Source organism: Durio zibethinus, chromosome 11 (genome assembly GCF_047325235.1).
Source record: "Durio zibethinus cultivar Kanyao isolate XHJ-2024 chromosome 11, ASM4732523v1, whole genome shotgun sequence".
Lineage (NCBI taxonomy): Eukaryota > Viridiplantae > Streptophyta > Magnoliopsida > Malvales > Malvaceae > Durio > Durio zibethinus.
The window spans coordinates 27527191-27815548 of record NC_143172.1 but is presented as its reverse complement, the minus strand read 5'-3'; the positions used below and the strand labels follow the sequence as shown (position 1 = coordinate 27815548).

At 32.6% G+C, this 288358-nt stretch overlaps 25 protein-coding genes, 1 long non-coding RNA gene and 8 pseudogenes across 47 annotated transcripts; 18 read left to right on the top strand and 16 right to left on the bottom strand.

Annotated features, from left to right (window-relative positions):
• Window positions 1–9898: 9898 nt before the first annotated feature.
• LOC111290531 (uncharacterized) lies at window positions 9899–11987 on the top strand. The gene is made up of 3 exons (XM_022881878.2): window positions 9899–10358; window positions 10477–10606; window positions 10739–11987. Exons 1-3 carry the CDS (start codon window positions 10226–10228, stop codon window positions 11583–11585), a joined length of 1110 nt encoding a protein of 369 aa, XP_022737613.1. The 5' UTR covers window positions 9899–10225; the 3' UTR covers window positions 11586–11987.
• A 5081-nt stretch (window positions 11988–17068) lies between these two features.
• Window positions 17069–19168, bottom strand: LOC111290357 (aminoaldehyde dehydrogenase 1, peroxisomal pseudogene; annotated as a pseudogene).
• A 58007-nt stretch (window positions 19169–77175) lies between these two features.
• On the bottom strand, window positions 77176–81290 carry LOC111291229 (uncharacterized). The gene is made up of 2 exons (XM_022882869.2): window positions 79157–81290; window positions 77176–77758 (listed from the first exon to the last, which is right to left on the bottom strand). Exon 1 carries the CDS (start codon window positions 81001–81003, stop codon window positions 79177–79179), a length of 1827 nt encoding a protein of 608 aa, XP_022738604.1. The 5' UTR covers window positions 81004–81290; the 3' UTR covers window positions 77176–77758; window positions 79157–79176.
• A 1061-nt stretch (window positions 81291–82351) lies between these two features.
• On the bottom strand, window positions 82352–84269 carry LOC111289834 (putative ribosome biogenesis protein RLP24). 3 transcript variants are annotated; one of them, XM_089768685.1, is made up of 6 exons: window positions 84120–84204; window positions 83859–83909; window positions 83627–83722; window positions 83048–83161; window positions 82809–82945; window positions 82352–82725 (listed from the first exon to the last, which is right to left on the bottom strand). In XM_089768685.1, exons 3-6 carry the CDS (start codon window positions 83705–83707, stop codon window positions 82551–82553), a joined length of 507 nt encoding a protein of 168 aa, XP_089624811.1. In that variant the 5' UTR covers window positions 83708–83722; window positions 83859–83909; window positions 84120–84204; the 3' UTR covers window positions 82352–82550. The 3 variants fall into 3 exon arrangements, with proteins under 3 accessions (XP_089624811.1, XP_022736913.1, XP_022736915.1); XM_022881178.2 differs by lacking the exon at window positions 83859–83909 and having other exon boundaries at window positions 84120–84269; XM_022881180.2 differs by lacking the exons at window positions 83627–83722; window positions 83859–83909; window positions 84120–84204 and adding an exon at window positions 83237–83296.
• A 522-nt stretch (window positions 84270–84791) lies between these two features.
• Window positions 84792–91270, bottom strand: LOC111291062 (spermidine copper dependent amine oxidase 2). Of its 3 annotated transcripts, none has more exons than XM_022882613.2 (12): window positions 90669–91270; window positions 89980–90089; window positions 89528–89833; window positions 89090–89202; window positions 88652–88982; window positions 88348–88563; window positions 88007–88243; window positions 87513–87698; window positions 87286–87426; window positions 86078–86346; window positions 85663–85744; window positions 84792–85144 (listed from the first exon to the last, which is right to left on the bottom strand). In XM_022882613.2, exons 1-12 carry the CDS (start codon window positions 90925–90927, stop codon window positions 85010–85012), a joined length of 2385 nt encoding a protein of 794 aa, XP_022738348.1. In that variant the 5' UTR covers window positions 90928–91270; the 3' UTR covers window positions 84792–85009. The 3 variants fall into 3 exon arrangements, with proteins under 3 accessions (XP_022738348.1, XP_089624810.1, XP_022738349.1); XM_089768684.1 differs by lacking the exon at window positions 90669–91270 and adding an exon at window positions 90633–90659; XM_022882614.2 differs by lacking the exon at window positions 90669–91270 and adding an exon at window positions 90188–90208.
• Window positions 91271–114469: 23199 nt separating this feature from the next.
• On the bottom strand, window positions 114470–115321 carry LOC111290486 (large ribosomal subunit protein uL15x pseudogene; annotated as a pseudogene). Its single transcript, XR_016346635.1, has one exon. The product of XR_016346635.1 is annotated as a large ribosomal subunit protein uL15x pseudogene (transcript).
• Window positions 115322–119095: 3774 nt separating this feature from the next.
• On the bottom strand, window positions 119096–120618 carry LOC111289968 (U-box domain-containing protein 36-like). Of its 2 annotated transcripts, none has more exons than XM_022881335.2 (4): window positions 120173–120618; window positions 119916–120034; window positions 119666–119784; window positions 119096–119511 (listed from the first exon to the last, which is right to left on the bottom strand). In XM_022881335.2, the coding sequence occupies exons 1-4, from the start codon at window positions 120429–120431 to the stop codon at window positions 119262–119264; spliced, it is 747 nt and encodes a 248-aa protein (XP_022737070.2). In that variant the 5' UTR covers window positions 120432–120618; the 3' UTR covers window positions 119096–119261. The 2 variants fall into 2 exon arrangements, with proteins under 2 accessions (XP_022737070.2, XP_022737071.2); XM_022881336.2 differs by having other exon boundaries at window positions 119096–119478; window positions 120173–120587.
• Window positions 120619–120784: 166 nt separating this feature from the next.
• LOC149516260 (uncharacterized) lies at window positions 120785–122190 on the top strand. The gene is made up of 2 exons (XR_016346634.1): window positions 120785–121719; window positions 121881–122190. It is a non-coding gene; the product is annotated as an uncharacterized LOC149516260 (long non-coding RNA).
• Window positions 122191–124846: 2656 nt separating this feature from the next.
• On the bottom strand, window positions 124847–127303 carry LOC111289838 (Concanavalin A-like lectin protein kinase family protein). The gene has a single exon (XM_022881183.2). The coding sequence runs from the start codon at window positions 126890–126892 to the stop codon at window positions 124892–124894; it is 2001 nt and encodes a 666-aa protein (XP_022736918.2). The 5' UTR covers window positions 126893–127303; the 3' UTR covers window positions 124847–124891.
• A 5177-nt stretch (window positions 127304–132480) lies between these two features.
• Window positions 132481–133661, top strand: LOC111289839 (Octicosapeptide/Phox/Bem1p family protein). 2 transcript variants are annotated; one of them, XM_022881186.2, is made up of 2 exons: window positions 132481–132807; window positions 132988–133661. In XM_022881186.2, the coding sequence occupies exons 1-2, from the start codon at window positions 132738–132740 to the stop codon at window positions 133407–133409; spliced, it is 492 nt and encodes a 163-aa protein (XP_022736921.1). In that variant the 5' UTR covers window positions 132481–132737; the 3' UTR covers window positions 133410–133661. The 2 variants fall into 2 exon arrangements, with proteins under 2 accessions (XP_022736921.1, XP_022736919.1); XM_022881184.2 differs by having other exon boundaries at window positions 132492–132900.
• Window positions 133662–136159: 2498 nt separating this feature from the next.
• Window positions 136160–137988, bottom strand: LOC111289328 (transcription termination factor). The gene is made up of 2 exons (XM_022880288.2): window positions 137741–137988; window positions 136160–136517 (listed from the first exon to the last, which is right to left on the bottom strand). The coding sequence occupies exons 1-2, from the start codon at window positions 137882–137884 to the stop codon at window positions 136362–136364; spliced, it is 300 nt and encodes a 99-aa protein (XP_022736023.1). The 5' UTR covers window positions 137885–137988; the 3' UTR covers window positions 136160–136361.
• Window positions 137989–138915: 927 nt separating this feature from the next.
• On the top strand, window positions 138916–149527 carry LOC111289329 (C2 and GRAM domain-containing protein At5g50170-like; annotated as a pseudogene).
• Window positions 149528–150520: 993 nt separating this feature from the next.
• LOC111289937 (protein mak16-like) lies at window positions 150521–152986 on the top strand (annotated as a pseudogene). Its single transcript, XR_016346711.1, has 5 exons — window positions 150521–150755; window positions 150846–150954; window positions 151342–151460; window positions 151580–151677; window positions 152406–152986. The product of XR_016346711.1 is annotated as a protein mak16-like (transcript).
• A 449-nt stretch (window positions 152987–153435) lies between these two features.
• On the top strand, window positions 153436–156332 carry LOC111289936 (plant intracellular Ras-group-related LRR protein 9-like). The gene is made up of 3 exons (XM_022881300.2): window positions 153436–154328; window positions 155235–155401; window positions 155481–156332. Exons 1-3 carry the CDS (start codon window positions 153564–153566, stop codon window positions 156127–156129), a joined length of 1581 nt encoding a protein of 526 aa, XP_022737035.2. The 5' UTR covers window positions 153436–153563; the 3' UTR covers window positions 156130–156332.
• A 1506-nt stretch (window positions 156333–157838) lies between these two features.
• Window positions 157839–161860, top strand: LOC149516259 (protein NBR1 homolog). Its single transcript, XM_089768682.1, has 7 exons — window positions 157839–158139; window positions 158713–159857; window positions 159957–160080; window positions 160153–160404; window positions 160525–160674; window positions 160773–161423; window positions 161512–161860. Exons 1-7 carry the CDS (start codon window positions 158116–158118, stop codon window positions 161608–161610), a joined length of 2445 nt encoding a protein of 814 aa, XP_089624808.1. The 5' UTR covers window positions 157839–158115; the 3' UTR covers window positions 161611–161860.
• Window positions 161861–162005: 145 nt separating this feature from the next.
• Window positions 162006–164122, top strand: LOC111290355 (uncharacterized; annotated as a pseudogene). The gene is made up of 4 exons (XR_016346633.1): window positions 162006–162684; window positions 163168–163292; window positions 163381–163539; window positions 163654–164122. The product of XR_016346633.1 is annotated as an uncharacterized LOC111290355 (transcript).
• A 10649-nt stretch (window positions 164123–174771) lies between these two features.
• LOC149516258 (uncharacterized) lies at window positions 174772–175441 on the top strand. Its single transcript, XM_089768681.1, has one exon. The coding sequence runs from the start codon at window positions 174819–174821 to the stop codon at window positions 175167–175169; it is 351 nt and encodes a 116-aa protein (XP_089624807.1). The 5' UTR covers window positions 174772–174818; the 3' UTR covers window positions 175170–175441.
• Window positions 175442–178565: 3124 nt separating this feature from the next.
• On the bottom strand, window positions 178566–179345 carry LOC111290354 (uncharacterized). Its single transcript, XM_022881636.2, is given in 2 exon segments — window positions 178566–178903; window positions 178905–179345. Coding segments are annotated over 2 exon segments (462 nt in total). The 5' UTR covers window positions 179210–179345; the 3' UTR covers window positions 178566–178746.
• A 713-nt stretch (window positions 179346–180058) lies between these two features.
• Window positions 180059–185055, top strand: LOC111290405 (pachytene checkpoint protein 2 homolog). Its single transcript, XM_022881695.2, is given in 14 exon segments — window positions 180059–180399; window positions 180505–180568; window positions 180742–180848; window positions 181083–181150; window positions 181420–181523; window positions 181600–181704; window positions 182400–182489; window positions 182603–182678; window positions 182770–182839; window positions 182923–182993; window positions 183106–183196; window positions 183498–183625; window positions 183704–183832; window positions 183937–185055. Coding segments are annotated over 14 exon segments (1362 nt in total). The 5' UTR covers window positions 180059–180281; the 3' UTR covers window positions 184078–185055.
• A 5981-nt stretch (window positions 185056–191036) lies between these two features.
• On the top strand, window positions 191037–194935 carry LOC111289930 (protein DEHYDRATION-INDUCED 19 homolog 6-like). 2 transcript variants are annotated; one of them, XM_089768679.1, is made up of 7 exons: window positions 191037–191398; window positions 192073–192340; window positions 192878–193014; window positions 193309–193386; window positions 193491–193723; window positions 194493–194596; window positions 194675–194935. In XM_089768679.1, exons 1-6 carry the CDS (start codon window positions 191378–191380, stop codon window positions 194593–194595), a joined length of 840 nt encoding a protein of 279 aa, XP_089624805.1. In that variant the 5' UTR covers window positions 191037–191377; the 3' UTR covers window position 194596; window positions 194675–194935. The 2 variants fall into 2 exon arrangements, with proteins under 2 accessions (XP_089624805.1, XP_089624804.1); XM_089768678.1 differs by having other exon boundaries at window positions 194493–194935.
• Window positions 194936–196562: 1627 nt separating this feature from the next.
• On the bottom strand, window positions 196563–198792 carry LOC111289929 (elongation factor Tu, chloroplastic-like). Its single transcript, XM_022881294.2, has one exon. It carries the CDS (start codon window positions 198415–198417, stop codon window positions 196963–196965), a length of 1455 nt encoding a protein of 484 aa, XP_022737029.1. The 5' UTR covers window positions 198418–198792; the 3' UTR covers window positions 196563–196962.
• A 1199-nt stretch (window positions 198793–199991) lies between these two features.
• On the top strand, window positions 199992–204373 carry LOC111290711 (uncharacterized; annotated as a pseudogene). Its single transcript, XR_016346632.1, has 7 exons — window positions 199992–200218; window positions 200337–200515; window positions 200605–200728; window positions 200829–201169; window positions 201481–202317; window positions 202460–202659; window positions 203066–204373. The product of XR_016346632.1 is annotated as an uncharacterized LOC111290711 (transcript).
• Window positions 204238–207133, top strand: LOC111290712 (Nucleic acid-binding, OB-fold-like protein). 3 transcript variants are annotated; one of them, XM_022882145.2, is made up of 5 exons: window positions 204238–204372; window positions 204504–204794; window positions 205068–205294; window positions 205886–205986; window positions 206814–207133. In XM_022882145.2, exons 2-5 carry the CDS (start codon window positions 204525–204527, stop codon window positions 206849–206851), a joined length of 636 nt encoding a protein of 211 aa, XP_022737880.2. In that variant the 5' UTR covers window positions 204238–204372; window positions 204504–204524; the 3' UTR covers window positions 206852–207133. The 3 variants fall into 3 exon arrangements, 2 of the variants coding, with proteins under 2 accessions (XP_022737880.2, XP_089624806.1); XM_089768680.1 differs by lacking the exon at window positions 204238–204372 and having other exon boundaries at window positions 204387–204794; XR_002690305.2 differs by lacking the exon at window positions 204238–204372 and having other exon boundaries at window positions 204393–204794; window positions 205905–205986.
• A 1764-nt stretch (window positions 207134–208897) lies between these two features.
• LOC111290689 (21 kDa protein) lies at window positions 208898–209812 on the top strand. The gene has a single exon (XM_022882108.2). The coding sequence runs from the start codon at window positions 209032–209034 to the stop codon at window positions 209620–209622; it is 591 nt and encodes a 196-aa protein (XP_022737843.1). The 5' UTR covers window positions 208898–209031; the 3' UTR covers window positions 209623–209812.
• Window positions 209813–212060: 2248 nt separating this feature from the next.
• LOC111290353 (pectinesterase inhibitor 4 pseudogene) lies at window positions 212061–212773 on the bottom strand (annotated as a pseudogene).
• A 1185-nt stretch (window positions 212774–213958) lies between these two features.
• LOC111290351 (21 kDa protein pseudogene) lies at window positions 213959–214948 on the bottom strand (annotated as a pseudogene).
• A 3017-nt stretch (window positions 214949–217965) lies between these two features.
• On the top strand, window positions 217966–219141 carry LOC111290822 (Plant invertase/pectin methylesterase inhibitor superfamily protein). Its single transcript, XM_022882308.2, has one exon. It carries the CDS (start codon window positions 218039–218041, stop codon window positions 218642–218644), a length of 606 nt encoding a protein of 201 aa, XP_022738043.2. The 5' UTR covers window positions 217966–218038; the 3' UTR covers window positions 218645–219141.
• Window positions 219142–221533: 2392 nt separating this feature from the next.
• LOC111290925 (putative pectinesterase/pectinesterase inhibitor 33) lies at window positions 221534–223616 on the top strand. The gene is made up of 2 exons (XM_022882448.2): window positions 221534–222666; window positions 222860–223616. The coding sequence occupies exons 1-2, from the start codon at window positions 221787–221789 to the stop codon at window positions 223552–223554; spliced, it is 1575 nt and encodes a 524-aa protein (XP_022738183.1). The 5' UTR covers window positions 221534–221786; the 3' UTR covers window positions 223555–223616.
• A 1886-nt stretch (window positions 223617–225502) lies between these two features.
• LOC111289589 (pectinesterase 2-like) lies at window positions 225503–232206 on the top strand. The gene is made up of 2 exons (XM_089768676.1): window positions 225503–226530; window positions 231477–232206. The coding sequence occupies exons 1-2, from the start codon at window positions 226119–226121 to the stop codon at window positions 232166–232168; spliced, it is 1104 nt and encodes a 367-aa protein (XP_089624802.1). The 5' UTR covers window positions 225503–226118; the 3' UTR covers window positions 232169–232206.
• A 131-nt stretch (window positions 232207–232337) lies between these two features.
• On the bottom strand, window positions 232338–237270 carry LOC111289587 (Tetratricopeptide repeat (TPR)-like superfamily protein). 4 transcript variants are annotated; one of them, XM_022880743.2, is made up of 5 exons: window positions 234023–237270; window positions 233836–233940; window positions 233390–233477; window positions 233155–233263; window positions 232338–233063 (listed from the first exon to the last, which is right to left on the bottom strand). In XM_022880743.2, exon 1 carries the CDS (start codon window positions 237045–237047, stop codon window positions 234078–234080), a length of 2970 nt encoding a protein of 989 aa, XP_022736478.2. In that variant the 5' UTR covers window positions 237048–237270; the 3' UTR covers window positions 232338–233063; window positions 233155–233263; window positions 233390–233477; window positions 233836–233940; window positions 234023–234077. The 4 variants fall into 4 exon arrangements, with proteins under 4 accessions (XP_022736478.2, XP_022736479.2, XP_089624799.1 ...); XM_022880744.2 differs by having other exon boundaries at window positions 233390–233471; XM_089768673.1 differs by having other exon boundaries at window positions 233836–233925.
• Window positions 237271–247383: 10113 nt separating this feature from the next.
• Window positions 247384–250044, top strand: LOC111290861 (NAC domain-containing protein 7-like). Its single transcript, XM_022882358.2, has 3 exons — window positions 247384–247558; window positions 247670–247941; window positions 248525–250044. Exons 1-3 carry the CDS (start codon window positions 247399–247401, stop codon window positions 249158–249160), a joined length of 1068 nt encoding a protein of 355 aa, XP_022738093.2. The 5' UTR covers window positions 247384–247398; the 3' UTR covers window positions 249161–250044.
• A 4270-nt stretch (window positions 250045–254314) lies between these two features.
• On the bottom strand, window positions 254315–258424 carry LOC111291313 (monocopper oxidase-like protein SKS1). Its single transcript, XM_022882978.2, has 9 exons — window positions 258133–258424; window positions 257226–257335; window positions 256861–257131; window positions 256624–256762; window positions 255902–256268; window positions 255306–255671; window positions 255146–255224; window positions 254784–254983; window positions 254315–254702 (listed from the first exon to the last, which is right to left on the bottom strand). The coding sequence occupies exons 1-9, from the start codon at window positions 258271–258273 to the stop codon at window positions 254600–254602; spliced, it is 1776 nt and encodes a 591-aa protein (XP_022738713.2). The 5' UTR covers window positions 258274–258424; the 3' UTR covers window positions 254315–254599.
• Window positions 258425–267366: 8942 nt separating this feature from the next.
• On the bottom strand, window positions 267367–272013 carry LOC111290775 (beta-fructofuranosidase, soluble isoenzyme I-like). Of its 3 annotated transcripts, XM_022882239.2 has the most exons (7): window positions 271202–272013; window positions 270914–270922; window positions 268886–269745; window positions 268251–268412; window positions 267927–268147; window positions 267746–267833; window positions 267367–267638 (listed from the first exon to the last, which is right to left on the bottom strand). In XM_022882239.2, the coding sequence occupies exons 1-7, from the start codon at window positions 271581–271583 to the stop codon at window positions 267435–267437; spliced, it is 1926 nt and encodes a 641-aa protein (XP_022737974.2). In that variant the 5' UTR covers window positions 271584–272013; the 3' UTR covers window positions 267367–267434. The 3 variants fall into 3 exon arrangements, with proteins under 3 accessions (XP_022737974.2, XP_089624798.1, XP_089624797.1); XM_089768672.1 differs by lacking the exon at window positions 270914–270922 and having other exon boundaries at window positions 271198–272013; XM_089768671.1 differs by lacking the exon at window positions 270914–270922.
• A 5050-nt stretch (window positions 272014–277063) lies between these two features.
• LOC111289615 (trehalose-phosphate phosphatase A-like) lies at window positions 277064–282837 on the bottom strand. 4 transcript variants are annotated; one of them, XM_022880805.2, is made up of 13 exons: window positions 282661–282835; window positions 280219–280270; window positions 279639–280131; window positions 279406–279546; window positions 279242–279313; window positions 278947–279069; window positions 278796–278852; window positions 278614–278715; window positions 278412–278489; window positions 278195–278264; window positions 278029–278099; window positions 277843–277935; window positions 277064–277573 (listed from the first exon to the last, which is right to left on the bottom strand). In XM_022880805.2, the coding sequence occupies exons 3-13, from the start codon at window positions 279921–279923 to the stop codon at window positions 277517–277519; spliced, it is 1149 nt and encodes a 382-aa protein (XP_022736540.2). In that variant the 5' UTR covers window positions 279924–280131; window positions 280219–280270; window positions 282661–282835; the 3' UTR covers window positions 277064–277516. The 4 variants fall into 4 exon arrangements, with proteins under 4 accessions (XP_022736540.2, XP_089624793.1, XP_089624794.1 ...); XM_089768667.1 differs by lacking the exon at window positions 282661–282835 and adding an exon at window positions 282317–282620; XM_089768668.1 differs by lacking the exon at window positions 279406–279546 and having other exon boundaries at window positions 282661–282837.
• Between the last annotated feature and the right edge of the window lie 5521 nt (window positions 282838–288358).

The following is a 288358-nucleotide window of genomic DNA, read 5'->3' as shown; positions in this document are numbered from 1 at the left end:
AGTACAACATGGATATATAGTTGACTAGTACTTTTAATTGAACACCCCTAAAGAGTCGGTAGGTAAAAGATTAATTGAAATAATAATTACCTCTTGTTAATTCATGAGTTAATTATTATTATTGAAAAAACGAGACAAACTTACTTTGGAAGCTGTTAGTCATCCTTATTTCCTTATATATAATAATTGATCTTATATAGGTTGGCAGAACCAAAGGTCGGCCGTTTTAGTCATTTCAAAGTCATTCCAACAGAAATTCAACCAAAACCATGGGTTTTCATCTCCTAGTCATCTTGTGGACGTGTCGGCCTGTATCCATATATAGTCGTCTAATTGTTACAACCAAAGGGTAATTAAATTGGATTCGAAAGTAGTAAGAACTAAGAACATGTGGACCAAACTCACATGTATATAGAGTAAAGATGTTAATTAGAGTTATATTGGTGTCAAATCATAAATTTGCTATCGATTGGGGACAGGAAACTTTAATCAGGGTTATCTCCTTAGCTTTATGATTAGACATGGATGGGCTTTTCTTCTCAAGACACTCTAATGGCAACTTTTGACCTGAAAAGCTAGTGGATTGGGTGCATGCATGGATGGACTCAAAAGGGACCATAGAACCTTGAAATTTCACACCTTAAGTTAATACAAGGGTTTGAAACAAGTTAATAACCTCAATTTTAAGCTAACCAAGGCAATTATGTGATAAGATACATCCCACTAGCAATGCCCAGGGAGGAAAAGAAGCTTATCATGACTTTATTGAAATTTGCATGCATTGTAATTTAAAAGCAATGGGAATGGCAAAATTTCCCATAAAATTTAAAACAAATTACACGTTTAATCATCTAATTTTAAGTCATCAAATTATGACAAGTTATAATTTGATCACTAACATTTTAAAAAATTATTTTTTTGGAAACATTAAAAATTATTTTTTTATTACCCAACTATTGATCTCTAATGGCATGTTAATTTAACAATACTATATCATTTGTCAGATGTCACATGAGATTATCACATCCTCTATTAATATACTATGCGTCATTATTGATATGATGTTATAAATTTTAAAAAATAAAATTTGAAAATTAAAAATGAAGATAAATTATATTTTTTATCACTTAACTTTTCAAGAATTTCTATTTTAATCATCAAATTTTAAAAATTTCACAATTTAATTACTAACGTTTATGAAATTATTAAGATTTTTGTGTAATCATCAATATAGCTTTATGAAAATTTAATTACTAGAAGTTCGCAAAATTAAATATAATAAATTATTTTATTATTTCTTTTATCTATATTTTTTAATATTTTATTCATGAAATTAAAATTATGAACTATCATTGTAATTAAAATCATAACATTATAAAATATAAAATATTTAATTGAAATTATTTGAATGAATTGAATAAAAAATACTTGAAGTAATACTATTTTAGTAATTTTGGTATTAGATACTATTCATCTATTTTTCAAATTTAAATAGTATAATTATAATAAAATAAAAATTCATAGTTTTAATTCCATGCAATAAAAATATCAAGTGCTTATTTCTATTTTTTAATAAAATTCAAGGACTTATTTTAATATTATCCCAATATATTTTCATAAATACTAAATTTATTATATTAAATTTCACAAACATTTTTAATGAAATTCTTATAAATCCACGTTGATAAGGAGCTATCGGCAATGGAGACCAAATATTAATCACAAAATTTAATAACCAAATTGTGATATTTTAAAATTGAGTGGTCATAATAAATTTTTTTTAAAAGTTAAGTGACCAAACATGTCTTTATTTTTGTTTCAAAATTTTATTTTTTTAATTCATAAATCCCACCACTAATATCATTTGACAAATTAAATTATATGATTATACTGCGTAATATTTGATAAATAACATGACATATATATAATTAGAGACTAACGAGTAGGTTACGAAAAAACAATGTCATAAATATTAATAAGCAAAACATAAGTGACCAAAATAAAAAAACCACTAAAAATTTCCTAAAAGTGTAATATACCTAAAAAGTTATATATGAATCCCAATTTTCTAAATGCTACTTGTGGTCATTTCGGAGACCAGTAGCACGAATTTCCATGCCCGACATGGTGAACTCAGAAGTTACGCTAGTAGCGCTAGCTAGGAGGACGGGCTGCGGACAAGAAATGTTGTTATCTTTTGTATGGAGACAAGAAAAAAATTGAGAATTTGGCAAAGGAGCTAATCATTTGAGCAAAGGATGAAGGAAGAAATGGGTTTCCAAAGCTTTACTTTCACTGTCATTTGGTGATCATGGTCTCTTGAAAAGGAAGCTTTATTGTTGTCTGATTGAGACAGTTTTGAAAAGGACCACGAAATATACCAGTTGTGATGCTTTGCCAATTTAACTATGAGGAAGAGTGGGCTTTGATGATGAATTTTCCAAATTTAAGTTCTTTTGGCAATTCTACTTTAATCACATTTAAATGGTGTTACTTATGCAGATTGAAATTAACAAAACTCCTACTTGAATGGTTTAAACTTCGAAGACAATGATGCATTGGAGTGGACTATCAATGGAGAGTGAGTATGATAGTTTTATATTTGTGAATTTCATCTTTTTCTTTTTTTGATAATTTATTCAACACTATATTCATTTGCTAATTTACTTTGATTTAATATATATAATCCATCAATTTCATGTGTGATAATAATTTTATGATTGCTTAGTTTAGATAATACACTATACTAGTAGTAATATGCATGATTATCATTGAATTATTTTCAATAGCACAAATATGCATTAGTATTCATCAAGCGATAATTTTATACGATTTTATCATAATTGATGAGGATCGCTGCGCATATATCAAAAATATTATAGACAAGTTTGTGATTTTATCAATTTATGTGGATGACATACTACTGGCTAAAAATGATAAGAAGTATTTCACTATAGTGAAAATTGGTTGTCTTCAAATTTGAAATGAAACATATGTGTAAAGTAGCTTACATACTTGGTTAAAGAATAAAAAAAGATCATTTCAAGAAATGATTTTCTTTCACAAAAGTAATATATTAAGAAAATTCTTAAATGATCCAATATGTAAAACTACAAGTCAATTGATACTTATATGATAAAAGGTGAAAGCTTGAGCCAAAGAATATGTCTTGAAACTCCACAAAAGAACAAACGATAAGAGTTCTTTACTCTAGTGCTATTGAAAGCTTTATATATGCTATAATGTGCATAAGATCGAATATCTACTATGCCGTAAGCATGGTAAGCAGATATCAATCCAATTCAGGTCAATATTATTTAAAAGCCATTAAAAGCATATTAAGGTATCATAAAGCAATGTGGATTATTAGTTCTGCTATTAAAAAATGGTTTGCATTTAATTAGCTATATAGATGCAAGTTAAAAAGGAGATTTAAATGAAAAAAAAAATCTACTTTTGGCTATGTTTTCTTATTGAATATTGGGCTATATAGACTTGAATAGCACTATTCACAATGAAAGCTGAATTAATAGCATTTTTAGTGATAGTATAATAGGTTGTTTAGTTTATGAGATTTTTCAATTATTTGAGAATTGAGAAAGATGAGTCTAACTCAACGAGAATGAATCATGATAATCAAGTTAATAAATTGCAATAATCAAGCAGTCATCGCATTCACAAACAAATCTCAAAGGCCAAACACAAACATACCAGTTAAAATTGTGAAAGACAAAGTTGCTAAAAAAAATCAACAAGTAGTACATTTTTACGCATGAGATAATTGCAAATCCATTAACTAAACTCATGTCTAAAGGTATGTTTTATAGCCACATGAAATCTCTAAGGTTGCATAAATAAGGATGTACTGATTAAGATGTTCCATATAAACAATTTATGATTTTTTTCATTTAAATTGACTTATATTAAATGCGATTAATATCATTAAAGTTTAGTACTTTGTTTTGTGAAGCATGCATACATGTATAAGTCTATGCACATATTCGTAAGGGTGAGTAAATGGTCGGTTCGATCGGTTCGGTTTGAAAAAATCAATAATCGACTTAACCGACTTTCATTTAATAAATAATTGAACCGACCAAATATTATTAAATAGCTAACCATAACCTAACTGATCAAAATCGGTTCAGTTCGGTTTGGTCGGTTCGGTTAAATAACTGATTTTTTTATCATTTTTCTTCCTATTATGAATAATTATTTAACTACAAATTCAATTCAATAAAATTCAAACTCTAGTATCATTCAAATTAAATTACTAAAGAATTTAATAATTCAACAATATTTTACAAAAAAAAATAAATAAAAATATTTATCTCAATTTTTTTATTTTTAATTATTAGAAAGTCGGTTAATTCGGTCAGTGCGGTTATCAATTTTAAAAATAAAAAATTGACCGAATTAATCAATTTAACCGATTTAAAAAATTGATTATAACTAAAACCAAATAAACCGAACTGATTCAATAGAATTCACTCGATTTCGATCGGTCTAGTCGGTTCAAACCGACTTTTGCTCACCCCTACATATTCGTTATGATTTGAAAGGTATGTCAAATAAATTATTAGCCTTCTCACACAAGTAATCATCTTAATAGTTTGGCATTATAGAGATAAGATTAGTTTTAAGCTATAGATCAAGAACCCAAACTTAAAACAAAATTGCCTCAATAAGGGATAAAAATAAGATCACTTGATATAAAGATTTGTGACTAAAAGAGAATAAACTAAAAGTTCACTTTATTTGTCTTAAATGCTAGGTGGGAGTCCTATTGATTATGATAAATCAAGTAGAGTTATGGATTCAAGTTAGATACTGAGATTATCAGAACTATCACCTATATGTATTAAATCCTAATGATAAAGACAAATGCTTTTTTGGAAAAGGAGAATAATACTATAGCAATTGTTTCATATCACATGTGTATAGTTCAACCAATAAGGGTAGTAGAATAATAAATTTTTACTTCTTGTTATATGGGATCCTTGAGATCAAAAGATCTCACATTTAGTATCTTTAAGAACTTTCAACTGTTTCTTAACGTTTCAGTTTAATATCAGTTATCTTGGAATGTTACCAATGGTTATGGTTAATTTAATCTAATAGGACATATTTGGATAGCAATTGGATTGAAATGAAGAGATTCTATAATAAGTGAAGATCATTTAGGTGTCACATTTAATTGTATTCATGAGTCGATCAGTTATGTTTGAGATGCCAAACATAATTATGAAGACACAAGTATATCACATAATATGACAAAAAAGAGATCGTGAGGAACTTAAAATGTGACTGAATAAATCTAAAGTATTACATACTTACTCTACTTGTATTTGAGATTTACTATACATACCTAATAGTTGTATAAGTAACTAAATATGTTTTTAAGCTGCTATATGCACCTAATTGTCATATACCAATTAAGCTCTCAAAATATATTGGTTGTACAACTTATTTCTTTATATGTACTAATTGCAAAAAGTTGAAAAATGTTATATTGATCATGAAAATTTGCCACCCATTTTGTGCAAGTGGGAGATGTTGGAATATGTCACCTAAAAATGAGTGGATAGGCTCTATACAACTAATAGCTACATATGGTAGTTATATTCTTGGTTTGAACCAAGAAAAGGAAACCACCATGGACAGTTAAAGAGTCCTGGTTTTTGAATTAAAACCATAAAAAAAAAATCGCTTGCCTCTTTTCTCCTTAATGTAAAAAGAATGGCATTTGTCTATAGAGAAAAGAGAAGAAAAATGGCATTTAGCAATTGAATGAAGAAGATGAAAAAAGTTTTAGATGTGGCATTCATCATGATGAGAAACAAAGAAGATGAATATGTTCATCCAAATAAAAAATGAGATAAGTCTCATTCATGTGAAACTATACGATAAGTCACATAAAGAATAAGAGAGGAAAACAAAAAGATTGGCATAAAAAAGAAAATTTTAGAGGAATCTCATAGTTTGACATTTTAGAACTTAACACTAACTAGTGGACAATTTTTAAACGCGTGATCTTATTCTCGACAAGTGAATCAAGTCAGCTTTGTTTCCACAACACTTTCGCAACAATGCTTTCACTGTGTTTCTGCAAATCAAATAAAATTTTCTCATTATTTATGATATATGATTTTATTCATATATTATTACATTATCTTTATATCAAAATTAAATCAATGGCTCATTTAAATTAAAATGATATTTTTAAATTTAATAATTTTGATCCAAAAATTCAAAAAAATATAAAAGTTACACTAATATAAATAAATCTTTAATTTATATATATATATATATATATATATATATATACACACACACACACATACACACGAGGCAATACGTTGCTCAATTCATATTTTACAGAATCTGTGTAAAATGTGACATGGAAGTAGGTTTATTAAGAATAAGATTGTGGATAGGCATAATATGACATATAGATTTCAACATTTAGTCTTACAAGTAGTAAACGTAAAATGCCTCATTTGGTTTCAAAATGAGGATTAAATGAACGCACTCATTTGGTTTAATGTATATACCGTTGCTTGCACGAAAAATTAGTTTGACTTAAATTTTATAATTTTCTTTTGATCGACGTGCATAAGTCTTTCACATTTCCCCCCTTCCTTCTAAAGGTCCGTTTGGATTTCATTGAATCCCCAGTGGGGTTTCGATTGTTACGGGAAATAGTCTCAAATGCAGCAGTAAGATCCAAATGAAATAGGATAATAGTGCGATTGATCACGGTGAGCCACTGATCATATTTACTCCAATTTCTTCATCGCACTGGAGTTTTTAACTTTCTTTTTTTTTTTTTTTTTTCTTTTTTAACCTTAAATTTTAATTATAAAGACAAAAATATCTTCAAAATTATAACATAATAAATAAATAAGTAAAATGTAGTCGTATATAATAAATAAATAAATTTTAATTATTTATTATCAAAACTATTATTTGATATAAAATAATTTAATAATTTTTAAATTATTTGTTAATTTTATAAATTTTAAATAATTTAAAATTTTTATTATATATACATTTTAATTTAATATCTTTAATTATAATTTCTTTTCTTATTTCAATTCATTTAACTGTCACCAATGCATTTGCATCCAAACACAAGTACTTATTATTAATTTTAATCTTATCACTATAATAACTAATTTTATTTTTACCGTTATTTTCAATCTTATCAGAATTAATCTTATCGTCTATCTAAATAAACCTTAAGTTAGATCCTTAATTTCTCATCAATTAAATGCAAATTGCCCGTAACTTATATATATATAAAATAAAAAAAGCTTGGTTGAGTTTTTCTTTTTTATTACTAATCTTTTTTTTTTATTTTATAAAAGGTCGTAGTTTTGAGAATAAAAAGAGTTTTGTAGATATTAAAATTTGAATTTTAAATATGTTAAATTTTATCCCTTAAAATTAATTGTATAAACCATCAATTAAACTTTGAATTATGCTATTAATCAACAATCATATTTACTACTATGTATATAACTTACTACATTCTCACCCGTGTGAAAGGCTTCCTTATCCTTATTGCTATATATATATATATATATATATATTACGAAAATTGAATAAAAGGCAAATTTTACTATACAATTTCATAATTTGAATTGATATATATATATATATATGTATATATATTCTTCTCTTCCCCATGCCCCATTTTCGTAATCACTATCGACTAGAGACAAATTATGAAATTATTCTATTCACAATCATATCAATTCAAATTGTATAGTAAAATTTGCCTTTTATTCAATTTTCATAATTATAGGTAATTAATTTCTTCCACAATCACATTACTTTCTAAATCAACATAATTAATTAGGTCAAAATGTATCATAAATTCTTGTATTTTTTTATTTTTATGAATTTTATTCCTCTAATATTATTTAAAGGAATTTAATCCTTGTAGTAATTTTTTTAAAGAATTTCAATTCAATCGTTAACAATGTATAGAAATTAAATTCTTTAAAAAATAATATTATAGGGTTTAAATTTTTTAAAAATAATATTATACGGATTATAATTATTTTATTTTATATCCAATAAACTTTACATATATTTTTATTTTTATTTTATTTATTAATTTATTTAATAATTTTTATAATTAAGTACCCTTATCTTATCTTGAGGGTATATATATATATATATATATATGAGGAGAAATCTAATTATATTAATGTAAATTATATAAATTTTTATTATTAAATTAAAATAATTAAAATTAAAATTAAAATTAAAATATTGGTTTGATCTAAATTAATTATAAATTTAATTTTGACGTAATAATAAAAAAATATAAAACTTGTAAGTAAATTTATTCTCTACTCTCTTTCTCTCTCTCTCTCTCTCTCTCTCTCTATATATATATATATATGCATGGACCCCCAGTGTTCTTCATGCATTGGTCTATGCTGTCGGCTGACTTTTTAAAATTTTTTTTCTTACAATATTTATTGAAAAATCTAGATAGAACAACATTTGACATTATTCCAGATGCATTGCACCGGGGCAGGGTACAGTAGCTGGCAAGCAAGGCAAACCAACACACTATTTTATATAAATTTTTTCAAGTGTTCTAGCGCAGACTTACTTGTATGATAGTGAAAATAATTAATAAATTGCTCTAACTAATTAAGTATGGGAGTGTTACATATTTTTCTTAAAAATACTTCTCAAAAATATTTCTTAAGGCTAAAGGATATTATTAAAATTTAAGAGTAGATGATAGTTAAAAAAACACTAAGTGTTTTTTGAAAATTGTTTTGAAGTAATGTATAAAACATTTCCCATTAAGTATTTATGATTTTTTTCCTTTTCAACGAAAATAAGTAATCTTTAGATCCGGCATTACCCAAAATTTTCTAGTTCTCCCCAACATTCTTCACTTGTCCAATTGTTATTGAGCAATTTTTGAATATTAAATGAACCTCCCAGGTTGTAATTTTAATGCCAATATTGCTTTTAGTTATAAATTAAGGCAATGTACTCCCTCCCACGTAATTAATACTACTATATATTTTTAATTAACTCTTTCGATTTATATATTTTGTGTTATCTAACTTCATCTGCAATGAATGTATTCATACGCATAGCAGTATAATTAACGTTTGGAAATATGATGCATAGCCTATTCAATGAAGTACTCAAAAGTTTAGGGTATATAAAATACAAGGTATAGGGTATGCATATCCAATTAACCCCATTTTTATAATTAAAATTTACGTTAATAATATATTAAATACTAATTTTATAAATAAATATAAGTATGAAGTAATACTATGACATCGTTAATTTCTAACCGATATATAGAATAAAGTTACATGCAATAAATATGACACTTAAATGCATTAATTGTATTTATTTATATGGTTGGTATATACAATATATTTCCTTAGGTTAATTAAATAGTAACAAATCAGTTTAGTTGCATGAATGTGTCACACACATGATTAAAAAAAGTTAAAAGAAAAAAACAAATAGGGTAGTCACATATTGTGATTTTAATTTGTTTTAGAACACATTAATTAACAATAGATGAATAATATATATATATATATATATAGCCTGATTTAATTAATTGGGTTAGTTTATTTAGACGTGAATTATAAATTGTTAAGGGTGAGAATGAGATTAATGTTGGTAAATAAATATATATGTGTGTGTATGAGTTTATTTGAAACATGTATAGTGAAAGCAAAGCATGCAATTATATTATATACTAATAATTCATTAATTATTAAGTTTGCGATACATATATAGTATTAATTAGTATTATACATGGAACATCAGGACATTTATCTATTACACGATTATAGAGTTATTATATTTAATTCACTTTTTATTTATAGATTTCTTAAAAACTAATCCAGTCCAAAGCAAAAGCAGCACCAGATTTGCGTAAAACCCACTTGAATGCTTCACCTTCCTCAAGCTCTCTTTCTTTCTTTCTTTCTTTCTTTCTCCATAACTTGAATTCTAAGCCTCATCCCTTTAATGATCACAATTTATTCTTCATTTTTTCCAATCATACGATTACTTGGGAAATTGAAGAAGAGAGACATATAAACCCACTCTCATCACCTTTCCATGTCCGAATCATTCAGCTGCTTACTATAACCTTTTTCCTGCGGGTTTGGTTAACGTTGTCCTACGTCCTCTCACTTCCACTGTTTCTTTGTCTGAAATGGGACGCCATTCCTGTTGTCTCAAGCAAAAGTTAAGGAAAGGTTTATGGTCTCCTGAAGAAGATGAGAAATTGTTTAATTACATAACAAGATTTGGGGTTGGTTGCTGGAGTTCAGTGCCTAAGCTCGCTGGTGCGTTTTTCTTCATTATCAAATGCACATTAATTTTACATCTCTAATTCACTTGTTTGTTTTTCATTCCTGGGAATTTGAAGAAAAAAAAATTCATAGGTTTTTGGTATATATACAGGTTTGCAGAGATGTGGAAAAAGTTGTCGATTGAGATGGATAAACTACTTGAGACCAGACCTTAAGAGAGGAATGTTTTCACAACAAGAGGAGGATCTCATAATTAGACTTCATGAATTTCTGGGCAACAGGTAACCACTACTAATGTTTTAGGAACAGATCAACAGAAGTTACATCTTTTTTATCTGATAAACAAATCAACAGGTGGAAATGGGGACTGATTGTTTTTTAGTTGAATGATTTTGTGTTTGCGCGGGTTGCAGGTGGGCTCAAATTGCAGCACAGTTACCAGGAAGAACAGATAATGAGATTAAGAACTTCTGGAACTCCTGTTTGAAGAAGAAACTAATGAAGCAAGGCATTGACCCTACCACCCACAAGCCGCTAAGCAAGGTTGAAGTGAAAGAAGAAAACAAGTGTACAGATAAGGTAGTGTTACAGACACCACAGTCTAAAGGGCTGTCTAGTACTGTATCATCCTTCGCAGCACATGGGCCAACATTTCTTGTCAGTGATTCTAGTAACTACTATGGCAGTGGATTGACAGAAGCTTCAAGAGAGCTGTTTATTAACAAGCAAGTCTATGATCCTTTGACTTACATTGATTTGCAGGCGGAGATTGATCATCCAAGTGAGTATAATTCCAATTTTGTACCACAATTTCACCCAAGTGTCAGGTCATTTGATCAGAACCGTTTTGAGATAAATTCCAGTTTCACCTTCACTTCAATGCCAAGTTTAACTAATTTTGATCAGGGAAACATGTCCAGAACAGACTTTTCTGATATTTCAGCTTCGAGAATAAGTACTTCTTTCCTCTTGAATGAGGCAAAGGAAAGTTCTAGCAACAGCTCAAATATCAGCAGTTACACAGAGTTCCAAATGAACAAAATGGTGGAAAATAGAGCTTTCTCGTGGGATACTGGGAGCACGTTGGACTCCATGTTTCAATTTCAGGTCAATGGGATCAAGCCTGAGGAATTGAAACCAAGTTCATGGCAAGAAGAGCAGCTTCACAACCACAATTCGGTAAATATCAGTAGCTATCCATTAACGTTGCTCTCAGAAGATCTAACACGAGCAAATTTTGATGTCTTCCAGCAGATATGAACAGAACTGTAAATTCATTTTTTTTTCACCTCTTTAAACCAGTTCACACATATGTTGATCGTAAAGGACGACTTCGACTGAAAACGTTTGGGATGAGTGCTTAGCCTTTTTTTATTTTTTAAATTTTCCTTTGGGTATTTTTTAATAACCAGATAAATGATTTGGCTGTTCTCTCTCCATCGGGAGAATTTTTAATCTGTATTCTTATTCTATTGTTCATGATTCTTTTGCCTTTTTCCTCCTGTATTTGATTTGAGAACAACAGTTGAAATAATGTTCTTACTTCTTACATTCACCAAAGAAGAGTGAAAACTAATTAATTTTAGCTTTGTGGTCCTAAGCGTTCCATGGTGTCTAAACTCTAACTAATTATCATTATTATTTGCAGTTATGGCGCTATTTTCATGCCTGTCTTTTTCTTGCTTAAGCTAAACCCTTTTTAAGAGCAGAAAAATTTAATCCGAACCCATACCGCAATCCATACCAAACACATCTAGTACTCTATTCTGATCTAAATTAACACCAGAACAATTTAGAGTTTTATTATCATTATTTTAAACATAGCATGAGGATATAGAATGTGTGTATAATTAGATAGGTGGGATATGTGATTTTTTGAAGCGCTGGCCGAAAATAATATGTATAACAAGATTATCTGGGCCTATACATTCATATATGAGATGCTGATTTCCTAGCTAGCATATATATGAATATGAATATGATCCAGCTGCTGCTGGCTCCCTAGAGGCCCCCATGCGCTGTGTCTGCGAGTCCCACCAAAGTGCAGAAATTGGCTCCTTGTCGATGGAATTTTACTGACGAAATTCTTCTATCGCTAATTATTGATGAAATTAAAAATAAAAAGATTTTCATTGACAAATTATCAATAAATTATTGTCACAACAATTTTTCATTTAGGTGGACTCGATCGCTAGATTTAATGAAAAATTGTAAAGTTGTCATCAATTTCTTTGTAGGATGTGATTGATAACCCAAAAATATCATCTTTTAATAAAAATATTTAAAATTATTTAAGATTTACTAAAATAAATTAAAGTCTACAAAATTAGGGTTGGATTCAGAAGTACGATTATAAGTGAAGAATGTATTAGCACCCTCACGTCACCTATTCGAAAAATGGTAACAATTAAATATGTGTAATCCTTTGATTTAGATGATATGATCTTCATTATATTTAAATTTAATTTCCTAAAATTTATTTATAAAAAAATGTTTCTTTGTTGTGAAATTAATATTATTATTATTTTCGTATTCTATAAATTCTCTAACACTTTGATAAAATTTATAAAAAATTTTTATTTAGAAAATATTTCAAAAAAATTAACCATTCACAAAATTCTCAAAATTTTGTCATAAAATAATTTATTTATTTATTAAATATATATTTTTTAAGATTATTTTGATTTTTCGAAAAATCTTAGAAATTTTAAACAAATTTTTAGAATCATCTCAACTTTTTGATGAGATCCTAAAACTTTTTTTTATTGATGATAATTAAGAAAATTAAGATTTTATCAATTTTCTTGAAATTCTTACCCAAGGGATTTAATTAAATAGTTGATAGATTTTTATTTATTATTTATTTATTAATTATTATTTTCATCATTTTTTATCATTTAAATAAATTTTTTTAATAAAAAATATTTTTTAAATTATCTCAACTCTTTGGTAAAATCTAAAAATATATTTTGGTAATAATTAAGAAATTAATTTAAAAACACTTTTATTTTTTTATTATTTATGGTTTTTATATTGTTTAAATAAATCTTTATTCTAATAAAAATAATTTTAAATTATCCCAACTCTATGGAAAAATCCAAAAATTTATTTTTACTTGCAATAATAAAATCAAACTTTTTAAATTTTCTTTAAAAAAAATTAAAATATTGACTTAAACAGTTCTTTAGTTTTTAGTTTTTATTTTATTATTTTTTAGAAAAAATTATTTTTTTTAAATTATCCCAACATTTTGGTGAAATTTAAATAATATTTTTTTGCAACAAAATTTTTATTTTCTTTAAATAGTTATTATTATTATTTTGTTTATCCTTTTATTTTTTAAATTAAAATCTTAGTATTTATTTTTTTATTGTTTATTATTAGTGATAATTATTTATTTTTAGTGTAAAAAATATGTAAATATTATAAATTATAAAAATCTTAAACAAATAACAAAAATAAAATCAAAAAATAAAAATAAAATGAAAAGAGAAACCCTTACAAATGGGTTAGATCGCTTGGTGGGTTCCATGCGGTCGGGCGTGGATCCAGACGGTTTAGATGTCCAAAACGATGTCATTTTGGAAGCATATAAATAGGCATTTTTTTGTTTTTTTAATTTTTCCTTTCTTCTCTATCTCGCTGTGCAAATCCAGAGCCTCTCTCTCTAAAAAGAAATCATCCCTTCGTTGGTCACCGTGGTACCCATATTCTGACTCGTCACTGCCATGCATCGGTGGTTGGAATCTTCAATAGCGTCAAAAAATTTAAAGTTTTTCATATTCTGGCGATGTGCCTAGATTCCAATCACCAGAAACTTCAAAGGTCATTGGAAAATTCAAAGTTTTCCAGAATCCAATGACGTAAAAAAATTTCCAAAAAATCCAAAAAAATAGCCAAAATTATCCTTATAAGCTTCTAAACACTTTCCTCATCCTAGATTTACCCAAAAAAAATCTTGAAATGCCTAAATCAAGATTTACAGTTTCAATTTTTTTTTTTGCTAGTTCTTATGTGAATAGGGGACTATGATCCTTTTTTTTTTACTTTATGCTTGTGTATGTTTGGCTATAACCTAGTAAAAAAAAATGCTCTCTATATTTTGTTTTTTGGCAATGATCTTTTTTTTTTTTTAAAAACAATGTTACTTCTAGCTCATTTGTGTGTTTTTTCTAGTAGTGTCCCCTTAGGTTTTTTTTTCTATGTTACCTGTTTGTAAAAACTTAGCTCTATTTATAGAGCCAATTAGGAAATCAAATCTCAGATCTTTGTAGACTTTTTGGGATTCTTTTGTGGAAAAATGCAAATTTGTTCGGTGACTTTTGGTCATCGAATTTCATGCTATCAAGTTAGGTAGTATCAAGAAAGAAAAAATAACACTATCTATAGCTGTCTCTTTTTGCACATTGCTAAGAATTAAAAATAGAAAAAAGATAAAAAAAATGACTATTATGTTCGAATGATGTTATAAATATGAACACTTCCTCTCTTTTTCGTTTTTTTTTTTTTAGTTTTTGAAAGAAAATTTGAAAGGTTCCTCTAAGAAAAGGCTTAACAACTTTTGAAAATTTAAAAGCTCCTTTGACTAGAGGCTATGAAACTTTAAATATGAAAAGGCTCCTCTGACGAGAGGCAATGAAACTTTAAAAGAAAAAGCTCCTCTGACCAAAAGCTATGAAACTTTAATTAAAAATCTAAGAGGACTTATAGATTATGCCATTTGATGCCTAATTTCTATCAAGTTCTCTGACCAAAGGCTCTTAAAATTAAAAAGCTTCTCTAACTAGAGGCTATGAAACTTTAAAGAAAGCTTCTGTGACCAGAGGCAACAAAATTTTAAATTTAAAAGTCTGTGAAGTAATGATATTTGAAAGATACTCTAAACAAATAGTTCATATCTTTTCTGCTTTTGACTTTTCCTTTTGTTAGTATTGGCTTGTCCTAGACCACTATATCTATTATGTCACATGCATGCATGAATGACATTTTCATGCTTTTGCAATGTCATGCAATGAATGATGATCATGATGCAAATTCACTTATGATGCAAATGAAGAGATCATCTTTTTTCTTTATTTTTTTCCTGTCATTTTCTTTTAATCCTCAAAATTTCTCAATGTTTGTTTCTTTTATTTTCTCTTGAATCCCATGCGTTCTAGCAATTGTTTAAGTTTAGATAAAAAGATTTCTCTCCACATTTCTCATATTCAATGTTTACCATTTTTATGACTTATAAGCCTATTTTCTCATCAACCTTTATTCCTTACTATTTTGCTTATCATATTAAATCTCTTTCAAAATAATATGTGTGTCTTTCATGGTCATTGTTGTTCATTCATCATTTTTTAAAATTTCACAATAATTATAACACATTGTACATTTCTCTTTTTAATGAAAGAGACAAAAGAAGGATAAATAAAGGTGTATTTTATTTCAGTAAAAGGGAGAAGTATTTCATGTATTATCCAAAAAGATATAACAAGGAAAATAAGTAATCATATAATGAATATTCAGATTATCATAAACTAATTTATCATGGGTTCTTTTTTGAAAACCCTTCATTGATGCCCCTTGACTTTTTAAAATCACAACTAACCAAGCTAGCCCAAAATCAATGGTATCTTTTGGCACACATTGAGAATTGCCCCATTCCATTCAATGCTTTTTTATATAAGTTGCCCTTTTAGGTTTTCAAATAAGATATATTTTTGGTTCACTTTGTTTTTTCACCTTTTTTATTTTTTTAAGCATAGTACTTCTTTACTGCATCAACATTGATTAGATTTGGTAAATCATCTCCATCCATCCTTGCCAAGATCAATACCTTACCAAAGAAGGCTTCTTCAACACATATAGGCATTCTTAATTAGGAGTCTATTTCTTCTGAAGATCTTATTGGTTAGGAAGAATCTTCTTCAATATTTTTCATATCGTCTAGATCCGGGGATCCATCGCTAGACATTGACTTAAGGAGTCGCCACCAATCTTTTTTATCTAGGTGTGATTGGCCACCTAAGAAATCTATCCTTTTAGGAAACACCTAAGTTTAAGGGTCTCTAAAAGAATAGGTTCAGGTCTACTAACCAGAACAATGTTTGAGAGTTTGGTTACGTGTGAGGAAGGTTATAGCACCCTCACAATGCCCATCAAAAGATGGTACCAGCTTAATTTTGTGTTATCCAATAAGCCTTAAAAAATTACCAAGTAATTAATTATTGAAAATTATTCTCAATTGACTTTAATACTTTTAGCAAAAATTTGAGAAAATCTCCTCACCTCAAGAGTATGCAAGAAAACTACTGTCTCACTTGCAGAGGCTCCATCGTCGGATTATTTAACATTAAAGAAAATTCAAGAAAATAAAAAGGAAAAAAATGATTGCTTTTGTGCAGGAAAAATTGATACTTTCAACTTTCTCTCAAAATATTTTTTAGAAACTTTAATTTCGAGAAAAATTGATACTTTCAACTTTTCCTCAAAAATTCATTTTTGAAAACTTATTTTTAAGGAAAATTAATACTTTCAACTTTTCCCCAAAAATATTTTTTTTTGAAAAACTTATTTCCAAGGAAAATTGATACTTTCAACTTTTCCTTAAAAATATTTTTTTTGAATTTTATTTTCAAGGAAAATTGATACTTTCAACTTTTCTTCAAAAATATTTTTTTTTTGAAAAACTTATTTTCAAGGAAAATTGATATTTTCAATTTCTTTTTCAAAATATATTTTTAAAAGTTTTACTTTAAAAAAAAATTGATACTTTCAACTTTCCTTCAAAAACATTTTTTTAAAAAAAATTTATTTTAAAAGAATCATTAAAAAAATTGAAGAATGCTTGCCTAAATAAATAAATAATTTCAATTTAATCAATAAATAAATAAGCAGAAAAAAATGACAAAAAAAAACCTTGACGCGACTGGGCTCAGCGGTTAAAATGGCTCGACTAGAAATTGGGCGCTGCTCAGAGGTGCCACTTGAGACAAAGATCGGTAAAAGTCACCAAAATCTCAAGGCGAACTCCACCACATAAAAAGGTAGCACCTTCGTTTGCAGCAATTGAGATAAATTTCAATACTTTCTCATATTGCCCTGCACTAACAACGGGGCCAAGCCTACAACCTTCTTCTACAGGATCTGAAATCTTGATGTTTTTAGTCCACTTCACAAACCTGTCCAAAAATTTTTTTGTAATGCTTTCATGTGCAATAAGATGAGATGTTGTACTATCGATCTGTCCATTTGTCCAAAAGCAACCAAATACAGTCCATTCAGCAGCCTTGTCAAGGTCAACATCCTCAAACAAAATGATTGGGTTTTTCCTGTCGAGTTTTAAAGATACAGGCTTGACCATTTAAGCTGCTGCTTCTATTATCATGCTCCCTGTTGCAGTGCTTCTAGTAAAGGCAATCTTGTCAACATTAGGATTAGATGCCAAAAGAATCATAACTTTCAGGCCCGATCTAGTCAGAATGTTCAAGACACTTGGAGGAAAACCAACCCTCCTACACACGTCTGCTAGCTTTAAACAGGTGATAGATGCCAACTCGAAAGGCTTCAGTATTGCAGCACAACCTGCAGCCAAAGCAAGAGCTACTTTCCATGCGGCCATCAATAGTGGATAATTTCATAAAGTAATCAATCCAACAACCCCAAGTGGTTCCTTAAGCATATAACTCTTAAATGTCTCAATAAGAAGAGAGATAGCAACCTTTTACTTCGCATCTAAACCTTCAGCAAGGTACGTATAGTACTCAAAACATCCAGCAACATCATTAATGTCCTAAGTTACTTCATCAAGTGGTTTCCCGCCATCAACTGCTTCAAGCTTTGCTAATTCAGATTTTCTCTCTGTTATCTTGGAAATGATGGCCCGTAAATACTTGGCACGAACAGTGCCAAAAACTGAAGCCTAATATTTTCCTTTATTTCTAGAAAGAGCTCTCTGAGCAGCAGCCACCGTAAGCTCCACATCTTCAACTGTAGCTATTGGAATATGATAAATGTTCTGTTCAATTGCAATATAGATAATTGAAATTCGCTTCTTGAGAACAGGCTCTCTCCACTCACTGTCGATGAGTAACATTCGACTCAAAATTTGGACCACCATATTAAATCAGTTTGCCCTTCTTATTTTTATTTCACTCTCACCCTCAAACCAGTGTCTAAGAAGCTTTTTCTTTTTCTTTTTTTATGATCTTTCCCTAATCTTTGTACTTTTGTTCCTCTATTGCTCTTACCGTCTTTCTTGCTATAAATTGCCATCATTTATAAGACAATGTGATTGAGTTTTAGTGCAATTCTGATTATCACCCAAAGCTAAAAATTAGCACTAATCCTAATCTCATTTTTTCAGCTTTTCTTTTTTTTTAAAAAAAAAATTAATCAGATAATGGAGAAAGAAAAAAAATTAAACAATAGATAGACCATAAAAAAATAAAAATGATAAATAAAAAAAATCTAAAATAAAAATGAATAAAAATCCCTACAATCGAGCTTAGATTAATCTCGATTGACAAAAAATCTCGGATAGAATAGGATGTCAACAACTGCCCCTCTTTGCACATTTTTTGTGAAACAGGAATTGTGCAAAGACGTAGACACCTATTTAAGACTCAACTTGACTTTTTTTTGCTTTTTTTCTTTTTTTTTTCGTTAAAATTTTGATCAAAGCTCCTCTAAGTAGAGACTCAACGACAGAGACTCAACAACTTTGGAAAAATAAACAAAAGCTCTTCTAAGCAGCGACTCAATGACTTTGAAAAAATAAATTGCTCTTCTAAACAAAGGCTCAACGACTTTGAAAAAATAAATTGCTTATCTAAATAGAGGCTCAACGACTTTGAAAAAATAAATAAAGGCTCCTCTAAGCAGATACTCAATGACTTTGGAAAAATAAATTGCTCCTCTAAACAAAGGCAACCGAACTTTTGAAAAATAAATGGCTCCTCTAAATAGAGGCAACAAAACTTTTGGAAAAATAAATGGCTTCTTGAAAATCATTTTTGAAGGAGTCATAAATCGTATCTGATGGAAACTCAAAGATTTATAATTTGAGTTTGTAAATCAAAGGTTCAAATTCGTAAGAACCTTTCAGCTTCACAGGAATTCACTGAAATTTGATTCTCAAAATTTCAGTTTCATAAGAATTCAAATTTGCAAGATCTTAAGATTCGCAGTCACAAATTATAAGACTCGCATCTACATACTTGCTCGTGGAAGTCAATTACTGATAACTCAATATGCCCCAGGACTTTGAAAAAATGATCAAGCCATAAATTGCCAAAGGTATTATTCTCGTACCTCGTTCATCCTCTAAGTGTTTAATGATATAATCACACAAGATTTCTCACGGGATACAATCACTTTTGCCTTTTTAGATATATGAGTTCACATTTTGAGTGGGGACCTCCATCATATAGGTAAGTTTTTTTTAAAATCCAAGTTTTTGACCTCGCCAATAAATTTTATCTGGATTGGACAGATGAAACCATAGCAATGTAGTATACTCTTCGATTATTGGAATGACATTTATCTCATTAAATATGAAATATCTATAAGCAGGGTCCCAAAACTAAACTATAGCTTAAAGAGTGAAACAATATTACCATATTTTTTTCTTAAAAGCCATCTTCCTTAGAGTTGTTACATGGTGCCAAATCTTGACTAACTCAAAGATGTCATTTTGTTGAAGTCCCAATTTGATTTTTTTCAGGTGAAATTTTCTATTAAGATTCTTTCAAATAGTTTCCCATTCTGCTTTGAGCTTTTAAAGATAAAGTTATCACCACATTAGCCTCTTCATACACATTGGGCTTCGTAGCTGAGAACATCATAGTGGTGTTTTTAAAGCAAGACTAAAAATCTTTTAACTAATATTGGCACATTGACAAGCACATCCTATATACAAATGTCTATGATAATGCATGATCATGAAACAAAAGAAAAGTAAAATATATTAGGGTTAGTAATCGTGTTAAAATAAATATTCCCTCATGTGTCCTAATTTAAGGTACAATATACAAAAATGGTATGGCTCTATCTAAGTTTGTCTTCTTAAGGTTCATTATATGTAGGGTTTGGTTAATAACATTAGCTAAAAAAGTTCCTAAATTGATCCTTATTATCATCCACTCTAGACTAGTAAGGGCCCCGATCCTCACCCATAACAGGCTGCCAACTAAAAGGGTTTAACTCCCTCCTAAAAAGGCATAGATTTGGGAGCTCGGGTATAGAGCTCATGTATGAATGTAAATGTGCACATGTGTAAGGGAATGTAGCAATTATTAATTGAAATAAAATTAACAATATAGTTAGCAACAATATAAGACAAATAAAATGACATAATAAAACTAAATGAATTCATCAAATTTTTACCTTTTTTTTTTCTTTATTTTTATTCTAAGATGAGATAAGAAATTAAAATTAAATATAAAAAAGACACCAAAGTTTGGATGACACATGTTTAATTTTTTGCTTGACATTCTAGCGTCCCTAGTGGATTCGCCCAGCTATCATGACAATTTTTCATCCGGGTGGACTCAATCACTAGACTTAGTGAAAATTTACGGAGTCGCATCCAATCCTTTTTGTGGAGTGTGATTGGCCACCAAAAAATATCATCTTTTAATAAAAATCTTTAAAATTAATTAAGATTTACTAAAAGAAGTATAGATCTGCGAAATCAAAATTAGGTTCAGAAGTACAATTATAAGTGAGGAAGGTATTAACACCCTTACATCACCCGTTCAAAGAATAGTACCAATTAAATATGTGTAATCCTTTGATTTTAATGATATGGTCTTCTTTATATTTAAATTTAATTTCCTAAAATTTATTTATAAAAAAAAAACATTTATTTATTGTGAAATCAATATTATTATTATTATTATTATTATTATTATTATTATTATTATTATTATTATTATTATTATTGTATTCTATAAATTCTCCAACGTTTTGGTAGAATTTATAAAAAATCTTTATTTAGAAAATATTTCAAGAAAATTGATCATTCACAAAATTCTTGAAATTTCATCATAAAATTTTTATTTATTTATTAAACAATTTTTTTTAGAATTATCCTTACTCTTCAGTGAAATCCTAGAAATTTTAAATAAATTTTTAGGATTGTATCAACTTTCTAATGAGATCCTAAAACTTATATTTTTTTTTATTAATGATAATTAAGAAAAATAAGATTTTCTCAATTTTCTTGAAATTCTTACTCGAGGGATTTAATTAAACAGTTAATTATTTTTTTATTTTTTATTTATTACTTATTATTTTCATCATTTTTTTATCATTTAAATAAATCTTTATTTAATAAAAATATTTTTTTGAATTATCCGAACTCTTTGGTAAAATCCAAAAATATTTTTTGGTAACAATTAAGAAATTAATTTAAAAAATTTTTATTTTTTATTTTTTATGGTTTTTATATTGTTTAAATAAATATTTATTCTAGTAAAAATAATTTTAGATTATCCCAACTCTATAGAGAAGTCTAAAATTTTATTTTTACTTACCATAAGAAAATCAAACTCTTTTTAATTTTCTTTTAAAAAATACATTTAAAAGATTGACTTAAACAATTCTTTAGTTTTTATTTTTATTATATTATTTTTTAGCAAAAATTATTTTTTAAAATTATCTCAACACTTTGGTGAAATTTAAATAATATTTTTTTGCAACAAAATTTTTATTTTTCTTAAATAATAATAATTATTACTATTTTTTTTATCCTTTTATATTTTAAATTAAAATCTTAGTATTTGTTTTTTTTATTATTTATTGTTACTAATATTTTTTTATTTTTAGTATAAAAATATTTATAAATAAATATTTAAAAATTGCAAATTATAAAAATCTTAAAGACATAATAAAAATAAAATCAAATTAAATCAAAATAAAATAAAAAATAAAAACAAAATGGATAAAGAAAAACTTACAAAAGAGTCGAGTTGCTTAGTGGGTCGCGCACGAATCTTATGCTGGTCGGGCGTGGATTTGGATGATTCAAACACCCATAATAGCATCATTTTGGAAGCCTATAAATAGGCTTTTTCTATATATTTTTTTATTTTTGCTTTCTTTCATCTTTCTTTACAAATCTAGAGCCTTTCTCTTTAAAAATATCTTCCCGCCTTACCGATCACCGTGGTACCTAGATTTCAGCTGGTCACTGCCATGCACCAATGGTTGGGATCTTCAATGGTGTCGAAAAATTTAAATTTTTTTGGATTCAACGATGTACCTAGATTTCGATCGCCGAAAACTTCAAAAGTTGTCAAAAAATTCAAAGTTTTCTAGAATCTGATGACTTAAAAAATTTTTGCAAAAAATTCAAAAAATAGCCAAAATGATCCCTATAAGCTCCTAAACACTTCCCTCATCCCAAATTTACCAAAAAAAAATCTTGAAATGCCCAAATCAAGATTTACAATTTCACCTTTTTTTTTTACTGATTCCTCTATGAATAGAATATCGTGATCCTTTTTTTTTTTTTTAGCTTTATGCTTATGAATGTTTGGCTATAACCAAGTAAAAAAAAAAACTACTATTTACATTTTTTTTACAGTGTTCTTTTTTTTTTTACAACGTTACCCCTAACTCCTTTGTGTGTTTTTCCTAACAGTGTCCTCTAAGATTTTTTTTCTTTGTGTTACCTATTTTGCAAAAACTTGCTCTATTTATAGAGCTAATTAGGAGATCAAATTCCAAGTCTCTGTAGACTGGGATTCTATGGAAAAATGCAAATTTGTCCAGTGACTTTTGATCACTAGATTTTATGCTACCAAGTTAGGCAGTGTCAATGGAGAAAAAACAACACTCTGATAACTTGATTTCAATTGTTATAGTTGAAACCAAAATTTATTATTATTATTATTATTTGTGTGGACAAAATATGTATCTACAATTACCAATGAATTTTACTGATGGAATAAAATTCATAGGTAATTTATCGCTAAAAGTCAGGTGTGAATTGCTACCAATTTTATCAATAGATTTACCGACAGAAAAATCCATCAGTAAAAAAATTAAAAAAAAATTTTTTTTGACATTATCGATGGAAAATTCATTGATAAGAGTATTAATTTTTTTTAATATTACCGATAGAATTTTCGTCGATAAACTATTGCTGATAGCCAAAAATTTCAAATCTTTCCCCAATCGAGTCACCTCATTTTTTTCCCCAAATTATTTCCTAATCCCTAATTCCCTTTCCCTCTCCCACTCCCCTTCTATCCCCCTCCCTCTTTCCTCTCTACCTTGTCATCCTTTACTGCCATCAGAGTGCCCCAACTAGCATTAGTGTGTCCTTTCCCTTCGATTAATTTTTTTAATTATTTTATTTTATGTTTTGTTTTATGTAGTATATTTGTTGAGTTTAGGGTTTAATTTTTTGTTATAAATTTGTTAAAATTTGTTTGGGTTTTGGTTACCCATTAGTTGAGTTTTTGTTGATATTATATTATTAAAATTTGTTTGGGTTTTGGTTATTTATTTATTGAAATTTGTTGGTTATATTTTTGTTGGATTTCTTATTGAGTATTAATGTTTAATACTGTTTTTTTTTTAATTTATTTTTAGTATTGTAGGGGAATTTTTTTATTTGTTGAGTTATTTATTTTTTATTTATGAAAGTTTTTGTTGAGATTTATTGGGATTTACTATAAATTTATTAACTTTTAAATGTAACTGGGATGTTTTATATTTAATATTTTCCAAATTTTAGTAAAATTATAGAAATTAAAATTATTTATGTTGATTTGAGCTTATAATTTATATATTACTAATAGTTATCTCATTTTGAAGTAATTTATATATTATTAAGATTTATATTTGTTTTGAAATAATTTATATATTATTAAGATTTATATATTTGATAGTTTAGTGAAATGTAATTCAAGGCTCTGACTTTTTATTGATATGTTGGTTGCACTTAATTATGGTTTGGAATCTTTTTACTTTATTTATTTGATTGGATGATTTTATATTGAGATGTTTGTGCTAACGCTATATTTGGATAGAATTTAATAAAGGAAAATAAAGGTTTTTTTTTTTTTTTTTTTTTAAGTAAAGGACACAAATACCTCTTGTTTAGATAGTTAAAATTAATAAAAGAAAAAAAAGGAAAGGGATCCTAACAACCATTGTTTGGATAAAAAGTGAAAAAGAAAAAGGAAAATCATTCATTATAATTTTTTTTCAACTATAACATTTTTTATAAAATAACATCTAATATAAAAATAAACCTTTTAACCTCTTTTGTTAAACTAATAATAATAAAGATTTAATTTTACTTTTTCAATTCCTAATATACTTTTAACCTCCAACCATTATCTAGTTAACCTATATTAAAAGAACGTTACGCGTATAAGTCCTCTCAAATTTGCAATATTCAAAAATCTGACCAACATGTATGTTATCTAAATTACTACTTAATTGGTAAGATTTAATTATACTTTAATTTGACTAAATTGCCACTCAAATATAAAAACTATAAACATTATATTCAATATTTTGTTAAGATTCCATTGTAGTAAAGTGTTACCTATGAAGGATAAACATACATTGCTAGACCAAAATATTAAGTAAATATAATACAGTTTGAAAATGAAAAGAAAAACCAAATATGAAATATTAATTTTGATTTGGCACATATTGGAAAAAACTTTTGACTTGACTATATAAAATTTGTTATAGTATATATGATATGTTAAAAAATTAAACAAAATTATAAAAGAGAAAATGAAATGTGAAAAAAAAAAAAAGAAAATTGATGTTAAAAAGAGATGCAATAAAGAAGTTTTTAAATATTGAAAGCACTTAAAAAGTGCTTAACTAGTTTCCATATTCTTTTGTATTTAATAAATTATATATGATGCTAATAAAGAATGTAGAGGGTTGTAAAAGGTTTAAAATAAAAGAGGTTGAATTAATGAATTAATGTAAATTAAATAACATGTAATTTAAGGTTGCATGGCCAGTGTCTAAAGTGTAGGAATCAATCATTCAAGATTTTCATATAATATCTTATTTTTATTCATAATCTTTAAAATGCAATAGTTTGATACATAAAATTTTAAACATATTTTAAGTTTATATACTTCGTCAAAACATAAATAATAATAATAATAATAATAATAATAATAATAATAATAATAATAATTGCCAAAGACTAAAAGGTTGATCCAGTTTTTTTGTCAGCCTAAACTGTCAGGAAAAAGAAAAATATTCGCAATCAGAAGATATTTTACTACTCGTGCTAACTCACTATACTGATTACTTAATTATCTTTAGACTCGGTGTACATGATCGTTATTGTGATGGCTTAGATTTTAATGTTAATAAAAATATATAATAGTCTTTTCGTAAATTTTTTTTTTAACTTTCATTTCCATAGCTTTTCCATTAAATCGAGATAGTAAAAATTTTGAGTTTACAAAGGAAACCAAATATTATTGAGTTTTTACTTTTTTTTTCTTTTCTTTAAATTGAAAGTTTATCCAAATAAAGGAATTTTTTTTCTTTACTTTCCTTTCCTTTCCATTTCTTCAATCCAAACATATTGTAAATGTATTTAATAATTCATTACAAAGAATTAATATTACTAACTTTCAATGTGTTCTAAACCTTACCTTGGTGGCCCTTCATCTTTTATTGTAATGTTGGTTTCTTTGTATAATTTGTGTTTATTGTTTAGGGAACTACAAGACCTATTCATTATCATGTTTTCTTATATGAGATTGGATGTTCAGTTGATGCACTACAGGAACTTATCCATTCTTTGTCATATGTATAAGTGTACAACCATGTATTGTAATTTCTTCTCAAATGTTTTGAGATTAACAAGTTTGCCTATGCCTAATCATGTGTTGTATAATCATATGTGTAAGTGTATAATCATGCGTTGTAATTTCTTCACAAATATTGTGCATAAAGAGATACTCCACATGGCTAGTCAATTAGGACATGATCCACCTACAATGACTCTTTTTGGTGGAGGTCTAACTGCAAAACTTGAACAGACACTACAGAACAGTAAGGCAAGAATTTTAGTTAAGTTATTATTCTAATTGTTCCAAGTGATCTTCATTGGAAGATTGTCTCTATTTATACTAATAGAATGAAACTAGGTACAACTCTTTTGTTTCACTGTCATGCTTCTAAATTTGATATATTTTAATGTAAGATCAAATTGCTTAATTATTGAAGAATCAATTGTGCTTTAGATATTGTTATGAGTATGAACCTGAGAGGGTAAAAAACCCTGAACAAAAGTTAAAAATCTAAAAAAGCCTGATAAAATAAATGAGCTTTTGCCACGTTATTTATAAAAAGTTTCATATTTATCAATTGCTACTTTCTTATATATAAGGAAGATTATTAGTTCCAACTCTTCCTTTAAGAATAAAAAGGGCATTCTACATGTCAAACGATTATACGAATTCACTACATGAGATAAATTATACATCTTTTGATTTGCGCTTGTTTGAATAGGTGGAATAAGAGACTATTTTTCATTAATGTCTGTCTCATATCTTTACTACTATTTTTCATATTTTTCTGTTGCATGGATTATAATATCTACTATTAATCATGTGAATTCTAATGCCTAAAACTTAGAATATAACTCTGTACAAACTATACTTGATCAGGTCTTTCCCACAACAAACCTAGTTGTTCTAGATCAGTTTTCAAATGTGGAATACATTGTTTATGCAATGAGTTCTCTCTTTACTACCCTTCCCTCTGCCTATCACTAGTAACATTCTTGATTATTTGTCATAATATGCTCTTCTATCCTTTAAAATGTAACAAAGACAAATGCAATTACATGCCTCTTTAATATGGATAACACTTTTATACATGCAAAAATAACATATCCACATGTAATTTACACACATGAATAGATAGACATAAGTTCTTGAATGTGCACACGTAGCCACGTAATGGTAGTGTAGTTGCTATTAAAGACAATGGACCTACCACCAAAGTATTTAGTTATTGTTTATATGTGCAATTTTCATGTTCTATCTTACTTTCCATCAAGCACTCAATTACTATATACATCTCATATTCTTTTCTTGTCTTCTTTGTTTAGGCATTTGCATGTTATCATTTATTATGGGTAGAGGTGATGTAGATGGAATCCATGTTTTTCATTAAATGAATAAGGTATATTAGCTTATGTCCCGATTGTATTTTATTTTTATTTCTTTTCATTATTTTGAACATTCAAAACAAAATTTCATTCCGCTTTCAACAATGTGGTGTGAATTGTAAATAAAATAGGAATTTTGTTCTTTATACTTTGTAATTAGAATTTATAAATAATTTTGTAAAATATTATTATATTTTTTTATAAATGAAATGGAATATTTTATTTATTTATTTCTTTTATTTATGTATATTTTAGTATTCATATAATTGCTTTAAAAATAAATTTGAAAATATAATAAAATGATGAAATAATTATAAAATAATAATTAAATATGATTTAAAAATATTATACCGACGGATTTACCAATGAAAAAAAACTCATTACTAACAAAAAATTTCATAACTAATTACCGAGAGAAAATTTCATAAAACAATCTATCGTTAAAATTCATCGATAATTACTGATGAATTTTTTATCAATAATTATCGACGGATTTAAAACATTATCAATAAAATAACATTACCGACATAATTAACAATGATGGAATTTTTTCATTAATAAAATTATCGCTAAAACTATTAGCGACGAATTATAAGTTTTTACGACGAAAAATTCCGCTAGTAAAACTTAATTTTCTGCCAGTGAAAAAGAATTAAGAGCCTCCACCCCTCCACCCCTGTGGTGGTGGAGGACAGTACCTTATGGAATATATAATATAAAAATAGATATTAATTATAGCATATATATATATATTAATAGAAATGGTAAAACTTAATATTCTGGTAGTGAAAGAGAATTAAGAGCCCCCGCCTGTGGTCGTGCAGGATAGTACCTTGTGGAATATATAATATGAAAATAGATATTAATTACAATATACATATATATACACACTAATAGAAATGGTCCAAAAAATTTCTATCATCTATGGTTCCAAAGCTTCTGGAATAATATTATTCGTTCATGCTTCCATACAAGGATTAAAGGTATATGAGAAGTGGCAACCTTGCAGTAAACTAAAGCTCTTCCTTCAACAATACAAATATGCTCGTCTGCCTGTCGACCTTCCTGGACGTGAAAACTAAAGAGGCTTTGAAGGGAAAAAAGAAACAGGAGTGTACTGCTTTTTTTTTCCCAAAATAACGGTTTTCTTCCTATACATCAAACTTTGTTTGTACCTAAGACATAACAACTAGTTGTCATTGTAAATCAAGGATCTGACTTGATTTGCACCTAAGATAGTGAAAATATACAGTCAGTCTATCCTTTCTTCCGCCAAGCTCGGAAATATAACTTGATCTGGGCCAACAATGTCACCATTAATCTAAATTTGAAAGCAGTCTTTCAATGAATGCAATCAGAAACAGGAAACTCTGTTTATGGTCCTAAAACCAAAAAAAAAAAAAACTGAATATTCTAAACCATGCCAAAATCATCATCAGTTGATCATTTCAAATGCTTTGTTGAATGACCTTATCTGTAGTATCTTTTACATTTTGTTCAGCTTCATCCGTTTACTTCATCAGAAGCTGCGTTGTTTGAGATGACCCACTAAAGAATCAACCAGAAAGTTTGTGCACCTCAAATTTGGATGTGAAAGATGATGATAACCTATATATAAAAGAGTCACAATCCAGGGGTGTACTCATGCATTTGCAACCATGATCTAAACTCTTGTTTGAACCCTTTAAGCCCTGTAGAATGATGTGTCAATAATATTACGATATCTATGATATCGGTCCAACATAATATATCATCAGTGATCAGTCTAATAAAATCTTTAGTGGAAACATGGGTCAACTGCACCGATCGAAGAGTTCTGGTCAAACTGATCATACATTGGATTAAAACATGAAAAGTATTCACCAAATCTAATTATAAAAGCCATTACAGAGAATCATTCCAAATATTGAAATGTTGTTTTGGTTGCTAGTCCATTCCCCCGCAATAATATGATTGTTAGAGTTAGCTAGGTAAAATAGAAGAAAATAATAAAAAAAAAGGTTTGTAACTAATGTATATTTATTTATTTATTTACAAATTGATGATCGCTAGAGAAAATGGATTTTTCTTTTTTTTTTTTGCAAATTATATAACTCAAAAAGATTTGGACCTCCACTCCTATGGCGTTGAAACGTGTCTTGCTGTTTACATTGAGACAGAAAAAAAGGCAAAGTGAAAAGAGAGGACATCGATCGATCCTTGTGGTAACCGGCAGCTTACTTTAATCTATAGTCCGATACTCCTATAAAATAAAATAAAATTAAAAAAGAAAGTGTAACTATAATATTAATGATATCATTTCTGGTGATCGCTCTAAGCGAAGCTATTTAGTTTAATTACTAATAAGAAAGAATAATTTATATTCCCTGTGAGAAGGGTCTGAAATCTTCACTTGTTTAATTGATTCAGAGTTAACCTTCTTGGGTTGGAAGGGATCAGACTTGATGTATTAGGCTTAAGGGCAGCACTTTTGGTTTTTCTGTTTTTTGATGGCTATGATGTGTTGCTACTCACCCACGTGGACTATACCCTATTTTTATAGGGGTTTGACTTTTGTAATGCCTGGATAATTGTTAATGATATTGGCTTAGAAAATAAAAAAGAAAATTTTGTTAAAATTTTTGGGTAATGAAGCTAATGTTAATAGGTGATTTAATTAGGTGATTTTAATATTTAATAAAATTTATTGAAAAATTTTGTCTTAACATGAGAGACAATCCAAATAATTTACAATAATAATTTTTGTATGAGCTTTGAAGTATAGCTTGACAATTTTATAGATTTTTTATTGGATAAATTTTTAATTGAGAGACTTTTAAGATTTTAACAAAACTTGGTTAAGATCTACATTTCATTTCTAAATAATAATATTTATCATTGAGAACCACCAATAAAAAAAATCTAATCCTATAAAAAAAACTAATGTTGCTTTCGCTTGTTATTTACAATTGCTTAAACAAATACACAAATTAATTGATATTTGTTCTAATATTTACATATAATTCTTGAGGTTTAAAGTTAATGCTTATATAATTAAATCAGCTTTAAGTTATTCCTGATGAGAAAATGAAATTTACTTAATTTCTTTCAGTGATAAAAGCAACTAGACACCACCTGACAGGCAGGGGATGAGTATAGAAGTGGCAGGGAAGACGAAAGAGTTGAAGAGCTCCAATGGGCCATTTGTCACTTGTCACTTGAAAGATAAATCCCTGATTTCCAACATTCTTAGACTTGCTTGGACAGCGTGTATTTATTTCATCCGGAAAGAAAGGATCCAATGAAAGTTCGGACGTCCTCACCGAGAGGCAGCTGCCATTTTTGGTTCCATCAAGGAGACAATTTAATTGAAAATTGGCAATTCACTTCCGACTCGTATTTCTTTTAAAGATCGGGATGAGTACAATTCTTGGGATTATGGAATCATTTAAATGTATTTGCAGTTAAGTATTTTTTTTTATTAAATTATTGTAATTTTTAAATTGGTTGATCTTGTTTTTTTAGGTAGTCTTGATCTATTTTTTTATGAATAAATTGATTCATTTAAAAAAAAAAAAACGTGGATGATCACCTGATGGCCTTTATTGCATATGCATGAGTAAAGTATAGCCATATTACATTTAAATATAAATATATATATGTATATTTATTTATATATAAAAGTGTAACCTTGAAAAATATTAAAAGTGTTTGGTCTTAGAGTATATGGAGTGCTTTGGAGTTACTTAGGATGGATACAAAATGAAGGGTGGGTAATGGTAAAAATATAAAGGAATGGCAAGACAAATGGCTGGAGGTCAATGGGAAAATTGATCCCCTTTATCCATGGTATGGCTTGGACACCAACATGAGGGTGAGGGAACTTATTGATGCAAACACGAAGGATTGGAGAAAGGAGTTTGTTTACAACACATTCTCGAACGAGAAAGCTAAGGCCATCTATGGAACCCCAATTGGTATTGCCAACCAGCAAGACGTTCTCATCTGGTATCTAAATAAAAATGGAGAGTACTCCGTGAGGAGTGGATACAGGCTCTTGAGGACTGATCACCTGCGTAATACAGTAGAGGAAAATGTTGTAAGTGGAGAAAGGTGGAAGGCAGAGCACTAGAAGAAGTTGTGGAGTGCATAGGTGCCAAACAAGGTCAAGGTGTTCGCATGGAGGGTGAAACAGAATATATAACCGGTGAGAACTGTTAATAGATTTAAGAAAAACAGAAATAGTAAGAAAGAAGAAAATATGGTTTTGAGGCGTGAATAACACTGTCTTAAAGGCAATTATGCCTATAGGATACAACAAAGCCTTAAAACTCTTTAAATCAGAAGTAGTAAAAATGGTTATACTTAAAGATTTATTTATAATGAATGAATAGATATAAACTTCTATTCAGATAGTTATAACCTTTTATATAATCATGACCTTTATGAATAACAATCTATTTATATTTAAATAGTTATGACCATTTATCATATAATAATTATTTCTGTTCAATTATAATTATTTAAAATATGAATAAAATTAATACAAAAATTAATTTATTCAACAATAATTAAATCTTTCTATCCAATGTGGGATGCACCACATTCTAAACTACCAACAATCCCTCACTAGTTTGGAATGTTGGTGCTTAGTCTTTAACCTTTCACACAAATAAATATTATGAATACAATAAGGTATATTTTGATTTAAACCTTCAATTAGCGTATATAACCTAGAATTCTACAAAGTTGATGGTGTCCGCAAATTAAACTCCAACTCCTAATGTTAAAATTGATGATATAACACACATAATATTTATTTAATATTCTGTCAGAGGTTTATAATCGTTTTAGCACTATTATGGCCATGTGCTTATCCTTATTCATAAACATTTACAAGAAAGCTTCCAATTTTCTTGTTGAAGCAGCAGCACTTCTATGTTTATATAGGTAGAGTTTCTTATTTATGTCTCCACTGCTATAGACATTTAATTATTAACTCCATTAAGAGTTCAATCTCATCCTCCATTTACGCAATGGCTTACACTAGTATTCCAAATATATAGAATGGGTTGACTAGTGTTTACAGATACATAATAATAATTTGTTATTACCTATTAAACTTTGCAATTTAGAGGTTACTAATTCAAAGTTAGGTTCCCATTATTAGTGTCTAAAAGGAATTTTAAACCCATTCCACTTGTGGTGCTTCTTACGAAATTTTTAGGTAGCACCTTGGTAAGAGGATCTACTAAGTTTTTAGCAGATTTAACATATATGATGGTAATTACCCCATTTTTTTTATCAATTCTCTGATATAATCATGTCTTAGACTAATATGTCTAGATTTTCCATTATAAATTTCACTATAAGCTCTAGACATATAGCTTCACTATCACAGTACAAGGAAATGGCTGTAATTGGTTGTGGCCACAACTCTATATCCATTAATAAATTTCTTAGTCATTCAGCTTCTTTGCCTGCTGCAACTAAAGCTATAAATTCAGATTCCATAGTTGAATGTGAAATACAAGTTTGTTTCTTGGATGCCCAACTAATTGCACCACTTCCAAGGGTAAACATCCATTAGAAAGTGGATTTATTGTCACTTATACTAATGATCCAACTTGCATATGAATATCTTTCCAAAACAACCGGATCTCTGAAATAAAATAAGCCAAAATCTTTAGTTCTTTTAAGATAACCTAGAACTTTTCCTATGGCTTTTCAATGACTTATACTAGGCTTACTTGTATATCTCGATAACTTGCAAATAGCAAAAGCTATATCTGGCCTAGTACAATGCATAGCATACATAATACTTCCAATAGCACTAGCATATTCAAGTTGTGCAATTACATTACCTTGATTTTCTGTTAATTTTATACTTGTATCATATGGAGTATTGGTTTCTTTTATATTGAGATACTTAAACTTATTAAGCAGTTTCTCAATATAATAACTTTGATTAAGAATGAAACCCGTGTTATATCTCTTAACTTTAATTCCCAAAATGGTATCAACTTCATTTAAATCTTTCATTTTGAAATTAAAAATCAGATACCTTTTGGTTTCATTCATGCCAATCATATTAGTACCAAAAATTAGCATATCATCCACATAGAGACATTTTATAACTCCATATTCTTTAGTAAATTTTGAGTAAATGTACTTATCTGTTTCATTATGTTTAAAACCATTGGCTACTATGATTGAATGAAACTTTTCATGCCATTGTTTAGGAGCTTGCTTTAGCCCATAAAGTGACTTAATTAATTTACAAACTTTATTCTCATTACTTGGAAGAATAAAACCTTCTGGTTGTTCCATGTATATTTCTTCTTTTAAGTCACAATTTAAAAAGGTTGTTTTAACATCCATTTGATGCACATGCAGTTTATGAATGGAAGCCAAAGCTATAAGTCTAATGGATGTTATTCTAGCTACTATAGCATATGTATCAAAATAATATATGCCTTCCTTTTGTTTAAAACCTTTTGCAACTAATCTTGCTTTAAAGGTTTGTATAGAACCATTTGTATTATATTTCTTTCTAAACACCCATTTACATCCTATAGGTTTAGAACCTAGAGGTAAATCTACCAAGACCCATGTATTATTGGACATGATTGAGTCTATTTCATCATTAATAGCTTCTTTCTGAAAATCAACATCTCTTAAAGTCATAGCTTCATTAAATATTTTAAGGTCTTCATCTACATTTAGTAGAATTGGTGGTTTTTTAAGCACTTTGGTTCTATTCCCTTCTACTATTTATACTATAGAATATGGAGAAACAAAATCAAAAAGTAAAAGATTATCTTTTCTAACTCTTTTGTTCCTTCTAATTTCAACATAATCATTACTTTCTTTTCTTTTATTTCCAATCGTAGGAATCATTTCAATTTGTTTCTCCATATCAATTTTGGTATCACATATAAACTTATTTTCAAAAAATTCTACATGAATAAATTCAACAAAAACATTAGTATTTAAATTAAGAAGTCTATATGCTTTTGAATTCTGTGCATAACCAACAAAAATACTTTTAATACATCTAGGTCCTAATTTTGATTTATGAGGATTAGATATTTTATAAAAGGCAATGCACCCCCACACTTTAAAATAATCCAAATTTGGTTTTCTACCATGATTCCAAAGTTCATATGGTGTCTTTAAGAATTTGTTTTTGAAAGAATTCTATTATATATGTGGCATGCTGTTAAAAATGCCTCTCCCCAAAGATTCAGAGGTAATTTAGCATTTAATAACATACTATTTACCATATCAACCAAGGTTCTATTTTTTCTTTCGGCTAAATCATTTCGTTGGGGTGCATAAGGGGCTGTCCTTTGATGAATAATTCCATTATCTTCACAAAAAAGAGAAAATGAATCTGGAAAATATTCGCCACCCCTATCTGTTCGAAGAATTTTGATTTTCTTCTCCTTTTGATTTTCAACAATTGATTTATATTCTTTGAATTTATCAAAGGCTTCATCTTTTGTTTTCATTAGATACACAAAAGTATAACGAGAACTATCATCTGTAAATGTTATAAAATACATTTTTCTTCCCCTTGTTAATAAACCATTTAGCTCACAAATATCAGAATGTATAAGTTTTAATAATTCTGTATTTCTTTCAACTTTAGGAAAAGGTTTCTTAGTCATTTTTGCTTTGACACAGATTTCACATTTAATGTCATGATTTTTCTAGTATGTTATATAACCATGCTTAGTCATATGATTCATATAATGATAATTTAAATATCCTAATCTAGCATGCCATAAAGAAGAATAATGCTAAAAAATATAAGCAGAAACATTATTTATTTCATCAATGCTTAGTTTAAACATACCATCATTGGAATATCCTTTTCCAATGAATACACCATTTTTGGAGACTATAACTTTATCAGACTCTAGTACAATCTTAAAGCCTATTTTTACATAATAGATTTGCAGATACAAGATTCTTTCTAATCTCAGGAACATGAAAAACATTAATTAGAGTTAGTTTCTACCCTGAGGTGAATTTCAATTCAACCGTTCCTTTTCCAATCACTTTGGCAGGAACATGATTTCCCATAAGGATGTTTTCTGGTTTCTTGCATTCTTTATAAGTTTTGAACTGCTTTTTGTTGTTACAAACATGAATTTTTGCACCAGAATCTAGCCACTAATCAGATGACTTATTTTTAGTAACCATATGAACTTCGATGATCATTCCAATTTGCATGTCAGTCACCATTGTAACAAGTTCATTAATTTTTTGCTCAACCAGATTTGCCTTGCTTTCATAACTAGAACCAATCTTAATTCCAGCATTTTTAAATCTGTAATCTTTAATCAAATTTCCTTTCTTTCCACAATGGAAACATATTTTGTTCTTATTAAATTTGGACTTCTTAAATCCATTCTTCTTAACTTTAAAATTGTTTTGAAATTTACCAAAAGACTTATGAGTTTTTCCAGAATTTTGTCCACTCACATAATTCACATTGGAACCTCCAAGGAAGAGTGCATCTCTTGCACGATTTTTTGCTTCAATCTGTATATGAGTTTGAAATTCTTCAATAGTGAAAGTGTCTGTTAAATGCAGAACTTTCTTTTTATATCCATTCTATGAAGGAGGAAGTTTTGACAAAATAGCTCCAACTTGAAGTGAATCAGGAACCTTAATTTCTAGCTCACTTAACTTAGAGACCAGAATTTGCAACTCGTGCACTTGGTCCATGATTAGTTTATCATCAGTTATTGAAAATTCAAAGTATTTCAAAGCCAAAAACTTATCCATACCTTTCTTTTCGTTCATGTATTTGTGCTCAAGAGCAGTCCATATCACTTTTGGTGTTTTCATATTTTTGTATAGGTCATATAAACGGTCAGATAATGAATTCATAATATAACATCGACAAACTAGTTCATCTTCTTCACGTTTGCTTCTTGTTGCCTTAATAGTATCAGAATCTTCAGGAGTTGGTTTTGGAATTGTTTCCAAATTTAAATCAAGTACATAAAACATCTTCAATGTTGTCAATAGAAAAACCACTTTGTCCTTCCACCTAGTGTAGTCTGATCCATTAAAACGATCAAGTCTGATTACATCTTGATTTTGAAAATGAACCTTCATACTTGATTTCAAATCCATAGCAGTAGTAGGGATAATAATAGATGTAGTATCCATAATTGCCTTTAAATTGTTAGTAGATTTAAGAAAAACAGAAATAATAAGAAAAAAAAAATATGGCTTTGAGGCATGAATAACACTGTCTTAAAGGCAATTATGCCTTTAGGATACAAAAAAGCCTTAAAACTCTCTAAATCAGAAGTAGTGAAAATAGTTATACTGAAAGATTTATTTATAATGAATGAACAGATATAAACTTCTATTCAGATAATTATGACCTTCTATATAATCATGACCTTTATGAATAACAATCTATTTATATTTAAATAGTTATGACCATTTGTCATATGATAATTATTTCTATTCAATCATAATTATTTAAAATATGAATAAAATTAATACAAAAATTAATTTTATTCATCAATAATTAAATCTTTCTATTCAATGTGAGATGCACCACATTTTAAACTACCAACAAGAACAAACCTAAAAAAGAGGAAAATCATTTCTGAGGGGGGATGCCCATGATGTGAAGAGGTGGACGAATTAGTGATACGTATTTTGAGGGATTGCCTAAAAGCAAAAGAAGTCTGGGAAAGGCTGGGATTCAGTTGGAACGTGGACATAAACCCTTCCAACGACGTAGCAGAATGGTTGGCAAAAATTGCAGATCAGGGAGAGAGCATTGTTTTCGAAACTTTTCTCATTACATCATGGGCAATTTGGAGGTGCAGAAATGAGAAACTACATAGGGAACAGAAAAGAGCCCTGAACAAAGAAAATGCTTTGTTGTGTCCTACCTAAATGATTTTAAAGTAGCACAGGAGAGACCGGTTCCAAAAGACAATACGGTACGGAAGGCCTCGAGAGCTCCACCAGAATGGGAAGTAAAGGTAAGTTTTGATGGTTCCAGAAACAAAAATTTTGGGTGCAAGGGAATTGGGGTAATAATAAAAAATCACTGAGGAGAAATCATGGGAGTTTTAGCAAGCCAGAAACAAGATATATCCGACTCGTGGACGATCGAGAGCTGGGCTGCCGTGAAAGTATTGAGTTTTGCCATTGAAATGAGGTTTAACTGTATCCAGTTAGAGGGCGACACTTTTGGAATTATCAAAAAACTGATAGCAGAACATACGATTTCTCCCAGCGTGGAATGATCTTAGATGAGGGCCGAAAGTTGAAAATGAGGATGGAAGGTCGTAATCTATTACAAACCAGAAGAGAAGGGAACTTGGCTGCACACCTCTCAGCTAAGTATGGCGGAAAACTGGAACAAGGGGATGATGTAATATGGGTGAAGGAGTGTCCAGACTTCCTTCAAGAAACCATTGCCAGAGATTGTACCATTTGACTCGATATTAATGGAAACGTTTATTTCAAAAAAAAAAAAATTGATTGATTAAAATATTTTAAAAATTTTTAAATTAACAAATCTACCTTCAAATATATAACTTTTATTAATTTATTTAAATTTAATTTAAATCAACTAAAAATCAAAGTATCTATGTGGAATTAAATTACTTAAAATTTAAAATTTTAATTCTAATAATGTTAAAAATGATTACTAAAATATTTTTAATAATTATTTTTATAAATTTTAATTTAAATAAATTTTTTATTATTATTAGACTCCTTTTTTTATAATTAGACTCAAAAGGAACTAAAAATGATTAATTAAAACATTCTTAATAAAATTTTAATTCCAAAAAGTTAAAGGTGATTAATTAAAATATCATTAGTAAATTTTTAAAAAATTTTAATTTAAATAAATTTTCTTTTTCATTATTAGACTTTTTATAATTAGATTCTTATTAAGACACAAAATATGATTTTTCACATCAAATAAATTACAAATAAAACAAGATCAAAACTTATTAGTACACGTAGGAATAAGACAATTATATATATATATATATATGGTGTTTGTTCCTTTAGTTATTGTAAAAAAAATTACATGTGTAGTTTACATTGATAAATAAATTTATTAAAACAATCATAATTAAGTCATTAAAACATTTTTTCTATTTTTTGCCTTTCAATTTTTTGTTTTAATTGATTTGTTAACTATTTATATACATTGACAATTTTTTTGTTTGTATGTTTTATGAGTTGATCATTTGATGATTGACAACATAATTAATTCCTTAGTCTTTTCAAATAATTTTTTAATATATATCATTTTTACAATTTAGTCTGACTTTAAAAAACCTAATATCAAATCAAATGTAAATCAATTTCACACCCTCCAACAACAATAAGTATTATATGATTCATTGAACCTTTGAATGCTTTAATTGGACTTCCCACGTATAAAATTAGATGATCCAATTGATGGTAGACCTATTAGTAGCTTAGGATTGGATCTGCCAAATTGATATAAGAATTATCCACGTTGACTAAATTAATAAGTGATTTAATTTTTTTCAACTTTTATCTTAATGTGCATATATATGATTAATTTCTATTTCAAGATGATTTAATCTTTCTCAATTGTATTAAATTACTCACTTTTTTTGTCATCTAGGTGGTTGAACATCCTAATGTGAATTATTCTAAATAAAGAATTATCAAGTAAAGTAAAATTAATTGTTTTTTATGAATTCTTTTAAGATGCGATAAAATTCATTAAAACCATCTTTTGGAAGTATTTAAGTCAAAATGACATTCATTCATAAAATTTTTTGTCGTTAATGCTGAAAATAAAATCATTATAAATTGTCTAGATGTTATATAAAAAGTTTGTTATTCTAAAAATTAGAATTTATTTAAGAAAAAACATGACAATTTCCAAGGTTAGGAATTTATTATTTTATTTATGTATAATAATTTTTTCAAATAAAAGAAAAATTAAGCTTTCAATTGGTATAACATGCAATTATATTAAACCGATGAAAGTACCAATGGGAAATTATCCTAAGCAAAAAAATTGATACGAAAGATTGATTGATTATGTATAGTTTTATCTTCTTTATATGACAAACAAAGTTAGTGTTATATGATGTTTCAATAAAGAATATACAAATTTATTGATTTCAATTTTTTTTAGAACTAGTACGACTCTTTTATTTAAAGAAATATTGTATACTCCATTTCTTCCATTATATCAATTGAAGAATGTTCACAGTTGTATCAAAATTTTTAAAGCTTTCATAGTAGGTAATATTTGTTCAAAAGCATTGAAGTTGTCGTAATTTTGAGTTGGATTTTAAACTTAGGATCAACAATCAATTAAGTTGAGTCAAGTTTTATCATTTACTTTTATTTATAATATATTCAATTATTCATTATATACCTGAAGAAATTTTACGCAAATAATTAGTAGATGTTTCTCTTTGTTCAAAAAATTGGATTCAAATCATCTTAAATCCAAGTAAAAAAGAAATATACATAATTACTTATAGCTACAATTTCACTTTAGAGATATTCTTAAAAGTTAATTAATTAATTCATCCACAAACATAATAAAAATAAGACATTGAAGATGAAGGAAAAAAAGTTTAAATAAGAAACTTTTAAATTGTTATGGGAGATGAATAAGAAATATTGGACTGAGTGAATTATTATCTCAATTCGAATTTTGGTTATATTCAATCATTTTGGGTTTTAAGTAAATATTAACTTGTTAACTTTTTAAAATCAATAGAAATCGGGTCAAGTTATTTCATTTTTATAATTATATGTATTTTATTATTTTGAATTAAATTAAATTTTAAAATGAGTAAAAAATTTACGTATACGCAATTTCAATTTGAATTGTTTCAAGTTTGAGTTGATTAATTCATCTTATTTTTAGCTATACTTTTATGACATTAGTAATAAATTTCAAAATAGAATAAAAACACAACACAATGAAAATTTAAGTGCAAAAGTTATGAAGATACTAATGATAATTATAAAAAAAAATATTTATGTCCAAGTATTGTAGAGATTAAAAGATCTATCTTCTTTTAAGAATTTTGAAATTCATATTACAAAAGTGTTAATTTATCAACAAGTTTATAATCATTTATTTACTAATCAAGTTGCTATTATTTGGGTTGAGGGAAACAACTCAAGCATTTTATTTTAAAGAAATAATGTAGTTTATAATCATTTAGGAAGACGATATAGAGTTAAATATTATTTGGGTTCTTATGACCTCTTACAATATTTTTTTTCTTTTCAAATCGAGAAATTGATTGGCATCAAAATATCAAAAAAAGTTATTTTGAATGATGGTAGTAAGAATGAAGTAACAATTGAAAATATACCATTTTTTCATTTATTAAAAGAAATTTTTAAAAGAGAATACGAATGTAATATTTTTAAAACTTTTATCTATTTATTTTTTTATAAATTTTATTTAATGAATTTTTTCTCATTACTTTTATCATATATAATAAAATTTTTCCAAAATTATATACTTAAATATAGAAACATAAAACAAAATTTATTACTTTCATTGTTGTTAGAACACTTAAAATTTTTAATCTTTTATATGTAATTGTATTTTGTTAACAGATAAGAAAATACATATATTAATCATTCAATTTAATCACTATAAAGGTTATCTTAATATATATTATTATATCATAAACTAAAAACTTTGAAGAATATATTAGAAATATTAATTTAATATATATTGTATATATTTATTTAATTTAGTTTTGATACTTGTATTAGTATAAAAAGTTATGATTTTAACATATTATTATATATGTTAAATTACGGATAGCAAATTAAAAGTATTCATTTATTGCTTTCCAAGTCATCTACACTTGAATGTTTTCTTTCTTTCTTTCTCTACCTTATAAATTATGTTAGCTTTTTAGGTGAGATGGTGATCCAAGAAGAGGGGTGAATTGAATTTTTTCAAATTCTTCCCAAACAATAATTTCAATATAGTTGAAATGAAAATTAAAATAATAAGCATTTTTTATGAAAATATAATGTAAACAATAACAATTAATGAACCTAAAATCAAATATAACAATAATAAATTGTAAGGGGATAGGGATAAAGGAATCAAACACAATGATTTATAAAGGTTCGATCCTTCTCCACAAGGCACCTATATTCTCTTTTTTTGGTTATCCACACCAAGGTGTCAATCCACTATTCTTGAATTGAAAATAAAACCTATCTTTTTTTTTCTAAGGCTTAAGATAGAAATCTCTACCCTTTGTAGTATTTTACCCAATTTTACTACAAAACTCTCAAGATGATACCTCACCTCTTGTTCTCTTCCACCTTTGTATATAAAAGGTAATTTTGCAAACAATAGAACAACCTCTCTAAGGCTAGTGTTTGCTAAGTTTAAGTACAAAAAAATGATGAATGAACAACAAATATAATTTGGATACAATAAATACAAAGATATAGATTTTGAAGCTCTAAAAACTCTTGATTATTTGAGAAAATGAAAATATGGTTTGTTGCCTCTTTCTTTCTTGATACATCAATCTTTTTGGTGTGTTGGAGTGTCCAATTTATAAAAAAATTGAAGGAGTAGCCGTTCGGGATGCTTGGGAGAAAAAAATAGCCATTGAAAGAATGAAAAAATAGTTGTTTGTGTGATTCTGCCCAAACCCAATCGATCTTTTTTTTTAGGGGATCGATTGTTTCAATTTTTATGCCACTTTATGCTTAAAAAACAAAACCCGATCAATCCCTTCCATGAAGGGATCGATCTTGTCAATGGCTGGGTGGTTGTCTTATATTTTGCACTCTATTCACTAATTTGATCATATCTTGAGTTATATAAATCCAAATCACAAACCGTTTAAATATTTAGAAACTAGACTTAAAGGGATTTCTATCATATAAAATTCATCACCTAATTCATTGAGTATAAATTATAGTGAATTTTTAAAGTTACCTCATGTGCAGTTTTTCTGACAATTGCAGAGTGTCTAGTAAAAATACAAAATCTTTTCTTAAAAAATTTGGATTTTGATTTTGTTTAATCCATTTAAAAGTAGACTCAAAGAGCTTTCCAACCATATAAAATTCAAATATTAAAAATTTGTGAATTAATACAAAAAAATAAAATAAATTCAATGTTAGAAAACTTTGTTCTTGTAAAATAGCTTTCTTAAGTTAATCTATTTCTCAAAACCAATATTGTCAAAATTGTATTAAGTCCAAAATGAATAAGTTCACTTAAAAAAAAAAACAATTGGACTTTCATTTAAGCTCAAATAAATAATCTTTAAAGGTAGATTTGGTTTGAGAAATATGAAAACAAAGAAAGGTTTGTTTAAGCTTTAAAAATCATATTATTTATTTAGTACCAAAATATAAAACTTAAGAACATGTACTAAATAAATCTTTTTCAAAATATTGATCAAGCTTATTTAGCTTAATATTTTGTCATTTCAAAATAAGGATCAATTCAAGGCTAATAAATTATATCATCTAGCATATATTATAATTAATTTCCTTTTGGATATATGCAAATTGATGATAACATACTAGTAAATAATTAATAACTTAATAATTAATCATTAAAAACTTAAAAGTATGAATATCAGTTAGTAGTAATCATCAATAACTTAATGGTAATCATGGGTAAGTTAATATTAAATTAGTGATAACTTAGTCGTAAATTAATAATAATATAATAGTAAATACATAATAACTTAATAGTAAATTAATTATAATATAATTATAAATGTATAATAATATAGTAGTAAATTAAAGACAAATTAAGAAAAAATAAGTGATAACTTGTTGAGTTTTATTTTATGTTTTATGTTTTTAAAAATTTTGTTTTGTTTTATTTTCAATTTATTGAATTTGAAAACATGTTTGTATAAAATATTTTTGTTTTAGAAATGTGAAAATAAAAACATGTAAGAGAAAGTGGTTAAAGCTTTTAGGCTTAATTTGTTGTTAATAATATAATAATATTTATTAATATAATCATAATAATATATTATATTAATAATATATTATTTATTAATATAATATTTTATTTATTAATAATATTATATATAATAAACATAATAATAAAATATTATTTTATTAATATAATAATTGTAACGTTACTGTAACAATTTAATGGTAATTTTTGTGAACGATACCCATGTGGTAACAGTACCAAATTATTTCTAAAAATCTGTAAACAACATTTTGTTATTTTCAACAATTTTCAAAACTTTATTTTTAGTTTTCAAAAGCAAAAAAGCAAAAATAACCTTCCAAACATATTTTTATTTTCAATTTAAAAAAATAAAAATGAAAACAAAAAATCAAAAATCAAAATGTTATCAAACATTCCCTTAGTAATAAATTAATGATAATTTAATAATAAATTAGTTTCAGTTTAATAGTAATTAATTGATAGTAGTTAATAGTAAATAATTTAGAGGTAAATCAATAATAGTTTAGTAGTTAATTATTGAAAACTTTAAAGTAAATCAGTATAACTTAGTAGTAAATCATCGATAATTTAATAATTAATTAATGATAACTTAATAGTAAATCATAAATAATTTAATATAAATAAGTAATAACTTGGTAGTAAATCATGGATAATTTAATGATAAATTGATAATAATTTTTAATAAATAATTGAAATTAAGTATTAAATTAATGATAACATATTAATAAATATATAATAGTATAATAATAAATTACTGATAATGTTGTAATAAATTATTGATAACTTAATACTAAATCACTAATAATGTATTAATAAATTATTAATAATTGATTTGCAAATCATTGATAATTTAATAGTAAATTAGTTAATCATTAATACTTTGTAGTAAATTATCGATAAATTAATAGTAAATTAATTATAATTTTATAATAAATATTTAATAACATAGTGATAAATTACCAACAATTTAACAGTAAATCATTCATAACTTAATTGTAAATCATTCATAATTTAATGGTAAATTATTAATAATTTAGTAGTAAATCAATGATAATTTAATTGTTAATCATTGATAACTTTTTTATACTTGAAGTTACTAGGAATGGAACCCTAGTTACAAGCAAAAATGAAGCTGAAAGTTTAATCTTAAAAGGTTAGGACGAACCTATCATAAACCTATTCAATAAAAAAAAAAAAAAAAAACTTAGTAAAAACATTTTAAATTTGAATGAAGTTATAATGCCATTATATAAAAAAATTATCTCACATATTGTTAATAAACTTTTCAAACTCTATATTTCATAGTTTTAAATGCAGAACAACATATTAGTAGATCAATGATATATCAATAAAAAATAAGTAATAACTTAGTAGTTAACTATTGATAATTTAGTAATAAATCAATAATAACTTAATAATAAATTAGTGATAATTTAATAGTAAACTAGTTTCAATTTAATAGTAATTAATTGTTATACCTAGTAGCAAATCACATATAATTTAGTAGAAAATTAATGATAATTTAGTAATTAATCACTTAATAGTAAACATAGACAACTTAATAGTTAATTAGTGGTAACTTAATTGTAAATCATGGATAATTCAATATAAATAAGTGATAAATTAGTAATGAATCTTGGATAATTTAGTAATAAATCTATAATAATTTTGTAGTAAGTAATCAAAAACTAAATAGTAAATTAATGAGAACATAGTAGCAAATGTATAATAATGTAATAATAAATCATTCATGATTAGTAGTAAATCACTAATAGCATAGTAATAAATCATTAATAATTTTATTATAAATCAATGATAACTTAATAGTAAATTAGTTAATCATTGATAACTTTGTAGTAAATCAATAATAACTTTATAATAAATCATCAGTAATTTTAGCTTTTTAGGTGAAAATGGTGATCCAAGAAAGGTAAATTAGATTTCTCAAAATTCTTCTCAAAAATATATTTCAATATAATTGAATGAGAAATTTTAAAAAAAAAGCACATTAATGAAAATATGATGCAAATAACAACAATTAATGAACCTTGATCAAATATAAACAACAATAAATGTAATAAATGTAGGGATAAAGAAATCAAACACAATGATTTATAGAGGTTCGATTTTTCTCCATAGGGCACATTCATCATATCTCTTGGTTATCTACACCAAAACTTCAATCCACTAATTAGAGAAAACCTCTTACACGGTATAATCCCCATCTTATATACAATCTCTATCTTATAAAGGTTAAGATAGCAACCTCTATCTTTTATAGTAATCTACCCAATCTCACTACAAAGCACTTAAGAAAATACCTTATCTTTTGTTCTCTTTTCCCTTTATATATCAAAAGAATTTTACAAACAATGAAACAACATCTCTAAGGCTAAGTTTTTGCCTAATTCAAACATGAAAAATGATGAATGAACAACAACAATAATTTGGATAAAACAAATAAAAAGATATAAACTTTAAAGCTCTAAAACTATTTATTTCTTGAGAAATATGAATGTATAACTTATTAGTGCTTACTATCCTTATTCATCAGCTTCTGGGTGTATTGGAATTCTTAATTTATAAAGAAATTGAGTTTGTAGCCTTTGAGGAAGGATTGGTTGAGAAAATAGCCTTTGGCTCTTTGATAAACTAGTCGTTAGAGACAAATTAAGGCAGAGGGGATCAATCGTATACGAAGAAGGGATTTATTGGTTCATGTTATAGAAAGCCCAAATTTAGCATGGAAAAACTCACATGATCAATCCTTTCATATAGGGAATCGATCTTGTTTAAGAAATGATCAATCCCCTAAGTAGAGTAATTAATCCTTTTTTACATTTTAAAAACCAATTTGTTTACTGACCAAAAAATCAATTGATCCCTTTATAAAAGGGATCAATCCTTTTACTTTGAAACCATAACCAATCGATCCTATACCATAGGAGATTGATTGGTTTTGCTAAAAATTCATCTTGAAAGTTTTTTGGGTGAAAATTATCAATCTTATACAAGAAATGATCGATTGGTTCCTTAAAGGAATCGGTCATGTCCCTTGGGGGATAGATCCCTTCTTTTCAAAATTGCATAAAACATTTTTGAAACAAGAAAAGAAGTTTGCATTCAAACTAAAAGCAAGTAAAAACATTTATCACTTGATCAATCATTTTCTTTTTTAGTTCAAAAACATACTTTCAAGTTTTAACAAATCAAATATCATTTTGTTAACAAATTTTGTATTTAGTACAAGAACAATAAAACCAAAAGTACAATGTTCTAAATTAATCTTTGGTAAAATCACAATCAAGCTTATTTAGCTTAATATATTGTCATTTCAAAATAAAGATCAATTCAAAGCTAACAATCTCCTTTTTTTTTTAACATAACAAAACTTGAAAATAAATTTACTTTATGAAAAACATTGAAAAACATTTTAGGGATTTGAAATCCATTTTCAAAAATCATTTTGCAAAACTCCCCCATAAACAATGCATAGCAAAACTCCCCCTTAGCAGATGTAACCTAATCCAACACAACTCAACAAACATATGTTAAAGCATATATATTAAACAAGCACAAACATATACATAAATATGTCAAAGCATACAATACAATCAAGCACACACAAGAACATATGTATAGCAAACACTAGCAAACTTTATTAATAATATTTCTCTCCTTTTTTGTCATACCAAAAACGCATGAGCAAATAAACCCAAAAAGGTATTAGCAAACATATTCATGAAAGCATTTCTTCCCCTTTCTATTAAGCTCTTTATACTAAATGTTAAAGTTCTTATACCAATTGCCATAAGTATACGAGTAGAAATATTTACAAACTCTCTCTCTTTTTGCCATTACAAAAGAAAGAAAGATCAATTGAAGGCATAGGACAAAATACATTATACCAATAACATCAAGAATATTTTGAATATATGTAATCAAGTGATGTTCACATTCAAGTTCAAATACATGTATTTGAACACAAGAGCATAAAAGTATTCTAATGTATCCAATTTTAGCAATTTGGCACAAAATTATTCATTCAAACTAACAACATGAAACATATAAGCAAAAGAATAGGAAATGATATGTATACGACTCATAAATCATGTTTTATAAAATGTGTTTAGAATTTTAAAAACATCAACATCATTTGAGCATATATTCAAGCACACATATTCAAGCATATACCAAATGTTAAGGATACTAGTTGTTAAAAATATATTATCAAGAAGCATACCAATTGCTATCACAAAACAACTCATTTTAATTCAAACAAAATTGTATTCTAAGATTTTCTTTCTTTTCAAAATAAGGAATAATCAATTTAAGGCACACATAATTTTGCATGAAAGGTATAAGCAATAAGTTAGGCATACTAAATAAACATCCATGAAAATTCAATAGTTCATTAGCAATATATCCAACAACTTTCAAAGATCACACAAATTTCAACCATATAAAAGATTCAATCAATAATTCTAAAGTAGTAAGCATATCTTTCATAAGTTATCCTATCCAATTAAATTCTTGATAAGAACCATAGCTCATACATGTTGATACATTTTGGTCATGGAAAATTTATATATGGGATAATTTTTTTAGGGTAATTGGTTGCCATTCTTTTTGGTGTTCTTGAAAATTTTCAAATATAAAGTATATATGAATTTTGATTGATGTGAGAAAAATGATTTTCAAATCAATATGACAAGAGTGACTTTTCTGGAGTAGTAAAAATGCTTTGTTTTATAATTGTTCTTGCACTATTTGGTAAATATACAAGTCCTTGTTGTGATAATTGCATCTGTAGAATTATTTTTATGCATTTGCAACATTTGGAGAATTTCTAAGTTGCATTGTTGATTGGACCATACTTTTGTATTATTTGGTGAATATTTAAACCATTATTTTGAACATTGCATTTATATCATTATTTGTTTGTACCATGCATCTTTGTTATTTGGTGAGTATCTAAATCATTGTTTGAACATTGCATTTGCATCATGGTTAAGGCATGCATCCGTATCATATAGTGAACATTTGAATCATAGTATGACATTTGTAATATTGTTTAAGACATGCATTTACATCATTTAGTGAGAATCTAGATTGTTGCATTTGCATCATTTAGAAGGCATCTGCATGACATTTTTTGCATACAAGAATTTGACTTTAATTGGAGAAAACATTAGACTTTTGAATCCTCGAATGAGAAAGCTATTTCATGATGAGATTTTATTTTGACAAGGAAAACTTTCCAAACTTTTAAAGTTATACTGCCTTTTGTTTAAAAAAGCTTTTCAAATGAGAATCTTTGAAATTTAGGATTCGAAACCCTAAAATTTTTTCCAATGAGAATCTTTGGAAGTGAAGCCATAAAATTTTGAAAAAGAACCTTCGAAACATTAAATATGAATCTCTAATTTTTCAAATGTGAACCTTTGAAACTTGGAATGTGAATCTTTAATTTTTCAAATGTGAGTTTTTGAAATTTTGGATGTGAATCTTTAAAAAATTTCAAAGGTTAATTTTTAAAATTTTAAATAGGAATTCTTAAAATTTTTTAAATGTGAATCTTTGAAATTTTGGATGTGAAACCCTAAAATTTTTTAGATAAGAATCTTTGAAATTTTAGTCATAAAATGTTAAAGTTTTTTAATGTGAATTTTTGAAATTATTGATGTAAATCACTAAGTTTTTAGAATAAAAATCTTTAACTTTTGAATGTGTATCTCTAAATTTTTTCAAATATAAATTTTAGATGTGAATCTTTAAATTTTTTAAATGAAAATATTTAACTTTTAAGTGTGAATCTCTAAAATTTTCCAATAAGAATCTTTGAATTCTAGAGGTAAGCCTTGAAATTTTTTTTGTGAATCCATGAATTTTTTTATATGAAATTTTAAATCTTTTGATAGTGAGTCTTTGAATATTGTCTATGAATTATAGTTTCTGAATCTTTACAATGATAAAAATTCTTGCAAAATAAAAACTCTTACGAACTTGAAGTTCTTGCAAATTCAAAGTTCTTGCAAACCTTAAATTCTTTCGAATTTGAAAATCTTGCAAATTTGAAACCCTTGTGAAATTGAAGTTCTTGCAAATTTAAAAATCTTGCAAATCTTCCATTCTTGCAAATTTGAAAATCTAGCAAATCTTTGAAGTTTTGTGACGAACCTTTGAATTTCTAAATTATGAATCTTTGAATTTCAAGTTAAAAGTTTTCAGTTTTTCTATACTCGAACAAAATGGACAAAGAAAATATTTTTTGAATTATAAAATTATGAAGGCCTCTATTTTAGAGGATCTTTTTTCCCCAAAATATTCAAAGATGATCTATAAGTCTTCCGGGCAAGATTCGTAAGTCTTTCGAATTGAATCTATTTTAAAGTAAAAAATTGTAAAACCTTTAGGCATAATCTCTAAGTCATTCGGGCAAGATTCATAAGTCTTTTGAGCTGAATCTATTTTAAAGTCGAGATTTACAAGACCTCTGAGCATAATCTCTAAATCCTTCAGGCAATATTTGTAAATTTTTTAAGCTGAATCTATTTTAAGATCGAGATTTGTAAGACCTCCTAGCATAATTTTTAAGTTCTTTGGATAAGATTCTTAAGTTTCTCGAGCTAAATCTATTTTAAGATTAAGATTTATAAGACCTCTGAGCATAATCTTTAAGTCCTTCAAGTAAGATTCATAAGTCTTCCGAACTGAATTAGTTTTAGAGTCGAGATTTGTAAGATTTTAGAGCATAATCTCTAAGACTTCTAGATATGATCTTTTAAAACTTTCAAATACCTTTTTTTTTTAAGTTGTGTAGCCTTTCTTTAAAGGAGCATTTTTCAATGAATGATTTGTAAGACCTCCAAGCTTAATTTTCAAGCTCTTTAGATGCGATATATAAGATCTCCATGCATGATTGTCAAAACCTATAGATGTTACCTTAATTTTTTAAAAATTTATGTGCCTTCATTTTTAAAAAGCCTTTTAAAAAAAAAGTTAAATAATTTAGGCCGAATGTAATGAGTATCTATATCTTTGCACAATTTCTATTTCATAGAAATTATACAAAGATGGATAGTTGTAGACACCCTATTTACTCAAGGACTCAAATTAATGGGGCCCAGATCCGATCCAAGACCAATTGTCCAATTTCCTACATGTCTTTTTTATATCTTGTTTGTCTTATTTATTTATCTATTTATCTTTTTTTTATGTTTTAGTCTTTTATCTATCTAGTTTTAAATTTTTATCATAAATCATGTTAATGAATGTAAAGTAATTGGAGCACTAATCAAGGATAATCTCTGTAATTAAGACTAAAACATGATTTATTCAAATATTAAAGAAAGGTTGAAAAGAAATCAAATTAAAAAATCAAAGGTAGATTTAATTTGGGAAATTTTGAAGGGTTTTAAAAATCGAGGAATATCGAGACAAATCCATAAATTAATTAAACAAATTTTTAAAAAATAAAAAAAAAATTAATTCAAAGCATAATCAGATCTGCAATCATTTCCATTCAATGCAAATCCCTAAAATTCCTAGCAAAATGCCCTATATAAACACCAATTAACCATACACAAAGAAAAAAGGAAAAAAAAAAGGAAACCCACAAGGAAATGGACGAGAGTGATCTATACTCAAAACTTTTTGGTTAGAATTGGTGGCAAAGCTCTTTGGTTGGGATTGGTAACTATCTGTCACTACATATTAAGATATACTTCCATCCAGGAATGTGTCCAACCACTAAGGTAATTTTAACATTTTGTTTATTTATATATTTATTCATTTATTTCACTTTTTTTATGTAAGTTTAAAATAAAATTTAAAGATAGTGAGTTTTAAATTATGAATTTTTATTTCATGGGTTTAGAAATTTTAAATTATGAATTTTACCAAACTATTGAAGAATTTCATAATATAATTTTTTTAATAATAAATTTTTAATCCTACCAAACTATTGGAAGATTTAAATCTTGAATTAAGTCTTATCAAACTATTAAAGGACTTAATAAATTTTTTTAAATAAAATAATACATTTTTAATTTTACCAAACTATTGGAAGATCAAAATCTTGAATTAAATCTTATCAACCTTTTGGAAGATTTAATGAATTTTCTTAAAAGTAAAATTTTATAAATGATTTTCAAATAAAATATTACCAAACTATTAGAAGATCTGCATCAACGTAAAATCTTACCAAACTATTGGAGAATTTTACTAATTATTTGCTAAATAAAATATATTAATAAATCCGATAACGGAGCCTTTTCAGATTGAGACATTAGTCTTTATAAATACTCTTAAAGTGAGAAAATTATCTTAAATTGCTGTCAAACTATTTAAGTAATATTATGATCAATTTATAATAATTAAATTGCTAGATCAAATTATAAAAATATTTCAAAGCTTGGATAATTTGAAATCAAACTGATATCATCCTTTGGATGAGTGCTATGAGAGTGGTATAACTTTTCTCACACATAATTGCATTCTCGAACCTAAAATCTGGTTTCATGGATTTTAGAATCTACTATTTAAATATACATAAATTTATCTCGGGACTTCTCTTTAAATAGAATAGATTAAGTTAGGTGGTCAATCGTACCTAAACAAAAAAGATTGGTGACGACTTCTAAAGCGATTGATCCATGGATCTATACATTATAACAATCTCTAGTTTTTTTTGGAACCCTTACTTGATTAATTTCAAATTGAACTTTTCTTCTTATAGCGCAAGTAAAAGTAGTTTGATCATGAAAATTATAAAAGTTACATTTAATCATTTTAATACTTGAATTATTAACACTCTTTTGTTTTTCATTCATCACAGCTTCAAACTTCATTTTCAAATCAAAATTTTCTTTTTCTAAAACGTCATTTCTTTTTTCAGAAGTATCGAAATTCATTTTCAATTTTTCATTTTCTTTTTCTAAATCATTCTTTGTCTTCATCAAAAATTCATTCCCAACATTCAATTTTGAAATCATTTTCTTATGTTTCAAATATATATTTTCAAACTCAATTACTATGTCATCATTACCATCTTATAACTCATCAAAAGTATAAGAGCTTGAATCATAAAAATTAGAGGTTATCTCAGGTTCTTCAAAAGCCATGATACATGATGCATTATGGTTAGATTGTTGTCTTTCATATATTTCATCCAACTTTCCCCATATCTCATTTGAGGTTGAGCAATTTGAGACCATGTTAAAGTTTTGAAAGTCAAAATCTCTATAAAGAATGCACTTGGCTTTGGCATTAAGTATTTGCATTATGTAGTTTACATCTTTTGAAGAAGTTCCAAGCCTTTTTTCTGACACATTCTATGCTCTAAAATCTTGAGCCATGATAAATAACTTCATCCTCATTTTCCATTCACGAACTCAAATTTTTTGAACATAAGAGCTTTGAGCACATTCTCACTATCTTGGAATTTATGTTGAGCCATAAGATCTTTTCTCAAGGTTGTTAGACCTACTAAAGATAACAAAACCTTAATACCAATTTTTAGCCTTTTAGGTGAAGATGGTGATCCAAGAAAAGATGAATTAGATCTCTCCAAATTTTTTTCAAAAATAAATTTCAATATAATTGAATAAGGAATTAAAACAATAAGCACTTAGTTGAAAATATAATGCAAACAACAACAAATAATGAACCTTGAATAAAATATAAACGACAATAAATGTAAAAAGTGTATGGATAGAAAAATCAAACACAATAATTTATCAATGTCATAACATATAGATCCGTAGACCTACTACTAGACTTGGAATGAAAAGGAGTCACCACCAATCTTTTTTTGTTAGGTGTGACTGGCCACCTGATTAAAGCTAGTCTGCAAAATATAGGTTAGATTTGAAAGTCGATTACCCCTGAAAAAGGTTGTAACACCCCCATAACGCGTATCCAAGGATGATACCAGTTTCGATTTCAAATTATCCAAGCCTTGTTCATTTTTATAATATACCAAATAGTAAATTTTATATTTTTCTTTTTTTTATTTATCTTTTTTTTTGTTTTTTTTATTTTTTATTTTTGTTAAGAAGTCTTTTTTTTCTTAAGAAATGACAAAATAATTTTTTTATTTTTTTCTATTGTTCTTTTTGTTTAAAAAAAAATAAAATATGGGTAAAAATAAAGAAATTAAAATAGAAATAAAAAAAAAGAAAATGAAAAAAAAAAAAACCTGTGGCCGAGTCAGGTCAAAACGTGAGTCAGGGCATAGATCTTGGCTTAGCAAAACGACATCATTCTGGAGCGATATAAAATGGCCCTTATAGTGTTTTTTCTCAGAAACCTTTGAACCTTTCTTTCTCTATCCTTTAAAATCCTCTGACCTCTATCTAAAAACCCACCGAAAAGTTTCATCAAAAATTGGAAATCCCACCGATTTCTGAAAACTTCATCAAAAAATTCAGTTGAAAACTGAGAACCCATTAGTTTCTAGAAAGCCTACCGAATTCTAAAAATCTCATCAGAATCTCACTTGAAAATTCAAACCCTACTGGAAAATTCAACTAAAAAATTCATCATTCATCGAAAAACTCATACTAAACCCAAAAAAACCCAGAAAAATTCCAAAAAAAATCTTGAAAAATTTAAAAAAATTTCTAGGTCATCCTAAACCTCTCCAAAACCTTTTACTACTTTAGAATCACTTCCAGAAACCCAAAATGCCTCTAGAACTCCAAATCAAAACCAAAGTCCCAATTTTTAAATCTCAAAAGCCTCTTCTACTAGAATTTCCCTAAAACTTCTCTAGTAATTTTCTCTCTGCTTTTTTTTCATTTCTGTGTGTTTCTCTATGTTAGAATTAGTCCAATTTATAGACAACCTAGGATCAAATTTAGGAAACGAACAGAATCAATCCCAGGCTTGATTTTTGGGATTGCATTCTGTTCAAACGAGATTTTAAGTCCAAAATTTCAATCGTATTAATTTGACTCTATGTTGACCCAAAAATATGGTGATTCTGATCCTCATTCACGTGCAAATTGAGCAGAAAAAGCAACAAAAAAATAAAAATAACAATAACAATAATAATAATAATAATAATAATAATAATAATAATAATAATGGTAATATAATCCAATTGGACCAAAATGGGCCTAATTGGGTTTGATCGAAATGGCCTAATTAGGTGAGAACCAAGATGGGCCCAATTAAACCTGGACTAGAACGGGTCCAACTGAGCTTGGATAAGAATGGGTCTGAATTGAAATAGGTGTCTACAGCTGCCCCTCTTTGTACATCTTTGCTAGACAAGGATGCTGCAAAGATCTAAACACCCCACTCTAGGCTTGATTTAAAAAAAAATGACCTGTACTGAACCAAGGTCAGAAGATCGAGATTAAACCATGAGTCAAATGAAGCAACCAAAATCAAGTCGAAGTCAAAAATGATGATTAGGACGAAACCACGAATCATGTGATCGAAAAAAATCACGAGTCAAAATAAAGCGATCAAGACTGAGTCGAGGTCAAAAATAAATGATCGGGATGAAACCATGAATCATGTGACCGGGATAAAATCATGAGTCAAAATAAAATGATCAAGATCGAGTCGAGATCAAAAATGAATGATAGGGATAAAATCACGAATCATGTGATCGGGATAAAATCACGAGTCAAAATAAAACGACCAAGATCGAGTCGAGATCAAAAATAAATGATCGAGATGAAACCATGAATCATGTGACTGAAACAAAACCACGAGTCAAAATAAAGTGATCAGGACTGAGTCGAGATCAAAAATGAATTATTGATATGAAACCACGAATCATGTGACCGAGACAAAATCATGAGTCAAAATAAAATCACCAAGATCGAGTCGAGGTCAAAAATAAATGATCAAAATGAAACCATGAATCATGTGACTGGGACAAAATCATGAGTCGAAATAAAGCAACAAAGATCGAGTCGAGGTCAAAAATAAATTAACTAGATGAAACCATGAATCATGTGACCGGGATGAAACCACATTTCGAAATAAAGTGACCAAGATTGAGTCGAGGTCAAAAATAAATGATCGAGATGAAACCATGAATCATGTGATCGAGACGAAACCACGTGTAGAAATAAAACGATCAAGATCGAGTCGATGTCTAAAATAAATGATCGAGATGAAACCATGAATCATGTGACCGTGACGAAATCACGAGTTAAAATAAAATGACCAGGATCGAGTCAAAGTTAAAAATGAATGATCGAGATGAAACCACGAATCATATGACCGAAATAAAATCACGAGTCGAAATAAAACGATCAAGATCGAGTTAAGGTCAAAAATAAATGATCAAGATAAAACCATGAATCATGTGACCAAAACGAAACCACGAGTCAAAATAGAATGACCAAGACTGAGTCGAGGTCAAAAATAAATAATCAGGATGAAACCACGAATCATAAAGAATGATATGGACTGAGCCAAGATCAAGTGAGTGAGATAATGCAAATGTATGCCTTATCTAGGATGTAGACGAATCATTAATCGTGGTACTAAGGTTATTGTATTCTTGTTTCTGTGCTCCTTTAATAGAGAAGCCATCGAACATCATCTTGCATGTTCACCTTCTGTGTGCACTCTGACAAAGAAATCTCTCTTCGCATTCGATAAAAAAGCTATTTTTCATCAACCTAGAAGTGCATTTTGGCAAAAAAACCATCTTTCATTAGCCTGAAATCATGTAGAGGAACCATCAACCTAGAGACATGTTCTCCATTAAAAGAGTCATTTTCACCTGTCTGTTGAAGAAAGCCGTGAAAGTCAAATTCTCTTTTCTTTTTTTTTTTAGGTCATCTTTTGCCTTTACCTCTTTCAATCATTCAAAATAACACACTTCTTATGATTTTGTTCAATTATTAATCATTATCCCAATTCCAAAGTATAATGATGCAAATTATGCATTTTCTCCATTCATGGTAAGGCATAAAGAAAAATAGCAATGTACAGGATTTAAAGAATGATAAGATGGCTTTCATTTATATGGGTAATCAATTACAAATGCCAATGTGAAGGAAGAAAAATGTACAGGAGCGGCTATTTAGGGGTAATAGTGCCCCTAAAATAAATTATTAGATAATCATGACAACAAATCTCTGATCTCTTTCAAAAACTCAATTAAAACTTAATGCCAAAACATTTCAAAGTTTTTCAAAATTTACTGCCTATGATATGCCTTCCCTAGTAGTGCCAAATGAAGCCACCTCTGAATCTTTTTCTTTGAGTCCAAACTGCTCTTTCGGGCTTTTAGTTTCATCTTTTTTCTTTTTTTTTATGGTTCAAACCACCCTTTCGAGTTTTTAATTTGACCTTTTTTTTTTTTATGGGTCAAACCGCCATTTCGGGTTTTCAATTTGACCCTTTTTTTTTAAAGAATCAAGCAAATACTTCTTTACTATGTCAGAGTTGACAGGACCAGGGAGTTCATCTCTATCCATCTCTGATAAAATCAAGGCTTCTTTGAAAAAAGCTTTTTTTACCACATAAGACCCCTCATAATTTGGAGTTTATTTTCCTTTATAGTCATGATGATTTGGAAGGATCTTTTTCAACATCAGTTCTCCCTCTCAAAACTATCGAGGTCTAACCTTTTTATCATGAGCTCTTATCATTTTTTTTGTACAATTGGTCATGGCATAAGGCCGTCAATCTCTTCTCCTCAATAAAGTTCAATTACTCATAGCGTTCCCAAATCCATTCAGCTTCTTCTAGTCCCACTTTCCTTAAGGCCCTCAGAGATGAGATTTTTACTTCTACTGATAAGACAATTTACATCCCATAAACTAAGGAAAAAAGAGTTACTCCTGTAAAAGTACGCACAGAAGTTCGATATGTATGTAAAGCAAAAGGTAACTTTTCATGCCAGTCCTTGTATGTTTCAATCATAATTTCCAGAATCCTCTTAATGTTTTTATTTGCTGCTTCCACTGCACCATTCATTTTCGGGCAATATGGGACATAATTATGATGTTTGATTAAGCACATACTTTCTGCATCATCTTGTTATTTAGATTCTTAGCATTATCTGATATAATTCTTTCTGAGAGCCCATATCTGTAAATTATTTCTCTTTTGATGAATTTACAGACCATCGATCTAGTCACTGTCGTGAAAGAGGTGACCTCGACCCATTTGGTGAAGTAGCCAATCATCACAAAAATGAACCTATTCATATTTGAAGCCTTTAGTGTGATAGGGCCAATGACATCCATCCCTCACATAAAAAATGGTCAAGGTGGTGCTACAACATACAAAGCATTGGACGGAGCAGGAATCTTATAAGCATAAATCTAGCATTTATGGCACTTTTGAGCATAATCGATGCAATATTTTTCCATTATCGACCAATAATATCTAGCTCGCATGACCTGTCTTACCATCATATGCGAATTTGCATATACCTCGCATATATCATTGTGCACTTCTTCAACAATTCTTTTGGCTTCAAAAATATTTACATAACGGAGTAACACTTGGTCTTTGCCTCTTTTGTACAAAGTTTCCCCAGCCAAAAAAAATCTCATGGCTAATCTTCGTAAGATTCTTTTAATATTTTTTATTGCTTAATTCGGTACTGCTGATTTTTTAAATACTGCATGATATCATGATATCAAGGACGACCATCCTCCTTTTCTTCCAAGTTGGCACAATGTACTGGCATATCTTTTATGTCCAATTTGATTGGTTGGATTTCAGCGGTATCACCAATTTTTATCATGGCAACCAAGGTAGCCAGGGCATCCACAATTTGATTTTTTTCTCTAGGTAAATGTTCAAATTGAATTATTTTAAACTGTTTACATAACTCTAAAATGTATTTATGATAAGGGATGAGCTTTAAATCCCTCGTCTCTCATTCACCTTTCAATTGATAAATGACTAGAGCTAAGTCTTCGAACACCTTTAATATTTTAATCTTCTTATCTAAAGTCGTATGTAACTCTATGACACAAGCTTCATATTCAATGACATTATTGGTGCAATTGAAATTTAATCTTGCTATGACAGGATAGTAATGCTTCGTTGGAGATATCAAAACTGTTTTGATTTCATATCCCATGGCATTAGCGACCCCATCAAAATACATCTGCTATGCTTTTTCTTCATCATCATCTTCTTTTGATTCTAAAATGACCATTAATTCCTCATTTGGGAAATCAAACTTCATGGGTTCATAATCTTCGGTAGCCCTATCTGCCAAAAATTCAGCAATGACACTTTCTTTAATTACTTTTTTACTTACATATGCTATGTCATATTTAGAAAGCAACACTTATCATCTTGCAATCCTTCCTGATAGTGAAGGCTTCTCGAAGATATATTTGATGGGATCTAATTTAGCTATGAGCAAAGTGATATGGTACAGCATGTATTGCTTGAACCTTTTAACCGTCAAAGTCAAAGCACAACATATTTTCTCTAGTGATGAATACTTGGACTCATATTCTGTGAATTTCTTGCTTAAATAATAAATAACTTTTTTTTCTTACTGGATTCATCTTATTGGCCCAGCACACATCCCATTGAGCCCTCATGTACCATTAAGTATAGAATTAGTGGTTTTTTTAAGATATGAGGTGTTAATATTGGACGGCTTGATAAGTACTGCTTGATCTTATCGAAAGCTTCTTGGCATTGTTCATTCCACTCCCTGGGATTATTCTTTTGAAAGAGTTTAAAAATAGGGTCACATTTGAGAGTGAGTTGAGAAATGAACCGGGAAATAGAATTCAATCTACCTAAAAACTCACGAACCTCCTTTTGTGTACTTGGTAGGGATAGATTTTGAATGACCCAGATTTTGTCTAAATCTACTTCTATCCCTCTTTCGCTCATTATAAATCCTAGCAACTTTCTTGATTTGGCTCTGAATGTACATTTAGCTGGATTTAGCTTGAGTTAAAACTTTTTTAATCTTTCAAATAACTTTTTGAGGTTGATTACATGATCATCTCTTTTTCGAGACTTGATAATCATGTCGTCCATATACACCTCAATCTTTTTATGCATCATATCATGAAAGAGTGTCACCATAGCCTTTTGATAAGTTACCCCAGAATTTTTTAGCCCGAAGGCATAACTTTGTAGCAAAAAGTTCCCCACATGGTTATAAAAGTAATCTTTTCCATGTTATTTAAAGCCATTTTTATTTGATTGTACCCAGAGAATCCATCCATGAAAAAGAATGCTGAATGTTGGGCCATATTATCCATCAAAGTATCGATGTGAGGTAAGGAAAAATTATACTTAGGGCTAGCCTTGTTCAAATCTCTATAATCTACACACACCCATACCTTACCATATTTTTTAAGAATAAGTATGATATTAGCTACCCATTCGAAATACCTAGCCACTTGCAAGAAGCTTGCATCAAATTACTTTCTAACTTCCTCTTTGATTTTCAACAACATTTTTTGTTTCATTCTTCTTAGCTTTTGTTGTATCGATTTGCATCCTGGCTTCAATGATAACTTATGTTCCACTATTTTAGTGTTGAGTCCAGGCATATCTTGGTAGGACCAAGCAAAGACATCTATAAATTCTCGAAGCAAATTCTCTAACTACTATCGGTCAACAACCGAAAGTGAAGTGCCAATCTTGACTTTTTTCTTATCTTTGAGATCACCCAAATTCGACCACTTCTTGATGAGGCTTAATGAATTTATCTTTCTATTCAATCATCCTTATTAAATCCAGGGACAAAGTATATTTTTCATAATCTTCTTCAATATCAAGGTCATCAATATTAATTGAATTCTCAAAGTTAAACCCCAAATTGTTGTCATGATTATCTTCACATTTATTTGGGGACCTGAAAGTTAATAGAATAAGAAATATTAGCAAAAGATCTCGATGGTGGAATGAATGGAATGGAAAAAATGAACAAAATGCATGCTCTTACTTCTATTGAAATAATGAAAAATAAAAGGCCCAAATATAAGATTTTATCCTAATGCTCTTGGGCATAAGCGACCAAAAGATATGATTACATTAAAGGAAAATCAAGGACAATAAGCATTTGGATGATCCTCCAATTTCATAATTCATATCCTAGTGGGCAAGGGTAAATCATGGCTTTCTTATATTGGCTTTCATCATCCACTATGTGAATAAATAGCTTGGCAAAAGCTTCATCCTACTCCGATTCTTTTTCTGTATCCTCTTCAGCTTTTGGAAACATGTATCCTTCAATAGTGAAAATCTCATTTAAGTAGGGAACAACCGTTGACTTATTTTTTACCCTTCTGTGAAGGTTGGTACTTTCTCTATCTCAAAACCTAATCCTGCTCTGTCACTATTATCCTCAAGCTTCAAAAATTCTCTCATCCCTTGGAGGTTCTTACCAAGACCAAACCCAATACTCTAACCCTTGTTAACTATTTGGTTAATCATGATTTAACTAAATTTAAGCCCTTCACCCATTACATTGACTAGTTCAAAAGATCTGTATGAGCACTCCAATGATTCTTTTGTCGTTTCTACATATAAGGCATTTATGGGTTGGGTTACTAGTAAATCTTTCTCTTTGGCCACAATCACTAATTGCCTTTCTATATTGAACTTGATTTTTTGGTATAATGAAAAAAGAACAGCGCCTGCCTTGTGGATCCATAATCTTCCTAATAAGCAGTTGTACGATGGAGATATATCCATAACTTAAAATTTTGTACTAAAAAAATATAAACCAATCTGTATGGGTAGCTCGACATCTCTCAATACTTTTCGCCTAGTCCTATTGAATGTTCAGACCATCATTTGATTATCCTGGATATAAGATATATCAAAGGGTAATTTTGCCAAAGTGGACATGGGTATAACATTAATAGCCGACCCATTATCAACAAGGACATTGGCTACTATATGGCCTTTGCATTTGACAGTGATATGCAATACCTTGATGTTGCTTCTACCTTCGGTGAGATTTCATCATCACTAAAGGAGATATGATGTGACACTACCAGATTGCCTGTCAAATGATCCACATACTCCACGGAGACATTATGGGCCACATAAACCTGATTCAATACCTTTAACAAGGCATTGTGATATAGTTCAAAGTTCAAAAGAAGTGATAACAGAGAAATTTTGGTTGGTATTTTATTCAATTGCTCTATCATAAAGTACTCACTATGTTTGACTAGCTTTAGGAACTCGTAAGCTTCTTTTTCAAGCACAAGTTTTTATGTATCTTTGTCTGGGATTTTAGTTCGATTTGCTTCTTTTTTTTTAATTTATTCAAAGTTTCTAGAGTATATCATCTCTCACTTTTGGTTATGTCTCCTACTCTTATGTTGTGAGCAGTTTCAGCTTTCAGCACATTCTTCGGCTACCCTTGAATTGTTACCCCATATTCATAATTCTAGGGTACTGCTTTATTGTCTTTATAAAGAAATGAGCGTGAAACTTTGAGGGTTACTGGTTTGGGAACAAACTTATTCCCAGTTGATTATGGTTTTTCCTTACAACGTATAATGACAGGTTTCGACACCCACCCATCTGTCATAGCCACCTTGATGTCCTTTAAAGCTTTCGACTCTTCATACAGTTCTATTTAGCGGGAGTCCATTAGTTTTTGAACTTCACCATGAAATTATTTACAGATGTCAATTGAATGACCTAATGCCCCACCATGATATTTACATATCTGAGCTAGGCTGGATTTTTCCACATAAGTGCATAAAGCCATTGGTTGTATCATTTCAGCTTTATGTAAGGCCTCATATAGCTAGTTGAATGGCATCTTAAGCTCCTCTACTCTCTTTTTCACATGTCTTTTATCTGTGTCCAAAGCATTAATCATATAACTGGGCAAAAGGTTCCCACTGACATTAGGTGTAAAACTTCCACTTGCATCAAAGCTTACCAACCCTTTCTTAATCAAATTTTGTACTTTATATTTAAAAGGGACACAGTTTTTAGTAAAATGCCCCGTCACTTCGAAATGATAGTTGCAATAGGCATTGAAGTCATACCACTTGAAGTAAGGAGGTTCAAGTTGTTTTACAAGGATATGAGCTATTAAATGGTTTTTGTAGAGCTTTTGATATAGCTCTGTATAGCTCATAGGTATGGGGTCAAAAGTTGGTCTTTTTCTAGTTTGTGGTTCTTTAGTATTGCTTGTGGTGCTAATTGGGTGAACCGAGGATCGAGTAGTTGATTGGCATGGAGATGCAAAAGTATGGCTTATTGTGTGATGGTATGTGGGGTAGGTAGGTCAAGAATAGCTTTTGAATTGCTACCCTTCAAGACTCACGGTTCGAGTCTCACTTTTTTTTCTTGGGTACTTTCTTAAAAGACTTACCCCCTTCAAGCTTGCCATTTTTTATAGTATTTTCAATGATCTCTCTCGAAATTACTATGTCTGTGAAATTCTTAGTTGCATTCCCGATCATCTTTTCTTAATAATGTGACTTTATAGTGCGTACAAATAGCACAATAGTTTTTTTCTATTAAAGGGGGTTGTACCTGGACAGCCACATCCCGTCACCTTTGAGCATATTGCTTAAAAGACTCAGATGTCTTTTTTTCCATTGCTTGTAGAGAGAAACGATCGAGAGCCATGTCAATGATGTGCTGGTACTGGTTAATAAAAGATCTAGTCAGATCCTTTCATGTCTTGATACGGGTCCCATTTAATTAAAAATACCATCTTATCGTAAATCCAGTTAGATTGTCTTGAAACATGTGCATGAGTAATTTTTCATTACTGGCATGTGCAACCATTTTATGATAGTACATAGTAATATATGTGATAGGACATTTGGTACCATCATACTTTTTAAACTTTGGTACTTTAAATTTTGGTGGCATAACTACATCTAGTACCAAACAAAGTCTCATTGCATCCAAGGATCCATAGAAGTCTATTCTCTCTACAGCTCTTAGTCTTTCTCCAAGTCTGTTTATAGCTTGATCAGTTTTAGAGTCTCTCAAGGGTATAACTGCCTATGGTATCTCCTTCTCATTTTCCTCATCAACAGCAGGGAGTTGAATGGGCTCAGCTACTTTTTCAACAAAGATAGGATTATCATAGCTTTGGACATTCTCGTGACCTGGTGCATAGGTCATTTTTGGGTAATTGTACTTTGAAGGAGCTGCTTATTGAGGCTGGAAGAATGGTGTGGTTTGATGTTGTGGTGAGCCGAAGCTTGGAAGGTATGCCAAATTAGTAGCTTCTTATGAAGTATCTTCTTCCACTAATTTTCCTTTATTTATCCTTTTCATGGCTTCTAAAATTTGGCTTAGCTTTCCTTCTAATGCTTCTTGGGCTTTTTCTATTTTTTCAAAGTGACTTATATTATCCTGTTTCATCTTTCTAGCTCAAGCTCGAATGTTGTATTGATGAGAAGTTATTCTTGCACTTTAGCACCATCATTAAAGATTCAATGATAATGCTATGATAATGAGTGCATAAATGAATGTAATGCAAATGAAAGAAGATAAAAAGCAAAAATATTTACCTTTTGAAAAAGATCCAACAAAAGAAATTTTTTATTTATTCCACAGAAGTTTGTTTTACATCAAACCTAATATTGTTCCTCTATAAAAGCATCTAACGTGCTCATACTAATCCTTAGCTTTTTCAATAAAGTTTAATAATTTATGCCCATGCTCCCCTGCTGGTGTGATCAATACCCTCAGAGTCTTAACCTTTTCTACCATTTTACCTGCTTATATTACAGTTTTACCTATCTGAGTAGTAAGATATTCTATGTACCTCTATCTTTTTTACTCTTCTCTTTTGCCACACCATACCTTATGGGATAATTCTCTGTGCTATTTCGTAAGGGTCCTGACATGATTTTTTTGTTCCTTCAATTTTAATGTTAGAGTCAAGATGTGATCTAAAAGCCATTGATTCTCTTGCTCAACGTCTATGAAAGTATTTTTTATGTGGTTGCACTCCCCCTTCAACTCTTCATTTTCACAAGCCAACTTAGAATTGTTTATTTCTTTGGCTTGTACCTGTATACGTAAACTCTTATTCTCCTATTGTAACTCTTTCAACTCTTTTAGGGCATCATCCTGCTCTTTAACAAATTTTTGGGCCTTGCTGTATTTTTTAAAAATTCTATAGGCATGAACTTCTAGTTTTTCTGTTTTGTTTCACTATTGGTCCTTTTCTTCCTACAACTTCAAAACCTCTTGTCTCAATTTCTCTTTCTTCATCTCATGCACTAATTTTAAAAGTTATTTATCAGGCTCTTTCGGTGAGTGATAATCTTAAAGCCCAGATGCAATCTCCTTACCTCTCTTACTCCTCCAAGCCAAATATCCTTGAGTAACTTGATTTGTGAATGATCATGGGCTTACTCTTTTGGGCTTCTTCCAGGCTTTGATTATGCTATCAATTTTTGGAAGGTTCTGGGCTTTCCATATGAGCAGTCAAACTGGTGGAACTTATAGGTCATAAGAATAAACTGCTCAACTCTGTGCTGCCTCCTTACCATTAATGGGGCATAACTTGTTAACCTTTATAAGCCTAGAAGTGGGACCCCTATCTCATCTCCATATTGGTAAAGCATAGGTTCTCTGCCTATCCATGGAGCTAACCATCTTACCTGGCTAGCAGTAAGTCCTTACAGCAGACATTTTCACTCTTTTTGAGTTTTTATCTCTGGTTAAGTGCTCTGACAGAATTCTCTAATCAAATTCTGAGTGTGGAGATAAAGTTTGGTGATGACACTTTTCTTGCATTCAAAATGGCTTTTCATCCACACATATAATAAGGGTATGTAACCCATGAAGCGTGCTTTGTCTATTTGCCTACAAAAACTCAGAGATTTGATAATTCTACCAAGATAACTGGTAAAGGGTTGCAACTGCATTCAATCTACTCAAATAGATCCACCACTTCTATCTCAATGTGCCTTAAAACCTTGGGGAAGATGACTAACCCATATATGGCTAAAGTAAATGCATTCATTCCCTGGTCATCATTCAGGTGCTTGGTAATGAAATCTCGGAGGACCCCCATGGAATACCTTTGTGATCACCTTTCTCTCGAATGTATAAATCTATAGTCTCTTTTCCTAACCCTAACATCTGACTTAGCTTCCTGTGACTCCTTGATTTGTATTTCTTCATTATGTTCTATCTAGATATAATAAATGTATACCCATCAGAGTCGAGTACTCTTCAATTATTGGTACCAGATCAACCTCATTAAAGATAAAACACCGGTAGAAGGGATCCCAAAACTGTATCACCGCCCTGATTAGTGAGTAGTCAACCTTCATTGACGAGATACGTTATATGTCCAAACTTCTCACAAAAGGCCTCCTGCCTTGAAGGGGTCATACCACTCCATATGTCTGAGAGACTTTTCAAGTTATTGTGCTTGAAGAATAAGTGGACTTCTCTTAATGTAGGGGTATGGCCAAGTGGCAAACAATCTTCTTCTTCTAACTGTCTCTTTTCTGATTCAATCTTTACCTTTATAGGAGAATCACATTTGAACAGCATAGATAAGGCATAAACCTGACGTTCTGTGGAATCCATAAGGACCTTTACCGAAATAGTTTTGGGGTAAAAATTTTATGGAATCTGTGAACATGTTCATGAATATGTGCAAAAAAAAAATGAAGACCAAGAAATTAGTCAGTCATTTCAAGAAAATATAGGGAAAATATAGCAGTTAAGATAATAGCACAACTTAAAATTTTGATTTTCTACAAAAGGTGAGAGAATAAGGCTCTATCTATGGTTGGACTTTCAAAGTCAACTATATGTGGTTTGGGCCATTTCTAAAAGGTTCTCAAATTATTCCCTACATCATGGTCCATTACAGACTAGTGAGGCACCCCAATCCTCACCCATTTTAGGCTTCAAACAAAAAATGTTCAATCTGGGTAGGAGTGTTTCGTAGACCTATACGGAGATATGAAATCTCACAAGGGCATAGGTACTTCACTCCCTCCTAAAGGTAAAGCCCGGATGGAGGGTTTATGTTGTACACATGCAAGTGAATAACAAATATAATAAGTATGTATTTAGGTAAATAAATACTAAATAATAAGACAGATAAATAAATAATAATAAAGTAAATATAAGCAATGAAAATGAGTAATTTCAAATTTGTTAGACAAAGCCTGGATAATAAGAAATCGTTTACTGGCTTAACTCTCATAAGATCCCCAGTGGAGTCACCAAGCTATCATAACGTATAGATCCGTGAACCTACCACTAGACTTGGAATAAAAAAGAGTCGCCACCAATCTTTTTTGGTTAGGTGTGACTGGTCAGCTGATTGAAGCTAGTCTGCAAAACAGATGTTAGATTCAGAAGTTGATTACACTTTGGAAAGGTTGTAGCACCCCCATAACGCCCATCCAAAGATGATACCAGTTTCGATTTTAAATTATCTAAGCATTGTTCATTTTTGTAATATACCAGATAGTAAATTTTACTTTTTTTTTTTATTTTTTTTTAAAAGAAGTTTCATTTTTCTTAAGAAATGACAAAATAATTTTTTTATTTTTTTCTATTCTTTTTTTTGTTTAAAAAATAAAATAAAATATGGGTAAAAATAAATTAATTAAAATCAAAATAAAAAAATAAAAAAGGAAAAACCTGTGGTCGGGTCGAGTCGGGACGCGGGTCAGCGCGCGAATCATCAAGTCGAAGAGCGAATCCTGGCTTAGCAAAACGGTGTCATTCTAGAGTGATATAAAAGGGCCCTTTCAATGTTTTTTCTCAAAAACCTCAGAACCTTTCTTTTTCTACCCTTCAAAATCCTCTTACCTCTCTTTAAAAATCCACCGAAAAGTTTCATCAAAACTGAAAATCCCACCGGTTTCTAAAAATTTCACTAAAAACTTTAGTCAAAAACTGGAGAACCCACCCGTTTTTGGAAAGCCTACCAAATTCTGGAAATCTCATTGGAATCTCGTCAAAAAATTCAAACCCTGTTAAAAAATTCATCTTTCGTCAAAAAATTCATCCTAAACCCAAAAAAATCTTTAAAAAAATCCCAAAAAATTCAAAAAAATTCTTAGGCCATCATAAACCTCTCCAGAACCTTTTACTATTTTAAAATCACTTCCAAAAACCCAAAATGCCTCCAAAACTTCAAATTAAAACCAAAGTCCCAATTTTTGAATCCCAGCAACCTCTTCTGCTAGAATTTTCTTAGAACTTCTCTAGTAATTTTCTCTCTGCTTTCTCTTTATTTCTGTGTGTTTCTCTGTGTCAGAATTAGTCCAATTTATAGGTAGCCTAGGATCAAATTTAGGAAACTAACAAAATCAATCCCAATATTGATTTTTGGGATTGCATTCTATCCATACTAGATTTTAGGTCTAAAATTTCAACTATATTAATTTCACTCTGTGTTGACCCAAAAATATAGTGATTCTAATCCTTATTCATGTGCAAATTATGTAGAAAAAGAAACAGAAAAATAATAATAAAAATAAAAATAATAATAAAAATAAAAATAATAATAATAACAATGATAATAATAATAATAATAATAATAATAATAATAATAATAATAATAATAATAATAATAATGGTAATAAAATCCAATTAGACCAAAATAGGCCTAATCGGGTTTGACCGAAATGGACCCAACTAGGCTCGGACCAAGATGGGCCCAATTAAGCCCAAACTAGAATGGGCCTAATTGGGTTTGGACCAGAATGGGTCTAATTGAGCTTGGACAAGAATAGGTCCAATTGGGCCCGGACTAAAATGAGTGTCTACAATAGAGGTTTGGTCTTTTTTTATAAAGCACCTATGTCTTCTCTCTTTGTTTTTCACACCAAAGCTTCAATCCACTAATTGAAAAAAACTTCTTACAAGATACAGTCCATATCTTATATACAATTCTTATCTTATCAAGGTCAAGATAACAACCTATACCATTTATAGTAATCTACCCAATCTAACTACAAAGAACTCAAAAGGATACCTCACCTCTTACTCTCATCATCCTTTGTATATCAAAAGAATTTTTTAAACAATAAAACAACCTCTATAAAGCTAAATGTTTGCCTAATTTAAGCACGAGGAATGATGAATGAACAACAACAATAATTTGGATATAACAAATACAAATATATAGATTTTAAAGCTTTAAAACTCTTAATTTCTTGAAAGATATAAATGTATAGCTTATTGGTACTTGCTCTCTTAATTTATCAGCTTTTTGGTGTGTTGGAATGTTCAATTTATAGAGAAATTAAGTTTGTAGCTATTAAGGAAGGATTGGTTGAGAAAATAGCCATTGGTTCTTTGATAAACTAGTTGTTAAAAACAAATTTGGGCAAAGGGGATTGATTCTATACCAAAAGAGGATTAATTAGTTCATGTTATGGAAACCCTAGATTTGGCATGAAAAAACTCATATGATCGATCTATTATGTAAGAGATCAATCTTGTCTAAGGGGTGATCTATCCCTTTTTGTATTTTGAAAACCAACTTGTTTACTGACCAAAAAATCAATCGATCTCTTTTCTTTGAAACACTAACCAATCAATCCTATACCATAGGAGATCGATTGGTTTTGCTAAAAATTCATCTTGGAAACCTTCTGGGTGAAAAATCAATCAATCTTATACAAGAAAGAATCGATTAGTTCCTTAAAATGATTGATCCTGTCCGTTAGAGAATTGATCATTTCCTTCCAAAATTGCATAAAACATTTTTGAAACAAAGAAAGAAGTTTGCATTCAAACAAAAAACATTTAAAAACATTTTTCACTTGAAAAATCATTTTCTTCTTGAGTTCAAAAACATACTTCCAAGTTTTAACAAATTAAACATCATTTTGTAAACAAATTTTGTATTTTTAAATTTTTGTCATTTCAAAATAAGAATCAATTTAAAACTAACAAGTAACTTAGTAGTAAGTCATCAATAACTTAATAATAAATCATTCATAAATCAATAGTAAATCAAAGCTAATTTAGTAGACGATCATTAATATCTTAGTAATAAATCACAAATAACATAGTAGTAAATTAAGTTTTTTATACTTAAAGCTGTCAAGGATTAAACCTTGGTTATTAGCAAAAATGAAATTAGAATTTTCATCTTGGGAAATTAGAATAAAACTACTATGAACCTATTTAATAAAAAAATTTAGTAAAAAAATTTTAAATTTAAATGAAACAATAATTTTATTATATAAAAAGAAAATTACCTTATACTAGAATGGAACACACATTTTAATATGAGGATCCATTGTCAAATATATGATATCAAAAATTTTATCATTAATTACCAAAAGTATATCATAAGGTATCAAAACTATATGAAAAGTTACCAAAATTACATTAAAAGATTACTAATAGTATCAATTATTACCAACATTATATCATAAGTTACTAAACTAATATCGAAGGTTACTAAATTTTTATCAAAAGGTTACCAAACTTCTAGGGGTGTAAACGAATAGAGTGTTCGATGAACTATTCATGAAAATATTCAATTTTTGTTCGTTTACATTCATTTATTAAGTTTAACAAACAATCTTGAACAATATTTTTATGTTCATTTATTAAACGAATCAAATATGAATAGAGATCTGTTCAGTTTGTTTATTTTCGTGAATAAGCTCGTTTAATGTCCGTAAACAAATTTGATTATAAACTATTTAAAATATTAAAAGTTAATTATTTTAAGATTTAATATCTTTTATCAATCTACAAATCATCATATAAATTTATATCATTAAAAATTATATATGGTATAAATCAAAATAACTTTTAACTTTTTAAAAATATTATTACTAAATAACTTTTTTTATATGCTTAAATATTGTATAATAATTTTGAATGAAGTTTGAAAGAATAGAAACCTATTTTTAGCAATCCCACATTGGCATAAGAACCAAAACAAGAGATGAGTAAAGTGTATAAATTCTCATCCTCTTCCTCTACTGTATATCAAGTAAATTCCACATCGCTTAAGAACCAAAATAAGGGATGGGTAAAGCCTATAAGTTCCTATCCTCTTCCTCTACCGTAGATCTGTGCATATACAAATAAATCTCACATCGCTTAAAAACTAAAACAAGCATATGTGCATGTACTAATGGTTCAAATATAAAAACCAGCAAGCCAATCCTTCAATTGGTTGAGGGTTATGATTTGGGCTAGAGTAAACATTAAGTCTATTTGTTGGGATTTAAAGTTAAAGCCCATTTGTGTTCGACAAAAACTCATTAAAAATAATCAAACTGAGTTCAAACATATGTTGTTTAATTCCTTAAGAGCTCGTTCATTTATAAACTCATTTATTATTTAATTGAACTGAGCTTGAACAAGGGAGAATTCAGCTCGGTTCGACTCATTTACGGCCCTACAAACTTTTAAAAAATGTTACTAAAACATGTCAAATGTTATCAAAATCAAAATTATATCAAACGTTATCAAATTTTACTTATATTACACTAAAATCAAAACTAAATTATTGATATTTATTATTATTATTATCATACTATAAAAAAATATTTATTAGATTAAATTTTTAAATATTAAAATTAGGCATATGTCTCGCACAAGTTAAAAATTATTTTATACATATATATATATATATGTGTGTGTGTGTGCGTGACTGCCTGCCTGACCAAACATTGGTAGAGCCCTTCGATCGTTTGGCCAATTTAATGAAGTTTATGTCTAGGCATCAGAGCTATGATTACGAAATTAATTAAGAAAAGAAACATTCATATCACAAATGCATTAATGGCATGTTTGGTTCACAGTATGGAATAAAAGGAAAATGAAATTGGTTTATGTGAAAATAGAAAATGGGAAGAATAGAACAAAATATGTATTATGAAATTTGGTTGGTTAGAATGGAATAGATGATGAATTAGTATTAATATGTTTGGTTAGTTTAAAGAATATAAATAGAATTAGTTTAATAAACTATTTTACCCTTGTAATTTAGTAACAAATTTATTAATTAATAAAATAAATAAAATATTAATAATTAATATTATTAAATTTTAATTTAATAAAATTAACTATTATTAGTAATTTTAAATATTATTGAACAATATTAAATATTAATTTATTCATATTAAGTATTCAATTTAATAATATTAAATAGTAATAAAATATATTTAATATTTTAATAATATTTTATTCTAAATATTAATTTAATAATAGTTGAATATTAAATATTTATATAAAATTTTAAATTTATTTTCATGTTAAATATTAAATTATTAATTCTTCAAATTTTAATTTCATCTGAATAATATTTTTATACTAAATATTAGTCGATATTAATTTATCATATTCAATATTAATTTAATAATATTAACTATTATTTAATAATATTAAATACTATTGATCATTATTAAATATTAATTTAATCATATTCAATATTAAATTTAATAATACTAAATATTAATTAAATAATATTAAATATTAATTAAAGAATATTAAATATTTGGTAATATTTTTAATAAATATTAATTTAATGATTTTTTAATATTAATATTATTTTTATAATATTTCAATTTTAAGATTTAAATATTAATTTAATGACCTTTTTATATTAAATATTAATTTAACAAAATTTAATTTTTAATGTTATTTTAATATTTAATTTTAATTTAATAATATTATAATATTCATTAATTAATTTTATAATAATTTATTGTTATTTTAATTTTTAAAATTTTAATATTATTTAAATAATAATTTAATCCTAAAAATTATTTTACTAATATTTTCATATTTAGTATTATTTTAAACATATTTTATACCAAATATTAATTTTGTAATATTTTAGTATTTAATATTATTTTAAAATTATTTTAATATTTAATTTATTTTAATAATTTTTTAATATTACATGTCATAACATATAGATCCATGGACCTATCGTTAGACAAGGATTAAAAGAGTCATCACCAATATTTTTTTATTTAGGTGTAATTGGCTACCTGATTAAATCTTATCCATGAAATCATATTTAGGTTCAAAAGTATGGTTACGTGTGATGAAAATTATAACACTCTCACAGTGCCCATCCAAAAGATGATACCAATTTCTAAATTATCCAAACCTAACAATATTTATGTTTTATCGAAATATTTAATATTAAAAATTAATCTTAAAATGACCCCAATAATTTGATAGCTATTTAAGATCATTCTCTCACCTCATAAATATTCATTGAGACTAATGTCTCACTTTGAAAAGGCTCTATCATCAGATTTATTAATGTATTTTATTCAAAAAAATTAATACGTCTCTCAATAGTTTGATAGGCTTTACCTTGAGGTAGACCTCCTAATAATTTTATGAGATTTTATTGTAAAAACATTTACAAAAATTTTAATTCTTTTTTTTTTAAAAGTTAATTAAATCTCCTAATACGTTGATAAGACTTAATTCAAAAAGCAAATCCTCCAATAGTTTGGAGGATAAATTTTTTTAAAAAAAAAATTATTTATGAAACTTCCCAATAATTTGGTGGATTCTATAAAATTTGAATCCATGCAAATTTTTTTATAGTTTAGTAAAATTCATGAATTTATTAGAAAAAAAAAATTTTTTTTATTTTTGATTATTCTTTTTATCAATTTTTTTAGAAAGGAAATCTTTTATTTTGTAAAATATTTAACAAATAATAAATTACTTAAGAAAAATAAATAAATGAGAAAACCATTAAAATAAGAAAAAAATTGGTAATAAAATAAAATTCAAAATATGAGAAAAATATAATGAAAAGAAATTGAAATTGAAAAATAAAATAAAAATAGAAAAGGGAAACCTGCAATTCGAATTGGGTCAGTGCGCGAGTCCGCACGTAGGTCAACGGGTCATGCGCGGATTCTGAGACCTTCAAAATAGTATCATATTAGAGCGGTATAAAATCCAATCTTTAGCATTTTTGCTTTAAAAGCCTTGGTCTTCTCTCTCTCTCTCTCTAGCGTGGAAAATCATCTGCTAGCCAAGAACACCACCGAAAATTAGGTTTGGTTGTCGGTTTTTGAAAATTTTATCGGAATTCTACCGGAAACTTCAACATTCATCAAAAAACTCATTGGAAAATTCAAATGTTCATCCTAAAAAACCCAAAATTTTCAAAAAAACCTAAAAATTTCTCAAATTTTCCGGATCGCTTTAGAAACTTAATCCTAACCCCAAGAATCGAAATCCAGAATCTTTAAATCACACCTAGAAATTCAAATCCAAAATTTCTGAAACCTAAATCCTAAAAATCCTAGTAAAAACTTAAAACCCCTAAATATTTTCGAAAAGTTTTTCTTCCTTCCAAATTAACCCCCTAAAATCAACTGTATTGTTCTGTGGTCTCTTGTCCAATTTATAGGCCACTTTAGTATAAATTTTAGGGATCAGACAAAATTCAATCTTATGATTTAAGCCTAGGTTGGTTCTGTCTGAGCATGATTCTTGGCTCTTGGCTAAATTTTTGCAGGTTTATTTGGGTGAAATCAAAAGCCTTTGGTTTAGGTACTAAATTAAGATCATTTGATTGAATGAATTGAATTCAATCCAAATTTCCATTCCCTCATTCAATGATAGTTAAAAAAAAAATAATAATAATAATAAAAAAATAATAAAAGTAATAATACTAATAACTATAATAATAATATAATAATAATAACATATAATACTATATTATAATAATAAACTATAATAATAATAATAATAATAATAATAATAATAATAATAAAAAATAGCATACTATACTACAGTAATAATAATAACAAATAATAATACTAATAATAATAAAAAATAATAGTAATAATAATGATGAAAATCAATCCCAAATGAGTGTCAACGTTACATATTATTTTAATGGTTTTTATTATTTAATATTAATTGAATAATATTTTCATATTATTTAACTAATGTTATATTCAATATTAAGTTAATAATTTGTTAAAATTTTATTATTAAGTTAATAATATTTTAATATTAAATATTATTTTAATAAATATTATAATATTTATTTCATAATATGGTAATATTATTTGAAAAACATTATATGTTAAATATTATTTTAATAATATTTGAGTATTATTCTATTAATTATTTCTTATAATTTTATTTAATTAAATTAATATTAGTTAAGTATATAATTAAATTTTATAAAAATATGTAAGGATAAAATTGTAATTAATTAAATATATTAGGACAAAATTATTAATAAAATTATTATTAATTTCTTATGGATAAGAAATTATAATTCCAAAGGAAAACAAAGAATTACTATTTTTTTATTTTAAAAAAATTGATGTCATGAAATAGCTATTGTTTGCTAAAAAAATAAATCAAATAATAATAAAAAATTTTGGAAAAATGGAATTACAATTCTCCTACCAAACATGACGTAAAACGGTGAAGTTGAAGCATTTCAATGACAGTAACATTCTTCAAACAGGTATCAGGGGTGATAATACTCGGAGCTTAGCCTACAATTACAAGGATCATAAGAAAAGCAATGACGTCAAATTTTGGAAAGAAAATTAATAACTAAAAGAAACATAAATACTGCATATAGTTAGCTAGCCAGCCAGATGCTTCATTTTTTTCCATCAACAGAAGCGAAAAAAAAAGACAAAAAGTCAAATAATAAATTTACTTTAAAAAAAGTCAAATATAATTTTCAATGGGACGAGATATTCTACCATAATAATTAAAATTTATTTGAGACTAAACTGAAATTGAAAGGTAAATAAGCTAGAAATTGTTAAGGTTAATGGAGAAATTATCACAATCTCGAAAAGGCATTTAAATCAGCTATTGACTTTCATCAGAGCATATTACAAATTAATATCCTTAAATCTGGAAGTGATTAAGAGCCAGCAAATTATAACGACTACAAGTATACTATAGCGAATAAGCTTCTTCATGGGATTAATTGCAGTGTTTGCTTTAACAGTAACGATTATCATAAACATAATATTAACATGAAAGGGGAAGGAAGGGGGGAGCCTTAAATTACATAATAAATGAACATTTAGGTGCTTAATTTCTTGGGGTTAAAGCTAATTTGTTGTAGCTCGCTTCTCATCAAAGATAAAGTTACCTAATTAATGACAAGCATGAAAAAGGTGCTTTCATTTCATGTCTCTATCAGCTGCCCCGTCGGTGATTTAAAACCAACAGACTTGTGAGAACATATTTCATGAATTGTCTGTTTAGCATTAAGATGAATAACGCATCGCTCTCCAACCCCGTTTGTTCAACAAAGTTTGGTTCAACTCAAATTTCCATATTATTTTATATAACAATCTTCTCATTCCCTTGCTTGTAACCGAAAACTAATTCCAAAATCAAATTTGTGTGTCTCTTCTGTGGGAATGGCAGGTGATAAATATAGCTATAAACAGAGAGTAGCTAGGCTAGCATAACTCTTGATGTAAAATTAACAAAGCAAGGCAGCCTCTCAAGTCTGAATTATAGAGTTTGAAACATACTCAAGCTGTATATAAACACAACTCAATATTAGCGATTGTGATTCTGAAATTAATCGTCTTTAGTAGTATAAAACTACATTCGGGCCCTCTTGCGTCTGCCCATAATGGATATATCTGCCAATTCACCACACCTTATTTATGTTTAACAAAAATAAATAAATAAAGTGTCCAGTTAGCTTTTACAGGGTAATTTTACGTCTTCCAAGTTCTTGCGTCTTTTCTCAAAGACTGAAACCAAGGATCTCTATTGTTTTGATGAGATAAATTCAAAGAACTGCTTGGCAACTTGGACCCAGTTAAAGCTGTTGGAGATAATTAATTACCACACTCATTGTTAAAATATAGAAAAGGAACTTCCTATGACCGTGGTCTGTTGTCAAGGAAGTTTGAAAGTAACACACCTCACAAATCGCAATCCTAGAATCGGTAAAGAAGACAAGCCGAAATCCAAATTCCACGAAACCCAAGGGTGCTATCAGGGGAAGTATCATTTCCTTTATGAGTGGACTGGGACTCGATTTCTTTGCATTTCGGCACAAATGAATCAAGACTTTCCACGAGACCACATCCAATAAATCATAAGGTAGCCCACTGAAACCACCATGGTTCGACTCAAAAACTTCAGCTTGTTGGGTTTATCACAATGGGACCACACCCTGCAGTGGACCTTTAATGGTCTGACTCTAAAGTCCGTGCGATCATCGCTGCCGCAGTGTTCTAGGTAAAAGTTGAATTTTGGGTGGTGGAAGGTCTAATTATGTTTAGGAGACTCGACCGCTTTGAGTAACTATTTGTATTTGGTAGCGCAACATTTTTAAGATGTTCTTTTTGTGGCTTTGCTAGTGATCAGAAGGACAAAATCAAAAGATGTAGTTTGTGGAGAAGACTCAAGTCAATAAACATGCATGTGGCGAGTGGAAGGGAAGGAAAGGTGAATAGAATCGGCCAATTTGGCATTATTCAATTCATTGCCCAGTGGCGAGTGCAAGGAAAGAACCAGGCATTAACATGGGCACCACCATGAGCATAAGTGGTTGTTATACATCTCATCCTAGCCCCTCAGACAAAGAAAAGCATATGCCACATTTTGTACTACTACAGCTTTTACATTGTTGGATTGGATGATCTGGAAAGCAACAAATGACTACAACTTGTATGACAGAATCTTCAGCTATCAACGTTTTCACAAAATAACTAAGAGACAGCTAGGTTGTATTCACGGTTTCACTTTCACACACAAACATTTCCTCAAAGCAAATATTATACTAAAACTTGTATGACAGAATCAGATACAGGCTTCCTTCAAGGACTGGGGGAAAAATCTTATTCTACTTTATGCATTTATTTAATAATAATAATAATAGTTGCAAATATGGAAAGTCCTCGGAACAACCCAATACATCTCTTTGTACTTTTACAAGCCACGGCAACCTAAGCAGCACAAGTCTTTCAGAATAAGCATTCAAAATGCTGGGAAAACTTTCAATAAATGATAAAAAAATACAATAAGAAAGTGTCATTGCAGCAAACACTACTATGCATTTGCTTTTGAATACTATAAGTGCAGTGAAGAAACATACCTGAACAGAATTCACCGTCATAGCTGTATTGCCTGCATGAATCGTAACACTCTGCCTTGAATGATAGCCAGCTATGAAGTGGCTTCAACAGCAATTCAAAAGGCATACTCGCCCTGATTAAGTTGTTCCTAGAAAAGCCAGATTGGGTAGATCAATTGTCTAAAAGCCTCCACCATTGCAAATTGCTCTATCTTCACGATACATGATGCCAAAAAGAATGGTTGAATTCCATCGCTTCTTACTTTGAAAATCAGGAGTGCTCCTTTTTAAATCTGACAAAGCTTCAACAGTGCTTTAGTTGATTTACTCCCCTATAATTTACAATTACTCTGAAAATTTAACAGGTTAGGCTCAAAAGAATTGATCATTTCATCCTCAAGCCACTGGGCAAAAAAAAAAAAAACCTCAGGCCATACTCCATAATTAATGGACTTCCAATGAACTTCTCCAATTCATTCATCTCTTGCTGAATGTCCTCTCCATCAATTTCCCCATCAAAGAAAGGAAACATTTTGAAAAGATCTATAAAGAATTTCAATGCAAGTTGCAACATCACTCACAACCTCTGTAGAGTCCATGAATGAACCAAAGACTGGATGAGTAAAAAGTCAACCAATTTTGATGCTTCGTGAGTGTTTCTGATTTTGAAGACCTCATTTGCACGGTGAAGAAAAATACAAAATGCTGAAGATCACACTTCAGTGTCATACAATTTCTACAGACGTTTCTGAAGAGGAGGTTAATTATGGCTCCCCAATGAATGAATGACTAAAGAAAATGAATATTGCTCATCTTTGAATATGTTTCAAATTGTGACGTTGTACATGCTGGAACTTTCTCTGATCTATAAGAGTATTATGATCTTATCTTATTCTCTTAACCTTCATTATCTCTTCTATGACATCTTTTCATGCAATCTCAAAATGAAGAATATTCTAAGACGGTTACCGAGAAAAAAGACTTAATCATGATAAACTAAGGTTCCTTTTTCCATAAGAAAGAGGGGAAAAGAAATGGATAAAGGTAAGCAAATAATGCAATAACTGCAGAAAGTCCACATACTGAAGAAAGAAAAGCAGGAAAAAAGAACTATGTCCTTAGGCACGACTACAATCAATGCAACCAAGAACCACACTAATTTATAACAGGAAAACCATGACAAAGAATAAAAAAACTTCATAACATTGTGATATGATCTCTTGCAAAAGAAAGCAGACAGTAAATTTGCCTCAAGGATGCAAACATTTATAGCCGGCTGACTGAATAGCATGATCAGATCAATGATTAAAGAACAGAAAATAGTTCGAAATTACTTACCATTGGCCCTTAAAAAGTTTGTAGATAACAGAGAACAATAGTCTAACTAAGATAGATCCTCTCTTATTAGTGGAAGACACATTTTTAAGAGAGTGCGCAAAAACATGTAACACTAGAGAAATAAACTTGTGACGTTAAATTGCTTTTGCTGAGAAAATTTTTTTAACTTTTGTGCAATTAATATAGATATGCTTTCCATACATACATTCATTTTTTTTTTGAGACATATCAACAATATCATTAAGATGATCAATCCATTTCGTGAATGACCCCTCATAAATCTTTTCTAATCCCCAACATCTCTCCCAAGTGTCAGTATGTTCATCTGTGCTATAATCAAAGAGAAGACGTACATTTGAATCATCAAAGCAGCTTACGGTGCAAAAGACTGCCTGTGGGGAAGGCCTCCAGCTTGGTAAAGGGTCAGATGATGTATAGCTTTAGCCAACAAATCTCTCAAATCGGTATACAGAACTACCACAGAACGAGCAGCCCCTTCAAGAGCATTCAATGCCCGTGCTTGTTCAAGGGCCTTGCTGTTGCCAGCATTCAATGCCAAATAACATAGCAAGACAAGTCCATCTACTTGAACTTGATCATTAATACGCAGCAATCTCATCAAAGGTGGGACCCCACCAAAGTCAATAATTGCCTTTGAATGCTCTGAACCATTGAAATTATCTGGAGAAGCAAACTTCCCCAGTGCATTAGCAGCTTCCATAGCTACTTCCACATTACTATTACTAAGCTTATTGACCAAAGGACCAATTATTCTTGTTTCTCTTGCAGGAAAAGTTCGAGCCAAACACCCAATTGACCTAATAGCCGGAATCTGCAGAGTTGGACTAGTTTCTTCCTGAATTACTCTCAAAAGCTGATCCAAAACTGCATTTGCAGCAGGTGAATTAGTCTTGAAAGCTGCACGCCTAAGATCAGCATTAGACTCCGCAACTGTTGTAATCTCCATAACTGTCATCAAACAATTAAATTGCAACTCCCCTTTCTCTTTCTCTATAATTTTTGCCAAACAAAGTAACCCTCTTGTCTCTGTAATTTTCCTACTGGTGGATAAACTCCCTTTGGACAACTTCCACAAAGCCTCTGCACAATTAACTTGCAACATAAGCTTCAGCTCAGGACTCTCCGCTTCCCTCTCTTTCCTACCTCTAGTACTCCCATCCAAAAACGAGGAGGTGTGGGCCGGGATCGACAACAATTTGGGATGCCTGGAGAACTTATCAGTCATCTCCTTATTCATTTGAACAATGGAATGAATACTAGCTTTCCCAGTTTGAGGCTTGACCACTTCCAAAGCTAAATCCATAGACAACAAAGAGACTAACTTTCTCGTAACATTTTCTCTTACAAACTCTTCCCTCGCAACCGAATCCATCTCCGCCATTCTCGCCACTAAATTCGCGACCACTATTTGAACTTTCATTTGAGCTTCTCCTAAAACCCCTACAATTATAGGGATTCCCATTACGTCCGTGATTAGTCTAACTCTTTCTTCATCAGTTGCGATATTGTAAAGCGCATTAGCCGCCGCGATTTGCGCTTCAGGGGAAGCTCCTTCTTTTAACAATTTGAGTAGCGGTAAAACCCCGCCTTCTTCAACGATCATTTTTTTGTTGCGGTCGTTATCTTTGGCTAGGGAAGCGAGTTCGTTAGCGGCATCGGCTCGATCTTTTAATGGGCCCATGTGGATTGTTGATATGTAAGACCAAACCCAAGCGAGAATGGGGTCGTTGCTGGCGATAGGAGGAAGGGAAAGATTGGTTCCGTCCGAGTCGAAAAGGGAAAGCAGCCAACGCGTGTCGCCGATGGAAGATTCGAGAAGATTCGAAACTTTGCGGAAATCCGTGGTGGTTGTTATGGAGAAGAGGTGGCGGAGGGGACCACTGTGACGGCACTTGCGAGTGAGGGAGAGGGCACGCTCAAGGGTTTTAGTGATGTCGGAGGCGATACGGCGGACGGGACGATCGTAGACTGTGGAGTTGGCGGTGGTGGAGAGACGGACGAAGGAGCGGAGCATCTGGGAGAGACGGTCGACTTGTTTGGCGAGCTCGGCGCATTCGAATCTGGAAGACTGGGCTTCTTGAGCGGATTTGATGAGTCGGTCGGCTAAGATGATTGGGAGGGAGAGTTGTTGTTGGAGGGTTTTTTCTTGTTGTGGAGCTGCAGTTGGCGTAGCAGCCATTTTATGATAAATTTTGTATTATTGTTATTAATAGTTGAAAAGATGAGTTAGGAAGAGGAATAAAGATCCACCAGTCTGCAACTACAACTGCTGTCTAGTGGAAACTTGAACTGAAACTCAAGTTTAGACAAGAATTTTGGTACGGGTCAGAGATTGAGGATGGAAGGTTCGGTTTGGGATTCTTTTTTCTTACCACTAATTGTGCTTGTTATTCAATAATTTTTAATGATATTCGCATGCGGCCGACTGGGGGAGGTTGGAAATAAAAACTCGATACTCAAGTGAAATGGAATGTTTTCATTTGGTGTCTGGGTTAGCTTATTATATTTATTTAATTAATTAATTGGGAAACAAAGCAATGAAAATCAAGTGCCAATTTTTTTTCAGAATTTTCTTTACTTTTGGCCCACATAAAGTAGAATTAGGGTGCTTGAAAAATATTTTTAAAAAATTTAAATTTAATTCATATAGTCAGTTAAAAGAATATATTTAATATTTAAATTTCAAACAACCTTTTCTTTATTTCAAGCTATTATCACCCTGGTAGAAGTACTAAAAAAGAGAAGCATAGCATAGCTTGCCGGGAGAACATGGGCCGTTCCAGACTTCCAGTCATCGGTTTTCAATTTCGCATTATTTATATAAATTTCTTATTATGATTAAATAATTACAAAATTATAATAAAAAATATGGTAGACATGCGGCCCTCTCAAGTCAAGTGTCAGCCCCTCAGTTTAACTCAAACTTCACTGACGAAAAAAGGAGAAGGCAATAACCGTTCAACCCTGAAATTTGGCATCTTACTAAAAATTTAGTAGGTATCAATTACACCGTTCCTCCATTTCACCACCTCTTTTTCCACCTCATTAATAATTCAAATTAAACCCCTCAAAGCATAGTACGAGTACATTCAACGCATGGCAAGGGTTAGGCTGCTAACAGCACATGCGTAGTCAATTGTCTATCCTTTCCTTTGGCTTCAATGGCCGCAACCTACTAATATTTGCCCCTACCAATCGAGTCAACGTCAAAACACTCACTCGCTTCCGGCCATTAACACCTGGCGAATGGTCAAAGACACAACATCTGCCAATAATAACACATGGTTCGTGACCCAAAAATCTATTGTTTCTACTTTCTAAGGCCACTACCAATGCAGGGGGGAAATAGGAGTGCAAAAATCAAAACCCCACCACACCCAACTCCAAAACCCACACTCCAGATAAACACTTGCATTGGAGAAAGACAGAAGTCCAGATATCCAAGTCATACATTCATACTACAAAGGTCAAATATTTAGTTGGAAGCATGTAACACCACATTTAAAAGGGTAAAACAAACATAACAATTTACTGTTAATGTGTTTCTATTATTAGAAACTGGACGAGAGAGAAAAAGAGAGAACAATAACATTTAAATATGCTATTCAAAATTCTGGAAAATGTTTGCTTCCACACAACAGAAAACTCTTTAATACTTATAGTGAGGAGTTGCAAGCACAACGTTCTGATGGACAAATAGCAAGCGGAGGAAGAACACAACCAAATTCACTCTTCCATGGGCTGATTCTCTTCCGTCCATGTTTGGGAGACATTGACTGTGATTTTTGGAAGGTGAAGAGATGAGTCTTGCGCAAGAGCAAGCGGAGCTTTGACCAAGTGGATGTCCTGCTCCAATTGTTTTCTTGCTTGTTTCTGCCTTTGGATTTTGCCTGTCTTAAGCCTGCCAAAGATACAAGTATGAGTAAGCCATGTACAAAGCAGCATCTCACAATAACTTTTAACCTGTAATGAAAGCAAACCAACCTGTTTTTGATGTGGTCGTATGCCCTGTCTGATCTGATTTTATCAATCTTTTTAATGGCCTTAAGAGTATTCTCTGCAATGTTTCTATCATATCTCTCTGGCCTATTACGCTTTCTCTCAAACTCAAATGTTGAATCCTGAGGAAAAAAAGAAAAGAAAAAATATCATACAGTTGTTCAGGTTTAAGCATTGTACTAACGCAACAAGAAGTACCATAATTGATGCCTTAGGCCTATTACCTGTGTCATGTCCTTTCCATGCAAACGCCTATAGGCCTTGGTCCATTTCACTTTACGGGGATTCCTCTTCATCTTGAAGTTCTTGTGGCATTTAGATCTACAGAATCGGAAAATCTGCAAATGGTAGGACCATCAGAAACTAGAAGCACTCCAAACAGCAAGAACAACACAGAGTAGGGAACACGGTACCATTAATGATTAATTGATGCCTTTAATCTGGCATGACGTTAACACTGCTAAATTTTGCTGAACACTGCATATATCTTGATAGTACCAAGCATACACATATATAGTAGCATATCAAAACTTAGGGTACAGACATATAGCACATGCAAAGAAGTGCAGCAACATTAGTAACTATAACTGGTGAGAAAAAGACAAGAAGGCAATTTGTCCCAGTCGACAAATCAATCAAAGGTTGACTCCATAGCAAAAAACTAAATGTGTAGCATTATAAAACAATACGGATAAGATCTTAAGAACTTAATAGCACAAAAAAAAATTTAAAGAGCATATAAAGCTATGTAAAATTTGAATAGAAAATAAATGGAATTGTAAAAGTCGGACAGAAACTCGTACCTTGGCATCATTGCGAACAAATTGAATACCATGGCCCGGATAAATGGTGGAGGAACAAAACCAGCACTTCTCTAATCTCATCTTATTCCCAAATTTCTGTACATAAAACAACAATGTCAACATTTGAAATCATGTCATAAAGAGCAATAGCTAAAACGTGTAGCAATCTAAAAAGTTAAAATTATTAAGTTGAAAATAGCATATAGAAGAGAATCAAGTATAACCCACACACCAGATCAAGATGACACTTTGGTTTATTCAATTCAAGTCTATTCCGTAGGGCCTATCATTGCGACAGAAATTTTCCAATCACGAAATTCAAGATATTTATATTATCCAAGTGAATCAAAATTATAATATGCAAAATGTAAATTATAACCTTCTTCAGTATGCAAACAAAACCCTAAAAGGAAAAGAGAGAAAGATAGGAGTTGAAAAAGAGGAATAGAACAAGAGAAAGAGAGAGAGAGAGAGAGAGAGAGGTAAGTCTGACCTTTGGCTATTGAAGTTTTGATCTGAGGCTGAAATCAGAGAAGAAGAGGAAGAGGAACAATGCGGGAAGTGTTGCGGAGGGGCGTTTTTCGGAGATGAGAATGTAGGCAGGAGCACACAAAATAAATAATAACATAATAATATTAGTTACAGTTTAGGGCAAAATATTTGGGCTGGGCCTAATAGATCTTTCAAGTTTCCATTTTTTTTATCATTATTATCTAAAGCCCAAATTTAAACGCTTTTTTTTTTGTTCAGTTGCAGTTTTTCACTACTCTGTCCTTTTGGCTTCCCGACACTTCCTACTTCACAGTATGCACGAACGTGCTAGCCTTCCAACTTTAGCAGTGCAAAAAGCCGAAAGGGATCCCAACAGCACGATGCCAGACACAAAATAATCAAAAAAGAAAATGAAAAGTGAGATGAATAAGATGAAGAAGACATCACATTCACATCCAACCTCTATAAAAACCCGAGAGCATTTTCTCACAAAGTGGTATTCACTACTTAGAATTTAAAACTTAGAAATAGATATATAATTCATTAATTCCTAAAGAACCTCCCAGCTTTCAAGGCCGGCCAGCCACAGTTGCATTTGGTTTCCAGTTTCTGCCATGCTCCTCTTTATTTAATGATCTGACGGATCTTAGTCTGACCATAAGACAACTGATGCTGATGTTACAATAAACAAATTTTATTTCCCAAATGATGGTATAATAACATAACAAAAGTAAGAACAACATTCTTCCAAGGGTTGAAACATTGTACAAACACTTAAAAACAAGACTTGTTTTTAGTATTCGACTTATATGAAATTCTACATCAGGGAAGGTAATTGGTAAAACTAGATGGAATGTCAGTACTGTTTGTATTGCATAACCAGAGATCTCATCATAGTTTTGCCAGCAGACCATTCTCATTAGACTTGGGCACCACATTTTCTTTGATATCATTGTCTTTACTATCCAATTCGCACGCATTAGGTGGGACATCTACAGCCGGTGAGCAGTTAAAGAATCCATGCGGCTGCAACCACACAACAAACAGTTAAGACCTGCTCAGCAATCTCACTCAAAAAATCCCAGTAACGAGTAACAACAAAACCAAGCTAAAATGATCACCAAAATTTCCGAGCAATTTTAGTTGATAAAAGTTAAAACAATAAAAGGGTAAATTTTGGTGTTGAAGTGGAAAATGATTTTAGTTCCAAAATACTAGTTTTACAAGGTGACAACATTATTCCCTAATTGCTAGGGGGAAGGAAGCCCTACCTAAAACCTTATAAACTAACACTGCCAGTTGTCATAAGCAAGAACAAAGCCATGAGATTTTTTTTTTTTTTAAACAAAGGAGGCCAAGGCCTAAGGGGAATCGGGGAAGAAAAATTTGCAAGTGTTGAGGATCAAACCCCGAAACTTTAATGGAATCTAACACCTAAAGCAGGTTGGTGAACCGTTTGATCAAAGCGCCTGGTTCACAAAGCAATGAGATTGCTAAAGCAATTCTAATACAGGACTGAAACCTCAAATCAACTAGATGGTTACCATCAGCTTGAAACCAATGCGCTCCACTGGCATAACAGGCCAGTCTTCCAATCGAGGGACATGGGTGATTCCAAAAACATACCTGCAGTATGTGTCAGAATGGTCAGTCCAAGTAAAACAGATCACAAAAAATATAGTGTAATATGCTGGAAAATTTTGAAAAGCATTCAAGACTACAACCATTCTCCAAGGACAAGACCAAAAGTATTCCCAGGCCGACCATAAAGAAGATTTTTAAGGAAAAGGACAATGGTTTGTTCTTCATCATCAACTTGAGAAGTACAATTATAAAAACATAAAGTTTGCTTGAGATAGCATCAGTGCTTTATTTGCAATCAACTGTGAAGCATAAAGTGTTTAAAAATTGATGCTTTAATAAAGTTATAAATGGAAAAGAAAGACCAATTCAACCAACCAGAGAACTATATCAGTTTCCTCTAGAACACGATCTTGCTTAACCCATGTAGCCAATCCTTCACCAACACGTGGATTTTGATTTGGAAACTCTCCTCCAGGAAACATCTCATTAGGAGCATATTGAGTAACCCAAAGGTTATGCTTCAAGAAAGCAGCTCTTCTTAAAAACTTGGCCTCAGAACCAGCTAGCGGTAGACAGTTCGAGCCAGGTACAAGCTTGTAGCCAGTCAACTGACCAGTCCTGTTTACTGTTCTCGTATTCCTCACCTGGAATATGTTATACAGCATATGCATTCACAATAAAAATTGAGCACATGAACATAAATTTTTAATTTATAAGATAAAAGGATAGGCATGATTAAGCTTCCGGCATTACAATACTAGGTATACCAACACATCTTACTTTTATCAAGATAATGAAACTCACAACTCACAAATGATTAACAATTAAAAATATTTTCTCTAAGAAGATCAATCAATGTGACAATGCATATCTCACTACTACTTTTTCTGGTAAAGGGGTCAAAACCCCCAATATAAGAAGATCTCATTTCTATGTTGAGATCATGCATTGTTTGCTTTGCCATCAGAATACTTTGTCCAACATTAAATATGTTCTAAGTACAATCAACACTAAAAACAACACGCAGGATGCACCTCAGCTGAAGCTATAAGCAGATGGTGGTGCCAATAAAATTAAATACATGTTAAAACTTAAAATGACAGAATTGACAGCTATAAGCTAGAATATAATCTTTGAAAATTGGCTGAGGACTAAAAAAAAATATACGGGATATTCTTTGAAACCAAAATTGCACTGGATTAAAAAATGACCAAAGAGTTAGAAAATCAGATGATAGAAGGGATATTCTACAATAATACTATTATAGGGAACCAACTCATGGAAACAGAATAAAAACACAGAGTGACAGGAGAGAGATCATGTTATTATCAGAAAGTAGTAGTAACAAAAGAAAACTAGACACTTTGTCAGAAAGGAGAAATAAAAGTCACTCGCTAAAATATTCTGGAGAACATAAAATATTACTATTTCTATGCAGTAAAAAAACCTATATAGAAAATCAAAGATGATTAGAAATTCATCACTGATAACAAGGAAATCCAAGGCATACTAGGAATAGAACAGCTAAGCCCAAACAAGCAACACATACAAGCAATTCAACACCAAAGATAAGTTGTCCTTACAATCCAATGGCGAGCTGTTAAGGGATTACAGTCACGCATAGCTTCCAGTTCAGTTTCAAGCAGGGTCTCTTCCGCATGGAATGCATTATTGTGAACATTATTTTCCCCAGGTTCCTCAACTTTAGCATTAACCTCAACAACCTAGGAATATAGTAGAAACTATGTTATAGAGTGTAGCGAAAAATTTTAGGAAGCAAATAATAACCTCAAAATTCAAAGCAACATACCTGATTGAAAGCTTCACCAGGTTTGCAATCAACAGCCATGTCCATACGAGCAACAAAGAAGTGTTGATGAACCGGTGCATATAAACCTGGGGCAATCATTGTACCATATTTTCGAGATTCTCCAGGCTGCAATGCTCCTAAGCTAAGAATTCCTGTAAGCTTAACTTCAGCTTCAATATTTCCATCCTGTAGTGACCAATAACAAAAATTCTAAGAAAATCTTTACGGAGCAAACAAAGTTCAACCAACATAAAAGTTCCCAAAAGAATATTGATTGCAGTTTTTTCACTAGGGTTGAAGAGGAAAGAGATGTGAACAACTCATTAAAGCAGAACACAGACAAGATTCATTATACAAATTCCTTAAATGCCCCTTAAGACTTCTATAAACCTTTCCAACAGAAACCCTTTATCATTCAGTTTTAAAATGATCTAGTAGACATTTGCATCTTTGGCAACACAATTTAGCATATGTGGAACTAGAATTAGACTTGCCTGATAAAAGTGCCAGTAAAATCCATACTCGTAGTTAGCAACAGTGCATATGAAAGACACTGTTAGCCGCCTAGACCTTCGAACTTCAGCCAAACCTGTTCTCCAATCTTGATGCTTCCATAAAATTCCGTGATCCTCTTCATGCAAACAGACACAATTTTCAATCGTTTCAACACCTCCAGTGAAATTTGTAAAGTGAGCATGGAAGTATTTGATATACCCCAAACAATCACATCCCTGTAACAGCAATTTCGTTTTGAACATTTTAACTTCATTAGGAAAAAGAGTACTGTATACTGCGAAAATTATAGTATAAAGAGTAGGCAGAATAATAATCAAACCTTCTTGAGAGAATGTGCATTTTTTCCAAGGCCATCTTCCCCAGCATCAAAAGCATTTTTTCGGTAATGTGGATCATTTGGATCCCCATATGGCACAACCATCTCCACAAAACTCAACCTATGAGCAACAGGCCTCCTACCTCGACTACCATCAACATATGCAACAGAGTATATAACCAAACCCTCCTTTGGGGTGAAACCGATACGGAAATTCCACTGTCAGCAATAGCCAAACAAGGAGAACATTCATATGAGTTTCTGAATTTAGCAAGAAATATAACCAATTGAACAACTGCACACCTACCTTCTGCCACTCTACAAAGCACCCATTAACACGAAAGCTTCGACCTTCAGGCTGAACAATCTGTAAGGGTTTCACATCACTTCGATCAACACCACCTCTTGTTTCTCCCGGAGTATAATTCCTCAAAGGATCAGCTGGAGGTAAGGGAACAAACTTACGGTCTTCAAACTCAATCACCTTCATCTTTTGCATATCAACAAGTACATAAATTCCCTCAACTGGGCGAGCATAGCCATTTTCCATGGGACAGTCACTCTCGGTTCTACAGAATATAAGTGGTTTTGCAAGTCTGCGGCTAGGAGAATCAGCATCACTATGATAACCAACACACCTGTTGAAAATGTAAGTAAACCCAAAAGTATTAAGTACAAGAGCAGGACACAAATTAAAAACTTAGGCAATCATTTTATACACTAATGAGATGCAGATTTAACCAACCAAGGATCAACCATCACAAGCTCCATGTCCTCAATACCCCTCTTCTTCATTGCCTCTCGGAATGGAGAAAAGCCTTTTACAGCAGCTTCACATTCAGCATATTCCATAGCATCCTGGAAGGAGTTCAAAAGTGAGTAATAAAATGTGAAATGGTAATGCTTTTGCTAAAAATATAATTCTCTCTCCAATAAGTTCCACTAAACCTATGTTAGTCGGACTGGGGGCTTAGGATTATGGATATGTATCCCACATGGGTACATTCAAGTTATGCTAAAGTTTTTCTATATATTTGGAGGGTTGGACCTCCATACACACGTAAATTGGGTACTTCATGGAATATAACGAGTCTAAGCAACATAGCACTTAAGTGGAATAAGTCTAAAATCTAACAATTGGAAAAACATAAAGCACAAATGTCATGCAAGGAGACAGATTTACCATAGGAGGCTGAACATCAGGAATAACTTGTGATGATATTACTTTTCCCCTGTGATGTCCTCCTCGAGTTACTGCATGTACTTCTGATAACTCGACAATCCATATACTTGTTTCATTGGATTTTTTGTTATAGACAACCAGTCTAGCTCGCCTCGGAGGGAGCTTGGTAGGGATCACTGGGCCACCTTTGGTCCTGGGAAGTAATGAGGGTTGGAAAGGTGGGAAGAAATACGCATCTGCCAAAGCAACAACATGCTTGTCTGGCTCCAAAAGAACCACTTCGACAAAGCGCATACTATCTCTTAGCTGAAAAGAAAATAAAAAAATATATATTACTTAGCTCAACATTTTAAACAACGTACAAACATTAAAAAAAAAAATCCTTAAACCCAATGATTTGAATACGATTTAATGGAGGACAACAAGAAAGGCATTATAAAGAAATTGGCAACCTCAGGAGTGGCTCCAGCAGCCCTGACCGTAGCAACTGCTACAGAGATCTCGGCAGCAGATAAAGGGTCCAAAGGATGGCTGGTTTGAGCCCTTGTCAAAATTTGGATCCCTGCACGATGAACGAAGCAACCTTATTGAATACAAAAAGGAAAAAAATCGATGTCCACATAAGCAATTGAAGAAATAAAGTGCAAAATACCCAAATACCTGCATAACTCTCAAACACGTCGTAGTAAACATAAAATTATTCAAGTTTTTCATTTTGATTTTTGATTTTCTTTTTTTTTTTATAAGAAAAACATAAGTTAAAAGAAATTAGTCAGCAAGAAGCAGAGTAAATAAAGATAAAAGGTCAAACTGGTCGCCCTCTCTCACAGAAATCTTAAACTCCCATATTCTTTCAGAATAACTATAAAATAAATAAATAATAGAAATACATATACATTTGATACAAACTAAAACCATAGTTAATTTTTTTTTTTAAATCGTTATCCAGACTTTAGTTCATGATATCCATGGATGATTAATCCACGGGAAACGAGATCATGCAGTAAATAAAAAATCCGAAAAAACATGAAATAATCGAAAAAGAAAATCTTAATAACATGTAAAACCGCCACGATCTAAAATGAAGATCATCCGAGAGACTAACACATTTCTCATATCCATAAAAGAAAGAGAGAGATGCCTTTGGTGGAGGCGGCTGTGGAAGTTTCAGGAAGAGAATCAACGGGGCGAATCAATGACGCCAAGGCAGCTTTGGTAGCCCGTTGATCGTTGCCGCGATCCGTAGAGGCAACGGACCACTCCTGCAGCACATTGGATGCGGAGGAGGAGGCGGAGGCAGAGGCAGGCGCGGCGGAAACAACCGAGTCGGGTTCGCAACATGAAGAAGGGGAAGAGGGGGAAGAAGAAAGAAGCGTCGCTTTTTTCTTAGCTGAGGCCATTGTAAAGGGTTCGCAAGCTCGCCAAATCCACCGTAGTAAGACTCAATACAATCTACTGACATACAGCAAAGCTTTCTCTACTGACATACAGCAAAGCTTTCTCGGTCTCTTTCTCTCTCCTCTCTACTTTCTCCCTTGAAATAAAGAACCTTCAAGAATCTTCAAGAACAACTAAACAGAAAAATGAAGCAGAAATAACAAACTTTCGATCACAGATTCGTTACGGTAGAATGTCAATAAACTGTAATTGTAATGACAAAGGTGTCTTTATTCATGGGAGGAAAAAATATGTGAGAGAGAAAGAAAACAAAAGAAAAAGACTGATGGTATAGTGTGAGAGAGATGGAGAAAGGGGAAGGGAGGGGCTTTATATATAAAATATAAAGGCTACTTGAAAGTACGGGCTACCACGTGCATCCATCTTACTCGATCAAGCTCCCTTTCTTTTTTTTTTCATTTTTTGTTTTTGGATAAAGTTAAAATTAAGAGAGAAAAGAAAAAAAAAAATGGATGATGGATATGGTTTGGAGGGGGTGATGGTTCTTTATTTTATTTTATTTTTTATTTTATGATTCGGGGGCTTATAATAAGATGGACCGATAATGTAGATAAGTGGGGGTGATACACTGATGAGGACCAAAAGTATTTTCTGATATTAGCCTGATAAGGCCATACAACTTTCCCATATTTCGTTATAAGGACTTTTAATTTCTCTCATATATCATTTACGGCCCATCTTCTTCCTTTTTTATGTCTGTAGTCTGATGATAATGAGAATCAAGAATATAATAAATTTTTTTGCGGAAAACTAATGAAACGATCAAGTTGACTAATTAATCGGAAATTAAACACAATATTGCAACTTTATGTTTTACGTTTTTTTTTTTTTCGAAAGGGAGTGAGAAATTTGGTTTGATTTCCTTGTTAAATAGCCAAATATTGACTTATAGAGTTATGCTATTTGTCCCTTTTTTTTCAACTATAGTTGTATTAATTATTGGTCTATTTATCTAATTTAGAAAATATTAAATTTTTAATTTTAATGGTAAGATTTCAATACTTGACAATTTTAAATAATAATTTGAATAATTATACTAATTCCTAACAAGTCAACCCATTTCTGAATGGGACACTATCACATTAAATATAATATAATAAAATTAAAATATAGATAAATATAATATTTCTTAAGTTGCGATGTACTTTTTATTAATTTTTCATGGTATGATATGAGTGTTATATTTTTTATTAATCATTTAATTAAATATATGATTTTTCAATTTATTGTACATTAGAATTTTTTGTAAAAATATTTAAAACAAAAGAAGAAAATAAAAAAGTAACTTTTTTTTTTGTTTTTATGTCTTTTATATTTATATGTATCATTATTATTATTATTTTATTTTTTTATATTTTATTTTATTATAGATAATAAATGATAAAAACATAAAACCCATAAAAACACATTATAAAACTACATGAAACAAATGCCCACATTTGTTTATCAAATTCAATTATATCCCAACTCACTGTGTCTCAATCCTGAACAAAATATGAAAGAAAAAGTTAGTAAAAAAGTTTTAAAGGAAAACTGAACTGAAATAAGTTTTAATTTTTTATAAGAATAAAATTATAAAAGTAACATATTTTTTTTCAAAAAAAAAGTTGTAAAATAAAAAAAATTAATGGTGTAACACTTATCATTTATTGATATATTGTATGATAATTAAGTGTGTAGATAATTTTTAAATTGATAAATATATTTTGAATTTAAAAAATATAATAAGGGATATTTACCTTTTTAAATTTTAAAATGTTTAAAATATAACTGAATATAAAAAAATTTATGAAGGTAAAAAATCTAATTTTAAGATTTAAAATAAAAAGAAAAAGATATATCTACATAGGTAATGAAACAATAAGAAATGAAACAATAACAAACTAAGCCTTAAGTCTTAAATCCTAAGCCCTAAACTAAATATCTAATGAAATATGAATTAAATAAGATTAAATTTTAATTTTTCAAATTTATATTATAATTTACTTTTTATTCTAAACAGATAATTTTATCAATTTAATTGTTTTAAATTTAAATTTACCGAAATAAATGTTGATAATGTGAAACTAGTACTTAAATTTTTAAATTAAGATTTTCCTATAAAAGATATAGCTAAAATTGGAATAACACTTATAGTGAAAAATAATAGGGAGTTCATTATAGCTAATATTATAAATTTTTATCATATATATGAATCTGTCTTCCATTTAAATTTTAAAAGTTTTGTATAACTAAATAATTTTTAATTTTTTTTATAAATAGTCTAAAATTGGAAAACATCTTATGTGTCATTATAAAGTGAAATTTTAGAAATTTTTTTACATGCCAAAAAAAAGCTATCCATACAAATATCCACATCAATAAATCTTATCTAGTAACTATGTATCATGTAATATAATATAATATATGATATGATTAATTGAACCTAAGACAATATTTCTATAATAATCAAAATATTTAACTATTTTTTTAACATATATCTAAAACAATAAAATATATAAAATAATTTGTGACAAACTAAAATCAAACAATTTATTTCATTATATAAACAATATGATTTTTTTTATATATAAGTATTATGTTCATTATCCAAGAAGCAATAAACTACTACAAAAAACATGTACAATTGTTCTAATATTTACTTTTTAAACATATCTCTACTTAACCCCCCACTCTCACTTAATTCCTGGTTTATATTATCAAAAGCAACACTTGTTAGGAAAGTGGAGTCCAATCCCATGTAATTGGTTTTGAACTAATCAAATGCCATAAGCTTTAGTCTTTCTTTTTACATAAAGTCTTAGCTACTTAATAAAAATAGATAGGGGTTGTTTTAAGGTGAAAAATAAGGTGGAGTCGCAAACCAAGAAAAGAAAAGGGGAAAAAGAAGTTAAAAAATAGAGAGAAAAGAAAGAAAAGAGAGTTGGTTAAACAAAAGTCGATTCATGGTCCAATTGAGCTAAAATTTTGTCAACAGGTTTATGATTCAAAGTTTTATATTTTGAACGGTGAAGATCGGGTTTGAAACTCTCTAGAAACAAATCTAATGTGTATTTGTTGAGTCACCTATTTGGTGAGATTTCTCTAATTATCTCTCTAGTTGTTGATTAACTCTAGTTTCAGTTAGAGAATAACATATATCCATTATTTGATAGTAGAGTTTTTTTTAGTAGTCCATGATTTTTTTTCATTTACACTAAAAGATTTTTTACGTAAATTTTAGTGTGCTTTATTTTTCTTGCGTTGTTGATTATTGATTGTTGTTTATTACTATGAGTTTATTGCGATATATTGCTTCTACATTGTTATGTTTATTACTTCAAGCCCAACAAGTGGTATCAGAGCAAGGGTTATTTTAAAACATTAATACAGAAGCAGCCCAAAACAGAAGTAAATTTTATTTGAGATCATAGAATGTGATACAAGTTTCATTATAAAATTGTTAGCATCAAATTATTCAATTTGAAAGCCTGTGATGAAAGATTATTTATACTATAAAGATTTGTATGAGTCAATATTGGATGATTAGACTAAACCAACAAATATAAAAGATGAAAGCTGAAAAAAGTTAAGTAAAAAAACATTGGCTACAATCAAAAAATAAGTTGATATCAACATATTCCATCATGTAGCATAGGAGATAGATACCCACACTGTTTGAAAAAAAATTGGCAACATTATATAAGAGAAAAACATGTTTGAATAAAGTTATGTTTGTTAAAAAGCTTACAACTTTACAGTACAGAGATAGACGATCGATTACAAAGCATTTTAGTAATTTTTAAAATATATTTAATCAGATTACTACTGTAGAGCTTAAAATAAATGATGAAGTGAAAGCATTATTTTTTTTTTGGTTCATTGCCAGATAGCTAGAATACTCTAGTTGTGACTGTTCTTAATTCAACTCCTGATTACAATGTGACATTGAATATGGTAAATGACATTATGCTTAATGAAGAAGCAAGAAAAAAAGATTTAGACCTTGAGAATCAAACTCTGATCATAAAAAATAAGGGTAAAAATATCAACAAAAGTTAAAACTCAAAAGATCATAATAAGTCTAAACATAAAGCTAAGTTAAAAAATAAGTGAAGTGTTTTCATTGTGATAAAACGGGTCATATAAAATGATATTGTAAAATCTTGAAGTAAGAGCGAAAAGATGAAAAAAGTAAAAGTTCAGATGATGACAATGTTACAATAATGAATTCAGATGGTGATTTAATTTTTTTTATTTGTACACATGATAATCGTAATCATATCAGTGATCCTGACATTGAGTGGATAGCTGACACAAGAGTGGCATATCATCATATTTTTAAGATAAAGTTGTTTATAACTTAAAAAGTAAAATACTATGGTTGTTCTAAAATGAAAAATAATACTATGTCACAGATTGTTGATATTGGTGATATTGTTGTATAAACTAGTACGGGTACGAGCTACATGTTAACTTTAAGGGATGTCAAACATATTTCAAATATGAGAATAAACATACTTGCTATTAATATCTTTGATAAAGAAGGATATGATAATTGATAAAAAAAAATAAGTAATGAAAGCTTCTTAAAGGATCTATGATAATTACAAGAGAAAAATTATGCTACATAATGTATAAGACATTGATACAATTGAATGGTAACCAGATAAATGTTGTTGAGGATGATGCTTCAGCAAACTTATAGCACAATAGGTTAGCACACATGAGTGAAAAGGGATTACAAGTTTTAGTAAGACAGTCTCTCATTCTCTTGACCAAAGGTATGTCTTTTAATTCGTGTGATCATAGTTCGTTTGACAAGTATCATAAAGTTTCTTTTCTTAAGAGTTTTTAGAGAAAAGAAAACAGATTGGAATTGATTTATTTTGACGTATGTGATCCTATTGAGGTTAAGTCATTAGTTGTTAACAGGTATTTTATTACTTTTATTGATAATATTTCACATAAGATTTAGGTGTATATATTGAAAAACAAAAGTCAGGTATTATAATACTTTCAAAAATTTTATGTCATGATGGAAAGGATGATAGAGCTACCCTTAAAGTGTATTCAGACTGATAATGGTGAGGAATACGCATTCAAAGACTTTGAAGAGTATTGTTCTAAGCATGGGATCAAACATGAGATAATAGAATCTGAAACACTACGACATAATGGTGTAGCTGAAAGGATGAATTGCACCAATGTAAAAAAAGTCAAATGCATATTGAGGATGGCAAAATTATCAAAGTCGTTCTAAAGTGAAGCAATCAACATAATTTGTTAATTGCTTAACAAATCACCATCAATTCTTTTGGGCTTTGACATTCTAAAAAGAGTGTAGATAGAAAAAGATACTTCATACTTTCACTTAAAAATTTTTGAGTATAAAGCATTCATATATGTGCCTAAATATCAGAGGTCAAAGCTTAATAGTAAAGTCAAATAGTGTGTGTTTGTAAAATATGGTAATGAAAAATTTAGCTACACAGTACGGGATCCAATAAAGAGAAAGATAGTAAAAAACAGAGATATAATCTTTCATAAAAAAAATTATAGTAGATCTTGAGAAAAATGAGAAGACTACACAGGTTACTGTTGAATGTGATGTTTCAACATCGATAAAAGTTTCATAAGAAAGAGTCACAAATGGTGAAAATGAGCAAAAAATAGAACTTGTGTCACGGGTCGAGACTTAAGCTCCGAACCCGCGCGGCTCCGAGACCCGGGCATTCACCCTTCCGGTGTTTCAGATTAGTCTTCTTGCCACGGTTCACACCCTTGTGAGGTATTGTCCGCTCTGGCCTCTCATGACCTCACGGTTTTGTCCTACAAAAGGTGCCTCACAAGACGAAGATTGTGTAAACCCTTTTATATCTCAGTGACCTTTCTATTATGTTCGATGTGAGATTCAGGACTCTTTCTTAGATTCGTGACATTCTTCGGCACCCAACCTCGTGACGTCCTCGTCACGGAGGCTGGCCACCCTGCCTACCTACCTCGATGTGCTCGGTGTGGATCGAACGGTATAGGACTGGCTCTAATACCACTTGTCACGGGTCGAGACTTAAGCTCCGAACCTGCACGGCTCCGAGACTCGGGCATTCACCCTTTCGATATCTTGAATCAGCCTGACCGCCACGGTTCACACCCTTGTGAGGTATTATCCGCTCTGGCCCCTCTGGCCTCACGGTTTTATCCTACAAAAGGTGCCTCATAAGGCGAAGATGGTGTGAACCTTTTTATACCCCAGTGACCTTCCTATTATGTTCGATGTGGGATTCAGGACTCTCCCTTAGGTCCGTGATATTCTCTTGCATCCAACCTCGTGACGCCCTCGTCACGGAGGCCGGCCACCCTGCCTATCTCTCTCGAGATGCTTGGCGTGGATCGAACGGTTTAGGGCTGGCTCTGATACCACTTGTCACAGGTCGAGACTTAAGCTCCGAACCCACGCGGCTCTGAGACCAGGGCATTCACCCTTTCGGCGTTCCAAATCAGCCACGGTTCACACCCTTGTGAGGTATTTTCCGTTTTGGCCCCTCTGGCCTCACAATTTTGTCCTACAAAAGACTCCTCATAAGGCGGAGATGGTGTGAACCCTTTTATATCCCAGTGACCTTCCTATTATGTTCGATGTGGGATTCAGGACTCCCCCTTAGGTCCGTGACATTCTTCCATACCCAACCTCGTGACGCCCTCGTCACGGAGGCCGACCACCCTGCCTACCTCCCTCGAGGTGCTTGGTGTGGATCGAACGGTTTAAGGCTGGCTCTGATATCACTTGTCACGGGTCGAGACTTAAGCTCCAAATTCGCTTGACTCCGAAACCTGAGCATTCACCCTTCCGGCATCCCAAATCAACTTTCCTGCCACGGTTCACACCCTTGTGAGGTATTATCCGCTCTGGCCCCTCTGACCTCACGGTTTTATCCTACAAAAAGTGCCTCACAAGGTGAAAATGGTATGAACCCTTTTATACCCCAATGACCTTCCTATTATGTTCGATGTGGGATTTAGGACTCCTCATTTGGTCCGTGACATTCTCCCGCACCCAATTTCGTGACGTCATCGTCACGGAGGCTAGCCATCCTGCCTACCTCTCTCGAAGTGCTCGACGTGGATCAAACGGTTTAGGGCTGGCTCTGATACCACTTGTCACGGGTCGAGACTCAAGCTCCAAATCCGCGTGGCTCCGAGACCCGGGCATTCACCCTTTCGATGTCCCAGATCAGCCTGTCCGTCATGGTTCACACCCTTGTGAGGTATTGTTCGCTCTGGCCCCTCTGATCTCACAGTTTTGTCCTACAAAAAGTGCCTCACAAGACGGAAATGATGTGAACCCTTTTATACCCCAGTGACCCTCCTATTATATTCGATGTGGGATTCAGGACTCTTTCTTAGGTCCTTGACATTCTTTTTCACCCACCTCGTGACGTCCTCGTCACGGAGGCTGATCACCCTGCCTACCTACCTCGAGGTGCTCGACGTAGATCGAACGGTATAGGACTGACTCTGATACCACTTATCACGGGTTGAGACTTAAGTTCCGAATCCGTATAGCTCTGAGACCCGGGCATTCACCTTTTTGGCGTTCCAGATCAACTTGACCGTCATGATTCACACCCTTGTGAGGTATTGTCCGCTCTGACCCCCCTGGCCTCACGGTTTTATCCTACAAAAAGTGCCTCACAAGACAGAGATGGTGTGAACCCTTTTATACCCCAGTGACCCTCCTATTATGTTCGATGTGAGATTTAGGACTCTTCTTTAGGTCCATGACATTCTTTCGCATCCAACCTCGTGACGTCCTCGTCACGGAGGCTGGCCACCCTGCCTACCTACCTCGAAGTGCTCGACGTGGATCGAATGGTATAGGACTAGCTTTGATACCACTTGTCACTGGTCGAGACTTAAGCTCTGAACCCGTGTGGCTCTGGGACCCGGGCATTCACCTTTCTGGCATCCCAGATCAGCCTGACCGTCACGGTTCACACCCTTGTGAGGTATTGTCCGTTCTAACCCTCTTGGCCTCACAGTTTTGTCCTATAAAAGGTGCCTCACAAGACGGAGATGGTGTGAACCCTTTTATACCCTAGTAACCCTCCTATTATGTTCGATGTGGGATTCAGGACTCTTCCTTAAGTCCGTGACACTTGAGGATACGAATGAGTTAGTCAGAGTTAACGATAAGTCAAACACAATCAATTTTGAGCAGGAGAAATAATCCTCTTTACTTGAAAGTGTTGAGCAAAGAGAGCTATTTTTAGTATTAGATGGTGTAGAGTCCCAGCCTAGGAGATCTACTAGAGAGTACAGGTCATCTATCAGATATCCAAGTTTATATTTTATTTTAGTTAACTATAAAAGAGAGCCAGAGAGCTTTTCAAGATATGCAGGCTATTTCGAATAAAAAGTGTAGGTTAAAAGTAATGAAAAAAGATATAGTTATTATGAAAAAAAAAAAGATAAAGTTATTACGAAAAAATGGTACATATAATCTTGTTAAACATTCAAAATAAATGAGACCGTTAAAAAATAAAATGGTGTTCAAGTTGAAAAAGAATTGTGACAAGCTAGTGAGATACAAAGCTTGATTAGTGGTGAAAGGTTTTTCTCAAAAATTAGGTATCGATTTTGATGAGATCTTCTCTTCAGTTGTGAATATGAGTTTCATTCAAGTAATACTGAGATTAGCAGCTAGTTTGAATCTTGAGCTTGAATAACTTGATATAAAGATTGGATTCTTGCATGGTGACTTACAATATGACATTTATATGAATCAGCCTGATAGTTTTAAAGTGAAAGAGAAAGAGCACTTAGTTTGTAAATTGAAAAAAAAAGCTTGTATGGCTTGAACAAGCTCCGTAATAGTAGTATAAAAAATTTGATTCTTTTATGGTGAGCCACAACTATAAAAGAACAGCAGTAAATCTTTGTATATATGTTAAAAATTCTCTGATAGTAACTTCATTATTCTTTTATTATATGTTGATGATATATTGATTGTGGGACAATATGCTAATATACTTTTTAAGTTGAAAGAACAATTATCTAATTCCTTTGACATGAAAAATTTAGGTCCAGTAAATTAGATTTTTGATATGAATATTATCCGGGATAAGAAAGCTTAAAAATTATGGTTGTTATAGAAAAAGTATGTTGAACGAGTATTTAGTAGATTCAACATGCAACATGCTAAATCAATTAGCAATCCACTTACCAACAATTTTCATCTAAGTAAGAAATCTTGTCTGGTGACTAAAGAAGAGTAACTAACTATGTTTAGTATTTCTTATTCTTCTGCAGTCAGTTTTTTAATATATCTTATGGTTTACACACAACCTGACATTGCTCATGCAATTGATGTAGTGAGTAGATTTCTTTTTAATCCAGAAAAAATTCACTGAAAAATAGTGAAAATGATTTTAAGATATTTTAGGGGACTTAAAAAATTTGCTTGAGTTATGAAGTTTCACAACCAGTTCTAAAAAGGTTTATTGATGCTAATATGACAGGTGATTTTGATGGTAAAAAATTTACTTTAAGATAGTTGTTCACTTTTACAATAGGAGCTGTGTCTTGACAGTCTAAGCTGTAAAAGTATGTTGCTTTGTCAACTACAAAGGCTGAGTATATTGCAGCAACTGAAGTGGGTAAAAAAATGCTTTGGATGAAATATTTTTTCTTGAATTGAGATTGAATAAGAACGAGTATATGATATTTTATGATAGTTAAAGTACTTTAAATTTAAGTAAAATTGTCATGTACAATACTAGAACGAAGCACATTAATGTTAAATAACACTGATTATGTTTAGTGATTGAGAAATAGTAGATATTATTAAAAAAATTCATACTAATGAGAATATAATAGATATGTTGACTAAGACACTTTTTAGAGAGAAGCTTGAGCTTTATAGTAACTTGATCGAAATGGGTTCTTTGGCTAAGGTAAATCTAAATGAAATTGCTATGGTAATGAATCTTCTCTTAATGGGGCTGAAGAAGAAGATTGTTAAAAAAATAGGGTCCAACCTTACGTAATTGATTTTGTACCAATCAAAGGCAATAAGCCTTGGTCTTTTTTTTTTACATAGAGCCCTAGCTACTTAATAAAAAATGTGAGGGCTATTTCAAGGTAAAAAACAAGATGACGTCGCAAACCAAGAAAAAAAAAAGGGAAAAAAAGCCAAAAAAATAAAAAAAAAATAAGGGAGAGTTAGTTGAACGGAAGTCAATTTATGGTCCGATTGAGTTAAAATTTTATTAGTATGTTTATGATTCAAAGTTTTATATTTTAAATAGTAAAGATCGAGTTTGAAGCTCTCTAAAAATAAATCTAAGGTATATTTGTTGAGTCACTTATTTAGTGAGATTTCTTCAATTGTCTTTCTAGTTGTTAATTAGCTCTAGTTTTAGCTAGAGAAGAACTTTGTATATCCATTATTTGATAATGAAGTTTTTTTTTGTGGTTCGTGATTTTTTCTCTTTACACTGGAGGGTTTTTTATGTAAATCTTAATGTACTTTATTTTTTTTACCTTGTTGATTGTTGTCTATTACTGTGGGTTTATTGCGATATATTGCTTCTGTGTTATTGTGTTTATTACTTCAAGTTCAACAACACTCTTTAATCCCATTACTCTTAACCTAACTACCTCTTTGATTTGCTTTAAATTAATTCTCCTGCTAATGCTTCTGACTTGTATATTTTTCTAGCTCTCTATGTCCATATCCCATAAAATATATGCTCCCTAAGCCAACCAAAGCATAATGGAAACCAATGTCTTCCCTTTAAGCTTGTCCACAGCCCACTAGAACTCACTTTCCCATCCAGCTACTTTTCATCTTAGGTTACATAATGACAATACCTATTTTTATATCTCTTTTGAGTATCTACAACTGAAGAAAATGTGGTTTCAGCTTTTTTTCTCCTACTTACATAGTACACAGATCTTATCTACATAAATCCTCCATGTAATTAATCTATCATTAGTAGGGAGTCGATTGAGAATGGCCATCCAAGTTATTATAGCAAACTTAGAAATATGTAGTTTACACCAAACAAGTCTATGCCAGTTTACTTTTGGCTGTCTTTGTCTTATTTCATCCCACACCTTAGCAACTGAATTACCTAACCCGTTGGTTTGTCATATCACTCTATTATCCTATCGAAACAAGAATCTAATGGCAATACTTCTCATTTGCAGCAACTTCCTCATACATCAACCTTGATTATGTGCTATTTATATTTCCCATATATTCTTCACTTTAAAAACATAGCACTGCACCCATGCTATCCATAATAAGCCAGCTTGTGTGAAAATAGACCATAGCAATCTAAGCATGCAAGCTTTGTTCCTTTTTATTTTTATTTTTACTTTTACCTTTTATGACAAAAAAATCCAAGTATCTTTCAGATTATATTATATATATATATATATATATCAAAATTTACACATATAAATCATAAACTATTTATAATTTTTAAATTAAAAAAATTATAACTTACTTAATAGCTTTAAAACCACAAGATAAAAAAGGTAAAGGTTGTTTATTTTTAATTTTAAATTTTTTTAAAAAATTTATAATATCATATTAGTAATATCATATAATATATTAAATAATATGACAATGTCATGTGGTATTTGATAGATAATATGGTATTGTTACATTAACATACATTAGAGACTAACAACTTGATGATTAAAAAACAATTTCATAAATATTAGTGATCAAATTGTAAGTTTTCATAATTGGATGATTAAAATAAGAAATTACCTAAAATTGGGTGGTTAAAGGTGTAATTTATGCAAACTCTTATATACAACTTTTATATTTAAAAAGTTTTTTTAAAATATTTTTATTTTTAATTAAAATTCATTGAATACAAATAGGAAATTAAGAAAATTTAATAAAATAATTAAAATAATTTTCTTATAGCAAATGAAACGTTAATTATTTGATAACGATTATAGTAAGAGACTACTTTTCTTATAAATTATTGTAATTCATAATTAAGTAATTAAGTCATATTTTTTTCTTATCATCGTCATAATCAATTTCTTAAAAAAAATGTAATGAGTAGATAAGCATCGACTAGATTTTATTTTATTTCATATTGATTTAAAAATGATTGTTTTGAGAAATATATTATCTAGTATTTAGTTTGCATTTCGATAAATTTTTATTTATTTATTTTCCTTCAAAACGCATTGTTAGGTGTTCTTTTAAATTTATAAATTCAGACATGAGTGTTTTGTAGATCTGATTTTTTTTATTTACATTTTAGATTATTTTATTTTCATTAAAAGGTAAAATAATCATTTTATGCTGTTAAAAAGGGTAAAATAATTATTTTATAATGTTGGATAGGTCTCAAAATAAAACTCTTGGCAATTTTTTTAATATATTTTTAATTTTTTATTATTTATATTTTAGATTATTTTATTTTAATTAAATAGTAAAATAATTTTTTTATAATATTGAAAAAGGTAAAATGATCATTTTGCAATACTAGACATCGTCGTAATATAATTTCTTTGGAGATTTTAAAATTTGTAGATCTATTTATTTTAATTTTCATAATTTTTAATTTTTTATTATTTACATTTTAAGTTATGTTCTTTTCGTTAAAAGATAAAATGGTCATTTTATAATATTAAAATGGGGGAAATAGTTATCTTAAATACCATACAAGAGTCAAAATATGAGTCCTTCGAGAATATTTTAATATATTTTTAAATTTTACATTATTAATATTTTAAATTATTTTATTCTGATAGAAAGTAAAATAGTTATTTTATAATGTTGACAAAAGTAAAATGATTATTGTATAATGTTGAACAGGTGTTAAAATATAATTTTTTGAAAAATTTTCATATTTTTAATATTTTAAGCTTTTAATTATTAACATTTTATTTTATTTTATTTTGATTAAAAAAATGATCATTCTATAATGTTGAAAAAGATAAAATGATTATTTTACAATGCAGGACAAGTGTCATAAACTAATCCTTTTGAGATTCTTTTAAAAGAAAGTTATAAATTATAAATAATGAACTCAAACTCAAGACTTTTTTGTTGAGGATGATAAACTTTAACTAATCAAATCAATCATTTGTTGATATAAATAATGAATTATTAATTCTTGATATGCTTCCATAAACAAATACAAAAATATGAATACTATTCACTTTTTTTAAAAAAATCTTCACTTAAATAACTTAATATTTTTAAAAAATGATCAACTTATATAATATAAAACTTTTTTAATTCTACATACTTTTTAACACTTGATTTAATAGGTCAATGGATGAGAGACATGTAAAAATTTTTAAAAATAATTTAATTTCATTCTCCAAATTTAGTGAAATCAATGATTAAAAAAATATATAACACTAAAAATATATATATATCTCTCTCACATATATATATATATATATGTAATTTTAGTCGACTCGTTTACCTAGAATTTAGATTAATATTAATAGTAAAAGGAATGATCAATTTATATAATGTAAAAAAAATTTTAGTTTTATATTTTTTTTAACACTTGATTTAATAGATCCAATGAATTAAAGATAAATAAAAATTAAAAAATAATTTAATTTAATTATATGAATCTAATAAAATCAATGATTAAAAAAATATATAACACTAAAAATTTTTTATATCTCTCATATATATGCTTTTAGTGGACTCGTCTTTATCTTTACCCAGAATTTAGATTAATATTAAAATTAGCAATGTTGGAATGGGCATGAACAGAACAGGTGGTCAAAGATGTTGTGAATATGATGAGAAACTTGAATAATGTAAACAATAATAAACTAATTTAATTATCAAATCAAAGTTGAAATTATGACAGTATCCATGCCCCCATCCATAGCATTATGAAAGTGATGAAGAATGTATAAGCGTGATTATTATTAATTCATTTACTGGATAATTAAGAAAACATATATATTTTTTTTATTTGTTCCAAAATTTCCGCCTATCAGTAAGAAATTACATGGGAATTGGGAGTTGAGGTTGCACTTTCTCTTTGGTGGTGAAACTGGAAACTAATGGTAATGGGTGATGATCCATCGGGCATCCACTTGACAATTGTTATTGTTTTGCTTTAATCAGAGCTGACTCACCTCCCTCACCTACCTACACAACCACAATGCTAATCTTACAAAATTAGTCCATAATTAAAATAATAATGCTATATATATATATATATATCATGCTTCATTACTACTTCCACCACATGCAAAAATTATTATCAATGGTTTTTATTTAAAAATCATTATTTAAATAATTATTAAGTATTTATATTGCCAATCGCGAACGCAAATAGAATATTAAAAATTATTCGAATGATTAAAACATTTAAAAGGTATTTAAGTTGAGAAAGGTTATCACATAGTTGAGAAAATCAGCATTACTATATCAACCTAGGCTAGACTGACGATAGTGATGTATGAAATATAGCACTAATAATTATATGAAAAACATCAAATTCCATTCTCCACAAAGCACCCTATACTAAACTAGTACTGGTAATAATTTTGTGGAAAACATCAAATTCCATTCTTCGCAAAGTACCCTGTACTAAACTAGTATCAGTACCACTAACGACACTACCGCAACAACAAGTCAATTCCAATTTCCTATCAAATTGTATGGAAAACATCAAATTCCACTCTCCACAAAGTACCCTATACTAAACTAGTATCAGTACCACTAAGGTACTACCGCAACAACAAGTCAATTCCAATTTCCAATCAAATTACCCTCACAAATTTATAGGCCTTATCATAAAAGTGGGACTCTGTTTCACGTTGCATAAAAACATCCTCTGATTTGCCAACGAAGTCTTAGTTTAATGGTAGGAAGGAGATCTTAAAATATTAAAATTTTATTGTATGTAAATTTAGTTATTTAGTTAAATTATATTTTATTATTTAATAATAATTTATTTATTTATTTAATAATATAATAATTGATTATTAAGTGATATAATAATTAATTATTCTGTGATATAATACTTTATTATGAATATAATTTTATAAAAATTTCTTTGATACGAGTAGGAGTTTTTTTTTTTTTTTTAATAATTGTACTTTTTAAAGATGTGGTATTATTTGATTAACATTAGCATTTGCATGCAGAAATGGAAAAAAGAAGTGAAAATAATAATGATTAACAATATTCACTAAAAGCAGGCAGCAACCGCAGCCCACAACAACCGTAGCAAATAAAGAAAAGGTTGTGATTTCTTAACTCCACAGTCCTCATACTCAGGGAAAGCGAAAGAGAACGGAAGGAAAATACAGCTGCAACCTCAACCACATCCATTGTGAATAATAAAACTAATACTATTAATTAATTAATAATTAAAGGAAAAACCAAAATACTTTAACTTTATAGTTCAGCAGCCTTTGTTTTCGTCTGAATAATAATAAATAAAATCAAGTTGAAATGAATCGTATTGTTGTAATTGGAAATCTATGTGTCTGCCCATGATAAATTTGCTAATGTGGTTTTAGCAAATTAACTTTATTTTTTTTTTAAATAAAAGCAGCATTTGCATATGAATGTATGTTTCATCTGTATTAGCAATATGCCAAAGCTTTGTTAAGGGTCAAAAAATTTTTATTTATAGTTAATAATATTGAATTTAATAAATGAGTGAATATAATTTGTTTACAATTTTTTAACAAAATAATGATTAATGAAAAATTATAAATTATTTATAGATAATGTATGCATTTCATTTTTTTTTATAACAAATCAAGTACAAATTCATTCTTTCAAATTTATCTTTCTTAACATAATTAAAAAATAAATAAAATAGACAATTAGAAAAACTAAAACTAAAAAAAAAAAGAAAAGAAAAGGGCCAAACAAAAAATAAAAATAAAGGAAACTAAGTTAAATACGGGAATGTCACATGGATACTTCCACTTAAAGATGATAACGCGTTAAGTATGAGAAATTTTATCCTTGCCCCCACTCTGATCAATATCAAGATATTATTTTTTAATTTGATTTCGACCTTGCACATATAAATATCTATAATCCATAACTGACCTAATTTGATCAAAAATTAATTTAATAGTATAATATTTATAAAAATATTATTTTTAACATAAATTACATTTTAAGTATATACAAATGTAAAATTTTATTAAATAATAACTTTACTGATATAATACACATATATTTAAATAAATAATAAAATAAAATTCTTATACATACTTAGGATGAAGTGAGGCAGAATACCCTAAACCCACCTTTAACCTGACTTTGATTATTAGAAAAGGAAAAACTGTCATACCCCAACCTGATTCCAATTAAAAATTTGTCCTTATAGTATCTATAATTCTAAACCTATCAAATACGAGTCATTTTGATATCTTTACCTCCATTAACCCAATTTCTTGCAAAATTCATTTTATATAAAAAAAGGAAAATGGTAAAAAAAAAAAAGGTAAAAAATACTAAATGGAGAACCACGTGAACACTTATATTGTCAATTTACCTTTTAAAATAAAAACTATATATTATAATAAATAGTTAAAAAATTAAAAAAAATTATCCAAGCATAAAAGAAAAAAAAGCTCATGTGCATAGGATAATGGATAAGATAGGATGATAATCATCTTATATTATATTTTATTTGTATCTAAAAAAAATAATATGATTATAAAAAGGATTAGTCATCCTCTTACTATATGACGATTCAATTCTTCCCAAGTAAAAATGATTGTTTTTAATCAATAAAATTAAACTTACATATCCTATTATACCTTTAAAAATTATATTAATAATTTAAATTGTATAAATTTTAAGAAAAGATAATTTTGACCAATAAATAAATTATCATATGCTAATCTTCGCACATATCAAATATAAGATAAGATATCATTATTTAATCTAACCATATTTATAATATCATCTTATTTTATCTTATTATAATTTTGTGTACCAGTATATCAAATACTAAAAAGGAACTAAATTAATAGAGGTGCCACATTGACACCTTATTTAAAGATGACAACAGATCAAGTCGGATGGGGATCTAAATGTGAGGTATATACCTCTTTTTAGAGCAACAGCCATTCCAAATGTAATTTTACTTTATTCTTGGAACAAATTTATACAAATAATAAAATTATTCTTTATTTATAATTTATATAATCACATCAATTTTATTTTAAAAATAATTTAAAGAGTATTTTTGGAATTAATACTTACACTTGAAGATAAAATTATCTTTATCATATATTAAAAATTGCCAACTCATATTTTTTTACTTTGATTTTTTCTTTGTTTTTTATTTTATTTTTTTGTTATTTATTGGTTTTCTTATTTATTTATTTATTTATTATTTATACAAATATTTAAATTGTTATATTAACATCGTATTTTAATTATTTGAAAATATAAAAAAGCTAAAAAGTATGGATTGAATAAATAAATTTATAATTTTTATAATTATTTTTATTTATTTGTATCATGTAAATTTTATAAAATTTTGAAAATAAATGAAAATTATTCCAATTATGAAATTAAAATAAAATTGTTAGCAAAAGACTTTGAAAGATTTTGAAAATATTTTAATAAAAGTTTTTATTTTTTTAGTAAATTATTTAGAAAAAATTTAATGGAAGTAAAATCAAAATCAACATAAATACACTTTTTCTATAAAATATTAAATTAATCTAATAGTAGAGTCTCTTTAAATGAACAAATGAATTTTTTGAATACTCTTGAGATAAAGAAATTTTTTAACAAATTTTTAACAATTTTAATCATAATATTAGAAAAACCCTAAATTGTTTTAAATATTTTAAGTAATGAAATTTAATTAAAAATAAAATATTAATTAGTTAGAACTATTTTAAAATAATATAAAATCAATTAATACTGTCTTTGGATAGATGTCATAAGATTACTAATATATTTTTTACACGTAAATTAATCGATCACATATAATAAAAATTGTCGTAAGTGAAGACAAATCTTAATTGAATTGTGAGGCACAAAATTGCTTTCCATTTATCAAATAACTAAAGGTTTATAAAGAAATAAAATAAATTATTAGATTTGGTAGGAAATGTTGTATTGGGCTCGATTGGATTAAAACATGATGAGTTATAGTTTAATTGGATTTTAAAAAATGTGAATATTTGTTTGATATAGATTTGTAATTAGATGATATTTTATGTATTTTTAATTTTTATAATTTTTATCTACAACAAAATAAAAAATAAAAAATATAATAAATAACAAATAAAAATAAAAATTATGTTACTTTTCTTATTTTTTGACTGTTTGAAATATTTTTTAAAATATTATATTTTACAATAAATTAAAAATTACATATGAATAAAAAATACAATGCTCAAACGTATTATTAAAAATTAACAAAAAAATAAATTTACAATATATAAAATACTATAAATATTAATTTTAATATTTTTTGTTAAAATATATTAAATAAATATATAGCAAAAAAATTAATAAAAAATTTATTTTTTCCTCTTTATTGTTTAATATCTAAAAACGTTTATATATATTCAATATCTTTTTATTATATTTTTACTAAACTGCGCCAATTTCTATCTAATAATTTATTATTTTTGGAATAATAGTACATGCATTGAATAATCACATGTTCATAGTAAATTTCTTACGTACAATAACATGTTGCACGCTCTGGCTACTTCATTTCTGCGTTGGACATGACAAAACAAAAGTTCATTAGCTCATGACTTTGACCAATAAGGCTTTATTTTATTTTATATTAGTAATAACTTTTGTTATTTGCTGTTTACATCTACCTTTTTAATTGTTTTCTTTAATTTCTGTTATATGGTAAAAAGCAATATCAAATTTTAATTAAGAATAAGCAAAATAATTGAATCTTATAATATAATTTCCGAGTATAGGTTTCTATTTCAAATAAAAATAATAATTTTTAGCTCTTTGAAAATATTTCATACAAAAAGTGAATATCTTAAAGATAATTAATTAAATAGAGTTTCTCCTAAAAAATGGTACTTGTTGTGTTGATTTAAATTTACGTCACCCATCAATCTATATTTTAAATTTTGTTTATTTTGACTGAGCATGTACCACTCACGTGGCCAACTGTTTTTTTTTTTCTTATTTTTTACATATTTAATAAATATTTTATTTTAAAAAAAATATATGGGACCAATTTAATATTTTAACTAAAAAAAAACCCTTTTCAATTTTTTTAATTAAATAATTTTGTAAAAAAAAAAAAGTTAGCATAACACTTAATTTTTTTTTATAGTTTTTTAGTTTTTTTAAATTTATATATATGCTCTTTTGTATTAAGCATAAGACTTTTCACGTGGCACACCCCTTGGCTCTCAATTTTTTTATTTTAATTTTAATTTTTCCTTTATTTTTTTCATATTTTATAAATTATCTTATTTTAAAATTTTTTTTGTAGATTCATTTAATATTATTGATTAAAATTTAATTTTTTTTCTTCATTTTTTATTTTTAATTTAATAATTTTGTAAAAAAAAAATTGATAGAGTGTCTTAAGTAACACCAAATTTTTTGAAAAAATGAGTTGAATAGAGGTATGAATGTGGCACCCTATTTAACTTTCTTTTTTTTTCTTTTTTGTTATTCTATTTTATTTTTTATTTTTTAATGAGATAAGTTTTATAAAAAAAATAGTCAATAAAGATAAAAATAATGAAATAATCCATTTTCAACGAATTTTGACCTTTTTGACCCAATATGAGCTTTTTTTAATTGATATTTGGTCCGAGCAAGGAGGTTTTTTCTTTAAAAAATTTATGATTGGATCAAAAACGGATTTAGAGTGTTTTACTTAGGATAAATATAAAAATATATATTTTATTATTTATTTAATTTTATATTAATAAATTTCTCTATCCATCCCTATTATTAATTTTGTTCATGTTGGCTTTTGATTGATTATCATTTAAGGTGCCACGTGGCACTTTTGTAATTTTTAAAAATTTTGAATTAAATAAATTTTATGAAAAAAATCATTAGAAATGTCTACATGGCACCTTCATTAAAAAAATTTTCTTTTATTTTTTCATTTTTATTTTCTAAATAGATAAATTTTGAAAAAAAAAAGTCATTGAAGGTACCCATATGGTACCCCAAATTAATTTTTTTCATTTATTTTTTTTATTTTTAATTAGATAAAATTTGTAACAAAAAAAATTGGTTGATATTCGTTTCCGACATCCGACAAGTTTGATATTATTAAACAAAACCTCTTGTTTGTTGTTTTTAATTATTGGATAATTTTGTAAAAAGGTATGTCAATTGAAATATTCATGTGACACTCGGGTTTGGTTTTTTTTTTTATTTTTTCAATCATTTTTTATTATTTTTATTACTTTTTTGTTTTTATTTTTTATAAATTAGGAAATTTTTTTATTTTTTTAATTAATTAACTTTAATAATAAAATAAACTAGTTGATAGAAATGACAAAATTTAATAATAATTTATATGAGTATTTTTTTGTTCAAATTGATATTGGTTCAAGTCTGGTTAGGGTTTTTTTTTTTTTAAAGAAAATTAGTGTTAGATCAAAAGCAGATTTAAGGTGCTTTACCTCAAGTTCTCCCATGATATATATAAAAGTATTTTTTATTATTTATTTAAATATATATGTATTATATTAATAAAATTATTATTTAATATCTTAATTTGAGAGATTATCATTTTAAATTCAATTAAGATATTCGTATAGTACCTTAATGATTTTTTTTTATTAATAAAATTATTATTTAAGATCTTAATTTAACAAATTAACATTTTAAACTTAATTATGATGTCTAGATGGTACTTCAATGAGCTTTTTTTTTCTTTGTTACATTTTTTTTATTTTTTGTTTTTAATTAAATTAATATTGTGAAAAAATGAATGTTAATTGAGGTATTGACATGACACTTTCATTTAGAGTTTTTTTTTCATTTTATCTTTTTTTAAATTTTTTTTTAATTTGATAAAATTTGTAACAAAAATGTTGATTAATATGAGTTTTTAAGAGAAATGAAATTGAATTAAAAATGTATTTAAAGTGTTCTATCCCGATGCATTTTGAGTATATAAAATATATATTTAATTAGTAATATAATTTTATATTTATCTATTATATTTATAATATTATTATGTAGTGCTTTAATTTAAAAAATTAATATTTTAAATTTAGTAGAAATATTCACGTGCCACACTCTATGAGCTTTTTGTTTTTTTTTTTTTCGCCTTCCACATGCTTCCCAGCAGAGTAGAGAAGCACGTATGGTCCCCAAGTGGCTTGGCAATATTGTCAATAAAAAAACAACACGAAGTGGAGCTCTCGTTCCTTGTCCTGTTCTTCATTATCATTCCTGATGCTGACAAAACCTTTTTAGTTCAAACTACTGTTTTAATTGACTCGTAAGCATTCCCCGACTATGATTATGTTTGGAGTGGTTTTGTCAAATCTCTCTGCTGTGCCATTCCATTTCTATCCTCCTGGCCAACAAAATTACGCCCATGGCCATGCCCATGTCCTTTTTTTCTTGATCCCTCATCATTATGATTCTCTCTTTCTCTTTCTGTATATATATACATACATATATATATTATAACTGCCTGCTGCAAAAACTAAAACTAAATCAATCTTAACAGGGCGAAGAGCCAAACATCTACTTGTAAAGAAGCCTTGAATAAAAATCCTAATCATGAAATGTAACTTGTGATAATCTCCTCAACTCGGGAGAAAAGAAATGCAACAACAAAGAAAGACGAGAAAAAATTGTGGAAACCAGGCTGACTTTTAGCACCGAGCATGTCCTACCAAAGCTTTTGGGGAGAGAAAATTTGTTCACGTCATCATTTGTTTGGTTTTGCTGGGACGGGTTAAGAATTTGTATAGGTTATCGACAAAGACAGAGGATTGACAAGCACTCCTAGTCATAAATTCCTTTGTTTAATTCCATGAAATTTTCTATTTCGAATAATGACTTTCGACCGAGTAAATTTCTTTTTCTTTTCTTTTCTTTTCCAATAAGTAGCTTTATTCACTCATTGGCCAATATAAACGACAAGAAGAAGAGGAAGAACAAGAATACTTGGCCTCCATTCACCCGCCAAGAGCCCAAGGTGCTGGAACTTCTCTTTTCAATTTGATTTGATGGGCAGTGCCAATGACCGGAAAATATCCGTCATTAAAGTAGTAAATAACCTGAAAGCTTACAGCATAATATAGTGTGTAAGTTTTGAGGTTAGAGATGCATTCAGAAGAAACAACTTCGGACCATGCGTGTCTGAACCATAAATATTTTCTCTTGTACGTGCTTTATTTCTTATGTCAAATATGTTTTTATTTGAAAATCCTCTCACACACAAATGAACTTCCAAGTTATGAGTCTAGAAATGCAATAATAACTTTCTGCAATGAATCGATTAGTATTTCATGCTTGTGTTTGGGAAGAAATTATTTCTTTTTCGTTTTTTGGGTTCCCATTGGTTTCGGCTTTAGGGTCAAAGCTCAAGACTCAAAATAGAAGGGAAGATTCCACGGCCATGCATAACATCTCAATACTCGTTGACATATTCCTTGCATCATCTCCACCAAAATAGAACGGAATGGGCAGAGGCAGCCGTGTTCAAGTATCTGGCTCCTTAGGAATAGAGTTTCAATACAAAAACAGGGCCGAGAACCTGGGAGCATTGCTACTAATTCATCTGGATTTTCTTTTCTATAATTGGATTATTACGGTGCTGTGGATGGCACTCTCACCGTTTACCAACACAACCCAAAAAATCAATCTCCTTCCTCCCTCACCGTATATGTTTTCCCATAAATATGGCACAAACAAAATAAAGCCACGACCAAGACCACATAAAAAAGATAAAACTTTGATCTTGCTCCAACTATAATAAACTACCAGAAATCGTAAATGAGACACTTGACAAGTGTACATTTCTTTGCAATCAAAGCCATGATCTAAAATTTCTCTGCAATCAAAGCCATGATCTAACTCTTATCATTCTATTGAATAAATAACAATGCTTGATCCCAAACAAAGGTATCAGTTATCACATACACAACAAACAATCCAGCAGTGAAAATAATTCAGTATCACATACAATTTCACATCTGAGATAATAAATAATCTTGCAGTAAAAATAAGATAATGAGCAAAAACATAAAAACCTACAACATTCCCAACTTAGGAAGCCCGAAATTTCAGACGCCCAAATCAACAAAAAGCATTAACAACTATACGATGACTAGACCAATTCCGCATTATTTTACTTCAAGACAGGGAAATAACCATAGATTAAACAGATGGTGTCAGCCTTTCAAAATAAAATCATAACCACCTCACACAGCATCCAATCAGATATGAAATAAATCAACAAAAGCTTAAAAAATCCTATCAGCCAGCCAAATACATTACGTAATATAACTAAATAAGACACACCATTAAAAAAAGACTAGTCCATTTCATTTCTCACAAACTTACGCTGAATAAAACGATATCAGTATACAAGTTCATGCCAAATCAAAACTCAAAAATTCACTAACAATCATAACCTTAAAAAAAAAAAAAAAAGACCTTGAAAAATTACTTAAAAAGCCTAAGCAGTAAGTAGAACAGCTCCACAAGCCTCCTTAACCTTCTTCTCAGCAGTCTTAGAAATAAGCTTAGCTTTAACAACAATAGGCTGATTGGGTGGCAAAACACCCTTACCCAAAACCTTAAAGTAACCAAACTGGGTAACATCAATCAAAGGAGCAGAGTCGTTGGAAGCCTTAGACTTGTCTTTAACATCTTGAGGGACCAAAGACCAGAGCTTGTCGACGTTGACGATGGGACAGTATAACTTGTTGCGAAGCTTGTGGAAGTAACGCATACCGACCTTTCCGAAATAACCAGGATGGTACTTGTCGAACAGGATTCGGTGGTGGTGCATGCCTCCAGCATTGCCGCGACCTCCCGGGTGCTTCCTGTGCTTGCCGATACGACCGTGCCCTGCGCTCACGTGCCCTCTCTTCTTCCGGTTCTTCTTGAAACGGGTCGTCATTTCTGCCTTCTGGCAATCAAGGCTCTCACGTGCCGCTGCGGCAGCTGCAACAACAGACGCTCAGAGTGGCGCAACAGATGGGAACTAGGGTTTCTACGGGATATATTGACGGCTCCATCTCTGAGAATTTACTAGTTTCTATGGGCTGGGCCTCCGCTGCATTCTTTCAAATTCTACCGCTGACAGCTCCTTTGATGCTTTGGGCCTTTAGGGATAAAAGTTTCTGAAGAAACAGTGCGTTGCGTTCATTTGAAATTATATTTCCCTCTGTGCCTCTCTTTTTATGTTTCAATATTTTTCTTTTATTTATTTTTTAATTTGAATGGTACCTAATACTCTTAAATTTTTTTATATTTTATTTAATTTATTTTCATCAAAACTTTTCTGTATTAAAGATCATGATTCATGAATCATCAATTTTACAGAAAAAAATTAAATTTCTAATATAAGATACACTAAAACTCATAAAATGTTCCCTGAAAATAAAAAGGAGATGATTAAATAAGTAGAGAAGGAATATCAGAATGGGAATATTGGGCCTGGTGATTGTTGGGAAGGAAAAATATCTGAATTTACATATTGGGTTAGATTTGGTAATTTGTCGTGTGGTCTAGTTCGACCTGGCCTGCTCTATTTGGGTGACTTTCACTTTTCAGCTATAGTTTGGTCCAACTGACTAAGTATGCAGCTCAGCTCAGTTGAATTTGGAGACAACCTCTGACCTTCATCGGCTGCCTTGCATCAGCCCTCGGCTCAATTTTTTTTTATAATTAGGACTTTTAAGTTAAAAACATGTTTGATTTTAAGTTTAGACCAAACTCATTCACCAAACAAGATTTAATTATGTATACTTTGTTAGAAAAAATAATAATAAAATATAAATAATAAAACAAAAATTTAACTTTAAAGCATGAAAAATATTTTTTTAAAGACAATTATATCTTTAGAATGTAATAAAATCTCAAAACTTTTTAAATAAAAATAATAAAAATTGTTATATTAAAATATTTATTTATAATGAATGAAAAGACATAAATTTTCAGTTAAATAATTATAATTTTTTGTGTAATTATTATCTTTATAAATAATAATTTATTTATATTCCAATAATTATGACTATTTGTCATCTAATAATTATTTTTATTCAAATATAATTATTTAAAATATAAATATAATTAATTTTTTTTCATTCAATGTGAGATTAATACATTCTAAATAACTAACATACTTTACTTTTTGCAAATCAACTTCGGCTAACTCTGCCCCTTACAATTTTTTTTTGCTTATGTTTTGCTCAAATTTTGACCAAAATGATGGACTTGCCTTTTGTTTTGGAAATTTAATCTTTTGTTTTATATTAGGTGTTAAGGATTAATTCCCTGCTTCATAGCAAAGACACTTCTGAGTCTGACTATGACCTCTCGAGGTCATTTTCCTTGGTTTTCAAATTGTTATTAGGCAAAATGAGCAAACGCGCTTATTTATACTACTATATGTTTTTATACATGGTCCAATCTTAGAAGTGGAAGTCAATTAATTTTAATGATAAAAAAAGGCAGGAATAATAATGGATTGAATAGTATATTTTAGGTAAGGAGTACATAGCGAAGATGTTGCTAATGCTAGTAGAGTGACATTACAAATTGAAGGATTCGTTTCTCAATTATTGCATAGACTATCGATTTGTCTTATTGTACATATACATTTTGTCAAAAATAGAAAAAAAAATTAAAATAAATATTAATTTGATTTATCAAATTTGTAAAATACAATATTTTGAAATTCTTATTACAAAAAAAAAAATAAAATCATCTTCTTTTCTTCACAACAAATTCACTTTAAGGGTTTGAAAGACTTGATTTTGAATTGAATAAATTTGAATTTTGCTTTAGATCTTTGATGACTTGATATTGAATTGATGAAGTATGGACTTCATTTCAAAGGTCTTGATGATTTAGAATAAAGTTGGACTTGATGAATTGAATAAATTTGGATTTAGTTTCAAAAATCTTTGATGCCTTGATTTTGAATTAAAGAAATACAAATTTCATTCAAGGGTCCTGATGATTTATTCTTAAAATAAAAAAAAAAGTATAGATTTCGCTTTAAAGTCTTGAAGATCTATTCTTGAATTGAAGAAATATAAACTCAAATTTTGGGATTTCACTAAGATATTGAAATTTGCTTTCAATTTGGAGATTTTGGATCTTGATCCCTAACTAGGAAATCTTTGATCTTGGTTCCTATCAAGGAACTTCGCATTTAAAGATTCTTTAATTTTGGTTCCCAGAGGTACTTAGTTCCCATCGAGGAACTTAGTTCCCATCAAAGACTTTTTGGATCTTTGAAGTTTCGATCTTCATATCTTCCTTTTTTGAATTTATTTTGGAGACTTTATTCTTCAGAACTTTCATTTTTAATAAAATTAGAGTTTGGAGACTCTAATTTTTTAGATGTTCATTCTTTAAAAATTAACTTCTTGATCTTCATATCTTTATTCTTTGTGCTGTGGGAACTTCGGTTTTTTTTTTTTTTTTTTCCTAGAAAACTTACTTCTATGGTTTAGAGGAATTTTCTTTTTATAGTGTGAGGTGATGTTGGGTGAGAGAGTTCCGAAAGAATGTGAACTCTTTTGATTTTATTTCTAAAAATAACTGTAGTTTAATTAATGATAAAATTCAATGATTTGTGAGTAACATTTGATGGAATGACTCGTAAGTTCTTTAAATTTAATCGATTAAAATTTAAATTTATCTCAAAATTATTTTAATTTAATTAAGAGATATATTGGATGATCCATAGATTAATTTTGATTGATCACCTTAAAAATCTTTGAATTTTGATCCACTAAGTATATTTATTTTCAATTGTCAAAGGACATATTTAATTAATTATATAAATTAATTAATGATGTCATTATTATGACAATAAATAATTTATCACTTAAAAACTTCTTTAATTAATTAATTAATTAAAAAATTTTCTGTGGCAACTTGTGAGTGGACAAAAATTTTCTTCTGCAAAACTCTGCTAATAAAGAATCATGGTAAAGTTAGATATCTATATCTGTTCTTTCTTTTTTTATATAAAAAGAAAAAGAAAAGAAAAGAAAAGGCTTGTACTACATTTGCATTAATTCAGTTCTTTAATTTCCTCACTTGTCTGTTCCCCTTCTAAGTTCTAAACTTGTAATTCTTTGCTTATCTACAAAATTTTAGCTACTATATATGGTGTATGCTGCATTAAGTGTGAAAACTTAATCACTTCTCATTTCATTACCTCTGCTGTGCAATTTGTTTAAACATGGCCCGGAAAACATTTGGGATTGGGAGTGCGTTAAGTTAATGTTTTGCCCACACGCCATCTCTTTGACATCATTTGGGACTGGGAATTGGTGACCGACCTTCCAATCCTCAGCCACTTGGGTTTCACTTTTTACTTTCACACGGATTGGAATGGAAGCGGTGAACCTGAAACCACACCCCCCCCCCCTTTTTTTAAAGCTGTTCAAATCTTAATAATCCCCAACTCTAGTCCTATTTTCTGGATTTGATAGATAGAGAAACGTTTAGGAAACATATTCTCCATCTATAATGCGTATGGCATAATTGGAGAAAAAGCTTTCCTGGTAGAGTTTATGATTCAGTGCAAATTACTTGCCTGTTTCAACACAGGAAAAATCTCAAGGCAGGCAGGCAGGCAGGGCAGGGACCTCTAATTCTGGTATGACAATAGGACCAGCCTAGTTCTTATTTTATCCAAAAATGCAAGCTCTTATTTCTTTCCTCAAAAGCCAATGATAAAAAAAAAATATGATTCAAACTGCTTCCCTTTTATAAATCCCAAAGCCCTGCACATGGTCCCTTTAGCAACCATGGTTATCACATCCTAAAATGTTGAAACTGTTGGAATTTCTTGATTTTAACATCTCCAGTTTTGCAACGACAATTAGAGCACTTTCATTGTATAATTCTTGATTTCTTACAGACCATAGGCAACGTTAGTACATATATATATATATATATATATATATAATCTCTTATCAGTATAGGTATTCCAATTTAGAATCAGCATCAAGAGTATATCCATCAAGCAGTACTCTATCTCTCGAGTTTATAAAATAGTAAATATGAGAGACTATGATTTCCTTCTAGATCATCACATTGATGCACAGAGGAACACAAAGAGGATCAATTTGACTTGCCTGTAAAGCATACACACTGGAAGAAATTCCTTTCAGAGTTGAGTCCTGTTCTCTGGGGACTGGATTCTTGGGATGGATGGACCAGCTCTGGTTCCTGTTGACAATCTTCAATCTTCTTGCCATCATGAACAATGGTAACCGCACAATAGTCCGGAGCATTCTTTTTGATCAATTCTGCTATCCCATGTTTCCACCTTCTCTGCCTGAAGAACATCATCAACATCTCATTCCATAAGCTTTTGACAAGATGAAATTACAGTTAGTAATCAATTGGTTTAGAAGTAGCCCAAGAGTGCTAATTAAGCTTAAGTTTTTAGGCTTCCTTGGTGCTTCCAGTACTTTTATGAAACAATATTCAATGATGCATTCAAAAGGATAATCGATTCGAACCTTGAGCTAGGTGGATGTTTAGTTCCCATGACAAGGCAGGTAATGTTGAGAACAGGAATGAGTTCGAGAATTGCTTTGAATAGGGAATTGCTCTCAATCAGCACCGTATCCACTGTCACCTGTCGCATGGAGATAGAAATATATTATCACTTATAAGTTTCAGTTTACCGCTGTTAAGTTCTTTTTATTGCAAGTTTTATGGGCTAAATTTGATTGGCAACTGGGAACATAGAAGTCGTCGACGCTCCACCTTGGAGTCAATGCACAGGCGAATGTATTTTTGCAAGAGGTTCCTTCTCCTGTTATTCTCTTCATTAACATGAACTCTTAGCTGTTCTTCGTTCAATTGGTTCTTTGATAAGTTGCCAACTACAACGAACATCGCCGATATGCAGAAAAAGTACACTTAAAAACCTTAGCAGTGAAGGAAATACTAGCAAAGGATCAGGATTCAGGAAGTTACTCCTACTTGGGAAATCAAGAAAGCAAGAATTTTGCGTTTAATACCTGGCGTACGTACAAAAGTTATGGGAGCAAAAACATGAACAAGAAAAACCCGAGATCCAGGTGAAGCAGCATGGTCAAGCGCCCATTTCAAAACACCCAAGTCATCTTTGCCAACAGCTACATAAACATCGCAGCCACTTCCATCTTTGCTTCCTGGAAAGCTCTTACTCTCTTCTCCGATCTCTACGATTTCCGGAGACATCATCCGAGCTTTATAGTATTGCATAGAGTCTGCCGGCACATAGTTTCCTTCCTCCATCTCTCTCTCTCTCTCTCTTCTTGTCTCTTACAAACAAAGACATAAAGAACCAAAAGGTTGAGGAGGGTGAAAGAGAGCGACGATGACAAGATTTTGATGCTAGCGGGTTGGAAGTTTTAAAAGATGAAATGGTCGTTGCCCTCAATGCCACAAAAGAAAAAGGTAAAAAAGAGATTCATTTTTGTCAAGGTTGTTCGTAGGCGATTTGGATTTGGAGATATATGCCATAACTCACAACAAAGTAGGACCCGTCTCTCCTTTTTTTTTTCTTTTTTACATGCCTTTTTAAACAAAAGAAACTACTGCTACTGTTTCCTTTTCTTCCCCTCCATCTGTTCAGTTTTTAGACCTTTGACCCTGTATTGGGGCTAGGGAAGGACCATCTCGCCTATGAGCCTCAAATTTGAACCAGGGTCTTCAATGTCCCTATTGTTACTTGTTAGGCTTAGGCTGGCACATGCACATGTTAAATCAGTGCTTCAACAAGGCAAATGGGCCTTAACTTTCAATCTCAGAAACCAAAGGTATGATAGAAAATGATTGCATTGCTATATATGTTTTCCAAACTGAGTGGTCATATTTCTTGAAAGAGGATTGAATTACTATGTTAGGTCTTCCATGTGTAAATCAAATTTTGTTTGATAAACATGGATGAAAATTGAAATGAAGCTGCATAAAAGGCGAAGGTAATGATTCAATGTGTATTATTGGAGTATTTGAATTTTTGGAAAAGATGTGTTGTTTGTTTTCGTGGGGATCTCTTTTCCAGATACATCTGTGGCCGGACGAGCGCAAGGCATCTATTCCATCTAGAATTATGTATGTACCTGTACGAGTAAATAACAACAGGCCCGGTGGGGCAGGCTCTACGTAGTTTCCTTGCCTACTTTTTCTCTGCTTTGTCTTTTTTCTAAGTCATATATATATGAAGTGAAGGGGTATGAGTACCTGCCACATCAATCTCCAATTCAATGACCCAGTCTTGGGCGTCTTTGCAGGGCCTTCCAACTCTTTAACAAAGACACAATGAACTGGACAAAAAATCGGCCTTAGGGCTGGAGCTAAATAAAAGAAATGGGCTTCAACTCTTACCTGCGGTTTATCTTCTTGATATTATTAGTTGCCAAAAAGGCAACTGGGTGGTTGGTACCTCATTCCTACGGTTTATTACTTTATTTTCTTGATCATTGTTTCTGTCCGTTTTCCACCCACCAAACATGCCTCAATATTTCACGGTAATCGCTATTTTTATGCGATGAGAAGCTGGCATTTCGTCGCTTCACAATTTGTGAGTAAATTTCAAAATGACTATTGATTCAGTTTATACTTGATTTCATTTGACACAACCGTTTCTCGTTAGATCGCTAAAGGTCAAATTATATCAAAGGTCTTTGTATTTGTCGTATCAACACTTGTTCTAACACATTGAAATTGATGGAATCTCATCAGATGTATTCTCCAAGTTCCTAAATGAAAATGGTGGATCTGATATTGGAGTCTTGGTGTGCGGACCAGAAACAATGAAAGAGGCAGTTGCATCATTGTGCCAGCAGAAGTCTCGATGCTTCAAGATTGGAGACAGAAAAAGCAAGCCATACTTGAGTTTCCATGCCCTCAACTTCACACTCTAGTTTTACCATAAATACAGTTATTGAGCCATAAGAGTCCTGATTTATTGTACTTGACACATGAATGAACCTTATGTAGATTGGTCAATCTGAATTAGTTGGTAATGGATGCCCTTCAGCTTTCTTAAATATGAATTATGAGCCCTTTAGAAATAAATAGGATGTAAAAATGAACTTGATATAGAAGAAATCTGCCCTTTCTCCGGTTCTTTTACAAGTTACAAAGCGGTAGTCTAGTTAGGTAGTAGGTAGTAACCATAACAATTTCCAAAACGGGTTGCTTTTAGGAAACTTTTTTCAGGAAATTCTTCTGTCATGTTTTAGGCAACATTTTCTCAAGTCATGCACATGGATCTGACAAGAGAGCAATATATATCTATATGCAGGGAACTTGCACTTGTAACTCACTCTATCCGGCTAAAGGCAAAGTATCAACCGTCGGCCAAATTGACAATCATTTTGTCATTACCATGGGAACTCTATAATGAATTTCTGTAGGCACTTCCAAGAGAAAAAGAATCCGATAAAAAAGCAACAACAGACACCCTTTCTCATGACAGGAGTGTAATGATGTGTGCTCTCAATTGCTTGGGTGGTCCAGCCACAAAGAAATATTCACACATGGCACCATCATTATATTTTTAATGCTTTCATCACTTTTAAGGGGCTTTTTGGTTATGAAGCTGGTTAAAAATACGCTAATCCAAAACTTTTTCACTCTTACAAATGGTTGGAAATTTTGTACAAAAAAAAAAAGAGAAAAACATGGAGATCGTCGACAAAAAAAGAAGAGAGGAGGCATGGACAGCAACTATATATCCAATGATCCTCTACTGAATCAAATGCAGAGTTGAGTGTTATTGAGCTAAAAACTAACAAGCGCCTGCACCTTAATTACTGCTTCTTCAGCTGATGATCATCTTCATCTATCATCAGTCATGGAAGGATGACAATCAAACCTTCAATGCAAATGAATTTGAAAATAAGAGAAACAATGGAAAAGAAACCGGTCATAAGCTTCATCATAAATAAGTAGACTGGATTAGATTTGAAAATTTATCTCTATTTGACTATTTTTGTTATCATGACCGTACTTATGGTGAGAACTGAGAACCATACAAAGCAAAAGAAGGAACGTTTGTTATACACTAGTGATGAACCTCGGCTTCGTCCAGTATGTTAAATTAATTTTTAATATTTTATTTAATTAATATTTGATTAAATTAAATTTAAAATAATTTAATATAAAGTTAATATTATTAAGTGTACAAAATTTTGTTAAAATGATTGACAAAAAAAATTACTATAAAACTAATAGAAAATGTTAAATATGTATTTTAAAGTTACAAAATTCATAAAAAAAAAAGGTATGAAACACTTTGTTTGTAATTACATATGATTATGGAGAAGTTTATTTATAATCAAGATAAATAATTATTTAAAAAGTATTATGTGTTATCGTAGCAAATAAACAATAATCATTAGTTTTTAACTAATTATCGATGATAAATTTCTTTTATTCTTCTAAAAAGAATTTATTTTTGACGTTATAATATATGATTCAAGATTTATTTTCTTTAAGATCTAATAAAATGATAGAAGAATGTTTATCCGACATATGTTTATAAAAATATCTTAAAATATGTTATAGAAATAATATGATAAAAAATGATTACTAAAAATTGTAAATATATGTTTTGCAATATTATATGATAATAGTATATACATAATTATTTAACAATATAGAATAACTGTTAAAGTTTTTACGTTAATCATAAAATAATGAAAAATATGACTATCAAAAAAATAATAAATTTTCTTAGAAATAAGAGAAATTTTCAAATATAAAAAAATTAAAATTAAAATTAAAATTTAAAGACCCACACAAAAGGGTTAAACTAAAACAAACTAACAACAAAGAAAACTCAAAAAAAGCTCAACATAAAAATTAACTTTGAAACCATCAATACTTTTTTTATCTAGAGTTATACATATACATATATATATATTGTACTACCACATTCACACGTGTTGTTGGAAATTCTGAATTGATTTGTATTGATTTGCTAAAGAGTACTGCCACTGGCTTCTCGCTAACAAGGTCAAGCTTTGCACATTACAGTAGCCCACCATTTTGGAAATTGGAAATTGGAAATTGGAATTTGGAGCAAATTTTCAGAATAGAAACTCAAGATTTCTGCATATTAAACAAGGGATTGGAATTTAAAGGCGAAAAAGAAAGCAGGGAGTGGAATGGAAGTAGTCTTTCAAATAAGATCATCATTCATCCATCATAGAGAGAGACAAGCATTGAAAACGGAAGCCTGTGTGAGCATGGAATGGAAGAATTCAAAGTTCTGCCCATCACATTACTCAATTTCGGCTTTGGGTATTAGACCGGACCAAATTAAAAACCAGCTACTTTTCAAAATCATTATTTGTCATGACGAAATCATTCATAGTTATTAATTTCTAGTTTCATTTTTGCCTTTATCATCCACCGCCTAACTAATCAAAATCTTGAATCTGCCACGAGAGAACAAACACTAATTGCTTGAATAAACAGGATTTAAATATCTATAAGATGTGTTATTTATTGTATTTTGTGGAGTGGATTATATCAATAATGCAAAATTTTATTATATTAGAATAAAGATTCTCATTGCCAAAAAATCAGGTATTTATTTCCATATTTCACACACTGCAACTTTACCCCCCCCCCCCCCACATTATTGGCACAATTTAATCAAATCGATATGTAAAAGAACAAAAAAAAAAAAAAAAAAGTCAACAACCACGTAAATATTTTTTTAAAGAAAAAAGAAACCGTATTCACATTGGTGGTTCCGGTGGCACCGCCACTCTAGAATCTTCTCCAACGCTGCTACCGTCATCTCCAACGGTACTCCCACCATAAGCTAATTCATTCAATAAATCAGCCGGAGCAGCAGCCACTTCCTCTCCAACCAAAACCGCCGCCACCTCCTTCATAGTGGGTCTCCTCAAAGGATCAGGGTGACAACAAGCCAAACCCAGCTTCAACACCATCTCCACTTCTTCCCCCTCATATTCCTGTTGAACCCTTGCATCCGCCGCCTCCCTTACCCTTCCTTCTTCATATAACTCCCTCACCCAATCCATCAATACTTGCTCCTCCTCCTTTTCCATCGCCATCTCCAGTGGCCGACGCCCACAAACCACTTCCAAAACCACCACCCCAAAGCTGTACACATCACTAGCCGCAGTAGGAACCGCCACCGTGGCTAATTCAGGCGCCAAGTAACCTAAGGTTCCAACCACCCTGGTTGTTTTAGGAACTTGTCCGTGTTCATACAACTTAGCCAATCCAAAATCTCCAAGCCTCCCTCTCATTTCAGAATCTAACAAAATGTTGCTTGATTTGATATCTCTATGAACAACAACTTGGTCCCAACCATGGTGTAGATAGTTCAAACCCTCAGCCACGTCAGCCAGAACCAAAAGACGCTGTCTCCAACCGAGGAGCTTCTGGGGTTTGTCGAAAATCCAACGGTTAAGACTTCCGTTAAGCATGTAATCATAGACAAGCATGAGTTCATTGCCTTTCCGACACCAACCTCGCATTTGGACAAGATTCTTATGTTGGAGTCTTCCCATACTTTCGATCTCAGCCATGAACTCTCTTAGTCCTTGTTTCGAATCATGGTTCACGCACTTAACCGCAACTTCCGTGTTGTTTGGAAGCTTCGCTTTAAAAACACGACCAAACCCACCGGAGCCTAAAAGATTTTCATTCGAAAATCCATTGGTAGCTTGTTTAAGCTCTTCATAAGAAAATCTATGAGGCCAATACTCAAGTTCCCAATCTTCAATCTCATCTTCACTTTCTTCCCTGAAAATTTTCCTCCAAAATAAATAACACCCAGATCCACAAATAATTACAAAAGCAACACAACCAATAACGATCCCAGCAATAGCCCCAGATGACAAAGAAGAAGACGATGATTCAATAATAAAAACAGGCAAACCGGTTGTGTTAATCTCTCTAAGAACTCCCGTATCGCTCAAGCTCCAAGCTAAAACCCTCTGTGCCTCAACCCACTGAGTCTTGGACGCTGAAAACCCAACAAACATTTCACTAGAAACATAATTAGCAATCAGCGGATTTTTATAATTAAGCGTTGGCCTGGGGGGTCTCGATACTCCCACAGGGGCAACCGTGACGTTGATCTCAAAATTTACACCGTCAAAATCAATCCAAGCATGGACATTTTGGCCCGTACGCATGTTAAAAGGAACAAAACTTCCATTTGAAGAGTTGAAGTACTGAGCTGGCGCTGTTTGGGCAGATATAATATTGTTTAAGTCGATCCCTATATGGTTCCCGTCAGGGTCATTGAATTCGGGGTTTTGACCCGTATCGAACTCGATTGCTAGAAGGGGAGCCACGATAGGGTCCGTGGCGTTGGTGAAAATACCAAAGTATTGGCTAGCCAGAGCACCTGGAGGGGAAGTAGAGTTGGAAAGGACGAAGCAGAGGCCGAAGCCAGGGCTGGTAGAGATTTCTGGTAAGACAGAGAAAACGAAGGATGTCGAGAATGAAGAGAGTGATGTGGAATTAGAATTTGGCTTCATGGAGAGGGTGGTGGGGTAAAAGAAGCGGCCGAAGGAGAACTGGTTGGAGTCGTTGGTGAGGCGGATGGTGGAGGTGTCGATTCGGGCGTCGTTTATGAGGGTAAGGTTGGTGCCGTTGGCGGTACCGATGAAGGAATTGAAGAGGAAGTCGAGGGCAAAAGTGGAAGAGAGAAATAAGAGGAGGAAAAGGATGCGGAGGAGGAAGAAGAAGGGCTGCATGGGGAGGGGTAGCGGTGGACGGCGAACAGGTTGGGAGAGTGGTGATGGATGGGTGGATTGGAAACTGGGATTGTGAAAAAAGGGAGAAAAAATCAAAAGGCAGCTCTGAGAGACAATTAATAGTAGTGCTATTAAAAAAGGTTTTGAATGAGTAAACTTAGTGTTCAGTCTCAATGTTCTGGCAAAAAATAAAAAACCACCTGTTTAGACTGAATGTCAATGGTCTTGACTCTTGAAGTAGGGTATTGGATTAATCGTTAATGTTAATTAAGTATTTTGCCTTTATAAGGTAGGAGCATAATTATGAGGGGCTTTTCATTTTCCTTTTGCGAAATTAAAGTTGAGTAATAAGGTGGATGGCTTTCTATCATTCTATTCATTTGAAAATTATAAGTGGATCGATCTTTTGCTGGATCTCTCTCGTTTCTCAATATCTCACCAATAACTTAACATGCCACTCATCAGTGATTCCTAATCTTCTTCATTAACTTTATCTTCATTTTATTGGTTTTCCTATGACAAGATATGCTATTAGTATATCATATATATATATATATATTTGTTTATCTTTAATTATCTATCTTTTATAACACATGAATATTATCATGTCAATTTCCTTTTGCCACATTTGTATTCTCTTAATTATCATGTCAGCTTCTTCTTTCTTTTTTTTTTTTTTACATGTTATCAAAATTTATTTAACAACATATAATTTAATATTAATCTATACTTTAATTATTTATAAACATAAATATTCATGAATTTATTATATTCATAAATTTAATTAATTATCGATAGATTTATATCATGTTTCTTGTCATTTAAAATTTTGAATCTAAATTCATATTTATTATTGATTATTTATAAATTAAATATAAAATAAATAAATTTAACTATGAATCTAAAATATTAATGAACTCAATTAACAATGGATAAATTTATTTAATATTTAATATAATTTAAATTTAACATATTTATTAAATAATATAAATATGCATCAATCAAATCATATCAATGATAATTTATCTGAATCAACAATACAAGTTATATTATTTTCAGATATATTTTTCAAATAATTTTTAAAAAATATATAAATTATAAGTTAATAATATACTAAACTTTTCCCCGTGATAATTATTATTTAAATATAATTTCTTATGTTATCAGTTTAGAAATTATAATTTATTGTTGCACAGTAATCTAATTTTCTACATTTCAATGTTAAAATAATTCAAAAAAAAAAAGAAAAGTAAACGTCTGCAGTAAGTCAGTAACGCATGGATATGATCTTATATATTTTTAAAAAAATGATTGTACAAAAATTTCAAGTTAAAATAATACTAAAAAATTAAAAATAAAGAAGATTTTTATTTATCAAACTAGAAAATTACAAATTTTGAAAATTTTAGAAACAATAAAAAAAAAATTTCTTTGATGGCGTGGAAGACTTTATAATTCAAATATTATATTCTTCGAGATCTTTAATTATTCCGGACTTTTTAGTTCTTCAATAATTCAAAACTTGATTCTTGAGATTTGGTATAATTTTTTAGTCTTTTTATTTTTTTTTTCATCTCAAAATTGTAACTTGTCGAATGATATGGAAGAACACTGTATTTATGGTGCTAGTCTACTAGATGAGAGAAACTTCTAAAAGAACTTAAACTATTTTATTTTATTTTATTTTATTTATAAATTATTTTAATTTAATTAGATAGAAAAATAACGGCTTATGAAGCGAAATTTAATTAAAATGATTCTTAAAACTTTAAATTTTGAATTTATTTTTAGATTATTCTAATTAATTTAGAGTTAAACTAGATGATTTGCATATTAGTTTTAATGGAATGATTCATAAGCCCTTGAAACTTGAATGGTTGTGATTTGATTTTATCTGAGATTAAATTTTAATTAAAAATAAAACTAAAAACTCAAAGGTGGACTTTGGTTGGTTAGATTATGAGTATTTGAAACTTGATTTATCAAATCAAGTATATTTATTTTTAATTATTAAATGATATATTTAATTAATCTTAAAATTAATAATTTATTGGTTAATTATATGATTTGCTAAAATAATGTCACCAATTCCACATTCAATAAACAATTTGTGACAAAAAGTTTCCGGAGAAATTTCAATAGACATGCCATAATTCCCAACTGGATGAATTCTGAAAAATTTTTTATTCTGATTTTTTAATTGATTATATATAGATATTGAATCTTATTTTTTTTAATTATTTTAATTAGAGATATAACTTAAATGGAACAATACCAAGGATGATAATGGTTAGAATCATATCAATTTGATTTTTTTAGATATTATATGTTATGAATTTTAAAAATTCAAATTTTATATCATAAGATTAGATCTAAATCAAATTTTATAAAATTGATTTATTGGTTTTTTAAATTTAAATTTTTTGTTTTTTATGTATTATTTTAATATATTTTAATAAAATTTGATATAAAATTATTAATTTTATTTTACAAAAATTTAAAAATATAAAATTTAATTTAATTTGATTATTTTAATTTTTTATCTCTCAATCTAAATTTAATATATATTCAACATCTAAATTTAATTTAAATCAAATAAAAAATTAATTAAAATCAAACTAAATATTACAATTTTAAATTAATTTCCGATTTTTTCGATTTTGTTTGATGCTTACTTTGCATGTCGGAGGCATCGGGTTCATCCCCGCATTTCCGTACTCTTTATAAATATTTTTTTTGCAAAATCAATAATGGAAAAGGGGTTTTCACTTAACAGGTAAAGTATGGGAATCAGTGACCCAAACATGCAAATAGGGTCGAGATGGACTTAAAAGAGTGGGCCTAGCTTCCATTGGTTTTAAAATTAACCCATTAATGTTCATTTATTTGGACTCCATGCATCCAAATGGTAACTAGTCCATAAAAAGGAAAAGAAAATCTATAGTTTATACAACTAATTATATTATTTCTCCGTATATTTATACAATTAACATCCATCCCTTTGTCCTATATCTTTAATTCTATAGTGATTTTTGTTAATTAGAATTTTGTAAATTCAACGGCTGAGTTGTTATCAGTTAACTAGTATAAAGTTAATCCTTTTGAAATATCTTTAAACAAAAGACTTTTGGCTTTTGAAATACATTCTCTCTCCAACCATGTGTACTGTATTTGTATGATTAACAATAACCAATAATGACACCTAAAATTTGAAAATATAAATGATTTTCCATAATCAATTCTAGTTGGCCAGTCTATTCGAAATCATAAATTTCATTTTAATTTTTCATAATAGTAATGTAATTGCATAGAGTAGCGTATACCAAAACCCAGTTAGATAAATATATATATATATATATATGTCACTTCTGAGATTGTAATCTACTATTGGGCAAATAGATCTCTCTCTCTCTCTCCTTTTCTTTTCTTTTCTTTTTTCAATAAACAAAGAAAACTGTTGGGGATTTTTTTCTATTCATTTGAAAGCTACCGTTTAAAGTTGGAGAAACAAGAAATTTTATCCATTGCTCTGTCGAACTTTTCTAGAGTTGAGCTTACAACTTTGGGATAGTACTTAGCTTTCAGGAGAAACATTCCCACGAGGCATGCACACCCAGTCCTTCAACTTTCACATTCTATTTCTCCCTCTGTCCAAGTAGTAAAGGAATCTGCGATAGAAGATGATGTTCATGTTCTATAATTCTTCCACATCGATCATTGTCACTTAATTTCTCGGGAGAGAAAAAATATGACAGGTAAGCCGAGAGCAAAATGCATGTGGTCACAATTTCACCGAATACAGCTGGCGAATGGGATATCGACAATGTATGCTCACCCCCACTTTCTTTCCTTCAACTGGTCAATTTTAGGAGAATCTTTATCATGGCACCACACAAGCCACATCTATCTTCCACCTGTCCTCCGCATGCATGCTACATCTCCCTCCACTTATGTTGGTTTAGGTGGACAGGATTGGATCAGTTGCAACCAGGATGTCTTCACCTTCATGTTACATGTTTTCAGGTGAAATAAATGATCTAATTTAAATCTAATCTTTGTTTGTTTTGTTCCGACTTGTGACAGGAGTAGGCCATGAGATCTTTGGCCACCTGGCAATGGTAATGGGGGTAAATTAATGTCATGCAGCCTATGATGCTAGCCAATCATGCTTTCCCAGTTATCTAGAGGAAGAGTCAGTGAATCCCATGAATTTTATCCTAAGACCGAGCCCAATAGCAAGCGGTTTCCGGGTTCTTTTTTCACTCTTCAAATTTCTATTTCCCAGGCTCAACGGTTGGATAAAAAATTCTTACGGAAGGAAGAGTTTGCATCATGCATGCATGCATGCATGGCCCAATGAATGTTGGATTTTGAGAAGGAAATGCAACTAGGGCTCTACGCAACATATATGCATCCCCCCCCCCCCCTTTTTTTTTGTTTCATTTACTTGATCAAACAATTTGATTGAAAGTTGCTAGTTTTGATCAGATCACAATTTTAAAAGCCTTAATTACTTGGACACTTGGACTGGTAACCATTTGCTCAAAATATTAACACATATAATAATTAGAATAATTACAATTTCTTTCCATTGCATTTACTATTGAATCTTTTTATATATTTTTGCATCGTAAATATTTTTAATGTATATTTTATTAGAATTATTTGTAAGCTAATAATTAAATATGTTATAACGATGCCTAAATACAAGGTTTCATATATAATTATTTTAAATTTTCATGTAAAATTAAGTAGAATCATAAGTATATTATTATTTCAATTCCCTTTTCTTTTCTTTTCTTTTTTTTTTTCCTCAAAAAAACAAAATTTTTTAACTTAACAAGTTATTACTCGTTATTTAGCTTCTGCATCTATTTTTATGGTACTCCAAAAAAATGTCATGCCATCTCCCACGCTACAATCATATTTTTAGTGGTTGGCAAATAATTTTCCTTTTACATTAACCTAAAAGAGGAAATTGCAATAGGAGATGGAGATGAGTTGTTTGAGTTAAGTGCAGTTTGCATTAAGCTTGGACAGAAGTGGAGGTACTTGTAATATACATTAGGGCTAAAAATGTCTATATTGTTGATTAGTCATTCATCCGCAAAAATATCCTAAAAAAATATACGATTTGAAATTTTCACATGTAATAATTAGTAATATTCATTAACGTGTAAATTCATTACAAGTATATTAAATAGTACTTTTGAAAAGCAACGGAGAGAAGCAATCGAAAATAATAATAATAATAATACTATCATAAAGAGAAGCAACAAAATAGAATTAATTACTTTATTTTTACAAATCATGAATAATATTTGTCAATTAATTAAGGAAATTAAAAGAAAAAGGTCGGTATAGAGTTGGCTGCAATGGAGCTTGTATCAAAGCCGAAAGCCCCAGTGCTTTAGGAGTAAAAGAAGGAAGGGAAGCCGACGGCCAAAGTGCTTAGCTCAGATGTGGGCCACCTTTCTATTTAACCTCCTAAGAATTAAGTTTGCCGCAATAAATGAAAAACGAATATCCGAATATCATCGAATAACAAAAACTGAAAAGAAAATCAAAATAGCAGCAACAAGTTATATTCTTCTTCCTAACGCCCTCCCAATGCGTGTAGACCCGCACCTTCGTTTCACTAGTACTATAAATAAGCCTCTGCTTCCGTTGCCTCGGGTTTCAGATTCAAAACAAAATTCCTTGTTATTCTTAGTTTACTTTCCCTATATTTCATCTTCTCAAATACTAGTACTATTTTTGAAATCCAACTTTCTTTAACCTTCCGAAACAGAGACCATCGCCCGAGAGAAAAAAGGGGGAAACCAAATAACAAAAAAAAAAAAAAATGGTGACGCAAATTGAATCCGAGAAGAAGAAGAGCTCAGAAACCATTAAGTTTCTTTGCAGTTATGGAGGTAAGATTCTTCCTCGTTCTACCGATGGCAAGCTCCGTTACGTTGGCGGACTTACCAGAGTTCTCTCCATCGATCGTTCTGTTTCATTTTCAGGTTCGGTTTCTGCGTAAATAGTATTTTCCTTTTTCTTTTTGTTTCATTTCTGTCGAAAGGAGTGTTAAAATTTTTCCTTTGTTACAGAGCTGATGGTGAAACTCGTTGAATTCTGTGGATATTCCGTAACGTTAAGGTGTCAGTTACCGAACGGTGATTTAGATACGTTAATTTTGATAAAGTCGGACGAGGATTTAACGAACATAATCGCTGAGTACGACGAAGCGGCGTTGATGTCAACGTCTGCACCGTCAAAGATCCGAGCAATCCTTTCACCCCCAAAGTCGCTCAAGCAAATCTCTCCTCCTCTGTCTAATACTTCCAGCGTCAACTTTTCCTCGTCAAAATCGTCCGATTCCGGTTCTCCGGTGAAAGCCAGATTCCGTCCCCGGAGTTTCTCTCCACCACCGCCAATGGCATATTCCGTCAGAGCTTGTTATCATAGTTGCCACCCGCTGCAGAATCCTCGTGTATTCTTTAACGCTCCCTGTTCTAATTGCTGGCATTGAAACCAGATAGTCCAGAACGGAAGAATGACTAAAGAGCCCCTCAGTCTGAGGCTTATGGTATATGATATAGAACAAATATGCAATATAGATGATGACGAATTTGCGATTAATAGAACTTAAAATTTGAAAAAATAGTTAATCTGTGGAATTTTTGCAAATTTTTTCGTTGTGCGTTTGGATTGTAAAGTGAGATTTGAGATGTGTAGTTGTTTTAAATTGATGAATCTCTGAGGTGTAATTGTTTCCACACAACTTCCCTGCGCCATTATCACAAAATTTTGACCGTTAGAGTTCCGTTTATTCATTTACCGCCGTGACGGGTTGGGAAAATTTCAAATTAGGCAATCAATCACAGTAGTGTGTTTTCTGTGAGGGCGAGAAATTTGCAGCGGTTGATTAGTTCAGTTGTCTGACACGTGCCATGAGTTCAAGGACAAAAGTTAGAAGATGATTTGTTGGTCAAAATAAGTAAGTTTTTTTTTTTTTTTTTATATTGAATTGTGTAATTATAAGTTGATTTTTCTAATTTGCAGCACAACGCAGGTCAAAGGAAGGTTGGGATGAGTGCTGTATGCACGGCGTACACTTGGTTAAGAAATGGTATTTGATTTGACACCTGTCCTGCACTTGAACTTTCTTCAGGGGAACTTAGGAAGACTGAGAATGACGGGTGGGTTTTAAGAAAGAAAAATGTTGGAGGGAGGAAGAGTCGAAAACGCGTGGCAGTTGAAGTCTAGGAAAAATAATAATCCTCAGAGTCCATGGCGAGGACGGTGGACAGGAAACCGGCAGAGAAAGGACATGAAAGATTTTAAGTAATTGGCAAGATGGGCATTAGATTTATTTGAAACTTACAAATTTTGGTTATGGGTCAAAGTCTTGTGGAAGTAAACGATATTTGGCATTATACTTTGGTAAGCTTTGTCGTGGGGACTCGCATTCGAGCATTAACAAATTTAATTAATTTTTAATTAAAAGATATTATTCAATATATTTTTTATTAAAAAATATTTTAAATAATATTTATAAAAAATTAAATAAAATTATTTAAGATATTTGTGATAAAAAACGTCTTAAATAATTTCTTTCAATTTTTATAAAGAGATTATTGAAGACGTTTGTGGTAAAAAAATACATTAAATAATTTTTAAATTGTAAACCTTAAACCTTAAACCTTAAACTCATAAAAATTTAAGTAAATTATTCAAAATATTTTTACCTAAAAAATATCTTGAATAATTTCTTACAAAAAATTAAATGAGATTATTAAAAGTATTTTTGTTTAAAAATATCTTAAATAATTCTTAAACCTTAAACTCTAAACTCATAAAAATTTAAAAAGATTATTTAAGACATTTTTATCAAAAAATACATTCAATAATCCGTTACAAAAAATTAAATAAGGTTATTCAAAACGTTTTTAGCAAAAAATATCTTGAACAATCTCTTTTAATTTTTTATTAAGAATTATTTAAGATATTTTTTGATAGAAATGCCTTGAATAATTTTCATTAATTTTTTTTATAAGGGATTATTCAAGACATTTTTAGATAAAAATACTTTGAATAATCCCCTATCATTTTTTTTTATTATTCAATGCGTTTTTTGTTAGAAATACTTTGAATAATTAAAAAAAAATTAATGAGGTTATTCAAAGCATTTCTAAAAAAAAAAATGTCTTTAATAATCCACTTTAATTTTTATGAGATAATTATTTAAGACGTTTTTTACAAAAAAATAGCTTCAATAACCTCATTATATTTTTTGTAAGAGATTATTCAAGATATTTTTTAAACAAAAATACATTGAATAATCCTCAATAAAAAATTATAGGAGATTATTCAAAGTATTTTTATAAAAAATGCTTTAAATAATCACTTTAAAAAAATTAGAGTGGATTATCCAATTTTTGATTTTGAAACATTGGTACTGTTAAAAATTTGTCAATTTTTCTCGAAATCAAATTACCTTGAATCAAACATTAAAATTAAATACCTAATAATAAGATTTCGTAATAAAATATATGAATTCCTCCGAACCAAATACTCATTTAATAAATTAAAACTCATAAATTCTTACAATAAATTATGAAATATATAAACTTTCTCAATAAACTAAAATTCAAACATCAAACAAATATAAGTTAATAACTAAAATTTAAACATAATATATGATACAAGATAAACATTAAAGATATTTTGATAAATATTTTGAATTATGTTAAGTATCGTATAAACTCGATCTCGATCTAAATCTATCATTCAAAAAATCAAATCGATTCAACCAAACCCAAAAATCATTTTTTCAATAAAAAAATTGACCCTAAATGATTAAATTGGGCCTACACCCAACGATTTTGAGTTAATTTGCTGTCCCTAAATTGATGAGAAAAAATAAAATAAAAAACCGAAAACTCTTCTATTTACGCTTTTCAAACCAATATGTTCTTTTGGAAGTGGTCGTCATTAGCTCAAAAACCAATTTCCTTTTTGACTGCTTAAAGATTCAAAGTAGCTTCAGCCACACACAAGGACTCCTTCCAAGGTTTTGTCCTTTTGCAAAGGGGAGGGGGGGAGGCCGGGCCTCTGTGTCTTCTTAAGGCTTTCTTGGCCACTAGGCCAAGAAGCTGAAGACGACTCCTTCCAAGGTTTGATCTATGAAATTGGGTTGGAACATGCGAATGACCAATAACTGTCTTCTCTATTTTTTCCTTCTCTGCTCAGCCAAACGACAGAAATGGGAACAAGACCTTTTCCTAACATCATTTTCTCCGCCCAATATGATTAAAAAAAGGTTCAACAGTTTTCAAAATGAAAATCCAAAAGGAATTGCTCTGATTGTAGCATGTTGCAAGAAATACATGTGCGAAACAGGCTTTGTGGGAACATAACATTAACGCTCATATCAACATTAACGCTCATATCAACAACACGACCAGGCAGAGTTTTATTTTCAACCAGTTTCTTGCTCGAACTCCTCACCTTCGGATTCTTCTGCATTGTCAGCATCGTCATCATCTGCATCATTATCATCATCTTCTTTATCAATATCAGCAGTAGTCTTCCCAATCACAACCAAGTTTCTGTTATTATCTCTGATTTCATTCAACTGCAAGAATTTGATTAGACAAGTGTCAATAAAGCTAACACCTGAATTTGTGAAAGAAAAACTCACCCGGAAAACATTTGAAACTGCCCAAATAAACAACAGCTTCTACTAACTTCTAAGTTCTAACAATCCGAACTAGTAACATCTTCTCACTCTCATGTTGAGCAATATGTTAATAAAATGTAAGTCACCAATGCCATAAACTACATATAACCCAAAATAGAGTTCACAAGGAAAGAAGCCAAAGACAGGGAGATACAGGTAAAAAAAAAAAAATCTACGCATGTTATCAGTTGATTGCTGTCTAAAGATGAAGGGAACTGAAAATCATGTAATAACCAACTAACCCATTAAAACTTCAAGTTCTGGCATAGAAGATCCAGTACACTTCCTACCTCAACTTCAAATCTGTTTCATGACTATCTTTCGACCTAGCAGTCTAGCACTATTAGGAGAATGGACAAGCAAGACCCAGAGTATATGAAACAATCGTTTTTAACAGAATTTATGAGCTAAATCCTGAACCGGATGGTCCAACAATATTCAGTGTACATGCATGCAATGTGAAGTTTCAAAGCCTGCAGCATAGAAGCCATTTCACAGTGGTCGGCAGTTGAAAACTTTTAAAGGACTAGATTCTTTAAAGTGCAATTGAACTCATTATCGTAACCGTAATTTGTTCAAGATGTTGCCCGAATAGTTTAGAAAATTATCAACAATACTATTCTCTTTCTTTAAAAACTTAGACACGGAGCATATCAATAGAATTAGCACTTGATATTCTAGTATCAACTTTGGTAATACCCAGAAAAGAAATGCTGCAACAGAATTCTGGTTCCCAAAGAAGTTAAAGACTCTTATGGCTAACTTTCTCTATGAAATCACATCCACTAAATCACAACAAATACAAATATGGTTCTATCAATATTTAAATTTAAGCCGCAAAGTCTTCAGAAAAAATTTTCCTTTTTACCATAATAAATCTCTTTCAAACACAGTATCAAAACTCGGATTCATTAAAATATGAATAATTTAATTAACAAATTTTTAAAATTTCTTTCAAAAAAAAAAAAATCTAACGTCCTATTAAGCAATAAAAAATAATTTACCCTTTTCCCAATAAGCAATTACTGTACTGTTTCTTTTTTTTTTTTTTTAATTTTATTTATGTGATAGAAAAAAATGCCGTGATAGAAAAAGGGGATAAGAAAATTTGGAAGTACCTTTTCTTCGAGATTAGATTCCTCCATGGCGAGAAGGAGCTCTTCGTTTTGGGGTTGAGGCCATTGTGATGGAAGCAAAACCGACGTCGGAATAGTCCTCGTAGTCGATGGGAACTGCGTCATGAACGCCGGGAACTGTAACATCCTTTCTCTCTTGTAATTCTCAAAATAATATCGCCTTCACTTCCTTGCCAGTTTAAATTTCAGTCATGGGCTATTGGAAAAGGCCTTGGGGCATTCCATGCTTCCATTCGGGCTGTAGTATTTGTCCAAACCTAACCACGGACTCAGAGTCTAAAACCAATTGTTTTGTCCAACTTAGCCCATGCATTTCAGTACTGGGCCGATTACTCCCAAATCAGCCATCAATTAAAATTTTTTTATTTTAGTAATAATCTAACAAAAATAGGAAAACATCAAGATGATGTTTGAGAATTTGGGTAAGGTGTAAAGGAATATTCTAATTTTAAGTACATTTGGTTATGCAAATTAAAATTATCTGTAATCCATTTAGTATGTAAGCATGAATATGAAGAATTTTTGAACTAACAAAAATGAACATAATTACTAATTATATTTCTAAATTATTAACAATATATTTTATTACATATGCATACATGTGAATACGAAAGTAATAGATGAAAATAAGATGTGCATTTTTGGATATGAATATATGAAAAAAAATATAATTTTACTATGGTCAGAGAGAACTTTGAATGGATATAGATTAATTCCCGCCCTATCCATACAAATATTTGCAGAAGAAAAATAGATTACAGGAGTAAAAAGCAGATTGTGAATTTGGATTTTGTAATGGAATAGAAAAGCAAAAGTGGGAATAAGATAAAATCCAAATCCCAAACCCCGATCCTTTCCTCTTTTATTTATCTTATCATCAAAACTCCTAATGAAGCTGTGATATATATAAACCTGTTTTCATCTTTGAAGAGCCAGCCTAGGCAAATTAAAGCCTAGCCAAACCAAGCCGACCGACCTAACTTTTTTACTTTTCTTTTTCCACCTCTGGCTTCTCTCTACAGTTTTCTATTGCTTTACTACTATATTTGTATTTTATTTGTTCTCTTCTCCTCTCTTATTTCGTGTCCTTTTCCTCTCGTGCCCACGTTTCTCTGGATGGCTTCACCTCCACTTTATTCTCCAGTACCCGCCTAGCTTCGAAACCCTGTTCCAAAATTTCCTTCTTTACAAAAGTCTTATACTAAAGTAATACGTTTCATGAGGCTGTACGTTTACGTGTTGCAAGCCAAAGACATGGCTGTTAAGGACACTTACGTCAAACTCCAACTTGGCAAGTGCAAATCCAAGACAAGGATTTTGAGAAATACTTTGAACCCGGTTTGGAGCGAGGAGTTTCTTTTCAGAGTTCATGATGCTGGTGAACAACTTGTAGTTTCTGTTGTTCACCATGATGATGATTCAGTTTTCTTCAATGCTGCCAAGGATTTGGTTGGACGGGTTACCATTCCGGTTTGGTTGGTTGCCGATGAAGATAATCAAACCTTGCCTCCAACTTGGCTTTCTCTTCAAAAGCCTAAGACTGGGAGGTTTATCAATAAAGATTTTGGTTAGTGCTCTTTTTGCTACTTTTTTTTCTTTTGCCCCTTTCAAGTCGTTATTATTATTATTTTTTGGTTAGATTTTTGTGCAAGTGTTAATTTTTTTAAAATAAAAATGCTCGGTGGTTTCAATCTTTGATAAATGGATATTAATCTGCATTTTTGGTTTTTTTTTTTTTTTATAGCTCTTTGGGGGTGTATTGTAGACTTGTACGCAGTAGTATAATTGATTGAGTTGGATGGGAGTTTTATACTTTAAATAATTGAAAAGATTCAATGAAATTTAGATACTGCATTGATGATAGCATATGTATTCAATTGAGCTTTTCTAGATTATGTTTTAGTATCAGACTATAACGTTGTTCGTCTGACAATTGGAAAGGTGAGCTAAAGTTGACTATAGACTAGATACTCTGGCTCAATTTTTTTTTTCTTCATTTGTTTCATGATATAATGAATTAATAATTTTTCATTTTTGAATCGAAAGTCTATTTCTAAGCTAACTTTTTCTGTTCTAATGGTGTATTGACATGTTCCTCAGATAGATGAAGCCTCCATATATTTCTCTTGCATAGGAGCTGGGGCTTGCTCACATGAGTTGCATGCATAGTCGCACACAACCGAATTGCTCTGCAACAACATTATAATTTCCATCGTTTTTAAGTCAATCAATTTACATTTCATGGTAAAACAGGGAAAAGAAATAGAAAAACACTTCAGATGAGCCTGTGAATTTGTCTTGGCACATTTAAGCATGCCAATGATGTGATTGCTTTTGATAACAGCTTTCATAAGCCTGAAAGGTTTGTTAGGTGCCCTCAAAGTAATTGAATGGCAGAATTGATGAATCAATTGACTTAAAATTTGAAATGGCGGTGTCCTCTCCAACTTGTATGTATGTATGTGTGTGTGTGTAGTCTCCTACCTGAATACTATGATGGATTTTCAATTTTGCATTGGATATCCAAACGGCTCTCTTAATTAATTGAGATAGCTGCTTGTCGGTACATCTCTCTTTGCTCTGCTTAATCTGTCAATGGAATTATGGAATTATGGAATTATGCTTGCTGCCTTAAGTTTCAGGACTTCCCTGATAATTTACATTCTGTGTCTCAATTGAATGCAGGAAAAATTCTACTCACAATTTCTTTGCATGGAAAAAGGCATAATAATTCAACCAACCATATGCGCAATCGGACATTTATCATGAAGACTACAAAGAAGTTGAAAGCGTGTGCAAATTATCTCAAGACATATTCAATGCCAAAGCTCCAGGCCTGAAAATCAGCGAAGGGAAACACTTTGTGAAGGCTATTGCAGGCCGTCTTGAAAAGCTTTTCACTAAAAATGAGGAATCCTCAAGAACCGATGATTCATCATCAGACTATCCACTACAGTATCTGATCATGAGGATTCCTTGGAGGGACACCCCTCTAATTGCAGCTTTGAAGAAGCAATTGAGTTGATGCAGTCAAAGCACAAGCAACTTGAAATGTCTGAAAACCTTGAGGGAGGCATCCTTCTTGATCAGATGTACACAGTATCCTCGTATGATCTAAATAAGTTTCTTTTTGCACCTGATTCATAGTTCAGGAAAGACCTGGCAGAAATGCAGGGAACAACAGATGTCCAGGAGGGGCATTGGACATGGAAATCCGGGGATATTCCATGCTTAACACGAGTTGTTACATAAACAAAAGCTCCAACAAAATTAGTAAAGGCTGTTAAAGCAACAGAAGAGCAAACCTATATCAAAGCAAATGGACGGGAATTTGCCATCCTGATAACTGTAAGTACTCCTGAAGTACGGTATGGAAGTACATTCATGATTGAGTTGCTTTACAAGATAATGCCCGGACCAGAGCTACCAGCAGGAGAATAATCATCTCATCTCATAATATCATGGAGAATTAATTTCAAGCAGAGCACGATGATGAGAAGCATGATTGAAGGAGGAGTTAAGCAGGGACTCAAGGAGAGTTCTGATCAGTTTTCTAGCTTACTAGCTCAGAATTTGAAGATTCTAGATCTCATGGAATTATCAGACAGGGATCGTGTGCTGTCGAGTTTGCAAACTGAGCACCAGTCAGATTAGGATTTGGCAACTGAATACTTTTGGAATTTCACTGTGGTTTTCACCATCTTCATGGTTTTGTATTTCATGTTGCATCTTTTACTTTGTGATTCTTCCAAAGTCCAAGGCTTGGAAATTGATGGGCTTCATTTGCCTGATAGTTTTGGAGAACTTATCACAGGAGGAATTTTAATTATACTTCTGCAGCGTGTTTACAACATGGTTTCTCACTTCATACAAGCTAGGTTGCAAAGAGGTGAATATTACCTTACTTTATACATACTTTACTAGTAAACTTGAGACGCAATCGGAAATTACTTCTGCTATTCTTCCCAGGATTTACTTACAATTGCAATCTGTTTTAACAGGAAACGATCATGGGGTCAAAGATCAAGGTGATGGATGGGTTCTCACTGTAGCTTTGATCGAGGGTGTTAATTTGGCATCCTTGGATTCAACCGGTTTTTCAGACCCTTATGTTGTTTTTACCTGTAATGGTAAAACGAGAACAAGCTCTGTCAAGCTACAGACTCATGATCCTTAATGGAATGGTAAGTTCTTTACTTAAAAGTTTCAGTGCATCTCGTTTATCTATTCATTTTTAAAATTTTTTTTTCTCATGATATCTGCTAACCTGTTTTGATGATCTATGCAGAGATATTTGAGTTTGATGCCATGGAAGAACCCCTATCGATCTTGGATGCTGAGGTTTTTGATTTTGATGGTCCTTTTGACCAGCCTGCCTCACTTGGGCATTCTGAGATCAATTTTTTGAAACATACATCCACCGGACTAGCAGACTAGTGGGTCTCCCTTGAGGGAAAGCTTGCTGAGTCTTTTCAGTCAAAGTTGCACTTAAGAATGTTTTTGGATAATAATAAAGGAGTTGAAGCTATTAAGGAATATTTAACAAAGATGGAAAAGGAAGTAGGCAAGAAGGTAAAGACTGAGCCAAAACTGTTGATATTTTCCAGAAAATAGACATTATGTAAATCATTATGTGCTGGTTCATTCATCCATTAGAGTATTTATTTCGTATTCTTGATGGCAGCTAGTTACTTTCAGCATCTAGTTGAACAGGTTGGCCTTTGCAGAAATCTATACACAATTAGTTTTTTATTTTTTATTTTTTTTTCCAGCAGAAATACTTGTCTAACCCATGCTTGGTACTTTGCAGTTTAATCTACGGTCACCACACAAGAATTCAACATTCCAGAAACTCTTTGGATTGCCACCGGAAGAATTTCTTATCAGTGACTTCACGTCGCCCGAAGAGAAAACTGCCTGTGCAGGTGCTATTTATGGTTTCCATATCTGTACGTGAACTTGTTGAAAGTAGAGTTTTTCGTTCAACATTTCAAATTCACATCATCAAGCAGACATCAAATGAGTGTGTTAAATTCCATTTTGCCATGTGCAGGACTAAAAACTATAAAATTGCAGCGATGGTTTTTTCCGCATGGTTTAGCAATTTTTTTTTGGATAAACTGCATTTTTATTCATCCAAAGTTAGCAGGAATCTGCTACAATATAACTGTTTTACAACTTAACAAACAGATGAAAAGCAAATAGTTAACAGCTTATTTTAAAAATTCTACATTCAGATTCTAATCTTCTTTAAGTTTTTGGTTTATCATATCTCCTGCAATATGTTTCAATTCATGCAGCCTGTATCTTACAATTTCCTTGACTTTGTCTACCATTTGTGCAGTCGTCATCTCCCTTTGTTTGAATATCCTCTGATTCCTTTCCCCTCATATGAAATATATACATGTGTTCCAGGCAATTCTTAATAGAATTGAGATCAAAGCTTTCCCTTTTAATCTGTTTTCTGCTCAGCTTAGTTCTGTGTCCCAACTTCCTACTTTTCTATCAATGTTGCATAGCTGAAGGATCTTTTGCCAAACTTCTTTTGTATAGACACACTCAAAGTAAACATGGTCTCTTGTTTCATCTTCATTGTAGCATAAGTTGCATCTACTATCAATTTTCATTTCCCATGATCGCAACCTATCCTTCATTGGAAGCCTATTTAAAATTGCCATCCACGTTATTAGTGAATGTTTTGGGATGTGATATTTGAACCATATTAGTTTCTGCCATCCCACTTTCCGTTGGTGTGGTTTGATCTTTTCCCGTACCATGGTAGTATCATAACGTCCTTTTGGAAATGGTCATACCTTTATTCTGTTTTCCTTTTTGATGAAATTTTGTGCGATCTGCCTTATTTGAAGCAATTTCCTCCAATTTCAACTGCTAGTTTGCTTGGCAGCTACTTGCCATATGGTCTTGCCTTTCAATTCATAAGCTTCGATCCAAGCGATCCATAAAGAACTAGCTTTTGCAATTATCGACCAGATGTTCTGCAAGACATAAGCTAGATTCCAGGTCAAGATATCTTTAACTCCAAGCCCTTCCTCAGACTTAGGATAGCATATTGCCTTCCAACTTACTCTAGCTCCTTTTGCTGATCCTTCTTTTCCTTTCCAAAAGAAACCAGAACATAACTTGTTTATCCTTTTCAGCACATGTTTTGGGAGGATGAAATGCCTACACCAATAGTTCTGCATGCTAAAGAGCACTGACTGTACTAACTGTAACCTGCTAACGTATGATAAGTGTCTTGTAGCCCAGCTGTTAATCCTTGCTGTTATCTTGTCAACTAAGGGTGCACAGTCTTTCTCTGTGAGCCTTCTAGACACCAACGGGACCCTAAGGTACCTGACTGGTAACGTACCAATCTTAAACCCAGAAGCTTGCTGGATTTTGGCAAGTTCTTCCCTGCCAACCCCTACCTGATAGAGCTCACTTTTCTCACAGTTCAACTGTAGGCCAGACATAGTGTAAAATGCCTCTAACACCACCTTTATCCCTATCACTGAGTCCAATGTTCCCTTTGCAAAAATCAACAAGTCATCAGCAAAGCAAAGGTGAGTTAATTTAATTCTTTTGTATTTAGGATGATAATCAAAGACACCATCTATGGTAGCAGCATCCAGTAGTCTGGACAAAACATTAATAGCTAGATCAAACAAGTAAGGGGAAAGCGGATCTCCCTGTCGCACTCCCTTTTCTCCTTTAAAATAGCCTACAAGTCCACCATTAATCGATAAGGAGAAGAAAGAAGTAGTAATGAAACCTTTTATCCATCCTATAAACTGATTCGGTAACTTCATTGCATGCAAGACTGAGAGTATGAAGCTCCAGTCCATTGAATCAAAAGCCTTTTGAAGATCAATCTTAATTGCACATCTTGGAGATAAAGTGGATCTGTTGTATCCTCGAACCATTTCTTGAGCTAGCAATACATTATCCGTGATGCTTCTACCTCCTATAAATGCACTTTGGTTACGACTTATTATCCCAGGCAGAGTTTCTTTTAATCGGTTAGCCAAAATCTTAGCGATACATTTGTAGATTGTGGTGCAGCAAGAAATCGGTCTATAATCCCTTATACTGTTAGGATTGGTGCATTTAGGAACTAATGCTACTATTGTAGAGTTGAAAGCAAGTAGCATATTCCTAGTTTGAAAAAAATGCTCTATAGCCTTAGTAACATCATTTCCTACAATGCTCCAAAGTTTGTTTGAAGAAATGAGCATTAAAACCATCAGGTCCTGAGGATTTCTCACTATTTAATGAGAACATTGTCTTCTGAATTTCCTTTTTAGTTACTGGTTGTATGAGAAAATCATGAGCCTTTGTAGATAAGGTCCCTTGCAGGAGCTCTGCCAAAAACTCGTGTGCATCCTGTAACATTTTGATCCATAGTTCCAATTAACTTCTTGAAGAAGGAGGTTGCTTCTTGCGAAATTTGGTCAAACGTATCCAATCTCTTCCCATCTGAATCCATTAAGACTCGTATGGTATTCTTTTTATGCTTTGCTGCTACCAAATTGTGAAAAAATTTTGTGTTTTGATCACTTTTTTGCAGCCATCTTATTCTTGATTTCTGCCTATAATAACTCTCTTCAGCCTTCATCAGGTCCTTGAGTTTTTCATATAGCCTTCTCTTAATCATAACCAATTCTTTTGGTGGGTTTTGAGTTAGAATGGCTTCCTGCATTTTCTAGCTCTTTCCTCTTTGTCTGCACTCTACTAGACAGATTACTATAGTTTTAAAGATTGAACTTCCTGAGCTCCAGTTTCAACCTCTTTAACTTCTTATGCCATATTAGCATCGGGCTACCTTTGATAGGGTCTTCCCAGGATCTTTCCACAATTAACTTAAACTCTGGATTCCCTGCCCAATAGTTAAAAAACTTAAAAGGCTTTGGAGGGGATTGAATTGTCATGCTGAGTTTGACAAGTGAAGCACAGTGCTCAGATACTTTTGGAGCTAAGAACTCAACATGCGACTGTGGGAGAGCTAAAAGCCAAGAGTCGTTTATTAATACTCTACCAACTTCCTTGCTAAGTAACTTCCTAATTGATGGTAAGACTAAGTAAATTGAGATCCAACATAAGCATGATCAAACAAGCCTATTTGAGTTAAGCAATTCTGAAAATCCTTCATCTCTGAGTTTGCTGGTTGATCTCCATTATAATCCGAGCTTTCAAAGGGATGGATTATAATGTTAAAATCCCCAGCCAAAATCCAAGGGTTGTCTTGCACTATACCACTGATGTGAGTTGAGTTCAACCACAAGTTCCTTCTTTGAACACCGTCGTTACTCCTATAAATGGCAGAAAAATAAACTTTCCTGATTTCATATTGTAACACACAAGTAACACTTTGCTCAGAAAACTCTAGTGGGTCTACTTGCACATGATCTTTCCATAATAACCATATCCTTCCGTTTGGAGATGCTGCATAATTGTGAAGAATACCCCAACCACGAAAATGCTTCTCCAGCACAGGCTGCATTTTATGATGCTTTATTCTAGTTTCTAATAAACACACAATATCTGCCCTTATTCTATTTATTCTATCTACTACACTTTTTTGTTTTTGAGAATCATTAAATCCTCTAGTATTCCATACTATCAACTTCATGTTGAATAACAACTAGGCTTACCTCCAGAGGCAGTGGTTCCCGCCTTAACCTTTTTCCCCTTATCAATTGGACCTTTCTTCTTGCTTTTGAGGGCCTTTATTAAATCAGCGACACCTGCAGCTGTTGCTTTCTGTTTCTTTGGTGAGTATGGAATTATCTCTTCAGCCTCATTTTTTGAACTTTGATGTACGTTACCTTCATCCACTACCAATTCTGATTCCTGCACAGCTTCTAGGATCGAGAATCTATTAATAGAACCTGTTCTAGCAGTTGAGAGTGCAATCGGAATCATATTCTTCCTTATGGCACTATCTGGTTGTATCTCAACCACTTCAGTCAACTTTGCCTCCTGCATAGCCGTATTACCTTATCTTTAGGCACCCAGACCATTGCTTCTGTCTTTACTTTCTCTGTACAAGCTTTATCATTGTGCCCAAATACACAACAGTGCTTGCATTTCTGTGGCATCCATGTAATTTCAACTGAAACAGACATAATTGATCCATCCCTTCTTTCCACTTCAATGAACTTTGGCACTTCCGTACTTGCCTTCATCTCAATACAAATCTTTGCATATGCCAGTCTCTGCTTATTTGCAGTGATCGAATCCATATATAATGGATTACCTAGGGCACTCGCTATATAGCTAAGTCCCTTTTTCGTATAGAGCTCAAGTGGTATATTGCCCAATTGCACCCATACTGGCAGCATTTCCATGTTAAACTCTAATGATCGCATTCCTGGCTCCCATTTCTGAACAATCAATGGTTTGTTCTGGATATGCCATGGCCCATGTTCTATCACCCAATCCCTAACTTCCTCGTTTGGGAATTGAATGATAAACAGATTCATTCCAGCAGGCTTGATCTCAATTAAACCGCTTTTTCCCCATAAAACATTAACCATCTTTTGAAACAAACTGAAATTTGGCATCCTTCCAATGAACTGAGCTACCAACGAGCTTTGCCATTGATGGATACCTTCCTCAAAGACATCATCAGGAGGTTTTACAGTTATTCTGCCATTTGTCTGTTGAGGGGGAAAGTACTCCAACGCTTGATCCACTGGGGCTGCAAATAGATTCCTCCAATCCATTTGCGATCTCCTTTCACTACCTAGCAGATCGACAATCTTCTCAGCATTCAGCCCAACAACCACGCAGTCCTCATTGTTAATCTTAGTATTACACTGATCCTTACCAGAATTCTCAAAGGGAGAGGATTGTGAAGCAAGAGATGGTTTCTTTGACATCGCCGATCGCTACTCTCTCAAAACCCCAAATTGTAATGTGCAGCAAAATAAAATTTTCATTTGTCAAGACAATTCCATATCTTTTCTGCTCCTGGATAAAGTTCTGCAATAACTTAGCTAAGTTTTGCACCTTTTAGTAGCGTGCACAAACAAAAAAAAAAAAGAAAAAGAAAACAACGGTTAATTACCATTTAATAGTTGCTTTTCGGTTCCATGGGGGTTTGAGTTCATTGTGAATAAAATGGAATTGTATGCATAGGTTGCCAGTTCGAGTTTTCAGAAGTTTTTTATTTAAACTGACTAGTAAAGGACAGGTTACCTCATATAGCACTCTTGCATGACAAACTCCACATTCTATGTTTTGTCCTGAATCCAGACCGTGAATCTAATGTCTCCGTCTTCTTTTTCATTTTTAAGCAATACGTAGCTTGAAACAGAGAATTGTGGATAGAGGGCCGGCTCTTTTTATCTGCCCGAATTGTGGGGTTTTATCCCAATTTGTTTGGACATAAAACCAAGTGTTTCTTCCTTTGGGAAGATATTGAAGGCATCCAAGCGCTTCCTCCATCACTGGCGTCTTTGGGTAGCCCTTCGCTAGTCATAGTTCTGCGAAAGGGTCGAGGTCTTGATGCAAGGCATGGTGCAAAGTCCCAAGATGAAGAAGGAAGACTAAGATTTTATTTTCAATATTTTGTGTCGTTCAATGTTGCTAGCAGGTATTAGTATAATAAAATTGGGCAGTGCAGCTCTCTTGGACATTATCTAGAAGATTATCTTCTGATTCCTGTCATAATATATCTATTCGTAAAAAAAAAAATGATTATCTACAATATTATACAACAGGACAATAATGGCCTTGAGGAGAACAAGAACTCTGACGCCTGATCCAAAAGAACAGATTGCTGAGGAGCAGCAGGATCAAGAGGAAAGAGCCATCACACTCGAAGAGATTGGATCCATTCTGGAAGTTGAAGATGCAAAGATGTCAAAGATTTATACTGCCGAACTCCCTATCAGTGTTAATTCTGGAGTTCCTGACTCTTGTTTTGTTTTTATGCATCTAGGAACTCATATTGCGCTGCTGTCTTTCTTGAGTGAATCCATGAGATTCGCAGAAGGCAAATATACAAGGTTTGGTGGAGTCTCTCTGTCTCTATACGACCTCCTGCTATCTATTATTGTTAGGATGCTTATTAACAAAAAGAAGTATGCATTTGATGAACTTGTTTGACTATTTTGGGGGTGGAACTGCTTTGGCATCCATGCAGATAACATCTCTGATGGGAATTTTTGATGGAGGAAAATTGAAGCACAAAGTTATGGAAAAATCAGGTTGTCTTAATTATGCAACGGTTGTTTGGGAACCCGTAAAGTCTGGTGTTTCTGAAAGACAAGTCTCTTACAAGTTCAACAGCCATGTTTCAATCTTTGGAGGGGAAGTCAGCTGCACACAGCAAAAATCTCCTATTGCAAATGATCAAGGGTGGATTGTAAATGAGGTCATGGTGTTCCATGACGTCCCATTCAGTGACCACTTTCGTGTATGTCAAAACCATATCCGTAATTTCACATGCACCCTTTCACAGCTAATGGCTTCTTTACTATTTACACATTTCTTTGTTGTCTCTCTCTAATTGCAGGTCCATTTTATGTACCAGATTGAGAAGTCTGGGCTAGCTCATAATGCTTGCAAGTGTGATGCTTACATTGGGATAACCTGGTTTAAAAGCACCAAGTTCCAGCTGCGAATAACTCGAAACGTAACTCAGAAATTCTTTCATCGATTGAAGGAGATATTTGAACTGGTTGAGAGAAAGATTCTGTTTGCAACTCGACGGGATAGTTGCATTTGACGTATCTTCAGTAATACGTTTCTTTTTGCTCCTTATTCAGAGAGTTTTGCTGGAATTCTTCGATCATTCATAATCTTAAATACCCAAAAAAAAAAGAAAAAAGAATACAAACGTTAAATAAACCAACAAATCAATGAGTACACCAACTTTTCATTTCCGATTTGTGCCTTGTATCAAATTATTTTGGTTATTCTTATAATCTTATCAAATGTTTCAGTTGAAATTTCATGCTTCTCCATTAAAAGAGAACATTTTATGCTTTGTGTGTTTTTCATCTGAATACATCAATAACGTACAAAACCATATCTAAACAACAAAATGATATAATGTACTCATCAGAAAGGCAAAAACAAAAGTTAAAAAAAAAAAAAAGAAAAAAGTTATCGTTTTTAGCTTATCATTCATAAATCTATATATATCAGTTCAGATAAATATAATTTGGTAGTGACAGTTAATCAAAGGTGCAGATCTGTTTGAAATTTTGATGAAATTGAACAAAATAGGTAAGAGTCCAATAAAGATTTAAAGGACTAATCTGCGGACGTCTTAGAGAATTTCTATTCACACCACTTTTTTTTTTCATACTTTCTAAAAAATGATTTTAAATAAATTATTTTTTTATTATTATTTTTTTACATCCTTTCTAACTTTTAAAAATTGTCGAATTTAAAATTTTGAAATATATTTGAAAGTTTTAACATTGAAATAAAAAATAGTTTCATTTAAAAAATTTAAAAAATTAAATGTAACAAAAAAAAAAAAGGGGTGCATTTAAAGTCTCCGTAAACCGAGTAATAAAAAATACACGACCGCCTACAGCAGGGCCAGAGGCAGCTAATGCTACATTTGGACGGATAATGAGATAAATTATAATGAAATTATTATTATAACTGTAATAAGAAAAATTATTATAATTACGATAAAAAAATTTTTAATAAAATATTTATGTTGATTTAATTTTATTAAAATTAAAATTTAATTAAAGATACAGTAAATTTAATTACACTACATAAAAAATTCGGAGGAATCCAAATGCCAGCTTATAACATAAAAGTTAAAAACCCTAGGAGCCAAAATCTCAAAACCTTATTTCCCCTCTTAGTTAGGTTTCTATTTATTTTTTTGGTCAAATTTCTTGGTTGTGTTTTTAAAAATTGAATATTACTCTTATTGAGCTGAGTTAGTAAATTAAAGAAGAGAGATGCAGCAGGACGAGGTGATATGGCAAGTAATCAGGCATAAGCATTGCAGTTTCATGTCCAAGTATAATTCTTTTCAAAGTAAACATTCCCCCTTTTTTTTTTTGAAACTATGGGTATCATCGTTTTTAATGGTTTTTTTTTTTGGTTGCAGAATCTCTACTGGCATTTTCTGTAGAAACCCTTATAACGTCACTGGGTCTGCAACCGTTGTTCCTGCCCTCTCGCTAGTAGTCGCTACGCCACTATCCGCGACCACGATGGTAATTTACTCTTCCTTCTTTATCTAATCTTATCTCCTACTTTGCTCTTTGAGAAAATTAGAGGAGACAGATGAGGATTACTGAATTAGGCTATAAAACTTAATTGCCAATTCTTGTTTGCTGCGCCAAATTCAATCAAAATATCTGTTTCATCAGTTATGAAAATCGAATGAAGCATCTTTTTTTTTTTTTTTTTTTTTTATAAAGTGGGTTATTACTTGATTGCTATAAAATGAGAGTAACTGGGTATTCTGACTGCTGCATGTTTATATAATTTGAGCGATATATGAAGACCATATATCAAGCATCTTGTTTATTACTTGATTGTTATGCGATGATTAAGCATTTATGTGGCTTACTGGATTTTGCTGTCATGGTCTTGTGCAGGGGTCTTTTTTTAATATATGAAGACTATTGAAAGAGCTCATAAACCGAATGATTTGTGGGAATGAGTAAAATTACCCAAAAATTATGAGAAGGCTCTTGAAGTTATTGACAAGCATCTGGTATTCCATCTCTTCTCTTGTTTTACTAATGCCTTTTTTTTTTTCTTGACTTCGGCTGAAGGCTTTCTGTTGCTTAACGTGCCTTTTTTTTCTTTTTTTTTGTTTCTTTCATCATTAAGATGTATTGGCCGAAGCTCCTTGTGCACAAAATAAAGCGACGTCTCACAAAAATGACCCATATGCATATCCGCATGAGGAAGCTTGCCTTGAAAACAAGGTTCCCTTCTGCTTTCACTTTTATTTATTTATTTCGTTTTAATGTTTATGCAGCAATTTGTGGATGGAAATCGTAGAAACGAACTATACATCCTTCATAAACGTCATTTTCTTTCGTCATGTCATGTTTTTATATTTGATATAGCTGATATTGGACTTATTGGTGAGCAATTTAGTAGAATTCACTGGGAATGTAATTCTGCAGGTTTGTACTTTTTCTTTTTTTTTTTTAATTATTGCATGGGATTAAGGTCAAATTTGCTACTATCGTATGTCTCAATATTCAATTTTGCCACTATACTTTTAATTTTGTTGGTTTTTAGACAAAAGGTAATGGAATTGGAATATTTGCTAAGGCAAATGGCAAATTTCTGTCAATTCTGTCACCTTTTGTCCAAAAATCAACAAAAATGAAAGTATAGTGGCAAAATGAATAAAATTGAAGTAGAATAGCAAATTTAATTACACTCAGTTGATAACTTTTGTTTCTTTTAGATGCTTTTTACATTTTTAGCATCTCATTACATCATGCATCTGTCCTTTGTTTTGGAAATGAGGCTTCATTTAGTGTATCGCATTCTGGGCTTCTCCTGCTACTGGAAAATCTATTCATTTGTGTATATTTACCATCATTGGTGATGTTTTATACCACTTTCCAGAATATGGGCACTAAGAGATGCCATTTCTATTTTATATATATATATATATATATATATATATATTTATCAGTTTGAACATGAAGATGGTGCTGAAAGGCAGAAAGCAACCTTTGGAGTCTCGTCCGCTTGTTTCATCAATCAACTAATACCATGAAGGCTACTTACAAAGTAGTTTGAAGTTGTATCAAGTCATCCTCCTTCTGGAAAATGTGCAAATGAATGAAACATGGAACCCCCACAAACCTACTATACCATCTGCCTTGTACCTTTTTGTCTGTGGCTACACAAAAAGGGAAAATGAAAGGGGAGGAGCGAAGGAAGAAAAAGATAAGAAGAGTTTTTGACCCTCTTTTTGTTTTTTTTTGGGTCGGCTTTCAAAGTTTTGAGAATTATGTTGTGATTGCGTTTTTAACTATGAAAGGGAATGTGACAGTCGAAGATGTTTCAAGGTGAAGGGTATAGAAACTGAAAAGTGAGGAGATTGATAATTGCAAATGCAGTTTTGCCTTCTTATGTTGAAAGAGTAGTTGTGCTATTTTCATATCAAGACAATACAAGAATCTAATCTATCTCAAATTCCTTTTTGTAACACCGCATAGCACCCGCAAATCTCAATGTGATTGAATTTGATCAAAGATTTGTTAGACACGAACTCCAACTCCAATGAAGAATATATTCTCTCTTTGGCTCTTGCAAAAGATAGTTACCAGAGAAAAGAATGCGTGCGTATGCTTCGGTTTTTCTGATTTTCCAAACGGATAGATTCGATAATTAATTTCTAATTTTGAGACTTGAATTTTATTTATATTTATATTTTTGACTAAAACAAAAATAGTAGATATACTCTTTTAGATTGAATGGATTTAGTATAGTAAAGAAACAAAAAGGCTTTTATAATCATGGGAATTATTACTAAGCCAAAGAGCGTGATGAAGAAGCTCAAATGAAAAAGAACTGGATGATAAACAATATTTTTGGGTGAGAAATTGTAATAATGTCTTAAAAATTGATAAAAGAAAATAAAAACTCTCCACGTCATCCAACCAACAATCCAAGCCAAGGGTGATGTTATTGTAAATAAAATCATAGCACATGCAGGAACAGAACAGAAAAATGAAAACTTGGAAATCTCCACTCTCGACGGATGATAGGAGATAGGAGCGAGTACAACTTCTAAAAGCTCGGCAGCCAAGAACTACTCCTATTCTCCAAATCCTCCGCCCTCAAAATGGATCCCAACCCCAAAAGCTACCCGCTCCTCTCCTACGTCATGTCTCGCTTCCCTTCCATCGGACCAACCTCCAAACTCCTTTCCACACCCCGCTTCGATCATGCATTCGACCTCGAACAACCCCCGCCACTTCACGATCCCTCTGCACCTTCCTCCTCCACCAATCTGCCACAAATCGCGGACCAAATGCCCCAACTATCCCATCCTAATGTCCTCGCCTTCATGACCCATGCAGTCTCCGACGTGGCTCAAACCCGCTCAATTCTCCAAACCCTGGGCCCACGACCCGACCACGAGTCCGTTGACATGGCCCGCTCCAAACTCGCGGAGATCGAGTCCAGCCTCTCCAAATCTATGGAAGAACTGGTCCTGTCTCCTCAACCCATGGAGTTGGATCGAGTCGAGTGGCGGGCCCGCTTGGCCGATGAAGAGCAACAGATTCGACAACAAGTTGACAAGGAGAAATCTATTTACAAATCGATTTTGCAATTGGACGAAATGCACGAGGCGTACGGGAAGCTTCTGAAGGAAGCGGAGGAGAGGCTGGTTAAGATTTATGAGAAGGCGGGAAAAGTGGCGGAAAATTCGGAGGTAGTTGAGGAGGATAATGTCAATGTGGATGTTGTTGGAGTGCTGGAGGAAGCGCAAGGGAGAGGTTTGCAAAGAGTGGATTTGTCTGCAAGGAAGCTCAGGCTTTTGCCCGGAGCCTTTGGCAAGATTACGGGCCTGCTTTTCCTTAATCTTTCCAGTAATCAGCTTGAGGTCTGTTTTTTCTTTCTTCTTTTTGGATATCATTTTTATTTAATTTGGAATGTGATTGGATAAGGCCCCATATTTCACATTTATGAACCACTTTACTATTATCAAACTATGTTACTCCGACTCGGTCTGAGTGCCAGATGATGGTCTGTGTCCGATATGGATGTATTCAACTTTTTTCTAAGATTTTCCTTATATGTGACCTTTTGAGGGTGGAACCTCCATACCCATATTCAATGAAAATGAAGAGTTTGAGCTTCATTGCATTGGCACTAAATTTTGAGAGTTTACATGCGATTTTGGGCATTTCTATAATTCCTAGTTAAATGTGGGCAGATGGCTATACTTACAAACTACAAAGGATAAGCTACTTGGAAGTTAGAACTTCTGGATCTGCAATCCTTCACATTGAAGGAGTTATTTAGTAATCAGTACTTTGAATTATACAGGTGTAAGAAATAGTTTCCTATTTTCAGTTTTCCTATGATATTATTCATATGTTGATTCAGTAACATTGATTGCATCAAGTGATATCAACCCCCTTAACCTCTTGATAACCATATTGCTTTCCAATGGTATATGCTTTAGTTCATGTGCACTTGTAAATGATCAACTGGTCTTGTGGATTCAATATTCTTACGAAAGAATCCTACATTTTTATGACTTAACAATGGGTCTGTAGACATCAGAGATGAAGCTTGTATCCTTATCCAGGTTACATGTTTTTGGTTAGATAATGATTACCTTTACTGATACATGTGACTTGTCTCTGCTTTCATGGTGCTTTAATTAAAACTGATTAGTTAAGCAATCTACGTGTTCTTGTATAGGCAAGTAGTATTAATTTCTGGGTCTTGACTCTTTTATGAATTTCTCTTGCATCTGACTATAACCTGTATGAGGAGACAGGTTATTCCTGACTCAATTGCTGGATTAGAGAAACTTGAGGAGCTTAATCTTTCATCAAATCTTCTGGAATCACTGCCAGACTCGATTGGGTTGCTTCAGAACTTGAAAATCTTGGATGTCTCTGGGAATAAACTGAATGCCTTACCAGACACCATTTGTCATTGCAGGTAATTTTAGTTAATTATAAAATGAAACATTGTGTTTGGTCATTAAACCTTCCCTGAAATTGGATTTTCATCAATTCAGGTCTTTGATAGAGTTGGATGTGAACTTCAACTCCCTGTCATACTTGCCAACTAATCTTGGAAATGAATTAGGAAATCTGCAAGGGCTTTCAATTCATTTGAACAAGATCCGATCCTTGCCCACTTCTATTGGTGAGATGACTTCTTTGCGTTTTCTGGATGCTCACTTCAATGAACTTTCTGGTCTTCCAGATGAAATTGGAAGATTGACAAATCTTGAGATCCTCAATCTGAGCAGTAATTTCAGTGATTTGAGGGAACTTCCTGACACTCTTGGTGAATTGACCAACCTTAAAGAGCTTGATCTCAGTAACAACCAAATTCAAGCTCTTCCTGATACATTTGGTCGGCTTGAAAAACTGACCAAACTCAAATTGCAACAAAATCCTCTTGTCATTCCACCTTTGGAAATAGTAAACCTAGGGGTTGATGCTGTCAAGACATTCATGGCTAAGAGGTGGCTGGACATACTTGTTGAGAAAGAAAGAAAGTGCATGCTAGAAGTAAATGAACAGGCACAGACTGGGTGGTTAATACGCAGTGCCTCTTGGTTGAAGAACTACGTTTCAGTTGTCGGTGAGAGTGTGTCAGGTTACCTGGGAGCTGCTGGAGGATCTCCTAGGGACCCTTATCTTGATGAGCAGCGATAATTTCATAGTCCAAATTACTTCCAGTTTGCTGCCAACTTCAATTATTGATGGTTTTTTTTTTTTTTTTTTTCATTTTCCCTTAAGCTTCAATTCCATCTTTAGGGTGGAAAAGCTAACAAATTTTGTTCTTGTTCTGATTCTCGAATGTGAGTTTTGGAGGAAAATAATGTGGGAAGAACCGTGCTATTTTGTTTTTCATTTTATCACAGCTTTAATGGCCCTGGTGATTGTGGGGATGTTACTTGTTCTCTGTTATTATTATTAGTACTATTTTTTGGTTTATGGCTCTTAGATATACCCATCACCATCTTTAGTATGAAATCTTCTTATCGTCATCATCATCATCTTTAGTATCTAGTGAGCCAATAGATACTATACTTGCTTGTAGAGTTCTTATTTTGGAAAATAACGTACAAACCCTAAATGGTAGTGTTAAAATTTGGATTCTTTGCATTAATTATATCATTGTCTACAAAACATGTTCGTCGCAGGCTTATGTTGTAGAATTATTTTGGACAATCTTGATGATTTTTTTTTTATTTGTAAGAAAAAAATTCGGGATAGATAAATTGTTCAGTCTACCAGATCAAGATAATATGTGTTGTATCAAATAATTTAAGACAAGTGATTACAGTTCGTACATTTGAAATGATCCCTACAAATGATCGTCGACAGGATTCGAACTCAAAACTTTTTCGTCGAAGAAGATGAGCTTTAACTGATTAAATCAATCAGTTGTTAATAATCTTGAAGATTGTATTCTTACATAACTAATCATTCAAAAAAAAAAAAAAGAAAAATTATTCCCCCCATCCCATTTTGTATTGGATGGCTTCATCTTTAAGAATATTTAATGTTAAAATTAGAAAGAATTTATAATTAAAATTAGTGCTTGATATTTTTAATGTCAAAATAAAAAATTCTAAAAAATTAATTTAAAATTGAAAAAGAGTATTATATATTAAAAAAGAAAAAAAAAGACATAATTCAGAATATTTAGAAATAAAAATAATTGACTAAAGAAAATGTTGAGAGAAATAAAGAAAGTAACGAAGGTTTTTATATAAAATGGAATTGCAAAATTTAATCATATAAACTCTCAAAAGACTTTACTATTTATAATACAATAGATTTTGGTACACCAACAATTTTGGGTGAAAAATGATAAATTAAAAAAAAAAAAATAAAGAAGGAAGTTATTTGATGAGTGCTTTTTTTTTTTTTAAAATTTCTAAATGCATGCAAAATTTTTTATTAAAAAATAAAAGACATAAATATTCTTTTTTATGAAAAATCAATATTCTTAATTTTATTTAACTTTTAAGTAATTTTAGTCAAATAAATTAAATTCTTGACATCAAATTCAGTAAAAAAAAATTTATTAGCATAAATAACTAGTTAAAGTTAATAGTAGAAATTGTTATCATTGTATGATAAAAATAACTAAGATAAACATGCATCGTCGTCTTCACGGTTTGTTCCGTTCGAATTATTTCATCGGTTTGTTAGTAGGTGTCCAAAGCCCAAAAGACAATCACTTGGGCTGGGTTGGTTCCTTAATCAGGTAAGCTTCTTCGCCGACAAATTATTAAAGAATAAAAAAAAATCCTTAGGGGAAACGAATAAACGAGGGAGATGACCCAAAGCCCGTAAAAGTCAATGAAATTTCTTATTGCCTAAGCCACACTACACGCGATAAATGAAAAATTGCTTTCTTCCGATTGGAATAGAAAGAGAAACAGCTTACGCCAGAAGGAATAGCGCAGCTTCCGTTCCGTATACTCGGTTACTCCCACACAATATACAAGCACAAGAAAGAAACCTTCAAAAACTCAAAGATCGTCTCCGATTTAATCGTTTCGGACACTTTGAATGATTAGCCTTTGCTAGGGTTAGGGTTGGGGTTTTCGTTTTCTTTTTCTTTTTCCTTTTGAGATTAAAAATTATTTTCTCTCTACAGCTTTGCTGATATTCATCCCCTAAGCGATGGAATCCAATCTCGTTATCAAGGTTCGCTTCTCATACTTTTTATAACAATTTAATCCTTCTTTTTGCGTCCCTTTTATTTCCTCCGATAATTTTTAGTTTTGCCATGCTGTACGCTCTATGATTGTCAACTTTAAACCGATCCATGTCGTTTTCTTTTCCTTTTTTTTTTTTTTTAATTTTCTGTTTGTTTCCTGAGAAAATGTGTAGGAGGAAAACGTGAGAGTTGATTCTTATTCTTTTTTTTCCCAAATTCGAGTCTGTGATTATGTACGCACTGATTGTTTTGATTATTGTGAACTGTGATTATCGCATGCAATCAAGGGTTTTTGCCTTAAAATTCTGAGTTGATTTCGTGAATATCAATTGATTATGCCCATACTGATTGTTTTGATTATTTCCAATATGAATGCATGATTAACCCTAATCGTTCCTTTTAAAATCGTTCAATTGATTTCTTGTTTCCCCGATTAACTAATTTTACCGAAACTTGATTTGTAATCTTTTGTTAGAGCATGGTACTTTGTTTATATTATTATTATTAAATTTATTTTTTTATGTATGTCATTTTTTGCTTTGCTAATGTTATGGATACAGGTTAAGTATGGAGATACTCTTAGGCGTTTCAATGCTTGTATTGGTGACGGTGAACAGCTGGATCTTAATATGGCTGGACTGAGGACAAAAATTATTGGGCTTTTCAATTTTCCTGTTGGTAGTGAACTTACTCTGACATATATTGATGAAGATGGGGATGTTGTTACCCTTGTTGATGATGATGATCTGCGTGATGTGATGAGGCAACGCCTCAAATTCTTGAGGATTGATGTGCAGCTGAATAATGATAAGCATGGTAAACCTTATGCCAGATTAAGTGGCAGTTCTACTCCTTTGAGATCCCCATCTGTTCAGCCTCCATTGGCAAGCTTTAATGCTGGTGCTGCTAATGTATTGAAATCTGTACCAGAGCCTCTACGTGATGCCCTAAGTGAAGTTTTTTCAAAGCTTTCCTTTGATGTTGCTTCAAAAGCTGCATCCGCTAGTCCTGTGTTGGGTGATCTTGTGGAGTGCTTGTCTAAGATGGGACAATCCCATCTGAGTCCTGTTAACCAGTTTGGAGCTACTGCTGATTCAAGCACGCCTGTTGGATCTTCTGAGAGCCCCTATGCCCCAACTGACCCAGATCCTTTGAGGGATGGTGGCTTACAAGCAGTTTTACCAAAATTTACAGTTGTTGATTCAAGTTGCAAGGCTAGCAAGGAAGCCAACGCTGGAATTGCAACAGGAGGTCTGGATGTTCCTGCCATTTCTGGTCATGCTGCTGTTGATTTGAATGTTGACCCTCCTTCTGATGCCAAGCTGACTGTATGTGCTACCATATCCTCTGTACCTTCTGCATCAAACGGTTTTGCTTGTAATGACAAGGAAAACACTAAGGAGAATAATGGTCTTAACAAGGGGAAGAGTGTTAGCTTTGTGACGTCAACTCCCTTTATTGATACCTCAAGGAAATATTTTGCTTTCAATGAGATGGGTACGGATACTACAAATGAATGTCCCTTCAGTGGAGTGCCAGTGGCAAACAACCCTGTTGTGCCTCCTTCACACCATCCCTTGAGTCCAAGTAAAAGGAGCTTTGTTTCGACTGATGGAAACGTCACACTTGGTACATTCCACAAGGGAATTCAATGTGATGGTTGTGGGGTTTATCCCATTACTGGACCTCGGTTCAAGTCCAAAGTGTAAGAAATGGTTTTAAGCACTCATCATTCCTTTTGGAATCTTTTTTTTTTTTTTTTTGGGTTGTCACTTACTGAACTTCTCTTGACTTGGGAATGCAGTAAAGACAATTATGATCTATGCAGCATCTGCATTTCTAAAATGGGAAATGAAACTGATTACATCAGAATGGACAGGCCTATGTATTACCGGCATCCATCGTGTCGCAAGGCATCAAATGATCATGTAATTTTCTTGCCTGTTTGCTTCTTGGCTGTTCTCCTCTTTCCAGTGACATGTGATATGTTCTATTTATAGATTCCAAGGGTTGGTGGCCCAGCACTCCCACATGTGTTGAGGAATCGTGTACTGAAGTCAGGTTGGCCTAAGCTAGAAAGTTGCTTCATCTTGGATGTCAATGTACGGGATGGGACTGTAATGGCTCCATCTACGCCATTTACAAAGATCTGGCGTATGCGCAACAATGGTACTCTGCCTTGGTCTCATGGGATGCAACTTGTCTGGATTGGGGGAGACAATTTAAGTAATGCAGCGTCAGTTGATTTAGAGGTAGTGTTTTATCTTTTGCATTAATTGCAAATGTGCTGTTTAATTTGTTTTTTGTAACTTCATACTGAATTTGTTCATGGCTTTGCTTAATTATTTACTCATCTTCCCAAATTATGACAGATTCCTGCTGATGGTGTACCTGTTGATGGGGAACTTGATATTGCTGTTGATTTTACTGCACCACAGTTGCCTGGTCGATATATTTCTTACTGGAGGATGGCAACTCAATCTGGCATAAAATTTGGGCAACGTGTTTGGGTTCTCATCCATGTAAGTCTTGTGTTTTCTATCTATAAGGTTTATATGCATTCTGAGCTTTAATCTCTTGACAGTTGAAGTCACTTTTGGTTATGATTTTGTTAATGCAGGTTGATGCCTCCCTGAAGGATACGATTAGTGATAACCTTGAGGGCTTGAACTTGAATTTGCCCCCTGATAGCAGTGGCCCAAGAGTCTCTGAGATTGTAGATATGAATGTTGATTTTCTTACAGAGCTTTGCAACTCTTATGCTGGCACGGGGCAAGTGAAGCCCATGGTTAATGAACAGTCAACGAAGGAGAAGACAGTAAACAACAGTGATGTCCCAACCCCTATTCCTACATCTTCATCCGTGACTTATCCCGTTGTTGACCAAGGTGCTATAATTCCTGTTTTCCAACCGCCCACATTATCTTCATCTGCAGCATATTCCATCATTGACCAAGGTGTCGCAGCCCCTGCTTTTCCACAAACTCCATCTTCATCAGTGTCTTATCCTATCATTGATCTATCAGAAGTAGCTCCTGCTGGACCCTCACAATTGCTACCCCCTGCATTATGTGAACAAGCACCATCTGAAGAGAAGAGCGAAAATACCGTTGAGCAGACTCTACTTAAGGAACTTGAAGATATGGGATTCAAGCAGGTTGATTTGAACAAGGAGATATTGAGGATGAATGAATACGATCTGGAGAAGTCTGTTGAAGATCTTTGTGGGGTAGCTGAATGGGATCCAATCCTTGAGGAGTTGCAGGAAATGGTAACTGTGTGCAGAAATTGTGGCCTTTTTTTTTTTTGTTATTCTATTGTTGATTAGGATTATGAGATCGGGTTTTGTGTGGGTGCAGGGTTTCTGTGATGCGGAAATGAACAAGAAGCTGCTGAAGAAGAACAATGGGAGCATCAAGGGAGTTGTCATGGATCTTCTAACTGGAGAAAGGGCTTAAACGAAGGATGATGGTTCTGTGTTATGGATGGGCTTTATATATATATAAATAAATAAATAAAATGAAGTGTGCTTCTTCTAAACATTTTCAAGTAGTTTTAATTTTAGTTTTGGAGGGGTCTTTTAGGCTCACTACTATATGCAGCCAGAGAGCTGTATGCATTTTGCTGTTTCTTTGAAGCCTATATGGCTATAACTATTTACGTATTATGTATAAATCTATATATATATATGTATATGTTTCAGTTTCATCTCTTTTTCTTAAAAAAGAAAAAAATGTTTCACAACTGGCAATTGGAACATGTGACAACCCATAATTTATACCCGAATAGAAAAAAAAAAAAAAAGAAACTGCAATCTCAAATATAAAAGAAATTTGAATTTTTAAAGTAGTTATATATATATATATATATATTTTTTTTTTTCTCCCCAGGAACTTTTAAGTCACCAAAGGAAAGTCTCCCTTAACTGAACCAAAAAAACCAGTCTCCCTTTGGTTTCGTTTCAGCCTTATATCTTGAACGGTATATAAAAGAAAGAAAGAAATAAACTTCATTTTTAACAATCTCTAAGAAAGAAATAAATAAACTTCATTTTTTTAATATTCTCTCATTTAATTTCTTTGTTTCTAAGCAGTAGCCAAGTAGTATAAGTATAAATGCAACCTAACATCATCTTTATTTGCATATGAATTTTTTTTACTAATAAAAACTAAGTAGCAAGTGAAATGCACATATCCTCCCTTTTTTGTGTGCAGGAAAAAAAAAGAAGGCTAATTTTTTGCTTTGCATGATTGAAAGATCTATTGAGTGCAGAGTTAATTGAAAGCATTAAATAACATGCTTATCTTCACAAGAATTTTACACTCTTTACTCATTTTTATTTATATTATAAAATGCAATAATGTATTTGATGGAGGATGCCGATGTGAAAAGGGGGAGGGAAGACGATGTGAGGAAAATATTGAAGTGCAGTTCAGGATTCAGATTTCAGAAGGACAAGATGGTTTGGAGGGCAAATTTACTTGCAAGTTTTGTATTGAATATAATTCCAATGCAATTGTTTGGTGACATAGGTACCTATAAAAGCTCCTATGGCATTATATATTATAAGTAAAAATCAATTGCACCCAGTAGAATTGAAGAAAATGCCATGGGCTTGCTCCAATGGAAACCAAATTGAATCTCTTCCAAATGTTGGGTTCACTTGTTCTGTCCAAGATAATTAGTAATTAAAATAGGTTTTAATAATTACTCTTAAGGCTATTAAGCTGGAATATTGCTTTGTTTTACTTGTATAATGGCTACGATTAAAATAATAACAATTGACTTAAGAGACAACCAGTTGTGCGAGTTTTCTTTTATTTGTTGCAACTTGCATTAATCTTGCTTAACTAGAAGTTACGACCATCCACCTTTGCTGCCCCCTCAAACAGGGGGGAAATAGTGAACTTGATTGGTGTGTGCTATAAGAATGATTCAACACAGCACTGGGGGGGGGACATTTAAACATGCATAGTTACATATTAGCTTTGAATATCTGGATATTCTCTCTGCAGAAAATTTGCTTATGAGAGCAGACCATAAAACAGTTGAACTAGGGGATTTTGGCTTAGCACGAGAGGAGTCACTAACAGAGATGATGACTGCTGAAACAGGAACATACCGCCGGATGGCTCCAGAGGTACTTACTTTTCACTCTTAGTTTGTTCTTCAATCGTTTTCTGACCAAACCACTAATTAATCTTGGTTGCGTGGCTAAATTATGGCAGTTGTAAAGTACCGTCACATTAAGGCAGGGAGAAAAGAAGCATTACAACCATAAAGTGGATGCCTACAGCTTTGCAATTGTGCTGTGGGAGCTCTTGCACAACAAATTGCCATTTGAAGGCATATCAAATCTCCGGGCAGTATATGCAGCTGCTTTTAATGTAATAACTCTAATTTATATCCATCTTATTGCACTGATTGATTAAAGTACTTGATCCAAAGATTTTCTAGTATTGTTAGATGTAGTTGATGTTTCGGGATGTTTTACTATACAGAATGTGAGACCTAGTGCTGAAAACCTGCCTGAGGAATTGGCCATCATTCTAACATCATGTTGGAAGGAGGACCCAAATGCTCGTCCTAATTTCAGTCAAATATCCAGATGCTCCTAAATAATCTTCCTAGCATTTGTCCTCCTGAACCAGCTATTCCTCCTCGAATTTTTGCTTCAGAGAACACCATCTTGCCACCGGAATCTCCAGGTACAAGCTCTTTGATGGGAGTGCGTGATGACTCTAGGGAAACCCCCAAAGCGAAGACGGAAAAAAAGTGGAGAAGTTTCTTCTGCTTTAATCAGTGCTATTAATTCCTTAGCAATAGAAGAAATGGCAAGAACCTTTTTTCTATGTGGGAATCAAAAGAAGCCGAAGATGGCTCAGAAACAATAGGCTCGTTTACCTGGCAAGTACGCCCTCTGATAACATCAACAATATTTTTTTTAGATTAATAAATTACATTTTTTAAGTGAAAGTCCAATTCAGTTGGATGAATCTGATGTTGCTGTCATTTTCCATTGTTCATAGTTGGGAGTAACTGGCATTTCTCATCATTGACTAAAACTTGTGAATTGGCGTTGTTTGATAATAAGATGTAGGAATTTCAACTCCGGTTCCGAGTAAAAAGGAGAGGAAGATATTGTGTATGATTTGTATAATGAAGTGTTAATCACTCTAAAAGAAGATATTGTCAGAACCCATTCCTGTCTCACCTTTGAGACCGGTTTGAATTTTCATTTTATGAAACTTACTTCTGAGTCTTTTTCCTGGAAAACTTTCCGTTGCAAGTGGAGGTGGAGTTAATTTTCAAGGCATTCTATTGAAAAGCATTTGATAATGGAGAATACTTGTAATGCAAAATAACAGAGTATTGACCATGAATTTGATAATAATTACCTCACCAAGCCTTTATCCACCTTTATTTTCAACAGACATCTTAAAACTAGAGAAGCTCACAATCGGACTACATGTGGGCGGAGTTTTTGGGCAAGTTTTTTAGGCTCAAGCCTCTCTTGATTCAACCCAATTAATTATATATCTCGTGTAAACACCTTAATTTATCTGTGGTCTACGTTTGTTAATAAAAATAATAATAAAAAATTTAAAAAATAAAAAAATTGAAAAAAATGAAAAAAAAAAAAGTTGAATTTAGGTTGGAATCGGGTTGTAAGGATTGAGCTGGGCATAAAGGTAAAGTTTAACATAAATTGAAATTTCTAGCGGATGATGATTTTTTGACTTTTGATCCTATAAATAGAGATTTTAAATGAGGCCAAAGAACACACAGAAAGTATACAGGAAATAGAAAAAACAGAAGCAAAAAGGGTTGGGGAAAAGTAAAAGTGATTTTAGAATTTTTAAGATTTTTTTCTCGAATTTTGCCTTTTTTTGGGAAAATTTTTGGAAATTCTAGATTTTGGTGAGTTTTTCGACGACATTCATATTTTTCGACGACATTTTTTCAATTTTCGATGAATATTCAATCGGATTCTGGACCAGTAGAGAGAAAAGAGAGAGGAAAAAGGAAGAAGAGAGAGAAAGAGAATGAAGCAATCTGTGAAAAAATAAAAATTAAAGCTTTTTATACTGTTCAAAAATGACGTCGTTTAGGGTGTTTTATTTAGTCAAGATTCGCTCGTTTTCATTTGATAACCCGACCCGATCGCGACCTAGTCCAATGATCCGTGTGCCAACCTCCTCCGAAAGTCGAGCCATACCTCGAGCCGAGCTATTTTAATAGATTTGTTTGTTTGGAGCTGAGTCGTACTAGCCCTCAAATCGAGCCATTATCGATTTTCTTTGGTATTTTTGTTTATTTTCTTTGGTTTTTTTTGTATTTTTTTTATGTGTTTGTTTATTTTTTAGAATATATATATTTTTGCATGAATAAACTTTAAAAAAAATAGAAAAAATATAAAATAAAATTTTCAAGAAAAAATATTTTTAAAGAAAAGTTGAAAGTATCAATTTTCTTTGAAAATAAAATTTTTAAAAAATATTTTTGGGAAAAAAGTTGAAAGTATCAATTTTTCTTAAAAATAAAATTTTTTTAAAAATATTTTTAGAAAAAAGTTAAAAGTATCAATTTTTCTTAAAAATAATTTTTTAGGAAAAGTTAGAAGTATCAATTTTTCTCAAAAATAAAAATTATCAAGAAAAACATTTTAAGAAAAAGTTAAAAGTATTAATTTTTCTTAAAATAAAAACTCCAAATGCTTTAAAAAAAAGTTGAAAGTATCAATTTTTTTTGTACAAAAGTAATAAGTTTTTTTTAAAAAAAAAAAAAAAAGAAAAAGATTTGCATCAAAAGTTGAATCATTATTCCTCTTTATTTTATTTTATTTTATTTGTTTTCTTGAAAATTTTTAATGTTAAATAATTTGATGATAAAGTCTCTGCAAGTGAAACAATAAGTTTTTTTTATACTCTTGAGGTGAGAGGATTTTTGTTAATTTTCTGTCAAAAGTATTTGAGTTAATTAAGAATAATTTCTAATAATTAATTACTTAGTAAAATTTTTAAGGTTTATTGGATAACATGAAATTAAGCTGGTACCATATTTCGATGGGCGTTGTGAGGGTGTTATAACATTCCTCACACACAATCGTACTCTCGAACCCTATTCTGGTTAATAGACCCAAACTTATTCTTTCAGGGACCCTTAAGCTTAGGTGTTCCTTGAAAGGATAGATTCCTTAGGTGATCAATCACACCTAAATAAAAAAAATTAGTGGCAACTCCTTAAGTCAATGTCTAGCGATAGATCGTCAGATCTATATGTTATGACAGTTTGACGACTCCACCGGGGACCGCTGAGAGTCAAGCCAGCGAATAAATTTATTTTATCTAAAAGCCTAATAAAATTAAACTTTTTATATAGATTTTTATTCATTCATATTTATTTACTTTATTAATTATGTCATTCATATGCATGTGCATAACATGAGTTCTATACCCGAACTTTGTCCCTTTAGGAAGGAGTAAAATACCTATTGCTTTTGTGAGGTTTTAATGCCTTCGCAGTGGCTAGTGAAATACTCCCACTCAAATTGAACTTTTTTTGCTTGTAGCCTGTAATGGGTGAGGATTGGGGTGTCTTACTAATCTGTAATGGACAATGATGTAATGAGCAATTTGGAAACCTTTAGACTTTAACCTCGAACCACATATAGTCAACCTTAGAAATGCCTAACCCTACGATAGAGCCATGCCTACTCAATGATAGATATACCTCGAAACTAGGACACAAGAAGGAATAAAGTTGTGTTGATCTAACCGTTTTGATTGTTTGACTTTGTGCATTTACATTATCATCTCATGCATCATTTTCATTGTCATATGTAACATTGTGCGTTTGTATCATTTTCATATTAAATTTCATCCATGAAAATATACATTTCATTCATGCATCAACATATCATACACAAAGCATAGCATAGCATTTTTAATCATAATTGTGGTGCCAAAGGTTCAAGGATAGCTCCACCAAGCAACTTCACTCACAAATATAATACAAAAGCTCGAGCCAGACAAATGGAGCAAGAAAACTCTCATCGATTTGAGAAACTGAAAAAAGCACAAGAAAAAATTAAAAATAAGTTGAGTAGGATTCTGAAGCTCTCAACAAGTTAAATAAGGGAAAAGGGATAGAAGAGAACATAAGCCAATAGGGCTCTCCATTACAAAAAGTGGCTGATCTTCTATATTTTTTAAGTTTTGGTGTACAACAAGCCTAGTCTACACAAGATATACCAGCACAGCAGTTCACATATCCTGTATACATTAAAATACCATCAACTTCGAACCTAGGACATTACCATAGCTATGTGAATCTTGTCTTTACTGAAAAGATAGTATAATCGATCCAAGTTCCTGATCTAGATGACTTGAAAGAAAAGGAGAAAGAAAAGGCAAAGATGGTGAAATCTCAAGAAGATTCGAAGATTAGTATGCTTGAACAAAGACTATGGGCTATAGAAGGAATTGTGTTTTATGGTTCTGTCGATGCTGCTAAGCTGTGCTTAGTCCCAGATGTAGTTATTCTACCAAAGTTCAAAGTACCAAAATTTGAAAAATATGATGGTACAAAGTACCCAAAGACCCACATTACCATATACTATCAAAAAATGAAAGCCCATGCTGATAAAAAAAACTTGTTAATGTATATTTTTCAAGATAACCTTATGGGCTCTGCTGCTAGATGGTATATCCAACTGGATAAAACCCATATTCAATTTTAAAATGATATGACTCATGATTTCATTAGTCAGTATCAACATATCATCGACTTAGCCCCATATCGCATTTTTTTACAAAATCTAAAAAAAAAAGCAACTGAATCATTTAAAGAGTATGCCTAGAAGTGGATGGATATTGCTTCTCAAGTACAACATTCTCTAACTAAGAAAGAGACCATAGTACTATTTGTCAACACTTTAAAATCTCTTTATTATGAAAAGATGATAGAAAATGCAATAAAATATTTCATCGATATGATGATCTCAGGTGAAATCATTGAGAATGTCATTAAAAATGGCAAGTTGAAAGGAGGAGAAACCAATAAGACATCAGAGAATAAAGAGATTGAAGCTCAAGCTGTGAACTTCGACAAATAATTCAAGGGATATCAACTCTATTCACCCCAAGGTTACTCTTCATACTATCCTACTGTGAACAATGCCTCATCCTACCCATACCAGCTAGCTTCACAACCACCTTATTCATCCACATACCATTCAATTTTTAGCCTCAAGGCTCTTACATACAACTTTAACATTCAAACTCTTACAAGATCTCAAATTCATCCTGTTAGCTTGGCAAGTGGTTCATGAGAGCAACGCATTACTCAAGAAAAATTCGTATTTGATCCAATATCTATGACTTATATAGAGTTATAACGAGAGCTTTATAACAGTCATTTGATTACCCCCAGTCGTGTGGAGCTGCTCAAGCTACCCTATCTTAAGTGGTATGATCTTACAGCTTATTGTGACTACCACTATAGAATTGCTGACCATTTCACTAAAAATTACACTGCTCTAAAGCATAAGGTGTAACGATTAATCAAGGATGGAATGATAAGTTTTGATAAAAAAATAGCAACAACACTTAATGTTAGTGGTAATTTATTGTCTAATTATAATGCCAATGCTTTTAGTGAAAATCAAGAACACGTTGATCAGAAAAAGCCTGGAGAGCTGCAATGAATCGGGGGGCAAAATGTTAATAAAGATAATTCACCTTATTACACAGGGGCATAATTTTAGAGAATGAAAATAAGGCTGGTTGAAAGTTTCATGTCATTTTAGGATTTTTTTTAGAGTAATGTTAGGATTTCTTTTAGGCAATAGGATTTTATTTGTTATCATTTTAATAAAAGGCAAGTTAATACATTTCATTACATTTTCTCTTTCATTCAACAATTATTCCATGCTTTGTTACCTTTCATAACTTTTTATTTCCATTATTGAATTTCAAATGATGAATGTTTAGACAATGATAACAATAATTTTGAGATTTAATTTTAAAAATTCATTCACATTAATCTATGGAGATAATTTGAGCAAAAGAAGTCAGCTATTAGCAGATGTGAAATAGATATATCTTGAAGATATGTAATCTGTTATAAAGATCCATGAACTTATTTTTGTTCAATGAATGATCTTTAAGGAAAGCATTCACATTTGAGAGAAAAAATGGCATCTTTCTTTTACCATTTGAAAAACTATTCATTGCTACCCCATTGAGCTTATTATGATTTAAAAAAAAAAAACTCCTGACCAAAGATCACCCTCCACACTTGAGGCATTTTTTTTTTGGAAAAAAGAAGATAAAAAATCATAAAAGGTTTCAAAGAGAGAAATAAAAACAAAATGAAGAAAAGAGAAAAAAATGAATGTCACACATGATTTGGGGCAAAGCAATGAGAATCTTTTTGTAAGAAATGAGATGAAAAAGAAAAAAGTAGTGAAGTGATGCCAAGCTACATCAAGTGAGGATCATTTGGTTTTAAACCCTTTAAACACATGTTTTGAGCTTATTTTTATCCATTTCTTTTATGACCCATCACCATGACCTACATTACAATCAAATGTGAATGCTCGAATTGAATGGTCATATATTGGGCTAAGGCATGCTCATGATGAAATGACAAAATCATGCTTGGTTGCTCTAAAGATTGATATGAAAGAGATATTAATAATAGGTGAAAGAAAAAAAATAAAAAAAATAAAAAAAAGAAAAATGAAAATATGAGAAAATATAGACTTAAGTTGAAAACTCAAAAAGGCAATTTGAGTAGAAAAACCTTTAAGCTGAGAGTTAGACAAGCGGTTCACATGGATGAAAGATCAAAGACATATAAAGATCCCTTAAAGCTGTGGTGAAATTTGATGAGCTCAAAATGATTTCGATAGTCAATGGAATGAGTTTTTAAAAAAGAATTTTGAATTAATATTCATTGTTTGGATATACCATTCATCCCAATGACATGTATCCAATTTGTTTATTTTCCTTTCATTGATTACCTTTCTCTCAAATCACCCTGTGTTCTCTTATTGTTGCATCCCCAGAATAAATCGAGAAAATATATGAGTGCATTATATTTGTCATGATTTGAAATGATGATGAATGAATGACAATGTGCTTAAAAGATTCTTGCATTCCTTTGAGAAGAAACCCAGAATGATAGGATGAATTAAGAAGACACATTGCGTGACCAAATGAAAAATATGATGATGGATTGGTCAATAAAATGAAGAGGAGGCAAATTTTAAAAAAAATGGTATGTCCAAGTAATGAATATGGGGATGAATTGATCGATATAATCTGTGAGTTGTGATTAAAAAGTATGAGGTAATGGGCGAAATTGGTGCTGAAAAGCCCATGAACAATGATCAAGTGATGGAGGATGAAATTTGTTCTGAAATATTGAGAAGCCCATGAACAATGATTAAATGATGAAGGATAAAATTTATACTGAGAAACTTATAAGCGATGACAAAATGATAGAAGATAGAATTTATTCTAAGATGACTAGTGCTAAAAAGCTCAAAATGATAGAGTCTTGAGAGCCATATTACCATAATTATTTAAGATTTCATGATATTATTAACGTTCGCATTACATGCATCATGTTGGCATCGTTGCTTGAATGGTACATGCACATAATTTGATGAATTAAAACTTTGTTTGGACATGCATGTCATTATGAGAATCTAGGTTGTTGCATTTGCATCATTAAGAAGACATTTGCATATTTGGTCATGACATTCATTCATGCAAATTTTTGAGTCACTCGAAAAGCAAATTGTGAATATTTTGATGAAAATTTTTGAGTTCTCAAAAGAGACTCTTTGAGTTTCAAAATAAGAATCTTTGAGGTGTGAAGTCCAAAATTTGTCAATTTTCGAACTCAAATGAGAATCTTTAGGTTTCAAAATGAGAATCTTTATGGTGTGAAACCCTAAAGTTCATTGAATATGAATCTTCAAACTAGAACGAAAAGTTTTAAACTTTTGGATGTGAATCTCCAAAATTCAAAGCTTCAAACTCAACTTTTGGTTGCGAATCTCTAATTTTTTAAGTGAGAACATTTGAACTTAGATGTGAAACTCTAAGTTTTATTGCATGTGAGCCTTTAAACTCGAATGAAAAGCTTTAAACTTTTAGATATGAATCTTCAAAATTCAAACGAAAAGTATTAGACTTTTTGGATGTAAATCCCAAGTTTGCCAAATACGAACCTTTGAATTCGAGTGAAAAGCCTTGAACTTTTGGATGTGATTCTTTAAGTTTTAAATGATGATATTTAAATGTTGGATGCGAGTCTTGCAAGTTGCAAATGCGAATCTTGAGATCTTGTAAATTTGAATTTTTATGAAATTGAAATTTTGATAATCAAATTCAGTAAATTCTTACGAAGTTAAAAGGTTCTTGCGAATTTGAACCTTTGAATGTTAAACTCAAATTGTGGATTTTTGAGTTTTCATTACAAAATTCCTTCAAACATGATCTATATCTCTTTTGGACATGATTGTCAATGAGCATTTTATTTTTCAAAGTTGTGGTGCCTCTGATTAGATGAGCTTTGTTTATTTTTTCAAAGTTGTTGAGCCTCTGATTAGAAGAGTTTTGTTTATTTTTTTAAAGTTGTGGTACCTCTGTTTAGGAGAGCAATTTATTTTTTAAAAATCGTTGAGCCTCTGTTTAGAGGAGCTTTGTTTATTTTTTCAAAGTTGATGAGTTTTACTCTGTGTAGAAGAGCAATTTATTTTTTAAAAGTTGTTGAGCCTCTGTTTAGAGGAGCATTTATCGTTGAGCCTTTGTTTAGAAGAATTTTGTTTACCTTTTCAACAAAAAAAAAAAACAACGCTAAAATGCGCTAAGTTGATTAGGTTGTCTAAGTCTTTACATAATTTTGTTTCACAGAAAATGCGCAAAGAGGGACAGCTGTAGACACTTCAATTTATCTGGGGGTCTACATTTGTTAATAAAAAAATAATAAGAAAATTAAAAAAAATTGAGAAAAATAAAAAAAAAAGAAGTTGAATTTAGGTTGGAATCAATTTATAGGGATTGCGTTGAGGATAAGGGTAAAGTTTAACAAAAATTAGAATTCCTAGTCGGATGGGGATTCTCTGGTTTTTTATCCTATAAATAGAGACCCTAAGTGAGGCCAAAGAACACACAGAAAGTATACAAGAAATAGAGAAAACAAAAGCAAAAAGGGGTGGGGAAAAGCGTAAGTGATTTTAGAATTTTCAAGATTTATTTTCTCAAATTTTGGCTTTTTTTTTTAAGGAAAATTTCAGGAAATTCCATATTTCAATGAGTTTTTTGGTGATATTCATATTTTTTGATGACTTTTTTCTAAATTTCGGTGAATATTCAACTAGATTTTAGACTGGTAGAGAGAGAGGGAAAGGAAAAAAGAAGAGGAGAGAGAAAAGAAAGAAAGCAATCTGCAAAAAAACAAAAATTAGAGCCTTTTATACTATCCAAAAACGATGTCGTTTTGGGTGTTTTATTTAGTTATGATCCATGCATTTTCATTTGATAACCAGACCCGATTGCGACCCGGTCCAGTGACCTATATGTCAGCCTTCCTCGAAAGCTGAGCCATACCTCGAGCTGAGCCGTTTCAGTCGATTTTTGTATCTGGAGTTGAGCCGTACCAGCCCTCCAGCCGAGTTGTTTCGATTTTCTTTGGTATTTTTTGTTTATTTTCTTTGGAATTTTTGTATTTTTTATGTGTTTGTTTATTTTTTAAAATATATTTTTTTGCATGAATAAAAAAAAAGAATAGAAAAAAACATAAAATAAAATTTTCAAGAAAAAATATTTTTAAGGAAAAGTTGAAAATATCAATTTTTTAAAAATAAAATTTTTAAAAATATATTTTCAGGGAAAAAATTAAAAGTATCAATTTTTCTTAAAAATAAATTTTTTGAGGAAAAGTTGAAAGTATCAATTTTCTTTGAAATTAAATTTAAAAAAAAAACATTTTTGAGAAAAGTTGGAAGTACCAATTTTTCTCAAAAATAAAAATTATCAAGAAAAATATTTTAAGGAAAAGTTGAAAGTATCAATTTTCCTTATACAAAAGCAATGTGTTTTTTTTTTAAATAAAAAGAAAATGATTTACATCAAAAGTTGAATCATTATTCCTTCTTGTTTTATTTTATTTTTATTTTTTTAAAAAAATTTTTAATGTTAAATAATTCGATGATGAAATTTCTGCAAGTGAAACAGTAGTTTTTTTGTATACTCTCGAGGTGAGAGGATTTTTCTTAATTTTCTGCTAAAAGTATTAGAGTTAATTAAGAATAATTTTTAATAATTAATTATTTGATAAAATTTTTAAGGCTTATTGGATAACATGAAATTAAGTTGGTACAATCTTTCGATGCGCGTTGTGAGGGTACTATAACCTTTTTCACACGTAATCATACTCTCGAACCCTGTTCTGGTTAATAGACCCGAACTTATTCTTTTAGAGACCTTAAGCTTAAGTGTTCCTTGAAATGATAGATTACTAAGTGACCAATCACACTTTAATAAAAAATATTGACGGTGACTCCTTAAGTCAATGTCTAACGATAAATCGTTAGATCTATATATTATAACACATCACATTTGTGACCCCCCCCCCCCCCCCCCCCCCCCCCCATTTCTTAACGCTATTTTTCTCATGTTTTAGCCTTTATCATAAAGGCTAGACCATGACTCTTGACCATCATGATATGTTTAGAGCCACATGATGGGGTTGCCCATTGTTATCGATCGCTAGAGCATGATCCATTTCGTAACAACAGTTTCTTTATTATATACCCTTGCCTTGCATAGCATTACTGAGTTTACCAATCTGAGATTCTTTGAAATTCAAAATAATTGTCAAAGGTTTTGATACAAGATGTATAAGACCAAGGGCTACGACCGGCATTTAATTTCATTAAGATGCTCACCTTCCTCTGCATTTGCTGCTGCGTTCAATTGGCATGTAGCTAGATGCTAGCCATATGACTTGATCCTTTCCATCATCTTTCAGTTGCATAAATGTTAAGAGCAATATGATCCAACTATGTTTGGGGTTTCCACTCTGGTAGTATAATATCTTATGCAGAATTTTTCGGTGAAACAGGTCCAAGAAAGCAGGCGTGCGGGGTTAACAAACTTTGTTGATGCTAAAGATTCTGCAGCTGTTTTATTGGAGGGTTGATATGAAATGAGATTGATTCCCATTATAGATTTCTAATCTTTTCAGGCAAAATTCGAGAGAATGAATCTGCTTTTCAGGGTATTTTTTGGGCTCTAAAATAGTGTATTTCTTAATCCAGCCACTTACACACTCAAAAAAGTTGTGAAGTTCACTATCATAAATAAATTCTGATTCCTAGATCATTAATTATGCAGAAGATGATATGAAATTCTAACGAAATATTTCGGGCGTTGGTACCTTTTTTTAATCAATATTTCATTCCTCGATCTCTTTATGTGGTTGAATTGAATTGAACCTTATATATATTTGATGTGACAAAATGATAAAGAGAACCAGATGCAATCTTATCACTTACGAATAAAGCAAAGTTGTGTGCCTATAAATGTGCAGTTTCCAATATTACAGGCTTACTCATAGCTGTGAAGGGAAGAGAGTAGATACAACAATGAGAAGGAGCTCCGGCTATACTCCCAGACAGAATTCGGGATGGGACACCACGTCCCAGGACTACCATGCTCATCTTTCCAGAATGGAAAGATCGGCCACCATCATCCCTGATGCACCTCAATACCCAAATGTCCACAAGGCCTTCAACAACAAGTACACCTTTGAGGAAGATGTTGACTCTCAAAAGAAGGTTCAGGTGGTTGAGCATGAGGAAACCATTGAAGAAACAAGGGATGAGAACTGCGTGGTTTATGAAGAAACTACCGTCAATGTGGAAGCTGATGGCTACTTCCAGCAGAAGCACAAGGGGTTTGAACTGTGCAAATGGAAGACCTTCAAAGTGGGCTAGACATTGGGAGCATCTTAATCATGGTTTAATGACAGTCAGGCCAAGTAACTCAAATATATGATATAGTGTTGCTGATACACTTAAATAAATGGCCTGTCTTTGGCTTGGAGTACCAAAACTTGCGTCTTCCCTTTTTTTTTTTTAATCTTTAACTAAGCTCTTATGTTAAAGGTGGTTGCTTAGATGGCAGATTAATTGCTCTTGTGTATGCCCTGATATATTAGTTGTTATTGAAAATTATGAATCCTAATATACCATAAATATTTACCTTACAGTAATTTCAGCAAAGCCAATAACAGATCTAATCAATTGTTGTTGTAGTATACTTAATATGAATAGCTCACAGTATTAGCACCCCTGCCAGTTGAAAGTAATCAAAGACTTAAATTTGACCCAACTGAAATAATATTCTTGACTTGAGGTGAATTAATGGAGGCCTAGGGGCTAGGTTCCAAATTTTGGGCAATTGATATCCTTTCAAGTTGTGATACTTGAATTGAAACTCCTTTGCTTTCTGCACCAACCCTGGAAATATCTTACCTGAAACCATCTTCAGGTATAGTTCCAGACATCAAGTTACGTGCTGTGTCAGTAATTCTATATATTTATTTATACGTGTGTGTATGTATTGATTACTTTATCCACTTATTTAAGATTACACAGGTGAACATAGAAATCGAGTCAGGTATTGAATAGAAGTTGAATTAAAGCAGGATTTTGGCCAATATATTACCGAATAATTTTCTCTGTATTGAGTATGGACCATGATGGTGATGTTGATGTTTTCAAGTGCATTATGTGGTGGCAAAACATTTCAGTCCAAGTAGGCAGTGGCCAATTAGTAATCATGCAATAATTATGTTATGGTAAAGATGTAAAGTGCCTTAAGATCTTAAGAGTAGCATATCCCAAGAGAGTAGGAACAGCTACAGGGCCCATTTTTATGTAAGTTAGACTTATCTTTTCAAGATCCATTCAACTTGCAAGAGTCCAACTTTTGAAGCTTTCCATTTGTTGATCAGCTGGTTATTCCTACTCATGACCATCGTTGTAAAGAAAATAATAGAGTTATGTCCTTGATATATAGGCCGTTAAAAGTAGTATTACAAACCAAGAAGCTGAAGGATTTATTTAATTAGAGTAAAAGCATTAAAAAGTGAAGTGAATGAAGAAAATTTATGTAAGCAGGACATCAAAACGAGACTTACATGCAAATAAATCACCAAAACGGGTTAGCTTTACAATAAATGTTGATTCAGATGACAGATGATTGGTAAACTTTATACTTTGACAGAATGCTTGCTTCTCTATGAGTCATGTCGATCAGTAACACAACTCTAGTATCACGGATCTAAGAGAGAGTCCTGAATCTCACATCAAACATAATAAGAAGGTCATTGAGGTATAAAAGAGTTTATACCATCTTCGCCTTGTGAGACGCCTTTTATAAGATAAAATCGTGAGGTCACGGGGTCAGAGCGGACAATACCTCACAAGAGTGTGAACCATGACGGTCAGGCTGATCTGGGACGTCGGAAGGGTGAATGCCCAGGTCCCGGAGTCGCGCAGGTTCGGAGCTTAAGTCTCGACCCGTGACAAATGGTATCAGAACCAGCCCTAAATCGTTCGATCCACGCCAAGCACCTCAAGGAAGGTAGGCAGGGTGGCCGACCTCCGTGACGAGGGCGTCACGAGGTTGGGTGCGGGAGAATGTCACGGACCTAAGGATGAGTCCTGAATCCCACATCGAACATAATAGGAGGGTCACTGGGGTATATAAGGGTTCACACCACCTCCACCTTGTGAGGCGCCTTTTGTAGCACAGAACCGTGAGGTCAGGGGGCCAGAGCGGACAATACCTCGCAAGGGTGTGAACCGTGGTAAGAAAGCTGATCTGGGATGTCGGAAGGGTGAATGCCCGGGTCCTGGAGCCGCGCGAGTTCGGAGCTTAAGTCTCAACCCGTGACAAGGTAATGTCACGGACCTAAGGGGGAGTCCTGAATCCCACATCGAACATAATAGGAATGTCACTAAGGTATAAAAGGGTTTACACCATCTTCGCCTTGTAAGACGCCTTTTATAGGACAAAATCGTGAGGCCACGGGGGCCAGAGCGGACAATACCTCACAAAGGTGTGAACCATGGCGGTCAGGCTGATCTGGGACGTCGGAAGGGTGAATGCCCGGGTCCCGGAGCCGCGCGGGTTCGGAGCTTAAGTCTCGACCCGTGACAAGTGGTATCAGAGCCAGCCCTAAACCGTTCGATCCACGCCAAGTACTTTAAGAGAGGTAGGCAGGGTAGCTGACCTCCGTGACGAGGGCGTCACGAGGTTGGGTGCGGGAGAATGTCACGGACCTAAGGGGGAGTCATGAATCCCACATCGAACATAATAGAAGGGTCACTGGGGTATATAAGGGTTCACACCACTTCCGCCTTGTGAGGCGCCTTTTGTAGGACAAAATCGTGAGGTCAGGGGGTCAGAACGGACAATACCTCACAAGGGTGTGAACCGGGGCAGGAAGGCTGATCTGGGATGCCGGAAGGGTGAATGCCCGGGTCCCGGAGCCGCACGAGTTTGGAGCTTAAGTCTCAACCCGTGACAAGAAGTGGTATCAGAGCCAGCCCTAAATCGTTCTATCCACGTCGAGCGCCTCGAGGGAGGTAGGCAGGGTGGCCAGCCTCCGTGACGAGGGCTTCACGAGATTGGATGCGGGAGAATGTCACGGACCTAAGGGGGAGTCCTGAATCTCACATCGAACATAATAGAAGGGTCACTGGGGTATAAAAGGGTTCACACCCTTTCCGCCTTGTGAGGCGCCTTTTGTAGGACAAAACCGTGAGGCCAGGGGGGCCAGAGCGGACAATACCTCACAAGGGTGTGAATCGTGACGGTCAGGCTGATTCGAGATGCTGGAAGGGTGAATGCCCGGGTCCCGAAGCCGCGCGGTTTCGAAGCTTAAGTCTCGACCCGTGACAAGTGGTATCAGAGCCAGTCCTATATCGTTCGATCCACGTCGAGCGCCTCGAGGGAGGTAGGTAGGGTGGTCAGCCTTTGTGACGAGGGCATCACGAGGTTGGGTGCGGGAGAATGTCACGGACTTAAGGGAGAGTCCTGAATCTCACATCGAACATAATAGGAGGGTCACTGAGGTATAAAAGGGTTCACACCATCTCCACCTTGTGAGGCGCCTTTTATAGGACAAAACCGTGAGGCCAGGGGGCCAGAGCGGACAATACCTCACAAGGATGTGAACCATGGCGAAAGGCTGATCTGGGACGCCGAAAGAATGAATGCCCAGGTCTCGGAGTCGCGCGAGTTCGAAGCTTAAATCTTGACCCATGACACTAATCCCTAGCTTTGGAGAGAACATATGTTTAAAAAAAAAAAAAAAACCAAATACACAGATATTAAAATGAAAGTTCAAACTCCAACTATGCCAAAAGAGGACGGATGGATGGATAACCTTCAAAACCTATCGTGGTGCTACTATCTCTATGTTAACAGTTGCAGGAGGAAAAATGCTGTGTTGAGCGGACAAATCCAATTCACATTTCAAACAACCAAAGAGTCAAAAGACTAACATAAATCAGAAAAAAAAGCATTCTTATCTTCACGAGGAATATCAGCTTCATTGAATCTCCTTCAAGACAAACGTTTGAACAAATTTCTAACGCTATTCTTACCTTCCTTGCGCCTTTTGTTAGCTATAATTGTAGCTTCTTCTAACCCCGTAAAAAGGGTCATCGAAAACCAGGCCAGTCTCAAGCTTTTTGGCCACGGTGACAAGTTCATATGAATCCCACAGTGATTGGCCAAAGTCCCAGTTTGGAGTAGCAATATAGTCCTTGGCCTTGACAGATGACTTGCTCATTGCTTCAAGCTTGAATCTGGAAGGCTTACCTTTAAAATTTCTGCGGTAGGCATCGAATTCATTGGTTGACCGAGAGCAGCTGGAATGACAGTGCCAGGCTTGTGCCACTGCTTTGATGATTTCAAGGTCCTTGTTGTGATCATCTTCAAGCTCTAGCTTTTTCTTCATGGTTGTTGTTCTCTAGGAAAGTCATGATGCAGGGGCCATAGCCCATAGAGCTGTTTATATTGGGTAAATTAGAACCTCACAGTATTGTCGTTGGCTTGCCTGTGAAGAGACATGAGCCCATTGCTATCCATATCCTTATGTTTCTTATATCCTCGTGCTATGTGTGTATATAGATTAAAATTATTATGATTTTAATAATTTTTAGATTTTTTAAGAGTTACATAAGTTTTGGATGTTTAGATTAAAATTAAATTTATAACATTTGTATTTAATTATTATGATTTAAAGATAAAAAATTATATAACTCTTATATTAATGTAAATAAATTTATATTCATATATGTATATATATATATATACAGTAGTATAATTGATAAAAGGAATTAAATTTTTTATTTTTCGAGGTGGAAATATCAGTGTCAGCAATTCAGGTGCAGCCTGAAGCATGGGAGTGTGGATACAGATTAATATCCTCATTTTTTATGGCTCTATTCTGTTGGTCACTACTGTTTACTGTACTACTTATCTTCATTTTTTTTTCGTATATTTGTGATTGTCTGTCTGTCTGTCTCCTCTTTTTTGGCCCAAGAAAAAACAAATTGAATTTTCTAAAAATAAATGGAATCTAAAGCACATTTTACAAAATGCCACTTTAGTTTATGAAGTTTGGTTTTTAAATTTACTATCTAATATCAAAGAGTTTTTCTACCATAATCTCTTGTTTTTTTTTTTTTTTTTTTCTAAGATGAATGGTTTCTGTCCATTGAAAAAAATCCACTAATTCTATATAATATACTATTACAAACTTATATATATATATATATATAAACAAGAAACATAGAAAGAAAAAATGGATCTTCCTTTTCCAGAAAAAGAAACGAATCCCTTCCACGTGTTGCCATGTAATAGGGTGAGTTCCATCCTCAATTGAACTCACCTGTTTCCCGCCCATTTCAAACAAAAAGCCACCTTCTTTTCTCCCATCTAGGGTTTCTGCTTTAACTCTCAAAAACCCGATTGCTATGCCATTCACACTATAATCCGTAATCCCTCAAATCTCCCAACCAAATTGTATGGGCTCTCCCATGGAGATTTCCGTTCCAAACGCCGCAGACGTCAACGGCAACGCTTTAGCACCACCCCCGGCATCACCTTCTCCTACTGTCCCCCATGACAAATTTCACGTTTCCGGTAATTCCTTAGTATCACTCTCTTTTTACACTTTTGAAAAAAAATTGGGTTTTTTTTTTTTTTTTTTGTTTGACATATGTTTGTTATCTGTTCTTTCATTGTCAGTTGAAGTTTGCTTAAAACCTTCAAGCACAGCATGTCCTGACCATGTCCGAAAAGCCGTTGAACAGTAAGTTCAAAGGATTTTGATTTATTAATTTATGTTAAAAAATTCTTTGACTGACTGATGTTGACAAAATATGCTAATTTATACGCTTTTAAATAATCGCGGTTTATTAGATTTGTTTTTTTTTTTTTCCTTAACTGAGAGGTTGAAATCAAACTATTCTGTTTTGTGATTAGAATGCTTGAAAAGAGGAGCGTGAGCTATGTTGATGGTCCTATACCGGTGCCTAGTGATGACCCATTTCTCATGGAAAATGTTCATAGAATCCGTATTTGTGACACGGGTATGTTTCGTTTTTTCTGGAATTTGATGCTATCTTTTTTGTTTGGAGTCTTTGGTTGAAGTGAGACCTGAGGAAAATACGTAATTGTATGTTTTTGACTGCTTTCATTGTGAAAACCGAGGCATTAGCTTGATTGAATATCTTATACTATTAGTATACGAGTTCTATTTTTTTATTGTTCGGAGAGTGAGGGGTTGTAATGTACTCATCTTGTTTAAATTGTTGCTTCTGTAGATGAATGGGTGAAGAACCATGATATTCTTTTGTTCTGGCAAGTGAAACTTGTTGTTCATGTCTTTCAGGTACCAGGCTACTCTGATTTTATTTAGTAAGATTAACAAGTTTTTATTATTATCTATGTATTTTCCTCCACAGCCTTGCCTTAGTATTGACTCTCTACATTGTGTTTGAAATTTTATTGAAAGAGCTTTTTGAGTTTGTAACCGTAGGATGTTGATGCAATATTTGTTTGGCTTGTGGAAATTGAATAAAGTGTGGCCAGTTCTTCAGTTTATAATTACTTTATGCTGTTTGTTTTAAATTTGGATGGATTTGATTGTCGGCTTGCCAGCTTAGTGAGGAAGGACCATGTGAAGAATTAGGTGCAGATGGCCAGTTGTCCAGCTTCAATGAATGGATTCTTCCTGCTAAGGAATTTGATGGCATGTGGGAAAGGTTTTTCTGCAACTTCCGTCTTTTCTTGAAAGTTTGAAATTACTTTATATATTGATGCTGGAGTTTGCTTTTGTAGCTGAATCTATGACTCTGGCCTCAAGCAGAGGTTATTGCGGTATGCAGCCAGTGCATTGCTTTTTACTGAAAAAGGTGTTGATCCTTTCCTTGTGTCATGGAACCGGTATGGAACCTCTTCATGACTTTCAATAAAAAACTAGTATCATTTCATACCAAAAAGAAAAGGAAATATCATTTTTTTTTCTTTGGGAGCTAGTCAGGTTTTTATTGAAGTGTTATGGGTCTCCATATCACCTATCTAGTAATAAGTAAATGATTAGTTTGTTTCAGTTTAGTTTGTGCTAAATATGGCGTGCCTGAATGTAAGACAAAAGCTTGAATTGAACTTTCTGGAAGTGGGCTTTTGAATCTATCAACTTGCTGTCTATCTTTCAGTTTGTGCATGTTTACATCATTCTTATTTTTGTTTGATGATTCCACTTCCATGTGGTTCTATAATCTTGAAGATGCAAAGCTCTGTATAGAGCGTAGACACATCTACATGCACAGACATGCTTACTTTTTAAAATTTTCCTCATTCAATTTGACAGTTTCCCTGTTGCATGACCTGGATTTCCCTATGACTGATTTCCCTGAGGGCAAACTCTTGAAATATCTAAGATGAAGCAATGCTTTATGTGGTCTTTTGGTAATTGGTTCCAGATTCTTAGAGATAGATAATATTACGTTCTTTCTTTGGTATTTTCTTTAATTTGCTCTTAGTCATCTAGATAATAGGAAATGTCAGCTGATTACAGGCATTGATAATAAGTTCTGCACCACAAGATATTTGATTGATGATTTTAATTTGTTTTGCAGCATTATTCTATTACGTGGACCCCCAGGGACAGGAAAGACATTTTTATATAAAGCGCTGGCACAAAAACTATCCATTAGATTCAGCTCTAGGTTTTTGTTAAATTCATTTTCTGATGAATTCATCCCTTTAAGGTCCTATATATAGCATGTCAATTAATTTGTTATAGCCTAATTCTCTTTTCCGGTTGCTCTTGTTTAATCAGGTATCCACTGTGCCAATTGATTGAAGTTAATGCACATTCTTTGTTTAGTAAATGGTTCTCTGAAAGTGGCAAGTTGGTATGTCCCTATATCAATTGGTTGAACTTTTGACAGAAATGTTAGTGGTATGTGTTTTATGTTCTTAACTCTGGTATATCTTAAACTATAGGTTGCAAAGCTTTTTCAAAAAATTCAAGAAATGGTAGAGGAAGAAAACAACCTGGTATTTGTTTTAATTGGTGAGCCTTTTATTAAGAAGTTTGGCTTTTGATCATTTCTGGCCATTCTAGCTTAGGATTCTTTAGATATGATGATGATGCAGATGAAGTTGAAAGTCTTGCTGCTACTAGAAAGGCTGCTTTGTCTGCTTCCGAGCCTTCAGATTCCATTGGGGTAGAGTTTTGTGCAGCATAGACTGATTTCTAAATTCTTTCTTAAATGCACATCTTTACGTGATATACTTGGCTCATTTTTATATCTAATACAACTTGAAAATGTACCTTAGGTTGTAAATGCCCTATTAACTCAGATGGATAAGTTGAAATCATCTCCCAATGTTATAATTTTGACTACGTCCAATATAACTGCTGCTATTGGTAAGCCTATGACTCATTTCATATTGGTTCCATATACTGAAATCCATGGAATTTTCTTGAACTCTGCAAGTATGCATGGTAATTGGTTATTATCCCCCTAGTGTGTCGATGTTGGAATCTTCTTCCTGTTTGAAACTTTTTATGAGATAATTCTCTTGTACGATGTCCTGAGGGATATGCGATTATTTTTTTGCATTATTACTTTCTTAGTTAATAATAGTTATAAATGTCACAATTCTGTCAATATCAGACAGGAGAAGAATCCACATTGTTATATAGAGATTTACTGATAGTGTTGCAGACATTGCATTTGTTGATCGAGCTGATTTTAAAGCATACGTGGGGCCTCCAACTTTTCAGGCTCGTTATGAAATTTTAAGGTCCTGCTTGCAGGAACTTATTCGGACAGGATTCATATCAAGCATCCAGGTAAGAATGCAACATAATGCCTAAGGTCTCAATATATTCATCTCCTTAATGCCCAAAGTCAAATTTGAATCTCTTTAGGGTTCAAGCCAATCCATCCTTCCAGATTTTGTTACTTTGAAAAAGAAACTGAATATGCATGAGGTTCAGGAGGTTCAAACAACACTTAATCTATGTAAACCATTATTAGAGGTTGCAGAAGCATGTGAGGTTAGAGACAGAACCCTTGAATACGCATTGAATCTAGCAATAGCTTTAGGGAAAAAAATTTTAAGTTTCAATATTAACTTGATTTTCTATGTGGTTTCTTACAGGGATTGAGTGAAAGATCATTAAGAAAACTTCCATTTTTGGCGCATGCAGCTCTGAACAACCCTTTTTGTTGTGACCCTAGTAAGTTTTTGTACACAATGATAGAGACAACTAGGACGGAGCGTTCTGAGCTACCTGACTGAAATAAAGAAGTTTTATGTTGGTGTAAATCGGATGTTTTTCATGCTTGATATGTTATAACATTGCTTAAGTCTTCACTAATGTTATAACAATGTGTATAAATCTTGGCAAGCAACGAGGCTATGGGTTAGAGTCAGACACGAGATTATTAGTAATATCTGGTGAAAACATGGGTTGAGGATTCCTTTCTTGAGTGAAACAAGTTTTATTCGCCCTAGCAAGGACATTTCTATAAAGAAAGTTCCTATTAGAAGTGCAACAGCTCGTGTGTACTTGTCAGTGCTGACACCCGTTTCGAAATGTTAGATTTAACATGTTTGACACATCTGTAACCAAAGCAGAAAACCGTAAATATTTGAGGGGACTAGATACATTTTATTCTAATCCTGGTTAAAGCTGGCTAACGTACATTTTTATACAGAATAAATGTATCTTTGAGCTAAAATAACTGCACTTGCTCTGTATAGAACCACTGAATGTACTGCTCAACCTAATTTAACCAGCCACAATAACAGTTAAGATGAATACTGCAAAACCTTACAACTTGTCAAGCTTAAGTTCCCCAAATAAGATTCAGAGAATTTTACTCATGAGTCGATGCTAAATTAAACTTGCTTAGGTCGGTCTCTAAGTCATCAGAACAGTCGTTGGGTTTTGTAGAGAAGTAAAAGGCTTGGATGGGCGTTTAGTAAATGAGAAGAGTGTGGTTGAAAGGAGAGAAGTGAAGAGAAGCGGGAGAAGGAAGAAGTTGAGCTGACTCCGGAGTGGAGAGGCGAGGATTGCCTTGGACCGATTCATGATGATTGCTCTTTGGGGTTTGGAGTTGCAGGCAGGCAGCATAAACAAAGGATTCCAAGAGTTTATGGCTTTGGGTTAGAAAACTGCTTTAGTCACTGCGTCTGTGAGGGAAGGTTTCCCAGTTATTTTGGGCTGGACCCAGCCTATCAAATTTGGGCAGAGCCTTGTTCAAGTAAATTGTTGAAGCCCTTTTACATGAAATTAAATACTAGTAGCTACTTTTAATAGGTTTAAGAAGAAGAATTAATTGACGATACAAGTATTAAATACTTTATGTACCACAGGTTAATTCCTCCCATTAGACCATTTTCACTATATTTGTTGTTTACTTAGTCCGTACGTGTTGAAAAGAAATAGAATGAGTCTTTGCTGGCAATTTTACAAGGTAAAGATCTTGTTTCGTGTCTAATGGACGCATCTTGCACTTTGCAACGACACCCAAATATATAAAACCAAAAAATAAGTTTGACTAATCATATCCTGACTGTTCCCGCTGGCCCACTCTCTTGCTTCCACGCGAAGCATGTTCAAAAAGTGATACATCCAACTACCCTTTATCACGGGAGTCGCTATCCCGTACACGTGGTTATTTACAAAAAGAAAATGTTAGAACAAACCAAAATAATAATAATAAAAAAAAAACCTTACAATTACTATTTGCTTATTTTGTAAAAGTCATTAAACTATAATTATATCAAAAGTTTATCTCATTCATATATATATATATATATAATTGCTTGCTTTATAGCGAAGCAGAATAATTTAGGAGAGAGGAAATTGTTATGTTATATCAAGTAGCAACTGAATTCAATAATGCTACTATAATGATATTCATCAAAATCCAAACAGTATGTATGCGTAGCTTATATATATAGACATCACCAACATATTATTATATACGGACTAGAAAGATAAAGAGAACTTAATGCTATAAGATAATATTCACATATATATATCTTAGATCTTCAATAAGACATTTTGGAAGCCTATCAAGATCACTGGCTAATACTATGTAGTATATATATATATATATATATATATATATATATATATATATATAGAGAGAGAGAGAGAGAGAGAGAGACTTAAGTAGCGACCAAAACATGAAAATAAGCTGCAAAGATCCCCTTTAGGCCATTGTCATTATATTCATATATATAAAGACCCTTTTAGGGGGGAAGGCTTTGAAAGGAGTCGAGGTCCCCAGCTTTACAAGATCATGCCTTTGCAAATTACAACATATATATAACAAATATTAATCCTCATAGCCCAATCGTCTGTACCTTTCTTCCATCTCTCTTTTTGTCGAGTGGGAATATCAATGCCCACCTACACCCCAATGTTTCTGTTTCACTAAAGACCAACGTGCATATGCATGCGGGAATTTATTAGCCTTTCACTATATGCACTCTGCAGTTCCACCAAATTCATATTTCAGGCCTCACCCCTCTCCTCTCTTAAATAACACTTTCAATACCTTCCCCTTTCCCTATTCATACTTTCTCTGTTGCTAGCTACCACCTTCATTTCTTCATCATAAATTATTTACTATATATATGTGTGTGTGAATTGCGTGCCTATATATACATGGCTTAATTTCTTTGAAGAAATTTATAATCCCGTCCATAGAAAATAGGCATGACTTCTCCTTTCTCTCCCTTCTCTAAACAAGCTCGTTTTATAGCATTTCCTTCTCATCTTTACATATCGATGTTTCTCATCATGTTCAGCTCTCATCAGATTTTAACCATGCACCATCTTTCTTGCGGTCCTCATCAAAAAAGGTTGCAGGTTAAGCATCTCTTTCGTTTTCACGAGATGGATAGCTGTCTTTCACTGAAGGTAGAGCTTCTCTCACGCTGAAAAAGGTTTAACATTGAATGGAGATCATCCATGCAAAAGGGAATCAAGCACTCCTGGTCCGACCCACATTAATTAATTATCTGTTTTATCATTTATGTTTATGCTTTAGTTTAGCCTGGATGGTACTTTTATTCATGTGTTCGTCATCCTGGCTTTCTTAATATATGTTCTATCAAATTTACTTTGTTTTTAATGGGATAGAAGAATCTATATTAAAAAAAAATGCTCTTGTAACGTACGTGAAGTGAATAAGGACCTACCTAGCTAGATCCGATCGAGTGAAGGATCGATCTGATGTTTGAGGCAGATGAATTTAATGTACTTTTATTAATTAATGTAATAAAAGCTCCACTCTATTTACTCAAAGTTTTCCTTGTGTGTTTTGTAATCTTGTATATGGGTGAATTTACAGGGGTGAATTTACACAGAGTGATTGCACCAGTTGTTTTTCTCATGTTCTGTAAATGTTGGAAATTAATCTATAATAAATCATCAAAACATAACCAAAAGAAACAAAAAAAATCTTTTTTCCATCTAAAGTTTCATTCATGAAGAGAGCTTTCTTGTTCCAGATATTGCTCTTTTGCCTCTGTATAACCAATTCTATCTTCATGTTCTCTATGGGATATGCATGTAAAACAGACTAATTAAGAAACCAGAAATGGTTCTATCATTTAATACAGTTGAGAGATGTGAATTTGATGAGGTATGTGTAATCAGGCATGCTTCTTTTGCTTCCAATTCCAAGCATCAAACAAGTGAGACTTGGTGAATTGTCTTATACAAATCAGTCTACTAAAAGGGGAAGAGCTTTGCTTTTTAGGCAATAGTAGTGGAAGTGGCTGCTCCATTTTGGGAGGCCAAGGGAGCTGAACAATTTTTGTATTTTAACCCACTTTATACGTTGAAAGTTGAAACTATAAAACGCAAATAGGTAAAGGCACACTTGCTCCTGCAGGTTAATTACGATCTTTTTCACATAGGACATGCCACTAAGTTTCTCTAAGCATGCAAAAGCTATTTGCTTTCCCTCTTGTTGATGCGCGCTGTTATTATGGCTGCTGGGGCTGATTCTCTCTCTCCTTTCTCTCTTACTCAAGTCTCGTCAGGCATTGACCCACGGTTATTTTAATTAGCTTCAAACCTTTACTTTACATATAGAAATCAAATTGAGTAATACTCCAATACAAAGAATATATCTGGCTGAGCCTGACACTCTTCACATTAATGATGAATTCTAACATATATTCTCGCATTGTCTTTTGTCCTTCTGATTCATTATGAAAAGCTTCTCCTTCTCCTTTATATGATCAGTATATATGGTTTTAATTATTAGTGCTGTGCCTAGTGATTCTTGGGCAGAAGCCAGCAATAAAATCTCCTTTTCCTAAAAACATTATGAAGCTTATTTTGTAGATTATAATCGTCCATCCCTTCTTCCGTTTTTAATAAGTTAATGATCAATTGGATCAGTAAATGTTTCATAGAAAGGAGATCATGTCAGTCTTTGAGCTTCTGCAGCATGCATGGTCCGTCCAACAAAAAAATATGACATTTGAGAGTTGGGACCTAGTTAATTAATTGCTAGAAAGAAGGAATATATATCCCCCACAATGAAATGACAAACAGTAGGTAGGGACTCAAACTCAAGCTTTTACCTCTTGGATCAGTACGTACGTAGTTAAATATTCCGGTCATAAAATTAGGTGTGACTTTGTGAATCCAGGGATTGCAGCCCTGTCTGTTGGAGTTTATTAACTTTTCTGTTAGATAATTTCATGATTGCATTTTTATGTTCGATTATCACTCATGGGATTGAAATGGACAGCATCTACATATAAATATAGACAATGTAAACTCACAGTAGAATATATATATATATATATACATAAATATATCCCCGTCCCCTTCCTCCTTTTTTTTTTTTTTTTAATTATTATTTCCTCCGGTACGGTCCATCAGCTTTGCTTGTGCAAAATAATTACCCCTCTGCAACAGATACACTTACAGTGGGAAGTTCCACTTATGGGCAGGCCGGCCATCCATTCGTCAAGGCGGATCTCCGCTTTTGATTTTTGTTTGGAATTGAAACTAAAAACAAAATAAATGTTTCCCAAACTCAAAAGATAAAAGATAAGCTACCATATCCAAGAAATTTTCAAGTTAATTTGCCTAGTTTTTTTTTTTTTTTATTAACGCAATAATTGAGGATTTGGATTAATTTCTTTGTTCTTCATTAATTAAGAAATTAATTAAATAGTTGATATAAGATGATTGCGTATTCTTCTATGACATAATTAGAATGGGTAAATTGTGCCTGTAGTTCTCAAACTTTGAGACATATATTATTTTAGTAATTTTAAAAATTAATTTATTGATCATTGATTGTCAAATATCATATAAATTGGTCATTACATCATTATATTTATTAATTGTGGGGATTGATTTTGCATCAAGTCAATTGAAATCCGGTTAATTTGATTTTTAAAAAAATTTAAATCAATTTTAAATTAAAATAATTTTAGATTCGAGTAGTTTTAGATTCAAATTATTTTGAGTCTTGATTATTTTAAATTTAAATAAATTAAATTTAATATTTAAATTATTTAAGTTTGAGTTATTTTAAATATATTATTAATTTTTAAAGCCAAATGAGACTAATAACTAACAAGTTAGAAGTCAAAATGAAATTAAGTTTATTAAAACAACATTACAAGTTTACAACTGGTTAGAAATATCAATTACTCGACAAAACAAATTCCCGTAAACAAACTTTTAAAGGTCAATGCGCCCTTTACTTTATTTTTAAAATTTTCCTTTTTAATTAATTGAAAATGCTTTCTAGCTGTTGCAATTTGCAAGGCCTGGAGTTTCGTTTTAATGTGATGTTATCCTAGGAATCAAAGGCTAAGAATAAGATGGTGTATGTGGTAGGCAGTGTGAATCCACCCCAACAAGTTCATGCTAAAGCCAATTGATTTAAATATTAAATAATGAACGTTCAAATCATTTTATTTGTGGGGACCAAAAATCTTTTTATATTGTACATATTACTTGTTTGTAATTAAGGGGTTGAAAGTCCCATCCATGCACCATAAACTTTTAAGCTTTGGTTGTTTGCCTTTTTTCCATGTGTAATCCCACTGTCCCTACTTCATATTCCATTCTTGATATCAAAGCAACATTGTGTCCAACACTACTCCAACCTCGAACGTGCTGCTGTTGCCTCATCATCCTTATCCCTTTGCTATTGGGTTTGGTCCTCTCCTCCCAACCCCTCTATTCATTGGCATTTGGGAATACTTTTTGCTGAGATGCCTTTTTTGAGTGTTTGCTTCCCCTTCTGTCTTTGTTCACTACTAACTTAATTATTATTTAATCACTCTAATTAGCTAGGCTTTTCTAGTAGTATATATATGAGGTCCAGAGATGTGATGGGAAAGTGACATTCACGGCCACTTCCTTACCCGAGTTGAGTTCCGATGGCTATTCTGCCGTAGGCCCAGCATTGACTGATCTCACAAGACCTGTTGTTTTCTCAAGCCTTGTGGAAATTTGATTGATATCATCCTCATAATTAGTCTTTTACAAACAAGTTCAAAGCAACACTTGTTAAAATATCTGCTGCTAGTTGGAGAATTAAGTTAAAACTTTGCTTTTAAGAACTACAAGTAAAATACTTGACTAATTTCTGTCTTCTGCTTAAATTCTTTCTCTCTTTCTCTCTCTTTACGTTTGAACATTTTATTAGGTTTGTGCTATATACAGTATACACATTAAAAAATGATTATCTTCCTTTGTTTTAAATGATAATCTCTAATTACATACATAAACACCAATATATCTAAACTCTTAAATTTACTTGATGATTATGTGAGTTTCATTGGTTAATACTAATTCTTTAAGGACAAGTATAATGTTAAATCATGCATTACTCAATAGTCAATAATAAGCTTTTTCTTCTTATTGAAAAAGAAAGACAAAAAAAAAGGATGCAATCCATGAGAAGTAATTTAAGAGCCCCATGCTAACTTTTATTGTCAAATCTTGTTATTAATAAAATCAAAGTAGTTCTTACTATAAAAGGCTTTTTTTTTTTAAATGGAAAAGTTGTTGATTGATTTATAATGTCCAAAGCATCAGAATGAATAAAAGAAGTTGTCATTTGACAATATTCTCTCTTACTTGCTAGTTGATGCAATGTAAAAAAAAAAAAGTGTGACCAATACTTGTTCTAGTGTCTTAAAAAAAAAAGGCACCTAATTAGTAGTAGCAGTTCAATATGAAACATTAAAAAAAAAAAAAGAAGGAATATTACAAAAAGGAAATTAATGAGAGTGACAGCCACTAAGTAACTTTTGGATGTCAGAACAGAACAGCCTTCATGATGTCAGAGACTGGAGAGCGGAGCAGAAGACAAGGAGCACATCCATGACCATAAGTCTGATGATGATGACAAAACAGGACATAAATTTTGCCTAGCAAAGAAATCAAAGAAAACAAACTACCTTTCCTTGCCTTTCTTTCGTCTCTTCTTCTTTCTAGTTCCTGGAATTAACCCACCGGAAAGCTGACTTAAGACAATGGACGTTGACTTCTGGCCATTTAAAGCCCGCTCTGCCAAGGATCTCTCTCTAGTTCATGCTGCTCGTCTCAAATCTGGTACTTAATTTTGATTAATTATACTGCTACTTTCTTCACTTGTTTCATTCTTGTTCTGGGTTTTTTTTTTTTTTACATGTTTTTATTCTGGTACCTCCATATAGCTTTTTTTTTTTTGGTTGTTTCTTGCAAGTGAGTTTTTGTGAGAGTACTCAGGAACTGGGTTGTCAAGATTTTGAGTAGAGTTTGTTGGGATTGCTTGTACTTAGATTCGTACTTGATTTTAGGATCTTAGGATTCTCTTGCTGCTGCTGAATTACGAGTTTCATTTATTGCAAGTTTTTTTTCTGATGTAGTTAAAAGCTTTCGTTTTTCAAAGTACTACAAAAGTTTCTCCCTTGATTAGTTGTAGTATAAGAAAAAAAGCGTGATTTTAGGCGTTAATGAATGAATTTCATGTTTTATTTAATGGTTTACTACTTATTTAGGCGAGCTTCCGTAATTAGGAATTTTATATGTTTGGGGACTCCTTAAATGCTTATTCTAGAGAAAGAGAACTGGCCACTGGGAAATTGGAATCTAATTAATATTGCCCCAACGAAACCGCTCTTAGTCCTTAGGCTATTAGGGTTTCTAAGGAGTCCAGATATAACGGAGATTAAGAAGAAAAAAAAATTAGTATCTTGGAGGCTTTAACCAGGATGACTAACTTTATTGAATATGAATGCTCTAAGCATAATCAACTATTGGAGAAGATTCAGAAGAAAGTCTTGGATTTTCAAACGACTTTGGATATGCTTAACGCATTGAGATTGAAGGCAAATTTCCTTTCTTCTTCTTCTTCTAAGTCATCGGGTTTCTCCCAACTAAATAATCAGACGGAGAGTAAGAAGGAATCTGATTGTGGTGTCTCATATGAAACCTATGAAGATGGATGTGAAGATGAAGACCAAGATGATGATGAGGATAGGGAATTCGATTATAAGAGTACTTCGGATGAAGGTAAGAGATATAAAATTTTGGATCCACGAGCTTAGCAAGGAGGGTGTTGGAAAATCTCGAAAATAACTGTTTATGAGGATTCTTGCTTACTAGGCAGGTTATTTCAATCTTCTCTTGCTTAATGATAAAAAGGGACATCTGAGTTCTTTTGTACTTGTATTGTTGCAATGCCCATGTTCTTATCTATAATAAGATGGGTGTATTTAAAATAAATGTGCCTTAGCTTGGGATTTGGTAATATTGGCAGTATCTGGTCTGTCTTGTCACTTGAATAAACTAAGGTCACTTTTAATGCTTGGTGTCTTGATAAACTCTAAATATGTTTAAGACGACAAATTCTTAAAAATGTAATGGATTCCTTTTTGTTTCTTCCGTTCTCTGCCTTTCTTACCATCCTTTCTTTCTTTGATTCGGTTGGGCATTTATATCTTTGTATTAAAGCATGACCATTTTGTTGCACTGCTCATCTTTTCCTTTTAGATTCTTGAATGTGTCCCTCATCTGACAGCTTTCTTTATTGTTTAATATGTGAGGCAGATGGACATTATGATGATTTTGAGAGAGATGAAGATGCAAAAGCATGCTTTCCATGCCCCTTCTGTTATTTGGAAATTGAGAATCATGCTTTCTGCAACCATTTGCAGGAAGAACACTGCTTTGACTTGAAAAATGCGGTATTTTCTTTTCCACCTCTGATGTTTTTATCTTGAGTACCGTGTTGATAATAATGTATTTTGTTAATGATTATCTGTGCGCACCAGTGATTGACTGGCATCATAATTAATTTGGCTTTTAAGTCATTAATAATAAATTGTCTTAACAATACGAGTTTTATTTCCCTCTCATTCCAATTGCTGGCAATGGTTAATTTGAAGTTAAATGTTCAAAGTACACTGATTAATATATAATGCATTATGGTTCTGCAAATGCTGCTTACAACTAAAATTCTAATTTGATGATTATTTTAGGTTTGTCCTCTATGTGCTGCAAATCTTGGTAAAGATGTGATCAGCCATTTCATAGTGCAACATGCTAGTTCATTAAAGGTTGTTCCCCATTTTGGATCTTCATGTGGTAAATGTAGTTTGTAATGTGTTTGAGCATGTTTTTATGCTTTGAGCTAACCTAGAAATATCTTAATGTTTGGCAGCGAAGGAGAAAATCCCAAAAGTCTGGTGTCTGGCTTGGTAGTCCTGCTACACTTGGCAGGGAACTGAGCTCATTTATTGGGTCCTCAACTGGTGGTCGGGGTAATGCACATGAATCTGCACCTGATCCGTTGCTTTCACCTTTTCTCTGTAATGCTCCTGTTTCAGACACTAGGGATGTTCAACGAGATAAATGCTCTGCTGATGAAGCCACTGTTGCTTCTAATTTGAGAAGGTATTCCCATTGAACGGAACTTTACATGGTGTAATTACAACTTATATAACTGCTAACTTTTTAATTGAAGAAGATTCATTTTGAAGGGAACTCCATGTTCAAAATCTGACATTTTTTATGACCACATCTATGTTGCTGTCTAGAAGTCATCAGTGAGCTGAATAGGAAGATACTGTTGTGATTTAGCTCAGCCTTAAGCATAAGTTGCATAATCTTTATGCTTCCTCTTTTCCCTGCTTTAGAAACTTACGGAACATTATCTAGAGAATCATGCCTCTGGAACCTCAAATCTTCTATTCAATTTCCAAAGTTTTCAAGGGTATCATGCCTCACCATCATGCTTTACTTCTTGTCCTGGAATTCAGGAAGGGCAAGGTAATCTTCAGAGTGACTATGACCATGTTTCTTTGACCCATCAAAAAATATCCCAAAGTTGAGGTATATAAAATAATCAAGATAATCTTCATAGTATGTCAGACAATAGTCTGGTTAGATGTAGTGATCGAATGCCAATTTTATAACTTGAAGAAAATATCGTACAAATCATAGTTTCCAAGTATGAAAATGAAAATTTTGCTCTAGTTTATGTCCAAGTATTTTGAAGTAAAGAAATAGCAATCAACCCTCATGTTCTGAATAAGGATGTCTGAAAATTGTAAAAGAGCAATATCTACATGTATTTCGTTCTGTTTCCCTTTCAGTTTACTTCGATTCTGGTTTTATGGTTTTCTGATAATGAATCTCAGCGATTGCTTTCTTTTCTGTGCAGAATTGAACCACCTTTGCTGGACAAAGATCATGAACAGAACACAGAAGAGAGAAGGCAAAGAGCCGCATTTGTTCAACAGCTGGTCATGTCAACCATCTTCTAAGGTTAGTATCTAGTCCTTTGCATTACAAATGTTACGCAGGAGCAAGGTCTTTGTTGATCAGTTGCCGCCTGCCATGCAGCTCACCTGGGTATGTTAATCAACACTGGGTTTTTAGCACCGGTGATGGTTCTAGGAAGTCGGTCATTATAATAATAATCAGTATGATTTGGGGGTACAGGTGGTGACGTGTTCATCAAAAGGCAATTTATGTATTTTTGTATGATGTCTGCAGTTAAATATATTAGAATGTAGGCCATTTAAAGGCCACAGCTTATAAGGAGTGTAGTAACCAACTCTATTTAATTTTTAAAGCAGAGTTATGTCTTCTTGGTTTTTTTTCCTCGGTGGTTTCTTTTTCTCTATTTTCCAGCCTTCTTTTGCGGTCAAACAAAATTCTCCTACCATAAGCCACTTATTAGCACCTAAAACTACAAACTGGTTGGTAAACCTAAACCTAAGTTTCCAACGACCATAAGAGTAAATAATTACAAGGGAAAACCCAGTTTGAGTACAATTATGTTACTGTTGGATGATTCAAAACATTTGCAGCGTCTCAATGCTGTCAAGTCAGCGTAAAATCACTTAAAAATTATAATCTATCGGCTGAAGAGCAATCCTTTCTCCAAACAATCCACGGGAACATAATTGTTGGCTTGCAGAGACTCAAAACAGAACGTTCTGATTAAGAGATTAGTTGTAAAAGTGAATAATCAAGATGACAAATACGCCGACTCTGGCTAATGGGGTAAGGAAAAATTAGAAATTTTGCTGACAAATGGACTTGGTAGATATCGCTGTTTGACAAAAACTACTGCAGTTACCTAAATCGTAAGAAGAATTAAGACGGAGTCTGTAGAGCATAGAATCAAGGTGAGTGTCCATTTTAACGGCACTAGAAACAACAGGAGCAACAGAGTCAGTATGACATTCAAGTATTGATACAAATCAAATAGAAGTAACTTCAAATTGACTCCAATGGCATATGCAAATATTTCTTCAACAGTCCAGTAGCGAACTTAAAGGGACCAACTTTGGTGTGAGTGCCAAGGTCTCAAGTCTTGAATAGCGCTTCCCTTGATACTTGGCAACTCCTAGATGCCCTCACATGGCAAACTCACAGCATAACTTCTTTCACGTCTAAAATTAGAAGAAAAGCGTCAATCTCCTATCTCCCTCGATGAGAAAATCGACAGTGTACCTTATGGCACACCAATCAACAATCCCCTCCAACTTGTCCTATAAATCTAAACTCTCGAGCAGACATGATTATACTCCGGTGAGATGCTATTCGAGAATGTGGAGAGGGAAAAAAGAGGGACTCAGATGATGGACTGCTCATCTCTCTAAACATCTCTTAACATGCCACTCTGCTACACACTTTTCAGTCACCAAGTTTGCCAAGCTCGTAATCTACTGGTAGATGAAGCATACGGTATACCATATCAGTAAGTCTATGGCTTGTAACCAGTAGCTTGATAATAATAGCCCTTATTCCAAGGGTTCAAAGTCAGGCAAGAACTTGAGGCCAACAAACCTTTATTTAATCTCCATTGTACAACTACAAATTTCTTTTTGGTACTCAGCAGTAGACTAGCAAGTTAAAATTCTTCCTCATACATTACAAGTTGTGGTAATAAGCAAAAGTCTAAACTCTTAAGCAGTTAGGATTTTGGGAACATGAGCACAAAAACCTAAAACATAAAATTAAATCTCATAACCTTAGAGCCTCAATTTTGGTTACTCCAAAATTGTTATCAAATTGTGGTATAAACTTGTCTCAATCACCAATGGAGATATACCTTTTGAATCTTTTGATCAAGCTATTCAGCAACCAATATCTATAACACATCGAATACCATTACTAACCATAAAGGAAGCAGAAGACTTAGCTGGAGAAACACTAGATAAGATGGTTACCCAGAATCAAAAACAATTATAGTCACCACGAAAAGCCACAACAACTACTGTTTAAACCAAAACAACCATCAGAGTAGTTTGACAATGCTGTATTAATGTTTCATAGACATAGACAAAAAGAGCCTTGAAGGACGATGAATTCCTTGAGAGGATTGACCTGTGCTAACCACCTGAGGAACATCACGTTTTCTAAAGCAAGCAAAAGCTCTAAGAAATAGAAATAACGGCTAAAGCAACAGGGAAAAATAAGATCACATCAAATTAAGACATGAATATTACCCAACTAGAGACACGAGTCAGACGCAAAATAAGTACAAAACTGCAGAATATATAACATTGGGATCAAAGAGGTTCTAAAAATGGTCAAACTAATTGCTTAACATTGACACAGTTTTTGACATCACACAAAAAGCAAATAACATTTCGTGTAATGTCAAAAGTTTCCTAAAATCACTCAATGATAGACTGAATAACACCGGCTCCAACCGTCTTCCCTCCCTCTCTGATAGCAAACCTCATCCCTTGCTCACAAGCCACAGGCATAAGAAGCTCAACAACCATCTTTACACGGTCACCAGGCATAACCATCTTAGACTCCTCATCCTTATCATTCATAATCGAAGCCACCCTTCCAGTCACATCAGTGGTCCTCATGTAAAACTGAGGCCTATAACCTGCGAAAAAGGGAGAATGCCTACCACCCTCTTCCTTCTTCAACACATAAACAATCGCGTTGAACTTAGTATGCGGAGTGATAGTTCCTGGTTTAGCCAAAACCATCCCTCTTTGAATATCAGCCTTTTGAAGACCTCTAAGTAACAACCCAACATTATCACCAGCCATGGCGTCATCCAATGTCTTCTGAAACATTTCCACACCAGTAACTATGGTGTTTCTCGTTTCCTTCAATCCAACAATATCAACAGTCTCTCCAACCTTAACAGTACCTCTCTCAATACGACCAGTGGCAACAGTACCACGACCCGTGATGGAAAACACATCCTCAACAGCTAACAAGAAAGGCAAATCAGTTTGTCTTTGAGGAATGGGAATATAACTATCAACAGCATCCATAAGTTCATAAATCTTATCAACCCATTGGTTATCACCTCTCTTAACACTCGGATTAGCCATCAAAGCTTCTAAAGCTAAAAGTGCAGACCCAGATATTATAGGCACATCATCACCAGGAAATTCGTAACTCGAAAGCAATTCACGCACCTCCAATTCGACCAATTGCAAAAGCTCCTCATCATCAACCTGATCTTGTTTGTTCAAAAACACAACCATGTTTGGAACACCAACTTGTTTAGCTAACAAGATATGTTCTTTTGTCTGAGGCATGGGTCCATCAGCTCCGGAAACGACCAAGATGGCACCGTCCATTTGGGCAGCTCCGGTAATCATGTTTTTGACATAATCGGCGTGCCCCGGGCAGTCAACATGGGCGTAATGGCGGTTCTCCGTTTCGTATTCAACGGTGGCGGTGTTAATGGTGATACCACGGGCACGTTCTTCGGGGGCGGCGTCGATTTCGTCATACTTTTTAGGGGCGCTGTTACCCATGGAAGCTAAAGCCATGGTTAGAGCGGCGGTTAAGGTAGTTTTTCCGTGGTCGACATGCCCAATGGTGCCGATATTGAGGTGGGGTTTTTTGCGTTCGAATTTGCCACGGGCCGCTTTGACAGTAAGAGCTCCTCCACGGCGACGGATGACGGTAGTGGTGGCGATGGTGGTGAGGAAAGGGGGAAGGAAGGAAGAGGAGAGATGGGTAGTGGTTAGATTAGAGGGTTTTGTGGAGAAACTGGCGGTGGTGGTTGAGGAGTGAGTTGAGAGAGACGAGGCGTATGGGTACCTAAGCTTTGAAGAAGTGGCAGCCGCAGCTGCTGTTGATGAAATTGCCATGTCTTTCTACCGAGGAAAGGGGGGATTGAGGGGTTTTGGGCGGATAGATATGGAGAGAGTAGCGTTGTAGGGCAAGGTAAAGAATTTGTTTTGTTATCGTGGTTAGTTGGGAGGACCGGAGAAGGAATGGCTAATATGAGTTGTTCTAGCTATCCACTTCCTTCCTATGCTGCTCAGTTGGGGTAGTATTGAATTTTCCATGCTATCTAACTCTTATGCTGACACGTGTATGGACATGATGAACTAGTCATAGTAATATTGATAGGGTTTTAGTGTTACTGGCCATGGTGAAATAGTGTGAGTGTACGGGTATGTTATGAATTAGAGAATTTGAAATGCTGATTTAGTCATTGAATTCAGGCCAATTTCAATGCTAAAGTAATAGAGAAAAGACATGTCCATTGAAAGTTGAAACAGAGAGAGGGGTCTCAATTCTCATTCTCTCATCAAGGGAGTCATAATAAAATTCACAAAAGATTGTCGAGTATTATTTGAGGTTCAGAACAAGAGGAGAGATGTTAAAGGAATGGATCCTATGACTTTGTGGCTCCTCGATCGTATGTAGTAGTAACATGTAAAATGATTGCAGCGATCGCTGCAGCCATTCAGCCGCTTGTCAGGCCACGTCTCTCGTTTAGGTTCTCATCTTTCCTTACAGATATTAGTGGTCTACAAATGCCCCTTCGATTTTGTGTAATGGGTTCACAGGAGGGAGGGCATGTGTGGACATTGTTCACAGTTGGAGGCCCAAAAAACTACGCCGAAACTTCGTTCCTCTTTGATGATTTTGTTATTTGTTGTGGTGAGTGATAAGTGAGTGAGTTTTCTTTCTTTTTATCTCTTGCCATCGGGTCTTTTTTGGACCTTGAAATGCCCACTTCTCTACCCAATCACATGAAAGGACACATTATCCTCTACAAATGTGCGTGTTCGTTCACGTGATTGTGTTAATTTAAACAAAATGAAAATTTTAAACTTCATTTAGAATATTAATTAATAGGATATTAATGAGTTATCGGATTATTACATTTCTATTAGATGGAATCCCAAAAAAAAAAAAAAAAAAAAACTTTCCTCATAATGTATAAGATAATAATATATCAACAATTTAATTAGTTTCTTATTTTCAAGCTTATTGTTGAGACAAAAAAAAAATCAATCAATAAAATCTCCAAATCCATTCGACCTATCTAACAAAGTAATTGTTAACTTTAATTATTCACTTTTGATTTCAAAAGAAAAAAAAAAAGTTAAAAGGTTGAAAATGAATTTTGGGGTCAACATCCTTTAAATTATAAACCAATCTAACACATTGCATAGTTAGCGTAAAAAATAAAACAGAGTTAATGATTAAAAGGAAATTATTAAATTAAAATAATTAAATAATTAAATTTACATGCATTATAATAAGAAATTAAATTTCAAATTTTAGTGTAATATAAGAATACCAAAAAACTTTTAAGTAATAAAGTTTGAATGAGTATGGATGTGGCTGGGCTGGGCTGGAATTAGTTGTAAAGCTCATGGCCCATGGGTGCACCACATAAGCTTGATTGTGTAATAGGCCGATTAGTAGAATTTAGAAGAAAGAGGGAGCGAGCGTAGCGTAACTGGAGAGGGGAGGTGAAGCTCAAACGAACATTCTCCTTCGTTTTCGTTTCTTGCTGAACTGAACAGCGAATATAAATATTTTCTCTGATAAGAAAAAGAAAAGGAAAGAAATAATGGCCCAGGACCAGGAGGCATAGAAGAGGTTTCATTCGATCATGGACAAGCTCTTCCACTGCCCTTCCTCCTCCAGGTTTTTTTTTTTTTGCTCTCTTTTTATCACTAGTTGATGAAACTTGAAAATTCTATTATCATTATTGTTTCTACTATTTGCTTATTAATTAATATATATGTTTGTAATAAATTGTTAGTTCACTGGGAGGACAACCACAACTACTACGAGGCAAGAAACGGCCTAATCCACCGTCTGCTTTAGCAGTACAAGAGCCTCAACCTTGCTTAGTTGCGGCTGAAACGACCATGGAATAGAGGAGATTTTCTGAGGAGGTTATCAACTTGCAAATCCATGACTTGATTTCCTAAGCTTCAGGTAATGCTCCCTTTCTTATACACTAAACTCTTTTCTACGTTTATGGGTGTTAATTTAATAAAGATGATTATCTTTTCCACTGTTTTTAGGTAGTAAATGCTGTAAATTGTGCTAGGAGACGTTGGGTCAATGTGGATATGGATATTATAGCCTGTGAATCCTGCGGAGCACGTCTCCTTTTTTCCACTTCACCTTCTTGGACACAGCAGCAAGGCATGTCATGAATCTAATTTTACTTTACTTTAAGCAAATACTTTTGAAAAATCTGGTATTCTCAAGGCTAAATTAGATAAATATTTTCAATGCTCTTCAGTTGATATGGCAGCCTTGGTTTTTAGCTTAAAGCTGGATAGTGGACTCAAATTGCTTTGCCCTTGGATTGACAATGCCTGCGATGAAAGACTGGCTGAATTTCCTCCCACTATGTCTGCTGATTTAGTTGATAAATTCAGGGAAAGATCCAATTCACTCTTTCAACTTTTAACTCTTCCACTTATTCCATCTTTGGCCATTGAATTTATGAGAAGCCCTCAGCTTGAAGATTATCTCAGGCAACCCGTGATGGTAGATTCTCAGAAAGGGAATGCTGAATTTTCTCAATTAGAAACTATTGAAGGTGGATCCGATTTGGATTCTGCTAACTTGTATTATCAGGTATGAGTATGACATTTGTTTCTCATTTTGGTTTGCAAATTGCAATTATAGGTACATTTTGCTGAAAATTTTTGCCTGTTTCAGTTGCATAATACAGATGTAAATGTGAACATGCTTGTGTTGCTTTCTGAAACTTTGTTGTTCTGCTTTTTCATAGCATTCCACCTTTTGCTTTCGGCAAAAAAAAGCCCAATGGTTTCTCCAATTTGTGACTCTGCAAGTTTATCGTGTCCTGCATTTCTTGATTACGGTGTTCTGCTTTCCTGAGTTTTTATTGGTGTTGAAGACGGATTGTTTTAAAAATATTGCAGGCTCAAAAGCTTATAAATCTTTGTGGATGGGAAGCACGTTCATTACCTTATGTAGTTGACTGTAAGGATGGGCTGAATCAATTTGTCAAAGATGCTGGTTTTTTAAATTCATCCCATGGAGTTGATTATAGACGAAATTTGAGTCTCAGCTCCCATGCTATTAATGAAAATGAAAATTTAGAAGCAAATGAAGAGTTTTTGAATTCGTGTAGATTGCAGTATGATCCTAAGTCTGTTGTTTTATTAGTGGGGCTAGTGTTGGATTATGGGCTTTCTCCACTGTGCGGCGGTCTGTAGAGCTCTTCAGATTAGTTGGATATGCCGAAGTCAATCCTGGAGTCCGTGATTCAGGCTATGAAAGCAATGTTCATGATAGGGTTGTTGCTGTTGCTTCAAATGGTGAGTCATCATCTATGGAACAATCTTCAAATTTAAAATTGACGATAGCAGGGGATCCACCACCTACTCGACAAAACTTTAAAGCAACAATATCTTTGTCTGTTATTGGCCAGGGTTTAAGGGCTAGGCTTTCTTATCATCCAGAGTTTAAAGATCAGATGCATGATAATCGAGAAGATATTCATGTGGAATTTGATTGCAATAGGATTCAGGGAGAAATAGATTGTTTCAACAATGGTGTTAGTGGGCAAGTTGTTCTGTTGGAGGACATGAGAACTTTAAATTGCATAAATGCTGATCAAGTGAATTGTAGTTCTACAAGCAACGATCAATCTCCTTGTTCAAACCATGATGTTAGTGCAAGAGATGATATTTTTAGGAACCTCGTGCCATTGGAAGGAACCAGCTTCACTGCAGAAGAAATTTCACCTCATACTGGTACTTACTGATTTGTAATTTATGGCTGGTTTAAGTGTTTGTGGCATTTGCAATTTTCAAGTACCTGTCTTTCTTTTAGTCCATAAGATCGTCATTTAATCACAACGATGATTTTATCAACCATGCTACATTTATTTTCCAGGAAGGGATCTAAATCAAGTGCACATGGATAAAATATCTGACTTTGATCCGATCAGGCAGCACAGACATTTTTGTCGTTGGATTGCATCAACGGGTAGCAGAGCACCTGGATGGCAACAAACTTTATTTGCTGTGCTACATGGGAAAGATTTTCCCCATTCTTCATCTACATGTTCTTCTTCATCTGCCTCCTTGATTAAGGTAAGTTGAAAATTTTCTTATATTCAAGCAATCGAGGAGTTATGCTATTTTTTGTGCTAAAATTGAAGTATTTGATATGAATATGGTATGTCTGACGTTAGGTTTTTATTTTTTTTTATTATTATTATTATATTTTTTAAAAAAATTGATTTATCCTGCTCATCACTACTTATTAATCTGTTGATAAAAAATTTTAGCTTTTGAGCCAGATAAATCAGTTCGTTACAGGAAGTGTTGCTTATGCATGGTGATTAACAAATTCTGTTTTTTTTTTTTTGGGAAATGGGGGCTGTTTGACAAATCCAGGTATGTGTCTGCATTTAAGAATAAATTTATTGGGTAGGATTTATATCCTTTGCCTTATCATATCGAGTGGATTATAATGTTCCAAGATTTTATTCTGCAGGTTGATGATCCCATTGCTTCAGTTAGAAAGCTTTTCATGTCTCCTACAGCCAAAAAAAATGAAGACCACCCGTTAATCAAGCCAGAGTAGTGTTTGTTACCTTCTAGTGTTATTGTGGTGTATATGTCAAGGGTCAAGACTTAAGATCTAAACTTGCGCGGCTCCGGGACCCGGGCATTCACCCTTCCGGCGTCCCAGATCAGCCTACCTGCCACGATTCACACCCTTGTGAGGTATTGTCTGCTCTGACCCCCCTGACCTCACGGTTTTGTCCTACAAAAGACGTCTTAAAAGGCAGAGGTGGTGTGAATCCCAGTAACCCTTCTATTATGTTTGATGTGGGATTCAGGACTCTTCTTAGGTCCGTGACATATATATATATGCCTGTCCAAAGATATTGAGGATTGAATGCTGAGAGCAAAGCTCAACTTTCATTTACAGCATGAGTTTATCAAATTTTGGGCAACTGGCATATTAATGTTTCAATTCAATGATGTTTATGAGAAATAGAATTATAGAAATATATACATACATACTTCATTTTTATCTCATACAACTGGTTACTCCTTCATTCAAAATTGAAACAATACGAGAATGCTTTTGCTTGCAAATGGGGTTTGGCCACAGTTTGTGATTACCACCTTTGAGTAGTGGCAGAGCAGTGATGATATTTAACTATGTGATGTATGTTCTAAAAAATTAAATATTACTTTGAACAAATAAGAAAGCGAAAACATCTTTCTTTTTTTATAAACGAAGTCAAACCCTTACTCAAGCACCAGGTTGCAAGATCAAGTTCCTGCAAGAGTTACTTGATGTCGAGTCTGAGGACCATTCGAAAGAAATTTCTAGAAAGCCTCAGAATGGTGGTGCAGGCATTGGACATGTGAAGGCTCTAGATAAACCTGGATCCAAGCTAAGGGTGCAGGCATCTAACCCTCTAAAAGAGCCACATACGCAAATGGATAAAAACACTGTAGTGCCCAAACAAGAAGCTTTTAGAAGGCCTTGGGCGTGGCACATTACAAGGAGGCCTGAAATTTTTTGAACCTGATGCACTACAAAGTGGTTAGAATCAACTCCTTCTAGAAACTCTCTAACCAACTTTATATGTCTCGGGGGGCCTTGGAATCTACTAAAATGCATATAAAACCCACACACTTGGCTCTTCACCGATCACATAAGCAAGAGGCTCAAATATAAATAGGGGTACTCTCTCCCCATAGGATCAACATATAAGAGCTACTGACCTTGTAAGCGAACAAAGCTACTCAAAGCAATATTGGATATAAGCCACGTTTTTTAAGGTTCGGGTCACTATATCGTTTCTCGTAACCGAGGTCTAGGGATAAAGGGACAGTAATAGGTTTTAGTCACTAGGGTTTACGCACTCTAAAACCCCATTCGAAATTTTCATATCTTTTTTATATTCTTTCAGGACAAAAAAAAAAGAGAAAGAATGGCGAGTTCAATGGCAATTTTATCAAGAAGGTTTTATCGATCTCTTCTCTCCAACTCTAAAATCCCTCAACTTTCAGTGTCCTTTTGCACCACCACTACCACCACCCTTTCCTCCGCTGCTGAGAGTCCCGACTCCGATATTGACTCAATTCCCGACTCACTTCCATCGGAACCCTCAACGCCGTCAGAATCTGCCAAGGACTCTAACACTCAGAAACGCCTATACGATCGTCAGCTTGAGAATGGCCTTGATATGGGCATTTATAAGGTCCATTCTGTTTCACCCTAATGTTTTTGCATCTTTTCTTTTTTAAATTCTTGAAAAGGGGATTTTCATGCAATAGCAAAATTAAAAGACGGATAAAAAAAAAGACAAAAATATCCTATGGGTTTCTGGAATTTTGGATGAGTATCCAAACAGAATGCCATTTTGGGTTTGAATTGGCTTTTATTAGGGGTAAAAATATTTAGTTTTGGAGCTTTGTTCCGAAAGTTAACTCAAAGTGGTTCTTGGGGCATTGGTTGGTTTTTCTGTTTCTAGGCTATATTGGTTGGACAGGTAGGGCAGACCCCGGTGCAGAAAAAACTGAAGAACGGGATGTCCCTTACAATGTTTTCAGTGGGGACAGGTGGGATTCGCAACAACAGGAGGCCTTACGAGAATGAGGAACCCGTGGAGTATGCTAATCGCAGCGCTATTCAGTGGCATCGAGTCTGTGTTTACCAAAAGATGTTAGGAGATCTTGTCTTGAAGCATGCTGTACCTGGGTGAGGTTTTATTCTAAGCACCTTTAATTGTACTTGATACGCAGAAATACTTCCTTTGGTTTTAGGTGATGTCCATTTTCGTCTCCTTTGAACTTCATTCGATACTGCCATTTTTAGCATTGACCCTGCAAAAGTTATCATAGGGGTCAATGAATGAGATTGCCTTGATGTAGAAACGCAAGCATGTTGTAAAAGATTAAGGGTGAATGCTCTGACATGACTAAACATTAAAGTTATTGGGTTTTTTTATCAAGGATGCTCTCATAAAATTCTATCTACATCTAGAATTTGGTGGTCACTTTGTAGAAACTGTTGCAGGATAAGCCATCTGTAATGGATGTGGAATGTATGAGAAGGGTGAGTGCAAGAATGAGTATTAGGTTAACATTGTAGATAATAAAAACTTGAAGGTTCATGGTACTCAGATTTTAAGAATGCGACCTTTATTGCACCATAGTAATCTGGTTTTGACCATGGTCTTATCCCTATTGACTGCAACCTCTTGTCATAATTATATCAGCTGTTGATTGTATTCACTTTTGATCTGGGTTGTAATATTCTTCTTTCTTTTCTATTTTTTGGCTGATATAGTACAATTTTATATTTGGAGGGAAATCTGGAGATGAAAATCTTCACTGATCCAATCACTGGTCTGGTTCGACGCATGAGAGAGATTTCCATTCGTCAAAATGGTACATACATTACTTTCTTTGATTCTATATTTTAAAATGCTCAATGAAGGAGAGAAAATTATCTGTACTAACTAATTGCCTGTTTTAATAATTTACTTGTTCTATTGACAAAAAAAAAACATTATACTTGTTCTCTCAATAATTTTTTCTTCTTGGACATTTTACTGCTTTAATATGGATTATTATATGAGTGATGAGAATGTGTCTCTGATTAATGTCACACGTTTTATTATCTACTTCACAATCCAAACACTTAAATGTGTCAATATGATCAAATGGGTGAGTGGTTTTGATGATTAAACATTAATATTTCATTTACTATCTTGGGATGGATGTTGAACCCATGAATGCTTTTTGACTTATGTTCTGTTTTTTGGCATGTTAAGTTTACTTATATTACTTTCCTTGAAAAAAAATTTTCTAGATAGACATCCAGAAAAATCTTGAGTAGCCTTGCGGGTTATTCAATTTGAACCTCTAGTAAAAGATAGTCTACATTCTACATTATGATTATAATATCCGTGTTATCTTGCTTGAATTTTTTTTTTTTTGCTGATAGTTAAATACTTGTATTTCAAGAATGGTGCCTGTCCCAGGCATATATGAATCTGACCTTAGGTTATCTTGTGGCTTATTGGTGTAATCCTTCTTTCTCTGTTTTCTTGTTATTCCTTTTTTCTGCTCTTGTTTTACTATTTCATGGATGGAGTGATAGGAGATTTACTGTGGTATTTTGGTGAAGGCAAGTTGACAAATAACTTGGGAATTTTGTACCATAATGAGTTTCTCCTTAACTTTTATTGCAATGTTTTATGTGAATTTTGCAGGTCGGATTGTGTTTTTGGGATATGTGGATGATGCCTAACAACCAAGTTCTGGAGAAATGAAAGGTGCTGGCTTTTACTAGAAAGCATTGGTTTTAGTTAAAGAATTGAATTTGTTTCAAATGGAACCAATTTTGGTATTTGTAATTGTATTATGCGTAAGATAGTTGATGGATGAAGAAGTTTGAGGCTTTGCATCAACTGGTATGAGACTTGAAAGTTGTTTAAATTGCATGTAATTTTTAAACTACTTAATCTTTTTTTTTAATAACTAATATCCGGCTGGGTCAGTGCTGTAGGCGCCCTAGCAAGTAAACGAAGAACATTGGTATTGCTTTTTGTTACGAATTTTATAGTTACCATTTAAACTTGGAAGTAGTTGTGAAGCAAGCTTGCATTTTGGAAAGATGTAAGAAATGTAGAAGTTGGAACTTGGAAGTAGAAGAAAATGAATCATCGTTTATTCAAAGTAAATTAGAGCTTGGGTAAGACAAAAGCTAGTTGGGCTTAAGAAGCAAAAAGAATATAAATCGTGGGGGTTGGAGAACATTGGAGGCCCAGCTCAGCCCGTGTAACACTTAGTGCCCTTTTTTTTTATTCCACTTCCCGAGTTGTACGACCACGACTAGCATCTCTCTTTTTTTTTTTTTTTTCTTCTTTGCTGCAAAAAAAAAAAATGTTCCGCAAAGTTTATTCTGAAGGTTGAATAATAATAATAATAATAATAATTTTGGCAGCATTTTTATTGTAACCTGGTCTTTGGCAGCATAGCAATTGTGGGGCTGAGATTGTAATGGAAATGACACGATTTTAATTCTTGCTCTCTTTTATTTTTTCGGGAATAATAATTTTGTCTAAATCTGTGTGTCTTATCTTGTTTTAGTGGATTTTGAATAATACCCTTTCTCAATGCTCTAATAGGATTTGCAAGTTTTGTCTTCGGTTTCTGTGCAGAGTACGCCAGCCATACGTGATGATCCAGCTATCATTCAGGCATGAAATTTAAACAAAAAAGTTTTGCAAGTTTGGTTCTTGGACTTGCCATTCGAAACTATTCAAATTTCTTATTCAGAGTTCGGTGTCCCCTCCCCCCCTTTTGCCCACTACCACGACTATTCTTTCTCTAAAAATGGTTGCCCTTAAACAGAAGCAACTAAATCCAAACACAGTTTCACCGGAAACAATGCCAAACTAATTAGCCTTTTTCATACTGATTTTTGGCTTTTTGCAATGTCTTTTTTTTTTTTTTTTTGGCTTTCACTTTCCATTTGGCCTATGTTTCACTCCCCTTTTATGGTTTTCGATTCCAATTTCGGTTTCAATCAACAGTCAACCTTACCTTGCTCGTCGCGAGTAATATGCTTGGTATAGGTTACCGCTACCAAACCTATCAAATCACTATGTGATTAATTAATTTATAGACTGCATTTCGAAGTCAAAATTAGATGTAGACAATCAGCCTCCTACTCCACATCATAGCAATGGCAGTAACACTAATACCGCAATTAAAGCAGGGAAAAGAGGTCTTTTTTTCTTTTGGCCACAGGGAAAAGAGGTCTAGAAAATTTGCTAACATTGATTGCTAGTAAAGCTTACTTTGAATTTGTAAAAAAATAAAAAATAAAAATCATGTGCCACATGGATTGAAATCACAAGTCCTTGATATTAGTAAGACTCCGCTAATCAGGGATATCAGATATAAATATAATAATTTATAATTTATATTATATAAAAATTTAAAATTTATTTATTCATATTATATTTTATATAATATATTATAATTTATATCGATATAAAAATATAAAATATATATTTTTAATTTTATTAAAATTTTAATTTATATATTTTATATTTATATTATATTCATATTATATCAATATATTATATTTTAAATTACCGTATCTCTAATCACATTTGACATATCCTTTCCTAAATTCGGTAGAAGAAAACCCACCCACCCCCTCATTTCCGTTTTTTAAATTCCCAAAGCCAAAACAATAGTGTACGGTATTTATTTAACCCATGTCGGCAGTTCTAGGTCGAGGACCTTCCGGTATTTAATGCAATTTTATTGATAAAGATACTTCGCATTTGATTACACACGTTACACCCGTGTCAAAGTTTATCAATCCCTCTATAAAATAAACAAACCTGTCTAGTCTTTTATTGTCCAAGATGATCTTTCTCTCAAGTTTTTTAAGGTTTTAGCTCTCCTAGAAGAATGGCAAGAACCTCACTTGTTTTCCTCTTGCTTTCCCTTTTGTACATTGCTTGTCAGGCCAGATCTCCAACCGCTGCAAGCTCTCGTGCCTCAAATTTCATCAAGGCTTCATGTAGTGCCACCAAATATCCAGCAATTTGCGTCCAATCTCTCAAAGCATTTGCCCCTTCAATCCAGCAGAGCCCCCGCCAATTGGCTCAGACTGCCCTGTCCGTGAGCCTAGACAGGGCTAAGTCCACCCAGGCATTCGTGTCCAAAATGATAAAATTCAAGGGACTTAAGAAGAGGGAATACGAAGCAATCAAAGATTGCATGGAGGAGATGAGTGATAGTGTGGACAGGCTCAGCAAATCAGTACAAGAGCTGAAGCACGTGGGTGAAGCCAAGGGTCAAGACTTCTTGTGGCACGTTAGCAATGTGGAGACCTGGGTTAGTGCTGCACTAACCGATGAGAACACTTGCGTAGATGGGTTCGCAGGGCGGGCCTTGGATGGTAAGGTAAAGGCCTCGATCAGAGCTCGTGTCGTCAATGTTGCTCAAGTCACCAGCAATGCTTTGTCATTGGTTAACCAATTTGCCTCAAAGCAGTAATAAGCGATCAACCAAATGTTGGTTGCTCTTGCAGAGAAGTTTTTTCTTTTTTTTTTTTTTTAGTGGAGTATGGACGGGGATTTTAACTTTAAAGATAGCTTTTGGTCAGTTTTGCCATATGGTTTGGTTTTGAATCTCTTTTTTTTTTAATGCAAGTATATGAATATGAATGAAAGTTTTTCTTACAAAATGGAATGCAAAGTAATTGTGTTCTCATTACTTTTTTTTTTTGTCATCGAATTATTCTGATTACTTATAATGAATGGCGCTTAGACTTTGAGCTACTTTCTCTTTTTGTTTTCTTTTGGTAAATACGAGATGGAAAGACCCATGAATTAAGGAATTTTTTATTTTATTTTCGGGCCAATCACCGTGACTTGCGGGCAGTTTGAATAACTAATAGTTTTATATTAAAATAAAGAGGCATTGGTTTTAGCCCAAAAACAAAAGCCCCACTATATATAATTTTAAATTTTTCTCCTTTTTTTTTTTTTTTTTGTGAACTAATTTTAAAATTTTCTTTATTCTAGATTACTGCATGTTTTTAGAACATTTTCCTTTCATTTAGCTCCATACTTCATTCCTGCCAATAAATAAGTAAACAGTTTTAGATTTGTTGGAAAAAATGACGGCCATGAAAGCCTTGTAAGAGTTAATCACAACTCTCATGCATGACAAAGAGATGCTGATGAAGAATTTAAATTGTTATGGATTTTATCATGGAGCTTTGTTGGTGGATCACGCCCTTTGATTTTTCTTTTAAAGCAAATGAATATAAATATAATTAAATCATAAAAAATATAAGCAATTTCAATTCGTCACACAAAGCATTGGATGCTCCAAATTCAGGACCACCACCACTGACTCACATTCTTTTATTATTACTCCACCTTTTAAAAAATGTACAGTATAGACAACTTGATGCTTCTTTGCTCCAACTTTTCGGTGAAAATAACTTAAATGAAAGCATCCGAAATTATTGATACCATAAAATTAAAATGGATAGGAAAGAGGATCAATTCTTTTGTCAAATTAGCAATCCTAAAATATTTATGGTTAATCTTTATTGAGAGATGAAAAGAAATTTATACCAGTTTAGTACTATATATAAAGCATGTTTGACTAAAATTGATGGTGATTGTGGTTGGGTGTGAAAGGCGAGTGGATGGTAAAGAACTGTGAGGGTGGCTGGCGAATGGGGTCACTCTCTGACGCTGGCCATGTGAGTTATTGAGCTAAACTTTCCAAACCAACGGAAAAAAGTAAAGTTGAGTTTCTTTTTGCTGTGTTTTGCATTTGCTTTCCATCTGGCCAAAGTCCAATGAGAGAGATGGGCGGCCATCATGGAAATTTGACAATCACGAGCGACGACCAAAATCCAAGTAATTAAGAATTAAACAATGCCTACAAATACAATATTCGTATAGTGTATATCACTAAGTTACGCATCGAAATAGCTTTTTATGATGAGATATGTATGGTTTCTTGTTGAAACGTACCTGTCCACAACCACTAATAAATATCCGACGACAAAAATTCATCCAAAATCCTATATATAAGTATAATTCAATATTTAAATATAAATCCTCTCTCTTTTCATAAGTATATTATTCATTCATTATTAAATTTTGTTTAAAAATTAATCAAAATTTAATATCCCATGACAAAAATTCAATCAATTAATGATAAAATTAAATATTTAATTATATAATACTCCTATAATAATAGCTATTAAGTTTTAGTATTTATCCCTGCGGTTGGTTTCTAGATCTTAAATAGAATCTAAATAAATTATTTTAAGAAATTCTTGAATAAAATATTTAAATGTCTGCCGCATTCTCATTAATTAGTATAATTCTTCCGATAAAAGATGCAGGTCCCATGCATCTTCTTGGGTTCACCTTTCGCATACAAACAATTTCATTAAAAATACAAAGAATAACATATTTATACGGAATGGGTATTTATCTATAATTTAAATAAAACCATGGAATAAGTAGATAAAAAATAACAGTAACTAAATAAAAAATGCTTAATTTAAAAATTCTTGAATCAAATATTTTTTTTAAAAAAATTATCCATTAAGTTAAATAAAGATATATTGAATGTGACAATACCGAAAATTATATACTCCTATGTATATATCTATATTAAATGTGAGGCAAAGAGCGGAATGTATGCTAAAAGAGAACGCTAAAGTTGGATTGGCCAAGAAGTAAAATATATAAAATAACTATAAGAGCATATGCAATATTACTACAAAATGTATTATTTTAATTGCAAAACTCACGTATCGCTATGGAGTTTTTAAATAAGATATAAAGGTTTTGGTTTACAACTATAATTTCTTTCCCTTTCTTTATATGGGTTATATTCATCTCATGTATAAAAAAAAAAAAAAATTAGAGACACAAATTTTGACGCAGTTGCACCTTTCATATATATATATACACACACACACACACAAACACACACATATAACACGTTTCAGGAATGGAGATGATTAAGAAGAGCCAAAAAAATTGCTACTCAATTTGGCAAGATACAACACACTTTTCCTGATTGTGTTCTTCACAGCTTTGCTTACTTTCTTGCCTTCAAATTCATCCGTGCATGTGAACTCATCCGTCAAGGCGGCGCTAACCCAAGTCCTTATGTTAGCTATTTCCGAGCCTTGCTGTAAACCGGCCATTGCCTTCAAGGATTTCTCGAGCTTGTTGATGGCATCAACTGTAGTTTAGCACAATCACGGATGGTTTCTTTCTCGGAAGTACTTAATCCCTTCATTTTTTATACTGATTCTATTGGTGAAGATGCATTATATGCGCCGTTTAGAGTACGGACAAGGAAATGTCGCAAAGCTTCTGGGGATCGGTTTTGATGGTGGATGCATAGGGGGAAAGAGCTTTGTTGCAATCTTTGGGGTATCTGGTTGAATTGCAGGCGGCTTTGATGAAATTTTTGTAAGTTTTGGTAGATGTTTTGTTAGTAGTAGCTGCTGAGACAAGGCCTGACTTAGCATTTATATCATAAACATACTAACTAGCTAGCTAATACTGAGCCACTAGCACTAATTACACAAGGTATATATAAAAGGTGATATTATTCTCATTCTCAGCTGCTCTTTCTTTGCCTTTCTAAGCTTCTTCATCTTGAATACTTAAATTCACTTGAACATCGGCGCATGTTCTAACCACAATTCCAGTGCGCCCCTTTTTAACAATTCTAATTTGCTATTTGACAAAGTCTTGCTTGACCACTTTACAATCTCTCGAAGCTCTCCCCGTCCATTCTTAAAAGACCTCAACAAAGTATAATATAATAATCATGCAGTATCCAAAATCAATGCATATTTATAAATTCTATAAATATATATATATATATAGTTCACCACCTTATCAACACATTCTATGTGAGAATGACGGACACACTTTCACCTCTAGTGATAAGCATCCTTCATCGGTTACTTACTTGGCCGATTAACTTCCAATCGAAAAGCAAATTAATAGTCATGTGAGAACTACACTCTTAATCTTCAATTGAAAGCAAATTTCTACATCATATGGGATTTTATACTTTAACATATTCTTTTATGAAAAAAGTATCAAGAAGTTAATAATTTCTCAAATATGTATTCTATTTTTTTTATATAATAAGGGATGAGATTCGAACTAATTTTTTGAGTAAGAAAGAATGTAAGCTAATAATCAACCAACCATTGAATTGAACCAAATATTTGGATATATTTTTATTAATTTATAACCTTATTTTTAAGTAATATTAAGAGAAATGACACATCCAAAATTGAAATTTATATCCTAAGTATAAGATGATATATTTATGTAAAATTGTAAAATTGTCTATTTGGCTCTTATAGTACTAAAAAATTATCGATATAACATCTGTAACTTATCAATGACAAAATGGCTGAGAAATACATCGTGTCATAATTTATTTGTATGATTAAAAAAAAAAGGAAATCTGTAATTGGAACATATTAAAGAGGTTTTTGTTAAAATTTTTGTAGATAAATGGGAATGATTATCACTATATATATAACATCTTCTCAAGATAAAAGTTGAGAAATTTTCCATGTGAAGGCGCAGGCAAGCCATGTGCCTACCGTACCATATGAAATCAACGCACGTGTCATGTTCAACAATCAGAGTTAGACCATTCAAAAAGTGAAACTATTTGAAGATGGTACGGAGATTTCACATGTCTTTGGATTAGATGATGCGTGAAAAGGTGCAGAAGCAAACGCTTATTTGGTGGAAGATACTACCATTCTTTAATTATTAATTAATTTGATGGAATCAGCTAATCAGATATTTTATGCCACTTTTAAAAGTTAATTTTTTAAAAATAAATAGTTTACATGAATCAGTATATGAGAGAGAGAGAGAGAGAGAGAGAAAGTATATATGTAATTAAGAAGAAATTGACATAATCACTAATATATATTTATATATAAATGCTATCAACTAATTTCAATTTACAAGACTCATGATGTTGATGGAATGGAAATTTACATGTTTTTTTTTTTAAGATTAAGTGGAGATAAGACGGACAATAGCAATTAACAAGCAGGACAAAGTAAAACTTTCCTCCACGTCCAACTATGTCTAACGCATACACATGCACATTGATTTTCCCCTAATTTTTCTTACTTGGAGTCCAATTTCACCAGAGGGCGGAAAAGGAGATCACTAATTGGAGAGTCTATTGATGAAGGCCAATGCATTGCTGGCTAATTGAGCAACTCTGCCAATATTACTCCTAATAGTATCTTTGATTTTGCCATTCATTGCTTTCGCTTCAATCCCATCCATGCATGTACGCTCAATTGTCAAAGCAGCTCTAACCCAAGTCTGTATATTGCTCATTTTCTTCTCGAAGTCAGGGCCCTGTACATCCTTCATTGCTGCCAATGATTGTTAGAGCTTATCTACTGAGTCTCTTATGGTCTCCACACAATCTGTAATAGCGACAGCTTCTCCAGGCTTTAATCCATGCTCTTTGGACAACTTTAATACCATGTTTGATGTTGATTCCGCACCCTTCAGACTCATGGAGAGAGCAGCATTGGCGAGTTCCCTTGCGCTTGTCTGGATGGTGCTAGCGTAAGCTGAGAGAGTCTGGTAACATGTCTCGGATACATGGTCACCTTACAGGAAGTTCTAACAAAATCAACATTGGATCTCGATTGGGGTTCTAGCCTAGCAGCCAAGAAAGGATTTGTAATGCAGAAGAATGTAAATGTGACAATGGCTGTAAAGGCATGGAATTGGAAGTAGGGTAGCTTTGAAATTGTCAAAGATTTCATTGTAGTAGTATAGAAGCTCAATTACTTCAATCGATGTCGATAGAATGGAGAGACAGTGGTCCTTATATATATATAGGCAAGTGTCCAAAAGTGGCTGTAAATGCGGTTGGGAGGGGCAGGTAGGGGTGAGCTCCTTCAATTATTGAATTGCAAAAAGGAAATCCAGCCGTCTAGGAATCAAGAGAGAGGATAGGAACGTATGGGTGATTCATACATTTATTAAAAAATGTAAAAATTTTTTCCAGGAAATTAGAAAAAGATACTAGCAGTTGCAGACTGGCAATTCCCCCCCCCCCCCCCCCCCCACCCCGATAAGTTCTTAACCAAATAAGATGATCAATGCTACATTAGTTTTTTCAATTTCGCTTTTTGTTCTTTGTTAGTATTTTTTTTATATAAAAAAATCATACTATACCTTTTAAGTAAGCCGAATTTTTCACGTGAGATGAGATTCATGGAGAGAGAGAGAGAGAGAGCACCTATAATTGCGAGTTTTTGTAGAGAAAATTAATAAATTTGGGAACGTCACATCAATAATGATTCATGAGTCATGACAACTATATGTATAGATAGGAAGCAAAGGAGGCGGAGCCAAAGAACAAGGATGGTTTACCATTTGAAGCCGTGGGGGGGGGGGGGGGGGGGGTCAATTAGTATTTGGTTGTCTGCAATCTGTGAATTAACACAGCTATAGAATTTCACCCACGCTCCTGAGTGGGTGTTAAAGAAAGAAAAGGTCGTCCAAATGAACAATAAGGAAATTAAAGAGAAAAGTTTTGTAACTTAGACATTCTCATCTAGCTAGCCAGGTAACTACACTTTTTATCTTATTTGAAGTACTTGTTTGTTTTTTTTTTTAATTTTAATAATTAGCCCACAAGGCATGACTCGCGCAATTAAATAGTCTAGCTTTTACTAGCAAATAGACGACAAAGTGAGGACAACAGTGTCGGGTAGGGCTGTAAACGAGCCGAGCCGAGCCGAGTAGTGAGAAGCTCGAGCTCGAACTCGACTCACAACTCGGGGCTCGATACTCGGCTCGAGCTCGATCGAGTTTTATTTTTCAAGCTCGAGCTCGATTCGTGATCGAATTCGAGCTACTCGAGCTCGCTCGATTAAGCTCGATTAATATGTAAAAATAAGCTCGATTTGTATACTCGACAAGAGTTCGATTATTCATGCTCGAACTCGAACTCGAACTCGGATTCGAAATATTTTTTTAATTAAAAAAAATAAAAATATATTTAAATATAAAAGCTCGATTAGGCTCGCGAGCTACTCGAGTCAGATATAAGAATACTCGAATTCGGCTCGATCGATAAGTCGAGCTACTCGAGCTCGAGCTCGACTCGACAATAATCGAACCGAATTCGAGTTTTTTTCGAATCGAACCCGAGTAGCTTGCGAGTACTAATGTATCATTTACACCCCTAGTGTCGGGCAAGCGTTACAATGGGGCCTTGCTCCAGAAAAATACCTCCCTGCTCCATTCCATTTGCACACCCTTTCCTTTTCATTAATCTCAGCCTTAATTTTCCATTTCTTCACAAAAATTTCGATTCAAACAGTACTAAAGGTCCCAGCGCCTTGCGGGCAAAATTGTCTATCAAACCCTTGATGCAATATCACTATTGAAATTACGAAAAGTTGTCATTCTCTAAAGACGTTTTTCACATGCATATATATATATATATATATATGTCTTCATGATTTTTGATTTAGTTCATATTATAAGAAGGACTTGACACCTAATTAATTAAATATATATAAATGAATATATTCCTTAATATGCTAGGTAGCTAGACTACTTTAATAGTTAATTTCTTTAGTAATTTTAAGAATAGGGGCGATTTTCATATCATATCATAAGAAGCATCCGATGTAAAGTAAAAAATGAATCAATAAGACGCAATCAGTTTCCAAGATATTAATTACAAAACCGGGAAGAAGCTTTTTTTATGGAACATCTGTCATGTTCAAAATCAAGCTACAGTGAAAACGGTTTTTAATGGCACTGGAAAATAGACATGTATTTTCTACCAACAAAAATGTTATTTCATTTTCCATTTTATTTTGTCCCCATAAAAGATTAGCATTCGGATAGAAACAGTCTCCTAATTTAAATAATTGAATGACCTTACGTCTAGATTCAGTTTTCAATTAACGTCTCACTAAAATTAGGATACAATATTCTAAATCTAACGAAGATTTACATATTACCTACAATCCAAGAAACCTGGGAAATCCTTTTGACCAAAGTGATGTTAATCTTGAAATCCGGTAAACTGCAAAGGAAAGAGAAAGTTCAACCAATCACCACTACCATAATAGTCTGGATAATGATCTCCTAATTGTCTCATGCATGAAGCCCACTCGATGGGTCGCAAAAGGATGATGTGGATATATTGACGACTCAAGTGGCCAAATGGCCAAACAGGTGTGTAAACCCGGCAGCCAAAGCCTCTTCCTTTGGCTCTTACGACCCCACATGCATGCATTGAAGGTAAGCTGTTTCGATCTTTCCATTCCAAATACATTGATTTAATTAGTCTCTTAAATCAAAATTTGCTTACTTTCTTTGTGGGAACATCTTTTCATTTTCTCCCACTTGATTAGCCATTTGACAAGGAAAACTGGTGGGCCACTTAAAATTATTTTAGAGATGTTATGTTATTGGTGATAACCGCTAACAATGTGCTTTGTACAGATATTTTTCTGGTGTCTGCAAAAAATATCTTCAATAGATTACGATTGAGAAGAATCAAGACCTTTCTTTTGGATGTTTAGCTAAAAGGCAGTAAAGGGCCATATCTATCATGTCATTAACGAAACCTTCTTTTTTTTTTTTTTAACGGAATTTGTATTACCCTTGTCTGGTTGAACACAACATGCCTCTAATTATCTCCGATCACGGATTATAAGCAAGATTATTTGGTTCCCAAAAATGTCCTTTTTAAGGATGAAAGACTTACCCACATGGACGTGGGGTAACATTTTCTCTATAAATTTGAAGCGTTTCTCCTCCCATTTTCATCACATTCCAGTAGCTCTCCATAGTCCTAAGGAAAGAGAAAAGAAAAAGCTAGAGATATGGCAAGCTTATGCTCTGATCATTCTTTTAAATTCCTTCTCATTCTTCTTGCTCTTAATTCCTACATAAATTTTAGTTCAGCTGGTAGGCAAATTGCCCCACAAACCAACACCGAGTTCATCAGAACATCTTGTACTTCAACGAGTTACCCAAAACTTTGTTTTGAATCTCTCTCAACCCACGCTAGCTTGATCCAAACAAGCCCTCAGCTTCTAGCCCATGCAGCCCTAAATGTGACCCTTTCATCCGCCAAGTCGACCTCCGCCATGATGGTAACACTTTCCAAAAGCCATGGATTGCAACCTAGAGAGGTGGAAGCCATGCAAGATTGTGTGGAGGAACTGAGCGATACCATAGATGAGCTCAGAAAGTCAATTAGCGAGATGGATCAGATTAATGGCTCCAATTTCGGACTAATGATAAACGATATACAGACTTGGGTTAGCGCCGCTCTGACAGACGAGAGCACCTGCAGTGATGGGTTTGGAGGGAAAAACATGAACGGGAATGTGAAGACTGCTGTGAGAACCAAGATTGTAACAGTCGCTCATTTGACAAGCAATGCCTTGGCTTTGGTCAACAACTATGCTTCTCTTCATGGTTAGCTTAACCAAGAACAGGGAAAAGCGTATACGTATACTACTATATTGATTTCAGAAACGATGTACTAATTTCCTGTATGTGTAAAATATATATAAGCAAGCCTAGTCATAGATGTGGTTTTAAAGCAGGGATATACGTGACCTTGTTGTCACATAGTAGAATTTATGTGGCGCCTGATATTTAAAGATATATAGTGTGGGAGTGATCTAAATTTTGAGAGTTCGTAATTGTCTGTAATCTGTACAGATTATATTATAGTACGTTGCTTTCTGTAAAATAATAGTAGAAGTGTACGACTCTGGTTGAAGAGTTATCAAATTGATGAAGCCTATTCTGCAGTAGAGGATTTATTATGTATGTATATGTATATGTATATATTAATGTTAATGTTGACGGTTACATATACATAGATATGTGGTTTCTATTTCATGTGTTGGGGCACTTTTGTTTCAATCTTGTCGTGATTGTATTCTATAAAATATAACTATTCAAGTATTCACTTTCCACTTCCTAGCCATTGTTGGTCACCTCGTACCTAACTGGTCATGAGATAGCGACTACTATAATTTTTTGGTTTTTATTCATCAGATTATATATATTGATCTATGCAATTTTCTTCTTTTATTATCTCATTATTTTTGCCATTTTCTATATTAAGACTCAAAAATCTAAAAAAAAATAAAATTTGTAGACATTTATAAATGAATTGTTCAAAAAAAAACTGGCTAATTACCTATAGTCATCATTGTTAATTCAGTCAAAATTATAATATTTCTCAAAATACAATCCGAATTGCATAATTATAATATTTCGTTTTTTTTTTTTTTTTGGATAAAATTTTAATATCTGAATATATAAACCCAAGCCAAGCCCGAGAAAAGGCTGTGCGTGGTGGGCTCTAATTCTGAAGCATTCCTCCCATCCTCAGGAAAGTGACCATCGACATTACCCATTAGTCATTGGGTATTTAGATCCGTCCTCCCAACGATATGGAGAAAATTAACTAGCTGGTGAGTGGGAGATTGACTCAGAAAATACAAACTTATCGGCATTGGTAACGAAAGGATTAGGATATGGAGATTGACTCTTAATCAACTGCCACCAGAAAATTATTAGACTGATTTCAAAGATTTCAGACTTTTTTAAAATATGAAAAAGAAAAGTCAATAAATTGTACTTAACCTGGAAACAAGTACACTGATTCCAGCTTCCTTGATATCCCATCCGAATTCCTCAAAGCTACAACACATTCTCCAAGTTTTGAATGTTTGCTAAAACATAATTCCGGTAATAGGGAATTATAAAAGACATATGAATGTATGCCAATAATTATCTATGGCTATGACAAAAGGCAAAACTAAAGATCAGGGATGACAAAATCATCACACTTTGTAATGAACCATGCATTTCCTTTATTCCTCCAAAGGCACTGTTCAAACAAAAAATACACTTACCTTCAACTTACTTCTGCTTTCTTTAGCCACAAAAGTAGGCCTTTCTTTTTCATTTTATTCAATTCTCCTAATTGAAGTCAAGGGAGAAGATTGACCCATAACAACTTGAGCTTCTAAAACATTTTACCCTGAAGATGTGGGCTCTAGCGTTACACAATTAGAACAGGCTTACAGCATATGATGCAAAAGCTTGGTCAACTCCACGCCCATTTCACATCAAATGGTGCCCCAACCCACCACTCATGAGTTTCTAGCTTTATAAAATTGAATAATCATACATTATTCAAAAATTACATAATAAAATAAAAATAAATTTAATGCGTCAATTCTATTAAAATCCTCTTTATATATATATATAATTGGTTAGGAAACATGAAATTTGAACTTAAATTGAATTTGTTTTTGAGGTTTAGGGTATTTGATTGAATATTGTAAAGCATTTCATGTTTAAATATCAATAGATAAGACAAATTTACGAGACATTTCAAAAACCAAAGATGATGTCCATGTACCTAGCAAGTACAAAATATATCTCATTGAAGAACCTTTTCTATAGTAGTAGTATATTCTAAAATGTAATTACATGTTAGCACATGTTTCCCTGTTTGCTTCACTGAAAAATACTTATTTGCATGATCAAAAATACTTCTCAGACTTTGAGTTTTGACATTAGTCCTTCCCATGGATCGATCTAAACTTTTGATACTGGAACAATTGCTCATTCAAAATTAAAACTAATTGAAATATACCTATATCCTTCCTGCCTTGGTAGTTTTCTTCGAAATTTCTTAGATTGAATTGTAAAGTGAACAGTTTGCTTAACCTACAATTTTACAAAGCACATGGTGCCGCCAACTTTTGTGGTTGTGTGGACGCGAGTGAAAGTAGAATAATGGTTAATTCCTTTCAAGGCACTGTTGCTTCCAATTTACATGAGCTTAATAGACTTAACAAAGACACATAAAAGATAACTAATTCGTATCTCTTTGTGTAAGGAACATTTTCTAAATATCTGAAGTCCACTCAACCATTTGCTTAACAGCTATGATTTGCAGTTTGCAGCTAATTACTTGACAGTAGTCATTCGTTAGTTGGCAAGGAAATTAAATACAGCATGAGTTTCTTTTGCCATGTCAGAGTAGGACAAATTGAACAAAGGGAAACAAAGAAGAGCAAAATCTTTGAAATGGTCCTTAAAGGTGACACTAAGCAAGCTGAGTGACGAATTGAAGCAATCTCATATGACATTGTCACAGGTCAAAGTGTTATACAATCATTTTTGTTATCACCGACCTCAAAAATAATCTGGCATGGCAAACTAGAAAGTCCACGCAACTCCTTTTTCTTTTCACAATTCAAGGTTTAATTTTTCCTACAAAAACTTTGATTCTATGGTTTCCTTGGTCACCAATACTAATGTGTTATTTCCTGTTTACGTAAAGAATGATAATATAATGTCATGATTTAATAATACTGCATAATTAGCAAGCAAAGAAAACGTTAGTACATCTTCTTTTGTATCTTGCATTTGCAATTATTATGTCATTCTCTGTTTTGCAAACAATCCAGTCTATCAGCTCATGTCCATTCTCCTACATAAAGATACCCCTTACCCATACTTCCGAAGGATATGACCCTTTAATACTCAATCACCAAATCAAAGAAAGAAAAGGCACGTTCAGCATTGGCCATGGAGGTTAAGATATTGTTAATCTTTTTCATATCGTTCTCTTCAATTTTATCGGCCGCGCTCTCTGGGAATACTCGGAGCGATATAACATGGTGGTGTAACAAAACGCCTCATCCTGAACCATGCAAATATTTCATGGACCACGGTTCCCACCGTTTTGCTCCCAAACGCATAACTGAATTTCGGCAGATAATGGTTCGACTGGCCTTGGATCGAGCCATCATGGCCGGAAAGAATGTCCTGGAGTTTGGACAGAGTTGTGAGAACTGGCAACAGAAGGCGGCATGGAGAGATTGTCTCAAGCTCTTCGATAATACCATTCTTCAACTCAACCTTACTCTACGAGGCCTAGAGAGCAGGAGGAGGATGAGCTGCAGTGATTTCGATGCACAAACTTGGCTTAGCACAGCCCTGACCAATCTCCGAACATGCGAAGCAGGGTTCACGGATTTCAATGTTTCTGATTTTTTCACACCTGTGACATCCAATAACATATCCGAGCTGATTAGTAATAGCTTAGCTGTTAATGGGGTTTTCTTGCATAAGAGAAATCTTACAGAAGTCTTTCCTGGTTGGCTTTCAAGGAACGAAAGGCGGCTTCTGCTATCTTCATCGACAAAAGTGAAGGCACATCTTGTGGTGGCAAAGGATGGTTCGGGAAATTTTAGGACAGTTCAAGCTGCAATAGATGCTGCTGCAAAGAGAAAAAGGACTAGCAGGTTTATTATATATGTCAAAAGAGGTGTTTATAGGGAGAATATTGAGGTTTCCAACACTAACTCTAACATTATGCTGGTTGGTGATGGCATGAAACGTACCATAATCACGAGCAGCAGGAGTGTTAAAACAGGTTACACAACCTACAGCTCCGCTACTGTTGGTAAGAAAAATTTTCTCCCTCTCTTTTGTATTTGAGCAGTACTACTAATAATCATAATTGTAAGTAATTATAATGCAATCACACGCACACAGGCAGGAGGCCAAATCCTGGAACTCTCCTGGGGCAAATTTCAACCCCAGACTTTCCAGGGTCTCAACCTTTTTATGACTAACCATTTAGTACCTGACTGTAGGCATTGATGGCCCTGGCTTCATTGCTCGGGACATAACATTCAGCAACGCAGCAGGTCCAACAAAAGGCCAAGCAGTTGCCCTCCGCTCAGCATCGGATCTCTCGGTGTTCTACAGATGTGCCATCCAGGGATATCAAGACACCCTTATGGTACATTCACAGCGGCAATTCTACAGAGAATGTTACATCTATGGCACAATAGACATCATATTTGGCAATGCAGCAGTAGTCTTACAAAACTGCTCAATTTTTGTTAGAAGACCCTTAAAGGGACAGGCAAACATGATCACTGCACAAGGCCGTGATGACCCTTACCAGAACACTGGAATTGCAATCCATAATTCAAGAATTTTAGCTGCAAATGATCTTAAGCCAGTGGTTCGTGCATTTAGCACATACTTAGGGAGGCCTTGGCAGAAGTATTCTCGAACAGTTGTCCTCACAACTTATCTCGACAGCTTAGTTAGTCCTGAAGGATGGTCGAAATGGGGCAATTCCAACTTTGCTCTTGACACATTGTATTATGGGGAGTACAAGAATTATGGACCAGCTTCTTCAACTAAATGGAGGGTCAAATGGCGCGGTTTTCATGTAATAACTAGCCCGAGTGTAGCATCACTTTTCACTGTTAATAGCCTTATTGCTGGCAGGTCATGGCTGCCGGCAACCGGTGTGCCATTCACTTCTGGCCTCTAAAGATGTCCTATACATGTTCAGGGCAGAACTATCATTATTCATTATATTTATTTTTTATTTAATTTTTGTTCATTGTGAAAACATTCCTAATTATGTCAATAATATGTATTTGAATTTTTTTTGTTTGATACTATAATATATTAACATATGAATTTGGAAATTAAATAGCACCAGTAGAAATTTGGTACAGAATTTGTAACTCTCTAATCAATATAATCTGAGATAAGGTGGAGGATTTTGTCTAGACCAAAATTTGGGTAAAACATACGAGTAGAAAAAAGCCCAAGAAGGCGGCTGAGCCTGAAAGCTGGGAGCCAGTGAAGATGCTAACACAGGAAAGAGCCCAAGAAACCCAGAAAATCAGGGTCGGTGAATCCAATTACAGAGCAGCCTAAAACTCCATAAAAAAGATATGGGTTTTGTGTACCACAAAAAAACTACCCACCCATTTTGCAAGCTCCGATTCAAGCTTGCCCAATGGCCTATGCCCCATCTGAACAGTCCCAATCACAACCTCACATTCATAATTTGCAAAGATGATTGGTGGATAGAGAGTTGTTAGGATAAACATTATATAATTTAAAAGAACTCTAGTAGTAATTATTTTTCTTTTCAAGTATAAAACTATCATTCATTGCCACATCCAATTTTAGTTCATTATATTTGAATGGACTAATACTAATTGGATGTTTAGGTCAAACCAGCAGTAATATCGCCTACCTATAGTAAATTATTGTCTAATTAGAATTTTAAAATAAATGCCAAATAAAAATGCTTAATTATTGCACTAAAAGAAACAAATTTGGCTGAAATTAAGCAATTCTCTGTTTGCAAGAGAATTTCAATAATAGATATTGATAAAGATAGATATATAACGTGTTTGTCGTTAAAAAACCAATGAATTTTAGTGGAAAGTCAAGACCAAAAGAAAATAGTGCTGAGTGCTTTGCATTTTGATTAGCAAGGCATGGAATGATTACATTTGACATTCTAGAGGGTAACAATTGCTTCCAGCTATAATTGTTTGATTTTCAAATGTATTGGTGTAGTACTGTTGAGATTGAAAATATTTATAGCTTCGGTTTTTGTGGACTGTGTACAAATGTCAGTGATGGAGGTTTGCTTGGCTCTCGTGTGGCGTCCACCCATTGAGAAATTAACCATATACGATACAAAGAATATGGTTGATCAATCCTTTTATGTCAACTTTGCAATATTATATTTATATTTCAATTATTGAAAGAATCAAACCAGTTGAACTCACTCGTTTTGCTGCTGCATGCCCTGCCACAATTCAAAGTCAGAAACATGATCAAAGTCCAAACATCCAATGCCAGCTAAATCACTAATTCCATTCATCCATCATCCATGAAGAGGAGAGTACTACTGGCAGCTCATTTTTTTCTAAGATCCCATAGGCAGCAGGGAAGTTTCATGCTGTTAATTTAAGTGTCAAACACCAGCTTAATTAGAGGAATACGTGAACAATTCAAAATTCAACTCGGATGCCAGTGGAGAGCTGAAACACTAACATTTATATCATATATTAACATATCAATGAAAAGGAAAATAGTGCTAATTATAAGTGTTTATGTTAATACTTTGATGATAATAGATTAAAGTAAAGAACTCTCAAGAAAATTAATATAACGATGAAGATTATGATCAATCATGAAACAATTAATTTTATTTTTATTCTTCTATCATTTATACTAGCTTCCAAAAAAAATGATAACAATATTACAACTAGAAAAATGACCCGTAGTTGCTTTAAATTTAACTGGAGAGGAGAGGAATAATGCTGTGTGGCCAAAAACTGATGAAAAATCGGTGTTACTAGGAAAGGAATATTGCATTAAGTAATTAGAGAACAAGATATCATTCAAAAACAATAAGAGAACAATTTAGATATATAGTTTGAATCATGATTTTATTACTAGCTTGGTATGCTATTTGATTACTGTCATTTTCAAATGTTCAAACTTATGCTACCCTTTGAAAGCGCCCCCAGGCAGTCTTCTTTGTCCTATATAAACAAGATTCTTGCAAGATCATGACATATAATTGCAACCTGTAGAGAAAATAGAGTTCGAATATAGTCCCATCAATCGATCGATGGCGACTAAGCTTGTTTTATTTGTGTTAGTCATGTCCTTTTCATTGGTTTCCCCAACCCTTTCTTCTGTAATCAACAATGGAATAGACTATTGGTGCGACAAAACCCCAAACCCTCAACCTTGTAAGTATTTCATGCGCCAGAAACCCAAAGGCTACGTGCCTAGACAAAAATCTGAGTTCCGCAAATGGCAGTCCAAATAGCTTTGGAACGTGCACTTAGTGCTCGGAGTCGCAACAAGTAGCTTTGGAAGAAATGTCGAAATGACAAGGAGAAGCCTGCACGGGCTGATTGCTTGAAACTCTATCAACAAATCATTCTTCAGCTCGAAAAATCCTTAGACTCCACAAAATGCATCGATTTCGACGTGCAAACCTGGTTAAGTACTGCCCTGACCAATCTTGAAACCTGTTGGGCAGGCTTAGTGGAGCTAGGAGCTTCTAATTATATGTTGCCCCTCATTATGTCGAACAATGTCTCGAAGCTAATAAGCAATACTTTGGCTTTGAACAATAATATTTCATTTGTGCCGCAAACACATAAACACGGTTTTCTTAGCTGGCTCAAGGCCGGTGACAGAAAGCTCTTGCAATCGTCTTCGCTAACACAAAACCTTGTAGTAGCTCAAGATAGGTCAGGGAACCATAGGACTATCAAGGAAGCGCTTGATGCCGCTTCAAAAAGGAATGGAAATGGGAGATTTGTGATACGTGTGAAGAGTGGGACTTACAAGGAAAAGCTTGAGATTGGCAACAAGCTGAAGAATATTATGTTGGTTGGAGATGGGTTGAGGAACACCATTTTCATTGGCAGCAGGAGTGTTGGAGATGGTTCCACCACTTTCAACTCTGCAACTGTTGGTAAGAACAGTCTTTTTTATTCGCTGCTTTATCTTAATTTCTGCCTAATTAAAGCTCACATGATTCCTAGCATATGCCCCCCCTCCTATTAATTTCTAGTTATTATCAATATCTTGTAATAGACTTTAACGATATCTTAGGCCGCCTATCAACTTTAATTGAATTCTGAGCGGATGCCAACATTGATGAATAAATGTTAGTGGTTGAAGCATGCTAGTACTGAAGCATGTTAGTGTGTTAGTGGTTGAAGCAAGTTAGTATGGCATTTCTGCTGAAACTTTCTGGCAGCAGATTAGTTTAGGTAAAATGATGGGTCTGTGCATGGTGACCCATGCTGTTAGGCCAACAACTTTTGTATTTTTCAAGCCTATAAATTAATGAAATGAAGCTCATGACCAAATGAGCCAATTTACTTCAAGTGACAGATTAGTTTCTGCTGTCTTTGTTTGTTCTTCCTCTGCTCTAAATCCTTCAATTGGTATCAGAGCATTCTTTAAGTTCTTAGAGGATCTGTGAGTTCCAAAAATTGAGTGAAAAGCCATCAAACACTTTCCAGCCAGCCTTTGTCAACCTTAAATGGCCTCAAGCAATTGCTCCTTACCTCCACCTCCTATTTTTTCTGGTGAGAACTACCAGATATGGGCTTTCAAAATGAAGACTTATTTGAGTGCTTTTGATTTGTGAGAAGTGGTGAAAAATGAGAAGGAACCACCATAACTTCCTGCAAATCCAACAGTAACTCAAATGAAAAATTATAGTGAAGAAAAGGCAAAGAGGTATAAGGCTAAAAGCTGTATTGAGTCTTCAGTTTCTGATGACATATTCATTAGAATCATGACTTGTGAAACTGCAAAACAAGCTTGGGATGTGCTCAAGGAAGAGTTTCAAGGCAGTGACAAGACAAGACAAATGCAAGTGTTGAATCTTAGAAGAGAGTTTGAAGTCTTAAAGATGAAGGAGTCTGAAAATTTAAAGGAGTACAATGACAGACTCATGAAGATAGTAAACAAGATTAGATTACTTGGTGAGGAGCTGTCAGACAAAAAAATTGTAGAGAAGGTTCTTGTCAGCTTACCAGAGAGGTTTGAGTCAAAAATCTCATCCCTTGAAGACTCTAAGAACCTGACCAAGATAACTCCAGCAGAATTATTCAATGTTCTACAAGCTCAAGAGCAAAGAAGGGCTATTAGACAAGAGAATTCAACAGAAGGTGCTTTTACAGCCAAGGAGAAAGGCAAGATGCAAACAGAAAGCAAAGGCATAAAACAAGGAGACCAAAGAAACCAAGGTTCTAGAAAAGTGAAAAGAAAGGAAAATTTCCACCATGCTCTCACTGCAAAAAGACTACTCACTTGGAAAAATATTGCTGGTACAGACCTAACATACAATGTAGGTACTGTAAGCAGCTTGGTCACATGGAGAAGGTATGTAAAAGCAAAAAATAGCAGCAGCCAGATCAACAAGCCAGAGTTGCTGACAATCAACAACAGCTAGAAGAGCAAGTTTTTGTTACAACTTGCTATGGAACCAGAACCTCCTCCAGTGCATGGCTCATTGACAGTGGCTGCACACACCATATGGCATCTGATATCAACATATTCAAAGAACTAGACAAGACCTGCACCTCTAAAGTCAGAATAGGTAATGGTGATTTCATAGAAGTCAAAGGAAAAGGAGTAGTGGCAGTTGAGACACCAACAGGTACCAAACTCATTTCAGATGTGTTATTTATGCCCAAAATAGATCAAAACCTGTTAAGTGTAGGACAGTTGCTAGAAAATAACTACTCTTTAGTCTTCAAAGACAAGGCATGCATAATTCATGATCCCACTGGCCATGAACTCTTTACTGTTAATATGAAAGGAAAATGTTTTTCCTTGAATTGGCATGAAGCAAACTCCTCTGCATATGCTACTTCACATGATGAATCTTCTTTATGGCATAAAAGGATGGGACATTTCAACTACAATGCATTGAATTTCATGCATAAAAATGATCTTGTATTAAACATGCCTACTGTTGAAGTCAGTGCTGGAGTGTGTGAAGTCTGTCAACTAGGAAAACAAAGTAAGTTGCCATTTGCAATTAATAAAGCATGTAGGGCAACTAAAAGATTACAACTTGTTCATACTGATGTTTGTGGTCCTATGAGAACCTTGTCCTTGAATGGCAGTAGATATTTCATTGCTTTTATAGATGACTTTACTAGAATGTATTGGATTTACTTCATGAAACAAAAGTCTGAAGTTGCAAATGTATTTTGGAAGTTCAAGGCTTGGATTGAGAATCAAAGTGGCTGCAAAATCAAGATCATAAGGTCAGACAATTGTACTGAATACACATCAGACGGATTTAATGAGTTTTGTGAAGTTGCAGGAATTGAACACCAACTGACAGCAACTTACACTCCACAACAAAATGGAGTCAGTGAAAGGAAGAATAGAACAATCATGGAGATGGCAAGATGCATGCTGTTTGAGAAGAATCTTTCAAAAAAATTTTGGACAGAGGCAGTCAATACCTCTGTCTACTTGCTTAACAGGCTACCCACAAAAGCTTTGAAGGGAAACACTCCTTTTGAAGCCTGGAATGGAAGCAAACCATCAGTGCACCACCTCAGAATTTTTGGCAGCATCTGTTATGTGTTCGTTCTTGATATCAAAAGAGACAAGCTTGATCAAAAAGCAGAAATCTGTATTTTTCTGGGCTATAGCAACATCACCAAAGGCTATAGAACTTACAATCCACTTACAGGCAAGATGATTGTAAGTAGGAATGTGAGATTTAATGAGCAAGTTGCCTGGAATTGGGAAAAATCAAAGGGAGAATCAGTCAAGCAAATTGCTGCTGACATGATAAGCTTCCAAGATCAAGAAGATTATATGTTTGAAAATGAAATCATTGATCATGAACCAGTAAGAGGAATCAGACCACTCACAAATATTTATCAAAGATCAAATGTTGCCATTCTTGAACCTGCAAGCTTTGAAGAAGCTGTCAAATTTTCAGAGTGGAGAAATGCCATGAAGGAGGAGATTCAAATGATTGAGAAAAATCAAACATGGATGCTGGTTGACAGACCAAGTAACAAAAACATCATTGGTGTCAAATGGATTTTCAGAACAAAGTTGAATGCTAATGGTTCCATCAACAAACTTAAAGCTAGATTGGTAGCTAAAGGCTACTCCCAACAGCTTGATGTTGATTTTTCAGAGACATTTACTCCAGTTGCAAGGTTGGACACTATAAGGCTGTTATTAGCCTTAGCAACTCAACAAAGTTGGAAAATATACCAACTTGATGTCAAATCTGCCTTCTTGAATGGTTATCTTGAGGAGGAGATCTACATTGAACAACCTGATGGTTTTGTTGCCAAGGGACATGAAGGCAAAGTCTATCTATTCAAGAAGGCTTTGTATGGATTAAAACAAGCTCTCAGAGTGTGGAATTCCAGAATTGATGATCATTTACTGAAGTTAGGATTCAAGAAAAGCCTCAGTGAAGCAACATTGTACATTAAAATTTTTAACAGTAATGATCTGTTGATTGTTTCTTTGTATGTTGATGATCTTTTGGTGACAGGTAGCAAATCAGCTCTTGTGGAAGATTTTAAGCTCCAAATGCAAGAAATTTTTGAGATGACACACATGGGAGAAATGTCTTATTTTCTTGGAATGGAGATTCATCAAAACCAGCAAGGAATCTTCATTTGTCAAAAAAAATATGCAAATGAAATCCTGAATAAGTTTGGGATGGAAAATTGTAAACCAGTCAACACTCCTTTGGCTCAAAATGAGAAACTTGTTAAGAAAGATGGAGCTAACAAAGTTGATGGCTCTATTTATAGAAGCTTGGTTGGTTGCTTATTGTATTTGACAGCAACCAGGCCAGACATCATGTATGCTGCAAATTTACTCTCTAGGTTCATGCAAAATCCTAGTGAGTTGCATTTTAAGGCTGCAAAAAGAGTGTTGAGATATGTCAAAGGAACCAATGAACTTGGAATTTAGTTCAAGAAGAATGACAGTTCAAGATTGGTAGGATTCACAGACAATGATTGGGCTGGCTCTCATGAAGACATGAAAAGCATTTCAGGCTATGTGTTTTTCATTGGATTAAATGTGTTCAGCTGGAATTCAAAGAAACAAGGAACAGTGGCTCAATCAACAGCAGAAGCAGAGTATATATAGCTGCTGCAGCTGCTGTTAATCAAGCAATTTGGCTAAGGAAAATTCTGTTGGATTTGAGTCAAAAGCAAGATGATCCAACAGAAATTTTTTGTGATAATCAGTCAGCAGTTGCAATGGTCAAGAACCCTATGTTTCATGGAAGAACTAAGCATATTAAGATCAAGTATCACTTTATTAGAGAAGTTGAAGCTGAGAATAAAGTGAAACTGGTGCATTGCAAGTCAGAAGATCAGATTGCAGATATTCTGACCAAAGCCTTACCAAAGGCAAGGTTTGAAACATTAAGGAAAGGTCTCGGTGTTTCCAGCAGAAATACTAAGGAGGAGTGTTAGTGGTTGAAGCATGCTAGTACTGAAGCATGTTAGTGTGTTAGTGGTTGAAGCAAGTTAGTATGGCATTTCTGCTGAAACTTTCTGGCAGCAGATTAGTTTAGGTAAAATGATGGGTCTGTGCATGGTGACCCATGCTGTTAGGCCAACAACTTTTGTATTTTTCAAGCCTATAAATTAATGAAATGAAGCTCATGACCAAATGAGTCAATTTACTTCAAGTGACAGATTAGTTTCTGCTGTCTTTGTTTGTTCTTCCTCTGCTCTAAATCCTTCAATAAATCATATAATATATAATAAGATGCTAATTAATTGAAATGCAAAGAAATGAAAGAGCTCAGTTTTACATTGATTATTTTTCTTAATATTTTTATCATGTTCTGATAAGTTCATAACTAATTCTTGGAATTACTGTTACGATTTTCAGCGGTGACTGGAGAAGGGTTCACTGCCCGTGGCATAACATTCCGCAACACCGCAGGTCCACAGTACCATCAAGCAGTGGCCCTGAGATCAGGCTCTGATCTCTCCGTCTTCTACCGCTGCAGATTCGAGGGATTTCAAGACACGCTCTACGTCCATTCCCAACGACAGTTCTACAAAGAATGCTGCATATATGGCACCGTAGACTTCATCTTCGGAAATGCAGCTATGGTTTTGCAAAACTGCATAATTTATGCAAGGAGGCCAATGGATAAGCAGAAGATTACGGTAACTGCCCAAGGCCAGACCGACCCTAACCAAAATACTGGCATTTCAATCCATAATTCACGGGTAATGGCAGCTGCTGACCTTACTCCAGTGCTTAGTTCATTCAAAACGTTCATAGGACGGCCTTGGAAGGAGTACTCACGTACTGTATTCATGCAAACTTATCTTGATTCCTTGGTGGATCCAGCTGGCTGGTTCGAATGGGATGGTGACTTTGCTGTAAATACCTTGTATTATGGAGAGTACAAAAATATTGGCCCAGCTACTTCGACGAGCGGAAGGGTGAAATGGAAGGGCTATCGAGTTATAACCAGTGCTACTGAAGCATCAAAGTTCACAGTGGCTAACTTCATTGCTGGAAGATCATGGTTGCCAAACACAGGGGTACCATTCGATCCTCGCCTTTGAGTTTTATCTCATTGCATCACTCATTTCAATTTGTTTTAAACACTGTTTTGTTCTTTCATTGCTGCCATATCTTTGTAATATTGGGAATTAATCCTCGTGCTTGCGTCAAGGAATTCCTCAGTGTCATATATAATTACCTAATGTAATATTTTTCTGCCCCATATATAAATCTTTAAGATCCCTTTTATTAAGGCGAGCCAAAGGGAATTAGCGACAGTAGGAATTTCATTATTCAAAATTCAATTAGAGTTACTAATGACTACATATGATACAACTCAATTCAATATCTATTGTTCCTTTGAACTGGGAAAAGGGGGACAAATTACACATATACATGATGCCACTAATCAACAAAAATTCTGGCTAAGCAAATGAAAAAGGTAGAAGCAGAGAAGAAAGCTACCCTTCGCCTTTTATGTATAACCCTGAAATTTGCAGGGAAGATTCATCTATTCTATACAAAGTACAACTAACAATTATCTCCTTGGTACATCCCTTCTTCCGTCATTAAAACACTGTAAATGTGAAGCTTGTAAATCAACAACCATCTGCCTGCCTCCCAAAAGTAAATAATGTTAAATTACCCAAAGCACAGCACAGCACTTGTTTTCAGCATTCTTTCACATCATAACCATCTATGGCCAACATCCACTTGCTGTGCTGAAAATCTACACCCTTCCAGAGTGCAAAGCCTGCGGCTTAAAAGAGCATTTCATCACAAAATATATGACACCAGCACTCTGCATCTTATTTTTGCCACCAATAAGAAACGCTTGTGATTCTTCACGGCCAGTAAAATAGATGTTCTTAAGCTCTTAATGTTATATCAGCTTCTACTTTAAGGTGGGCCACAAAAGCAGTTGTAACAATTGGAAAGTTTGTATGCCCTTTAACCCTGCCATCAGCAAATATTTCACTAAGTTAAGCATTCTAGACAAGAGAACAAAATCCTTAATATTTTAAATACAATATCCATGTTGGATTACCTTAAGTTCTACAGTACACAATCTGAAGAATCTGGAAAAATCATAATAACAAAATACAAACTTTGATGTCTTTCATTAAAATTTAAAACTTTCCCCCTTGATTTCAAGGCTGCAAGCACAAAGAAAATTGTCAAGTATTCAAGAAAGAATAGAGACGTATATAGATAGTATTTCTACAAGCATTTGAAAACATTAGAGAAAATATAAAAGCAATATGCAAAATAAGATTATTCACCTAGTGCAACACTCCGTCCTCCATGAACTAACACCTTCTAATGCACCTTCAATGTTACTCTACTGGCACAGAACCATGCAATCTTTAACTACAGAAAAAGAGAATGGAATCAGAGCAATAAGTAATAATGAAACCTTGAATGAAACATTCACAAGCATTTGCTTAGACTGCTATTCAACAACAAAGTTTCTTACTAAAGGGCTCAGAATTAAGCATACTATTTGAAAAAGTCATTAGGTACTAACACAGAATCACGCAGCTAGATCAAAGTGAAATCATGGAATAAGCTAACCTAAGGCCTTTGCCTTTCCAAACATGTTACCTTTAACATGCAAGAACTCCAAGTTTTGTATTATTACATATTAAAAATGTTTCTTTTTTATGAAATTTTTTGTCCAAGCTGCAGATAGCAAACTACATTTATTTTGGCCAGAAGCAAAACCTACCCGGTTGTTGTCACCAACAAATTAACCTCTTTGTTCCAGAAGCCAGTAGAAGTGGAGGATTAATAATTTAATATCCAACCTTCCCATCACCTGAAGTTCATTTAGCTACATTTCAAATAAAATAACAGAATAGAGGAGAACCATGGGGAAAAGTAAAATAAAAATTTAAGCAAAAAGATTTGCTTACTGGCTGTAAATTACTGGGAGATATCATCTTGAATCATGATAACAGAGTCGCTTTCTCATTGTTTGCTAAATGTTTCAACCAAGAGCTTTTCTGTTGATTTATAAGGATACTTGCCCCTTTGAATCATTGTGTTAAATACTATATAGGCCTCCCGCAATTTCTTTTGTTCACATAAGATGCAAAGCAACCAGTTATGACAATACTGTCGTGGCCCTTGATTATACGCGAGCATCTCTTTAAATATCTTGAATGCAGGAATGCTCAAATAATTAGCACAAAAATGTCCAAGTAAATTTTCATAAATAGCCTTACTAGGAATTAACCCCCTCTTGTGCATCACATGCAAAAGTGACAATGCTTCAAGTAATCTACCAGCCTGGCAAAGGCCTTTTACTAAAGTGTTGTACACAATCCTATCTGGAGTGCAACCATCTGCATTCATTTTATTAAATAAGCCTATGGCATGATCAATTTGACCAGCTTTAATATATCCACCCATAAGTATAGTAAAAGTCACTTGATTGGGACGGACACCATCTTTTTGCATCAATTCAAAATGATCATATGCATCCTGCATCCTATCTGCCTCAAGAAATCCAGAAATTATGCCATTGTAAAGGTACAAATTTGGCATAAAGCTTGTTTGTTTAACCTTATGTATGAGCTTCAATGCAAAGCATTTCATTGCTTCTGGAGAACTATCAGAAGCTTTTAAATTCTTTTCTCTTGGCAGGAGAGATCGACGATGGAGCAGTTGGAACAATGTTTCTCTTGCTCTTTCAGACCCTCTCTCTGTAGCGCACCATCGTTTCCTGCTACTGATGTTTCCGCAAAAACCACTGACCAGTGCAACATAACTGATCAGGTCACGCTCAATCTGGTTTCTGTCCATCAAATCAACTAATCTAAAGGCAAATTCAAACTCTCCCTTCTGCAAGAAATTATTGATGAGAGAGGTATACAGTACAGCATTTGGCACAAGACCATCACCCAGCATCCTATCAAGATACATACATCCCTTATCAGTCATGTCTTTCCTCACTAGTCCACTAATCAGAGCAGTGTAAGAATAAGAAGTTGGCCTAATAGCATCCTCTATCATTTTCTCAAATAGTTGACGGGCTTCAATGACTCTTCCCTTCTTTAAATAGCCATTGATCATTGTCATATAAACAATCTCATCAGGATCCACCCCAGACTCGAGCATCCTTATGAACATATATTCGGCTTCAACCATCCTCTTTTGCCGGCATAGAGAACCTATTATGCAATCATAAATAGCAACACCAGGTTTCATTCCCCTGTCCTCCATTTGATCCAGGATATCAAAAGCCGAAGCCAGATCCCCATGTTTACAGTGTTCATTTATTATTATCAAATAAGTTGCTTGGTCTGGAAAGATACCTTGATCTTGCATGAGATCAAGTAGGGATTTAGCATCCTCAAAAAGACTCTCCTGGGCAAGATACTTCATCAAGGAGTTGTAAGTGAAAATCGGAGGCGTGCATCCTAGATTCACCATTTTATCCATGAAATACAAAGCAATATCCAATTTCCGTCCCTCACACAAGGCACTGATAAGTATAGTGAATGCAACATTGGCTAGACTCAAGTTGCTTTTCACAATCTCCCCAATCAAAAGCTCAAATCTTTGCACCAAATCTTTGGTAACAGAAACTGGAAGTGATAATGGATCAAACCCACACCCATTAACAGCTATTGCCTTCATAATCATAAGAGCAACATGAAGCTCATGCCCCTTAGGGTACATATTCATAAGTTTGAAGAACAGAATATGGTCTGGAACAAGCCCACTAGTCAGCATGCTTTTATACAGTTCTTCTGCTTCCATTAATCTATTCTCCTTATAAAAGGAGGTGATTAAAACTGTGTAACAGTGGGCATTAGGAGCTAAATTGTTGCTAACCATGTTATTCAGAAGCATAGAAGCACAATCTACCTTCCCTTCCCTGCAATAATTGCTCATCATAACATGATAAGTCACCACATCAGGCTGCAGTCCCTGCTCCATCATCTGGTTGTATAACACCCAGCCCTGATCAAACAATCCCATCTTAACAAACCCATGGATCAACGTGTTATACGTATAACTATCTGGCTTACAACCCGTCTTTAGCATTCTCAAGTAAACTCTCATCGCCATTTTCATCTTCCTATCCTTACAATATACATTTATCAACGAAGTGTACATTATTTTATCCACAAAGAAACCCTGTGACTCAATTTCTCCAAACAACGATTCCGCCTCCACGACCCACCCTTGTTTGCAAAGACCATAAAACAAAGACTTGTACAAATGAAGCGTAGGTAACAATCCCGCTCTTTCACGCATTAAATCAAACATTTGAATTGCTTCTTCTAAGTACCCTTTATGACATAGTCCATCAGTCAACACATTATAATACCAGTAACCCAAATTAAAACCAATATCTTTCATTGTCACAAAGTAATCAAACGCATCCAAAAATCTTTCTTGGGCGAAAAGCTGCCTTACAAGAGCACTAAAGGCAGGTTTTTGACAAGAACCATCCATTACAAGGCGATCAAAAAGAATTATGGCTTCCTCTAACTTCCGCAACTTACACAAACAAATGACCATAGAATTAACAATGGAGGAGTCAGGATTGATACCTCTACCAATAATGTTATCGGAGAAAAGAGAGTGGGCCAATTGGTGATGCCCCAATTGCACAAGCTTCTTAATAAGAGAAGCGTATGATGACAAATCAAGGTCCAATCCACGAGCAGTGACGAAATCAACGGCTGATAATGCATCAGAGACTGAAGAAGACCGAGAAACGATTCGTTGAACGAGTCTCTGAGCAGAGGATAATAAGCCGCGGTTAATGAGTTGCTCAGTGAAGAAGAGGCAAAGGGAATTATGATCGGTGGGGATGGAAGAAGTGGTGGCGTATGAAGGGTCTAGCGGGACAGCGGCTGAGGTTGTTACTGCTCTTCGGGTTTTGAAGAAGAAGCGCCCAGAAAGAAGTCTCTTCTTTACCATGTTTAGAAACAGTAGATGGATATGAAAATTTTGTTTAAAGTATTAGTAAGAAGGAAAGGTAGGCATTATTCAAAAATTTTGAAAAAAAAAAAAAAAAACTTAGGTTAGATGAACTAAAAGAGCTAATATTTGAATGTGGGTGGCGCCATTAGATTGCAAAGAAGAAGTTGTTGCCTGAAAACACTCAGCTTGTTTAAAACCCTCGACAGGGTTCTACGAAGTATAATGATTTCTTTTTTTTTTTAATTTCTCTTATAAATTAAAGAATTAAAAATTTTTTTTACTTTTTACTATTGTAAATTATAATAATATATTATATTCATATAATTAACTGAACAATCATTTATTATATCATAATCAAATTACAATCAATCAATTATTTAATAATTAATTAATAAATTATAATATAATTAAACAATTAAATCATATGTAATAAAACTGAAATGAAGACTTCAAATTTTAGAATCTTAACAATAAAGAAATTATACTATCTTTACATACTTATACTGAAAAAGATGATTAAATTGATGCGATGAGTTAATTAAATATCAAATCAATTGATAAATTTATTAAAAATTTATATGAAATTATAATATAAATAAAATTAAAAATATTTATGTATTTATATTTTTAAATTGAAACAAATTTTTTTACTTACATTAAAAATATATATTTTATGCACTATTAATATATAAATAATATATATTATCAGTATATCATTAGTTATCATCTCATTAATTTATTTTAATATAATTAATTTTTAAAATTTTAAAATATTTATTTTTAATAATTCTAAAATTTTAAATTTATTAATTAATAATGTGATAATTTATAATGTATTAATAATAAATAACATTATATATTAACAGTGTATCAAATAAAAAATATATACATTTAAATAATTTTTTTTTAAATAAAAATTGATTTTTCTCTCGCATATAAATATGGCAAAATTAATTCATTATCATCTTAATGAATTATGAAGTCAAGCTAGGGATCATGAATAGAATGCCAATCTTTTTTAAAACCCTTTTTCCTATTTTCTTTTTTCTGTTTTTTCAAAAATGAAATAATGCCCCATTAATTTGTATTGGGCAAAAAAGAAGTTTTGCCATTTGGGTAAGAAAGTTGGGCTTTGTGTTAGATTTTTAAGTTGAGATATAAGTGGGCTATCAAATCTAATAGCTCAACCCAGTAAGAGGATTTTTGGGCTTAAATGTCAACTTGAACAACAATTGGACTAAATTTGCTAGGCTTATATAATTTTAACTTGTTAACAACAAAACAGGCCCTGTTTACCATTAACTTATATCAAACTATGCCTTCTTCAAATCTTTTGCAATGATATTTCATTTAATTAATTAATTAATTAATTAATTAATTATTAATCTTTTAATAAAAAAGTGTGTCAGCTTTTAAAAGTTTTAAAACCTCTTCTTTTATTTTTAAATTAAAATTTTTTATATTTAAAAAAAAAAAAAAGGATGTGTTAGCTTATAAAGGTGAGAATTAGAAGCAAGTTAGAAGATTATAGAAAGTTGCACTTTTGGGTGTAATTAATTATAAATGATATTATTATGAATTAGGTAAATATTATTCTCCTATTATCTTGTGAAACGATCCTATCTAATCATTCAGGTTCCACTTATTTACCAGGCCCCTTCGATTCTTCTCCAATCTTTTTCGTCTTATCATAGTTATAATTGGCATTATTATTTGGAGGGTGACAGGTAAACCAAAACGTAATCATAAAATATTTACCCTGCCTTGTTTTAGTTATTATTCAATTTTAGGTAAGAGTTACGATTTATTTTGCAAAATAAAAGTGTGAATAACTGAAATATGATTGTCATTATAGCTATGAAAGCCAATTAGCGCATATTAAGTAACAACTAGATTTTATGAAAACACAATTATTGGTTAGTAATTTATAATTAAAAAAAAAAAAATACATAAACTCCGTTTAATTGATTTTTTGTCTATTAAATTTATAAAAAATTCAATGAACCAAAATATATTGTGGTGTCAGGTTTATGTAAGATTTGCGTAATACTACCAATAATCATTTGTGACATATATTTTGAGCCTCGATCTTCTTGATTAGACATGCTCATCATATCATATCATTTGAGGAATATGATTGAATTCTCGTTAAGGCGAACCGTGTATTTCCCAGTGAGTGCAGAAAATTTAAAGAAATTTAAGTTCAAACTCATATATATTTTCATAAATTGAGATAGAAGTGAATTAATGTAAGGTGTGGTTTTCATTTTTAACAGTAGATTTGGGAAAATACATGCACTTAAAAAAAAAAAAATGTGAACCACTCAAATTTGCCATTAATAAACCAAATCATATCCTACCCGGTTACCCCTACTGACCTACTCATGATGAATATGTTTAGATCACAACGCACATATTGAATTTTAATTATAAAATCTATTTGATATCTTACTGAAAATTAATTGTTTAATATGAATATATTGTTTGATAATTGTAAAAGTTGAACTTTTTAAGATTATTTATGTTATATTCTTAACCTTATTTTCATTACATTTTATATAATTTCAATAAAGTCAAATTCTAGATGAAATGATGATATATTTTGATATGAATACAAGTGTGAAATATTGGAAAAGAAAAACAACTTTTAAATATAAAAATATCATAAATTCAAAATAGAAACATAAATGCTCTCTTATATAATACATAAAAGGATTACCAAAACCCTAAAAATGAAACAAAAGTTAAGATAACGAGAGTTGCATACAGTCACACAGTTTGCTGAGGAAGACTGTGGACAAAAATATATAGAATATAAAAATCAATGCATTTGATAATTAAATAAATTGTGTTCATTATATATCTTAATTTTTAATTATGTGCATAACCAAAATGTTAAAAATCTCATCTTACATCATCCAAACTATGCAAAAATGGTATACAATAATTGGTGAAATAAGGGCAGCCCTTTGTCTTACAGTTAACTATAATATATATATATATATATGAACATTACTTTTACATTGTTACAAGGACCAAAAAACCATGAAATATCCAACAGTCCAATTTGCATCTATAGTTCTATACAAACTACCAGCCTTCAGGAATTAATAAATGCTTTAAAATGGGAAAAACCTATTGATGATAAAGGAAACAGATATCCATCGATCCATACTAAAATGTAGTCTGAAAATATCTAAGCTCCTTGTATACACTGAGGGGTAAATCAATACCAATTTCTTGGAAGACCATCAATGGAAAATGGGACCATATATACATATATATATATATATATATACTTACTCGAATTTAGGATGGGTAATTGGCCTTTACATAACACGAAAAAGGTTATAGTTTTGGAACTTTGAGAGGGTCTTTGCTTGCCATGAATCCTTTAGGCCCAGCTTTTTAATTAATTTTTCATTTTAATATTGAGGCTTTTAATTTTCAAAGCTGGTAGAGTGTCCTAGTGATTTCCAACAATTCTTTACAGAAAATGATTGATTATATATCTCTTTCACGAAACAGCAATCTGTATTCATACTCTGGGCTTGAGTATGCTCTACTCCTGGCAGCTGCTACATTATACCCTTCAGATATTTGTACTACTTTCCATTCCGGAACTGCCCCCACATTCCCAAGGAAATAAAATTTTCACCCAAAGATATTTAAGACAAATATTCAAAATAATATATCAAACCAACCTTTATCGACATATATAATTTTCTTTTTAAAAAATTGAAACATTATCTTATATGATATTAGTAACTTTACCTGGAATCCCTTTTATTATTTTCCAAGTTTCGGCCACTTTTATAAAAGAAAGTGATTTCTTTTGTCCAACAGCAACTGTTGTATGTTTGTCCTTTTATTGTTTGAGATTAAGACTCGAATGGAACATTAATTAAAGGCAAAATAGTGGAATACTGTATCCAATTTGGTGATGAAATGAAGGTCGATTTGGTCATTCCAAAAAACAATAAGAGATTGATTACCAATAGAGACTGGTCACATGGTCCCACTTCAAACGATGGGAAAAAGTATACAATCCTCCGCTTCTACAGGGGATAGAAGTAAACCTGCAAGAATTAGCCATGATGACGAAAATATTTTGTGATATCTAAGTGGGACCCAAGGTGTATTAGGGAAGCCGCATCCCCATTGGTTGCGGCCAAGTTCAGCCACCCAAACTGTGCCACGTCATCACAAACGGAACGGTAAGGCCAATGATGTCTCACAGCCTTCTTGATTGAAGTAGGACGGACCCCACTTGATTTAATCACAGCCCCACGTCAGAAAGTCCAATTTTTGCACTTTTGCAATTTATATATGCATCATCTCTCATTTTTAATTTTTAGTTTGTTTTTCTGATCGGTTGCTCCGCCACCGCATGGGCCCAATGCCTTTTACCACACGTGGTTACGTAAAAAACAAAATGAGCCAAGCATAAAATGAAAATTACACAAGAAACGTGAGATGATGTAATTTTATAAGGTGGTGATGTGATGTTTTAGTGGCATATCATCATAAGTGAATTTTTTTATATACTTAAAGCAATCAAAATTTAAATTTTGATAATTAAAATTAAAAATCCAATACTGTAAACAAACAATACTATTATTTACCATAAGTGAAATTTCACTTCTATATATACCTCTAAAGCACTTTAAAAGATATTGGCATACTTCATCTTCTTTGTTGATGTTATTAATACCATATCTTATGCGATATTCATCATTACAAACTATATCTTATGTGATATTAATGGGTTGCAATTATATCATCTAAACTTATCCATTCCAATATCCAAAGACTAAGTTTAACTTCAAATTTACAATGAAGGGAATTATTAACGTCATTTCATTTGGAATTAGTAAATGTAGAGAATATGTACGTGTTAAGGTGCAAGGATATATACATATTCGAAATTTGTGCATGGATATATATCCCTTCATCGTATATGATTTTTTTATTATGTACATATGATTTTCTTAATATGTACATGGAGCAAATTGTAAAGCCATATGGCACTGTTAGATTAGTCATCCAACGGTTGAGAGACATTCACACAATTGTGAAACGGTGCCTACATATATAGGAGTTAGTAGAAGCCTAGAAGGTTGGTAATCAGTAATAGAAACTTTGCTAAATTTCACGTGGAACTGCAAAAAATTTTTTGGGATAAAAGAGCCCGACGTGGGGTCACCGTAAGGGACTCACCTTAACTGTGGGGTTGGGACCCACTTAAGATTATCAAGTAGGACCCACTAAAAAGGCCACACACCTTGGCTAAAACACCACCCTTCAAGTTGCGAGCTTAATGATAGTGGCTAGCCCACGCCGGACCGCGAGCCGCCACGTACAGATACCCAGGGGGCCATCATTTCCTTCACTTCCCCCTCTCGCGGGACCCACCGTCCACCACACCCGCTGTGCGTCCTTAGTCCCCACTCAGGTTCCAGCTCGGCTCCGCTGTGGGCTGGAGTCTGGTAGCCGGCTTTTGTAATTTTATTTGGCGGACAGTCTCTTTCTGGATGTTTTCGTGGGAAAGTTGGACCCACATTTTTGGAGAAAGCCACTCGAAACGGAGCCACGTTAGGTGCCCGTACCGTTGTTTGGTGGGATCACTAAAATGCCCCTCGAACACAACGAACGGGATGGGAGGGGAGAAAAAGAATGAGCTGTTGAAACGGGGGAGCTTGAGCTCCGTAACAATGGCGTAAGCTGATGAGAAAGAAAAAGGGCGTGTTTATATTTTATAAGAGACCGCATCATTATGACAGTGGAAGTGGAATGGAAACTTATCAGTCACGAGCAGAAACCAAACCTGTAAAAGTTGAATAATTTAGCTAGTTAACAGGATAATAGGGAAACTATATAGGATTATGAGTGTGATAAGGTAGCATTAATGTATAACATTAATACTAATTAGCATTGACAAAGGCAGTTCCTTGTTATTAACAATAATTCTCAATGCTAATTAATCAATTTGTACTTAATATTATGATTAATGAATTGGTAATTGCAAAGCACAAAGAAACACGCGTTTAGTGGAATTTTTTTTTTCATTGTGGATTAATAAATGTAGGTTCTAAGTTTAAGTTGAGAAAAATTCTTTGGACGCTTAGTTTATTCCATTATTATTCATCACTTGTTAAACCTTTGAAGTGTATTAAAGACAGTTGTTTTGTCTCGCATAATGCATGTCTGCCTAAATTTCTAACAATAATGGAGGTGAAGGCAGCAACTTTTGAACCCTCGTTTGTTGTTTGGCCAAATCAAGATTAGACTCCATCGATCCAGGGATATAGAGAGGCCGGGTTAGAGTCAGCAAACCGGACCACAAAAAAAAAAAGAAGTGATGGAACATGGATGAGACTATGGCCATGGGGGGAAGGTGACTCGAACATCATCATTGTGATTTTATTACAGTTAAGACTTGAAAGAAAGGGAGGAAATGGTAGGGACTAGGAATGGAGTTTGGGCTAACAGAGGGGCCACCGTGCCACATTCAGGCACAGATTAGACCTTTTTTTACCTTCGGGGGTGCTTTTGGCTGGTGCCTGGTGGCTGTTCCATTACGTCACCCCTAATATATGACTAATTTTTTCCCTCTTTTTGGGGCCTTCTGGACCCTTTTCAGCGATTTTCCTGATTGGTCTGTGCCGTTACTACCCCTGACTTCACCGTCTCCTCTCTCTTTCCCTATTTCTCCATCTCTCTCTCTTACTCTTTCCTCCTCGTATACAAGAGCTAGCTAGAGCTATAGACACCTCTGAAAGAGAAAAACATTCTACCTTAGTTCCAATTGTTTTTATCTCTTGTTTAGGTCTCTATCAGTTGCGGGTGGAGGTGGCAGTAGAGTGGGGATTTCTGTCTCATCTCTCTCTTTGTCTCAGCCAATCTTGCGCCACCTTTTTTACCGCCCTAAGCTTTTGCACCAATTTAGCTCCAAACCAACGGTGAGAGACAATGAAAGCTTATGATAATAAAAACTTTAGCTTACTAAGATAGATAGATCACGCCATTTCATTGATCATTAGGGTTTCTCTCTTGATCACTTTCTTTTTCTTTTGCTTCCTATTTAATCCTACTCCTCCATTCTCCCTTTCCTCCAAACGCTTACCCTTTTTTTTGTGACAAAACCCTTCCCCTTTTTGTTGCTTTTTTTTTTAATCTTTCTCTCTTCTTCCTGGGGTTTCGATCCGACAACTTGACTAACCCTTCCAGGCAGACGCTTTGTCGGATAGTACCAAAAGATAGTTTGGGTTCAATTCCCAAGGCCATAGAATATCTAGTACTTTGTTTCTACTTGCTTGTTTTCTTTAGCTTTGTCTTCTTGTCCAAATTTGGAGTCTCCTAAATAGTTAAAAGTTGGGAACCTACGACATATTTTGGGAGAAGAAAAGGGTTTGAACCCTTGATTCTTGGTGGAAGATTCAATCAACCCGGATCTGTGGGTTATAAAAAGCTAGATATCTTGGTTGCTTGTTCTGTGAGCTCTCTCTCTCTCTCTCTCTGTGTGTGACAATTCTAGCATATTTCTCCTTTTTAATGTATGGATTATTTCTGTTTGGTTTACTAATTAAGGGATGAATTTGGTCGAAAAGCTTCTTTGAGGAGATCTGCAAGTTCTGCTTTGGTAATGAAAAGTCGACCTTTAATCCATTTCATCATCACTGTATATTTATACCATTTTTGGCTTCTTAAAACTTGCATTAATCCCATGATTCTCATATTTCATTCATCATAAACATATATCTAGCTACTTCCCATATACTTCCTTTTATACCCTTAATATGTTCTTCTAGTGTTTGTCGTTTTATCTTTAGTAGATTGTAAAAGCATGCATGTTCCATCAAGTTTCTTTATCCCAAAATACTATCTCTTGGGAAGAAAGCCACAATGAATTAACACCTGTTAATTCTTACATGACTACTCGTTTCTCATGTCAGTTCAGCACTGTCATGATTTTACAATAGCAATGACCATAAAGTTTTATCACATGCATAATCATGGCATAGAGAATTTATGCCATGGCAAATCCACATTCAACACTATGAGAGTTTCTCTGTGTAATTTCAATTCTATTGCATTTCGTCCTGCATCATCATTCAGTATCGTTCTGTATGTGTTACATATTACCGTAATAACAAGAGAAGAATGAGAACATATATATTAAATGATTTTTTTTTCAAAGGAAGCTGAAAAGACAAAAAGCTAACTTAATTTTCTTGCTTTTAAGCCTTAACTACTTGAATCTATCATGATTACATGAAACTTTTTCATTATTACGTTGACAATTGATATAGCTTTCCTCACATTTTTGTTAATGAATCTACAAAGACTGGAGTCAAATATCTTTTGCTAATTATACGATATTTTGCCCTCCGTCCTTGGCTTGAAAATGTTTGCATTAATGTCTAATTACTGCGTCGGATATAAAGCTCTTATTATCATCTTAACAAAACTATATTTACACTCCTCCTACAAAAAGCCTGAGCTACACTCTTTTGTCCTTGAGAAAAAGGAACATATACATATTCATCATATATAGTTCCTTTAAAAAAAATAAAGCAAAAGGAAACAAAGGACAGTTACATATGCATATAATGTAATAAACATTATTTTGTTCACTTGTCTGATCATTATCACTGTGACATGCATCAAAACATTCATTTTTGTTATATTTATTTCAATGATAATGTAGGCCATTCTATCTGCAAGGAACATGCGTTTAAACTGCATTCTAGTATTGGAAATTTCAGAAGGAAAAGAGAAAAAAAACGGATGTTCCCATCTTCTCATTTAATTAATGGAAATCAGACTTATTTAAGCTTGGCTGTAATGAACTTCTTTTTATGCTTTTAGGTGGTTTTGCCTTGTAATCTTGGTTTTTCTAGCTACGCTGCTCTGGGACCCTGTTTTATATGGGCATGTTCCTTCTCATGTATTGAAATCTTTTTATTAATGAAGGAGCAAAAAGAAAAATATATCTTGCAAGTTCAGGAACCGTTCTTGCTCCTGTTATTTGAGATATTTCTGTTACATTCCTTCATTAATTTAGTCAACTATGATCACAGTCATATTCATTCATTCCAAAAGAGACAAAGCAAAAGATTTTCTCTCCGTATTGATAGATTCCAATGAAAGTTTCAAATTTTGATTAAACATTAGATGATCAGTTTCTTCTCATGAACTATCTTATGGTCATATTCTCTTTCTTACACATGAAGTTAATATAGAATTCTTAATCCACAATATTCAAATTAGAAACTGTTGTGTTCATCAATGCATTTAGCATTCTAAGACACGAATTTGAATCTACGAGTATACATACATGATTATAAAATGATATTTACCATGTTCATATGATTTGTCCATAGTTTCTTATACACTCGCCATGTCTTGCTGATTCAGAATAAAATAAATAGTGGAATTTTAACTTCTTACTTGGTGGAAATTGTACATATCATATACTTCGAAGTTAGAGTTCATTCATGTGCCAAGTACATATTCATGCTCAGTCACTTATTAGTTCATTTACCAATTGATTCTCTTCAAAATACCAAGTAATAGTAAAGTTCTGGGACGAACATACATACTGTGATTGCATTTTGGTTGAGGCATCACAGATGAAGGCTTTTGTAGGAGTAAATATGTTCATAGGTATTAATAGCAGCCTTTTTGGAAATTTAAGAACACCAGTTTAAACTTTTGCGCTGTCTGATGACTATTTGTAGCTGAAATAAATAATAAAAGAAAAAGGTATCAATTCAGTTTTACGATAATAATTTATGGTAATGGATTTTGTATGATGACCACTACCAATGTTTCTCTTGTTCGTGAGTAATTTCTCTCAAACAGATGCTTGAAATTTTGTTTTTTCTAAGTAAAAAGTAATAAGAGCTTGGTTTTGCTGATAGTAACCCTTTATATAAAATGCTCGTTTATAATGTTCATTTGTTATGGAAACTGCAATTTATCCCACATGGCAAAAAACTTTTTTTTAATCATTTGTGTGTTTATCTAAGCCAACTTCATGTACTAATAGTCATTATACTATGAATTTAAATGTGCTTGTTCAAAAAATTATAAAAAATAAAAAATTCTCTTCCATGCAGTTTTTTTTTTTTTTTTGCAAGACTCTCATATAACTGCATCTGGCCAAAAGAGGAATACCATTTATATAACAAATACCTTTTGAATCTGTAAAAAATATAATTAATACGTCAAGCTCATTGGTTTATGGGCAAAACAAATTATTAGTATGTGTTAAAATTATAACGTGCTGATGAGAAGTAATATTCTCTTGGGTTTGCAGGACTCAAGGTGTAAGCAGGAGAAAATGAATGCATTTTCACAAGTTCCCCCAGGCTTTCGCTTCCATCCCACTGATGAAGAACTTGTTGATTATTACCTTAGGAAGAAAATTACATCAAGAAGGATTGACCTAGATGTAATTAGGGATGTTGATCTCTATAAAATTGAGCCATGGGATCTTCAAGGTATCTAATACTTCATAACTTTTGAAAAAAAAAAAAACTATAGAATATAAAGTTAATAAAGGCCACAATGGCACTAAGTATATATTAATCTATTTCTTGAATTTTGAACAGAGTTATGCAGAATAGGGACAGAAGAGCAAAATGAATGGTATTTCTTCAGCCACAAGGATAAGAAGTATCCAACTGGAACTCGCACAAATAGAGCCACTGCAGCTGGGTTTTGGAAAGCAACGGGTAGAGACAAAGCTATTTATTCTAAGCATGACTTGATTGGGATGAGGAAAACCTTAGTCTTTTATAAAGGTCGGGCCCCGAATGGACAAAAGTCAGACTGGATTATGCATGAGTATCGCCTTGAAACAGATGAAAATGGGACACTACAGGCAAGTCTTCTTAATTACGAAATGATCTTTGGATTTTTAATTCCTGAAAGGATTTTCCAACTTATAAATGCTTGTTTTCTTCTTTAGTCTTACACTGAGATAATGTAAAAATATGTTGAGAGATTAGTTGCAGTACTTTTGGACGCTATTGGTTATATATTTTGATAACAAATCAAGAATCACTTTCTTTTTTTAAGATTACAGCAAACTATAACCTTTCTTGACCTTCATTTCTTCTTCATAATATAATATGAAGTCACACTCATCCTTATATATATTAGTTGAAGAGTCGAAGAGAATTTAGTGTTTCAACATTTCCTTTCTTTTGGTTCTTAGATAATAATTCAACCAAATATTAAAGAGGATATAGTGCATATATGTATTTTGAAGTCCTAATTCTACAAGTGCAATGGTAAAGCATATAGTTAGTCATAAGGGAGACATGGAAGAAAGCCCTAAGTTTACTTTTTTGGCTTGCAATGGTAATGAAGTGCCTGTCAAGTTAATAGATAGTTACTTATCCACCTATTGTATTATATGCAAAATTATTAATTTCGGTTTTTTTACCTGATCAATGAAGCAGGAAGAAGGATGGGTTGTGTGTAGGGTATTCAAGAAGAGAATAACAGCTATGCGCAAAGTCAATGAACATGAATCTCAATGTTGGTATGATGATCAAGTCTCTTTCATTCCAGATCTAGATTCCCCTAAGCAAACGTCCCAGTCTAATATGGCTCACCACCTTTCCTATTCCTGCAAGAAAGAGCTTGATTTGAAGTACCAAGTTCCACATGAGCATTACCTCCAGCTACCACTTCTAGAGATTCCAAAACTACTCCAGACACAGGGTGCCGTAACCTGCAACACCATGGCTGCATTGGGCCTAGACATGAACAACGCGAGCACTCTACAGTCTTCATCCACGATACAGGAAGATCATATTCACCAAACTCATGAGCAACACTTGAATGCACTCTATGACAACAGCAGCAATGAGCAAGCGGCGGATCAACTGACTGATTGGCGTGTCCTTGACAAGTTTGTTGCTTCTCAGCTCAGTCAAGAAGATGTTGCCAAGGAAAATAATTACTCTAATGCTTCAGCCAATAGTGTCTTCCATTCTTCAGAGCAGACGAATTTGCTCATCAGACACTTAAACAAACAAGAAATGGTACCGGTAAATGCATCAACATCAACATCAGTTGATATATGGAAGTAACCGGACCTTTATTTAAACTTATTTCAACAGTATATGGTACTGATCAAGTGATCTTAGGATATTCTCTTTCAAAGAAGAAGAAAAAAGGGAAGTTATGAGTTAAATTTTCTGTACATAATAAACCATATAAAAAAAGCTTAAACTTTAACTGTTGAGCTCCTAGCTCTTCCCTAGTCGTATTAAATTAATGTCATAAATATTAGTCAGTGAAAGAAACTTGTTGTTTCTATCAAGAATTAGATGGGTATAGCTAGCTAGTGGAGTGTTGCTGTGAGCAATTGAATTAATTGCAGCATTGGTGTTTGCAAGTAAAGGCTTTCTTAATTGGAGTACGGTTTATGTATAACAGCCAGAGGCATTGTTTATTGATTGACCCGGCAGTCGATCAGATATATTTATTTGTTTGTGTTAATGAAATAGTAGTGTTAGAAAAACTTTCCTTTGCCTCTTTCTTCTTTTCAATTAAGCTTTTAAATTTCTACCTTGATCAATGTTTGTTTTTAACTTGTTTCTGTTGGATTATTGGTAAGTAGCAGAGAAGATTATAAGAAAAGCAAATCTAAATGCTTAATTGTAAGTTAACTACAAACAAGCTTTTCAAAAATTCTTTTTGTGCACGCAGATACAATATGCAGCAAGCATGCAAGGTGTTGCTTTCAGATATATATTTAAATCAGACGTCAAACATCTTACGGGACCACAATCAATGTCTGAGCTTGTATAAAATATCATCCAAACTTCAAGGAAACAATAGACTGGAAAAACTTTTGCAGAATATGCAATCACGAGAAAGTAAACTAAATGATTACTTGAATGAATGCTTTGCTGGAAAGTTTGGCAAATGAGGCACACAAATGCGTACTTATAATTCTTTTCAAGCGTAGAAGTCACTCAAATAGTTCAATATCAGCCTACAACATTACTGGAAGTTAAGTTTAGTGCAGGCCATATGTTGCGAAGATCAACTATACTTGGAGTCATAGGAACACATTAGAGAATCATATATACATGTTGGACACACTTGAGTCTCATAAAGTCTATACATATGTGTTAGACACCATTTACACCCAAAAGCTTAAGCTATTGGGTCCATCATGTATATATAAGACATCTTAATCTCATTTCTTTGTGATATGAGATTTTTTACTTATATATGAACCATCCCAACAATATTCTCCATTCATGCTCGTTGGAAGCTGAATTGGAAACAAAATCATATGTTAAAACCCTAGATCAAATCACAATTCTAAAGAAAAGATAATTAATGGATTTCATTCGTGTCTCACACGGTAATTGGGATTGAAGTTAGCAAACATGATTGCCTATGATAAAGTAAATGAGTTCACAAGTGCATGATTAAGGTTTTCAGTGATTAAAAGTGAATCAAGTTTATCGAAAATGGATATCTGAGTATAAATTAATGAAAAATAAATGAGTTCATAAGCACATAATTAAAGCTTTTAGTTTCACATTGTACACATACCAAGTATAATGTCTGTGAACCTATAGCTAGATATTGACTTAAGCAGTCATCACTAATCTTTTTTATTTAAGTGTAATTAACTACTTAACTAAATTTGTCCAAAAATTTTAAATTTGACTCAGGTATTTTTAAAACCTAAATTCAATATCTACAAAACCAACTAGGTCCGGAAGAATAATTACATGTAACTAAAATTATAATACCTCCACAATACCCATCAAAGGATGGTACCAACTAGATTTCATATTATCCATTGAGTCTTAAAAATCTTAGCAGGTAGTTAATTATTAGGAATTACTCTTAATTGACTCAATACTTTTGACAAAAAATTAAGAAAATCACATCACCTCTAGAGTATAAAAAAAACTATTATTTCTCTTATCCGTTGTCAAATTATTTAACATTTAAAAAAATTTCAAAAACAAATTTAATACTTCAACTTATGAACTCAATGTATCACCTAAGCTCTGCATTTTTATCATTTATTCGCATGGGTCAAGGCAGAGCACTTAAACTTTGCTGCCTAGATTGTCTTAGTGCTCCCTCAAGCTTAGTCAACAATCTCCCTCCAACAACACCACTGGGACTTAAACTTGTAACATTGACTCTGATACCAGTTATTGGAGAGATAAGTTACGCTTAGAGCTATAGTAGCACATCAAAGAACCCATATATACATGTTGGACATCATTTGAACTTAAAAGCTTAAGCTATTGAGTTTTTAAGTCCTTTATGTATATATAAAACATCTCAATCATATTTTTTTGTGATATAAAATTTTTTACTCATACGTGAATTATCCCAACAACGTAAAGGTTTCTTCTAAAGTGTATTAGTGCTAAGGAACAATAAAAATTAATAACTTCTTCTTTCCCATATATTTAGCTAGCATGAATGGTAGAGAGCTATATATCAACTCATACATAAAGAGATAAAAGTGTATATCAATAAAGATACTGGATGCACATTACCATATTATGTCTTAACGTAGCCTAGTAAAGGATAGAGGCAAAAAGCGACTAGTTAGGAAATTAAGCATGAATATATAGTTATATATGAAAAGCAAGTTTTCAGACCTCAGAAAAGTACAATCTTATATATGAACACCGGACTCATCCTTACCAATGGAGGAGGTGTTGAAAAGACAAAATATGAGCGGCATCTTAAAATAGGGTGATGAGAAAGAATCAAGATATATAGCAGATGCATGCATTTGTAATAGAAGTCATTAATTCATGAAGAGTGAAACTAAGAACCAGTAACCTACCTTGAACAGTTACGTTTTGGTTCAAATGAAGGTGGAGCTAGAGAATTAACGCAAGAAAGAGTGGTCAAGAAGTGCCAAAGAAGAATGAGCAAAATGCAAAGTGATTGGGCAAGAGTCAAACTGCTTAATATGGATAAATAAGGTACTAGGCCTAGTATATAATTAAACCAAAAAAAAGGTATTCTGCCCATGAAATACATTTCTATAGAAGCCTAGAGGGGTGTGAATTGTTGAAGCATTTACTCTTAGAAGAACTAATTCACTTGTGAGAGTAGTCAAGGCTTGAAAGTCCCTTTTAAGCAATGAGATTTCTACCAGTGACATACTTATTGTGCTCGTTCTTCTCAGCTCATATTGCACATGAGAATGAGAGAGAGAGAGAGAGAGAGAGAGAGAGAGGTGGGCAATATTCAATTAACAAGGAATCCTAGCTAGGTTAAAAACTAGTGGAAAAGTCAGCTATTCTCCTTAGACTATTTTGAGGTGCACATTTCCTTCTATCTGGTTGAGGCTTTTGCTGCCAGAATCAATTAATCAACCAAATCAGAGACAGACTGTTAGCAAAGTCAAAAGGAAGGGACGCAAATGAAGAGGAGCACATGCCAAAAGAACGAATAATTAAGGTTATCTTAATGTATGTTGTTTGTGAAAGAAGGAAAGAAAACATCATTTAGGCAAGTACCATTTCAAAACAAAGTCCATGTGACTGCTGTTATGTCCCATCTTTCTCCCTACATATCTCAAAACTTCCAAAAACTTTTCCCCACCATAATCTTTCTATGTTTCTACTCATTATCACTATTATTTCTCGTTAACTTCGAAACCCCTGCTTCATATACATACTGCATGCTACAATCTAAAACATATGTGGAGTATAAGTATACCCGTACAGTACTTCTATCAGCTAGAAGCCTTAATTGCAAGCTACTTAAGACTAAATTTATTCATAGATCGGCAATGAACTTATCAATTCCATCTGCTTGATTAATTGAAAGGTTTCGCCAACCTAACATGTCATCCCACCAGGGAGGATTTGGACCAAAAATCACTTCAAGAGTGTAATCAGATATAATTAAGGAGATCTCGGACCAGTAAGGTTGAGACCTATATATATTGACTACTGTTTAATTAATTAGGTAATAAAAAACATTGAGATATTCCCAACAAACAATTAGTTAAAGTTAAGGATCAGGAGACCACTTGGTGTATGTTCTGGGAAAAGAAATTATATAGAACCAGTTCTTGGTAAAGAGTACAAGAAATCATTAAAATATCATTACTTTTTTGGTTGGTTAACTTAACCATCTATTCTATGCTTTACAAAATGTGAAGGATTAATTTCTTTTTTTCTAACAACCCTACAATTAGTTCACTTGTTTGCATCTACAAAAGAATTGCCTAAGAAATTAGCTATTCTTGTATCCACCATGAGAGGATAATTAAATCTCCCTAAACATATTCTTCTGAGATGGTAAGGATGAATGAAATAATAAAAAAAATAGTAGTATATTGAAAGCAGAAGACAGAAGGAGTACTGTCAAAGAGCAGCATAAATTAACTTATCCATCTAATCATGGATGTTTCCAAGCCACAAAGAAAGCAGCCATTTTACTTCGGTACTGATCGATCTTTCCTTCAATGGTGCCCCAAATGGCTAATGAGGCTAGGCAATGATCGGAGGTGAGGGATCCAATGGAGCTTAAGTTTATGCTTCTCCACTGCATATTGAATCTGGATTAAAAGAGAAATTGCGGTAGTGGGGAGAGAGAGGGAAGCAAAGCTTTAGTACCATCACAAATATTCAAGATACTCAAATAGCAGGAAATGGCATCCCAAGAATGACACTTTTTTGGACTAGAAATTGGACACGGCATTTGCTGATCTGATTACTGTTGGATACTCTGATCAATACGAACAATCTGCCTAGCTAGATTTGCTCTTAAGGCTCAACTCTTGGCTCACAGAAAATTATTGTGTTTGAAAGAACCTCTTAATCCTCAGTTTCCTCGCAAGCTAAACTTGATCACAACCGAAATCCATATAAAAGCTACTTCGCCAGGCAGTTACAGAAAGTCGATGACTAATTCATTTTATAAAAATTAATCTAAATCGAGATTACGATACCATAACTTCATGATTAAAGGCATGTTATAGAATCAGGAAAATTATAACGTTGACCATAACTAACTATAATCTTTTAAAATGTCCAGTTTATATGGATTCTGCTTACAGAATCAAGACACAGAATACCAGCCCCAGTTATGTCAACATTCAATAGCATCATGTTAATCAATAGGAAATCAAATAATTGCTCTGTTTGCAAATAAACTTCAAGGGGCCGTCTAAACCAATAAATTAACTCAGGAGGCACACAAGGCAAAAATTTTAACCATGATGCAATAAATTCAAGTATGAAGTTCAATGGCATTGAGAATGGTTAGGCACCACCAGTATGTGACTTGAAAGTACATAAGAATGATGGATCCCCAGTGACCTAAATTACAAAATGATAGATACCTAAAGAGAAAAAAAGGTAAAACTTCTAACACCAAAAGAATTTGTATTATCAATTGTAAAACTTGCACACTTAATCTATCACTTTTTGTAACACAAATAACTGTTAATAGGTACACACCCCTCCAACATACAGAAAGAAGACAAGATGCTATGACTTATCAGCTTCCTACAATCAGCTAAAAGTGAAAATAGAAGCTAAAATTGTGACCACTAAAGTGAGAAACAATTTGGAGTTCCCACTGAGCAATGTCATTGCAGAAGAGCTTTGCGATTCCCTGCAAATACAAGTACCCATTAGGTATAGGAAAGAAAGACAGGAGAGAGCGAGAGAAATTTAAATAAGGTTTCAGATATACTTCTGCAAGCTCTGCAGGGCACCACAATAAAGAACATTATCAGGTGGAGCCATCTCTGTCTCCCCATTTTCCTCAGGATTTATAATTCTGATGTATGTCTCTTGGCCTAGATACCATCTTTCCAAGTTTTCAACTCTAAGGTTCCAAACTCCAACATTGTCAAGAGAGATAAGAACTGCTGTCCATCCACCCTGGTAGACCTACACAGAAGGTGATTAAAGGTTAACAGTGAACAGCAAAATGTGCTTTTTTTATATAATACAAAATCAAATCTACGAAGGCAAAAAAAAAAAAAAAAAAAACTGTTGAGCACTTCCCATTGTGGTGTACAAGGTAAAAGTGTCTTTGTTAGAAAAACAAACCTCTGTTGTGCAGCGTGAAATTGCATCCCATTTATTATAATTGTTTCTGCTGTTTTCAGTCCACTGACCAAAGTCCATTCTGCATCAAACACCTAGAATAGTTTAAAATACAACAAATCAACAGCAGTTTAGAACTTGCACATTCGTATAAGATTCTTACCCAACCACAAAAAATGCATATCCGTCCATGTGAAAGCTCAGCATTTTGGTGTCATTATTCTGCAATATAACCTCTATGAATCCTTTGTATGTAGCATTAATTAAAGATCTGTCCATCTTGGGAGTTCTATTAAGTGGCTTGTTGGGGAAATCCAGCTTATAAGAACCCTTTACATTGTGCAGGTCAGCTAGCCTGATTGGTGTATCAGGGTTGACGAAAGAGATACCATTCAGTGTGGCACGAAGCTGCCCATCAATCCTAACTGGAGGCAAGCTCCATAACACATATGTGTCAGTCACATTAATTGAACCATAGTGAAAAGAGCCTTGCGGATTTGGGCGAGCTCCACTTGCAGAAGTATTTTGCCTAAACATTAGAAAATAGAGAGTTTAATTAGCAATGGATTAAGGAAAGTTTTTAGTTGTAATAAAGAGAAACTTTACACAGCTTGTACAGACATATTTGTTCTATAATCTCTATAGCTATATTCAGAGAATAACATTTGAAAGAGAGCTGGTTGCAAGTTTTTACAGAAAAAGAAAGTATAAATGGCTATAAAGAAACTATACTCAAGCTATGGAGATTTGAGCACAAACCTGATGGCCTTTGGCTGGTTCATTGCTGCCCATTGGTTGTAAATATCACTTGGTGGAACAGGCAGAGGACCAGTAGCTGGTCCTTTTGAATTGGAATAATGCAAGATGGCCACTCCTGTTACTCTTTCCCAAACAGATTCATTCACGAACCTAGCACTTGCCACAATGTAGTAATCTGTAGTTGCATTCTGATCCATGGTAACTAAAAAGGAATATGACTGTCCCACATGAATATCAAAGCTGGTGAAATTCTGTTGTGTCGTATAATATCCCTCAGTTTCGACTAAGAGCAGATTATGGCCCTGAATTCTAAAGTTCAAACTAGTAGATATCCCAACATTATGCACACGAAAGCGATAAGTTTTGCCTGCAAAACATAACAACACTGCAGATTAAGATTTCATGCGGGTAACAACCCTTTTCTGTGACTACTGAGTACTGATGTTGCATGAAAAGTTATGACAATGAGTGAATGTCGACATGTGAAACCTGTAATTTAAGGGGTTTTTTTTTTTTTCTAAAAAAAGAAAAAACCTATGCAGCTCAAGGAATGCCAATGTAAAAAGGTGACATCACTCAATTTAAATGAGCCTCAATAAATTAGATTTAATTGATGATATTATATATCCAGATGATAACTAAACAAAGCAAACTTTTTTGAACTGTTATTAAAATAACATCTTACAAAATATTTTACCATTCAAGGCCAAATAAAAGTATACCTGGATCGACATTAATGGTTTCGTATTCAATACCATCAGGTACGAGAGTTGTATTATATCGGTAAGGTCCCTTCCCATTAATGAGAACTCCATCTGGCATCCCAAGTTCTTCACCAGAGTCAAGAGTGTTTCTCAATGCCTAAAAGAAGAGCGTGTCAATTATTATTAGACTTCAACTGCAAAAAGGAAATTCAATGCACATAAAATCAAAATCATAACCGTTCATTTTTTACTAACCGTGTGGTTTTGGGTATACCAGTCACCAATCAAGATGACAATGTCACCATCCGGTCGGGCAAAAGGAATTGCTACAACTTTCCGGTTATTAATAACAATGGGACCAAAGCCACCAGATGCTCTTTGAAAATTGAGTGAGGGGAAGTAGAAAAAGCTCCCAATCTGATCCTTAACTTGAAATTGGTAAGTAAAATTCTTTTTGGGATGAATTGGACAATTTGTACCAAGAACACCATCTTGCCAAGAATTTCGCCGCATTTGGATTCCCGGCCTGTAAAAACCATAGATCAGAAAACTTTCACAATATCCCTTTAAAGAATAATATCCAAAGGGAAGAATAACAAAAAATTTATCTGAAAACCTACCAAGTCATCAAAAGATTTTCGTCCAATTGATTTTGAACATTAATAGCCACATTGTAATTAGTTGTGGCATTAACAACAGGACCAGGAAATGCTCCATTAACTGCTATAACCTGCAAACAAAAGAATTAAACATAAAGGTAAATTGAACCCTTATCTATCCGGTATTTCCATATCCCGATTTCTGATTCTACAAAATCCGGAACCCAAGTCCCATATTACAAGTACAAGATGGTTCCAAAAGAAAACAGAAAAATGTCGAAAATTACACATAACGCTACACCTGATCAAACTTACCACCGTCTTTGCCATACCACTCGATTGAGTTCACTAATATTTCAAAACATTATATGAAGACTGAAAAAACGACATGTAGATAAAAAAAAAAATGGTGCTCAAAACCAAACATTTGATTCAACAAAACAAAAATCACCACTAAGAACATTTAATATAAATGCCTAGAAAATATTAGTTTTAAACACAGAGAAAAGTCCTGTGGTCCAAACTATACTATGACAGTTGAACCGCTAACAAGGCTTTGACTTACGTTCAAAAAGTTAATCAAAGAACAAGAATATCCTACTGGAGGAAACATGAGAAAGGGGTAAAAGAATACAACAACGATACTTCTAGAAAGTCATCAATATAGTTTATTAACATTCCAATAGCAGTTACAGATTCAAAACAGTTACTTAAAGCATCAAATGACCTATAAAGTAACAATTTTGGACCCTCTGACGTACTTAAAAACAATTGAACCCCAGTATTTACCACCCCATAACTGTACATAATGAAGAAGAAATTACAGTAAACGTTAAGAATAATGTCCTTAAGAACAGTATTTTCGTGGATTCGAAGAAATAAAAGAAAAGAAACAGAGTAAACAGATGGTAGTGTTGAGAAGACTAACCCGTTGAGGAACACCAAAAGGAGAGACGGTGATGTAAGAGAGTTTGAAATCATAGAAGACATAAGGGTCTTCAGCAAAACAGAGACTTGAAAGCAGAGTAATGAGAATCCAAAGAAACAGAGACACTCGAAGCAGAGCCATCTTACATTAAAAAAAAATCTTGCTTTTTCTATTTTTGTTTCAAAGAAATTAGATTTGAATGGAATGAAAGAAATAAAAAAGAAAAAGCAAATCAAGAAGGAATATTACAGGAGATTCACAACAAAAATTGGGAAAGAGACAGAGAAAGAGGGGCTCTTTATATAGTAATAGTATGTATGAAGAAAAAGTAGTGGGAAAAGAACAAAGTATACAGGGCTGCCCTATGGGCTGAATATGGCACACGCTCGTTTTGAAAGTTTTGTCAAGCGTTGATACCCTTACCCCTGTATGGGTTTTACAGGCTGCAGCCGGTGGCAAAAGGAAATATGACGCGGACAGTCAAGAAATAACTGCACAAGTTTCAGCGTCTCGCTGTTCTTTTTTCCCCCATTATTAAATTGACGATTTTTTTTTCCTTTCGCAACTTTAACGTTCAGATTTTCCCAAGAAAAGGTCAGCCTCACATGCACGCCCCCATGCCCCACCTAACTCAAACAATGGGCCCCATAGCAACGTTTTTCGCCTCTTTCATTCCTTAATCCACTCTCTTCTGTGAACAGAAAGGTGGAATATCCTCTCTCCCTCTTTCGGAGTTCATTCTGTTTCCTTTTGTAAACACTAATTATTAATTTTTTGCTTGGTAGGCCAAATTTGTTTAAGGCAAGCAAAGGCAATGGACCACTTTGAATCGATTTTTTTCTCATATTTTCATAAGGAGGTTTCATATTCCTCCTTTTTTGAAAGTTTTAATGCTCTGTGGGAATTTGAATCATTCATGATGGTGATAATCAATTGGTGAATCAAATTCCATGCATCCACCATTATTTTTATTATTTGGACTTAAGAGTTGCAATTAAGTTTGGTTGAAATCAATGTATGGTAATGAATTTTCCATCAATTTGTTAATAATGGATGGTAAATCAAAGCAGAAATTAATTTAGCCCACTTGATACTACTCCCACCTTCTTATTATTATTATTATTATTATTATTATTATTATTATTATTATTATTATTATAATGGGGGTGGAAAACCTGGTTTTGATTCCATCGAAATGTTTCTTTCTCCCACTAATATATGTGGTTTTAATTAGTTTCCTTTTCTACTATCAATTTTTCTCCCATTCCAGTAATCTTTGGTGAAGAACTATAGATAAAGATGAATCTGACTTAGAATCAATTATAATGATGCATCTGACATAGAATCAATTATATAGTATTAGAAGATACCACCTGAGCTCTACATTGCACATTGGAGTATAGGAACAAAAACCATTGGAACTTCTTTATTTGTGCCAGCAAATTTAATATTTACATCCAAAGAATCCTTTAAATTTAAAAAAAAAAGAAAAAAAAAAAAGAAAAGAAAGATGCCCAAATTTAATCCCATGACAAAAGTGATATATAAATTAAGTAACTAAGGCGTATACTATCAAGTTTACAGCTTTTTTTTTTTTTTAATTTGAAGTTTATATATTTAATTTTGTGTGTAAATAGATAAATTTTTCATTAATCTTTCACGGAAAAACTGAAGTTTATTTCTGTAGCTTAAGGAAGAAGCTTGAGCAATGTGCACTCCACATATGCAATTTCGTCAACATCAAATATAATGTGTACAAAGCAATAAACAGAATGGAGCTCAAGCGCTTGTTTACTTACACAACCCATACCACTTTAATTAATCTATATGGAGGTCATTTTCCTAACAGAGACATCCACATTAATTTCCACTTGTTTGTAATTACCACTCTATTCAAACAATAATCGAATGCTAGTAGTATATTATATTATTTTCTTTTTTATACTCTCTTCAAATTATTTTAATTATTAAAATTAAAATTTTAATACTCTCTCTCTATATATATATTTATATATTTATATATACCGTTGGCTATTAAATTAATTTCTCTGTTGGCTATTATAGTAATTTTTCCGTGAACTACTTCTTGATGCATTTTTGTAAATGGATTAATTATGAAAGTGAACTTTCTTTCTTAAATAATTAGAGTACATCATTTGAGATAAGATTTTTCGAAATGACCATTTGAAAGAACACAGCAATAGCCACTATTTCACTTGCATTATGGGACATGTGTCTACTTCCATTATCATTTTCAACTTCATAGGTCATATTGAATAGTTCAACCCCCCACCACAATCAAAACAACAGTATTTAGCCACACTTTTTTTTTTTCTTGAAATAGAGACCAAATTTGTGTCTCAGAGCTTTTGGTACAATGACTAAAGCTACTTAAAGGGACATCAAAAATCTGATTTTAAATCAGATTTTTTCTTCTCATTACTAGCATTAAAATTTTATATTCCTGACGTAATAAAAAAAAATATAGAGACCAAACTTTCATTAATGAACTATTAAATGTTACAATCAGAATTCTGAGGCAATAATATGTTCAATACAATGTGGAAAGCCTTCTATCCAACACCTATCTTCAACCATATTAATGTGCTCCATGCCATACTCTTTTAACTCCCAATTTTTAAATAGTAGGGTATTATGGGATAATTTTTTTCATTCCCCATCCTAAACTTAAATAATTGTGGGTAATACTTCTTAAAGTTTTTTTTTTTTTGTCCACTTTATTCTATTGATATGGAGAATTTAAATGCTTTTGAATATCTGCTTTTATTTTGGCAGGTGAATTACTGGAATTAATGATAGTCAAAATAAAAAATATTTCCAAGATTAACCAAATGGAGCTCAGATATTAAGGCGCTTAGTGAACATTTATTTCCTTTTAGGTATTGCTAGAATGAAGATTTACTTGCTTGAATAATATATACCTTTCCATATCACAAATGTTACTTCCCTCGTGATATGATATTATTTAATATTATACCTTCCTTGAAATAGCCGAAGAGCTAGACAAACTACGAGCAAGAAATTTCTTTTCTTTTTTTTTTTAAGAAACGGCTAACCTGTCACATTCCTCACTATATGTTTGGGTGCGGATAGGATATAAAGCAGCTTGTCAAAGTCTCCAACGAGGAAGAATAGCCAATAACAAAACAATATTAAAATTGAAAATGTCTAATTTCGATTTGCTCCGGTTTTGGCATCTTGGATCGGAGGCTACAACTAACTTGCACATGGGCCTTACGCAAAGATGTGCTCTCAACCACTTTTAATTGTGATCACCAACACCAAATCCTAGTTGTGGGAATTATCATAAAATCTAATTTCTTCTCTAGAAATTCCCAGCAACTTTATTTTTAATGCTTATTTTCATTGTTGTGTGGAAACTAAGTGAAAAGAAATGTGGCTGCCAACCCATTGATTAAAAAAAAAAAAAAAACCATAGATGGGTACATGTTTACGCATTGAGAGCCGGAGCCCACAGGTTTCTCTGAAAAAAATCATGCCATGTAACGACCAAGGACAGAGATGCATGTTTAAACCAAGTGCTCCAAAAGCAGCTTTCTTAAAAAACCAAAAAAACATAAATCAATCCCTTTCCCAAAGGACAGGTGTTGTCCTCTGCAAAATTAATGGCAGCCCGACCAAAACACAAAAATTGGAAACAACATAATACTTGTAATATTTTTTCCTTGCCAGAAAATTTCTCAACTGTTGACAGCCAAGACTGTTAGGAAGTGTGGGTTCCAACCCTATTGATTTTGGCCGATTAAAAGGTTCATAAGTTTTTTTTTCTTTAATCAAGGAATAAAGCCTTAAATATTAAAGATTTGAGGATTAAGTTTTTGGTGTGAAAAAAAAAAACAAAAAGAGAGGATGCCAAATAAAAAAATAAGAAATGAGAGTTAGTTAAATGAGAATTGATCTATAATTTGATTGAGTTAAAATTTTATTAACGAATTTATAATTTATAGTTTTATATTTTGAATAATGAATATCGGATTTGAAACTTTTTAGGAATAAATGTAAAGTATATTTATTGAATTACCTATTTAGTGAGATTTTTTCAATTATTTTTTTAATTATTAATTAGCTTTAGTTTTAGTTAAATGAGAACTTTGTATATCCATTATTTGATAATGAAAATTTTTTTTATGCTTCTTAATTTTTTTCCTCCACACTCAAAGGTTTTAAACGTAAATCTTAGTGTACTTTATTTTTATGCATTTTAGATTATTGATTATTGTTTATTGCTGTGGGTTTATTGCAATATATTATTTTTACATTATTGTGTTTGTTGCTTTAGGTCTAATAAGTGGTATTAGAGTAAGGGTAAATTTGAGATATCGATACAAAAGTAACCCAAGATAGAAGTAAATTCTATTTAAGATCATGAAAAGTAATACAGGTTTCACGATAAAATTAATAGCATTAAATTATTCAATTTTACGTTTTGTGTTTGCTACTTTAGGCCCAATAAGTGATATCAGAGTAAGGGTAAATTTGAGATATCGATACAAAAGTAACCCAAGATAGAAGTAAATTCTATTTAAGACCATGAAGAGTGATACAGGTTTCACGATAAAATTAACAGCATTAAATTATTCAATTTGAAAACCTATGATTAATGATCATTTATATTGTAAAGATTTGTATGAACCATTATTGGGTGATTTAGTTAAACCAACAGATACGAAAAATGAAAGTTGAAAGAAGTTAGGCAGAAAGACATTTGTCACAATCAAAAAATAGGTTAATATTAGTATGTTTCATCATGTAGTGCAGGAGACAAATACTCACACTATTTAGAAAAAATTGACAGTATTACATGAAAGAAAAACTGACATGAATGGATGATCGATTACAGAGCACTTAAGTAATTTTCAAGATATATTTAATCAGATGACTATTATAGAGTTTAAAATAGATGATGAAACGGGGCATTGTTTTTTTTTTATTCACTTCAAACAGTTGAAATACTTTAGTTGTAACTGTTCTTAATTCAGTTTTTGATTACAATGTGACATTAGGGATGGTAAATGACAGTATGCTTAATGAAAAAATAAGATAAAAAGATTTAGATCTTAAAAATCAAGCTCTAGTGACAGAAAACAAAGATAAAAACGTCAACAGAGGTCAGAACTCAAAAGGTTGTAGTAAGTCTAAATATAAATTTAAGTCCAAAGATAAAATGAAGTACTTTCATTATAGTAAAATAGGTCATATAAAATGACACTGTAAATTCTTGAAACAAAAGCGAAAAGATGAAACAGGCAAGAGTTTAGATAATGACAATGTTGCAGTAGTGAATTCAGATAGAGATTCAGTTACTCTGATTTGTACATATAGTAATTGTAATCATGTTGGTGATCCTGACAATGAATGGATAGTTTACACAAAACGAAATATCATTATGTTCTTAAGAGAGAGTTGTTTACAACTTACAAAATAGAAGACTTTGGTTACATTAAGATGGAAAAAAAGTGTCTTGCAGATTGTTGAGATTGATGATATTGTTGTACAAACTAGTAGGGCTGTCTGTTAACTTGAAAGATGTTAGACACATTTCATATATAAGAATGAACTTGCTTGCTATTAATGTACTTGATAAAAAAGGATATTAGAGTTGACAAAAGAATGGGCAGTGAAAGCTTCTTAAATATCTATGGTAGTTGCAAGAAAAAAATTATACTGCATAATGTACAAGATATGGATACAATTGAACAGCAACTAGATAAATGTCGTTGAAAATGATGCTTCAAAAAATATGTGATACAATAGACTGGCACACATAAACGAAAAGAGTTATAGGTTTTGGTAAAACAGTCTATTATTTTTTAAACCAAAGATATGTCTCTCGATTCATGTGTTAATTGTATATTTGGTAAGCATCATAGAGTTTTTTTTTCATAAAAATTCTCAGAGAAAAGAAAACATATTGGAATTAATTCATTATAATATATGTGGTCCCATTAAGGTTGAGTTATTGGGTAGTGACAGGTATTTTGTTACTTTTATTTATAATGTTTCATGTAAGATTTTGATGTATATGTTAAAAAATAAAAGCTAGGTATTATAGTATTTTCAAAAATTTTATGCCATGATAAAAAGGATGACAGAATTACCCTTGAAGTATATTCAAACTGATAATGTTAGAGAATACACATCTAAAGACTTTGAAAAATATTGTTCAAAGCATAGGATCAGGCATAAGATGACAGAACCTGAAACACCGTAGTATAATAGTATAGCTGAAATGATGAACCGTATCATTGTTAAAAAAGGCAAATGTATGTTGAAGATGACAAAATTACTAAAGTCATTGTAGGGTGAAACAGTCAATGTAGCTTATTATTTGTTTAACATGTCACCATCATTTCCTTTGGACTTTGATATTCTCAAAATAATATGGATAAAGAAATATGCTTTATACTCTCACTTGAAAGTTTTTAGGTGTAAAGTATTAATGTATGTGTCAAAAGAGTCGAGGTCAAAACTTAATAGTCAAACCACACAGTGTGGGTTTATAGGTTATGGTGATGAGGAATTTGACTATCGGGTATGGGATCTAGTGAAAAAAAAGATAGTCAAAAATGTGATTTTTCATGAAAAAAATCATAGCAAACTTTGAGAAAAATAAAAAAACTACATGAGTTACTGTTAAGTGTGATGTTTCAATACCAACAGGGGTTTTATCGAAAAGAGTCACAGATGGTAGAAATGAGCAAGAGACAAAACTTGAGGATACAAATGAGCTAGATACAATTAGTGATGAGCTAGATGTAATCAGTTTTGTGCAGATTGAGCAATCTTCTTTACCAGAGAGTGTTAAGCAAGATGAGCAGTCCTCTCCACCAGAAAGTGTTGAGCAAAGGGAGTTACATTCGACATTAGGTGGTGTAGAGTCTCAGCCTAAAAAATCTACTAGAGAGCACAGGCCATCCACCTGGTATCCAAGTTTAAATTTTATTTTAGTTACCAATGAGAGAGAGCCAAAAGACTTTCATGATGCACAGACTATTTCAAATAGAGAGCACTAATTAAAAATAAAACAAATTAGAATCATTAAGAAAAAATGGTGCATATGATCTTATTAAATCTTCAAAAGATAGAAGGTCATTGAAGAATAAATGAGTGTTTAAGTTGACAAAAATGGTGACAAACTAGTGAGGTACAAAGCTCGATTGATGATGAAAGGTTTTTCTTAAAAACTTGACATTAATTTTGATGAGATCTTTTCTCCAATTATAAAGATGAGTTTCATTCGAGTGGTACTAGGATTAGCAGTTAATTTGAATCTTAAGCTTGAGCAATTTGATGTTAAGAGTATATTATTGCATGGTGACTTGTAGAAAGATATTTATATAGATCAGCTTAAGGGTTTTAAAGTGAAAGAAAAAAAGCACTTAGTTTACAAACTGAAGAAAAACTTGTATAGCTTAAAACAAGCTCCACAATAGTAGTATAAAAAAATTTGATTCTTTTATGGTGAGCCATAGCTATAAAAAAATGGTGATAGATCTTTGTGTGTACATCGAAAAATTTTTTAATGGTAACTTTATTATTCTCTTATTATATGTTGATGATATGTTGATTGTGGGACAAGATGTTGATATAGTTCATAGGTTGAAAGAATAATTATTTAAGTCATTTGACATGGATTTAGGTCCAGCAAAGTAGATTTTTTATATAGATATTATCCAAGATAGGAGAGCTAAAAAGCTATATTATCCTAAAAAAAGTATGTTGAATGTGTGTTTAATAGATTCAATATGCAACATGCTAAATCAGTTAGTAGTTCACTTGTCAATCATTTTCATCTGAGTAAAAAATCTTGTTCGATAACTAAAAAAAAAACTAGATATATCTAGTATTCCTTATTCTTCTGCAGTTGATTCTTTAATGTATCTTATGGTTTATACATAGCTTGACATTGCTCATGCAGTTGGTGTAGTGAGAGATTTTTTTTTTAATTCAGAAAAAGTTCACTAAAAAGTAGTGAAATAGATTTTCAGACATTTGAGTAACACTTTAAAAATATGCTTGAGTTATGGAGTTTCACAACCAGTTTTAGAAGGGTTTACTGATGCTGACATAACAGGTGATCTTGATTATAAAAAATCTACTTCAAGGTATTTGTTTACTTTTGTAAGATAAGTTGTGTCTTAGCAATCTAAGTTACGGAAGTGTATTGCCTTGTCAACCAGAGAGACTAAGCATATTACGACAACAGAAACAAGTAAAAAAAGCTTAGGATGAAACATTTTTTTCTTGAATAGAGGTTGAATCAAACAAAGTATGTGATATTTTGTGATAGCCAAAGTGCTTTAGATTTGAGTAAGAATATCATGTACTATGCTAGAATAAGGCATTTTGATGTTAGATATTACTGGTTACATTTGGTAATTGAGGAATAGTAGATACAATTGAAGAAAGTCTATACTGATGAGAATACAGCAGATATGTTGACTAAGATACTTTTCAGAAAAAAGCTTGAGCTCTGTAGTAACTTGATCGAAATGTGTTCTTTGATCAAGGTAAGTTTCAAATGAAACTGCTAGATGATGAATTTTCTCTTAATAGGACTGGAGAGGGAGATTGTTAAGAAATGTAAGGTCTCACCCCATCGGTTTTGGCCAATTAAAAGGCTCAAAATTCTTTTTCTTTGACCAAGGAATAAAGCCCTAAACATTAAAGATTTGAGGGCTGAGTTTTTAGCATGAAAAAAAAAAAAGAAAAAATGCCGAATAGAAAGAAAAAAAGCTAGAAAAAATAAAGAGAAAAGGAAAAAAAAAGAGTTAGTTAAATAAGAGTCGATTTATGATCCGATTGACCTAAAATTTTATTTGCGAATTTATAATTCAGAGTTTTACATTCTAAATGGTGAAAATCAGATTTGAAACTCTCTAAAAATAAATCCAAAGTTTATTTGTTGAGTCACTTATTTGGTGAGATTTTTTCAATTATTTTTTCAATTATTAATTAACTTTAGTTTTAGTTAAAAGAGAACCTTATATATCCATTAGTTGATAATAAAAATTTCTAGTGATCCATGATTTTTTCTTTCTTTACTGAAGGTTTTTTCACATAAATTTTAATATATTTTATTTTTTATTGTATTTTAAATTATTGATTGTTATCTATTGCTGTAAATTTATTATGATATATTATTTCTGTATTATTATGTTTATTGCTTCAAGCCCAACGAAGACATATATCTACCTTCCAAAAGGATATTGTAGTAATATTGTATCATGATGTTGGATTGGCACAGGAAGAATACATTTCTACAATGTTTCGTCAAAAGGGAAAGGACGAATAAACGCAGAATTCACTTCCCATATTTTAAGTGTGGCCTTCACATTTACTCCAGTTGCATTGTTGAACAAGAATAGCCGTGCTGCTCCATAGATGGCTTCGGTTGGATAAATTCTTGATGTGATCACCGTCCTCCCTCCTTGAGCAAAGCTTTCCACGATTGAATGATCCACCTAGATCAACATTTTTTAACACAAATTTTGATCTTTAAACACATGTTTTTCAATCTAGGAAAGGGTACGTAAAAGTGTATCAATCTGGTAAAATATTGCTCACTTACCAGTACCCTCATATTGTAGTTTTCATCGTCAAGCACTGGAACTTTGCTTCCATACACCTCTTTGAAGACATCAGAAGCTTTAGAAGACCTGTATCAAACAATTTATTGGCTCGCATTGTTCTTGTTAGCTGACCAAAGCTGCCTGCAGAAAAGAAGAATAACACAAAATAAAGAAGCAAACCTTGTTTCGTCAGCGCAAAAGTAAGTCTTGAGATTGCCATCAGATGAATTAACTGGACGGAAATATACAGTAGTCAGCTCAGAAAGTGAATCATCAGCTATAACCAGGAGTCCAAATGGCCCGAAAATGCTCCTGTCAACCGCACCATCACCGCAATCACTGAATTCGTCTGTGGTATTAGATACCAATGACTCTATTTCAAACTCTGCTAGTATATCCAACTGCAATGTTTTCAGAAAAAATATTGATGATGAGTTGAGACTTGAGAGCTACTACATTAACATAAAGGCGATTAAAGAACTTCATTTTATAGGGTAACAAAACCTGAGTGGCACTGCCTATGTCGAGGGGCACAACTGATCCTGCTTCAACTAGCACCTCTTTAAACACTGTACTGTTCAATCTCAAGCTCTCTACTTCTTCCACTGGCCATTGAAGTATATTGGTTCCAGTCTTGTTGTCATACAGAACGGTCCTGGGAATTGTCTGTGAAATACGGAAACAAATTAATATGGGGAATCACTTTGCTTTCAATGTAAAATTCAAGTTGTTACTGCTAAGAAAAGTAATTAATTAGAAGTACATTCAAAATAATATCGTTTGAATTAATCATCATAAGATCACGTTTTCTTTTGTTTTCTATATCTATAATCAAACAAGTCAAAAACTTCCTCAAGAATTAAAATATGGCATAAATATTTTCCGTGACGTTTTTATCATAAAGGCGGCTGTAATTAATTCAATGAGCTGACTTTCTTGAAGCATACAAGCAAGATGGACCATGAATTAGTATATTACATCTAGTACGTAACAAAACTTAAAGATGCAAAATCCTAATTTGATATTGATAAATTGCAAGTTTAGAATTTAGACTTTCTTGCTAGCTAGCTAGATAGAAACATTCAATTAGAAAATTAATCGATCATGCATAAAGTTGAGTATTATGACTATATGTATACCTGAAGGGAAGCCCATCCTTTTGTCAAGTCAGCAGTTTCTGTATCAGTTTCATTAATCCAACCCCAAAGTACCCTCCTTTGTTTATTCTGATCAAAAAATGTCTTTGAGGCATAGTATCTTCCATAATCCACCCTCAAACCTATACCCACATCCTCTTTCGGGTTATCTGGCGTCCACTTATCCGTTATCAGGTCATAAGTCCCAATTGCATAATGGTCCACCTTGGTATCATCCAAACTAGCCTTTAACACATGCTTGATTCCAGGCCCAAGCGCGGATGTGTCCAACGCTACCGACCCGTTTGTTGCAACAGGGTAAAAATCCACGCATTCCCACATACCCGTACCCGGAACTGCATGTAAAACCCCATCCAATAATTCATAATCCCTAAAATTTGTTGTTTGATAAACAAGGGAGATTCCAATTGTGGTATTAAACTTTGAGCCCAGCGTGAGCCGCCAGGTACCGTCGGGTCCAAGCCAAGCAGTTGTCGGGTCCCGGAAATCATCGGCTTTAATCCCGGGTGGGGGAAGCATAACCGGGTTACCCGGGTATTTTAACCAATGAAGGAGGAGGGGATCAGATAGGTTGGAGGGGTATGCAAGGTTCTGCACTTGCACGGACTCATTGGTCTTGCCTGTGTAAAGTACTACGATTTGGCCATCTGGCAGGAGAGTGGCAGACCCCGTCCATACACCGTTGATATCGAACCATTGATCGGGGACCATGGCGAGTGGGAGATAGAGCCAATGAATCAGGTCCCTTGACACGGCGTGGCCCCATGTGATGTTGCCCCATATAGCTGAATAAGGATTGTATTGATAGAAAAGATGGTACCATCCCATGTGATATAATGGACCTGCAACCACCGTATTTTTGCTCCATAAAATCACATGCTATGCTAGTTTATTTTATCCCAAAAACAAATAATCAGATGCTAGCAATTTAACTGTTTTGTTAGTTTGCAAAACCAGTTAGTTGGGTCGGGCGATTGCTTAACCAAACAGTCGAGGAACAATTTCCATGTTATTAACATGATTAGCTGGTGGCATTGCATCAAATTTAAAAATGGTACAACATATGATTGAGTCCAAGTGTATAAAAAATATATATCTGAAAAAGGTATGCAAATAAGAGTCTAATCCTACGTAGAAAGATTATCTCATGTCCTCAAGATCTAACCAAAAGTTGAAGCCGTCAGTGATGAGATGTCTGAATGAGTGAAGCAGACAAAGTTAAAATAAATAAAAAAAAAAAAGGTAGGACCCTTTGTAGAGAGGAGTAAGTAAAAAGCGTTACGACGGCAGATAGGATTGATGTAGTCCTAATCGGTCCCGTCCACAAGCTCCTAAAAGCAGTAATCACTGATCTTTCTTTTCTAACATCTTGGCCACAGAGCATCTCTAGGCTATTCCTTGCCACATATACCCACGGTCATGGGCATGGCTCCTAGCTCATTAGTAGTTGTCCTGCTGGCTACTGCTGCCAATATACCTCTAAAATACATCAAAATAATTTCCATTTTACAAGACATTAGTCGCAAATATATGGCTAATGACGCTTTAGTTCCAAAGATAAAAGAGACGGGTTGAACTCTTGGAAAATCATTCCGATCATTAAAAGGCCTGTTCACTGGAAGTCTGGAACCGGACGATAACTTTCACCGACATATCATGTTATCCATTAACTTAAGACAAAACTAAAATAATTGGGAATAGCATAGGATAGCCCCAAAATAAGAATATTTGAGATATCACGTCTTGCTCAGTCATTACAACTATTTTTTTATGCTGATTAAAGGTGTTTGTGATTAAATTATGTGTTAAAGATTAAATAATTTTAACTTTGAGGTATAATAGTAATCATAAAGAGCCAATAATGCCCCTCCCTAGGTTTGTTAGCCACCAAATCAAAAACAAATATTTGGATGCACTCCAAAGTCTCTAATAAAACAACATTGTAGTAGATAGCATAAAATCGTGATAAGGAAACAAAAAAATTGTAGTAGTGTTGTTATGGGAACTCACCGTTAGGATCTGAAGCAGGATATCCAAATTCCCCAAACCAACGCGCAATAATAATAAGAAAAGACAGTAAAATTCGATAATTAGAAAGCTAACAAAAAACCAAACGGAAAGTAATCGAAATTTAAAACAGTAAACTAAAATGAAAAGTCTGATTTGCAATTTTGTTGAAAGTCAAAAAGCGCAAATCCTTCACTTAATCAACTTCCATACACAGAAATCTTATTAAACTAAACGTGATCTACAACTTTAGTTAGCAAAAGCAAATACAAGGAAAACGTGGTTACCTACCATTCATCCAATTCTTTTCAGGCTGAAAGTGGTAGGCTGTTCTTTGCCAAGAAAACATAGCGTTTGTCCAATTAAACGAAACTTCGTTCAGAAGAGATGGATTTGACTTGGCTGACACACCTTCAGCGATCCCTCTCGGCTGGGCCTGGGCCTTTGAATACGAAGGTGACGGGTCCCTGTTGAGCGTCGGTAATGGTTCTTGGCTTTGGTTAATGATTAATGTGACCAATGAGAGTAGGAAAACGACGGAAGCAAAGATCACTGCAAAACCCTTCAAGGGTCTACTCCGGGTCGATGGCGCTCCGCCGGAGGAGGGGTGGTCTAGCAAGGGAGCATTGAATGCTGGGTTTTGTTCAGGGTCATGGGAGGTACTGGCCTCCATGTTAGGAGAGCTTGTGGAGTAGTTCTACTTGTGGAAGAGATGTAACGATTAGTAAAATAATTAAGCAATGCGAAAGTAGAAAAGGGTAATGAAGGTTTAAATAATGCAACCGATCGAGAGAGAGAGAAAGAGGGACGGAACAGGGGGAGGTTTATCGTCTCAGAAGCGGGTTCGTGTATTCAGGGGTAAATATAGGAGCTAAGCTTGGATTGGGGGTCGTCCAATTTAGTTGGGAAGGAAAAAGGAGACAGAGGGAGAGGTGGCCAGATGTCTTGTCTTTGTGCAGTTAAAGAGGAACAGGTGAAAGGCCAGGTTGTCAAACTGAGATTAAGCTTTTTTGTGTTAGCAATCTATTGCATGATATTAACTCTCTTATTACTCTTTGGTTTGGGAGATTGGAGAGATGATTTTCTTTATAGGCAATGGGCACACAGCTTACGAGAAGGAAACAGATTGAATACTATTCTAATTCCTCATCTTTTTTTTTTTTTTTGAAAAGTTTCTTAAGATATCAGTTCCCATCTGACAAACCTTTTATTTCCAACCGTCTAGTCAAACTAGACAATAGGATAACAAGCCAATAGAATGGCAGTCCATTCAAAATTTTTTTTTCAAAAAGAAGAAAAGTAAAATTCAGCACTGCCAGCTTGTATCGAAATTAATTTCGCAGGAAGAATTGTCGTAATTAGATAAGCTGAAAATATTTATACCAAAAAATTTGTTTCCGTGCATTTCACAAATACGTTCCGTATGTCTATACAGAGACGTGCATAAACGGTTATAACTAATCTATTCATTTAAGGCACGAGACTCTATCCCAAAAAAAATGAGAAAATCCCTTTTAATTTTATTGGCCACTTGTTAATTAATGTCAATGATATTTATATAATTATTATACAAGTACTATTTTAAAATGGTTGGCCATTTTCTTAGCCTTACATCCACATCTTGGATTTTGTTTCTAATCTGACTTATCTTTACTTTGTGTTCTGGAGCAATTTGACTTTTCTAATATCATTTTTCATGAATCAAACCTGTCAATAACATGTTTCATGAAACATTGCTGAAATTAGAATTGAACATGTTTTTTACCTGGTAGAATCTGAAGTTTGGAATGGTCAATTTATGATAAAATTTTACATTTAATGAATAGGTGTAATACTAGCTAGATAATTAAGCTCAGTTTGTTAAACTTTTTTTTTTACTATTTATCTTCAATTTCTTATTCAAATTTTCTTTTATTTCTTTTCCTTTTCATTTGTTTTTTTTGTAAAATAAAAATATTTACTAAACTGATCTAGATTAAATAGTAAATAAATGTTTAAAATGCATGTGCACCTGACATTTGTACATGGGATCTTCTCTGACTAATACATGGGACTTCATGACCTTAAATTTATTATCTTTACCAATAATGAAGCCCAATACAATGCATCTTACCTTCATGATCATAAAAACCAAAGCATATACAAAAATAAATAAATGAAGCGGAGAGAGAAGCTAATGGTGGCTGAAATAGAGCAGGAGAGTTAATTGATCAACGAAAAGGTTGATGAGAGGGGCCCTCAATGTACTGAAAGAGGACGTTTGGCAATATGATCATCACATAGTTTTGTAAAAATAAATTGGGTGGTGGGCAATGTGCAGGAGAACATTGTAGAAGGAAATACAATTCAACCAACATTAACAATGACATGGAGAGTAAAAATGAGCGACTTCAAAAGTCGATTGTGGTCAGAATTCGGCTAAGATTGTGACGCTGTGTCATGGGAAAATGATTTTTTATCTATACTTTCCTTTGTCTCTTCTTATTTATTAAGGGTAAGGATCCTTCCTTTGAACCCCCCATGCCATCTAATAAAATAATACACCAATGACCATTCATGAAAAGTCCCCATTTTATGGATTCTGATTTTGATATAGTGGGCTCGAAAATAACTAATTTTCCATTGTGAGAACTAAAATGTCATAATTAGTTAGCTAGAAATTTTAAATAATATTTCAGTCAAATTAATAGATTTAAATTCAAGTTTTAAATAATAAACATGTATGAATTTATCTTCGGATGCTTACATGAAATTTTCAACATTCTGAAGGAGTGGCAGTTCTCAGATTCACAGAACCTTAAGATCGCAAAGACATATATATATTGGAACATCATGTGACATGTCTGGAGTAAACTAAGCCTAGAAGCCTGCAGCTAACACTAATTCTCTTATTAGTGATTCTCCTCAATTTGAAACATGCATCATGTGCTTGAGCTGTAATTAGTAAACATGACTCATCTATTAGCTCGAAGGCTATTGTTTTCTTTTTGAAATCTTTGTACCGCTTCAGGATGGAATGGTTGTTAGGATTTGACAGTACCTACACCACGACTGTTTGGATCATAGGATCTTGCGATGTTCAAAATCTGTGACTTTTGGTTTTGTCCATTCTTGGCAAACAGCAAAAAGATTAAGATGCTGTGGATGCTCGTATAACATGTATTGAAACTATGGGTAGTACTTTATGAAAGCATTGAACCTATGGGTTCAAACAGTATTTTTTAAGGGCCAGTGTCAAAGATTTATTCTGATAATTGCCCAAAGAACAATCAAGAAATAAAGAAATGCATGTACTTGGTGATCGGCCAGATGTTGATCACCGAAATGTTGGATAAACCTTGGTTTTGGAATTGATAATAATGTTAATATTTACTTACTCCAAATGAGGATTTACAGTGGAAAATACATTAACAACTAATGAGATATGGAGATCCGGGATAAAAGAGAAGAACAATACTTGCTTGCTTTTTTAAGTAGCTGTCCAATGAAAAAGAGTAAAAACTGCATTTTGCCTGCTTTAGCCTACAGTATGCCTGTTACAATATAACTTTTATATCACCAGCATAATTAACAGAGGAGGCTGATATATGTCATCAGAAGCATACACTAATTTCAAGCTGGCCTGGGATACCCGATAGAGAGAATACGTACATCTACAGTAGTAATTAAAAAGGTTAATGGAAGGGAGTCCAATCTTAAAATGCCAGTCTTTGGATCCTCCAACATTGCTAACACTATGCCTACAATTTATCCAATGAGATACTGATTTGACAACTCACGCCAACATGTAATTATAAAGAAAATTGATTGAATTCAGAAGAGTGGATGGGTCTACTCGACCCATCCAAGCCCTTCTTCGGGCCTATCATTTATCTCAGATTCATCAAGCATGCACTAACGTGCCTAGCTAGCTAGCTAACTAACTTCCGGAATCCAGAATATAGAGCAATCATTATTCTTCTTTCCATTTTTTATTAAAAGAAGGAAAGGCAAACTTGGGGCAATCAGATGATAAGCTTCGATTTGTTTCCTGGACAATTAACTTATTAGACTTGCAAATGATCAACTAAGAACATTTTTGAGGGCCCATTGCGCACAAAGCATTTTGGAGTTGTAACGAAATCAGGCAATTAGCCATTGACTAGCAAAAAAAAAAAAAAAAACAACGTATGATGTAACATAATCTGCCCAAAAGGCATCGAACCTGTAACCCAGATTGACCTTGCCTTTTGCTCAAAACTCGAAAGTTATATCATCTATAGAAATCACTTCAAAAATTTGACAGTCAAATTGAACTCATTTTCGTGCCTTAAATGGGTATTACATTCTCAAACCTAGATGTCTTCACTTTTCACACATTACTTTATAATATACTAGTTTTCCGAGCTCATTGGACTATTCTGTTAGTGTTAATTGCAGAAGCTTTTAGAATGTGATTTTTGTACGGTTAGTTTCTGTCAAATTCGGCTCTGTCCCTACAGAAGCTTAAGGATCAATATTTTGAGAATGTATTTCATATCGAGCCTGATCATCTACTAGTTTTAAGCCAACCGTGAAAGCAGAATAGAGAGCAATTAAGATTAATATAAACAATTCTTCAAAAAAAATTAATATAAACAACTAAATCTGGAGTCAACCAATCAAATCAACTAAAAAACCTATACCAGACTTCTTAGACTCAGTCCAATCCAATCCTCAATAATTATTGTGCTATTATGTTATAATATATCCGAATTATTGTGAGTATTCATATGCATTCAAATTAATTTTAATTTCGGAATATATTGATGTCAGTGATTCGAAGAAATTTTGGCTAATTCTAACAGTCACATCACTAGCTTGTTCCACCAGTGCAGTGGGCCACTGGCAATTGGTAAATGAAGCTTTGAAGAAGAGTGTTTACCATTTAATTTTTACGACTTAGATCCACGAGATACTGAAAAAATCCAAATTTTTGTCTGTTTTTAAGCAAACATTAGCCAGATCCTTTTGGGGGAGGCAAATCACTCCGAACGTAGCACTCTTTTCCCTCTCCGAAAGGAATAAAGGGCATTTAACTATTAATCCACCTTAACGAAATTCTCTAATGTATCAATTCCGAGATGACGGATACCATGCCTACCAAAATTCCAACTATTGGATCTCTCAGCAGTCCTAACTCAACCATTAGGACAATCAAATAATGAAGTAGCTAGTGGTCGGTCACTAGTCACATATCCTTTAAAAGCAAACAATTAATTTTGAAAAACGGGATTTCAACTTAAAAACATGTTTCTATTATTTATATTTAAATTAAAAAAAAATATTATTTAGTTTTAGCTGTTAAATATTTGAAATAACTGAGTTTGCCACCAACCAGGGTCATTCACGTGTATCATGAAGATCTTATTTAATATTCAGCAAGCATTGAGCAAAGATGAAGCAAGTGTTTATGTCATGGTCCATCGATCATTGTCTTTTAGAATAAATGGAGACATCATGCAATAAAAGATACGTAAAATTATTGAAGGGAACCATATCCATATCAACATTACTCAATATCGGTCATCAAGATAGGGGATGGGACCGGCATTGCTACCGACCCACGTCGGCTGTCTTCTTTACTGCTTCACGCCCTTCCTTCCTCACAATCATGGAGACAGACAGCCACTTGAAATTGAAGACAGTAATTCCATGAATGTAATTATCCAAGAACCAGTAAAGGAGTGAGAAAGATTGAGGCAGTCAGAAAAAAAGGGGACACATCTGCATGTGAAAATTTTTGCCTCAACTGGACAAGAAGGAACCTGTCACTTGGGTTGGGTTTAGTGACCAGGTGTACTATTACACAAGATCTTGTTGATTTACCATCAATGCTTTTGACATAGAGTAACATATTTTCCATCACAAAAGTCTTATGGATTCTACAACACTGTACCTGAGTGGAGGGAGATTGTTTTCTAATCCAAAATGTTATTAATTCCATTAGTCCTTCTCAGCAGAAACAGTAATAAGTTGATAATACAGCTGACCAAAGCCCAGGTTACACGAAGTTTCTAGCTGAGTTACTACAGCAAAACTTCCCAAGTTACTAACTAGCTGGGTCACAAACTCTTGATTTGTTAGTTGTGACAAACAAAAGAACTTCTAAGTCCTCAGCCAGACCACGTGGACTTCTTCAAAAAAATTGAGTGTGCACTTCCATTAAAAATTAAGGAAAAAGTCATAGAGAAGAATGCATGAAAATATAGCCAGAAGAGTTTATACATATAAGCATTTGAATACTTAAAAAAGAATGAAAAAAATATTTAGTGTTTTCCATTGGAAGAGAGAGCAGTTGACCAAAACCGAAGAAGGGGAAACACGAATTACTGGATCTGAGAAGTGAAGCATATCCTTGGCGCACCAGTAAGAACGATAATTAAAGCATGCAGGAATATACAGTTAAGACAAGAAGCATTGAGCAGAAACAATAAGGCACCAGTCCTGGGGACTACTGGAGTTCCTCTGTGCAATTCCACTCCAAAGCCTCCGTGTGTTAACTAAGTAAACATATAGGCTATCTTATTCTATGCTTGTATCAGAGTATTTTTCTTCTTCTCTATATTATTTGTTGTATTCAAGATTTCAGAGAGCACTTGTCGTCTTCTTCCAAATCACCAGTGATTTAAGAAACTCCATGACCTGGATTATTAAAAGGCAAAGGCATAATTAATTTCAAAATCCAACCGAGTCAAGAAATTAAAAGAGGAAAAGGCCAGTAATCCAAAAGGAATAACACACAAATCCATCCACTCGTTTTCTTAAATGCATTTTATTTCCCACACTCTTAAGGCCAAATATCCTTTGATGTTTTCTCCAAAGAAGAAATTGACACTCTTTTTGTGTGTGTGTGTGTGTACCCATCTCAGCATCAAGCATCTCTGATATTAGAAAGCAAAAATAACTTGTACCTCTTGTGGGTCCCTCAGGGAGAAAAATGCATTACTCTCTTTGGGCACGGATGAAACTAAAATGCCATATCCGCAATTTCCCTCTCTCAGAACCTGTTATAAACCAATTAACTTGATTCTGTAAATATTTTTTTTAATGCATAAAGAACTCTAAGGAATATCAATGTTAGTTGAATTATATCTTACCTTAAATGCATCTTCATCTGTCCGGTCATCTCCAACATAAATGGGAAGCACATTGTCACAATTGCTAAGCCCTAAAGCATTTTTTTTGTCACGATTTTAAGCACAGGGAATAATATATTCTCGTACCAAAAAAAAAAAAAAAAGATAGGTTAGAAAACATACTTACCAAGTGATTCAAGTAGAAATGTAACAGCTTTCCCCTTATCCCAGTTGATCACAGGCCGAACCTCTAAAACCTAATTATGCAAATTTTAAAATAAATGACAAAATATTTTAAATAACACAAATAGAAAATTATGACATCCATATAGGCTATAGCACAAGCCACAAAAAAACAAATCAGTGAAAAAAAAGAACAAAAGAAACATGTCTTTAAAGATCACCTTCCGCCCATGAGTCAATCGCAGACGAGGGTAGCTTCTAATGACCTTATTGACACATTGTGCAACCGTTGTCCAATTCTGAAAATAAATTAAAGTGCCCAGAAGTTAATACATTGTTATGTAAGGGAGATGGATATGGTATTCAGAATCATTACAAGCAGATAAAAATAGAGGCTTCTAATGCTGAGGAAAAATACTACACCTTCTCATCTACATTGCGGTAATGAACGGAGACACAGAACTTATTGTTTTCAACTTTAGCTCCTTGAATTTCTTTGGTGTTGTTGACAAGTAAGTTAAAAACCTGCGGTGAATGAGAATTTTACATCAGAATAGAGAGGAAAAGGTCGGTGCAAGTATGGCACTCTGAAGAAATTTACATACCTCATCAATCATAGGTAAGAATTCACCAGCAGGCTGGAATAAATTAACTTCCTTGCCCTGCATTAAAGAGAAACAAGGAAAAAATAATTTAAGGATAGGAGGAGAGAAACACAGGATACCATGTAAAAAGATAGAAAATTTGCAGCCCAACCTGCTTATCGGTAGATCTAATGCAGTTAGAGTGATCATCAGAAAATTGCGTAACAGGACCCATGATGTCCATTCCATGACTTCCCGCGTAATAGAGATCCGTTAGTCCTACAAACTCGTATACCTGAATAAACAAGGGCATAGAACAAGATACTGTCAAGGTTCCCACCTAACAAACAGGCAATCAAACACATAAATAAACTAAATATTCTCAAGAAGGCAATCAAATATGTAAATATGTAAAACAGCGCCAAGGAAGAGGTCAAAATTATCCAAAAGCATGGTCCTCAAATCACCTTGTCGCGGCTTCTTCCACTAATTATTGCTGTTGGGAAGCATTTAGCAACTTTTTTTACAGCAGCTCGCATCTGAATAAAAGGTTTTGGTTAGTTTATGATCAAACAAGTGAGAACCTTGACTAAAAATTTCACAAATGATTTGTTAGACAAGCCACTCCTACATCGTTAGACATAAATGCACTATCCGGGTTGTCCACAATTGGTGAAAGAGTCCCATCATAATCCAGAAACAATGCTATTCTCTTGCCTTTTGCAAAATTTGTAATTTGCTCAAAAGATGTAAGTGCAGATGGATATTTAACCTATAAATCAGAGGATAAAATACATAGAACAGATCAATAACCTATCCAACGTATCAAAATTAAACTCAGAAAAGTAAAAGAGAAACAAGTACCATCCATGTCCGATATGCAACATCTGTATCAGCTGCTACGAGGTCATTGTTGAAATCCCTGGTTTTCTTATAAGGAGGTGATGAGGATTTCATAGCATCCAGGCTGCTGGCACGAATATCATCAAGAATTCCATTTTTCTTCCTAGGAACAGTTAGAAATAGATTTGGAGAGAACGCTCCTGAGGATGAGTATGGCAACAGACTGGAAGGTACTCCTAATCTTGACTTGCTTATTGGAGCAGAATCAGCAACAACAGGAGCAGTGTGGTTGGATTTCAGGTCCATTGGATCCAGCTTTGTATCACTACTTATATCGTAAAAGCTAACAGATTCCTTAACAAACTATCCACTCAAGTGCAAAGAAACAAATCTTAATGTTTAATGTCAAATATTCTATTCAGCCAACCCTTTTATCAATGAAGAACCACCTCTTTAGAGCTTTCTTGTCACTGCTGTTTGGCAAGCAGTCCATCAAGCATAAGGACCCTGAATACTGATATCAAAAGAAAATGTTAGAATCAACAAAATGAAGCTCAAGATCACAATTTTTTTTCAAAAGAGACAGATATCGGAACTGAACCTGTTCATATCTCTTGGTTACTCTGCTTAAAACTGATGTGCATAAACAATATCTGCAGATTATAGATTTCAGAAGTATGATTAATGTACAGATCCAGAATAACATCCATCAAGAGTGAGAATGAAATAATGGCCAACAAATGCTGAACCACTAAACAAATTTCACAAAATAAGGAAGGCATGGTATGAAATATGCCTCACCAAACAATTAACTTCAGAAAACCAGAAGGTGGAGCAGAAGAGTAGCAGGACAAAAAAATTCTTTTGACAGTATCAAATATGTGTAATAGGAAGCGCTTGGAAGATGAAAATGAGCAAAGATGACATACAAATGAAAACCATCAGCTCAGATGAACTAAACCCATTTTGAAAGGAGGGGAAAATCATCTCAGTGAGAACAACAAGTGATATCTGACAAACAACTTGCTAGGACAAGGAACTTTATAACCATGAAAATTTTCCAAAGGAACATTGAAGCATTACCAGGAAATGCAATAAATTCCACACAGACTTAGATTCCTTTTAAAGTTCAGTCCTAGTCTTACCAGACAAACTTAATTTGCAAAGTGATAAAGTGTTGGACACTAACACTAAACAATGACTTGTGCTATTATCTTTCTTTTTAAACAACTGGACTATATATTTACACAAAATTCTTCTAAAATATCAAAATAAAGTATGTATGTATCTAGGTAGACCCCGATTCTGTTAATTCAAGACACATTGTTGCCAATGAATATACTTACTCAGTTAATCCTAGTGATCTATAAAAAAAAACAAAAACAAACAATTTTTTTCCTTTAAAAACGCCACTATAAGAAATTTGACATCACTAACATCATGAACTAAAAAAGTAAACAATAATACCACCATCATGAAATGACTGGAAAGCGAACATCTGTAACTGTAGGGAAAAAGGATCAACAATCACCTACATCATGCTCAAACTAAGCATGCGAAAGACAGCAAAGCCTGAATATACATGAAAAAAAGAAAAAAAAATGAAATAGAAGTATTCATTCATAAATAAAACTAGCCCACAAAAAAAAAAAAAAAAAACTGATATCTGGTAGAGAAAAATATAAGAAAATGTTAGTTGTCTTAATAAAAAGCTATCTTGCCCCCACAAAGTGGAGAGGGAAACCACGTTAAACGCAACCACACATAACTGGCCTACAGTGAAGTATGGGAAAAACATTAAAATACAATGGACCCCAACCCAAGCATATAAAAGATTAACTGATTGAATTAAATCATTATGGGAAAACCAAAAATTGAAATTTCAGGTTCCACCATACTTATGTTGCTATCATACATTCCATGCATCAGCATCAAAATTACCACAAAAAGCATTAAAGTATATCCAAAATCAGTAACTTGTTATCATTGTTTAACCAGCAGGGTTAAGGAAACTACCGGAGAATTAATAGTTTTTTCTCTTTTTTTTTTTTGTGAAAATTTGAAGATTCAACTATTGAAAAATACGACTTTGACAAGGCGAATTTTGATTATAACTTGCAAGTGAACAGTTGGTATTGAGCCATTCATATAATAGGTAGAGAGGTTGACAATACAGCTACAATTTTCTTTTATATATATAAACGAAAAAAAAAAATCAGAGATGAAAACAGAGGGAATATCACATCAGCCTAAGCCAACACAGCTATAAGGGGCAGACAAATTGGAATAGACATTGACAACATCCGTTATGCGGTTAAGGAAAAAAACCGAAAAAACTGAACTAACCAATCATGTAACGATCGGTCAAATTTCTTTTTTTTTTTTTTTAAATGTATATATCTACTCAAAGAAAACAACAATGGAACCATTAGGAAATTGATTTTGAGAAAAAAAAATCAAAATCTTGAAGAAAACAGAACAGAAAACACTCAAATTTTAAAAAAGAGGAAAAAAAAAAGGTATTTGAAAATTATGACATCCACATAAAATCTTCAATTAAAAACTGCTATAACTGTTAGAAAATTAAACTGGAAAAAATCCTGTAAATAGCAGAGATTTGCCTATTCATCAGATTAAGAAAGCAAAAGAAATTAATCGAGCTTTGAACAAGAGCCAGTCAACGGAACGGTATTACGTACCAAAGCAAACAGCTTTTGGAAAAGAATAAAAAAAGCGCACTTAGTTTAGAAACCTCGAAATCAAACAGCGACGAAGAAAAGAAGTTAACCAAACGCGAAACAGAAACGCCGCTCGAGAAATGCAGGTAACTTCCAGGACAAAAGAGAAAACTAATGAACCAAACGGTTAATGCACCATTTCCTTGTTCAATAAGTGAAAGAAAGCCCCAGAGTAAAATATATAAACAAAAGAAAACGAAATTGGCAACGCCGTAATGAACTAAACTACTCGGCGGCAAAAAAGAAAGAGAAGCAAAGAAAATGTGAGTTAACGAGGTGAGGGAGAGGGAGAAGATTATAATCACCTGCAGAGGAGAAGAAATCGCAGAGAACGAGAACGAGAATCAAGCTAAAAATCGTATAATACCAAATCGATGCTCAACTCAGAGGAGAGATAAAAAGAAAACAAGAAAAAGAAGGGAAAAGGCTTTTTATAGCGTTGGATATTTATAGAGTTTCGGTTTCGACGAAACTTGATTATACAGCAAACTCTCGGTTGTTGAATCAGGAAACAAACCGAAAAATATAAGAGAAAACACCTTCTGTATGGACTTTCCCCACTCTCCGTCTTTGTATGTAAACTTCACGAGCGAGTAGATGGGAGGGAAAAAGAATGCGAGGCGCGTGATTTTTTATGTTTTGCTAGATTATTTAGTCGTATATAACCGGAGAACCAGAAATTTTTTATTTATATAATTCGGTAGATTAGTAGCTAAAATTTTAGTTTTAGGCCAAAGGAAAGGGTGGGGGCCACAAGGGATCCTGGAGACACGTGGAGAGAAGACTTTGCGGCCAATGCGCGTGTTGACACCTGTGATCGGGTTGTGTCTGACGTGGCCACGTTGGAAAGCGGGGCCCGGCGCAGAACTACTGGACGTGTTGTGAGCGTGTCGTCATTTTCAGTCACGATTGGGTGGTCGTCGGTCCGTAACGGTCGTTGCTTGAATTATGGCCAAACAGGTGGCCTATCGTGGCAGAACATGGGTCTTTGGGGGACGCACATCATCTAAGAAAGCTTGACAGTTTGAGAACTAATTTGGCAATCAACCTTTTTTGTGCACCAATATTGTATTGAATTTGTACCCCATAAAGGCAATCCATGTGGCAATGACGTGGGCCTCTTGTGGCACGTGTTGCTTCTAGCTTCGCTCATAATTATTTCTTTAATTTTTTGTTTATCATTTTTAATTAAAAATTTTAATTACAATAACTTTAATGGTGCATAATAAAATATTAAGTTAAAATAAAAAAAATAATTATATTTTATTATTTTATGCATTTAAATAAATTTTTAATTTGTATATGAATAAATTCTGTTGATAATAATATTTTGGATAGGTGACTGCATACTTTGCTAGAGGTTAGTTGAAAGTTGATCATAAGATTAGAGTGATTTATGAGAGAAGAAAACAATCGGAGAGCGTTCATGGTAAGATTTCGAGAGGCACTTCCATACTTTAGTTAGTAAGTGAATAAAGATAAAAGTAGATTGGAGCTGATATAGTCAACCAGTAGCTGGTTGGTGCTAACATGGCCAATTAGTTTATTTGTCGTTGATTGAGCGTTGGGCCAGTTAAGTTGGTTGTCTACTTGGCGGTCCATTGTTATTGACTTGGTTGATCAATTATTTGGTTGTTGGTGAGTGTTGATTTGGCAACAAAAGTATTGATTGGACGATCAAAATACAGTAATTTTTTAATTTTTAATTTATACTCAAATATTTTTTTTTAATTTTGATTTATATTTAAATAAATATTTAACATAGTTAAATTTTATTTAAAATAAAATTTTTTTGAGAACTAATCAAAGGATTAGAATTTATTAAAATATAATAAAATTATAAAGGCTTCTTTGAAAAAGTGAAATAGTTGAATTTTTTATATATGCTTAGGCAAAATGTCACTAGTAAGATTTTTTTTTCTTCTAAAATTAAACGCAAAAGGAGTTAAATTTTATAACAATTACAACCGTAGGTGTCAACCAAACAACATATAGTACACAGCTAAATTTTCATTAATCAAAGCAATTGACAAAGATATAGAAAACGTACATAAAATTTTAAAATTGTGAATAATAAGTACCAAAGGTTTCCTTTGCAGTCGGAGATGGTAATTTAGTTTTTAATTGTTTACCAGGTCAAAGATGCTGACAAGAAAAACCAAAATAGAAAGCTAAATTAAGAATATAATCAAATTAAGCTGAGTTAATATAATGAGAATTTTAAATTTCAGTTAAATTTAACTTAAAATTTAATATTCAAAACTCAATTTAAATTTGATTTTGTTTTAATTTTTAAATTTAAGTTCAACTTAAGATAAAAATTATTTAAATTTATTCAATTACAATCATTTATCGAATAAAAAATAGGTTTGAATTTCATGCTCGACTTCTAATTCAATTAGTTATGCTTAAAATCTAATTTAAATTGATATATATATAAAAGTAAAATAATAAATTTTTAATTAAAATAATAAAAATATTTATTAAAATATAAATATTCAATTAAATTCATGAATTATACTATTTTAGTATTAAAATTATCAAACTCAATTCGTTTGATTTATCGAACTATTTGAATTAGAGATCAATTTGAATTTAAATTTTATTTGAGTTTATTTTAAATAATTTATAAATATTGATATATTATTTATATTTTTAAATTATATTATATTAATTTATAAAAAATTAAAAAAATAATAATTCAAGCAGAAGAACAGGAAAGGAGAGAATTGGGGTTTTCAAGGTCGATGGCGGGGCGGTCCAGGCAGGCAGACAGGCAGAGGGTCATGCCAATGGTTTTTTTTTTTTGCATCTTTAGGAAATTGGAACTCCAAAATGGAATCTTCCTTTTCAACGCCGTTGTTTGTGGTGAGTTTGACCCTCCAATTGCCATTAAATAATTCTATAACTATTTTATTTTATTTTTAGCAAATGTTACTTCATTTTGGTGTTCTGATTTTCCAACTCAGCACAACATATTCCAAATCTTATGGCGACAAATTTCTTGGTCAAAGTAGTTTATAATAATCATTGCAAAATAAACTCACATTTCCCTTGCAAAATTAATATAAATGGACATGTTTCTCCATGGAGTAATGAAATTTTTATATTTTATTTGTTTAGTAACGAAAAGGTTACTTGATGCTGATGTTACAACAATTTTCTCAGTCAAAAGTAATGTGAGAGATCATTACAAATTCATCTCCACGTTTTTCTGCCAAATTGATTTCATTTGCATTGTATTTGGTAAGTGGAAAGAGGGTGGAAAAATTATTATTTGTTATTTTGTCTGTTAGAAGAAAAATAAAAAAAGGAAAATGAATATATTTTTTTAATTTCATGTCTTTCAAATGTAAAAGAAAAGCATTTATTTAATTTAGACTAAAAGTAAAATGTTCCTAATTGTATTTGGTAAATAACTCAATAACTCATACTACAATTAACTTGATAGTATTTGGTAACCCAGAGTTTCTTGGAGGAAAAGTATGGAAGGGCGGTGGAAGGCATTGACCTTTTTTTTTTTTTTTCTTGTTTTTCTTCCAGGGACTTTTTATATTTTCAAAATTACTAGTTTCTGAAGCTCGCCAACCATACTACAAATAGACTACAGTAAATTCAACTGAGTCCATCAACCTCTGCTACTACTTTCAGCAATCAGCGGCAATAAATTGAAGAAAAACATGCATTTTCACATGGAAAAAAGTTCTGAATTTTTCTTGTAAAAATCACTATTACTATTAGTAGTAATTAATTACACTAAGATTCTAACAGGAAAAATTGGTCGCTATGTATTTTTCCTCCATTTTTTTAGGAGTAATGTAAAAACTAGCACAAATCAGAATTCAAAACTTCCTATCAAAATTATTTAGCACTAGTAGTTGTTGTTTATTTTTATATATTTTCTGTCATTTTCGTCGTTGTTGTGATGATTTGCCCTCACCGTCATCGTTGTCGTCACCATCGACATCAACACCAGCAGCATAATCATCAGTTGTTTAATTTGCATGACAAAAACAGCAGTTGGCCTTTTATGTTAACTAATCGGCGTAGATTGATAGTTGATGGCATGGCGAAGGGCCGCTGAAGCGAGCAAATTGGTATATAAATGATACTCCAATCATGTTTTCCAACAGTTGACCATTGTAATAACAATGAACCAAGCTCCACTGTTTTCGAATCCCATCGGTTAATCACCACTTAATTAGCCTATGACTGCGCCAACCCTAATACCAATATTTTTGCCAATTAAGCTGAAATCTTAGTTCCCAAGTAATCGACATTGTTTGACTTAGACATACATTGTTTATTGGTGCCACGTCAATGTAGAATCTGAACTGAATCTTCCAAGTTAACGGGGTAGCTTGTCGGTGGGGACAAGACAATCTTCCCGGACAGTGATTAGTTTTCTTACCTAACATGATTATAGAAAATTAAGTAAATCGCTGTCATTACTCTTTTCAGACTAAACCAAATTAAAGTAGTAATTCTAAGCAATACAACATTTAATCAACGCTTGTGATTGATTTCCAGCTTTAAAATTTAGCTCCCATACTTTCCAGGTTGCTTCTTGTACCAGAAATTCAATGGTAGTGGGCCAATTTTAAAAGCAGAAAGTAACAATAAAAAAAATAATAAAAGATTAGCTAAGAAAGTAATTATAGAGATTCTGTAAAATTATCACAAGAACTATCAATTGCTTTATTTAATTTAATACAAAATTATTACAATAAATAATTGATTTTATAAAATGCTTATTTAAGTGTTTTAAGTAACAAAATAAAAAATTAAATAAATGAAAGTTGAAGGAGTTTTATTCGGTTTAACAGCAGTAGGTGTGCCTTGTGAGTTTTATACCAATGAATGAATTCATCATTCATTTGTTCATCCACGAAGCTTCTTCAACATTTAGTAAAAGGTCATGGGTGAACCATTGTACCAAGTCTTTAGTCTTGATTTTGAAAAGTAGCAACTAGTATAGTAATGTGAGGGACACTGGGGCCTGAGCCAGTCTCTTTTCCACCCAGGGAACTTTCAGAGGTAAGAGCTAAGATCCTGGAAATTTTCTTTTTCAAACTTCACTTTTTGTGTCATCGCATGTGTTGCAATTAGTTTAGAATATTTTTGGCTCTTTAAAAGTCCCTTTACTCGGTCTGTAGAAGGTTAGTTAGTGCTGAACTAGTAATCAAATAAAACCCATTCGCTTACCCATTCGCTTGTTTTCGTCAAGCTTGTTGTCAACAACTAGGTTGAAGAAGTCGATCACTTTACCTAGATTCATTTCAGAAGTTTGGACATGTAAAATGGGCAGATGAAGCCCTTACACCTTGACAAGCCCAAAGAACTGCGGACACCAGATGCCTTGGACCATGAGTGACACTTATGCAACTTTCACCTCGTTGCTTCCCAAATCCTATTCTCCCATCCATCTCTATATTTTTTTAAGGTGTTCTTAAACCTTAACACCCTTACAGATCTTGCTTTGTTTTTTTGGCTGTGATTGTTCTGAAGGAAAAGAGGAAAGAACAATTATTTAAGTTACATTACTTCTAAAAAATAAGTGAGTAAAGTAAATTCATTCGTCCAAAAGAAACCGGTTATAACTCATTATAATAATGATACAAATTGTTTAGAACTGCGTCCCAAGGAGTAAGAACATCCAAGATTGTGAATGTAGCCTTTACAGGCTAATCGAAGAAGGATTAGACCAAAGGAATTTGCTTCACAGTTTCTTTTGCATATGCTAATTGAGTTTAACTGCCAACAAAGGCTTTTATGTATACGTGAAGTCTGCAAGAGTCGAGCCTTCTCCCATATTAAATTTGTAAGCCAAAAAGAGATGATCGCTTCTCCCCTCTTAATCATGGGCAACATCTGTTGTTCTAAATAATAGCAAGGGCCCATATATTTTTTTTCTTGTTAAGGTGCTTAAGCGATCAAGAAGAGCTAACCAGGCTATAAACGACGTTTTTAGGGCTGTGCCGTTGTTTTATTAAAATCAAATAA

Excerpts from the sequence above, each read along its gene's own strand:
- LOC111291229 (XM_022882869.2), bottom strand. The coding sequence starts at position 81,003 with ATGGCTGCTACGCCAACTGCAGCTCCACAACAAGAAAAAACCCTCCAA.
- LOC111289589 (XM_089768676.1), top strand. The coding sequence starts at position 226,119 with ATGTTGCCCCTCATTATGTCGAACAATGTCTCGAAGCTAATAAGCAAT. Across the intron at positions 226,531-231,476 it reads TTTCAACTCTGCAACTGTTG|CGGTGACTGGAGAAGGGTTC; the intron begins GTAAGAACAGTC and ends TACGATTTTCAG.
- LOC111291062 (XM_022882613.2), bottom strand. The coding sequence starts at position 90,927 with ATGGCCTCAGCTAAGAAAAAAGCGACGCTTCTTTCTTCTTCCCCCTCT. Across the intron at positions 87,699-88,006 it reads TTTACTGGCACTTTTATCAG|GATGGAAATATTGAAGCTGA; the intron begins GCAAGTCTAATT and ends TGGTCACTACAG. Across the intron at positions 85,745-86,077 it reads GAAACTGATATAGTTCTCTG|GTATGTTTTTGGAATCACCC; the intron begins GTTGGTTGAATT and ends CACATACTGCAG.
- LOC111290531 (XM_022881878.2), top strand. The coding sequence starts at position 10,226 with ATGGGACGCCATTCCTGTTGTCTCAAGCAAAAGTTAAGGAAAGGTTTA. Across the intron at positions 10,359-10,476 it reads TTCAGTGCCTAAGCTCGCTG|GTTTGCAGAGATGTGGAAAA; the intron begins GTGCGTTTTTCT and ends GTATATATACAG. Across the intron at positions 10,607-10,738 it reads CATGAATTTCTGGGCAACAG|GTGGGCTCAAATTGCAGCAC; the intron begins GTAACCACTACT and ends CGCGGGTTGCAG.
- LOC111289930 (XM_089768679.1), top strand. The coding sequence starts at position 191,378 with ATGCTGCTCGTCTCAAATCTG. Across the intron at positions 193,015-193,308 it reads GCTTTGACTTGAAAAATGCG|GTTTGTCCTCTATGTGCTGC; the intron begins GTATTTTCTTTT and ends TGATTATTTTAG. Across the intron at positions 193,387-193,490 it reads AACATGCTAGTTCATTAAAG|CGAAGGAGAAAATCCCAAAA; the intron begins GTTGTTCCCCAT and ends AATGTTTGGCAG.
- LOC111291313 (XM_022882978.2), bottom strand. The coding sequence starts at position 258,273 with ATGGCTCTGCTTCGAGTGTCTCTGTTTCTTTGGATTCTCATTACTCTG. Across the intron at positions 255,672-255,901 it reads AACCAGCCAAAGGCCATCAG|GCAAAATACTTCTGCAAGTG; the intron begins GTTTGTGCTCAA and ends TCTAATGTTTAG. Across the intron at positions 254,984-255,145 it reads TTTCACGCTGCACAACAGAG|GTCTACCAGGGTGGATGGAC; the intron begins GTTTGTTTTTCT and ends CCTTCTGTGTAG.
- LOC111289936 (XM_022881300.2), top strand. The coding sequence starts at position 153,564 with ATGGATCCCAACCCCAAAAGCTACCCGCTCCTCTCCTACGTCATGTCT. Across the intron at positions 154,329-155,234 it reads TTTCCAGTAATCAGCTTGAG|GTTATTCCTGACTCAATTGC; the intron begins GTCTGTTTTTTC and ends ATGAGGAGACAG. Across the intron at positions 155,402-155,480 it reads GACACCATTTGTCATTGCAG|GTCTTTGATAGAGTTGGATG; the intron begins GTAATTTTAGTT and ends TCATCAATTCAG.
- LOC111290712 (XM_022882145.2), top strand. The coding sequence starts at position 204,525 with ATGGCGAGTTCAATGGCAATTTTATCAAGAAGGTTTTATCGATCTCTT. Across the intron at positions 204,795-205,067 it reads TTGATATGGGCATTTATAAG|GCTATATTGGTTGGACAGGT; the intron begins GTCCATTCTGTT and ends TTCTGTTTCTAG. Across the intron at positions 205,295-205,885 it reads TTGAAGCATGCTGTACCTGG|TACAATTTTATATTTGGAGG; the intron begins GTGAGGTTTTAT and ends TGGCTGATATAG.
- LOC149516259 (XM_089768682.1), top strand. The coding sequence starts at position 158,116 with ATGGAATCCAATCTCGTTATCAAG. Across the intron at positions 158,140-158,712 it reads AATCCAATCTCGTTATCAAG|GTTAAGTATGGAGATACTCT; the intron begins GTTCGCTTCTCA and ends TTATGGATACAG. Across the intron at positions 160,405-160,524 it reads CAGCGTCAGTTGATTTAGAG|ATTCCTGCTGATGGTGTACC; the intron begins GTAGTGTTTTAT and ends AAATTATGACAG.
- LOC111290775 (XM_022882239.2), bottom strand. The coding sequence starts at position 271,583 with ATGGAGGCCAGTACCTCCCATGACCCTGAACAAAACCCAGCATTCAAT. Across the intron at positions 268,148-268,250 it reads ACATAGGCAGTGCCACTCAG|TTGGATATACTAGCAGAGTT; the intron begins GTTTTGTTACCC and ends AAAACATTGCAG. Across the intron at positions 267,639-267,745 it reads ACTACAATATGAGGGTACTG|GTGGATCATTCAATCGTGGA; the intron begins GTAAGTGAGCAA and ends ATGTTGATCTAG.
- LOC111290861 (XM_022882358.2), top strand. The coding sequence starts at position 247,399 with ATGAATGCATTTTCACAAGTTCCCCCAGGCTTTCGCTTCCATCCCACT. Across the intron at positions 247,559-247,669 it reads TGAGCCATGGGATCTTCAAG|AGTTATGCAGAATAGGGACA; the intron begins GTATCTAATACT and ends AATTTTGAACAG. Across the intron at positions 247,942-248,524 it reads ATGAAAATGGGACACTACAG|GAAGAAGGATGGGTTGTGTG; the intron begins GCAAGTCTTCTT and ends TCAATGAAGCAG.
- LOC111289968 (XM_022881335.2), bottom strand. The coding sequence starts at position 120,431 with ATGGAGGAAGGAAACTATGTGCCGGCAGACTCTATGCAATACTATAAA. Across the intron at positions 120,035-120,172 it reads AACTTTTGTACGTACGCCAG|TTGGCAACTTATCAAAGAAC; the intron begins GTATTAAACGCA and ends TGTTCGTTGTAG. Across the intron at positions 119,512-119,665 it reads AAACATCCACCTAGCTCAAG|CTTATGGAATGAGATGTTGA; the intron begins GTTCGAATCGAT and ends TCTTGTCAAAAG.
- LOC111289615 (XM_022880805.2), bottom strand. The coding sequence starts at position 279,923 with ATGGACCTGAAATCCAACCACACTGCTCCTGTTGTTGCTGATTCTGCT. Across the intron at positions 278,853-278,946 it reads TTAGATCTACCGATAAGCAG|GGCAAGGAAGTTAATTTATT; the intron begins GTTGGGCTGCAA and ends TCTTTAATGCAG. Across the intron at positions 278,100-278,194 it reads ATTTCTACTTGAATCACTTG|GGCTTAGCAATTGTGACAAT; the intron begins GTAAGTATGTTT and ends AAAATGCTTTAG.
- LOC111289834 (XM_022881178.2), bottom strand. The coding sequence starts at position 83,707 with ATGAGATTAGAGAAGTGCTGGTTTTGTTCCTCCACCATTTATCCGGGC. Across the intron at positions 83,162-83,626 it reads TTGTTCGCAATGATGCCAAG|ATTTTCCGATTCTGTAGATC; the intron begins GTACGAGTTTCT and ends TACCATTTGCAG. Across the intron at positions 82,726-82,808 it reads TACGACCACATCAAAAACAG|GCTTAAGACAGGCAAAATCC; the intron begins GTTGGTTTGCTT and ends TATCTTTGGCAG.
- LOC111290689 (XM_022882108.2), top strand. The coding sequence starts at position 209,032 with ATGGCAAGAACCTCACTTGTTTTCCTCTTGCTTTCCCTTTTGTACATT.
- LOC111289328 (XM_022880288.2), bottom strand. The coding sequence starts at position 137,884 with ATGTTACAGTTCCCGGCGTTCATGACGCAGTTCCCATCGACTACGAGG. Across the intron at positions 136,518-137,740 it reads AATCTAATCTCGAAGAAAAG|TTGAATGAAATCAGAGATAA; the intron begins GTACTTCCAAAT and ends AAATTCTTGCAG.
- LOC111290822 (XM_022882308.2), top strand. The coding sequence starts at position 218,039 with ATGGCAAGCTTATGCTCTGATCATTCTTTTAAATTCCTTCTCATTCTT.
- LOC111289838 (XM_022881183.2), bottom strand. The coding sequence starts at position 126,892 with ATGCAGCCCTTCTTCTTCCTCCTCCGCATCCTTTTCCTCCTCTTATTT.
- LOC111290925 (XM_022882448.2), top strand. The coding sequence starts at position 221,787 with ATGGAGGTTAAGATATTGTTAATCTTTTTCATATCGTTCTCTTCAATT. Across the intron at positions 222,667-222,859 it reads CTACAGCTCCGCTACTGTTG|GCATTGATGGCCCTGGCTTC; the intron begins GTAAGAAAAATT and ends ACCTGACTGTAG.
- LOC111289929 (XM_022881294.2), bottom strand. The coding sequence starts at position 198,417 with ATGGCAATTTCATCAACAGCAGCTGCGGCTGCCACTTCTTCAAAGCTT.
- LOC149516258 (XM_089768681.1), top strand. The coding sequence starts at position 174,819 with ATGAGAAGGAGCTCCGGCTATACTCCCAGACAGAATTCGGGATGGGAC.
- LOC111289587 (XM_022880743.2), bottom strand. The coding sequence starts at position 237,047 with ATGGTAAAGAAGAGACTTCTTTCTGGGCGCTTCTTCTTCAAAACCCGA.
- LOC111289839 (XM_022881184.2), top strand. The coding sequence starts at position 132,738 with ATGGTGACGCAAATTGAATCCGAGAAGAAGAAGAGCTCAGAAACCATT. Across the intron at positions 132,901-132,987 it reads TCGTTCTGTTTCATTTTCAG|AGCTGATGGTGAAACTCGTT; the intron begins GTTCGGTTTCTG and ends CCTTTGTTACAG.